General features: G+C 38.5%; 7 protein-coding genes across 7 annotated transcripts; 3 read left to right on the top strand and 4 right to left on the bottom strand.

Moving 5' to 3' along the window:
- Positions 1 to 69,556: 69,556 nt before the first annotated feature.
- On the top strand, positions 69,557 to 104,043 carry LOC139735372 (integrin beta-1-B-like). Its single transcript, XM_071646124.1, has 21 exons — positions 69,557 to 69,707; positions 74,458 to 74,537; positions 79,382 to 79,495; positions 80,822 to 80,906; positions 81,332 to 81,463; positions 82,499 to 82,595; positions 83,672 to 83,762; positions 84,572 to 84,658; positions 85,613 to 85,696; positions 86,408 to 86,482; positions 87,910 to 88,023; positions 90,260 to 90,349; positions 91,270 to 91,466; positions 92,365 to 92,449; positions 93,331 to 93,464; positions 93,993 to 94,150; positions 94,878 to 95,005; positions 97,483 to 97,572; positions 98,600 to 98,735; positions 99,771 to 99,875; positions 100,920 to 104,043. Exons 1-21 carry the CDS (start codon positions 69,611 to 69,613, stop codon positions 101,150 to 101,152), a joined length of 2,412 nt encoding a protein of 803 aa, XP_071502225.1. The 5' UTR covers positions 69,557 to 69,610; the 3' UTR covers positions 101,153 to 104,043.
- Positions 104,044 to 109,675: 5,632 nt separating this feature from the next.
- LOC139735378 (PMS1 protein homolog 1-like) lies at positions 109,676 to 128,638 on the bottom strand. The gene is made up of 14 exons (XM_071646128.1): positions 128,503 to 128,638; positions 127,379 to 127,531; positions 126,033 to 126,318; positions 125,341 to 125,621; positions 124,129 to 124,251; positions 122,337 to 122,480; positions 120,740 to 121,772; positions 118,667 to 118,790; positions 117,658 to 117,745; positions 115,348 to 115,517; positions 114,298 to 114,486; positions 113,580 to 113,707; positions 112,515 to 112,675; positions 109,676 to 110,033 (listed from the first exon to the last, which is right to left on the bottom strand). Exons 2-14 carry the CDS (start codon positions 127,508 to 127,510, stop codon positions 109,860 to 109,862), a joined length of 3,033 nt encoding a protein of 1,010 aa, XP_071502229.1. The 5' UTR covers positions 127,511 to 127,531; positions 128,503 to 128,638; the 3' UTR covers positions 109,676 to 109,859.
- A 6,966-nt stretch (positions 128,639 to 135,604) lies between these two features.
- LOC139735368 (cytochrome c-like) lies at positions 135,605 to 143,901 on the bottom strand. The gene is made up of 3 exons (XM_071646120.1): positions 143,798 to 143,901; positions 137,059 to 137,278; positions 135,605 to 136,517 (listed from the first exon to the last, which is right to left on the bottom strand). Exons 2-3 carry the CDS (start codon positions 137,249 to 137,251, stop codon positions 136,351 to 136,353), a joined length of 360 nt encoding a protein of 119 aa, XP_071502221.1. The 5' UTR covers positions 137,252 to 137,278; positions 143,798 to 143,901; the 3' UTR covers positions 135,605 to 136,350.
- A 16,481-nt stretch (positions 143,902 to 160,382) lies between these two features.
- On the bottom strand, positions 160,383 to 233,605 carry LOC139735377 (uncharacterized). Its single transcript, XM_071646126.1, has 12 exons — positions 233,507 to 233,605; positions 231,237 to 231,415; positions 230,387 to 230,417; positions 229,494 to 229,622; positions 208,852 to 208,992; positions 206,803 to 206,898; positions 169,472 to 169,584; positions 168,677 to 168,806; positions 164,337 to 164,577; positions 163,422 to 163,505; positions 161,274 to 161,477; positions 160,383 to 161,242 (listed from the first exon to the last, which is right to left on the bottom strand). Exons 1-12 carry the CDS (start codon positions 233,603 to 233,605, stop codon positions 160,383 to 160,385), a joined length of 2,307 nt encoding a protein of 768 aa, XP_071502227.1.
- LOC139735367 (uncharacterized) lies at positions 182,238 to 200,641 on the top strand. Its single transcript, XM_071646119.1, has 3 exons — positions 182,238 to 182,419; positions 191,219 to 191,467; positions 199,741 to 200,641. The coding sequence occupies exons 2-3, from the start codon at positions 191,236 to 191,238 to the stop codon at positions 200,433 to 200,435; spliced, it is 927 nt and encodes a 308-aa protein (XP_071502220.1). The 5' UTR covers positions 182,238 to 182,419; positions 191,219 to 191,235; the 3' UTR covers positions 200,436 to 200,641.
- A 465-nt stretch (positions 233,606 to 234,070) lies between the features above and the next one.
- Positions 234,071 to 259,674, top strand: LOC139735376 (calpain-7-like). Its single transcript, XM_071646125.1, has 21 exons — positions 234,071 to 234,377; positions 236,934 to 237,039; positions 237,682 to 237,866; positions 239,152 to 239,216; positions 239,757 to 240,031; positions 240,417 to 240,420; positions 240,836 to 240,925; positions 241,799 to 241,925; positions 242,492 to 242,577; positions 243,174 to 243,267; positions 243,658 to 243,804; positions 245,725 to 245,952; positions 247,254 to 247,398; positions 248,319 to 248,418; positions 249,543 to 249,666; positions 251,060 to 251,132; positions 252,252 to 252,397; positions 254,297 to 254,359; positions 254,918 to 255,057; positions 257,987 to 258,076; positions 259,285 to 259,674. The coding sequence occupies exons 1-21, from the start codon at positions 234,132 to 234,134 to the stop codon at positions 259,427 to 259,429; spliced, it is 2,679 nt and encodes an 892-aa protein (XP_071502226.1). The 5' UTR covers positions 234,071 to 234,131; the 3' UTR covers positions 259,430 to 259,674.
- Positions 259,675 to 268,455: 8,781 nt separating this feature from the next.
- Positions 268,456 to 273,409, bottom strand: LOC139735371 (ly6/PLAUR domain-containing protein 6B-like). The gene is made up of 4 exons (XM_071646123.1): positions 273,316 to 273,409; positions 272,106 to 272,204; positions 269,529 to 269,683; positions 268,456 to 268,635 (listed from the first exon to the last, which is right to left on the bottom strand). Exons 1-4 carry the CDS (start codon positions 273,407 to 273,409, stop codon positions 268,456 to 268,458), a joined length of 528 nt encoding a protein of 175 aa, XP_071502224.1.
- Between the last annotated feature and the right edge of the window lie 5,126 nt (positions 273,410 to 278,535).

Here is a 278,535-nt window from a genome sequence, read left to right as displayed (position 1 = left end):
ACATTCATTACTGCATGCAGTACCAATGCATAAATTCCTCTTTGTATATGAGGAAAGTGTTATTTTGTTTTCATTTACCAAGGAATATAAGATGCATTTTACTTTAAATCAAAATACCGCTAAATTTTAGGGTGCTGTATACGCCTACTTGGTACAATAGGGAGCTTTAGATTTTCGGCGCGGACGTTTGAGACGACGCTTGCGCTAGACATTCTCCTCTGTGTTGAAAAGTAGCTTTAGATTACGTTGAGATGCAATCGGTGGACGCAACCTATAAAAAACTAGAAATGTCGCTAAGGCGACTGGTATGCCTCCGCCATAATGCTTGATTCTCCTAATAGTTCTATAGTACATATTGTGGACAATGTGTGATTATATACATTTTTACAAAATTGGCAAAATATTAAAATGACAAGTTTGTCACAAATGTGTTGAATGTTCACCTTCCTTGACCTAGGTTTAATTGGATGAATAGGAGAGCATGTATATTTGGGGATTTAAGGACTTTAACTTGACTTTGACCCATTCATAAGTTTATGCATTTAGTAATTTTCAAGGTGTGGAGAAAAAGTGCAATTTCTGTATTGAAAAGTACATTGCTACCATTTTCATCTGGCCTTTGACCCTAACATTCATAGGATAATCACTGTTAGGCAGAACATGCATAAATATGTAGTAAGTTTCAAGATAACTTGAGCCACTTTCGAGATATGGAGGAAAAAGTTAGTTCAGCACTTTTCCTTGATCTTTGACCTTTTGACCTTGGAGGCAAACAAAAGAAAAGGAAAAAAAGAAGAAAGTTTCCAGAGAATCTCTATTAGGTTACACATGCACACACCAAGTGTAAACAAAAAATAATCCTGCTGGCCTTGCATAAATATGAGGGAAATAGTAAATAGTAAAATTTGAAGTGTTGCCCTTGACCTTTGACCCCTGACCTTTGACCCCATGAACCCTAAATTCTCTAGATAATCACTGCCAGTCAGTATATGTATATGTTCCATGAAGATACCTTGAACAATAATAATTTATAAATTATTTCCAAGTTACGGAGAAAAAAGTGAAGTTTTAATATTTTTACTTGACCTTTTGACCTTTGACCTTTGACCTCATGACCCCAAACTTTCACCAGAGAATCTTAATTGGGTAATGCATGTATACACTAAGTTTCAAGAAAAGATCTTCAGGCATTGCGTAGATATGGTGGAAATAGTGAAATTTTACGTATTTGACCTTGACCTTTTGACATTTGACCTTCAACGTGTGCACCCAAAAGTTGATAGGCACAACTTCACCCCCTAATACACATACATGCCAAGTTTCTTAAGGATACCTCAAAAGGTTTTTTAGTTACGCTGCCCACAAAATTCATTACGGACGGACGGACGGACAGAAGGACGGACGGAAGGACGGACGGACGGACGGAAGGACGGACGGACAACCCGAAAAACATAATGCCTCCGGCACCACTTTTCAACTTTCAACTTTATTTTCACCTCCATCAAAATGAACAAAGAACTTTATGTACATTGCGTATACACGGGATATTTGTGATACAGAACAAAACTTGAAAAGGTACATAAGAAAATTATGAAAGTGAAAAGTAGATGTGATTACATCTTTGTTAAATACATAAAGCGTATAATACAAGTCAACTAAGGATGAGGATGGAAGTGGAGGGTCCCACTAAGAAGCAAAGCTTGTACGATATGGGACCCTCAGAAAAGTACACAAAACATCAATATAAAACACAATAAACGAACCGATGTCAACTGACATCAAAATGATTGGGAAGAGGAAAAAGAGAGAAAAGGAAAGGAAAAAGAAGAGGAAAAAAAGAGAGGAAAAAAAAGGGAGAAAAAAGAGGGAACTACAGCATGTGCCATCGTGGACGCAAGCAATCTGGATTTCATAATGTAAAATAAGTGATAAAATACAAGCTGGATTGAATGTAATGCAAAACATTTTTTATACGTAGTTATGTTGGTAAGAATGCAGGAGAAAAAAAAAAACCACATCGTTATATTTAGAACACAGAGAGGGACATAGTTTAATAGGAGGACTTATGTAAAAAAAAAAAAAAATGATGACTTGACTGAGATGATAAAGGGAAACTAACTCTGTTGGATCATGCCTCCGCCACTTCGTGGCGGAGGCATGATAAAATGGCGCCACCATAATAAGATCGGTGCATGAAGTAGCTCTCTACGTCGTAAATTGAGCGGACGTAAAAATAGCCCAGAACGCGTACTGAAAAACTCAGACGACGCAAGCTATAAATTGATCGACTTGACACGCGTTTTGCGCATGCTCAGAGCATGTTTTCCCCTCCCAACGTCCCCGTCGCGAAAGCTCCCTAATAACGAAATTGCCCATTTAGGGCATGTAGGAGTATGAATGTGCCGAAACACGCCATTTAGGGTCCATTTCATCTGTGTGGATGCAGGTGCATGGATAGCACACTCTTATTTTTTTCTTAGAGCCCCCACCCCCGTGATCGAAAAGAGGAAAGGATTTCATAAAAAGTGTTTCATTAATCACTGAAAACGCGCAAATAATGGAAGAATGATATTCTGGTAACGAAAAAGCGCTCTGGAAATTTTGCTAACAACTTACGGATTACACTTTTGAAGATACTGATCAGAGTTAAATGGGGGGGGGGGGGGGGGGGGCTTCCCACGAGACCGACACCCACGAGTCATACGGTCCACGAGACCGACATCAATAATAGGTCCATGAGTCATACAGCCCACGAGTTATAAGGCTCAGGAGTCATACAGCCCATGAGTTCGACACTACGCACAAAAGGCTCATGAGACCGACACTATAATAAAAGCAAACGTAGCCCACGAGACCGCCACACTAAGCAATAAAGGCTCATGAGACCAACACTAAGCAAAGAAAGCCCACGAGACCGACAGTAGGCAAAAAAGGCCCACGAGACCGACAATAAGCTAAAAAGGCTCACGAGACCGACACTAAGCAAAGAAAGCCCTCGAGACCGACAGTAGGCAAAGAAAGCCCACGAGACCGACAGAATAAACAGCGCCATCTACATGTCAATCATCTGTACAGGGTGTTCCATGAGCGGAAAAATAACATACTGGCGGGTGTAATTTCGTCACGCTATCAATTGAAAGATGGTCACCATCTACATAATTATGAACGACATCAAATATGTATTTCTACATACTTCGGGGGGGGGGGGGGCAAGTGTGTCAGGGAGCGACATTATTATCAATTAGAAAAATTGAATTGTATTCTTCATGCCCTCGCTCCCCCCCCCCAAAAAAAATAGAAGAATTAGTATTCTTCATCCCCCCCCAAAAAAAGAGACAAAAACACAAATGAATTTAACAGAGGACAATAACGATGTATGAATTAATTTTAGAGCATTGATAATGCCATCGTGCTATTTTTAATAGGCTTTCCCCAGTTTTTAGCTAGAAAATGGACAAGATATAAATTTTACCTCTTCTCTTTCCCGATTCACTAGTTACTTATTCTATTTTAGATATTCTACCCTCCTGCTTTGACGTTTTGCAGTAAGATCTATTTGTAATTTTCTCTGTAACTATGATGTAATTCTACTGATTAAAACGTTTTATGTCGCAGGGATTCACCTCAATTTGTGGCTTGTGTTATTCTCCTCCGAACAGCAGATTTTATCGTGAAATACAATAGCTGTTTTCATGGATGCACCTGGTTTTTTCCGAATCCCTAACGCTACCTTAATAGACGATTACGATTATTTTTATTGATACTAAATCAACACCCTCGCAGGTTTATTGTAGAAAGATCTGTTACACACTTTTACTGTACACTCTTAGAAAAAAAGGTTCTTTTGAGCACCATTAAATGGTTCTCAGCACTGTCACAATAGCGACACCCTTTTAGGTGCTCGTGAGAACCTTTTTGAAATGGTGCTTGTCGGCACCTTTTGCAAAAGGTGCCCATTAGAACCTTTTTCCCGATGAAATGGTGCTCATGAGTACCATTTAAAAGGTGCCCATGGGCACCTTTTTGACTAAAGATGGGCACCTTTTTGACTCTTTTCAAAAGGTGCTCATGGGAACCATTTCATTGGAAAAGGTTCTAATGGGCACCAATGTTAAAAGGTGCTGACAGGCACCATTTAAAAAAGGTTCTCACAGGCTCCAAAAAAGGTGTCGCTATTGTGACAGTGCTGAGAACCATTTAATGGTGCTCAAAAGAACCTTTTTCTTTTTTCTTAGAATGTAGTATGTGAATTGATGTCTGTGTATTTTTGGTGTGTTTCACATGCAGTGCTGGTAAGGTGCTTCACTGGCACCATTATTAAAGGTACATTACCTATCTGCATTGAAAATGTGCATCACAAACTCATTTGAAATGAAATGAATTCATCTGAATTTCATCTAATCAGTCAAACATACGTTCAAAACATGTATATTAGCAATACATAGCATGTCATACATTATCATTGACACTGGAAAAAAAAAAGAAGAGCAAGGATAACACACCCATGCACACACAGTTTCACAAGCATGAATACATGTACATGACATTCACCAATATTTTTTCATGAAACATTACTCAATAATTGAAAACCATAGAAATTTGCTCTTTCACAAATTCGCAGAAATGTATTTATTCACCTTCACTTTTACAATTTAAAGGTGAGGTTTGTATTTGTCATGTTATAATCTGTCAAATATTCTTAACACAATATTTTCATTTGTTCACTAATTCTTTTTCCACAATATTTGTCATGTGTACCGAGCAGTTCTTGAAACACCATCACACACCTCTGTACAGATGATATGAAATAGCAAGAGGTGCATCAGGCTTTTGAAATACATAACAAAATTTCTAATTCTCTGTGAAATAATTCCTGCATGGATGAGATACAGTAATTGTGTCAGTCTTAAGATAGGCAGAAGTCAAGTACATTACTTAAAGCAGTATGAGGAACTTTTTCCACATGTTTGCTAGTTTTCTTTTAAAGCATACTTGTCCTAAAAGCAACTACAAAGGGCAGGAAAACAATTCCATTAAACAGGACCTTTGGTATTGTCACAGAAAACATACATTATATTGCTGGTATGATACTTGGGATAGGATAAGCTTTACACTTCTTCACTTCACATTCATACCGTCGAGTACTTGAATTGACTTATCTTTGTTTGTATACGAGTGACCTTTTTTTGTTGTTGTTCTGCAATTTGAAAGCACATAGACACATCTATACAACTGCAAATACAAGAAGAGTATCAATTCAGGTTAATCATGACTTCTGACAATTTACAGCATGTCCTACGAAAACACACACACACACACACACCCAATAAGAAGAAAAGAACACATTGTTTATAATGTGAAGGATAGTAAGAATCCCAAGGGGAAAAGAGCTAGGATACCACACCCACACAGTTTCACAAGCATGAATGAACAAAATTCCTCAACCATGATCTAAAATATGTAGCATTTGGAATCAATAAAAATTTACACTTTTTTTTAAAGCAGAGCAACAAATTCATTAGAGTAAACTATGATGCAGGCCTAAAGCTGAGGTTTGAATTTGCTGTCCTATAACCTGCCTATGACAATAATATGTTATTAGCATTTGTCATTTTGTTCACCAAATTTGCCAACAGTCTTTTAAACACCACCACCACGTACATGTACATTTTGTATGTCTGCAAAAGCAATATAAACTGGTGACAAAAGGTGCATCAGTGCTTTGAAATGAATAACATAATCTTCAATTCTCTACACAATACGTAATTCCTGCGTGGGTATAAATGCAATAAGTTTTACCACTCTAGGTGCAAACTTTAAAAGTGTGCAGAAATCGACCACACAATGACTGGAGAAGTATAAAGAGCATTTTCCGTTTGTGCTTTTAAAGTTTAGAACTACAGCTGTATGAATGACTCCACTTCTCAGATTGGCATCTGGTCTGATCTCATTATGTCTACCCCCCCCCCCCCTCCCCCCAATACAGTTGATTCAAAGAGCTCTGTTAAATGCAAATTATAGTGAAACATTATCACTGGTACATTGTAAGTTGCAAATGAAGAGTTTGTTTGCAAAAACCGATAAGTCCATAGTTGCCAAATGGAGATATTTGCGATTAAAGGTCAAGAAAAATAAAGAGAATAATAAAAAAAAATCTTTGCTTCTTTTGACCATAACTTTAAAAATGTACCTTTATATGTAGTGACCAATATATCATTTAAAAGGTATTATTTTGTACTTTATGACAGAGACCATACAGTACTTCAAGATCTTCAAAAATGGACTTATCGGTTTTTGCGAACAAACTCTTCAAATACTGTATTGGGATCATAACAAAACATATGTGACCCTCCATCACACAAACCAACAAAAAGTCGCCTGACATGAATATTTGGTTGATGGCAGATTCTGAAAAGAGCAGCTATAAAATACACTATAAGTCAATGCAAACGGACTTACCTACCCTATCTACATATTTCTCAAAGGTTTTCTCTGGCAGCATATCCGTGTTTTTTCTTTGACTCAGCTCATTCTTGGCTAGCGTAGGTTTCTGGTCGATGCTGTCAACAGGCTATCGGGCTAAAATTGTCAATCTGATCGATGTATTCTTTTGGTCAACCAGATCATTCTTGACTATAGCCCACGGTTCTGTTTGATGCTGTCAACGGGCTATCACGGGCTGTCATTCTGATCGATGTATCGTCTTAGCCACACAGCTCATTCTCGACTAGCCCAGGCCCGGGTTCTGGCTGATGCTGTAAATGGGCTATCCCGGGCTCTTATTCTGATCGATGAATTCTTGTGGCCGCCCAGCTCATTCTTGGCTAGTGTTAAGCCTACGGTTCTGGCCGATGTTGTCAACGGTCTGTCACAGGCTGTCTCCCTGATCAATGTAGAGTCTACCTTTTTCCCTAACCGCACCAGCGACCCAAACACGTACGTTCTGCTTCATCGTCCCGGCCGGAGTTTCTTGTTCCCTGGTTTCTGTGCATGTTGGTGTGTCCACTTCCCTGACATATGAATTGAAAGAAACAATAGACCTACACCGCGTTAATAAAACAAAGTCATGCTATGATTCGATAAACAGAACACGGCATTACATGACGTGACTCCTTACTTAGAACAAGCCTGAAAACATACTGAAGAGATTTCGACCTAACACTACAGTTTAGGCCTACTGATAGTACTGGGCTGTAGACAGACCTCTATTAATTGGCTCTTTAACGTTAACAATGACAGTTATAACTTATAGAACAAAAGTTATTGCATGTAGAACGGTTACCGGTATTAGATCTTACCCCGGGGCGCTCCTTGTACACAGTTGAGTTATCTTTGCGTTCGGCGTTCGGCCTGTGTTTCGGAGTTAACAGACTCTATTTTCAATAGGCATAAATGTTACATGCAGGCCTATAGCTAAGTAACTTAGCCCGGCCCAGTCGCTGTAAAAACGTGACAGCCATGCTCCGGCCCCGCACGGCGTCTGTTCGGGCTAGCCCATGGGCCATTGCTATGCCAAATTTCTAATTGTAAAGTGTTAGGCCTAACATGTTATTGTTAGATCTGGATCTACTGTACCTGGTAAACATTACACAAGATAGCAGCTTCGATCAAATTAGATCTAACATTAACGTTAGGATCTAGCTAACCGTTAAAGCCTATAACCACTAACAGTTAATGGTTAATCGATCACTGACTGAAAATGAAAACTGAGTGATGAATCTAACTTGATTTTGTACCAACGACTGTCATCTAAAAAAGAGATAAAACCACATTAAAACTAAAAATCTTACCTATTCTCCTAAATTGTGATGACTGCCGTGGCGAAAATGGAATTGACAGTGACACGTTTCCAGTCCACTTCAGACAAAATTAATGTCTAACGTTACCGGGTGCCGTTCGTTATGGGTGTGATACTGGTGATGCATAGACCTAGTAAGTATCTATAGCACTAGCCGTCTGCTGCTGCATGCATGGTCCGGTATTGCATTGGCACTCTCCTGCCGTTAGCTGTGGTGGTAGGTTTGCATAGGCTAGGCGCAGGCAGGCAGCACAGGGCTAAATATAGCCGCGGCACGCGCCGCGGCGGTTACATAGTCCTACAGTGCAGTACTAGTATGTGTACGTTTACGCGTACGCATATCTGATCGAGCGCTAAAATTGGATCGTAGCAGCTGTCTGTCAGTTGGCACGCAGCCAAGAGAAGTCATTAGTCTACGATAAAAAAACAATATGTACTTTTTATTATCACAGCAGTAGAAACACATACAATATTTTTGTACCAACACCACAGTTTTGGTGATTCTTACATCTGGCATTCGAATATACAGCAAGGGGAAAAATGAAAGTGGACCTAAAGATATTGTTTGACCTGCAAGAGTACCACAAATAACACTCGGGGACTGGGTCGCATACTAGCAAATGGTGACGAACGGAACCATTTCGATTGGGAACCATTTATAGGTGCTCATCGGAACCATTTTGCGAGAACCATCTGATGAGAACCATTTTGGAGCCGACGAGAACCATTTGAGAACCTTTTTTTCTTAGAGTGTACTTTGTTCATTTTGTTTCACAAACACACACCCATGCAAACAATTAAAGATCCTGATCATTTCGGAGGGGGGGGGGGGGGCAACTGATGGGCTAACACCCTGCCGGAGATGGCAACTCTTCTTTTCCATCTCTCATATCTTCCTATGCTATTATCAGGACACCCTATACAATTTATTGGTCTATAGGTGGCGCTGTTCATCCTGTCGGTCCAGTGCCGTATATTAAGAGAGTCTGGCCAACTCGGTTTTCGGCTTATGTGTTTTGAAGCCTGTGATTGGTCAAAAGCTGGTCCCGTGATCTACAGGCGCCATGTCGTTACCAAAGTCAATCACGCGGGCGTGAGCAGAGTTCATACGCAGTGCCTATTGTTGAACATGCGCAGCTACGCGTTAATATTGCTTGCCTTTGGGACATCCCCCAGTCACGGTGCAGTGTCCTTGCCGTTGTCTATTTTAGTGAAGTATACGAAATATATTTTGATATCTTACTGCGATAAACTGAAAATTCGTCATGCCTTTCCTGCGCAGCATGGCGTTGCGCTAACCGACCTGGCTCAAGTGTAATGATGCACCGCTTCCCGACAGATCCAAAACGAAGGAAAGAAGTGGGAAATTAGAGTGTGACGGGAAAACTATATGATTTTTTTTTTCATTGGATTCCTCGCGGTGTCTCTCAGACTATCCAAGTTTTGATTCACATTAAGATTGTATGTCACCGCTATAACGTACGAAGTGTCGCCTGAGGCATTTGTCCTTCATTCGTAATCAATTTTGTTGAAACCGTTGGCCATGAAACTTGACATGATTGTGTGCATGTGGGAGTGGACGAAGTGTTTTTAGCATATAACATTTGTGTAAACATGCTCAAAGTGAACCGTCAAAATCATAATGGTTAAAATCTTAAAATTCTGCCATTTCCCCCATATCTGTATACAATTTCTGAAGGTGAGCATGATTTCCAGACGAAACTTACTGCCCGACCGTGATTCTCTTGTGATTTTTTTTTTTTTTTTTTTTTGGGGGGGGGGGGGGTTGGGGGTCATGGGAGGTGGCAAAGGTCAAGGATCGATGTCGGGTAAAATGTTCAAATTCTGCTATCTATTGTTGAAATATCATTACCCAGTTCATCCATACCTTGGAGATTATACCCAATGCACAAGCTTAAAACCAAACGCGGTATCTGCATGCCACCATTCGTACACAATGACGCATAGGGAAAGATTTTGGCCATGATGGTCAAAGGTCAAGTGAAAATACTAAAATGACAGTAATTTCCGCAGATTTGTAAAATAACCACTTAAAGTATTGCCATGAAAATAGATTGGTCAACCTACGAGTAAAAAATGCTCAAATTCCTTAATACTTCTCTTTTAAATAAAACTCATCCATTCACACCTAGTTAAAGGAAAGTAAACACTCGACGCATTAAATTTTGTAACAAATTTTTCTGCCAATAATATGTGAAACTGTCGTGTAACATTGTCAAGGCGTAGGCTCCCTACTCTTCATCTGCTAAGAACAATGTAATATGGCGGAGGTATACCGGTCGCCATTTGGACATTTTCATTTTTTAAAACTCTCTTCATATCCATTCAATGGTCCTGATCATAGTTTATATTTGGCACGGATGTCACTGAGGATATCCCTCATGATTATCATGTTATCCAGGTATTTGTGCTTGTTCAATTGTTCAATTACAGGTCTTTTTTTTTAAATTATTTTTAAACAATTTGAGATCATTTTACATACCATTATAATTATGCACTTGCCGATGACTTTTCATGTTGTATATACATTGTACATAGGTGTATTCCTCTTGAATTAGGGCCTACTTATACTAGTAGGCCTTCATGTCAGTTTATGGTACTAAATAGGATGGTAATTGATGGTTATTTATGTGCGAAACAGTAAAACTGTGAAATTCGTCTATCGTCTGTGCACAGTACAGCTAGAATTGTAAATATACATTGTATCATTTTGTTGTACAATATTCTTGTTCCCTGGACAACTTGCTAAATAAACAATATAACATATAGGGGGCCTACAGTCTAGTGAAAGTTTACGACACGACATGTTGATACTGTGAATTCTTCTTTTATTTATACAGCAATAATTTATCATATTTATATTCAGGAATTATGTCTTTTAAACAGCTTCCCTATTAAGTTTATATACCTGTGTGCTTGTGTCTATTTGAATGTGTAAAAATGATTGATTGTTGGCTTTGTTCAACATGGATGGAATGAATGAATGTCCCTCCCCCAACCTACACCCTTTCTCTCTCCCTCCCTCTCTCTCTCTAAAAAAAAAAAAAGTCAAGCAACACAGTGCCTTGCGCCTTTGGGACGCCTGCGCGCGCTAACCCCAAAGCGCACACGCTAAAACCATAAGCGCACTGTACGCTGGGTAACGACATGGCGTTCAATTTATGAGTTGGCCAGACTCTCTTAATATACGGCACTGTGTCGGTCCAGTCGGTCTCGTGGGCCTTCTTTGCTTAGTGTCGGTCTCGTGAACCTCTTCTGCGTAATGTCGGTCTCGTGAGCCTTGTATGCGTATAATAGCGTCGGTCTCGTGGACCTTTTAAGTGTAGTGTCGGTCTCGTGGGATTTGTTTGCTTACTGTCGGTCTCATGAGCCTTTTGTGCGTAGTGTCGGTCTCGTGAGCCGTATAACTCCTGGGCTTATTTTACTTGATGTCGAACTCGTGGGCTTTATTCACTCAGTGTCGAACTCGTGGGCTGTATAACTGGTGGGCTGTATGACTTGTGAGCTGTATGACTCGTGGGCTGTATGACTTGTGAGCTGTATAACTTGTGGGCTGTATGACTTGTGGGTGTCGGTCTCGTGACGTGCACCCGTTAAATGTATGTATTCGATCATTTTTATTTTTTTATTCATTCATTTATTTTACTCATTTGTTTGTTTATATGTTTATTTATTTATTTGTTTATCTGTTTATCTATTTATTTACTTACTTATTTACTAGCTGGTGCCGTGATGGTGTGTCCATTAATGCCGGTCTTCTCTCTTCGCCCATTTTGTCTCCTCATTATACTTGTGCTAGTTTATGTACTTTTGACCTGATTTTGCATTTATCCAAACAGTAACATTATTGTTAGCATGAGTAGATAAACTTGTTCCTGAATGCTGCCGTTAATTTTCTTGTTCCACTCTGTTTGATAATCATTGTATCAGTTTTGTAAATTCTGTAAGTTAAACGTAGAGTGCGTATGTATATAGTAAATATTACACCGTAGCATGACTTTATTTTTCATATCTATATGCGATGTCCCAGATGAGTGTGTTTATGTGTGTATGTCTATGCATTAGGACCTACCTAAATGAGGTGTATAGTCGAGAAGCATTGTTTGTCGGTTTCACAAGTTCACACTTGAAATCACACGGGAAGATAAATGAAAACAGCGGAGAAAACATCTTTCTTTGATTTTTGGCCATGAAACGGTACATAAATAACATTTTTCATGTAATACTAATGTGTGTATACGAAAATAGCAGACCAACCTGAAGAGAAGTTGATATTTTGAGTTGAGAAGAAGAGACGAAACTATTTGTATATCTATTCCTTCTCGTATATCGTCGGCGTTTTCACGAACCGACGCTATTTCGTTTTTGAGCGAAAATGCAGTTCTGAGAAAATCGCGTTTAAAGATCTCACAAGTTTTAGACAACGTTTTCAATGACTTTTCCTGTCTTGTGTGTGAAAATTTTGACAGGGTGATGAGAGTGGAAGTTGTTCTTCCTATCCATAGTGTAATTTTAGTGTGAATTCAAAAAATTTACGATATTTCTGTCTTCAAACTCACTGCGTCGGTTCGTAAATCCATCGTTTCTTGCGCGCACCATAGGTTATGTACTTAAGCGCGGGTCTCACGAACCGACGTAAGTTGTATTACGCCGGTTCGTGAGACCCGCGCTGTAGGGCCTGTACAATAGGTAACGTGCAATACGCGTGTATTTACGAACCGTCGCTATTTCATTTTCGTATGTGTTTACATACAAATACTATTAGGGCTATACCTGCTTATCAACAATAACCTTATTAATTGAAATTAATTGTCATGTAATGATTGTTGTGATGATTACAATACATTTAGTGATAATTAAGATGATAATACAAGCCAGTTTCTCTTAATTGTTCTAAAAAGAGCCTGTTGTCATTGTTTTCATCTTCATTTAGTACACGCATGTATTGTTATTATATAGCTGTGGTTGATCGTTCCAAAGATTTCTTTGCCCCCCCCTTTTTTTGTTGATATATTATTATTTAACACTTTTGCATTTGGACATCTATCATTTGGAAATACATGTATTCGGTATACTGTGTTTCATATTTTTTTACTTTTTACTGTTTTTTTTTTTACTTAATTAACTTACTTTTTCATTTTTTCACATTATTTTTAATTCAAATTCAGTTCACTTCTTTCATAATAATTATGAATGTTTGTTCTAAGATGAAGGATACCGCTAAATCTTGGGAAAAAGACGTGCCAGTCAGTAATAATTACTTGTATTTACTCATCTTTCATACTCATGCATGCACTCTGTTATTTCTTTCTCTGAAATAATATATTAATTTCTTTATTTCTTATTATTCCACATATTTGTGACATTTACTTTGTCACAATTTTTATCAGTGTCATTATTGTCATTTAGCTCGCATGCGAATTCACTCATAATTCCTCATTTTCCATCTTTCTCTTTCCTGCTCAACAGATTCTATGATAGCTGCACCTGATCATATAAAAACATAAACTCATCCTGCATGCACTCTTCGAAACTGATAAACTCCTAAAAATACATGAATATCAACACTATCAGAATTTCAAGCTTCATTTTAAATATATAATAATGGTCATGTTTTATTATGCCTTTTGCAGCAATATATTGAAGAGGTACATTATGTAATCGAAAAAACATAGGTCCTCAATAAAATATCAAATTTGAATTATTCAGAGATGAGTAATGACAATGGGAAGGATAACAATTGTGGAAGAGCTCCATAAATCAATACATATCTAATGGCAAATGGAGATGGAATCAAGATTCAAGAATATGTGTAATTCAAGTTCATTATTATATCAGTTCTTGTGTGTTCACAAAAAGAGGAACAGAGTTCGAACATGCACACCAAATCTTACATCGTACATTTACATCTATAGAGTGCGGACGGAACATATACAAGAGAAAGAATAACATTCTCAAATTAATATATCAAGCATAACTACATGTATGTATATGACCACACAAAGATGTTGCTGCATATGCATGAAGCTTGAGAGTGCTGCAACACCCATATGCTCAGATAAAAACTTGATGTGTATCATACAAAAGAGAAGAGGTACTGCATGTACATGTAGTTACACTATTCACAGGACAGTAGAGAAAAAGCACGAGAGAAGGAAATGTGTGTCTAAAATAGGTCGATGTAAGGAGTGCCAAGCCAATTAAGTCTCTAATAGAAGTCATACATATATAAGGAAATAAATTAATCACAACATAAATGATCATGCTCATGTTAACCTTAATTAGCATCTAAAAATGTGTGTAGAAAGCCCATAATATCAGCCTTTCGCCCCGAAGGCTTGTTACATATGAGAAAAGAAATTTTGGCCGACCCCCCCCCCCCCCCTCCCTGTGAATCCTTAATCCACCAGTACTATAAACACATTCTGAGAATGTGTTTTAGTACATGTACTAGCAAATTCACAAGAGGGGTGGGAAAATTCAGCCAAAATTGTGTGTGGCTAAAATAATTAAAAAGAAAGGTCATCAGCAAAACTACGGGGTGGATGCAGACGAATTTTCATGTGATGACTAAAAAAAATGCAGCTAAAGGAAAAAAAAAAAGACGGCGGAGAGGGGCCAAGGCTAATTTGACTCCCCTCCCCCCCCCCCCACCAAAAAACAAACAAACACCACTGTTTTACAGTACCTTTAAAGGACTCTTAATTTTTTGTTTGTTAAAAACAAACGTCTCGAAGTAAAGAATTCCATATTGTAGGCGAAATGTAGACCGATACAGTGTATAAAGTGTACATCCCAAGCTATTAAAGAAAAAAAAACAGATTATGAATATCATTTAAAGTAAGAATTTCAGTGTGTTTAATCATCTTTAGTTGAGTTGCAAATGACATGTACATATTTAATAAGAGCAGTAAACTTCGAAGCGCCCCCAAGCCCTTCTATACTTAATTATTCATGTGTAAAGGTAGCGCCAGGGCACTCCGGTGGTCTAGTGGTTATGACGCTGGTCTAGTAATCCAGAGGTCGTGGGTTCGAATCCTGCTTGGGCTGCCTGTGATTTTTTTTTTTTTTCACAGCAGCCTACAAACTGCACACTGCAGTTGCGTGCGTTACTACGGATGGAGACAAATGAATAATCTATTATTTTAATATACGATGTTTGACATCCTTATTGCAATCACTTTCTTTAATTGTAAATTTAGAGACATAATGAATTATTATTAAAAGAAATCAAATTTCTGTATTTTGTTGTGAGTTTGCATGGGAACATACACGTATCATAATTTACAATTTTAGTTAGATAAAGAACATCTTATAACAGAACTGTCTAGTGATGGTTGAATAATTATGTCAATTTGTTATAAGTCCTATCATTTACATGGAGTGCATGTTCCCATGTTTATAAGAATCATACGTGACACATTCAAAGTGGGTTGAAGACAACAAAATAATAAATAAAAGAATAAAGGAGAATAAAACTTAATCTGATTACAGCATCATCTAAATATTGCCAATGTGCACTTAGAAATCTATCAAGATTTATCACAAGGTTATGATTACCACACAAAACCTTCAAGATTTATTATCATGAAATACATACCAATGAACACTTAAAAAAATCTAACATTCCATATCCACATGAAGCTTTCCTTGATATAAATGTCTCTCTGTAGTGTTATTAAAGTGTAGCAAAATTGTAATTACGACATCACAGAATGGAATGCATTGTTTTCACCTTCAATCTTAGGATCTCCTTTCATGTTTCCACTTTACAATCACATTTCACTGTAGATATACCGTCCTTATGTTGTCGCCCTTCATCCCAATTTCTCCCTTCTATCCTATCTGTAGATTGTCTTCTTTCCTAAGCCATTGTATTCACATTCCTTGATGATCAGCACGATGCTGTACTTTTTTCTTCTTCTCTGAAACAGTCCAGCTCTTCGCTACTGCATGGCATCAGTCATCTGAAAGAAAAGACAGAAATTAAGAACTTTCGATTAAAATCAAACATCATGATACAAGATACAACTTTCATTTTGAGAAAAAGAAATCAGCCAACTAAACTGTAGTTGAAATTATTTTGCTCTATTTATATTAAACATAAAACAAAACGGTATACAGGATCAAAGAATGTCAAAAAAATACTGCTGTTTTTGATGCATATTCAAATTGTCTCGCCTTTTACATATTTTAATGATGCAAGATCTTATGTCTAGCACTTAGTAAGTCTCATGTAGAATTTAAATTATTATTCACATGAATAAATCTGCATGTCCTTGTAAACAAGGCATTGCTTTGAAAAAGCTGAATATTACTAATTGCATTTGGGAAAGAGTCTACGACAATCAAACTTGTTTATTATCAGTGACTTTAACATCTTAATTGGACCTAGACTCTACATTACCATTGTATTCACATCCGTTGGTGATGTACACGACCCTGTACTTTTCCTTTTCTTTTCTGAGACAGTCCAGTTCTTCGCTACTACATGGCACCAGTCATCTGAAAGAAAAGAAAGAAATTAAGAACTTTTGATTGAAATCAAACATCATGGCACAAGATACAACTTTAATTTTGAGAAGAAAAAAAAATCAGCCAACAAAACTGAAGTTGAAATTATTTTGCTCTATTTATATTAAACATAAAACAAAATGGTAGGCCTATGCAGGATCAAAGAATGTCAAAAAATGCTGCTGTTCGTATTTGATGCATATTCAAATTGTCTCTTCATTTACACATTTTACTGATGCAAGATATTATGTTTAGCACTTGGTATGTCTCATGTAGAAATTGAATTATCATTCACATGAATATAAATCTACATGTATTTGTAAACAAGGCATTGCATTGAAATAGCTGAATATTACTACATGTACCTGCATTTGGGAAACAGTCTATGACAATCAAACCTGTTTCTTATCAGAGACTGTAACATCTTAATTAGACCTAGACTCTACATTATCATTCAGCTTTTAAAGGTATTAACCATTCACCTATAAAACACTGGCATTGTCATGTGCATCATATTTCTTTGATACTGCACATATTTTCATGAAGTCTGCACAAGAATGCAAATGAAACACGTCTGCTGTTTGGTATTTATGAAAAAAAAAATCACTAACCCGGAAGTCCTTGGCCTTAGGAATAACACGTGGCGAGTTAGTAGGAATTGACGTTAAAATAGAATAATAATAGATCTACTAAATAGGCCTTTGCCTCATGAATGTCTGGTCTAATTATAGACTAAGTGAAGTCTAGACCTTTCACTTTTAAGTTACCAGTGGTTCACAAAACTTATATTATAGATCTAGACTACATCTAGATCTAGACATCTAACAGGAACGGCGCAGTGTTTTCAAAAGTGTGGGGGCGCACTTCCGGGTTTCATGAGCTAACAAAGTGATGACACCTTATGTATTCCTTTGTATGGTGCACAAAAAGTGTGGGGGCCCGAGCCCCCACGGCCCCCACGGCTGCGCCGGCCCTGTCTAATACTATTAGATCTTGGCAACTTTTGTCTTTGTGACACGAAATTAACACGTCACGGATGATATTGCGGCGATATCCAACAGGATGACAGTACCACTATTACTGACTCAGTAAGTTGACATAGATAACTAACATCAACTTGTTAACGTACGTTAGAGATGGCACCATATACAATAACCGGTGACACTGACACTGACAGATCTAACGACTACGTTTAGACTAACGTTAAAGAGTTAGACTCGCCATCTCAGTAAGTCGGCCAAAGACAAAGTCAATACAGGGCTAAGTCAGTGTTACTGTTATGTTAGGCCTAACAAATGTTAACGGTTTAAATACTCGGTTAGGTTAGGTTTACCAGGACTCAAGAGCCCTGGTTAAATCAGTCGAGGGACATTTCTTAGAAGTCCTTCGATTCCAAGAATAAAAAGGGTGAAAGAACAAAGGGAAAAAAGGAAAGAAGAAAGGACAAAAGATTATGTATGGATGCTGTGGAAATCGACAGCGCTACTGTATCACTATCAATCACGCGTGAATATGTAAACGCCATTTGGTTGGGCCGCATTCACAAGTTTTAGGGAAAAAAAGCCCCACCGCTGTGCTTCAAAGGTACTCCACTCGAACTAACGTTAAGACATAACGTCACAAATCTACACACAGTACGGTACTAGGGCTGAATTCACAAGTATACTATAACACTGCACTGTACAGGAAAGCCACCTACCCTGTAGAGTACTACTCGTAGTGTTTATGTAGTATCACTAGACCACATACTGTCATAGATGACATCTACACCAACGCTGCACACTGGCACTGGTCCGACGGTCCCTGACCAGGAAAAATTACTGTTGGACACTGACCAGTAACTTTTTCAGGAATGGACCAGTAAAAATTGGGGGAAAAATGGGTGGACTCTACCTACTATTACCACTAGTCTAGATGTAGATCTAGAGCTAGACTATAGACTCTGTGTTAATTTGACTTGGTCTTAGACTTCAGCTGATCTTAGTTTTAGTAACTGGCATTACAAGTAAAGTCTTAACTTAGACTTAATAGTTAAACTTGAAAGTTAAAGTCTAACATGTCTAACTTTATTCTTTACTCTTCCTTTGAGTTTTACTTTTAGACTTTTTACTTGTTTTTTTAGTTTAGTAGGCCTACTTTGTCAATCTCATGATTTCATTTTCAACTCAAGTCAAGGCATAGCCATGAGTGTCTTCGAGACTTTGACATCTTGCATGTCTTGCACACAGACGTTACGACTACGTCTACAGTACTCAGTAGTCTCAGAAGTAACGACATAAGTTGAAAAGAAACTATAAATAATATGATTTGGGATCTAATTTGAAATTGGATGGCGTTTACAGACTAGGCTTCATAAGCATCACGCGATTGAATACATGGGACTACACTCTACCGCAATTAATGGTTATGGTAGTCCAACTGAAACTGTTATTTTGAGCATGATTTTAATAGGATTATAGCTTACCATTCACTTCACTCGTGGACAGTGGGCTGGCTTAGGTCGTCATTCATCTTTCAGATGGTTTGGTTCTCACTCTGAGATCTGGATTAGGGCCAAAACCTAATTCTAGGCCAGTAAGTTGAACAAAGCTCAAAATAATGCAACTGCGACGGTTCGTAAAACCCGCATTGCTCTTCACCCTAGCAATTCGGGTTTCACGAACCGGCGTATCTTTACTGCGTCGGTTCGTGAAACCCCTTTTTCTCAATTTCTCGATATTTCGAGTACCGTCGTTTTTTTCTTTCTTTGATAAAATTAAGAATAATTAATTTTGTGATCTAAAATTTTGGGATTTGGTAGAGTTTTGAAAGCACTTTCATTTGGTACCAATATCTCGATTTTGAAAATTTTGACCAAAATCGAAATAGCGTCGGTTCGTGAAAACGCCGACGATATGATTGCCCAACACAGGGCTGTCAAACCAATCTTTGATTAACCTCTCCTTGCTCCTATCGGCTGCAATGACGCACACGTCCCGCTTTCTGACGGATTTCAAATTGAAGAGCGCGTTATTCTAACGAGCGACGGATGGATTTGACATTACGGATGCCCGTTTAAAGGACGCTGCGTTTTTTATCGTCCCTGCATGCGTGCGTTATATTCTGTTGTGTTTTCCATAATCGAGCAGTCTAAAACTCTAGACATTTCCTGTAAAGATCATTACTTCAGAAGTCATTCTGTTTTCTTCTCTGTGTGCTCTGAAAGAACAAGCTATTATTGCTTCTTAACACCCCTCCCTCCTTTTCCATGGTCATTTCTCTTCATACCGACGCCATGTTTGTCGGCACATAATGAGTGTATTACGTGTCTATTTTTTGTGTCAGTCTCCGTGTTTCTGTAGCTCCTGCCAGACCTCTGTCAAAAGATTCAGAAAGATTCAGCGAACGCCACAATCTATACCACCTATGGGCACGGATTGAAGGTTTGAGGAAAGACAGTCCTATCAATACTACTGATAGCATAAATAATTTCAATCTTTGTGTTAATTTCATGTGCTGCCCTCTCTTGATGAAACTCCACAATAGAACTCCACATAGAACTCGTCTTCAAGTTCTGTGATAACAACGATAGATGATAAAGATATAGAGCGACAAAAAAAGAAAAAGAACAAATAGTTGCTTTTTTTCGCACAAACAAAAATATTTTTTGTTTTATCATCATGACATCGAAGAAAAAATTTACCCAGCTCCTCTAAGAAGCATTTAGAACTCATATATATACATGTGTGTTTTTTTCATTATATATATATATATATATATATATGTGTGTGTGTGTGTGTGTGTGTGTGTGTGTGTGTGTGTGTGTGTGTGTGTGTGTATGTCATTGCCTTTTATCTCATCCAGGAAACGGGTCAAAGTGTAATGTTATGTACATCTATACATTAACATTTTTTGTCACAAAATGAAGATGAATATGTATGTTAAAAATATGTTAAAGTTTTACGACATAGAGTATGTTAGCTGTCACATTATTACGAAAAGTTGATTAGACAATGATATCGTTGTCACTAGTCTTATGTTCGGTAAAAAGTTTCAAACCTTAGAATGCCATTTAACATTCTCTTTTCGTCAGATCCAATGAAACTGGCGTTTTCTTTCTTTTTTTTTAATCTGGCCCTATCTAATTTCCCCGTGCGACATTCCACATAATTATGGTTGCAATGTAACATTAATATCAGACATGCTGGAGTATTTGTTTCTTTTTCACACCATAAGACATTTTAATAATGGTTATGTAATGCAATATAATGTTCGCTTCCTCGTCGTAACCGTGTATGGTCCCCAGCCTTTTAAACTATGTTCCATATCTTAACAACCTGTAGACAATGATCTAAACTGGTAGAGATTCGAATGTGCATGAAGGTGGGAGGGGCTTGCAGAGGATTGTTTTCTGAAATAGACTTGGAGCTTGAACGGATACCATCTGTACTTAATGTCCGTCACCAGAAACTGACAAATAGTATACGTGAGAAGATGACAACTATACTTGGACATCCTGTTTGCGTATATTATGTGCCCATTATTGTCCAGATGATGCAATTCGGTATGTCGGAGGTTCACAAACAAAGATAATCACAAATATTGTCTTGTGGAGTATATATTGGCAATCAATCCAGCGCCTATAGTTCTCTGGGGTAAGGTTTTTTTTTTAATGTTTTTTGTTTGTTTCTTTGTTTGTTTGTTTTGAAAGGTGTGAAATAGACCGTATGTGAATATCTTATCAAAGTGCAAACAAACCGCTCTTTTGACTTTGTATTATCGTATGGGCATGGTGAGGTCGCAGTGTGAAAGGTGAAAGCCGTTAGAATGAGATGTAATGTAAGAATAAAGAGAATATGCAAAATAACTTATGTTTCAGGTGATATGGGGACACAAGACAGTAATGAGTTCGAACTGCAGCGAGTCTAAAATCGTCCAGTTTAAACAGATGTCAGCAGACGCCAGTCATAACTATAGTCTATATACGAGTCAATATTATGTCTGATTTGCATGATCCAGAAACGTATGTGACAACTAATACTGACCACAGGGATAAGAGGGACTTGTTTGCCCTAATATCCCAACTAAAAGTGGTTATCGCTGAGGTGCATCCGCTATCAGTGACATCTGATGCAATCAGGAAGAAGGGCAAAGTCAAGCATAATGCAGCATGACATGTGTGTTTCCGACGAAAGAAAAAGACACACAGAAACACGCGCTCATTATTATTCACACACACATATACACAAATACCATTAACAAACACACAAAACAAAGCCAACATGCAATCAAACAATTAACAGACCAATATCAATCATTATAGTACATGTAAATACAAACAAAAACAGGTTGATCCAAAATATATCATGAGTATAATTATGTTCATAATAATACTGTATACTTCAAAACAGACTCGCAACTATGAGGAAGTGATTTGAAAAACAGATTGCGAATACCGGGTAATAATAAGGGTAAAGCCCAGAAACATTTATCAAGGGAACCACACTTCTGTTAATGGATTTCTTTTTTAATTTCTGTGAAGAAAAAAAAATGTATCAACAGGTCAGAAGGAGCAACCTGTCGGCCAAGTGCTGAAAAGAACAACAGGTCTGTACGATGTGCAAGAGACGTGACGAGCACACAACCGTGTCAGTCAAATCCACGGTCGCTCGGTCTTGAAGATGACAGTTCAGTGGTTTTGGGGATGTGGAGGCGTGTTATTTGGAGATTTGGGATCGTTTACAAACCAGTCAAGTGCGGCACCAGTGTGGTGGATAATGACTGTACCATATGTCTCCGTGTCTTGGTCGGGAGGAAAGTACACTGACAGCGATACAAAATAGTATACAAGTTACAGTTTTCGCTCCACGATGCCCAACATTAATTCCAATAAACCTCTCATGTCAGAACTTCTACATTTTCAATTCATGACAAAATTCAGAAACATTATCATTATGAATTACCACCGAGAGCAGATGGGCAAATTATGGTTTCGGTGGTTATGGCGGGTTGAGGCACATCTCAACAGGAAGGTGATGCGCGCCCTCTTACGGCGACTTTGTTTTGGCGTCTTTGGTGTCGTTCGGGATGCAGCTGCTAAAAAAAAAAAAATGATGAACGAGGATTCGTTTGGCCCGTCAAGCAGAAAATGATAATGTTCGAACCGTTTTTACTGACTGCTGCTTGTGATTTTCACATTTGTCATTACTGAGATATTGAAGCATATTACATAATGTATTATACACAGGCAGACGCGCATGCTTAAAAGTAGCCTCTTTCTATCTATCATCAGTAAAGATCGACACTCATTGGGCCTTTAAAACTAATCAATGTCGTCCATAATTTTGGGGGATTCGAAAATAAAAGGAAAGATAATCCAACGATTCAGGTGCATTTCTTTTTTTAGGTATGCTTAAACCCTTCAGTTGTGTTTGAAAATAAAAAAGCAGTTCCCAAACCGAATAGGTCTACATCCATTATTCTATGTTCCCATTTCCTTTCATATACATCTTTATGTCGTAATAATACGTACCTGCAAAACAAAAATAATATATATATATATATATATATATATATATATATATACATATGATATTAAACATGATTGTATGTCTCTAGATTGTAATTTTATATTATATATATATATTATATATATATTATGATGGGAGACACACACACACACACACACACACACACACACACAGAGGGAGAGTATACCACATTTATTTCGAAAGAGGTTTGTTTCGAAGGGTTGTGATGTAAACATAATTACTGAAAGACATCAAAGCTCTCTTCATTTCCACTTTCTGAACCGAAATAGAAGACGCAAAGATTCAATATTAGAATGGAAACTCAATCAGATTTTTTTTTTTTTAATTTCTCAACTTATAATCATTATTGCGAAACTGGAAGTCTCACAACAGCCCTTGTACCGAAGAGTAAACATCTATGCTATGGATTTTGATGGTTGGAAATGATTACAAGTAGGCCTAAGTCGTTACACTTTCATTATACAAAATCAGGTCGTTTCTGTATGGCTTTGAAAATGCCAAGCAAGTTCACGTAATAAGAATTTTGCGATAGCCAAAATTTTACCGAATTATATCTCGATAAGTACAAATTTTGCTCTCCAGGCCTAGCTCTAGAGGTTATAGCTGAAACATCAAACGAGATAGTTTTCCCTGGACAAAATGCTCTAATCTGTTTATTCATTTGCCAGCACAAAAGCTTTGGCAACCCATGACTCAACGGGAAGCCTTCTACGACGCTTGCGTTGGAGCTGAGATCTCCCGTCGAAATAGGTCATTCTAACCTTATCATACAATGGGCAAGCCCGTTAAATATCGCGATCAACTCGTTCCAGATGAGCAGTCAAGCGGAACCCCATAGGTGCTTCACGCAGAGACCGTAATGAAATTCAGTTACCGAGAATTGATACTGGAATGTTCCATTCGCGTAGAAGGGGTGCTACTGCGTTTGTCTCGCAGACAGCCAAAGACACAGAGCAAACGGGGGAAGCCCTCGCCAAAGGAATTTGGCGTATGTGGGTTCGGTCGCTGGACCCAGTCGGGGGATGATTCTATCCGATAACGTCGTGCGGTAATATACGTATGCTCCACAGCAATTCATTGATAGCTAATGGGACGACCATTCGTTCACGATTCCAATCTGAAACGCGTACCGCATCTGATAAACTCTCCACCGGCAAAGTGTCCCGCAGATATTCTCCTAAAGAGGATTTGGAGCTGTGACTATACACATAAACTGGAGAAATCACTTACGAGGTAAGAGACAGCGAAACTTTTATATCCTGGTTCTATTATTCACGACATATATGCCAAACTGGTGTTGGCATGGCAAGCGGGAGAAAGAAAAAAAAAATACCCCTAATGTGTTCATACACCAGTGGTTCATGCCGTGTGGGTCGTCGGGGTACAATGCTGCCCTTTGCTTGTCCCCGAATGCTGCGGGATATTTTCGGTCGGGCGTCTGGCTGCACTGTGTCGGGTGTTCTGCTTGGTAAACACACGACTGCACAAGCATTACGATTAAACAATCGCTAGAAAATGTCTGCCTCACGAAGGTTGAATGATGAATGAATGTATAAGCATACTAGTATAAATACTGTGTTTAGCTTTCAGGTTTTGTCTATAGGCTGGTTTGTCTTCAATGGAAGAGGAACTACTCGTATATACGCATGGGATTGAGCACCGCATCATCTGAACTTTTACATGCAGATACGGGCCGTTTAAACCATTCAAATGGACATAATCTTCTGTTTTTTGTAATGTGTGTATGATAGTCATGTAATAGGATGAGGTGAGCAGATCAAAATTGTCGATTGCTCAGTGTTTATATTCCATCTTTTTCAATATATCTCGCGTAACTACGAGTATGTTGCCGAAATGCTAGGTAGCAATGCCGACGTCCATGTCCTACTCAAATTGGACACTATACAACTCGACTCAGATGATCCTGTAGTCAAACATTGAAACATTCCTTATCAGCCTCACCACGTTAATATTCTATCGTCTTGTGCATAATTTTGTGCTTTCTGCAGTAGTATCTGAATTATATATACAGTGTATAGGCCTCAGTAGTGCATAGTGTTCATCAAAGACCAATCAACCGATATTCTCACATGGACGTGAGATTAAGATTTTGATCGAAGAACTAAAATACTGCGAATTACCAATGTCAAATAGCTGAAGCGCTAATTATTGTTTGTGAAACAAAGTAAGGAACGATCCCTTTGATGTCATCAACTTACACCAAGATGTCAAGCAGTACTATACCAACTTGAACCTTGAAGATATTCAACTTGAACTTTGAAGATATACGGATGTATATCCCGATAGCAGCTTGTCCATAAAACTAAACTGGTATGGGTGTGTGATAGTACATGTAGGTGACAAGGTTAGAAGTAAGAGGTGACAGTGAAAAAGTATGTACAATAAAAAAGGTGACTGTGCTGGTAAATCCAGGGCTGGGTTTAAAGTAGCCCGTCTAACTTTGACTTTTTATCGACGTCGTACCACGATTGAATAGTTTAAGAGAAATTGCCATCCATCATAGAAATTGTATTAATCTATATTCAGGCTCGACAGCATCACAGCACTGGCCCCGAGCCAAAAGAAATCTAGATGTCGCGAACATCACTTGTTGAGAATATAAAAGTACATTTTGGTGTCCCGCTGTCCACAAAATTACAGTATGTCATGTTTTAATAGTTTACCTTCTCCATTTGGAATCACAGTATAGAACACTTTATCACACCTGCCAATTTTTACATTATCATATTTTATTGTATGATTTTAAAGGTTTATTAATTATTGCTTCATTATTTGATGTTTTTCCTCATTATGTGCCCACCAAAATAGAAAATATTAGTATCGAGCTTTGTATGAAATATGATTTATCATTATAATCATTATATCGGAATTAAATTATATTCGTACATGTAGCACATGCATAAAGCACATGCCATGCAGTTGTGTCTTAGTTTTGACTATCATTTACTTAAAGGGTGTGTACAGTAAAGTTCTGGTTGAGGCGAGGATTTAGCAGTTAACGTTTTGCGAGATATTCAGAAACCACTCTATGAGATGTCAAAGAGCATGTAATTCTAAGGGGTATCAAAAGTTTATTTGATGAAAATCAGTTTTGAAATGGCTGAGATATCCAAAAAACAAGGTGAAACAAAGAGAGCATGATAAAAGGCGTGGCCTGTCGCCTTTTATTATTATCACTCTTGTGGATATCTCGGCCATTTGAAAACCAAATTCCATCAAATAGACGTTGAATCCTTCTTAAAATTACATGCTCTTTCATACTTCATAAGAGGTTTCTCATTATCTCACTTAGGAATGTTCAAAACATGAATCCCCACCTCAACCAGTACTGCCCCTTTAACTATATAGTCAACAGACTGCGGTGTCGCAGAATGGAAGCGATCAATAACAGCTTTACAAAGAAAAAAGTAAAGATCTCTCCCCAATCTTTCTCTCTCCCTCATAAATTCGTGTATAGAAATGCTATGCGGCGTTTTGTCCACATGACACAGGATGAAAATATTTTAGCACTATCAATGAAACAGCCAGGCATCTAATGTCATCTACTCGATCGTATTTCATAGCAGTGATACTTAAAAGTACGCTTACCTTTTCGCCTCTGGCACCTTGTCAAGCACTCATTAATACTTAAGTGGAAAGTACATCCTGTAATGTTGTTTTGCGTGAAAACATCACGAAAAATCAAAGAAGTAGATTTTTTGTTTAAGTTTGTTTTAGGAAAACAACCGGATATAAATATAATTTAAAACATTTTTTAATTGAAAGAACAAATTGTAATTGAACAGAATGGAAGACAAACTGCCAACTCTGTGTGATCTTGGTGTTGAGCAGTTCTTGGTTTGTGCACCAAAATTCACCGAAAGAAGTTTAATTTTTCTCCGTAGACAAGAACGTTCTTCACAATGTCATGCCTGCTCTTGGATGGAGAATAACAAATGGAGAACTACTCACCAAGTTACATACACAGTTGCCAATTTTCTTTATTCTCTAAAAATGTAGTTTTCTCAAGCATTCACTGATCTGCTTCGCTGATTTTGTATTACTTTACCAAGCAACATACTACTAGGTCGGACTTGCTGTCCTTTTGATACCGTTTCACCCAAGTTTCACGCAAAGTTACGTTATCCTATTACAGAACCAACTATGATAATATGATTTCCAGTGGCGCCATGTTAGCTGTAGAAAGCTACAACCGCTTGAGAAAATGACCATTCTTACTGTCCAGCTATTACAACGAATGGTGTAAAGAAATGACATGATGTGTTAATAATTGTGTGTCTGTCTGTGTGTGTGTGTCTGTGTGTGTGTATGTTTAATGCTTGTTACTGTGTAAGTTGTTTTGTGCGTGATGTGGGTGAGCGTGTGTATCCGTATCTATCGTGATGTGGGTGAGCGTGTGTATCCGTATCTATAAATGTCGGACCAACAAGTGATTATTCATTCTTTTAGAAACATTTAATAGTCACATGAGCAATAGGACATTGACATGCAAGCATAGGACAATGACATTGATGTATTTATTAAGCATGTTGCTTTGACATTGGTCTACAAAAATTACTGACACACAATTTAATTTTACGTCGCAATATTTTACGAGGACGTTTACGTTTTCGTTGGTTTTTGGGGTCAGGCAGTGTACAAAAGTTGCTGGTATAGGATGTGATGGGACAAACAATTCAACAAAATATAATCTATAGGACTAATAGGATGATGCCCGAGACCTCCAACCGTCAATTATCATGTCCGTTTGACCTACAGTGATATACCACTCGCTATATACACCACATAAGATAGGAGGCTGCAATAGCAGTTCCGATTGTGAACGTAAATTGAGTATAATAATAAAGTGAAGTATATAGTATCCTTTTGTATGCCACCTATTGCTAGAGACAATTTCATTTGACGACACTGCATGGTGAGTAGCAGCAATTTGTGCCAACTGCTCATTGGTTCTGTCTCCACGTGGAGTGAAAATGGATGATTAATTTCGTCAATTTCCGAGATCGATCCGTGTTGGCTCGGGGGAGACAGCACTCCTCATTCAGACACCTACCGCCATATTAACCTACATATCGATCGCATGTTCGTTGGCGCTATTGTTATGCAACTATGCGGGAGTAACCTGTAATTAGGGAGTTTTGTTTCTTGATGGGGTCACATGAAATGAGGTTGTATAGGATTGTCAGATTAATATATTTGAGTTCCCAGACATTCTTATTGCATTTTGTAATTTTGTATTTTTATTTTTTTTACCCTTTGCTTTCAGGCGAAGTGATATACAAGTAGTTCATGCGACCAGTGTGGTTTGTATACATGTTATATAATCACATAATTGCACAGAGCGACATGGGCCATGAGTCGCCAATACAGGTTCGAATTCTGCCCGATTGGTTTATCCTAAGACGTCTTTTCGATGGAGAATGTACATCTTGGAGTCCTGCCCAAGGTATCAGGTAGTCTTGTGGCAAGGATAATGACAGGAATATCCATGAAATCAGTGAGTAAGTCTCGCCAACTCTGACCGTGTACGCAGATAGAGCTTCACTACAATTATGTTGTCAAAATGCCGTGTTTTTATACGGAGGAGAGTAGCCGATCTTTGAAGTGTTGTTCTGTGTCATTTTCAGCAGAATGATGGAGGTTTATGGTGAAAATCGGACATTAAAGAACAGAAGTCATAGTGACTTGAAAATTTCACATGTTTTCACCAAATGCATGCGTGAATTGGAATGGTGACGAAACTCCAGCCTATTATATCCATTGGTATTATGGACAAAGAAGGTGCAGATTTTTTTTTTCCGGTAATCAAGCAGCTGCAACTTTTCTCCCTAAAGATGATCTTTTTCCTGTCTATTTAACAAGACTACAATAAATATTGATTAAAATATTAAGTATAGCATTTGAATGATTTCACACATGTTTACATGAAGTTTAATGGAAGTAAATTTGTCTATTTAACCCATGCATAGTTCAATGGGAGACCTTTGAAGGGATGACAATGCATCATAACCTGTACCAATTTGAATAAAAATGTGACTGCGACAGTTATGACTGATTCGTGAAACATGGGCAACGTTGAAATGTCACTAAAAATGTCTAACTTAGTTCCTCTTTTTGTTAGCCTGATTTGTACTCTGGTTCAAGCCAACTTGAACGTGATCTGGAAGTGCCCGTAAATGTCGTGAAAACGAAAACCGCTATCCTATAAACGGCAATCGTGGTCCTCTACGTGCTATATGTACTAGTAGTTTCGATCAAGTATTTATCAAAGACTATATGCCACTTATTATCAGTTTATGATTTATAGGTACCAGTGAAATGCATCTCACCTGTAGCAACGAATAACTGTGTGATTGAAAAGGACACACAGCTGATGATATACCTACCCGCCGCGCCAGTTCTTCGACAACACACTTTTATATTTTTTTTTTCCTTTCAGGGGGAAGCTGGAGAGACTGTGCAGAGCATGGTGTTAGTATCATGTACTTTGCATAAGAAAGTCATCGTCACTGAACAAGAACAAAAGTTTCTCCGGGGCGGACGATAGAGACAAAGGCAATCGTTACGGCACCGTGACTTCGTAAGCCACCAGTAATATCGACATTTCGAGCACGAGATGTCTCTGCGATTAGTCACGCACAGTTTAGTCTCATAACAGAGCGCTGAATATCATATTATAGCTTCCAAGACATGCTCGATGACAAAACATTATACGGCCGTCCATTACCCAGATTTGTGTACAGGTCCTTTGCCTTGACCGTGGATTGACCCACTGTCATTTCCGTCTTGACGGTAGACCACGTCTTGAGGCTGCTACATTTACAGGCACGAACTATTCCTTTTGACATTTCAATAAACTGAAGGTCTTGGATGACTGTGATAAATCCGGCTGTGATGTAGCGGCGGTATTCTGAATAGAGTCGTTGTATGCTCTTCTCCCACTAGGTCTATGTAATCATGAAACCAATGGAGGCATAAGTTGCTCGAAGGGACCAATAGTCTTGTAATGAAATATAAAGGTGAACTATTTTATGACTTCAAAAAGTTGATTAAAGTTTGACTCACTTTAATTCATGTCCGCAACTTCGAAGTTTACTTTCCACTATTTCCAATACCTCTATTCCTGGTATACTTCATGTATTCTGATTAGAAAGAAAATGTCATCAAAAGAGATAATACTCATCTGTATAAATTACACGCAATTCACCGTGCTATATATAATCACCACACAAATAGTAACTGTGCTATAAAACTCAAGAGAAACCGCCCTCTGTGTATGACGCACTGTGAACATAATGTTCTTAAATGTAGGCCTACATGATCGAGAAACTAATTTTTATCATAATCAAGACAATATAAATAGTGGGATCATTTTCTTTTTGATGTACAGTATATCTTTGCCGTCAAGTTTTCGAGGGTTCTTGTGTCTTATAATGTGCTCATTGGTCAGTGATCTCAAAAACTGATTAAAAATCATTAAATTTCTCTGGGATGCATTTAAATGGGAGGTATAAGGGGAGAGCAGAAAGGTCTCTTTCCCACGTAACTGGTACATAGGAGAAGTACTTCGATCGAGTTCTATTGTGAAAAGGAAACCATCCGAATGGCAAGGCCTAACCTGTTCAATAGCCTTTGACAATGACATTGATTTCTAGCCCCGCGGCGTAGGAGGCGTTGTATTGTGAGAACCGAACAACGGTGACACGCGTCAAGTTCACGCTTTCCATGCACCGAAAGAGAAAGTTTCAAACGGAGATATGCGACATAGTTATTACTTATAGCCATATATAGAAAAACTCGACTTATTGAGGCATGCTAAACATGTCGCATATAGTATTTCATTCTTGCTTCTCATTTTACTCTAAAGACGCTGATTTACCGTTGTGTATGTGGCTCACTTTCACAACGTTCGAACTTGGCTGACTGATGTATGACGTTGTCTAAATCAATGTACGACATGACCCCTCTTCTGCTGTATGCTGTTTTCATCAAGAGATCGATGGAAAAAAATCAACATGTTAAAAACCTTATCTGGAATCGTAAAATTACGCTTTCATAAGGCAATATATACAATAATTACTAGTATGATATAATAAACACGTAGTTTAAATTAATGTGCGTGTGATCCTATCACTCACAAATTTTGGTGGTTCTGAAGCACTTTACAGCGTTTATTTTCCGCCTTCATAGGTTTTTCATGGATTCATTATTATGTAGACAAGATGGTAGCACGTATACGATGCTCAATGATTTAAACTGAAGACATTCTCGATTAAAAGTGCCTTCACAGTTCAATGCGATTTTTATCGGGGACGATTGCTCCATAATGGTTCACTTATTGGTCTAAGAATTGATATATTGGTAACAGATAATGTGCAGAATTACAATATATGTGTCAAAATGTCACTGAAGAATAACTGGTACTTGGTAAATCAGAAATATCCGATGTATGAAAACTTTTGTTAGTTTTTCTTTTTTATGATAACGCTTCTTGTTCTGGAAAAAAACATTCCCAGAAAATTATAAACTTTCTCTTTAACTGGTGTCGAACAGGTGTTAAACTGGGGGTGTTTCATCAAGTTAGTCAGCGCTGACAAGTTGTCCGTCTCTGACAATAACCATAGTAACAGTCAGTGACCAGAGCATCTCAACCAATCAAAACCAAGGATTTTGCTGAAATTGTCAGAGGCTGACAACTTGTCAGCGCTGACTAAATTGATGAAACACCCCCTGCTCATGAAGACGACTTCAAATTGCTGGTATTTCGATAAGGATCGCCTATAAGTATAAGGTCCGCCCCCCCCCCCCCCAAAAAAAAAAATAAATAAATAAATAAATAAGAAATAAATAAATAAATAGATAAACAGAATGCTGTAATCTGAAGAGATACCCTGGTATAGTAGAGACATTTCCATGAAAAAAAAAAAAAAAACACGGAAATTATACTTTCCGCTCAAAGCTGTGTCTGTCAGGGCAGAAAAATACACACACGGAAATTATACTTTCCGCTCAAAGCTGTGTCTGTCAGGGCAGATTATGGAGAAAAAAAAGTGAAGGTCTAAATCCAAGGAACTGCCATGCTGCCACATCATTATTATTTTTCAGAACAAACTTCGTACAGCCTGTAAAGTAATATTTTTTTTTCCTATAAACGAGCGGGGGTGCAGTATTATGTCGTCTACATACACCGCAAAAAAAAAAAAAAAAGAAGAAGAAGAAAAAATAAAAAAAAGAAGCTTTCGCCGTTCTGTATACGAGGCGGAACTGTAGAGCTGAAAGATGGTATTATCAAGGAGCTTCGTATAGGCTGTATACCGTATGGTATGTATCCTGGTCCTGTTTGTCTGTCGCTTTACATTGATCGTGGGAAAGTTGTATCCTAAGGGGTATATCGATACAGAGGAAGAGCCATAGTACAGGGCCCCCATGCATAATGTCACGGACAACTACCGGTAATCTGAGCTCGTTTTTAGTATCTTACGCGCTTCATAACGCCATCTGTGTAAACCAATGTCATGTTGTCTCGCCTTATGCGACGCTGTAAACCTGGCAAAAAGCGCGAGGAACCCGCGCCACATGGCAGGGAGAACATGTCGAAAGTACTTTTTTTTTCCTCCAGCAAGATAATGAAAAAAAAAAAAAACCCAGAAAGAAACAAGAGACAAAATAAATACTGATAAAACTCAAATAGAGAACAAAGTCATTCTTAAAGGCGTGTGCCATTTTTTTTTAAACCTATACAGCTCCCTGGGCCCCTGTTATGACTTGATTTCATATTATCGTCATCAAAGCAGTGATAACCCGCTTACGAAGGGATTAGTTACATTACTGGTTTAGACTATCTAGCAAAATCTTTTCACGTATATACCTGTGGAAAACCCCACATTTCAATTGCCAATTATTTTTTTTTTAGTGTTGAATTGATTTTTTTTTTTTTTTTTTTGGGGGGGGGGATGCGCCTCAATTATAAGAGAGAGAGAGAGAGAGAGAGAGAGGAAGAGACTGCGTATGAAAGTCAGCTATCCAGTATCTTACAGGTCAGATGGCTTTTAGAAGCGATAGGTTTGCACCTATTACCCCCCCCCCATTTTATGCTCCTATTGTGCTCAAAACGACAAAAAAAAAAGGTGCATATAGTCACTATAAAACTTATGGATGCTACACTGTAAAAACATCGGTGTTAGATTTAACACCCGTGTTAAATCTAACACCGATCAAACTTCAATAAAGGACCACACCCACAGGTGTTAAAAATGCACTGTGATGGTGTTGAAAAGTGTTCACCTGACACTTCGTGGTGTTAATTTAACACTGTACCTGGTGTTATTTTGACACTGTACTGGTGTTAATTCAAAAATGACACCATATGGTGTTGATTTAATATTTGTTGGTGTTGATATCAATGGTTTAACACCCGTCCAGCTTCAATAAGAGACCACACCAGCTGGTGTTACTTTGGTGTAAATTTATTTTCACATTTTTTCAATAATCTAGTATTTTAATGTAAAATTCTTGATCGTCTTGTCTAAATTAAAAATCAACAAGAAGTGCAGTTACTAAGAAACTCTTCAAAAAACAGTTTAAAATTTGGAAATGACACCCGGAGGTGTTAATTTAACACCATAAATGAGCACCGAAAATTTAACACCAGCTCGGTGTTCACTATTTAACACCGGACTTTTTGCAGTGTACATTGTTCGGCATAATATTATGTGAAAACGCTTTTCAACCAGTGAAATGACACGGTGACTGTAACCCTTTACGAAGTTTGGTGTATCCCCCCCCCCCCCCCTCCCTCGTATCAACTTGAATGGACTCTGGAAAATAGCTTACTACTTGTGATTGTATTTCCAGCATGAACACATGTAATTACATTTGTTTTTTCATAATGCAACAACCATGATTCTTGTTATTCATGCCCCTGTATAGTTGAAACAGGGGTCACACTTCAAGTTTTGTTTTGTTTTGTTGTGTTTCGTGGAACAATGTTGTGTTTTCTCACCTATTTCATTTTCTTTTTAAAAGGGTGAAACGGGGCGGGGTGCATATTACTCATATAACTGGAGGTATTATGGGGTCATAAATCCAACTCTGTAGGGCCTATTGTGAGCTGTGAAGTGATTTGAAAACATAAACTGTCCGTGTACTTGCAAAAAAAAACCCAAAACAAACAAAAAACACCCCAAAACAAAATGTTGCATTCTTCAAGATTTGTCGGTGTGTGCGAAATACGGTAGGAAAAAAATGTCCAACTTCAACCACATCCGGTGAAACTCCGTCCAAGCAAGTGCACGTGATACCTCTGTCTCAAGTATAATGGTTATACTTATGGAGTTATGTATGTGATTCTGCTGTATAGAGCCCTCGTTATACCAGTGGCTGTGCATGTTCCTTCGGTCAATACAACAACGACGGAAATCCGAATGGCCTATCATTATGTGGAAAATGATGAAGACGAATAAATCTCTCTCTCTCTGTTGTCATGTTTTGTTTCGCTCTAATGTGTATCTCACTGTTATCTCTTGAACCATTCGGCATAATTGCATCGCACAAAAGTATTAAAGGTCCTTGCGTGTGCCCGGGATATTGTCTCATGGAATAGTAAACATAACATTATAGCGCACGGAACATTAAAATCCTCTCTCCCCTTTGAATAATAATGGTTACTGCTAAGACCTATTAATGTATACTACTTAAACGCAAATTACTTCCCATACTTGCTTGTTTAGCATAGATGAACAGACTGATGTAGAACCTATAAGTTCAGTTCCATAAAGGATCATCATAAATATAGCAATGAATTAAAGCAGTACAATGAATGCATTAATGAACTTCGTGTAAATGGCAAGGAGTACAGTGTATTTTGAATAATTTTGGTCGTCTTACAGACACCTAAGTCCCATTGCCTCTACACAAATGATGATCTTTATATATTTGGGTACTATGTTCAGGCAATGGACCCCCGACCCTCCCCCATCCCCTCCCTCGCTCCTTATGGTCACGTTATGACTGTGTGAAATTGAATAAGTACTGTTACAATAGATGTGTAGTTGATACGTGAGTTGTTTACGTCATGATGCAGCGACCTCATTTCCACAGGAGACCTCCCCGATGTTTTGACAAACAAAAGCTCACTTGTACCACTTTTTGTAGAATTTTTGTCGCGACGAGAATAATGATTTTTATACCGACATGTGTGTTGCAATCCCCAGTGTATAGTCTTGTGCGTGAGTGAATGTGTTCATTCAGTATCATGTGGCCGCCAAGTGCTTTAGTACGTGTTTACAAACGAGCAGCCAAAATGTATTGTCGACTACGACTGACTGTCCGTAAATGGTCACTGTGTCTATTGTTATGTGCAATGAACAAGAAATACCGGCTAGTTATTTATTTCGAGAGTACTTGGGTGTGTTATAGCCTCCAGTGGTATACTCGAGTGCATGGTTTCGTCTATCATGTTGACTCGATTGCTGATGTGCGAGAGATTGAAAATCATGCACCGGGATAATCATTTTTGAAGCAGCGAATGGAAGAAATCATATCGGCCAGAGAGCAGTATCAAAATCTCATAATGATTTGTCTGAAACTCTGATAAGATTTTGAGCCAATCTTCATCCAAGAGCTATTGTGGCCCAGTGGATAAGGCCATCGCGGATTGAGGTTCTTGGTTCGATTCCAGGAGCAGCAACCTCCTTTTGCGTCTGCGACGCGAATCCTGGGACGACGCAGCCTCCCTCGTTGGACCAAGGAGGTATGAGAGAAGGGTTCTCTACCTCCTTGGTTGGACATTCGAAGCAGCTGTCTCGCACATGACTGTGCAGAACACAGTTTTTAGCGTCATCAATTCAGATGTCTAATTTGTAGCGTTCGCGTCGCAGATCAAAAGGTCGGTTATTACTAGTATTCTATAGGCAAGGCACCTCATCCTCATTGCCTATTATTAGGGAGGTGGGAATCTCTTCCCACCTCCCCTGCTATTATAAGGTTCTTTGGAAGGAACTTAGTCCCATTGTTGCTTGCTTTAATACCAGCATTCATTTCTTCGTTAGTGACCACGTCATAAAACATAAGTTCAAATTCATGTTATGTATAACATTCAGTAATACAGCGCATATTCTGAGGCTACTTAAGGCTTAGGCTATACATAAGCTTCTTACTCCTATTATGTGACATAGACATGCAAAAAATGATAAAGGCTACTGTATCTGAAACGCTGTCTTGTTGAAAGTGCAAGTGGGTTTACCCTAGAATAAATACCCGGATGTTTTGACGATGACTGCCCCTGTTGGCAGAAAAGAAAGAAGAAAAAAAAAATCACGATGGCAACCACTGGGTGCGTGTGATTTTGATGGCACGTCAATGAATATCCAGATAAATGACGTTTATCTCATCACCACAATCAGAAGTTTTAAAATGCACTATAAAAACAAGAATCCAAGGAAATGTAATGAATACGTCAAATTTTTCAAATTCATGAATTTTTTCCGTCGAGATGTTTTCATTGCAACTGATTGACAAATTGCCCTACATCGACGTAAATAAGCATTGATGGCTACTGCTAAAACACTGATCAATAATTCAGAGCTTATTTACGTCAATGTAGGGCAATTTGTCATTCAGTTGCTACGTCAAATTTGTTTTGCAAGGCTTAACATTTTGAAAGCTAGAATTCGACATAATGTTTACATCATTAATCTCGTTTTTCCTCATAATAATGTCCTTGAAACTTTTATTGAGATCGTCAGACAACTTTACGAACTTGCTCACTGTCACTTGTTTTTCACCAGCGTCTTTCATACACAAAACAGTCATACCATTATTTTGTAAACGTTATGTTCGGCAAATATAAACTAAGCGGTGTTTGGTAATCAAAATGCTACGTGAAAGCTGTATTTATCATGTCGTCAACGGATGGATCACAGTGCATTGCCCCACGTTCCGTGCTCGTATAACATTTTAATGGTCTCGTTTTTGTAATTTCGATTCAAAGAGATTCTATACCTGTATTTGTTTCGATAACTTTCGACCGTACCTCATGGATATTATGAACTCATTTCATGCTTCATATTTTAGCGTTCAGAGTTGATAGGTATTCCTTCTCCCAATGCATTTCTTGTGTGTTTGGTTACCAAAAGAGACCAAAGCTATTCATGGCCATCGACTGATGAATCCTTGTTTTTGTCTGTTTGTTTGTTTCTATGTTTTTGTGAGATGGGGAAGGGGCGATACTCTCGAGCCCTTCTTGTGAACAGTTTGACACCCGTGCGTCCTAATTATCGTCGTTAGCAGCTAACTTGAATGACGTATATAGAGCAATGTTTTGTCTGATGCGATAACAAGCGAAAGTTTGTTGCCAGCTTCCTTCGAGCGTGTTGGTTTGAATTACATGATGGGTTTACATTCTTAAGTATGGAAGACTTTTTTTGTAAAGTTTTTCACTTTCACTTTTAGTATTAGAACATCAGCAAAGTAGTTAATGTATACACAGTGATGCAGCATAGTTATCTTTGATATTGTCGGTCTGTGTCCAGAATGCTTCATTGCGCAGTAATTCCCTTAGTGCTACTCTCAGTACATAATGACTTGATTTAACCAGTGGAACAACTATTATGAGTATAAAATGCCAAAGAAGAATCCTTAATCTGAGCGTTAATAGCATACACGAACCTTTTTATGTTCGTTTCCTTTTTCATAAACACATCAACATAAGCGTTTTATGAAGCCGGATTGAATAACATAAATTATTTATGATTCTAATCTGTGCATAACTGTACTTATCTTGTACTGTATGTTGATATCATCTGTATCCGGGTTTGTACGCTTTTCGAGAATACTGAGAGCAGTCTTGTACTATTTTTAGATGGTTGTATAAAAACAGTAATATACGAGAGCTTACGCGAAATAGACGGCATGTTGGTGTTGAGTGTACCTTTACTTTGCTACCGTTTTGGTATAGTATATTACGTTGTGCATGATGCCTACTAGGTTGGTACGTTAGGAATGTGCACACTCTTACACACGTCCCATGAGTTGCGGTACGGTAGACTTTTCCACCATCGCGACGTAGCCATCGCGACGGGACTCCGGTCAAATTTGGCTTGGTGGCCATCAGAGAGCATCAAGGAAGAAGTGATGCGGGGAGGAGAAGTGATGTGGACAGAGAGGAGGGGTCGGTGTCGTTAGTTTGTTCTCCAGACCCGCTTGAACACAATTTGATCTCAACAATAAGGGGACGGGAAAGAGGTGCTCTGCAAACCACGATACCTCTGTTGCAGTTAGGGATGTTGTCTCTCCACCACCTCCCATGCAGGGATGCAGTCATGCACACCAGGATGTGCTCTTCTAGGCATTTGTCTTGTGGTTCTGATTGATTCATGGCTGTTATCTGGGAGATGTGTTTGCGGTAATGAGCAATTAGAGCTAAAAGAGCGTCGTTATTCAGACACGTGTTGGGAAGCCAGACCAGTAGTGCTAGTTTGCAGGCACAAACCCTTGTCGATCATAATAAAGGAGTCTGCGCCAAGACTATAGATATTATACACATGTACCACTGGCACTGTCCCATAGGCCCTGTACTGTAGCTTCTCCCAACATTTTGGGAGCAGCAGCAACAGTGGAGGGAATACTTAGTATAGGAGATGCTTTGGCACAGACTACTTTACGACCGACAATGATTTGTGCCTGCAAACTAGACTAGTGCAATGATAACGCAGGCTTATTTTCACTGCATTTTGTCAGATAAGTGAAGATTATATTTCATGGGTATGAATACGAAGGTCCATGGTTCTATACACGTATAATATGCCGGCATGACATGATTCGGTGTACTATTAGGGTGAAACGCTTCATCCACGGAGGTAGGCATCTTATGGTTCTGTTAAGGGTTAAACCTTATACTGGGCATGTTCTATCACTTTTAAATTTTATAATCCATCAAGTTCTGCGGAGTTTTGTTGCGGAAATTATCATTCTGTCATTAATTAATCGACACCTATCGATTTCATGGCATATTTTACACTAAAGAAAGTTAATTAGATCGATATCCATTCATTTATTCATTTATTTATCTATTTGAAGAGTTTGTTCGCAAAAACCGATAAGTCCATATTTGCCAAATGGAGATATTTGCGATTAAAGGTCAAGAAAAATAAAGAGAATAATAAGAAAATTTTTGCTTCTTTTGACCATAACTTCAAAAATGTACCTTTATGTAGTGACCAATTAAATATATCATTTAAAAGGTATTATTTTGTACTTTATGACGGAGATTGTACTTCAAAATCTTCAAAAATTGACTTATCGGTTTTTGCAAACAAACTCTTCATCTATTTATTTATTTATTTATTTATTTATTCATTCATTCATTCATTCATTCATTCATCCATCCATTCATTCATTTAATCATTCATCTTATTTCCACATCTATTTATTTATTTATTTATTCATTCATTCATTCATTCATTCATTCATTCATTCATTCATTCATTCATCCATCTATTCATTCATTTTATCATTCATCTTATTTCCACACGGTTTGCATGTCGTGATACATGAAAATCGTATAAACTAGTTAAAGTTCGATACCTTACACAGTGTATCGAGAAACGTAAGCTATCAGAAAGAGCGACATATACGTACACTTCAAAAGTTTTTTTAAAAAAGGACAAAGAAAAAGGCCACACGTAATAAATCACAACACATCCGGCCTAGGTTCAATAAAGAGCCGGCGTTTCAGCCTGTACATACTTCCTTACGAACAAGCAAACAACTCCCGTATAGAAAATGATATCGCGTATAAAGTGTCTGACCCGATATGATTGACGACTGAGTTAACTTAAAGGGAAACGCAACGTCGTGTTCAGGTTGACTTAAACAGAGCAAAACCAAACCGACAAGGGTAGAAACTTCGTTAGAAAATTATCAGAAAGTAATTTCACCACGTGCTATACGAATCAGAGATAATAATGTCGCAATCATACAATATGCTAATTAGAACATTTATGGTGATGATGGCATTACGTCACACGTCTCCCATTGGCTTGCACACACACACACACACACACACACATGTTCACTACATCCCTCTTTAATGTGAACTCAAGATACAATGTGTTCTGGACATCATATCATTAATAATATCAATGAAATATTTTTAATGACAAAGCAGTATTGATTTTTAAGGGAAAGTGTGTTGTTGCTGAATTATTGACCAAAACTCGACTTTTGATACATTTCCCCCCTAGGTTCTAAGCGGACATTCCTTGGAGAGTGTATATAGCTCATATCTAGGCCTATGTGGTATGATGATTTTTTTAATTGATATTACTGATTCGTGACAGCTTGACTACTTGCTTTTTATGCCAATGTTGAACACACTAACTTTCTGCCTCTCAGATTATCTTTTTAATAAATAGACATGAAATGAAATTAAAGTTATGGAATATTACTTCCCTTTAATGATAGGGAACCTTTATGCGCTGCTTTCCGTAACCTCCGTGTCGGTGTTGTGTAATGATATCTTATGACGGTACCTGTTTTTCGGCCTGCCCATCGAAGATCAAGTGTCAGTGGAAATGATAAACACTCTCTATATAGAGCTGTTTTTCTCGTATATAGTTTTACCTTGGTTTTACACGCTGAGGAGATCTGCAGGGGGCATGTGGCGACACCATGCATGGGGCTGGCGTTGTCACCTATCTTTGATACCGAGATGCCGATGGGATATTTTTTGTACACCGGATCTTGTGGAATCACACCGGTGCAAAGTGCACAGTTCATCGCCCGTATGTCTGGTGAAGCAGTGTATATAGCAGTAGCGCGAAAACAATACTTCGCTGGTTCCCTCTTCCTGTTCTTGGTTGTGCTAATGTTTTTGTTTGTTTGTTTTGGTTTAATTTTGTGCTTTATTTATTTTCCTTTCCGTCCAGTGGTGTTAGGAATCCTAACTAGTACTGTATTCATTGTGTGCTTTGTACATGCATGTTTGTTCATTTGTTCGGATGAATGTGTTATTCTGCTTTGTGTGGTTTTGTGGGGGTGTGCTATCTTTTCTTTTCCGAGCATTTATAGGGTGTGCGGATCACAATGTTCTAGCCGCATCCAAGTAAAATATTTCGACCGATTCCACGCTTGCAAAGAGTAATGCAGAGTGTGATTTTTTTTTTCAAAGTTACTACAGTGATAATACAATCTTCTTCACCATACGAGCGTGGAGTGAAAGTACGCTGAAAGTAGTCAAAGACGCTCTTTGTATTCAACATAGTATATCCACAGTCAAGAAAATCCACCAATAGTGTTTTCGCGCGAAGTGGGTACATTGTCCTTTTTGTGAGTTTAAATGTCAAATTCTTCCTCGGTTTATTGTATACTATGTATACTGGTGTCAATACATTATAAATTAAATTTATTACAATATAAAGTATGTAATGTACATCAATACGCATGACAAGTACGCACATGATAACCCAATGGACCGAACTCCTGATTTATCTTTTTTATCTTCTTTTTTTTTCCCCTTAAGTGCCTAGTTCTGTGTAGTCCTCATGCGTCCACTGCAGGGGGCAATGCGTTCCTTGAAGCCCCAATAATGTTTGAGTTGTGAATCATACCATTAACGTGGAGCAGAGATCAGACCATGACATTGTATGCGATGATGAAGATGCATGGAGCGCGCGCTTTCATTTTCGCCACTCGGTAGATCCACCCCGTGGCGCCATTTATTAACCCCCGCACCTCGGCTCACCTGCTCAGGAGGGGTATAGCGCCGAGGGGGTATCATCAATCATCTTTTCCGTCCCCTTGCCTCGGCAGAAAATTGATAATGGAGTAAACTTGCAGTAGCATGGAAACGCTGAAGACGCCGTGGTATGATGTCGGTATATTAACATCCAGGAAAGGAATTGCAATGATGTTAATCAGTGATGTATTAATCAGCAAAAGGCAGCAGTAGTCTCATGTTCTCTGAAATCATGAACAAAATGTGCGTATGAATCACAGGTGCGCACACACGATGAACACAAGCATAGATACATCATAGTATTCAATATGAAAGGAAGGGGTGACGGTGTGTCTGTGTTGTTTTAGAACGCTGGTAAAATCACGTACACAAAAACTTGCCCAATCATCTTTGCAATAAATAAGAGGAAAAGTACAGGTCGGAGTATCACTCTTTCGAGTTGTCGCAGGTCGTCCAATATTCCCACCATTTTAATTGTCCCCGGCGGGCTGAATCTCCCCGTCTGTAATTCTGACCTATTCGGAATGCGACTTTCTGTAATGGAATTATGGCGAGATCCCGCCAAAACGCCAACACGTTGTACTCACCTGACCTTTTGTTTCCGTCCATCGTGTCTGTAAAAATCAACACGAGCTGCACAGGACAATGCTATGTTATAGGTGATGAGAAGAGTTTTTTTATTTTTTTTTTTAGATAAATATGTTATGGGTAGTTATCTATTTATTTATATCTAATGGGTGGTGAAATCAGAAAACTATTTTTCTGTTCATTGTGCTCTGCTCATACAAGGAATTTAACTCATTTTGAAACAAGATATAACCGTATAGTTATTCAAGGAATGTGTTTGCAAAATGCAGTTGGCCTATTTTCCAGAGAACCTTGTCACGACCGTCTGCCGGAAATAGAGCAACTCTTTCTGTAAACGGCGCGCTTTTCCTCTTTTAGACTGTATACTGTCGCTGGGGAAATGTTCAGTAGTAAGTTGTAAATTCAGAGCACTATACGTTCGTGACATTCTGTTAATATCTATAGCGCACTGCGACAACCTTGAAGCCAAAATAGAAGATATTCATCAAGATAAGACGGATATGCAGATGTATACCTCTTGCGATCATAATACCGCTATGTGGTATTAGAAAATTATTTCAATAGCAGTCCCGAGTTCGAATATACTGCCCAAGCCGGATACGTCAGTGGACAATATCTTTTATACCCAAAGTCCCTCGTGGTTATACGACTGAAAATGTGTGCCTGTTATACCTAGAAAATGCTGGGATAATAGAAATGAACTGTATTAAAAATCAGTGCTTACTGTAGAGAGGCTATCCTTGTCAAAAAGATCATAATTGTCATTAAATTTCATCGATTGATTTCAACTTGACACGATTAATATACCCGACGGATGGAGTCAGTGACGGAGGAGAGGCGTGCCATAATAAAATAGTATTAAACGCTTTCGGTGTTGTTTCATAGCTGCTGCTCAAACAGCGGTGCGATTCCGTTTTTGTTATAGTTTGTATTTTCCATTTTTTTCTTTTTTTTTCTTTATTCGAGGAGAAGGTGAGAGGTTTAATATCCGCAGCTGAGGACAGATTTCCCCGGGGCAGGTGGATTAGTCCCCCCACAAAATATTTTACCGAGTTCCTGGCTCGGTCTTTCAAACTGTACAGCTTATTAAAATTTATATCGCCACTGCTGCATTGTTAGACACCGAGAACCTGGCTGTTATAGCTCGTGGGTATATTGGGGGGGGGGGGGGGGGGGGGAGATTTTATGTTCGTATGAAGCCTTTGTCTGTTGGATGAAGTGCATTCAAATCATGCTGCGCCAGAACATATTAATGAATTTGGCGTAAGTAAAAATACGGTATTTTCACATGCTTTCCTTATGAAAATATGAATCAGTGCAAATATCATTATCTTGGTATTAATGGTATAACTGATGCTTTGAAATTACTGACGTCATACATAAATGCCGTCGCGAGGCGATATAGGATGTTATATTAATCTTAACCAACCACTGGGTAGAATACTGATTAACATACTTTACATTTTGATGTTTTTACCATAATCTCTGTATACCAAAATCTAAGCAATGCTGCAGTTGATTATTGTGATACGTCGCTCTAATATCAAAGCAAAATTAGTCCTTCAACAGTGGGTAATGTACAACGCAGTTTGCTGAGATATCGCTGTGCCTGTTTCCCCCGCTAATCCAATATTCTGTGAGCAGGGCTGGTCTTGGATGATGGCGTCGACATAATCGCATACATACAACACAGTGTAGTGAACATTAACTCGCCCATAGGGCTTACAGGAAAACACCAGAGTGGATGACAAACGTATTCTGACATTAGTTGCATTAATCTACTTAGGGGAATCATCGCGAACAGCGCTGTTGAGTAATACCCCCTGTGACTCAGGCATTAGCGAAAAATCACTTTTAGTATTTTTCCCCCTCTCTCTTGTTGTTGGGTTTTCTGTTTGGGTTCATCCCAGCTCAACCCTTGGTAATGTGAATCTCGAAAGGTAAATACGACATTGACACGGGATATGGGTTTGGCACATGTCGGAGTGTTTTTACGGAAGTCTGAGGAAATTGTTTTAGGGAAGGGTATATTTCTTGTGAAATGTCATTTTCTTTCTCCTTTCTCTGTGGGCTTTTTTTTTTTGCTTGTTGTTGTTGTTTGATTGAGTTCATCTCAACTCAGTCCTTGACGGTGTATAAGTCTTGAAAAAAAAAGACATTGATACGGGATACGAGATTGACGTTTGTCACAGTGTTATTGCAAAGTCTATGAGGAAGTGGTTTTAGGAGAGGGTATTTCTTGTGATTCCCCCCCCCCCCCCTGATTTCTGACTGTTTTGGTATAAAAGTAACACCGTTTAATTTTGGTTTGTCTATGTGTGAACTACATAAAATTTACTTTCAAAAGGAGAGAGGAGAGAGAAAAAACAAACAAACAAAACCAGTGGATCCGTCTTTTAATTTCTTACGGTATAGTAGATGTGCCCACGGACAAAATGGTCTTGTGTTAAAAAGCTGTCATAAAGGCAGCGTTTCAAGCACTTATTACAGAATACTGTGCAATAACTTTGAAACCATGTGGGTAAGTATACACGTTGTAAACGTGCTACTTTGTCCAGGTGCTACATTCATGGGGGACAGAGTATAGACACTTTCACAGGCAATGTCTTCGAGAAAATGGAGCACGGCAAACACTGTCTGCAACCGAAATTTCACGTTCAGTCAACAACTGCTCGAACCAAAACTTGTCTCGCCCGCCCGCACATCAAACAAGCAAAGTGATGCCTATTTATTCATTGACCGGTCGGCAAGATAACGAAATCCCGTTTCATAATCAAGTTCCCCTATGAGTAGTTCTAAGAAAATTCACGAATAGCAAACAGATAAATCGATGGGATTATTTCATGGTAATTTCGATGTAAAATACGCAAAGTTTCAAAATGCGTATTCTATATTTCCTGTGATTATATCCAGTGCATGTTTGTAAAATGAAAACAATATAGGCCTACCTGTTGTACGTTTGCCGAAAGTCTTTTTGTCGACTAAATATGGAATATTGACGGCTACTTTAACGAAGTGACGACGATCGAAATAACTTAGGACAGAACAGGACTGTAAGTTGCAGGAAGATTCAACGCCATATTCGTCGTTTGTAAAAGATGAGGAGACGCAAATGGAGCCCAATTAAGGACCAATAACGGCATTTAATCTTGTCTCCCAATATAGGTGGCGCTCGTAATAATACAATGTGGATGCATCCTTGCTTGCGAAGGAGCATTTTGTCCGAATTACCACTTTGGTGTCATACACCATTCCAAGCAAGGAAACCCTGATTCCATTATAGATTTTCATTTAGAAGGCGCCTATCGCACTCACAGGTCGTATATAGATTGTGATATTGGACATGGAAGACTTTTGTACTCCTGGTTTGCTGTTGTATATATAAAAGCTGAACGCCATGTCAGTTGAGATCGTTATTGAAGTAAAATGTCAATCTGATCCTCATTCAGCCTCACATTCCTCTACAAACCAAAAGGAAGTGTCGAAATTGTTCGACCCATCCATCAGCCTAAAATCAGCAGACTGGTAATAAATGTGCTGTTTCATCAAGCAGCGAATTTCCCACGCTACATTCCATGCCCTCATTGATTATGACTCGGGCTTCCATGTTCATGCCCCAGTTAGGATGTTTTTGTTTTTCTTTCTGATGCCACGCGAAACGATAATGCAACACCTTTTCTCTCTCTCTCTCTCTCGAACGCTTATGTGAAAATAGAGGCGTACTAGTATATTACTGCAAGTGATTTTAGGAAGGAGAAAAGAAAGTCGAAAATATTCGCAGTCAAAATCCGAATATCAATGTGATCATTAGTTTTTCATGTATGACGCGCCTCTTCCACACGAATACAAATTGTGTTATCCATATTCATGCCAGTAGGCCTACGTCGCAATAGAAGTTGTCTTCACAGAGCGATCAGCATACATCATTAACGCGATAATACACACAATGCAAAAACATTTTGGAAAGACAGCCTGTCTGGCGCGTGATACGTGTTGGCCGTTAATCCCACCAGTGCAGTAAATTTGCCAGTGAATGAATTACAATATCATCATGATTATTCCACGCATCAATTTCAATCGAATGAAATCTTGATTGTTGCTCTATGAGACCACTGCTACTTTGTGTCAGTAACACATAACTTTATTGATGTAATGCCAAAATACTTTGATGTTGATGCATGATTGTGCGTACCCTCACTAGATAACTCAGGAACCATCTTAACGTTATGAGCGAGTGGTATATTAAACACACATCGTATACGCACATACAGAAGTACTCATTAAATTTTATAGGCTCTGACAAGTATGTATAACACACTGGAAGGTGATTATCAAGAAGGATGAATGTCTTAAAAATGTTTTGTTAATTTTCAATTTCAGGTTACAGAGAGACAAGGAAAGAGAGATACAAGGCATATCTTGTATACAGCGACGATAAAGAGGGTAAGTTAATGGTTGACCTGTTCATCTGCTTTTTCGTAAAACTAAGGGACTCCGCTGCTTTTTTGCGTGTTTTGTGGAAGCGGATTTGTGATCGCCATTTCGTATAACTGCCTTAGTTTGTATTTTGTTTTCTTAAAGAATATATAGGCGGCAAACCTTGGATTTTTTTTGGTCTAATCTCGTATTAGAATGTATCATTGTCGATGCCAACTTGCGTTCTACATTGAGAGAGACAATTATGCTAACTTGACTTCGGACTTTGGACAATTTTTTTTTCTCCCCATCCCTCTCTGCCCCTCCCCCCCCCCCCCCCCCCACGTCGAATCCTTCTTTTTGACGTGTTGGCTTATCATTGTATATATAGTCACAGACTTTATTAACAAGAATGATCATTTTACGGACGGCACAGTCATGGTAGACTTCACAAAACATGAGATGGAGCTATAGTGCTTCCATGATAAGACCATTAATGTACGTTTTGTATTAATGTGTGTATCCATTATTGTCACTCGGCGTGTTATTTTTTTTTCCACCATGGGCTGGTTATTGATTTTTATTCGAATGATCTTCTCCCCAGACTCGGAAAAATGCACTATAATGGCACTGCAGGAGAGTGAACGCCCTGGAGGATGAGGGAGAGGGGCCGGGGGGGGGGGGGGGGTACTTGAAGTCCAATTAATGGAACTAAAACAACCGATCGATGAAAATTTGAGTGCAATCGAATGAACATTAAAAAAGTCATTGCAATGTGCACATTATTTTGTGAGCCATCGAGGTAGCAAGCTATCTAGACATTAAAACGTCTTGCCTCTGTCACGTGGTGGTCATTAGATCGCTTCTGTAAGTAAAGTGCTCGTCATTGTGGCACATAATATACCACTAATTTTTCCGTTTTGGGGAGTTGATCGGTAGACTGCACTAGACGCTTGCATATTCTTATCATTATGTTGTATGTCTGTCAAATAGATAAGGAATATATTGTTTGTTTGTCACTAATATAGTGTCCAACTTATACTCTTTCTTTTCTGCGCAAAAACGTAAAAATCCCTTTCATAATAATGTGGATGGACACAGCTGTGATAGACGCTATAAATTGGCTGAAGGCTTCAGCTTCCTTTCTTTTCAAAGAAGCTGGATTTGAATAACGAAAAGAAAATAGTTGGACCAACTATAGTATTATGTTGAACCAACTATAATGTGTAAATAGATTGTTTGTTTCACACTGCACCCATGCACATTAAGTGTGTGTAGGTCCCTATATATATTTATGATATAAGTGCATAATGAAATGTATGTATGTATGTATGTATTTGTGTGTGTGTGTGTGTGTGTGTGTGTGTGTGTGTGTGTGTGTGTGTGTGTGTGTGTGTGTGTGTGTGTGTATTGTAGTGCGTATATAATAATATGACAAGTACCCGCATGCATGTGCATTCAATATGAATGATTCACATCGTGAAGTGGACATCTCGCTCCAAATGCAGGTGATTTTGTTTTCCATATTGTAACAAGGACGAGAAAGCTTTTCTTTTTCTTTCTTTCTTTTTTTTTTACGTGCAATCGTGGCTGGTCATTTATTCTTCGTGTAAGAGGCGGATAGTGGTAAACCATCGCCGGTGCGACAGGGCTTTCAAATTACTCCTGACGCGAGTGCCAATTTATCTTGCTTGCATGAGGATGCTCAATTCGTCTGCCGGAAAAGGACCCTCCTTGAAATAAAAAAAGCACCCAACAACAACAAAACAAAACCATAGCAACACATAAACGGGTAAGGGAAAGCTTTCTCAAAATTTGAGCGCCATCCCGATGGTTCTCCGGAGTAGATGTGAATAATGTAGAGCAGAAAGACAATTGATAAGATAAGAATATATAGGGAGAGAAAAAGTGGAAGAGTGAAAGCTACTCAAGTTGATGGGGAGCCGGGTGAGAGATGAAGAGGGAAAGAGAGAGAGATGGTAGTGGTGGGAGGGGGATAGACATACATACATACAGACAGACAGACAGACGGAGAGTGGGAAACTGTTAGAGAGACAGAGAGATAGATAAAAAAAGATGGGTTGGTATACAGACAAACATTGATGTATAGATTTTGGAATATATAGAGATTGATGCGTAGATTGCAGACGCACAGATAAGGATGATGAATGTCATACACAAATATAGATGCGTAGATATTGGTAAATGTGCAGATAAACAGACATAATCGGGTGCAGTTAGATGCCGGTAGATTTGAAGATGAACAGAAACAGACAAAGGAAAATGGATTTTGAGAGAAGAGAATTACACTTTATATGGCTTGTTCCTTTATTTACTTCGAGCTATAATGTCGGCGTCTGCTTTTAGGAATCCAAATGTCACGGACGAAATTGACAGTGATTCCTGAGGAGGTTTATCACTTTCTGTGCTTTGCGGATATTGTTTTTCTACAAAAGCGCAAAACGGAGCAAATTGTAAGAAAACGAAGACCAAGCAAACCAAACACAGATGCACAAAAGAAGAAATGGAAAACTTTTCAGCATGATATATAGTGCACATGATTAAAGCAGTCACTTGGATGATGATGGAACCTGCGCACATCTGAAAATGAGTAGAGCAAGAATGGAGGTATAATAATCTATTAATATAACTACCTTTATAGTACGTGACATTATTTTGAAGGCACTGAATGGTTGTTCACTGGTTAGAGGTGTGCATATCCCGGGTGTGAACGCTCGTGATCAAAGCCTTGTAGTCGTGTGCACCTGAGGTCGCGCCATCACACGTCCTCGTCACGTTATGACGCCAGATTGGGGTAAATGGAGCATTCAGCAGTTCTCGCCCTTGCCGAGTTGATATTTGAAACATATAGCTTCAGCGCTCTCGTGAAAATTTTATTAGTTTTCCACCAAATGACGCCATTTTTTTTTCATAGGAAAAATGATAGGACCCTGGATAAAGCCTTGAAATTTTATTTCCTCGTGTGATTTGAATAGCTATAACGTGTGGTAATATTTGTGTTTGATGTCCAGTTTACCTTTTATACGAGCGGAAACTTCCGTGACATCGTATCTTTTAATACAAAAGATTGCAGAGGCGTTTTTTCTTTCTGCGCATGATATATTTACCGCGTGATTTATTATCATCGCATCTGCTCGATATGATAAGATGTGATATGATTATGTGCTGTAGACGACCACAAAATTGTTTAGTGATTAGTCTGGCCTGAATCAGCATTGAGTTAGGGTTGGATCTCGCTCTAATCAATTCTAGCTCTTTCTTAATACGGGCACAGATGGCATGTGGCCTTGCGCAAGCATTATCGAATGCCGGAGAACTTGGTCGCCCATTCCTTCGCTATGAATCTGTCATGACTACTCCCGTGGAGATGCCAAGGTGCTGATGCGTATGACAGTGTTAACAGGAGCCTAGTAATGGACGCGGAGACGTGTTCATATCGACAACGACTCCACTTCCATCAATTTGATTTAAACTCAAATACCCGGAAGGCATAAGCTGATTTTAATCAATAGTCATCTTCATAAAACACTCCGGTTTTTTGGCATTTCTCAGGAAGAACACATATCGGGCCACGAACTGACCACGCTCCACTGCCGCAGCGGTGAGTCAGGAACGTCGTGCGCCAGACGATATCGCTTCCAAGAATGTCCCGCGCTTTTTACCCGCCAGCTGATAAATCGTCGAGGAAATCGATTTAGTCGAGAGTTCGCACCTGAATCTCGAATGTCTGTGTATGTGCAAGGGTGTGTGTGTGTATGTGTGTGTGTGTGTGTGTCTGTCTGTGTGTGTGTGTGTGTGGTGCGTTGTAAATGTGTATGTGACTCTTTTTATTCATGAGATCCCTGCTTGCAGTTGGGCGTATGGCCCTCCATGTTAAATCGAACATCACCATGTCTTTTAGTATTCCATGCCGTAATATGACGAATTGGGTTAAACTTTCAGGACTTCATCAATCTTATACTTCCGGATGCCTGTACACCTTCGCCCGATATGAATTTTTATCATCATGCTCAAGCATTCTACATTATGGCTTGTCTGTAGTTTGTTCACCCTTTTGGTGGCTATTATGCTCTATTAAGTCACATGATATAACATTTTATTTTTCGTCTGTATTCAAATTAAGAAAAGTAACGTCAAAATAATGAAGTGCCATGCAGTTTCAATTCCTGTGTCGCATTTTATAATCATTATGACTGTATTAGAGGGTTTGCTGCAGGCAAAATGAATGGAAAAGGAAATTATACATTGAAAATAAAAAAAGGAAAGAAAGAGTCATTCTTAAATCATACAAAGAAAAACAACAAGGTGCCGTAAATGAACATTTGTGATAACATTCCAACCACAGGTTACTTACAAAGGATGAATTTTAGTGTATAGAAAGACCGAGGAGATAGTCTCTAGTACTATAATCTCTGTGATATAGACCTATCAGAAAAACAAAAATGACTGTGAGTTTAGTGTTGCATGGGTATTTACATGTACCTTATATTATAATATACATGTATCAAAGTCATTTTCAAATATTTTATCTCATGCAGTGTGAGATTCCGACATTTTATTTTTCTAACAATAAGAGGACCTCTCCTTTAAGATGTCATGCTTGATGATGGTGACGATGATGATGATGATGATGATGATGGCAACCTCTGTCTGATGTAAATCCTTACTGATGTGGTGTTCTCATGCGAGATGCTTTCCCCCTTGTCTTCCCCGATTACTCGGGGCGTGACTGTAGCGAGTAATGACCTCATCACATACTTGCCCGACCGTTCTCCTAACCCATTAAAACTTGAAGACGGACTCGACGCATCACTGATGATAGGTGAGATTTTTTTTTCCTACTCTCCGCCATCGCATTCTGTCTGTCGATTGAACGCCCAGCTTAGCTGGCGTTTCTAATCCAGCATATTCATCATTACACCCGATTCTTCTTTTAACTGCTATATAGGTCTGTCCCAGTTTTTTTGTTGTTGTTGATTCAGATACAACACACATGATCGACGCGGGCGATATGGGGCCTCCGCTTTTAGATTGATTATCATGATTTTAAATTATCCGCGTGTTATAAACGATGAGGACACGCTGTGCATTGAAGGGACACACAAAATATAATGCATCAACGACAATCTATGTCTTTGTTGAACGCAACTGAAATCGATAGTGATGATGGGAAGGTGGATAGACAAGTTACAACCGTCAATCGTGCATTGAGTCGTCAGAGAAAATGGGTGACGAAATGAAAAATGGAATAAGGATATGCAGACTGATATTAGAAGAAGAAACGCATACCGTCTAAACGTTGTGATAAAGGGCGTCATTCCAAACGGATTGAACAACGCGTGATCATGCCCCGCTCTCAAAGGAGAATTGGTGAAATCCCTGCAAACATTACATGGAAAGCGATAATGCCACAGAAATAACATTTTCTTTCCTGCTCCAAGTAGGCGATTGAGTAGCAATGTTTGCGGTAAATTTGAAATACTATTTTTTTCTTTTTATTTGACTGATGTAGCGTCTGAATTGTGGGATTGGAATTCGCATTTCTATTGCGCATTAATGAATAAGGAACATAAGGAATGGTTCACGTAAAGGTACAGAGATAGAAGTATAGATTACAATAGATAGATAGATAGATAGATAGATAGATAGATAGATAGATAGATTACAATAGATAGATAGATGGATAGATAGATAGATAAAGATAGATAGATAGAAAGATAGATAGATAGATAGATAGTTAAAGATAGATAGATAGGTAGACAGATAGACAGATACGATACTAATATAAGGATAGATAGATAGATAAATAGATAAATAGATAGATAGATAGATAGATAAATAGATAGACAGATAGATAGATACTAAATAGATAGATAGATAGATAGATAGATAGATAGATAGATAGATAGATGGATAGATAGAGATGGAGAGGGGGTGGGGTGAGGAAGATGAGAGAGAAAAAGATGGTGAGTCAGAATCCATGGCATCGCGTTAAACTGGCGAGTGAATAATTGACAGAAGACGGCTCGGGTTACGCTCCGGAATGCCCTCTCCTCCCAGCAACCCTCGACCGATAGTAATGATCGCATCATCACCAGCGGGAACTACGTCTGTAATTGTGTCCTTCACTATCCAAAGATCATTATGTTGAGGCCCTATATAATGTTTTCTGCGAGAGAGATATGGTGATGATCTTTGGTACATTCATCGTTGAAACAGTCCGAATATTCATCTTGAGTTTTGCACGATAGCGAATAGCGAAAGCGTAATTCTTTTAATGTCTTGTACGGTAATGTAAATCCTCTCGCCATATCGTGTCACATCGCTCGACATAGAAGTAGCATAATGGTGTTTGTAATGGGACAGACAGTGATGAAATATAGATGACGTAATGAATTTACTTCACGATAATACACGCCTTGTCGCCATGTGAAAATGTTCTATGCTTTGGTCCAAGTTTTATCACCTTTTATACTCTCTTCAGATGCATGACTAGCATAAATATGATTTATTAAGTCGCCATCGTAGAAGACAAGAGATTTGAACGTGATCACCATACATCGTTCTTGTTTGATGACACAGTGTCGCCAGTATGTGTTTAAACCTCCTCGCGACTTTACCATCTACTCCTGATTTAAGGCTGTCCCTCCCGCCTGTGGCGCCATAACCATAATGATCAATGTCTGTGCAAGCACGCGCGCCGAAGGCTATCTATTTTTTTCCCCCGGTAATCTGTTGTGTATGCATCATTTCCCTGTGATATTTGTATATGCTAATATGCAAAAGAGTGTCGCTTTGAGCTGGTCTACATTACGTCTACGGAATATTACTTAGTACAATTTTCATGGATTATGTGCCTTAATACCGCACGAAGCTGATTCTTGGTATACATGACCAGTATTACGTTCGCCTCTGTTAATGTCCGGCATTGTGGAGTGTGTATTATATGGGATTTGTGCGTTTTGGTGTGTGTGTGTGTGCGTTTGTGTATGTGTTTTGTGTGTGTGTGTGTGTGTGTGTGTGTGTGTGTGTGTGTATGTGTGTATGCAGATGGCGACCACTGTCTAGGAGGTGGTGAGGGATATCTGAAATTAATTTAGCAAGCCTGCTCTCGTCCTTCGCGACCTTCGCAGCTTTCAAGGAAATAAGGAGAGGTTTATTAACAGTGATGTGACGATAGCCCAAGGGTGATATCCTCTTTCTCACTCCTATTTCTCTCTGTGTGTGTGTGTGTGTGTGTGTGTGCGCGCGTATGTGTATTTGTGAGTGAGCGTATTTGTATATGCGTGTGTGAGTATTATGTTTATAATGTGTGTGTGTGTGTGTGTGTGTGTGTGTGTGTGTGTGTGTGTGTGTGATGGGCACCGTTCGATGAAGACTTGCCCTCTATACAATGCGGGTTTGATTTATTGAACTTTTGGTATAGGCCTAGATTGGTTGGTTTTTGTATTTAAGTTTCTGGATATTTTGCCTCGGAAGACCTCCGCGAGGAGCTATTATAAGTCTCCTGTCCTTATACTTCATAATGTAAGTGCTTACAATCCAGTTTGCATGTTTAATTGTTGTAATAATAGCTTTCTGATTGTTTGACGCAGCTTTTGTTTTGTAGGTATAAAAAAAATGAATATGGTGATAGGTAACTGGTTGAATAATGTCTTCTTGAAATACTGTTGTTCCTATTACTGTTTGACCATATTCTGTAATCGACGTCATAATCAATCAGTCTTTATAAGCGTTTTTCGTTGTTGTAGGAAAAAAGTTGTAGAAAATAGGGTCTAAGGTAGAGAAATAAGACCATCGTGAGAAAATGAATCCTGACTAGCATTATCTCAACAAATTCGCAGTTTCCTTAAACCTAGATGTTAAGAAATTGATATGAAGTTAGTTTTTTTCACTACCGAGAGCTATATCATCTTATACATTTAAAGTTCTTCTTATGTGGACGAAAAGATGAACGAATAACAAGCCTGACAGCATATTATTGTAAGCTACTATATAAGCGTTGCGATAGAGCGCGAAGAAGGAAATACTTGGTACACTGAATAATAAAAGCTTTCATTATAACGTTACCACTTATATTTCATACGAGTCATCGTTGAAACACTCGGGTGTAATTTGTAAACTTATTTTTCATAAATGTCAATTTCATACCAATTTGCATGTAATAGCTCGATTCTTCTGTCGTTGTTGACATTGAGAGTTCGTATACAAGTTAAAGGAGGGGTTGGGACTAAGTATATAAAGATATCGGAATCCTGTGAATGGCATGCAGTACATTGATATTAGACCATCCTGTGCATGTTTCAGCAACGGAATAATCCCTACTCCCAAATCACTTGAGTCTTACAAGATGTCATCTTCCGTTTGACTGACGGCTCTTAAATGAATGTGGGCTTTTAGCAAGATGTGTCTTCGCTACATTCGCACCAATATTCCGTCGCATCGGATGGGGGAATGAATGGTGGTGTTCCCCTGGACAGAGAGAACCCTCTAGTATAGCTATGACTCATGGGCGTCCGTAGTCTCCTTAATGTCGCTAGCCCTTCAACATAAATCAACATTAACAACAACAACAAACAAATCCTGTATGAAAATTTATGTCCAAAAGATGCAGCACAAAATAACCCATCTATTCATTAAGTATCAGCATTTCATGTTTTATTCTTAAGTATGAGCACATCTAAAGTGACACATCTGACAAGGGCTGAGAGATTTCTTTGTTTCATTTAGAGCTGCGGCTGGGGATTCGTCTAGTCCCTGAACGCCGACGTAATTCAGTCACTTAGGGTTGTCGCCAGTCTTTACGCTGGGAGTGATCCCATGAATAACAGAATTTTTAAAGAATCAGTTGGTGGCTGCATCTACGGAATGTCATCTTCGTGCCCATAGGATTTTGTAAGGTGAGTTTGGGTTTAGTGCATTGGTCATAATTATGATTTTCTTTCCTTCTCTAGAACGCTTTAACGAAATAAAGGTAAACCCCCAAAATATTACTTTTCAGAAAAAAAAAACGTGTTATTATATTGTCATTATAATGCACGAGAATATAATTTCTTCTCCTATTCGGAACGAAACGACTTTGCCCGCTATTCATTCCAAGCGAACGTGATGACGAGTGAGTCTACACTGATATTTTATCGTGATTAATGTCTTGAGGGTATCTTGTAGCGGCGTGGATTATTCAGATGAAGCTGCGGCAAGAGGAAAAAAAAAAATCGGTGTAAAGCCGTCTTAGCAGTTCTTTGTGACACCTGTCATTTTGTACGACAAATCTACAAAGACACATCTGATAGTGGTTTATAGGACTGGTTGACTCTTTTTGTTGATGGCCGTCAGCGACGGAATAGGAGAAGAAATATATATATTATATATATATAGCGCAGCTGCCATCGTTTTTTTTTTTTTGGTTTAAATCTAGAAATATATGACATTATGTAACATCTCGGTGTAGATGGATGGTGCAAAACAGTAGTGTAAAACTGTATGTGTACACTTGCTCATTGAGGATACGCCACGCGATATTGCAAACCGTGATGTGACTTGAGCTTTGGCACATTATTATGAACTTTTAGAGTTGTATTAAACTGATGCGGAGCTCTTTGGACAAGTCTTGAAACATAGGATAAAAGTTAGATCTATCATGACGCTGATGGCAGGCCTTCTTGGTGACGAAACTAAATGTCTTCTACAATATATGCTCTCTTGTTCGATATTTCACAGCCAATGCAGCAAATAAACGCCAATTGAGCACTGCAGCGCGTATATTCCGCTATCCGATTCAGGTCTTGCCATACCATTCCGTTGCCTTTACAGCACTCATGCATTTCCAAATGTTGATTTGCGATGAAGTTGACTTTGTCAGTGTGATGAATGAAGTCTTTGTGGCAGGATGGTGACTGTCAGCGTCTCTTGATTGCCTCATTCACCGGAGGAGGGAGGGAAGGGGGGGGGGGGGTGGGGGTGGGGGGGGGGGTAACTCGTATATTCTTACTCGTATAGTTTGCATCTGTACGAACGCAGGTCGAGAAACTGACATTCACGCGACTACAATGTATATGCAACACTGAAAAGTGGAGTCTGCCTTTTCTATAAACAGGCGAGGCTGAGGAAAGTGAATTTGAATATGGCCATGGAACACTGATCACCCTTTTACAGTCTTTACGAGTACTATCAGAACGAGGTGATTCTGATTAAAGCGTTTTTCACGTGTAGCCTATAGAATATTTTTGAAGCTGAATTATTTCTATAACTTCTACCTTTACGTTTGTATTATTTTCACAATATATTTGCCATATCAGTGAGCTGTTGTTTTTGTGCCACAGTCTTTATTCATCTATTTATTTATATTTTTTGGTAAATACAATTTTCTCTTCCTACAGTGTTTAGAGTTGATCCACTTTCATATAAGATTTTGACTTGGATAAAGAGATAAAACGTTTGGCGGCTCACTTCTTTGTTGCGGCAGAGAGAAGGCGGGGTTCAGCCAGTCAGGCAATTGAAACGAAGCTTAGCGTATAGTATAGCTGGAGCACGTAGGTCCTCACACCTTCAGAATGGAATACTCAGTATACGGAAGGAACATTATTACGGGTGTGTCTACCAGTCTGCGCCAGTGTCATTACCGGAAGTGGCAGTCCAGGTGCCCTGGCCTATAGACATGCTGGAAGCGCGATGGTTTCACATGATGACAAAGCCTCAGGATAACACAATTATTATCTGGGTAATAGTAGACGAGATTCGCGAGTAGAGTTTCCCTACAAATGCTCTACATAACCCTTCAAGGGAATGTGCAACTCCGTCATGAATTCAAGTTGACTTGAATGAGTTGAACTACACTCAAACAGACAGAACATATAACTAATGTTAGAAATAAAACTGATCGGATGTGATTGATGATGGTGAATTCCTCTTCAAAAAATATATATATACCTCTTTGGTTCGAGATCGAAGTATAAGTTGTCCATAAAATTCAGTTACTGTCGTTTCGATGAGGATTCAAGTTTGGGATCTGTTTTCAGTGGTGATAGTACATTTATGTGGAATCACTTCCGTGGTATCGTGGATATATTAAAAGGGTCTGGGTTTGCAAAAAAAAAAAAAAAAAGGTTTTATAAAGGGTCCAATCCTGTTCGATTCGATACTTTCTTCCGTAGACAAGACGTTTAGTCACAGCGTCCTCCGTGAACCAGGTGTGTAAATGAGGGACATTAATGCTGGGGTAAAACAATAATAGCAGGCCCTCTGGAAGATCAGTGTTACTGAAGAGGCTGCTCTACAAGACCATGTATTCTTAATTGTGTTTTAATTTAAGGACTTCATATAATGATTATGGCAGAATTTGAGCAGAGCATCACCCCTTGTAAATTTCAAGATGGAAGGTAATTAAAAAGAGGTTAAAGTGACTTTAGTCCCCTTAGTCTTATGGATTTTGTTAACCTTTTATTTCTATCACGTGTCTCTATAAGACATTATTACATTTTACAGGCGCGAGGCCTGAATATGAGGAAGGTATTCTGACACGTATTTCTTGTAGTTTGACGAAAGGAAGCGAGAAGCCATGTGTCATTTTTTTTTTCATAATAATGAGCATGCAAGAGTTTGTCATATGTATCAACGAAACATGACGAGTTTATTGAGTTGATTATTGAGTGTCTCATAGAATAAAAGTGTGTCTCATCATGCAGACTCTATCATAACCCCAATATGATAAAGATGATATGAAGTCACAAATTCTTTATAAAATTGTTGTCATAATTTTTCATACAGTTCGCTTGGATGTCGAGCAGTATATTTCCCGTTCTCTATCGCTGTCCCTATCGTCGTGGTCGATCCAGTCCCGCGTACCTTACACCACTTCAGACTTCTTTCCCTCGTCATTACGCCTATTTCGCCCCCTGCTACAGACATTATGGGCCTCTCCTGTATATAGTTGCGATGTCTTGCGTGCCAGCCCTGTGAATTTATATCAATTCGAAACAGGTTCATTGCAGCTTCGGTTTGGGAAACTAGAATACCGACATCTTAATGCGTCATAATGTCGGCAATCAAAGAGGATAAGTGTTATGTTTTAAACGGGGGGGGGGGGGGGGGTTCTCTCGCTTCCTTTTCCCATAATCAACTTGAGCCCTACACTGTATAACACTTGCTACTTTGTAAGAAACGTTTACTGATGAAATTTGATAAAACACTGAACATGTATTGACGAAGTCTTTGACTGGAGTGGAAGAGCGAGGTACGAAAAAAAAAATGTATTACAGAGTGGTGACACCGTGATATTTTCCAGACCGGTAGTATACGCAGTATCCTGTTATGCTGGTCTCTGAAATTGACACTCAGACCGTTCACTTATCGTCCAATCCTTAGCCCCTTCAAGGACTATTGAACAAGGTCTTGTTGATAGCATGCAGTAGTCATGGACTTAGTTTTTGCTGAAACGAACTCGGCATTTATCTCTCAGATGGTGATGCCCGTACTTGAAGACTCATCCACTTGATATGAACAAAGTCCGTCTGAATATGAGCTTTGGTTTCACCAAGGATTGAGAGACAAGGCGAGCTCGCCTAGTCCCCTCCTTTGTTTCACCATAATTATATTATAGCATTAATCACATTTCAGCTCGAACTCTGAACACTTGTTATCTGCCATTGAGTAACGAGAAATCTATGTCGAAGCATGTCGCGTGTCGTGTAATTATTCTAGTACATGTATTTCTTTCGTTCGTGAATAATTCATATGACACGAAGGGCTCGCGTAGATTTTTAGAGGACATTATGTCACCATTTCCGAGCAACAATGAATAAATGTATATGTGCTTGCTTGAACTCTTATTTTCAGGCTACATTAGGCGGGCAACCCTTGCAACTTAATTGTCATAATCGAGGGCTTGCAACTGAAATTAAAGGCAGTATTTACCATTTGCAGATGAAACAAAAACGCAGCTTTAGTGCTTCAAAATATAGTTCTTAAATGTGAGCTATAAAGATTGACACAACCAATGTAAAAATGTTAATCAATAATGAAGTATTGTTAAATATACAACATATGAACTATAGTTATAATAAAAGTGCTTCTAGACTAAATCGTCTGCAGTTAATATGGTTTATTGAGAAAAATAGCGACATCTCCTTATATTTTATAGGCTTTATTGCGATTTTTTTTTGATATACGGTAGGATGTTTTGTGATACAATGTACAACAGACCTACACATATGCATCAATAATGTGATAACGCAAACATTTTTATATCACTGCTTCCAATGGTAAACAATACCTTTAAAACTCTCGATCAACAAGCACGAGCGATTTTCCCATGACTATTTTCTCGGCAACCGTGTGCACATCAAAATGTATAACTTCCGACCTCTGCGGCACTGTTTGCCGGATGACGTCTCCCCAGAGTGGCATCAAGGCAAATGGACATTAGTTTAATTGGATGTCTAAGATTTCCCACCCTGAGAGCCGCGGTCAACAAATCAATTCACGTCTTTCCAACATTGAAAAGTTTCATGTTACTTCTCATCGAATGTTGGGCATTTATTTGTTCATCCTTTGTGTTTTTGGAGTAAAACCCTTCGTAAAAAACCGGTGCGTTTTATTGTCATCGTATACAGCGTATTGAAGATACGCTCTTGATTTCTTTACAATTATTTTAGTATGCAATTTAATCTGAGAATTGATCAGTTGAAGAAAGAAAAAACCGACAATGCTGTGCATTATTAAAAAATTATATTTTCCATTAACGGAAAGTAATCTTTCAGCGGTAATTCGATAGTCTACATTCATCTTTTTTTTAAACATCCGTTTCTGACCTATCAAAATTCATACTACCGGGAGGATTGTATTTCAATCAATCATTCAGTGCACATCATTATGGACACTTTAATTCTCCCAAAAGTCAGTTTTACTGTACCGTAGGTTATTGACATCTTTTTGAGCTACGTGGAGAAACTCCACTCGCAGTATTTACACCGATGTTTTGCATTCAACACATTTTTGTCGGAGTTCAAATAAATCAAAATTCATCGTGTGTCGTGTCGATATATAGGTCTCCAGACAAAACTGTACAGTGCAATTCAGGAATGAAGAATTTGTAGTCTGTCGAATTCAGCACTGTACTTCGACTGCACGGGACTATTTTTTTTATTTATGGGTTGTCATAATTAGTTCTTCTTCAGGGGCGGATCTAGCTTTTTTCCAAGGTGGGGGTTTAAGGGTTGAGCTGGGTATTGCAAAGTGAGTGAGAGCAAAGCGAGTGGGGGGGGGGGGGGGAGGGTGTGGGAGGGGGGTATCCCCCCTCCCACAGTAGGGAGATTTTCAATTTTTAGGATTGCCAGCTTGCAATTTTAAGCATATTAATTACTTTGCATGCTCTATTTTTTTTCTCTCTCTTTTTTTGCCAAACATATATACAATGTATATATATATTTTTTTTTTTTGGGGGGGGGGGGGTGGTGCAGCCCCACCCGCGCCCCAAGCGCGGTGGAACATGTCTGGTTTGGGGGGGGGGGGGGCAAAATTTCGACGGGGATGGGCACATTGACGTGATGGTTTGAGATCCTCGGCGAGGGAGCGAAGCGACCGAGCGGGGGGAGGGGGAGTACAAAAGTCGCGTTTATAGAGCATTTAAAAGCAAATTTCTAGGAAATTAAAAAGTGGATAGAATCATTTGCAAATGACTATGATTATACGGGGGTATAACATTATTTCATGAGACGGTGTGAGATCCGCGGCGAGAGCGAAGCGACAGAGCGGGGGAGGGTGTGGGAGGGGGATATACCTCTTCCCATGTCCCACGCATAGGGACTTTTTGTAAAAACAGAGTATAAAAGTCGCGTTTCTAGAGCATTTAAATCAAATTCCTAGGGAACTAAACACAGTAAAAAAAATCCCCGCGAAGGACTATGATCATAAATTATGCAAACTATTCATTCTATTATAAGTATGGACAGAGCGAGCGAGCCACTCTCACTTTGCCCTTCGTCTGAAATGTATTCATTAAAAGCTAAAACGTAATCGCATTGTTTGAGCAATACAAATTATTCTTGTATTACAAGAAAGCATAGAAGAAAAGAAAAAAAAGTAGGCTTTACTAAAGGTATGTTCCACGGGGCACACTCGAGGACGCGAGGCTACCATCTATACACTAAATTTACTCATAAAGTAAATATTAGTATATAAAGATATGATAATGTATATTGATAGTGTATTATAATTTTCGCCCCGTTAGGGGCGACAATTTTGCATATTCAGTTTTAAAATTGACAGCTTTTACGCAAGAAAAGTGCCTTTATTGTTGATTTTGGTCTTCAAATAATTGACTAATTAGTTGTTGTTTGTTTGTATGTTCTTATTTTTTTTTTTACTTGGCAGCCCAAGAGGGGGGTTTAAACCCCCTAAACCCCCCCCCTGTAGATCCGCCACTGTTCTTCTTCTTCTTCTGCTGCTTCTTCTTTTCTCTCTCTGTCACACACACACACACATATTTTTTCAATGGTATAGTTATTTATTTCCATTCAGATGATACAAGGAGAGCAATCTAAATTTGTGTCGCTGTACAAAGGATAACAGACTATATTCGCATAATTTATGCACATGTAACCGTAATATAGGCCTATATATCCTTCCTGTGTTGATACTACTTCATTTTTTTACGGAAGTTTGAATTAAGATTTGATTATAAAAAACACCTAGCATCTCATTTTTCAAATTTATACCCATTCAAATAAAATACAATTCAGTGAAACACTAACACGCACGCATACAATGTGGTCCGCGTTTTAGATTTTGACCCGTGATCAGCTGCGGGTGCGTAGTCAATAACAATCACAGTATGAACAGGTCTTGATATGAAATGTTATGAAATCTTTTGAAAATAGTGTTTTATAACATACATGAGAGCTGCTTCTCAAGCCTGAAATTCTAAAGAGACTCTTATAAAGGTCACTCGTTTAGAATTTTAGCGTAGGCGTCTTGGTCATTTTTCTCAATCTTATTCCGAATTGGCCGTCGAACAAACAGCAATAAGGTCGCTTCATTTAAAGGGAAAAAGTTCACAATCTGGAAACTTCGGCACATGCACGGAAGGAAAGCTGCTTAGAGAGGTATAGACAACATTCTCCAGTAGACAGCTCACGTCAGCTCTCGCAAGGGAGCGTCTGCGTTTATGGCACGGATGTAATTTTGCGGTAGTGAAGAAACTGCTCTGCTGCAGCGTAATTTCTTCGAGGCACGAAAATAGATCACCAGTTTATAGAGAGAGCAGACAAATCGAGTTCCGACTTCGTCCACAGTAATAACACATCTCCCAGATTTCTCACGTTTGACATTTACTTTCAATTTCGTAAGTCCGATGAACTCGGAAGGTAATGTCTTTTTCCCTCCTCCCCCCCCCCCCTCAGCTTAGACGATGGTCTACCACTCTGAAGGACGCACCAACAATTATCACAAGGCACATCTATATAAGACACCATCATTTTATATAACACTCACAGGACTTTTAGGATGTGCATTGTACACAAGCACAATATTCGCATATGTACTTCCCTTTTATTGTACCCATCTGTTTATCATAATCATACATTAATTACAAGCCCTGATATGTAATTCATCATTATAAATACAGGTACTATAGTATGCAACACACACACACACATACTATACATATATATATATATATATATATATATATATATATATATATATATATGATATGTATATATATATACATATATGTATGTATATATATATATATCTATATTCACATGTGTGTGTGTTTCTGTGCGTGTGCGTGTGTCCGTCAACTCAGTGGTATATCTGAGAAGTATAATTCAATACGCCTATTTTCTTTGTGATGATGTCGTTATAGCGCAATACACGTCCTTTCCTGAAAGCGACACCAAACCAGCTTTCTATACCATTGTCTCTTTCTTGTAGGGATAGACTTATAACTCTTCCTGAATAAGTTATGATAGAGTGTCAATTGACCTGACAGTAACAGCAGCGCATGACTTCCTATAGACAATTCAAAACATTAGGAATTGTAGTCTAATAAAAGCGATAAAGTGAGTCAGTATAGGCATATCTGCCTTGCAATCAAATTAAAGGGGAAATCCAGTCCAAAAATAAATTAGTCTAATAAAGAGTAAAATCTTTTATTTATTTATTTATTTATTTATTTATTTATTTAGTCATATTTATACAGGGTGGCCCTATCAGTAGTCAATGCACTGTTCTCCCTAGAGGCCCTGTGTCACAAACTCATTCATAAAAGTCAAACTTAACAGACAAATAACACTACAGAAATATACAACAGAGATTACAGAAAATGGATCTAACAAGATCTACATATATCAGATAACAAATAACCCAGGTTATGAGGCGAAATGTTTCAAATAATTACAGCAAAAGGTAGCTTTTGAAGGAGAACTGCGTATAATTGCAGGAAGTGCATTCCAAAGCATAGCTCCAGAGAAAGAAAAAGCCCTTTTCCCACTCTCAGAGGTGACTCTGGGCAAAACAAGACCATGGGTGCCCGCCCTTCTTGTCCTGTACCGATGTGTTCAACGGTTAAAAATTTAACTGAAATCGGATGAAAAATAAGGAAGTTATGCAAGTTTGAAGTTTTGCTAATTTCTGCAAGACAGTGCTTGTACAGTGGATATGAATATGCAAATGAGTGAGCTGACCATGAATTGTCATACCCTATACAATTTTCCATTGATCGTGTACAAAAAAATGACTAAAATTCAATGTTTCTGTCATTGAAGTGTGAAACATGATGTTATTCCTTGTTGAATAATGAGAATAGTGATCAGTTTATTATATCAGGATTTGAGCCTCGGACATAATTGCGTTTCAATGAAAAACTGGAAATTTCAAAATTTTATGTACAAACTGTATGGCAAGTTGTGAGGGGATGCCATGCTCACTTTGCCATTTGCATATTCATATTGCCGTTCAAAAACTGTTTTCTCAAAAATTAGCGAAAATTCCTTATTTTTCATCCGATTTCGATCAAAATTTTACCGTTGAACTTGTAATATTTTACTCTTTCTTATCAGACTAACTTATATTTAGACTGGATTTTCCCTTTAATGGCTCGTGCTCGGGGTTCGGGTTCGAATCCCAGTGACACTTGCTGAGCAATGTTCAGTTTTATCTTGCCGTCCCCCCTATAGAGACAAAACTCGGGGACAAAACACTCTCTCCCTCTGATAGGAAAGGTTTTGTATTTGGCTCCGTGTGTGAAAAGGTCACAATCCACCCACGTGATCCCGCTTCCATGCATTGAAAGAGCAGGGTCCAGGTGAAGTGGTCCGACTGTCTCAAAGCAGGGAGGTGGAAGAAACCACCTCCCTGCTCAAAGTATCCCTATCAAAGTAGCAAAGGACCCCATGGAAAACCAGCTATACAAGTAGGTATTCCTATATATAGCGTAGCTGAATATGGATATGCAGCCATCTTCAAGCAAGCAAGCAAACAAACAATTGACAGTTCTACACTAAGAATCTTCATTTCACAACAGGTGTATAGAGTATTTTTGGAAAATATCTACAAGTGATGTCATTTTCTATGTAGTATCATGAAGTTTCAAGCATGCCATAAATAAGATAGTTTTGCATGATATTTAATGTAACTTACACGAGACTCTGTCAACCAATCATTAGATGATAAATTTTGGTTCAAAATAAATATACAAATTATTATAGTATATAGTCTGTGGTGTGTATATATAATTATACTCGCGCACTTCATCGGATTGTGTGTCGAAGGTAAGCACGAACTGCAGACACTGATATGCAGTATTATTACAATGTCATGTACAGCCAAAATTTTCCGTCGTGATCGGAGGAGGGAGGGACTACCTCATGAACTTGGTGTGTGCGGAACTACGCGAATATGAGCGAGGGATGGAGGTGAGGGAGAGCCGTGTTCCACCATTTTGTGTTTGATCCATCAAATTGTCACATGGTCATATCGTTGAAAAGACAGTTGAACGAACTACCACGTGGGCCCACTCCTGTATTACGCGATGAAAAATTAGCCTCGTTGTGGTTGTGGGTTGTCGATTGATATTCCATATACAGGTTTGTGATCACCAACACGGCCTTGTCACATCACAAGAATGCCGGGTTGCTATATAAGAAAGAAAATACTAGACATTGCGATACATCTTTCTCGCGAGTCCCCGTCCCTCTGTCTTGTAAGTGAGCAATGCAGTCAAAACATCAGCATAGCATGACAAGCATACACAAGAGAGAACGCAAGAAAATAAACACAGCAAAAAGTAAATGGATGTATTTAATAAGCTTGCGATGTTATAGAATGACGGGGCGAGATAGATTAGATAGATAGACTTTTATAGATATATAGATATAGATAGAGAGATACTAGTAGATAGATAGATAGATGGATGGATGGATGGATAGATAGATAGATAGATAGATGGATAGATAGATAGGATAACTTATACGAAACTGAACCCGTGTGAAAGAAAATCTGCCTTAAAAGGCCCGCCGCGTTATCAATGTCAATATTACCCCATAATAAAAGTATGGGTCAAATTTCGGACATGCTGTCAAACTTCGTTCTGGCTAGGGAAACAAAAATGAAATTGATATTGTTCATTATATCACCGAGTATAATATGATCGTAAATATACCCCTCTCTTTGTTGAGCAAGTCAAGGCGTTTAATGGTACACTGGTTCATTTTTCTCTCAAGTCCTATATCCGGCCCTTCTCATTGTTCCTCCTCCTCCTCCCCCCACCCCGCAATTGTTTCCATCTTCTGGCCTGCTTTCTCAAGTTTTTATTATACGTTAGCTTATAACCCCCTTCTATAATCTTGATCTGCATAACTTAATCTCTTCTTCTTTCTTCTCTTCTTTCACTTTCTTTGTCTTGTGTTTCCGCCATCATCATTACATTTCTCGCTCTTCTCTTTTCACTTCATTGTGTCTTTTCATGCCTCCGCCACGAAGTGGTGCCGGAGGCATTATGTTTTCGGGTTGTCCGTCCGTCCGTCCGTCCGTCCGTCCGTCCGTCCGTCCTTCCGTCCGTCCGTAATGAATTTTGTGGACAGGGTAACTACCAAAACCTTTTGAGGTATCGTAATGAAACTTGGCATGTATGTGTATTAGGGGGTGAAATTGTGCCTATCAACTTTTGGGTGCTCATGCTCAAGGTCAAAGGTCAAAAGGTCAAGGTCAAATGCTTAAAATTTTACTATTTCCCCCATATCTATGCAATGCCTGAAGATATTTTCTTGAAACTTAGTGTATACATGTACTACCCAATTAAGATTCTCTGGTGAAAGTTTGGGGTCATGGGGTCAAAAGGTCAAAGGTCAAAAGGTCAAGTAAATTGTTAAAATTTCACTTTTTTCTCTGTATCTTGGAAATTGTTCAAGGTATCTTCATGGAACATAGTATATATGCATCTACTGACTGGCAGTGGTTATCTAGGGAATTTAGGGTTCATGGGGTCAAAGGTCAGGGGTCAAAGGTCAAGGGCAATACTTCAAAATGTTAGTACTTTCCTTATATTTATGCAATGCCAGCAGGATTATTTTTTTTAAAACTTGATGTATGCATGTATAATCCAATAGAGATTCTCTGGGATGTTTTTGTTTTTGTTTTTTTTTGCCAAGAAGGTCAAAGGTCAAAGATCAAGTGAAAGTGCTGAACTTACTTCTTTATCCATATCTCGGAAGTGGCTCAAGTTATCTTGAAACTTTGTACATGTTGAATTTATGTATGTTCTGCCTGACAGTGATTCTCTTATAAATCAAAGGCCAGATGAAAATTATAACAATTTACTGTTCAATACAGAAATTGCGCTTTTTCTCCATACCTTGAAAATTACTCAGTGCATAAACTTATGAAATGGTCAAAGTCAAGTTAAAGTTCGTAAATCCCCAAATACATGCTCTCCTATTCATCCAATTAAACATAGGTCAAGGAAGGTAAACATTCAATACATTTGTGACAAACATGTCATTTTAATATTTTGCCAATTTTATGAAAATGTAATCACACATTGTCCACATGTACTATAGACCTATTAGGAGAATCATGCATTATGGCGGAGGCATACCAGTCACCATAGCGACATTTCTAGTTTGATTTTGGGTCTTCTTTTTCTCCTCGGATCATAGCCTTCCTCTTTCTCCCGCCATCTTTTAGCGGAGCTATATTCTTGAATCATTTTTAAACTAAATCATCCCCATTTGAACCCAAACCTGTGATAAATAGCTGTACCATGTACTTCACCGAAATCAAATTGAGTGAGACAATAATAGTGATACATTTTGTCTTGAATATCGCGGAATCGGGCATTGAACACAAAAATAATGTCACACTATATGTTTATCGTCAGTGGGGGAAGTACCTTTGGTGGTGATCGAACAAGGATCGATAGAACGTGGTTGCCCTGCTTTTTGTGTTAGCTAGCTTGCGCTCGGTACGCTATATACGGTGCATGCATGGTGTAGCTCGTATGGCCGGTAGTACTCGTATATCGCACGTGCCGTATTGATACGGGGCTCATGAAAGTTTAACGGCATATGAGTATGACACCTCATCGGCATGAGTTAAGGCAAAGACAACAACTGGGAGCTTCTATTTATTTGAGAGACCACGTGGGTGAGAGAAGGAAAAATGCCAGCAAGAGGCCAGCTGTGAAGAGAGGTGTGGAGAGATCGAAGTGAATGAGTGAGTCATGCTATGTGTGGCTTTGAACGGATTGGATTCCCTGGTTCGGCGCCTCTTTGTGTAGAGTGGGGATATGGATGGCGTGTACATGACATTTGACTTCGCGATAGTTTCGCTCGGGGCAGACGACAATTGAACATCGTCAACTACTTGAGCAGCTTAAGATGCAGCATTTCCTGGCGGTGGAGCTTTCAGGCAAAAACTGTTTATTCATGAATATGGTCATTATCTTGAAGTATAGAGGTCTACCTCTTGCCATTTTGTGTTTCCAATGCAATTCCAAACTGTCAGAAATGTGTGGGATGACGCGTTCAGATCACAATATATAAGTCTCTTGTCTAACGTAGATCTAACGTTAAATCTAACATTAACAATGTAACAAGAGGGTTCTACTGATGATAGCTAGATTATAATCTAGAGTAGAAAGAACTCTACGTTTACATGAATGAAAACTCTACTTGGACATTGTTGCTTAGGTTTACAGCAGAGCTGAATAAAGCTACTCATTTGACCCTTGTTAAACAGATGACCAAGTTTCCTACTGGACAATAGGGTCTAACTTTGATATGCACTGGAATTCAGCCAGCTAATCGTTTAGGTGTGAGAAGAAAACATCACATGTCAGGCTCAGAGTCAGATGTATACTGATGCACCCATGTAGAAAATGTGAGAAAGTATTATTGTTTTTGTTGTTGTTGGGTTTTTTGTGGTCTTTTTCTTTGCATGTTACTTGTAAATGATTCCTGCATGGTGTTGTGGAGGAGAGGAGTAAAAAGAAAAAATCTTCATAGTTCATTAGTTGTGCTATGCCTCATAGTGTATTGCACTGCATTTAACTTCATTCAGAATTGAGACACTGTATACCTGGGTTTGTCACATTCATTTCTATACAGTCTGTACAAGTGTGTGTGTGTGTGTGTGTGTGTGTGTGCGTGCGTGTGTGGGATTTGAAATACAATGCTCCCCCCTTCGAGACTGGAAAAGGAAAAAAAAAATGGTGAACAGTTTAGGAACATCTGGTTCATAAGTAGCATGCAACCATTGGTGGTTCTACAAGCAGTTCTGTTTTCGAGGGATGTTTCATTACTGTGTACCACAGTGACTTTTAGTCACTGTTGAAATCTCACACCAATAAAAACCTGTGTGCAAGACCCTGATAGACATGATATAATTTTGTTTGTGTCTTCCCTTACAGGTTTTTAGGACTGGCCACGCATTCTTGTCGTTCGCTCCCGTTCTTATAGGCCTAGGGCCATGGCGATCCACGTCACATCTCAACTGAGCAGATTACGATGGCTTCTTCTGGTTGAACTGTTCTTCCTCTCACTATGTACAGATGCACAAACCACGGGTAAGGAGCGGTGTGAACACACCCTTAAAGCTTTTCATAGCATACTGTAGATATGTGTTTTGTTGCTTGTTTGTTTGTTAGAAAAGAAGCTGTGAAGTACATTGTACATTGCATTAAATGTTTGTGTCAGTGACAAAGAAAGAACACACTGTGCTGTATGAAGTTGCAAGCAATTTGTGGTTTCTGAAAACCCGGCCAAAGATCTCCACATATGTGCCTTTACTGTACATGAAATTGGAGAGCTAAATGGAACTTACATAAATATTGCAAGATACTAAATTATTCTATTGTGCTTGTCGGCATCACTTTTCGTACATGTATTGAATGTTCTGTTCAACTGTTTTTAATGCTGTGATATTGAATGTAATGTGCATTTAGCTGCATGATATATCTATTGTACCTAACATGAGCTCAGACGATATTGATTTCCAATGACAGCCAATGTATAGCTGCGGTAATAGTTTATATCATATTAAAACAGACAAATAAAAGCATGGTGTACCTACAAATGTACTGGGGGTACGGACTACCTGAAATATTGATATGCTGAATTTTAAGGAGATTTCCAGGACAATAGATCTGTTGAACTCAAAATGTACTTCTTGACTGAATTCTTGATAGGCTGTTTGCAAAATCAAATGGGTTGGGTACAGGAATGTTGTAGTACATGAGCTACGTACCTCTTGTCATATGGTGACTGTTGCTCTCTCTTTTTCTCTCTCTTTTCAAGTACCAGACAGTAACAATATAAATTCAGGTGAAGAAAAGCCACTCACATTTCAGGTCTCATTTAGCTACTGTCATGATTTGCAAAATCCATTTTCATATTCTTTTTTCTTGAATTTTGTTAATATCATTGGTAACATCACAAGCAAGACCAATGACTGTATAATGCTCTTCACTCATTAAGTAAGGAAGATGCACCTCTGCAAACATGTAGTTTGTTTTAAAGGGATGGTATAGTTTTGGTTGAGATGGAGATTCAGGTTTTAAACATCAGAACCACTTATATGAATGTAAGAGGAATGAAAAATCTATTTGATGGAAATTGGTTTTGAAAGGGCCAAGATATCCAAAAACAATGTGGTCCTGATAAAAGGTGAGTCCCACCTTTTATTAGGACCACTTTGTTTTACTTTGTTTTTTGAAATCTCAGATATTTCAAAACCAATTTTCATCAAATAAACTTTTTATTCCTCTTAGAATTGTATGCTCTTTAACACTAAAGTGTTTCTTTTTATCTCACAAAAAATTAATATCGGAATCCCAATTTCAACCAAAGCCATACCATCCCTTTAGGCAAGGGTTGAGAGTAGTTTACTCAGTCCACCATGTATCCATTGTTGAGGCAACATGGAATGACATAATAATGTTCTATTGCTCTTTAATAGCGATTTTGAGCGTGACATTCTTTGGTTTGTCTGATTGCCATTGTTGAATTATATGGCACGTGTATTTGACATTGTGTAGTAGAAAGAGCTCATTGTACATTGTATTATTCATTAGTTTTTGGTTTTATTTTAAATGTCATTAGGCACAACCCAAAGCACAAACCATTCATGCAGATTCTTTCGACCATGGCATGAAGTTATAATGTATGTCATGCCTTTTTTCAAAGTTGATTATAACGTTGTCATGCATGTTGCATAACGGTACATTAGTTTTGCTCGGTCTTTTGCAACCTTTTTTCAGGCAGTCATGACTCATGAGTATGCTCTGCTAAAAGGTAGTAACGCAACTAAAAAATCATCCTGATGTACTTACCAAGCTCAACCAGGTCCATGCTATGAGTTTAACAAGAATGACTGCAAATAGCAATGCATTGGATTTATGCCAGGGAAGAGCATATTAGCCATCAATACAACGTACATTGAATTCAGTACAAGTACATTGTAGGTCCTGCTGATATGACATTTTTTCCAAAAAGAAAAAAAAAAGTAATATATTGTATGTTTATGTACAAAGTAAAAGCAATAGAGAAGAGTGTCATAGTCTTCTTTTGAACTTATTATTAATTTTTATTATTATTATCATTTTTTGTGCCTCCGCCACGAAGTGGTGTCGGAGGCATTATGTTTTCGGGTTGTCCGTCCGTCCGTCCGTCCGTCCGTAATGACTTTTGTGGACAGCGTAACTAAAAAACCTTTTGAGGTATCCTAATGAAACTTGGCATGTATGTGTATTAGGGGGTGAAGTTGTGTCTATCAGCTTTTGGGTGCACATGCTCAAGGTCAAAGGTCAAAAATCAAGGTCAAATACGTAAGATTTCACTATTTCCACCATATCTATGCAATGCCTGAAGATATTTTCTTGAAACTTAGTGTATACATATATTACCCAATTAAGATTCTTTGGTGAAAGTTTGGGGTCATGAGGTCTAAGGTCAAGGGTCAAAAGGTCAAGTAAAAATATTAAAACTTAACTTTTTTCTCCGTATCTTGGAAATTGTTCAAGGTATCTTCATGGAACATAGTATTATACATGTACTGACTAGCAGTAATATCTAGAGAATTTAGGGTTCATGGGTCAAAGGTCAGGGGTCAAAGGTCAAGGGCAACACTTCAAAGTTTTACTATTTCCCTCATATTTATGCAATGCCAGCAGGATTATCTTCTTTTTTTTTTACACTTGGTGTATGCATGTATAACCTAATAGAGATTCTCTGGAAGCTTTCTTTTTTCTTTTTTTTTTTTGTTTGCCTCAAAGGTCAAAAGGTCAAAGATCAAGGGAAAGTGCTGAACTAACTTTTTCCTCCATATCTCAGAAATGGCTCAAGTTATCTTGAAACTTACTACATATTTATGCATGTTGTGCCTGACAGTGATTATCCTATGAATTTTAGGGTCAAAGGCCAGATGAAAATGGTAACAATGAACTTTTCATTATAGAAATTGCACTTTTTCTCCATACCTTGAAAATTACTCAATGCATAAACTTATGAATGGGTCAAAGTCAAGTTAAAGTCCTTAAATCCCCAAGTACATGCTCTTCTATTCATCCAATTAAACCTAGGTCAAGGAAGGTGAACATTCAACACATTTGTGACAAGCTTGTCATTTTGATATTTTGCCAATTGTGTGAAACTGTCATCACACATTGTCAAGACATTGTACTATAGACCTATTAGGAGAATCGTGCATTATGGCGGAGGCATACCAGTCGCTTTAGCGACATTTATAGTTTTTTTATACTTTTGTTTGCTCATTTCTCTAATGCCTGGAGAGGTTGCATGTCAACTAACCTGTTCTAGTGTAATGCATCAAAATACAACCGTATCTTTGACCTCAGCTTGCTATCATTAAGTTAAATGGTTGTTTTAAGACAATACATGATGCAATTAATTTTGTGAAAGCACAATCAGCTGAGAAGTGACCTGTGTGACCATCACACAGTTTGATTGCTGCTACTGGCAACCCATTTCTTCGAATATACACCTTTTGTGGAAGTTAAACTCTCACAATAAATGTCTCCAAAACTCAAACTCAGCAGGAATCAGTGCATCTAGACTAACTGAATTCAACCAATGTAGACGTGGACATACCACCAACACAGCCAATGTCTATATATGTACCAGGTACTCGTACCATGGAGCTGTTGTAGCTCCTTGATCTGATATCACAGTGTTACAGGGTCCTGTACGATGTAGAGAGAGAGGCAAGCCCTGCGAAATTTGACCCACTACTAGGGTAATTGAGGGTTAGGCAAAAGAGTCAACTTTGGCCTGCACTTCATCTTTCATTAGCAAGTACCTGTCATATGCACCAGTCATCAACTTGTCAAGTTTTTCGTAACTCAGTATCAAACACAGCTACAAGCCTTACGATTTTTTTTTTGTTGTTGTTGATGAATTTTTTTTAATATAAAATGTCTATTTGTAAGGCTGTCAGAGTTTACGCACTGTAATCTGGGATGAGGATCTGTACATTCTGCTTCCTGTAGATTATTACCCTCACAAGTTTTTTTTTTCCCCAAGTCCATCAGTAGGGAATATTCTCACTCTTTCTCACACTCAACTAAAATCTAAAATCTTTGAAATTATGATTATACTATCATAGATTATATTCCAGTATTGAAACACAAATACCCATGCCCATCTAGTGCATTGGTTGCCATGCACACCAAGGATTGTCTGTTAGGGAAATAACCACATATAATTCCCTACTTCACACAGATGAGTTCAGCAAACCAAAACCATATGAAGGTTCCCCCCCCCCCCACTATTTAGTATGTTTGAAGTGTTAATATTTACTATTTTAAACTATTGAAATACATTTGTAGCCCCATTGTCATATTTCTGCACGGAAAACCCTGTGTTAGTCATAATGTGTAAAACGGTATCGTTCATGCACCTTTGTAAGGCAGCTCAAAGTAAAAAACACACCTTCAGTATGTTTTTGTGTTGAGTGTATGTCAAATATATAGTGAAATCCTGTACTTGAGTTTGACTAATATGCGATTCATTAATGTAGGATATATAATTGTTTATTCAGTTTTTTAAAGAAAAAAACTTCCAAGTAGAGAAGAATCAGGCATTCTGGGATGAAACAAATGCCTGCTATGAAATAACATTGAAAGACCCTTACCAAAGCCATTTTTAGGCTCACACGAAGTTATAGATATTAAGCTGGTGTATATTTGTTTTTCATTATTTTGTTGTTATCTCTATGCATGTAATGGTTTATGTTGATTAAACTGTCAAACTCTGATGATATTGAATATTGCTATATTACTTGTAATTTTCTTTCAACAGGCTCAGCATTGTGCACCAAAGCCAAGACATGTGGTGATTGTATAACTCAAAACCCATCATGCGCATGGTGTGGCCAACCTGTGAGTATATAAAGCCAAATGTCAGAAGGGGTATGGGAAAAAATACTGTTACATGTAGAGAGAGACTTATGGAACACACATAACCCTCACACTTCCATGGCAGGTGATGCATCGTATATATGAAACTTTTTGTAATAGATACATTCCCGAAATACCTCAAGACAGTGAAAAAACAACAACAACCCAAACCCTGCTTTATTTCAATCACTTGTCACATTTCCATCAGAGATGCAGATGTGCCCATGGGAGGTGAATGATTTTTCAGGACCACTTACACATGTGGGAGAGTGTTTTTGAAGTTGGTAGCTAGACGTTCCATCAGACTCCAACAACCTTACCACGCATCCATCCTTACTCTGCAAAACTTCTGCTGTGGGTGATATAGCTAAGATGTATCATTATTTATCTTGAGAAAAAAATGGGCATGTACTCAGACACTTAAAATGATAAACAGACTAAACATAATACACCTCTGATTTCTCAAATTTCTATTGAAGCATTTTTATTTTATATATATGTAAGTAAATATGCTGACATACAATGTACATGCACTCCCTACAAGTATGCATTTCCTATCATTGAAATGATTTCTGCTCAAAGCAAACCATATTTCTCTTTTTATTGTGCATGGTCTCAAATTTGAATATGAAATTCAGAGGAGAGTTATGAATAGGATGAAAAAGAGTGTTGTGTATGTTGAACTGCATAATAAAAATCCTTTTGTCAAAGCTGATTAAAATCAATTAATGTGCAACATTTTTTATGATTGAGCCATGAACGACCAGAATGATAACATGGTTTAGGTGATACTTTTCAAAAGAATAGATATGAAATATTTTTGGAAATCATCAAGTTACGTCATGTTGTTACACCAAGGATCTTTTCAAATTGATGCATTTAGAATTATATGCTCATTCATTATTATTCATAATTATTCCACATCGCTTTGCAAAAGAATCATTGAATTCAAGAAGCGGCTTTTGCACAGAATTGATCAAAGGAAACTTCGTCAAAGAAGCAACTTGAATATAAATTAGGCATTTTTTATGGAGGAGTTATGGGAATGTGACATGATGATTATGCCCCAAGTTACATGAATGTTAAATGATGGTTTTATCAAATCATGATTGATTCATCAACCTCTACAGATTTGATACAGATGTCCAGGAAATTGCAGGAAACACAATGAGGCTAATGAAATGCGGCTGTGTTGCGTGTGTGTCCAGTTTGCCCGTACCCGTGGCTTGATGATGAGATAATTGTGCTGTGCTCTTATGATAATGCAAATATGTAGAGCAGTAAGACACTGCCAACACACGGGCCATGATGAAGCCCTGTTCAAACACAAGCCCAATTTAGATGTCATGATTGCTTCTCGCTGATGGATGCCGGTCATTAGGAAGACGGCACGCAGAGAAAGCAGTGAGACTCATTCTCTCGGCCAGTGATCAGTGCGCCATTTACTTGAAATAGCCGTATTTCCGCAATTTGAAGCACAAGTACTTTGGGTTTGTGTGTGTGTTTAAACACCTGAATATGGGCAACATTGAATATTCTTTCAGTATCATAAGAAGAAAAATGTTATGCATAAACTTTTTGAAATTTAGACAAGACCAGCATGCTGAAAAATGAATTGTAGACCTTTTGTCAAATTTTTACATTTGCTTTTCATGAGACATTTATAAGCTTTATGGGAATTTTCATGTTTACAATTTGATCCATGATTATGCCTTGTCAAATTGATGCATGGCCAAGCTGGTTCCTGTGAATACAAGAAGAAGTCATGAATACAAAAAAAAGAGAGTAATTTTGGGTTGTTATTGAAGGGAATAATTTTCAAATTCAAATTTGATTAGCAATTTCAGCTGGTGAAAAATATCTTCAATGATATCGTGTACACTTCTATGTAAAGAAAACTGCTACACAAAAGTTAGTTTGTGTAGCAGTGGTGTAAAAATGCGTAGCAAATTGTGATGCGATACCTGGAAAATTATTCCCTGTATTGCTGTAATTTCCTGCACATAAACTTCCAAGAATTCATCACATTATTGTGTGAACTAGTGCACTGGTTTATTGAAATGGTTGCAGAAGTCACTGAAATACTGATGCAGGGGAAAAAGAAAAAAACAGATATCACATCTCTTGATTCTGATGCATTCTGAAGGACTTCCAATTCCACATAAATGGCAAAAATAAGTACTTGAGTAAAACCGAGCAGAATTGTAAGATTGTAAGGTTGTGGCAATTCAAAGTTTTCTGATTTCATAAAACAGTGATATTTTAGTCGCTGCAATCATCATTATCAGCTGAGAGCCAGAAGGGCACTAAATTACATGCTAACATTTGAGCACAAATGAGAATGAAACAATCAAATTTCATGAAGTGAAAAGTCTACTTGATCAGAAGTGGGTAGCTCTATAAGTATCATTCCAAATATCAGGTAAAAATGTGCCCTTGTGATTTTGGCTTTTAATATTTTCCTGAAAATGAAAGTGATTTAAGATCGACACCATGATGTCGATGAGATCAAGCTCAACAATGTGATACCAATAACTCAATTACCCCAAAATTGCAATAATGCCCTTCTTGTTCTCAGCAGATGATATGCAAATGAGCTGTATTGATGATGTCATGGCCTCACAAGTCTTCAATTAACCTCAACACAAATATTCACAGAATGTCCATTCTTGACATGAATTGAGAAAGGGAGCATGATTGGTTTTTTTTTCATTAAACATTTCCTCTTTATTTTTGCAACGTAAACCTATAGTGTAGTAATGCTGATCATAGAAGGCGAAAGGATGACAGATGTTGCTATCAACTGCAGTGTAAAACTCAACCAGAAAAATTAGTAATTTTCTGCACATACCAGTGAGAGGATTGAGTTGATCACACTAGCCAAATAGTGTGTGCATGGTTGCAACAGTATTATGTTATAAAAACATGTAGAACTCTAAGGTTCTACACTCTTTTCTCATTATGAGTCAAATTGTGATAAAAAATCCACCCCTTTTATTTGCCTCAATTTCATACTGTATTTATCAAATTCAACATGAGTGCAATGTAAAATTGCACTGTGATGAGTGAAAGAAAAATTAAATTTAAATGTTGAGTAATTAGAAACCAGCAGAAACTTACATACTTGAACATGGAAATCAGAAACTGAAACAGCTCACCCCAAGTAATAATTTCCTAAGTAATCCTGTAATGTGGCATGTTTGAATTGCAAGCCTTTTCCCTGTAACAAATAGTATATTCATTTTGTGTATGATTGACATTAGTGCAATTTGAATTGTCTGTCTCAAGGCAAATAGCTGTCTCATTTGAAAACATTGGTGAGACAAAACCCTTACGTAGAAATAAATAACAGCCATCATAGTTTTCATTTCTTATGATCCACTCAGTTGAACAATAAGACCAATTCAGAATTAATGTGCTCATACAGAAGAGAAAGTACTTGATTGTGTCAGTGGAGTCTCACAGGGGTTACAGTTGAGTCTGGTTGTACAGGATGACTAGGAAGTAAGACATCTGTCCTAGTTAACTATCCCAATTAAACCATCAAGCCTTTTGAGAATAGATTTGCCTATAAGATCACCATCTTTCCTCATCAAATTGGCAATACTTAGTTTTTCCTACAAATCCTATTTTGGGAGAAGATTAAATAGAACAGGGTACATTTATCAAATGTCCACAAAATCACTTCAAAGCAACTTAAAAGAAATTTGCTAAATTGAGACAGGATGATGAACTTTATTTTGTTGATATGATGCCAATTTGAAAATTTAGTGATTTACAGACTTCTGATAATTGTGCAGCCATTGAAAAATGAACGAACAAACAAACCCAAAACAAAACTATTTGCACTGTTGTATGAATGAAAACAGGTATAAAACTAAAGAGAAGTTGGACTCTACCTTATGAACAGATTTTCTGAGCACCAAACCACATAAGAGTAGTTACTGCACTTATGGGATCAAATGCAGTTAAAAGATTTAGTCATTCATATGATATAGACGAGTTCCAAGTAACCTAACTTACACACCCTTAAATAATGCATTGTGAAACAATTTATAATAATAATAATAATAATAATTGCATTTATATGGCGCTTCATACTGACGTTTCTAAGCGCACTTTGCTACTCATACAAATAGATTAGAAAACACAATAACATTAACAAAATCAGCGTTAACAGTAACAAAAGAAGAAGAAAGAAAAGAAAAGAAAAGAAAAATACATGTGATACAATGGTACAATAATTGATAACTGTGTGCGCCTCCAGGAAAAAAAAAAAATTACAACTGATTAAACAGGTGAGTTTTAAGAAGAATTTTAAATGATTCGACAGATGAGGCATTCTGAATATACAGAGGGAGTTTATTCCAAAGAGTGGGAGCAATGGAAGAGAAGGCTCGGTCACCATAACGGGTTTTTGTACGTGGGCCATGAAGTAATTTATCATACATTTCTCCTGTTGGATATTCCTCTATCCATCCACTCTTACGGCTGGTAAATGTAAAAAATGCCCATGACTACACTTTAAAAATGCATGTATGACATTTTCTCTATCTCCGCTTCTGTACGTCTTGATTGTTTTGAAGAAAAAAAATGAGATTTGTTCATGCTTTTATGGTGAAAATACCTCTTTTTACTGATATTTTGTCATATTTATGAAGTAGAAACGATGTGCCTTGACATTATTGCTGCAATGTTTTCTCATGAATGTGCTAATCCATTTTCTAGAAGTCCTTAGTAAATGGTGGTGACTGTACAGCAGTTTATCTTTGTTCTGTAATTCATCATGCACTTATAATACGTGTCCTTCGTGTTTCAATGGTCAGGATTTTCAAGACAATGAGAACGTCGCACGCTGTGATAATCCTCAAGTGCTTCGAGAGAGAGGCTGCCAGGAAAACTACATTGAAAACCCACTCAGTTCAGTGGATATCATAGACGTAAGTTGTCTTTTAGTACTTGATGCATTTGCCAACACTGCCACAATACAGAATTTTAATGTATCATATGCTATATTTTGCTAATTTGGACTTGAGAGGCAATTTTGGCGAGTTCTCAATTTGCCATCGAGAACCACTCGGTGGATGGAACAAGGAAAAAAGTATCATCTCTTTCCAAGAGAAAAATTAATGAATTCCCACCTTGGACATAATCAGCATTGCATCTTTATTACAGAGAAGAATATTTTCACAAGTTTGTAAATTCTTCAGTAGACTTACAAAATATGTAAGAATGAAAAGACCATGAAATGTTTGTACTTTATATTTTGAAAAAAAAGTACACTTTTTGTGTGACAACTTAAGCCCTTACAATCCCTATAAATTTAATCTTGTTTTATACATTTGTTGGATGGAAATGAGGTTTAAAGTTAGGAGCTTCATATTCAAATGATGCACAACTTTAAGCATTTAAAGACATATGGAAACAGTTTTTTCATCTTATTTGTTGAAGTAAAAAGTGACACGGACAATTATAGGAAAATTAAGTTTGTAGTTTTGATTATAAAAGATATTTTGCAAAAATGTGACGATATGGATGGTGTTTTCAGAAGAAAGAAATCCTGCATAAGTCAACTGCTGTTATGGATTAAGCAAGGACTAAGGAGCAAGGCTCGTGATGCTGCTGAAAACACTCCTTGTGTACAATATCCATACAGGCAGTGTGTTGTATTTTTTGACATCAAACAGAGGCCAGTACATACAGATGTCCACATTGTATTCATTATAGTCTCGTCCCAGACATTCTGGCCCTTATTCTGAGGTCTGGTTTTGTTACATGCTGTGTCCAACTTAGAAACAGTGTTTTAAGTAGGCCTGCCTGAATTTGATACATTGTAGACCACTCCTCCATTCCATGTTCAGTCATAATTTATTTTAGTTTCTGACAGGCAGGATCAGTTAGATTCCATGTCTAAATTTTTAGTTGCAATTTTTAGACAATGAGACTTGATTTCATAGTCTGGTATGGCATGTCATTTGTTGATGTGAATTAGTACACACTTTTAACCATGAACATTGGTTTTTGTTTTCCTGTCATTTCTTTCTCATTGTAAGAAGCTTTGTTTTCATTCTAGTTGACAATTTGGTTCTTCTAATAAAGCAACAGTTGTAATTCTTCATGAAATATAGACTTGTTGAATGAAGAATAAATGCCACACTTGATATAAAGTGCAAAACAGGTATTGGTATATAACAAACATGAAAAAATAGAACAAAACCGTATGGGCAGATATGATAACTCATTGAGGGATTTTTGTTTCTTTACAGGATAAACCTTTGAGTAAGGCTGGAGATCCCCTAGAAGATTTGGTCCAAGTCTATCCTCAGTCAATCAACGTTGCCATGAGGCCAGGTGAGCAAATACTGCTGATTTGTTCTTGTCGGCCTGAATTCACAAAGTTAGTTTGTAAATGAAGGGTCATGTTCTTGATTGTGATGACATGTGAAAGGAAGACATCCAAGGCAATTTGCTGATAATTTATTTTGGTATTTTTTCCCATCTGAAATTCAAGTATACGACTTCTTTTTTTTTTCTGTGCCTGACAGCATGTCCTATGTTTATTTATTACAGTGCCAAACTAACTTGTATCATACAAGAGTGGCTGAAGTACCTCAATCAGTGTGTAGCTTTTAAAATGAAGGATTAAAAGTTATCTTTTTAAATGATACCAGTCATGGGTCTTTAAACCCACTCTTACATAAAAGTCATTTTTTCTATGGGGTTGATGACATGAACTTTAAAAGATAATTTTTGAATAATTTTTGTCCCTGATTCAGGGGAGACCATTCCCATCAACCTCCAGATCCGGCAAGCAGAGGACTTCCCTGTAGATCTCTACTATCTTATGGACCTGTCTGATTCCATGAATGATGATTTGGTGGAGCTGAGGAGACTGGGACCAGTTCTAGGTAACCACTCTCTGGCGTATCTTCATCTCCTTCCTTGTGCCTCTGCCTCATCATCCACAGTGTCTCTGTGCATATTAAGAAGCAACTTAGGGAGTTTCAATTCAGTTCAATTCGATTCAGTTCAGTTCAGTTCAATTCAGTTCAATTCAATTCAATTCAATTCAATTCCATTCCATTCAGTTCCATTCCATTCCATTTCATTCCATTCCATTCCATTCCATTCCATTCCATTCCATTCCTTTCCATTCCATTCCATTCCATTCCATTCCATTCCATTCCATTCCATTCCATTCCGTTTCATTCCGTTCCGTTCCGTTCCGTTCCGTTCCGTTTCATTCCGTTCCATTCCATTCAGTGATTTCATAAAAGCAACGCATCCAATATTTCATGAACAATAATCAATTGTCAAGGAAACCACTAAAAGGCAGTGGCTTGAAGATCATGATCACCTTTACAGAGATACATAAAAGACAAATTGGCATGTAATTAAAGTAGAGAAAATGATTACATAAAAGATCATGATCACCTTTACAGAGATACATAAAAGACAAATTGACATGTAATTAAAGTAGAGAAAATGATTACATAAAAGCTCTGGATACTTAAAGATAAAAGATACACATGAAATAAACTTGGAGTCTACTCTCACATTTTTATATATTCCTTGAAAGTGCATTGGCAAATTGTCACCAAACTTGGAAGTTATCATGAGGGTGATAGAATACATACTTACTCCATGGACACCCAAGTGAAAAAACTAGAAAATTATTCTATGGTTTATTGATCCGTATATGTATGCCTTGTCAAGGGGACACATGTGAACAAGGACAGGTAGCAGAAAATGTAAAGTTGCATACAAGATAAGTTGTTGAAATTTTGCACGATTTTCATGTTCATAGCAACCCTATGATGCTTTGAAGATGACATCATTTTTCACCTGACTACACTTTGATTTTTTTCTTTCTCTGTCTGTGTGTCTCCCAACTGTATGTCTGTTTGTCTGTCTCTGTCACTTGTCTGTGGTGCCTCCTCTAGTTGCTGAGATGAGTAACATCACTAGGGACTTTAGGCTTGGCTTTGGTGCCTTTATTGACAAGACTGTCATGCCATACATTGACATCCACCCCAAGAAGTAAGTTGATTCTTCAGCACTTGATTGCAATATGGGCATTGCAATTTAATTGCATTGAAATATTTCCACTCTAGTATTTCATTCACTAGCTATCTGAAAAGTATAATGACTTCGTCATTACTGCAGTACAAATGTAGTAGAAATGTTGATCGTTATTAGATTCATGTATTTAAAATGATGTTCTCCTTTTCATTATGTAACTCTGTCTTGTCCCCATTGGCCATCTTTTGCTCTTTATCACAGACAAAGTAATAAGTGTTTCTGAGAAATGTACTAATAGAAATATCCATGCAATGCTCTTTTCAGGAACTTTTGTACATTGCAATCACTTTTTTTTTTTTGCATCAATTTATTCATTATGACAGCACTCACCAATTTCTTTTATTCTTGTACATTTTTTTTAGTAAGTGAATATCTGAAAGTCTTGTTTAAGTCAAAGTTCTCTTTAAAAAGAAACAATCAATGGTACAAAGAGAGATCTGATACTTCCCTTAATTGGTTGGCATTGAGGAGAGGCAACTATAAGAAAGCAAAATGATCCTATCCCATACTATTTTGCACCTACCCAACTGCATTTTCAGCAGGAAGAAACTACAAAAATGGCAGTGCCAATGGCAGTAATCACAGTTTTGGCTTGCCAATCCACTTTAGCCGCACATTTGGCCCAGCACCCACTAGATAAAACATCCAGGGCTCTGATTCCGAGTCCTTCAGATCTATTGGTGCTGCTTTGATGTCACGGCATTGAGGCTCATCAGCTCATTAGCATAAATTGCACCTAAAAAGGCTCATTTTGAAGGTGAAATTATTGACTATATTGGTATGAAGTTCTGTTCTTATTTGTGCAGCTTGGTCTATGAGACTTGGAAGAATAACATATTTGAAAAGAAAATATCAGTACAGATTCCTTTTAAAGGTGTGAGTGTATGTGTGTGTGTGTTGGGGGGGGGGGGAGAGGTGGGGAGATATATGAAAGAATATGAGGTTTTTGTGGAAATGGGTCCACTTTTTTTCATGCTGACGCCATTTAATGGTTTTTTGTGACATAATCTGCAACATTTTGTGGTCGATTTCAGGGTGAAGAACCCTTGTCTCAACAAGGAGTGTGGACCCGCCTTCTCCTTCCACAACTTTCTTCCTCTCACTCTGGAAACAAGGGAATTCTCAGTAAGTCATCCCAAAATACTGGGACAAAAGCAAAGTATGCTAGTCCAGTTATGGGATATCACCCAAGTATACAGAACATCACTTAATTTTGATAGCAATTTCTCCAAAAAACAAAAACAAACAACAACAACCATAATAATTCTTGATAACTAAGTTCAAAATAGTTTTGGCAGCAGATATCTCCTTGGTTGAATCAGCATTCAATTTAGACAAATTAGATTTTGGAAAATCATCATGGAAATAGAAAAAACTGAAGAAGTAACAGCACAATGCTGCTACTGAGTGAATGGTTGTAAATCACATGATGTAGGAATTGCATTAACCCACATATTGTGCATAGTTCAGCACAGTTTATTGTATGAAAATTAGAAATATACCAAATGAACTGATCAAAGGCCCAGTAGGCCCTACAAGATTAGACAAACTGCAGTTTTGTTAGATTGAAGCATACTGCTGATTTTTACCAAAACCAGTGGTGAAAGCAAGGCAGGACATTCAGTTGGACAAAATGCTTGTAAAATGATGCTTGAGATGACATACTAGAGATCATGGTGATCTATTTTTGTACAGTTGTAAGTAGACTTTCAATGCCTTGATAAATCATTCCTGTTTTAATGACCCACAATAAAAGAAAAATGAAAGTGAGAGATGATTTCCATTTCTGTACAAAGCCTGGTAGACTGACACGAAAGAGTCGTTTGTATGAGATCAAGTTAAAATGAGCAAAGTATAATTAGAGAGGAGCATGTTAGATGTTAAACTTGTGATGCATTCTTCTGAAATGTTTGATCATCTTCTAACCCTGACAGGAGGAAGTGTCCAAAGTGAACAGCTCAGGAAATCTAGACAGCCCAGAGGGTGGTATGGATGCAATGATGCAGGCAACAGTATGCACAGTAAGTCTGATTCCAAGATATCAAGTCCTGGAAATTGTGCTTCTAAAATTATCACCATTTGATCATTAAATTGGCACCTCTTGCTTATTTTATATTGGAGAAAGACTAGATAGAAGAGAGTAAATTTATTAGATCTTTACAAATTGAAAAGAAAAATGTTCCAATGTTAGAGAGAAGCTGGAACTTATAATATCTTCTAAAATTCATTTGCAGTCTAAGAATCGGTCTTGAAGTTTGCTGTTGAAAGAAACAATGTTCGACAAAGGCCTCAAATTATACACATTTTCCCCCTCAATTCTTAGAAATTGGCAATAAACAGGAAAAGTTCTGATAAAACTGAATGCGCACCAATAACACACAAAAAAAGGTTTCTGTGACTTCAAATTATGATAACGATTATGTGAGTTGTTTTGAACTTTAGATGGCAAAAGTTATTGATGGTGTATTTTCTTTTTATGATACACTAGGAGCAGGATTTAAGGAAAGAATGTGAAAATAAGTATGTGTATTAAGTGACATGTGACTATGCATTGTGTGTCATGTAGAAAATTCCCCTCTTTCTCTTTACAATAAAACACAAACAGAGACATGTATTTGTGAGAAATATACCAATGACTTTCCCAGTCCATATTGTATTTCTTTTGACCATTGAAAGTCATACCCTTTTCTCTGAAGTGCCTTCAAATACCTTTTCCACTCTATACTCACTTTCGTCCTATCTGCATCTGGACCTCTCACCATTGTGTGTCATGTAGAAAATTCCCCTCTTTCTCTTTACAATAAAACACAAACAGAGACATGTATTTGTGAGAAATATACCAATGACTTTCCCAGTCCATATTGTATTTCTTTTGACCATTGAAAGTCATACCCTTTTCTCTGAAGTGCCTTCAAATACCTTTTCCACTCTATACTCACTTTCGTCCTATCTGCATCTGGACCTCTCACCAACAGCAAGAAATCGGCTGGCGGGATCGAGCCAGGCATTTACTGCTCTACACCACAGATGCCAGTTTCCACATAGCTGGAGATGGAAAGGTGAGTTGCCTGTTACAAACTGTTTGTCTTCTTCAGGTGTGAGTTTCTTCACTTTGTCTCCCTCAAAAAATTAGATTTGTTAAGATCGCAACTGCTGATCTGTAAATTAACAAATGTGTCAGAAAAAAGGAACCAGTGGGACTTGAACCTGTCATCTACTGCTACTGAGATCTTAACAAATTTAATTTGTAGAGAGAGACAAATTGGAGAAACACGCGCCTGAACCTTCACCCCTCTGAATTATTTCTTTCATGTTTGTCTTCTTTTTACATTTTATCTATACTTTGGCATATCCCAGTCTTGTTAATCTGAGATTCATATTTGTAAGAATATTGCAAGTGGAAATCATTCATTGACATGAGTTGAAAGAAGTTTCTAATGATTTTTTCCTAGTTGCTGTATTTAACACCTGTAGAAATAGGGCTGCCAGGTGAGTTAAAAATTCAGTGTGTTTTCTTCTGCTTTGCAGTTGTGCCAGTCATGCAGTTACAGTGATAGCTGCTGCCATTCCTGCATATTAATGCGCTTGTTTATTAAAGTGATACATGCAAAATGTTGGAGAACCTGCCTACAGTGGCCACCTGTCTACAATGGCCACTCTTTTTGTTTCCCTTGGGTGGCAACTTTTGACATTTTTTACTGTTTTAATTCCAAGAATGTGTCCTCCCTATTCATGCTTTCTTTTATTATATCATGTTTCTATCCCCTCAGCTCGGTGGTATTGTCACACCCAATGATGGAAAGTGTCACATGCGTGACGGTATGTACACCATGGCTGACGAACAGGTGAGGGGAAAAGAGAATGACTTGGATAGACAAATTTCTCTTGCTGTGTAGAATATCAAGTTTTCGTTAAACAGAAGCAGCACTGTGCTGAATTCAGAGCTCCTGTGTGTGTGGGGTGTGATAGAGAGAAAGAAAAAGTGATGAGCTGTGAGGAGCCAGTTTTGCTGTCAGTAGTTGCTGCACATATGGAGGTGTATCCTATTACCGAACGATTTTTATTTAATTTCTCCAGACGCGCAACATTATGCTTCAATTTAGCTAAAGATCTCCTAGAAGATAGTTAAAATTCTGATAAATTTGGCTGTAACAGTATTATTTGAAAACTAAGCCACGCACTTAACAAAATCAGTATTTCAAATAACCATTCCACAAAAACCGTGTCTTTTTACCGACGCAAATCGTATTGTTTTTACCGAACATGCCCCCTCAGTATGGGGAAATTTAGGCATTGCATTTTCGGTCAATGTTATTAACACAGAATAACAAACATCAACATTTCAGCGATTATTACTAAAATTTGCACTGTATACTTCACGTTTTTTGCTGCAGTTTAGCAATTTTCTGCACCGGCCTCCCTTGTGAGCAACAGCGTGTGCGTTGTGCAATGGATGCGCGCGTATACGAGTTGTTTAACGGGCTTCCATTGAAAATGTACTAGGTAATAGGATACTGTTCGGTAATAGGATACCTGCCTATACAATAGTGTGACATTAGCCCCAACAAATGTGTGGTGTGCTCATCACAGAGCTTGTATTCCTCAACTGTTAGGATGAGCTAAAGTACAACAGAGTGTGATTTTTGGACATCATGGTGGATGCAGTATGCAGAAGGAGATATGAGATATTTTTTTCGCTCTTGGATGAGCTGTAAGAGATGTTCAACAGAAAAAAAAAAATGTATACTAGCATAGCCAATCAATTTTTGTGTAGTCCCACTTGTGTACATTTTTGTAATTTTTCTGCCTGTGAGGTCAGGCGATGTTTCACTCAAATAAGCCTTCTCAGTCCATTAGACAAGATGGATTAGCAGAAATGCCAACTGTTACTTTGACAAAATGCTGGAGGTTTCATTCAAGATATTCTTTTCTCAAATTGTATGACTACACTTCTGTTGCAGGAAAGGTAAAAATGCTGTTTTTCCAACAAAAATTACATGCCTCTTCAGCCCTCAGAAAACTACAATGCTATATACAAGGTTGGCATCTCTGAATTAGGGAAAGGCAAAGAAGATTTCCTATCCTTGAGGCAAGCCATAATTTCACGGCATTAAGGCTGTTTAAATTCACAACTGAAAGATCTGGCATTCTTGCATATCAGTATATAAAGGGCAGTGCAAACACATCTACCAGTTATGCTTTGGTATCCCATAGTAGTGACCTGTAAAACTGTTCTTTCTCTTCCCCCCCCCCCCCCCATTTCCTCCCCCAGGATTATCCATCCATCAGTCGACTCAGCGCTGCGATGCAGGAAAGGAGCATCTTACCCATCTTTGCCATTGGAAAGGCTGGTCCTACCAAGCAAGATCCATACGTATTTTATGAGGTAAGATTTCCCCCTAGCTGCCACTTTGCGAATGTTTCGCCGATTGTTGCTGCTATCCTTTTTGCATGGTTGCTTTTGTTTTTATTCTTTAATTGTCATCATCATCATGACTGGAGAATATAAAAAACCTGCGTGATTTAGGAATCATATTAGTCCGTTGAGATGCATAATTATGACATATTAGTATCTTCCTGATTACTACTCTCTAAATCTCTCTTGATTTTTGATTAACCCATTGAGAACGGTTTCATTTTTCTGCAACACACATTTCCCATAGACACTTACCTGAGTATACTCGGGACCTGTCCTCATCGGGTTAAGGGAATGTTGGCAGTCATGTTTTTCCACCACTTCATGTCAGAGGTATTTTTTGGTTGATCAATAAAGATGACATTCAAACAGCCAAACTCTGATATCTACCTCGTGTTGTAGTTTTGTTCAGCATCTAGGGGACATTGATATTTGCACAGAGTTGCCAACTGTTTCTTTCTTTTTTGTGGTACACTGTATGTTGTACAGAGAGTTTTTCTTCTTTTTTTTTCAAAAATACTGCAGGTTTCATGGAAAATACATTTTCCCCAAAAAAATTGTGTTGCTATGCATGTCTATTGTTGGAAAGGTGTGAAAAATATTGTTTGTCTACCAAAACTGTACCTCTCCAGCCCTCAGAATACTGCAATGATGTTTCACACTCCCTTTTTGTATGAACAACATTTGGAGCAAAAATAATCGTCTACATGGGACTCGGCTTCACCGTAACGTTGAGGACGAGTCCCGAGTATACTCGGACAAGTGTCTAAGGGAAATGTGTGTTGTAACAAAATCAGTCCGTCCTCAATGGGGTAATTTGTATTCAAGATATCTCCTTAGAACACGCTGTGATATTTATAAAAATTTTTATGCCACCACGAAGTGGTGCCGGAGGCATTATGTTTTCGGGTTGTCCGTCCGTTCGTACGTCCGTACGTCTGTATGTCCGTCCGCATTCGTTTACGCGATAACTTGAGTAATATTGACTGGAATTTTACCAAACTTTGTCCATGTATAAAGTATGATAGGGCGATTACTTGGTTAGATTTTGGGTGAAATCGGCCTAAGGCCAAAGGTCAAAGGTCAAGGTCAAATCATGAAATTGTATCCGTTTACGCGATAACTCAAGACTGGATCGAGCAAATTTCACCAAACTTTGTCTGAGGATGATGTATGATGGGACAATTACTTGATTAGTTTTTTAGTGAAATTAGACAGAGGTCAAAGGTCAAAGATCAAGGTCAAATCCTAAAATTTATCTGTTTACGTGATAACTCAAAACTGGACGAAGCAGCTTTCACCAAACTTGGTCCAAGGATGATGTATGATGGGGCAATTAGTTGAGTAGATTTTTGTGACATTGGTATGAGGTCAAAGGTCAAAAGGTCAAGGTCAAATGCTAAAAATGTTATTTCCCCTATATCTATGCAATGCCCAAATTTATTTTCTTGGAACTTAGAGTAAACATGTACTCCTGCGTGAAGATTCTCCAGAGAGAGTCTCATGTCATAAGGTCAAAGGTCAAAAGGTCAAAGGTTAGATGAAAATGTTATCACTTTTCTCGCTAATGGTTCAATGTATCTTCATGGAACTTGGTATACACATGTACTGACTGGCAGGGATTATCTAGGGAATTAAGGGGTCATGGGTCAATAGTCAGGGGTCAAAGGTCAAGGTCAACTCCTCAAAATTTTACTATTTCCCTCATATACTAATGTATGCAATGCTTGCATTATTAGTTTTAAAACTTAATATATACATGTATTACCTAACAGAGATTCTCTGGGAAATTTCCAGCCGGAAGGTCAAAGGTTAAGGGTCAAAGGCCAGGTTTAAATGCAAAAAAAAAAATCTATTTTGTACTGTAATTACACTCTTTCTTCATACCTTGAAAATTACTCAATGCATAAACTTATAAAAGGGTTGGTCAGAAGTCAAGTAAAAATCCTCAATTCCCCAATATATGTGTACCTGCACTCTTAGACAATTATAACAAACCCAGTTCAAGGAAAGTGAAAATTCAAGATATTTCTGACAAACCTGTCATTTCAGTATTTTGCCAGTTATGTGAAACTGTCATCACACATTGTGAAGACATTGTATTATACACCTATTGGGAGAATCATGCATTATGGCGGAGGCATCAGTCGCCATAGCGACATTTCTAATTATTTTCTATTTTTGGTATGTCTTTGTTTTTGTACAGGATCTTCCTCAGTATTTCAGTGAGGCTGTTACAGCGAGACTGTCAGCAGATTCATCAAACATTGTTAAGCTGGTTAAAGACATTTACCGGGTAAGTTGTAGTATTGCGAGAGGAAGCACAGGTTTTTTTTCCTTTATCATGAATTGTACATGATAAACTACATAAATATGAGAAAATATTCTGCATGCATTGATGCCAGTTTCAAAAGTATAAAATGTAGGTGTTTAAATTTTGGTCTATTATGCAGTTTGTAGGATGCTTTCACATTCAATTCAAGAAATAAAATTAACATCTTTTGTATAAAAGTGTTACTGTTTTGTAGTTCAATGTACAGTGCCTAAGTTTATGAAAAATAAAAGATGAAGGGTCATTTTTGTTCCTATAGAATTCTTAATTTTTTATATATTTATTGTTATTTCAGTTCCCTATAGGAAAATTTCCTTTCATTTGATGTACATGCGAATTGAGACAGTACAGTATCATGTTGCTGTGAATGCATGACATGAGGCTGTCTTCAAATTACTCAGTTATACTATGGGGGAAAAGTTGTGACTTGGCATTACAAATATGTGGCGCTGTCTTGCATTTGCAATACCAAACCATATTTAGTGTAACACCAAATTCTCCATAGGCTAGTGCAGTAAAGTGGCTGTGCAATAATACACGGAATCTTGTCTCATCTGTTGTGGAAATGCTTGCTAAGTGTACAAACTCTTGCAGCAAATGCATGTCCAACTTAGTGCATGTCCAACTTAGTGCAGATTCTGCTTCAAATTCCCACAACTGATTTTTGCAGCTTATGCTTTCTTCAGATAATAATTACGCATATCAGATAATAATTATTTTTGATTTCCTTTATTTCATGGAATATCAGGAAAAATTGCGCTCATTTTCGCTTTGTGCAACATTATATAACTGGTGCAACATTCCATGGTAACCCATTCATTGCCATCGAATATGATACGAAAGATTTCTGAAACAAATTGGCAACCATACTTTTTTACATTCAGAATATCACTTCAGCAGTAAAGGTGGAGGACAATTCGACGTCGGTTTTCGACCTGGAGTACACAGCGATGTGTGTGGATGGGGGTGTCTACAAGGGGGTCAGCGAGTGCTCTGGCCTCAAGCTGGGGGACAACGTCACCTTCATGGTGGACGTCACAATGAACGAAGAGGCCTGTTCCTCTGGCAAAGATGAGTTTATGTAAGTTGGGTTTTTTATGTTGACTTAATATTTTACATTGTGATAGAAAATTCTGTTGTACTATGTTGTCTTAATTGTGATGTGGCTGTGGGGGTTAGGGATTGACATTAGCTCGTGTGTTCCTTGCGATGCTAGCAAACTTTGAGACTGTGCAGCCTGACATTATTTTAGATTTTATGGGGCATAGGGCTAGGCATAGGGCTAGCATAAGGTTGTTCTCCAGTTAGTTCATGCACTTTAAACCAGTTTGATGCAATAACTTTGGGAATAAACACATGCATGAACGAACTATATCTCAATGCTGCATTTATTTGTATATATGTTTTTGATTATGGATGTTAAGTGATCATTATGATCACTCAGGTAAGTTTGGATATAGGTTAGAATCTAATGCCTGTATTTGACCCTAAATGTGCATTGTTGTATTTGACTTCATATGTCTGCAATATGCTGTTTCTTTCTTTCATTTGCAGTTATATTGTATTTGATCCTTACTATATTATCAACTTGACTATGTAGTATAGCTTAATATATAGGTTAGTTTGGTTATTCTCTATCCTATAGATCGATTTTGTGGAGCAGTTTTGTCTATTACGCCTGTAGTGTGTCATATTGATATTGAATGCTGTCATGTTCATCAGCTTCATTATTATTATTATTATCATTATTTATTTGGCCATGCAATTGCGATAACAATGTCATGTAACATACAAACAGGGGTATACATTATAAATATGTAACGGAGTGACCATGGGCCAGGGCTCACTAAAGTAAAACTCTTTACTATTACACAGGGGCATGTGAGCCCTCATGTGTCACTCCATATCAATAAAACAAAAAATAAAAGATAAGAAATTGTGTATTTACCATGGCTATCATAATTGACTTTTGTCTGTAGCTTCAAAATTGAACCACCGTCACTTGGAGAACAGCTCACTGTGAGGGTGAAACCCATCTGCTCTTGTGACTGTGCCAATGAAACGGTAAGACATCTTGACTTTTAAAATCAAGTCCATTTGTGTAGTTAAGACGGTTCCATGACATTTGCTCCTGCAACAATTGCTCCCATGAAATATCTGCCTGCTATTAAAGCCAAACATAAAAATTCTACCCACAAACATAACCCTAACCCTAATAAATCCTAAGCCTCACATCAAACTAAACCTAAAACCCTATCACAACCACAACCCTATGTACATAGAGAAGATGAGACCGGAGCAATTGTCGCAGGTGCAAATGTCGTGCTGCCACCTAGGACACCTTAATAGTCCACAGCAAACCCCTGATCAGAAGATAATACCGGGCATATTTAATTCATCAATGCTTTTCTAGACTCCAGAAGATTTTCTCATGTCATAATTTATACAGGTATTATATTTTGTTTCCCCGTGAGAAGTTATAGAATTAAGAAGAGGGATATTATGAATTAAATTGAATTTTGTTTGGCAAGGGACTCTTTAAGTTCTGTCTGCATTTCATCTTTGATTTTGTATGTGTGTGTATATGATTTGATAATCCTTTACATAATAAAGTGGAAAAGACAAGGTGTATTAGATTATGTGTACATGAAACTGAATTCATGAAATAAAATTAAGACAACCAATATTTAGTTCAGCAGCAAGTCAATTGCTTGACACTTGGTTGAATGATAAGTGCCTATAAATATAATAACATGATACAAGTGTAGATAATTATGGATTGATGCAAAATAATATGAACACATATTCCTGGAGAGAGAGCCCTTGAAACGGAAGAACACATTCAGTGTTCATTTTTTTCCTTCATGTTGACAAAGCTTGTATCTGTCTTGGTGTATCCATCAGTGGCTCAGAAACGAGCGTGTGTGTATTTCCTCATATCCTAGGCGCGGGGCCCTGAGTACTGCAGTAACTTTGGGACATACGTCTGTGGAGCGTGTGTCTGTGACCAGGGCCGGTCCGGGAGGAACTGTGAATGTGATAGGGCCGAGGCGGAGGGCCTGGATCCCAGCTGTGTCTTGTGAGTACACCTAAAAGGAATGCATAGTTATGTTGAAAAATTGCCGTTTTCAATTTTCTTGTTCTCTAGAAAATGGCAAGAACATGCTTTAACACCGAAATGTGGAGAGTTTGTAGGCCCTTTTCAGGGCTACATATGTACCCAAGAAAGCATACTGTATACGCTGTTATTATTGCGTACAGATATTTTCGCGAATGAGGAGGTCACAGACATTTTCGTGAGATGTTGTTTTTGCGAATTGACATGGAGGCCTTCATAAGCGCACTATAGCACATGGTGATATTTTCGTGTGCTGTTAAATTCACGGTCCAGCTGTGATTCGCGAAATTCGCGAAAATGAAATTCTCACGAAAATAACAGCTTATACAGTACGTGGTGCACTATTAAGCCTTCTACCACCCAATGTATCTTTTTGGTTTTGTGCTGTCATAGTTTACTGTTCATTGTTAGCTCAAAAAATCTCCTGCTGCTTTAGTGATTTGAAGGTGACAAATGAAATGATTGCTTTCCCCCATCGTCTGTTTACAGTACCAATTCCTCGTCCGAGGAGTGCTCCGGCCGCGGGACGTGTGTGTGCGGCCAGTGCGAATGTGATAGCAGGGACAATCCCACGGAATCGATATTCGGGGCATACTGTCACTGCGACAACTATCGATGCCGGAGTTATAATGGAAAAATATGTGGGGGTAAGTTTATTAGTCACCATGATGGTAAGAGTTATGGTCCTCGTTTTTATATGTGACCCATTATCACATCACCCTTATAAAAGATGTAGACATCAAGGCAGAGGAAACTACAATTTATAATGATATTTTAATTTTTCCTGAAAAAACACACCAAAAAAAGAGAAGGCATTAGTTCAGGTAGGGCCTACTGAAACTTTAGTAACTACCCCCTGTCAGCCCTTTTAAGTATTCAGTACTTCAAAGAACAAAGAAAAACCAAACATGTTACCATAATTTTTGCATGTCATATATCCTTTACACTTGACTGCTTTTCTAGCTGTAACTGGAAAAATGTTAGTTTTCCTCGTGACCATCTTTATTTGTTTATTTACTGTGATTCATTCTGAGTAGAGTTTACATAATCAAAAAGCTTAATACAATTGTAGCCTCTGGAGAATTTAAAATGTGAGTGTGTAGGAATTTTTTGTTGGGTATTGTCTTTATGCTTTTGATCATGTTTTTAATCATGCTTTCATTTGTATCCCTGGTACATTTAGGCATTTTCTGTTATTAAGTTTTAGTGAAGTATGCTTTTTAGCCCTTTTGAGACCAAGAACATTAAGTTCAGTTGTACATGCTGTATTTGAGGAACAGCCTTTTTCAAGAAGTGGGTTTGATGTTCTGTGCTGATCTTTTTGTTGTTGTTTTTTTAATGCAGTTGTTGTGTATTTATTGATTTATTCTAAAGGACCAGACAGGGGAGTGTGCAAGTGTGATCTTGATACAGGCAAGAACTACTGTGATTGTTTAGAGGGTTATGAAGGCCTGGCCTGTGAGTGCCCTATATCCAATGACACCTGCAGAGCTCCCAATGGGGTAAGCTAACAGCGTCCTTCTTTAATTGAATAATTAAATAATTAACCCAGGAATTCCCACAAACCACATATTTCATATTCTTTTAGCCCACTTTGTTGTCAAACTCGACTAGATTTAAAAGACATATTCGTCATGTATAGGCCTACTGGCAACAAACCATCAGAAATCTCTTAGGGGTAACCCTTGACTCCAATTTAAATTGGAATAACCACATTGATAATATAACCACATTAATATCTAAAGTTATTGGAATATTTCGGAGATTAAAATATTTTGTAACGGAAAAAGTACTCACTATGTTATACAATGCATTAATCTTACCGTATATTAATTATTGTAATGTTGTCTGGGGAAACTGTAATAAAACCAAAGTAAATGTTATTTTTCTTTTACAGAAAAAGGCAATAAGAATATGTACTAACTCACATTATTTAGAACATACTGATCCATTATTCCTTAGACTAAAAGTTCTTAAAGTTGACGATATACACAAATTTCAAACAGCAATATTTATGTTCAAATACACGCAAAATCTACTCCCACTCTTCCACAACGCATTTTCCCTTAACAGGGATGTCCATGCTTACCCCACGCGCCATCGTAATGATTTCCATTTGAATAACCCTAAACTCCTATTAGCTCAAAAATCAATTCGGCATAACGGGCCTGATATTTGGAATTCACTCCCTCTCCACATAAAACAGTGCACATCTCTCTATTCCTTTAAGGCAAATACAAAGAAATATTTCTTGGCACAATATCATACGGTACAGTAATCATTAAACATGTACCTCTTATACTCAACAACAAGGCAATATTTTGGTCCACCCCCTTTTCCCTTTCTTTTACTTTGCTGCTTGACCCTTCGCCCATATTATAACATATTCAATCATTTTCTTAGAAGTGCTGACCATCAACACTTTCGCGCTTCATCACCTGCACACGCACTCACAGGCACCACTCCTGTTTACCAAGTAATTGTATAAAACTGGATTTACACGCATTTTAACATGGCCCATCCGTATTAGTGTTCAAGTACTACAATAAAAAATGGTAATTTAACTCTGGCTGTCCGTCTGTTCAAGCACGGCTTATAACGGCGGCCCTCTGCATTATATGTATATATTATATATTGTACTGTGAATCAAGTCATTATTGGCCATATAAACATTTTGTATGTTATTTAACGTTTCATTTGTCTTTATATACAAAATATGACTTACTATGTAATATGTCAATAATTTTCAGAATTGTATTTGTGTAATTGAACCTGCCTTTGTTATTTTTGTATTCTGAAAGAAAATATGAAATGCAGAAAATAAAATCTTTTCAAACAAAAAAAAAAAAAACAAAAAAAAAAAAATCTCGAAGCAGGCATATCTATTCTGCATTTCAGTTTGGCACCAATGTCACTTTTAGTTCTTGTGCTCTGGTGTCTCTGTTGAGAGAAATCAAGTCTACTGTAAAACCAAACATTTTTAAGTGCATGAAACTATTGCAAATTTTGCAAGGAGCCAAGATTCACAAAAAAATAATAAAAAAATAAATAGATTAAAAAAAATGCAGAAGTTTCTGTTTATACTATGCATTGAATGTCACTGCAATACTGTGGATGTACTTCATTGCCTGCAACAATGTACAAAAGTTTCATATTGCATGAATGTTTCTGGTGCTACAGTAATTCCACACAATGTTCAGATTTACTTCGATAAACAGATAAATCACATGAACAAAATGGGAGAAGTTTCATCAGAATCAGACATGAATAGTTAAAAGTTCCACACATTTCAGTGAAGAATGATATTTTTTGCAATCACAAATGTATATCAGCTGACGAGCTGATCCCATTTGTGACTATACCGTTGGTTGTAGGCAAACATACATGTATGACTATCAAGTTTCTTGGGGATACTGTAGCCACTCCTACAGTGGAGTCAGTTAGGGGATCTGGTGAAGGAAATATGCTTATCAGATGTCCTGATGTATTTTTGTCTCTGCTTTCCTTGAACTAAGCAGTAAACCTCCTGGTTCTATTAAACTGATTCAGGAAATTAGATAGGTAATATCCAGGAAGTAAGCAGAACTGGCCAATATTCCTTGATGTACTACTTATCATGGTCGCATGTTGCTTTTGCCCAGAGCAAAGGAAATTGTTGGAAGAAGGCGTACAATCCATTTATTCTATGACACATTTGGTCTATAATCTTTCTCTTACAAAAGAGGTATTATGATTAATAGTTTTAAAGTAAAACAAGAAAATACTACTGAGAAGTGGGTGAGTGTTAGATACAATAAATGAAAAGTGAGGGAATACCATGGTACATTATTTCAGCTCTATATTGTCAAGAGTACTGATTTGTAGGTGATTTGCAAATGAATTTACACCCAAGATCTGCTGTGCTAGATACATAAAAGCAGATACACAGAAGAAATGTTCACCTTTGCATCACTGATTTGATTTCATCACGACTTCACAGGAGATTTGCAACGGAGTCGGGGAATGTGTCTGTGGAGAATGTCAGTGTTCGGACGATAAGTACTCAGGGGCAACCTGCCAGATCTGTCCAGTAAGTGAATTAAGTGACCCATTCGAGAAATGCGACCTAAAGGTACCACTGATCATGACCTCTCATGCAGTGTCCTTGCCAGTAATGATTACAGGAGTTGATGGCGCATTCGTCTCGCTCAGTGGAAAAAAAAGTTGTCTTTCAAATCTCACGTCATGGTGCATTCCTCTTACACACGAGATTTTTCTGATTTCTCATGGTGAGGTTACAAGCTTCTTTGAGAGTCAATTTTGTGTTATGTTTGTGAAGATGTTCCCCAAATGGATTAGGAAAACCTTTCATTCTTGTTTTTTTTAACCATTAGTGTTTGCATTGCAAGGATTGAACTCAATCTTTTGATTAGCAATATGGTAAACTAATTACCTCCGCCAAGGGAGGAGGTTATGTTTTCGTAACCATTGGTTTTTTTTTAGTTAGTTAGCTTGTTTGTTTGTTTGTCCGTGTGCAAAATAACTCAAAAAGTTGTGCACGGATTTGGATGAAACTTGCAGGAAAGGTTGAGAATGACACAAGGAACAGATAATTAAATTTTTGTAATGATCCGGGAATTTTTATGGATTTTATGAGGGATTTTCGATATTTTGGCAGGAAGGGTCAATGAACTTGGGAGTTCAAGCTGCGCACTTTGAGGTTTGCATGCGTGCACTAGTTTCTGATAGGGCAAGGCGCGCTGCGCAGCTGAGGGTTTATGACGTAACAAAGGCTTCTATATTGGGAAATGAGACACTTTTTCAGCACGCATGCATATGGGTGGAATCTCTGTGGAAGAGCAAGATCATCAATGGAAAGTAGCTGCTTGGCGGAGGTCTGTGCTTTCAGAGTGCTTTTCTAGTTTAATCTGTGTCTCTGTAAATTCCCAACTGTCATGTTTTTAATATCTTGGAGTTGATTTTGATGAGTTGGACTAATGATGGTATTGATGACAATCAAAATTATATCATCATCATAATTATAGTATTTCATGCCACTGTTGTCATTAGCAAATATCATGTCATGCTGTCAAGCATTGTTTGTGGTGCATTCGCAGGATTGTCCTGGAGAGTGTGAGATCAACCAGCCATGCGTCCAGTGCAGGGCCTTCCACAATGGAGCCTACAACAAGTCTCAGTGCAAGAAATGCCCCCATCCTATTTATATTGTGAAGGAGCTCAGGAGATCGGATGGTAAGCGTATCTTTCTGCTCATTCATTCATTCATTCATTCATTCATTCATTCATTCATTCATTCATTCATTCATTCATTCATTCATTCATTCATTCATTCATTCATTCATTCATTCATTCATTCATTCATTCATTCATTCATTCATTCATTCATTCATTCATTCATTCATTCATTCATTCATTCATTCATTCATTCATTCATTCATTCATCATTCACTCATTCATTCTCATTGTTTGTTCTTCCCTCTCTTCTTTCCTCCCTTCCTTTTATCTTTCTTCTATTCTTCTGGCACAACATGCTTGAATCAGTGTTTGCTAACTACTGCTAGTCGCATGTTGCAAACTACAGCTACAAACGGGATCGGCATTGTTCACTCATTTTATGGGGTGTGTGAGGGATTGGCCGCTTTACTGGGTTTGTATCCCACTCCTTGCAAGAAGTGACTTGAGCTTTGTTAAGAACATGAATTTTGTTTCTGTCAAGCATGGGACCTCCACACCAGGTCCTATCCAGGGGATGTACACTATTGCTCAGCTGGGCTGAGACTGCATGGCAAGACTGGCCACCCCTATAACTATCTGATACTTTGCTCTCGGATGGAATAACATAAAATGTCATTTCTATGCGCTGGTAGACAATGAAACATTACTGGACAGAGGGAACAGCAAAAAGCAAGGGGATATGATTTTACTTGCACCATATTGGATAATGATGTGACCTTGTATGTGGTTCACCAAATTCTCTAGAAATGGTCAATTTTCTTGAAAACATCTCATTTTATTTCTGTTGGCCAGTTCTTATTGCCAGATGATGTTGAATTGTCTTGGGAGAGGTGTTCTAAGCAGTGACTTGCTCTATTTAGTGTTTCACAGATACAGATAAATATGGAATGCATCATGAGAATGATGAGACCCAGTGAAGCTCATTCCTAACTTGAGTTGTGAAGACATAGTTCATTATTATTTAAAAGTAGACATTCCAGAGTTAGGTGCATTTTATTCTCATTCTCTCTTCCCCCCATCTGCAAATTACAGGTCATACAGAATGCAGGTATACAGATGACAATGGATGTACAGTCATATTCACCTATGAAATTCTTCCTAATGGCACATACTACCTTGAAGTGCAAGAGTACCCCAGTAAGTATGACTGTTTTAGATTTACTGGCAATGCTTGTTTTATCTTTGTAACTTTCCTCATTATGGGCAATTAACTTTGTCAAGATCTTCTGTCTCTTTTTTATATCAACACCATTTAAACTTAGGAAAGGATTGTCTTTAACAGAAGCTTCAATTATTTAATGTTGAGCTGAAGTGCTGTTGCACAGTAGTTGCATGGCAATATTTGTAGTTGTAAATATTTGATTAAAAGACACACAAAACCTTTTGATTAAATAGTGTCTCTGACCTGAAAAGTTCATAAAGAAAGAAAAACATACATAACGAGAAGCCGAAAACTCACAGAATCATCATAATAGCATAGTTATTTCTGAGTCCAGAGTCATATTTCAAAATAAAAAGTACATTGGAACATTCCATACTGCTTGCTCAAGCTTCCTTTTGTTGCTTTTCCAGAATGAATTCATAATCTTGAGTATTGAATCATAGCAAGTATAGTATCCAGAATTGTCTGTGATATACTGTATACGCCGAATATTTTGCAAGGTTTTTATTTTCATGAATTTCGCGAGTCAGGTGCTGTTTTAATTTCAAAAAATTAAAGACACACAAAATATTGACTCTGATCCCGATGTGAATGTGACGTACGCGTGTACACTTGTCCGTTCAGTACGGGACTCCATGATCGCGAATTTATCCACTTGCAAACTTGTCAGGAATTCCTAATTCGCAAAAATTTAGACTCACTAAATATATGGCGTATACAGTATATACTGTTTTTCTTATCATGCTCATACCTGGTAGGATAATTATATCTCAGGCATTAGCTTCTGTATTTGAGTCATTTCCAACCTAACCTGTTGAAATCAGTGAAATATGTTTTCTGTTGAAACTTCTCAAGCATTACTTGAATTGTCTCTTTTTTTCCTTCTCTCTCTGTTTCTGTCCATCTTGTCTGTCTGTCTCTCTGTCCTTCTGTCTGTCTGTCTGCCTCTACTGCACACCTATTCTGCCCACTTGCCACACCTTCCACCATTGCCTTCCACCTGTCGCTACTCATCGCAGTCTGCCCCAGCGCCGCCGGGATGCTCTGGGTGATCCTGGGCATCATCATCGGCATCATCCTGGTGGGTCTAGCCCTGCTCCTCATATGGCGACTCCTCACGTACATCCACGACCGGCGGGAGTTCCAGCAGTTCGAGAAGGAGCGGGCCAACCCGACTTGGGAGGCAGGAGAGAATCCAATTTACAAATCATCAACCTCACGCTTCCAGAACCCCACGTACAAGATGAACTGAGTTTGGCACGAGACTTCGTGGGTCTTCCAAGCTCACCTTTAATACTTGCTTCTGGGATATCAATACTCGTCTCTTTCTCTCTCTTGTCTGTATATGCAGAACTTTTGTAACATCTCCCTTTTTTCAGTGAGCCATCATTACTGGAACATTTTTCAGATTTTTTAGGTAATGTACAGAAGGAAACATAATCGGCCGCAAATTGATTTGATTTTGGCTTCATTGTGCTCGTAGTCTAAAACTCTTCTCACTACAGAGCTGATAGGTCTCATGTTTGTATATGCTGAGCTTCTTTTTAAAATGTTAACTGTCGTAAGTATTATGTTGGGAATAATTTATATTTTGGTTTCTCGAAGAAGCCGAATAGAGTGATAGATGAAAGATGGTATTTTCATAGGTTACATAGCCAAAGAAACGTTATGATCATAATCAGTACTTTTGGTTTCCATTATCAGTACCCTCTCAGCTAGAGGGGAGCGGTCAGCCAAATTTTACCTTGTAAGCTACAGCTGTGTGCACGTGATTACGCTAAATTGACTGAAATCTCCTTTTTGTAGACAGCGGGTGCCAAAAGTGATAGCTGAAGTGAATTTGAAGTATCCTTGTGAACCAAATCATGGCAATAATGTTCAGCTTTAGTTTTCACAAAATGGAAAGAATACAAGGAATCTGGCACCATATCAGTACTGATAAAAAGTGATTTTAGGATAAGTCTCTGTACTGAAAAAGACTCTCAAAGTATTTTGGTATTTTGCAGTCCATCCATAGGAATGACAGTGATATGTGATAACATCTCTTTAAAACTGTCAGTACCATAGGATTGTTCTACGGTTTATGAGTTGAAGGAGCTTGTGATTAATTTGCCCTTTAAGGTGGTGGTATTCATTTGAAAATCCTCATGTTGATGATGCAGGAATATGGTGAACAAAGCAGAAGGTGAACTTTGAGCCTTTCTGAGAACTATATTTTAGCTTTAACCCACCACAGAACGGATGTCAAACCCTGAGATTACTGGTAGAACATTTAGTGTAATCCAGAAAACAGAAGTTAGCTGAGATAGGGTTTAGTACTTGAGGATTGGTGTACATGTGTATCTTCAACTGCAATTTCCATGGTAGCCATTTCTGCAGCTATCAATATTAATCATATATAGATAATGATTCACTGTCACATGATCATATTTATCCAATCATTTTCTTGTACTTGACCAACCTATATGATATTGACTGACGAATAATAATCTCGTACGTACATTCACAAGGTAGCTTTAATAGCAGTATGTGGGTGTACTAATTCATCATGACTGGAACAAGTTAAAGGAGATCCTTTTGGCTGGTAATACATCTGGCAATAATTTGCCATGTTTGCCGTCGTATTACCACTTCTTTAAAACAAAAACTAAAAGAGATAACTTTGTGCAGACAAGTAAAATCTAAATCTGGTTGGAAGTCGTGAAATCGGCTCCAACTATGTACCTTCAAATATGGTGCTGTTACATTATATGTATGTATATTTTTATTTTTGTTTTTTGTCTATGTAATAAATTTTTAATCAAGGTAATGTCAAAAAAAATATCACAAGTATTGCTGAATGAATGTAAATATGTGAACTTGAGTCTTTTGTGTTAAATTGCACAGATTTTTTCTTTTTTTGCTCATTCTTTTGCATCGATCACCACTTAGAAACAACTCCTTTTTCCTCATCTTTTTAAAGAAAGACATATTATTCACCTAATTTCTATTAAGTAAAAGTAAATGTTTACATGATGTTTGTCTTATAAAGTCAATTGTATCAAATATGTATATATGTGTACAATTTTGATAAATGAATGAAATGCTGTGTTTTCTAAGCAAAAAAAAAAATGCTGAATTTGTAGTACTGTGAAAAATAAGAGGAGAAACATAACTGTACATGTGTTACGGGGTTACTGGATATGCTATGCTAGCGAATAACTTTTTAATATGGCTGTAACACATAATTTTGACTTTGATAGTGAACTCTGTGTCCATGTGTGTGTGTGTGTGTGAAGTGTGTTTGTACACTCATGTCTTTACTGTCAGCATAGCTGTCAGAATTACATTGTTTCAGAACTTCTACTATTGTCATTCATCCTCTCAATGGGTTTATATTTTAAAAAAGAAGGTAAAGAAATTGTGACTTTCAGTTTTCATAATCGGGGCTCAACCATGTTTATTTGCAAGTGTTTTTATTTTGAGACTTCCCAGCATTTATTGTGAGTTATATGGCTAGGAATGAAAGACACTAAGAATGTGCAGTGTTGTCGCAATTTAGAGTCTTGTATCTTTTAATTTAGAGGTGATGTTCTCAATATGTATATATTTTGTGAGGTATACTTCTTGTATTCAATTCAATACAACTGTATTGACATCGTAGACCCTAAATACGCCTGAGCTTGCAATACCGCGGGTCTATTGTGATCTCGTATCTCGTAACGAGTATGGAAAATCACACTCTGAATGGTTCCAGTCTGACAAACCCACTTTTTGCGCCTGAAATATGATACAAACATTAGAAAAGTGTGCTTGGTTTGGTTGCCATGGCAGTGGGCGTAAGTTGGTACAACTGTAGTCACCTAGTCGATGCCTTTAGGTAACACTCATTTTGTGTGTTGGAAACCTATTCCATCTTTTTGCCATCCAAGTGCTTTGTTCTTCACCTCGCTCATTAAGCTCTCTCTCTCTTTCTCCAGTGATGTCTGCAAAGACTCTACATGTCAATGTGTGTGTGAATTTGAGATGATTTCGACCCCACTCAGGTGATGGGAAAATGGCACAAGTTTCTTTAGAAATGCTCCTAGTTTCAAAGCATTGTCCAGTTTCCAGGGAAAATCATTCAAATAGTGCAAAGATCACAGATATTAGATGCCACATACCTCTTCATGATCTGAAAATGACATTAGGTTTTTATGTGTTAGAACACTGCGTAATGTTGTACAAACGATTAGTACATCTATTCTCTGCCCAGAATAATTTTCAGTGTGGTTTGTGGTTGACAGAGTTTGATGATGAGAATGTAAGAAAAAGTTACATGTTATGCAACAACATGTGTTTGTTTGTTTTTGTTTTTAATTCATTGATAAATTCAGATGCCCCAAATGACTTCCTTTTCAAATGTATCTACACACAACATGGTGAAATTCCAGTGTGTTCCTTAGCATTGGATAGGAAACTCTCTTTGCATGTGTGAAGAAGTCAAGCATGTTAATTTTTTTTTCCCCTGATGAGTTCCCCCAATGAGAATAATGAAAAGACGAGGTCGATTAGGGAGAATGGTCAGTGTATGAAAAGATGTCTACTTGTATGCGTGAGGAGGTGTTTCTACAGGCTCTATGGAGTCGTGTTTTGAGAATGCTAGATTGCCAGGAATCTGAACCAGAGAATCATCGAAATTACACTTTTCAAACCAAAGGGTAATAGTATGTAGTACAGCTGATGTAGGCTGTATACCGTTTTTTGCTGCCAGCTACATGTATTTATGGTGTGTGCGTGATATTTAGTCGGTTTTGTGGGAGACAGGTTGTGTATATATTGAGCATTGTACTGATGAAAAGTATATTAGATTTTTAAAAAAAAGGCTGCTGAAAACTGCTTATCCAATAGTGGCGAGCCAATGGAGTCAAAAGGGCCTGACCTTTTGATCCTAGCAGAATCTATGTCACAATTTACATCTCTGATGTAGATTCTTTTAGGATTGAAAGCTCAGGCCCCTTTTGACTCAATGAAAAGTATTTTAACTCTTTATTTTGCGATTGGGTTGCACAGAAAGGAATGTGAAGATTTTCTGTTTTCACTCCATAAAAACAAACTGAGAACTCCTCTTATCCATTTGTGATAACCTCTTTAAATTACCCTATGAAAAGTCAGTTTTAGCCTTTAACCCTTTCTGTACCAGGGACTTCAGACAGTGTGTACAATGCTATGGAGGTTCCTGTGTCAATTGCACCCAGAGCACACCAAGGGTTTTTAAAAAATAAGACTGTCAGAGGAAGTTTTGAAGGAGATGGGGTTAGGTAACCCCGGCAAGGTTTGGAAAGAGAGCAGCAAAATTGGGTGAAATGTGTATAACCCCAACTTGAAAAGCAGATATTTTTCAGCATCTGATTAATTTTTCTTTTGATATTGGCGATGAATCAATGAACAAGGTGCACAAGATAATGATACCAGCTTATTCTGACATATGCGTAGTCATTTGTAAATGAAAATGAAGAGTTATGCATTTTAATAATTTTAATGTTGTGCAAAGTATGCAAAGCAGTACATACATGCAGTAGTCTACTCCAAGGTAGTTGGTTTGAACATTTTTGTTTTGGATTATTGGGTGATGCAATGAATGATGTCATGGTATTAACTACGACTTTCACATCATTTGTGGGTTTTTTGTTTTTTTCTTCAAAAGTCCTACTACATGTAGTTTGTTGTTTTTGATATATCCCTATGTTAGATAAAGAAGTCATGCAATTTGGGCATTGTCTCATTGCATTTCGACTGAGCAAGTGCTTGCATTATTCGAAGAGATTGAATTATATTCACTTTTATATATTCTGTGAGCTGTTAAGTGTAGATTTGACACAAACTGTCCATTCTTCCACACGTTGTGTTTCAGGGAGTTGAATGTCATTGAACTACACCTTGGCATGTACACGCTAATGGTTCAGGTTGTAGCAGGTTCAACGGTTGCACAAAATTACAGCAATATACAAAGAGGGATAAGAAGTGAAGTATAAGTGCATAAAAGGTGTCGTTTCATATCTACCACACAAGTAATCGGTATTTCCTTTCCATAAACTTTTATGTATTTTTTTTTTAAAGTGTAAAATGTATCCAATGTTTCAGTGGCCAAACAAGCCAGTAACTTAATTGAGTTTATCATTAAAGGTAAGGCAATGCATGCGATGTTAGGGTCAGCACAGAATTTCAGTCCTTATCGTAGACAAACACACTCAGTACAGCTTTCGTGGTCTGCATTTGAAGGAAAATAGTGTTATGTGGAAGTACTGGTGGAAAATAGCATACTGTGGAAGTTTCATCAAATGAGTATATTCTATGATTTCATGGCATTTCTAAGATATGAAAGCATTTTATATTAGAGTGTAATATTTGTGACATTGTACTTGTGTTTATTTTTAATCATGCCGACGATGGGTTTAAGCAATCAAGTGCCTTCCTTGTTTGGTGACGACAGTAACAATTGTTCTCTTAGAGTTCTGTGTCTGTGGCTGTGTGTGTTGTTAATTATTCATTATGTAAAGGCCATGTATGCGCAACACTAGTGATATTAAGGGAAGTAAGTATTGTACTGTTTTAAATGCAAGGTTGCATGTTGTAATTTCTTTATTAGTGTTTGAAGTGTGACATCACAGTCACATTTCCTGTAGATTACATACCAATGGAACTTCACCTGAAATGTGTAGATATTTATGGGACTATACAGTGTTGAACTATTTGGAGTTTTAAGAATGCTGCCATGCAAAGTATCTCTGCATCATTACATTTTTCTCGTTTTAAGTGGTTACCATAAAGGTTTGAGTTAGCATCATTCAACTAGCTTTTGTTGTTATTTTTTTCTTCATGGCTTTGCTTCAAATCACTGCATCATTACATTTTTCTCGTTTTAAGTGGTTACCATAAAGGTTTGAGTTAGCATCATTCAACTAGCTTTTGATGTTATTTTTTTCTTCATGGCTTTGCTTCAAATCACTAATTTGATTTTTTGATTATTTGACCACCACTAGAGACTATGGCACTTTAATCAGAAAGAGTGTGCTATGGCTGTTCTGTCCAGAAGTCATTTAATAGTCTTTTTCTTCTTCCTGTTGCAAAATAGATTTTCAGGTGTTCGTCTTCTTCATCATGTTTCTTTCATATTACATTTCTTCCATGGTAATTCATGTTTATAAGAAGGCAAATATTTTAATGTTTCATGATGTGAGCATCTGTATCAGTTATTTAAGTAGAAGTTATTGTTTAACAAAGAAAAAGAAAGAAAGACTGTCTTGGAGATTATGGGTTTATGAATGCAAATATGTAAGGCAACAATTTAGGTATTGCTTTACACTTGGGTGTGGTGATACTGCTGTAGGGTAGAAATACATAGCTTTAATTAATAAATACTGTTATTAAAAAACTGAACAAACGTCAGTCATGCCTGAATATTCCAGTTGTGATTGTAGAGAAAGTGTACGCGTGAGTATGTCTGCAATGGAATGCTGTTGAGGTGAAGTTTTGCTACCAATGCACACCACACTTTTCAAGTGGGCTGGGAAAGTGGATGGCAGAGGTATTGACATCTATCCTGAAGTTCTGTTCTTCCATTTTATCATAGATCTCTTTGCATTATCAGTTGAAGTGGGGCAGTGGACTCTTGCGCCTATTAGTATTCATAGTGGAACCCTGTTACAGTGAGGTCGGATATAGCGAGATACCAGATGTAATGAGGTATATTAGCATGTCCCATTCCTGTCATATTCTTCTGTTTTTATCCCTGATGTAAAAAGATACAGGGAAACGCCATTACGAAGTTGCTGCGACAACCAATTTTACCTCCTTATAACTGGTACCTTGTTGTAAAACAGTAACAAAAAATCTGATCCGTCGAATTCACCTCAATAAAAGTGGTACCTTGTAAGAAAGCTCATTATAATTGGGTTACCCTGTACCTGATATGACCAAATTTCAGTGGTCTTGAGCAACTCCTTATAATGAGTTTCTTCTGTACTACAATATTAGGGAGCTTTAGATTTTGACGCGCGGACGTTTGAGCAGACGCTTGCGCTGGACGTTCTCCTCTCCCTGCGTCGTGTGGAAAAGTAGCTTTAGATTACGCTGGGACGCAACGTATAAAAAATAAAATCGCGCCCCCATATGATCAGTGCATGAAGAAGCTCTCTGCGTCGCAAACTGTGCGGACGTGAAAATAGCCCAGTACGCGTAGTAAACAACTCAGGCAACGCAAGCTAAAAATAGATTGACTTTACGCGCGCTACTGCGCAAGCTCAGATCATGTTTTTTTCCTTTGAACGTCCGCGCGTCTAAAATCTAAAGCTCCCTATTGACTGCTGTGAGGGTGATCACTGAAAATTTTGACACAAGTTGATTCTAACAAACAGACTGCAGCCCGAGGCAGAGCTGAGTCTGGTTAAGCATGTCGCTTAGAATCATGTGTGTTGAAGATTTGCACTGTGACCCCAATGATAAATTGGTCAACATTTGTTTTATATATGGAATGTCGTGTCACCAGTGGGGTGTAGGGTAACCCCATTACATAATTAGCTCGCTTACAAGGTAAGAATTTTTATCTTGCATATTCTACTTATAATGAAAGCACTACTGTACTGTGGAAAAGATAGTGATCACTGGCATCGTATCACAGCTATAAGAGTGGCTGTTTGTACGAGGAAAGGATAAAATTAACATCCTTTTCTTATGACCTCACTCAGCAGTCAACAAATCAGAGACCTTCATTCTGAAAGTGAGATATAGAGCAAGGCATGTCTCATTTACAGAAGTAATAGGCTTGAGAAAAATCTAACACACATACATGCACATACGAACATATTCACAAAAACAGACACACGCATACGTACCTAGCATGCACTCTGCACTGGTGACATGACATTTGCTCCTGTGACAATTGCTCCTGGTTTTTTTTTCTCCAAGGAGTTTGGGTTTGGGTTGTGAAGGGTTTTATGTTTAATTTGATGCGAGGATTAGGATTAGGGTTAGGGTTATGTTTGTGGCTAGAATTTATGTTCGACTTTGTGAGCAGATATTTATGGGAGCAACTGTCGCAGGAGAAAAGGTCAAGGAACCCTCAGCACTTGTATCTAACACTTACAAAGTCACATCAATGCCCTTGCATGGGTATTTCTGTTTAACATGAATTATCGATGAGAAAAATGACATTCACCTTTTAATAGCAGAAATAACAGAAAACTCCACTGATAGAGTAAAATAGTTTTATTTTCAGATGTATGTACAGTAGCTATCAAAGAAGGTACAGAGGAATCTTTGGAATGCTCTAATTACCCATGATGCTAATAATTTGAGCTGAAATTTGACAACTGATCACAGTATGCTCAATGCCATTTCAAATGACACTCAGTGGAAATTTGGAAGTTCTTTCTTTTTACAGATTATGCTTGGATTGTCTGGCCACACACAAAGGATCTTATACAATGTACTACCAGTGACCACTCGCATGAAATTCTGCATTATTTACATAATGAAAGAAGTAGTACTGTATGAATATTCTACAGGTATTAAAAATGTCCTGAAATGACAACATAGCCTTTGCATTATACATCAAACCCATTTCCCAGAATATGGCAGTAAAGACAACATAAAATTTGCTTTCAGTCTTCATACGCTCTGACACGCATATGTGACTCCTGTTACAACAAAGTCCTCGGGAGCATCATTTTCTGTCTTTTTTTTTCTTTCTTTTTTTGGTAATAGCCAAACAAATAGTCATACAGTAAAGATAAATAGATAATCTGGGGACCTGAATTCTTACTTTGTTGAAACAAAATTTCAATGTAACCGTGTTCGTTATAACGGCAGCGCACTGTAAAATGGACACACAGTGCTAGTCCTGAAGGTTTGATTGATGGAATGAATGTCCACAGAAGAGACGAAAAGCTGTTAAAAGTTATGCATCCATTCTGGAAGAGGTCGACAACCTCAGCTCCATTCTACTCAGAGGCAATGATATCTGGGATGGTGTAGAGATCCTTCTCAAATGACTTGCCATGCAGACACAGCTTGCTCTTCCAGGAGGCGAGGTTGTCGACGGCGTTCATGATGTCAACGACCTCCTCCCAGGTCATGACCTCTGGTAAACACCGCGCCATTCGCACAGCTTCTCCCTGTAAAGGGGGGGGGGGGGAGAGATTGGTCAACATGTCATGTCTTGTCAAGCTCTTCTTTCCAAAAATTAACTTTGCATCACAAAACCAATAAATTTTCGCAACACAATTTATTATTCTTTTAAAGCCTATGCATCAGGATAATATAAGAGATTCTCAGATGTGAAATGGTATGCCCCATTCACACCTCAATCAAAGTCAATACTCCCAGCACACTGAAAGTAGAGAAAGAAAAATCAACCTCAAGGAAAAGAATGATTGACTCTTTATTATGCATGACAAAAAATAGAATGTTCAGGACTAAAGAAGGTATTGATGCTGCTGAATACTCTGCTTTTGTTGTTGTTGGTCTTTTTTTAGGGTTTTCACAAGCACTTTGCTTCACAACATACATAGAAAATACAGAAAAAAAATCAAACCAAAAACATGAATGTACTTGCCTGTAAAATTAAACAACAACAACTTCTGTTCACTCAATAATTACAGTGTATGAGACTGCAGATATAGATAGGAGAATACTGAACTCTTTTAGAAACCAGCTTAAACTGACGGTGGGTCAGTCGATGATGTAACACACATATTTTTTTCAGGCCTACTGGAAATTGGGCATTCAGTACACATTACAACCTGTCTGGTGAGAGGTTGGCATGCTTACAGACATCTGAACATTTAGCAATGGGTGCACCGTGCGAAAAATACATTAGTATCCAAAGTGTCAGGGACCAGGAGAGATTTGTACTTGATTTTATTTCATGAGCACCATCAGTAATGTTTTAGTGGCAAGCTGACAAGCACGGACAGCGTTGGAAAAGGTCACTGTCTATTGGATTGGATTGCATTGAATTGAGATGAAATGAATTGAATTGAATTGAATTGAATTGAATTGAACTGAATTGAATAAAGCTAATACAGACAGAAATTGCTGAAAATAAAGTGAGTATATATATTCTATAATTGTATTTTCTCTTTAATATTTCCCTCAGCCAAGCAAACAAAACTGAGGTGAATAACAGTAAAAATAGTATTTTGTGGAAAGGCAGCCTGCAGTCAGTGAGAACTGATAAAATGACTTATGCACTGTAACAAAAATGAATATAGGTTAATAATTCACAGAGCTTGAAAAACTGTCCATTAACAGGTTGTAACATTGGCAACTGCCACATGCCTGCCTTAGGTGAGGGCAGTCACAGATAACTGTGCACATCTAACCACGCCATTATGCCTGTGTGTCTCTGACCCCTTTCTTGCAATTTATCGTCACACTCAGATCCAAAGTTCAAGTGTGCAATTTTACAATAGTTTGTATACAACCAAACATTTTATTACCTCAAAGAGTTGTAAAATGTCACTGACAGTCAGTCCAAAGATCTAAGCTCACTAATTGAGGAGCCCACCATCCTCAATGTTTCATGTAAACTTCAGACTACATGGCGCTGGAGGTATTATAGCCATATAATTTGTGAAACTTGTTTCAGGTTCGACATTGTTTGAATAGAACCTCTCCTTTTCGAGGTCAATAAATTATTGTTACTTGTACATGTGGACAAGAGATTAAAGTTTAGTCAATGAGATTTGCACAGACTTATTGATAACAATAAATGATGTACAATTTATGAGGAGCCTACAACTTTGAAAGAGGCTGATCTGTAATTCTGATTAGGACAGTACATAGTGGTATAATGTGCTTCCCAACTGAGCCAGATATTAACATTTAATTAAAAAAGAAAAAGATGAAAAAAAAAGGGTAGACACAAAGAATGAGGAAAAATAGTTTTCACGAAACATTAAGGATGATGGACTCCTGAACAAGTGAGCACAGATCACTTTTTTTCTATTTTTTTTTTTCAATACTGCATTGTATCTTGTGTGCATTTTTAATGTATTCATGGTCCATTGTTAACAATGTCTGTAATTCAGCCTGTGGGCTGCAATGGATATTAATCAATAAAACACCTTTTTAATTCAATTCAATTATTACTGTATTAGCTGTTATTTTCTATTTTCGCGAGGGTTTAATTTTCACGAATTTGGCGAATCACAGTTGGATCACGACTTTAACAACACGCAAAAATGTCTCCGTGTGCCCTGTTATTAGTGCATTAACGTAAGCGTTGGCCTCGATTCACGAAAAACGACATCTCTAAAAAATGTCTATGACCTCATCATTCGTGAAAATATCTGTAGCGAAAATAACAGCGTATACATTATCATTGAATACTGAGTGTCAGACACACCATACAGATATAGCAATCTGGCAATGTGTCTAAGTACAACAGGCAATCCATGGTGACATAATCAATAGAGATTAAGGGGATTAGGTAATCTCTATTCATTGCCAATTAATTTCAAGATATCTATCTGTGAAAATCAGCAAAGAAAGCAGTCCGGAACATGTGAACCAATCGATGAACTAAGTACAGGAAAGATCAAATTCTGATTTGGTGTGGTATTGTATCTATGCAGTAACTTGTTTTTGCTTACCATGAGGTAATTGGACACCTTGAGTGGCCTGCATTCTGCCAAAGTCGCAGTTGACTTTGTTGCCACGGCTTCCACGACCTCCTTCAGGTCGTCCAAGCCGTAACATGGGATGTTTGATGCCATGTCAACAATCTCCAACCTGGCATCTTTGGCATCGGGATCTGCAGAGTTGGGAATGTGAGGATAAATTGGTATTGGGGGGGGGGGGTGTGGGAGGGGATGACAGGGAAGGCATTAAAGTGACTTTCTCAATCTGTGCCTATTGGATACAACATCAGGTTACTCAATTGGTTGCACGCACCATTCAGTGCGACAATACAAAGACAAGAATCTTCACGCTGGTCTGAATTATACCGTAACATGAAACAACAGGTGTGAAATATGAGGTATGAGTTTTCTTCAATTTGTCCGCCCTCTGTACGAATGATATCTGTAAGATTGCAACTGCTGATCTACAATTTACATTGTAGATCAGTAGTTGCGATTTTACAAATTTCATTTGAACAGAGGGCAGACAAATTGAAGAAAGCCCATACCTCATATCTTCACCCTTCTGCTTAATAATCTCTTGCTTTCATTTAAGGTGTGAAACACTCTCCAATTTTGGCACTTTCTTTGAAGCACAATGTGCATATTGCACTGATTCATTCAGAAGCCTATAATGTGCAAATTATTGATTTATTGATCAGTTCAGATATTAATGTCACACTCTTTGGAACCCCAGATTCATTATGTGATAACGCAGCAGATTTCAGACGGTTGGTACACACGTTTCTTTCTTGTCACATTCAAACATCATAACTGAGCACATAATATCTCACATCTAGAAATGTATCGCTGTCTTTTTTTTTTCCTTGCTCCCAACCTTAACCTCTTTGCTTTCCAGTACATTTTATGCCAACAAGTAATGTATGATTATTCCTGCATCCAACAGCATCATGAACATAACTGTATGGAATATTATGTCAAAGCCGTAACCAGAACAATTCTTCCTTCGATGTGTTTGAAAACCTCACTATGTTATAGCCATTATAGACTGCATCAGCATTATAAAGTGTTCCTCACCGATCAACTCTCTGATTCCGAATCCATTGCGAAGCAGCCTGCTATCGATGAATGGATGTGATTGGTTAGCCAGGGTCACTAGACTGCGCATTCCGAGGAGCGCACTCCAGTTTCGATCTCCAAACATGCTGGCAGACAGACACGGAAAAGACACGTGATGTACATGAAGTTCTTTCATCAGACAAATGGACTCATTATATGACAGAGGTCATTAATAATGTAAGGTGATGTTGGTGTTCACACAAAGTAGTCGTATTACAAGCAGTTGCAGCAACATAATCCGCATTATTGTAAACATGACATTTGCTACTAGATTTGCTTTTGTCTTAATTTGAGTGAGATGAATTTTATGCTCTTATACTGTTTATGCCATATATTTTGTGAGGATAATATTTCACAAATGTTAGGATGTTAGAATAATTTTGTGAGTGGTTGGATGAGTATCAAATTGAAGGTAATTTGCTGTGGAGCAAAACTTGGTGAAAATATGTGCTAATTAAGTAAACAAAGTGAAAGCTAAACAAATGTATAATCATAAATTTTAATCTTAAACAGTTCCTTTATATAGGAAGCACTGAAGTGTTCTGTTGTCATCATTTTCCCCCCTTTTTAAGAGAAACCCTGAGGTTTCTTGTGCGATCATCACAAGAGCACATCCTTGAAGTGCCAGTAGTAGTAGATAATAATGGCTAATGACAGTAAGACAGCAATGGGCTACCTGGGGGACAAGGTGATGGGAACCGGCAGTCTCTCTCGCGGCAGCTTGTGGCTGGCTAGCAGGTGGTGGTACAACACCACCTCCTGGGCCCGATATTGGTTGAAAACGGTCAGGTGGTTGGCTCGGATGGCCAGCCAGATCCCGTAGCCGGGCAACCGTCCAATCAGACGCCTTTCGTCATCACGAAAGCTGGTAAGTATACAATAGGAACATGTATATGTCAGAGGGAATTTGCTGTATCATAATATTGTGACACTTGTTACAAGAAGTGCTGATCAAGCGAGGTAACAAAGTTTTCCTTTTATGTCCTGCATACATGCAAATCATGTATTTGCATATATGGTCAGCAATGTGTAAAATGTGTATGTAGCTGATGAGATAAATATGCAACAATGTACTGTAAAAGTGGAAATTTTCGCGGTGTTAAAATTTTCGTGCATTTCGCGCAACCAGAAACTAGCACGAAAATAAAAGCACGCGAATATTCTTTCATGCCATATGTTCCAGTACTTACTCCCTTGACTCCGCGGAATTAAAAACATGCGAAACTCTTCTTACCGGGCCGAGTGCGAAAAATTAGTCGCGTGAAAATAACCACTTTTACAGTACTAGGAAGATCTAGCTAATAAATGCACATGTGATTAATATAAACCAAAAGCAAACTTCACATTGATTCTTGGACTTGGAGAACAAGCCAACCGTGCACAATGAAGAATTGAAGGTAACTTTAGTGTGTCATAAAATACAACAAATTTTGAGAAGCTGTAAAATAAATTCATTTCCTGACTGACAACAATGCAGGGAAGAAAAACATCATATGAAATAATAATGGTGCTGGTTTTAATACTGTGCTTTGATTGTTGTTGTTGTTGTTGTTTTTTTAATCATGTCTCATCCTTTCTGTCACTGATGATCACCAAGCACCAGATGACTATGACTTAGCACAGCAAATGAATATGCAATCTTATGCAATTACACAAGTTTAACTACCAGTATACAGAAAAGGGTTAGGAGTCCTCCCAAGAGAGTTTGATTTTTGAAATGCTTTACCTCTTTCTGGTGTGAGAGGGAGCTCTTTGGAGAGCATTAATGGAGAAAGCTACTGTCAGCTCCGGTCTTTGAGAAGCCGCATCTTCTGTCTTGCGACTGGCTTCAATCTCCTGTCTCTTGCGTTCTCTCTGAGAGGCAAGCATCTCATCAATTAGGCTCTGATTGCTCAGCTGCAGGACGGAAAAACACCACGAACATGTCAGATTTTATACTTCCAAATAGAACGACGCATTCCAGTTTTGTAAACCTGTATCTGAGCAAAGTTTTGAGGCTTCTGCTTTTTTGTAATGGCTTTTAATGGGATCTGAGCCCCATTTCACACACAAAAAAATGTTTATAGCAAAGCAACTCTTGCTGGAATGGCAACTTCCCATAGCAACAGCCAATCAGGAAGCCGGATTCTTGTCATCACCATGACAATTGCCATTCCAGCAAGAGTTGCTATCATATCTTTTTTTTTAATGAAATGGGTCCTTTGATGCTCTGCTATTATGTCTACAGTATCGGGGCTATCAACTTCTGCCGTGCTAAATACATATTGGTGCATAGGGAAAACACACATACAAAAACACACACACACACACACAAAAGCATAATTGGAAGGCAAAGATTGCATTTTGGTTCAACCCTAAAAGGGCTGCGGGGGGTTGAATCAACCCCCCCCCCTCGACATATTTCGAGACTATTCCGCTGTGCGAAATTTTTTGACCACGCCATTCGCTGACTTTTTATTTTCAAGTCTCGTGCAACTTTTGACACCATTTTCGGGAAAATCGCGCATACCGCTACGACGCTGCACGTCCTGTCAGACCAAAAATGGCTCAAAAACGTGATTTTGTGTATAAAGTCTATGCAAACGGAGTTTTCTCACCTTAATTCATAAAGATATGATTATTTTCACTGTCAAAGGCTGAAATCAATTAATTTCAGCATGATTATGCTTGAAGTAAGTTCTGTCATAAATTTTGTGGAAAAAAAAGATAAAACAAAGGTCAAAAATCAAAGAAATACATAAGAAATTCATAAAACAATAAAATACATAAGAAATTAATTTTGATACCAGATTTTTTTTTTCAAGTACATTGTTAGGAATGCTACAAAGAATGTTATCACCAAAAATTAGGATTCCAGGAGCTTTACCTTCTGAATTAGAGCAAAATTTATGATTTCACGCATATAAATGGGGTCTAGGGCAATTACCCCCTGGGCAATTACCCCGCACCCTTTCCATGGCCCTAATCCTAATCCTAATCCTGAACCTAACCCTAACCCTATTCCAAGCTCCTAACCCTAAACCTAACCCTAACCCTAATCTTTACTCTAACCTTACCACTAACCAGTATTTGGCCGGGGGGTAATTGCCCTCTGGGGGTAATTGCCCGGATACGATATAAATGTAATGTAAAATACAGTCACACCTGTCTATAGCGGCCACCCAAGGGATACGGAAAAAGTGGCCGTTATAGACAGGTGGCCGCTATAGACAGGTAATCCAACTTTGTGTGCATTGCCTACATGTACATGTATCGTCGTTGTATATACATGTACATTAAATGTGTGTACGTATGCACACGTGTGTATCATGCATAGAACAATGCCGGTGTTTATGAAATTGTTGCACAGTACACTAGATGTAGCATGTGCACAGTCATGAATTAGTGCATTATTGTGACTGAATAAGTGATAAATGCAACGGTGGCGATCACTGAATGTTGCCCAGAAATGACTAGCACGGCTAAAAAGCAGAAAAACACCCTGAATTATCAGCTCGGCTACGGCTCCATAGGGTTTTTGGCCGCTATAGACAGGTTAAAATCTACCGCGGGAAACAAAATTTGTGACCGCTGGCCGCGTTAGACAGGTGGCCGCTATACACAGGGTCTTTAACATGGCTTTTCTCTCGGGGGGATTTTTCAGTGGCCGCTATAGACAGGTGGCCGCTATAGAGAGGTGGCCGCTAAGGCAGGTTTGACTGTATAAAAAATGAAAAATTCATTTTTTTCTTTTACAGTTTGGAAGATTACGCCACAGGTAATGCATGTGCCAACTTTCATGGTGATTGCACGATCGAAGGCCAAGACCTCGAGGGGGGGTAATCAAACTTCCCCCGGCCACAGAACACCCAAAAAAGCCTGGCCTAGTTAAGGTTAAGGATAAAGACATTGCACATATTCTGCATGCTCCATCAAATTTCAGAAAAAAAAAATGTCTACACAAACCTATCCCACATATTTTCTGTAGGATACTAGACAGCTTTCGAGGTGACTACAAATCACATTAAGCCAATCAACAAGTCCTACACTGATTTACCTTCTCCGTTCTTTTCTTCTTCTTGGCTGGCAGACCTGAGTTGATGGATGTTGAGAAAAGCTTTGCAGACTTCATTTGATCTTTGTGCCTGAAATAAGGGAATGTTTATTAAACTTTCAAAACATTCATAAGTACTGGAATATACACAGAGTTTTTAATCTTTGATGTAATGAGCTTGATACTCTCTGGAGATTTAAAGTGATGTAGCCTGTGTACATGTACAGGGTTACCTAAGAAGGGACCATCAACAGGCTAAAATGTGTCACTATGCAATCTTCACTACATTTCATATGGTTGGCTGAGAACCTTAAGGAGCTATCAGTTTCTAAAATTTGAGCATAAATTAAAATGAAACAATCAATTTTCATTAAACAAAATTTTCACTCAATCAAAAGTGAATAGATTTATCAGCATTGTGTTACATATTAGGTAAAAATAGCATTCTTGTGGTCTTGACTTTTAAATTTTTGTGAAAATGACAACATAATGTAAAGGAGATCAAGCTCTACAATGTAATACCAATAATTCAATACCCCCTAAAACTGCGATACTGGCCTTCTGATGGCAGGAGGTGGGTTGGCTAGGCTGCAAGAATATAATACCTGCTTCAGGTTTGGTGTTGTGGTTCAGAAACAAAATAGATCGAGTATCACAAATAATTTCATTGACCTACTGAACCACATTTGCACACAATAAAATCAGAATTCATGCATGCAGATTTGACTGAGCAATGAATCAACAATACTGTAAAACCAGAAAAATTAGTGGCATGAAACTGTCAGGAATTGGAGCTGATGGCTTTTCTTGTGGCATGAAACTCTTGCGAGTTGGAGCTGATGGCCCTTTTTTTTTTTTTGTGCATGAAACTTTTGCAAATTGCCCCTGCCATTTAATGCATTTTCTGGAGACAGACACTTTCACATGCATTTTGCTTTTGTACATCTTGTCTTCTCACAAAATTAATGAAAGTTTCATACACACAAAAATGTCTGGTTTTACAATACTTCACCTTTGCTTTTCCTTGAGCTGTAATTCCCTGTAATTCTCCCTCTCTTCCTCATTCAGCTGGTCCCAACAAGTCTTCAATATTTTGTTGATGGCCACAAAGTCCAAGTTTGGATGCTTCTTTTTCACTGCATAACAAATGGATTGGCATCAACGACAAATGATCACTTGAAAACATAAACCTTGTCTTCTTGAGCTCAGTGAACATGACTGATTGGTCTAACCAAAATCTTGTAACGGAACAGAGAGCGTATTATGCACTGTGGACATGAAATAAATAATTGGCAGATAAAACCCCCCAGGCAGTTTACTCCAGATATACATGTGAATTCTGTGAAGGCAAAAATATTATTCGAGCACACCAGTTAAGATTGGGGACATCTGGACAAGCCGTTCAAAGGTTATGTTTATTCAACACTTTGGTGAAATCCATGTGCTGTTATTGCAAGATATCAAGGCTACAATTCAAACAAGAAACCCAAGGGTCTCTAGCGCTCACCCCGAGTATCTCAAGGTCACCTTCCACACATTCTTGCAGACTACTACCTGAAAACATTGAAACCTTTATTTATTATTATTATTATTATTATTTTTTTTTTTTTTTTTTTTTGGGGGGGGGGGGGGGGGGGGAAGAGGTGAGGGTGGGGGCAGCATTACACATTTCAATCACACTGGTAAAGAATACCTGCCAAGTACACTGTATAAACAGACAATTTGACTATGCAGTTTTAAAAAAAAAAAGACTAAAAAGTTACAAGGCAAGTGCCAAAATGTGTCTCGCCCACTCATGTAGAAGAAATCAATGTTTTTCTAACTCCCAGAAGTTCATTGACCCCGCCTATGACCTTAGACCTTGGGTGACCTTCAACTCCCCAAGGGACATTTACCAGCCAAGTCTGGTTACAAACGGACATACGGATCAAAAGTAATGAGCCATAATCGAAATGCGCCGTACAAACTTAACATTGGGCCCTGAAAGTTTGTTTACCCCTGTCTGTGACCTTTGACCTTGTGATGACTTCAACTCCTCAAGGGACATCTACCATCCATGTTTGGTCACAAACAGACATAGGGATCAAAAGTTATGAGCCATAATCAAAACGTGCCGTAAAAACTTAACATTGGGTCCTACAGTTCATTGACCCCTGCCTGTGACCTGTGACCTTGAGGTGACCTTCATGTTTGGTAAACTGTGTAACTCTGTATAACCACTCTTCCCTCCAAGTTTGATTAAAATTGAAGTCCTCAGTAGAGAGTTATTCAAGTTTTTGTAGCGTTACGGACAGACGACGGACGGACAGACGCCGCAGGCGATCCCTTGGTCTCCCCTCACCTCCTGTGGGCTGGACACAAACTGCCTCCCCCCCAACATTCAATCCCCATCCGACCCCTGGATCACCCATAAATAACTTTGGAAGTACATTCACTAAATGAATATATATCTACTCAGAGTATTTCTGGTTTGACTTTTTTTTTTTCTCCCTCTCAATTTATAAGTAGGGTGTTCTGGGGTCCTTGTATTAAGCAAGCACATAAATTGTCACCCTAGTATCAATGCACCTGGTTAGGTGACAAATTAGACCATGTGTTTTCAAGGAGAAGACGCATATTCCCCTGACTTGTTACTGATAAACTGCTGAGAAGTAGTATCATTCCCCCTGCCTTCTGTAGGAGGGAAGACAAGAACTCTTACAATATCTTAAACAAATAAATATATGTTGAGCTGTCTTCGTATCTTTTTTAGAATTGTTCCACTACTGTGACACGAAAAATTGCAACCCTGAACAAGACAACTCTCGTTACAAGCACTAAATTGAATTTGAGTAACAAACGAACAAACAAACATACAACATATGGTTGCGTTTATTTAGGCATATGCAGAGAAGTAAAAAATGTGTCCAAAATCTACTAACACATCAAAATCAATAAATTCTGTGTTCAACTAATCATCACAGAAAATGTATAGCTTGTGATATCTTTGCAGGAAAGCAGAATTTGCTTTCCAGTGTTTTCTGGTTTTGTTTTTCTGATATATTTGTTTTTGTGATCTGTAGTTTTTGTTGTTTCTATGCCTTACCATCAGACTTGTGTTCCTTTGCAAAGAATGCAAACGCCTCCTGTGAGTGTCTGGTAGGAGAAGGACCAATGCATTCATCATTCGTTCCAGACGTCTTCTCCTCCACACTTGCTGAATTTTGTCTTCCTGGACTCTGGTTACTCTGGACCAGGCCTGCTGACTCCTCACTGGGTCCAACATCATTCCCACTGGAATCCCCTCTGGGCCTGTGTGCCATTTCCTGATTGGCCGATGATTGGCCGACGGATGCAGACACCATGTCTCCTCTGGTAGTCTGTGGTAACTTTGGGCCTGTGTTATTGCTCTCCAAGCGCTTGTCGTTTTCCCCTTGCAACGACAGGTTCTTGCCGGGGACCAAGAGCACAGACGGCTGCACGCTGCGTCCACTCTGGTCACTCAGGGCGAGACCTTTACTCCAACCAACAGCATCACCATCATCGTGTCTACTGTCGTTTCTCATCATGTGTCCTGTTTCGTCACTACACGGTTTGACGCCATCAATATCTGCACTGTCACAGGTCTCGGTAATGTTGCTTTCAACACCATCGAGAGCTGCCATCTCCCGGCCAACAGAATCTGGAGAATCAAAGGCTGCGAAATCGTCCAGGCACATGGCTAGCAAATCATCATCTTCTCCATCAGATAGGGAAAAGGTGGGCTGTGTATCTCCAGCACACGTTGTTGCGTTCTTAACCTCAATTCCATTGACAGTGACACCGGTTCCACCATTTATTGACGCCTCTGAGTTTCCAGTCCTATCAGTTTCCATCTTTTCCTCTCCACTACTCAAACACTCCTTCTGATGGCCGCTTTGATCACTTCGCATCTCACTCTCAACCGTGGAGACCGTAATTTTGCTGTTGTCTGACATCAGCTGATGCTCTACTTGGGTGGTGAGTTGCACGTTTTCAGACTCTCCATTTTCCATTTGCTTGCATGCCAAAACTTGACCAGAGCAGTCACCTTTGGTAGGCGAGGGTGGCTGATTGTAAAGTTCTTCGAGAATCTCAGTGACCAAAGATAACACTGCTTCCTAAATGAAAACAAAAAATGTAAAGAAATAGACTGAAAAAAAAAACTCAAAAAGGGCAAATATGAATTGCTTTCACAAGGATACATAAAAACTTTCAGAACATCTAAGGGGTTTATCGGTTAAGGGAGGTCCATAATATACAAAATGCTTTTTGCAGTATCATTTTGAATAGTTGAGCACAATGCAAGTATGACTCTACCTCATTAAATACCTTTGAAATCAATGCCATGATTTCAACATCTCTTTAAGGCAAGAGATGAAGGGGGCAATTTCATTTGTACAATAACTCTTTGAGCATTACCACTTTGACAGGATGTTTTGCAGTCAATCCACAAGATCTCTACGTCTTCACTAATCTTTCTAGATCAGCCTATGATTTACTGTCGTCTTTAACAGAAATGCCATTCAGTTTGAAGTTTCTCTTTGATTCTTTCATTTATCCTCATTGACAAATGGGGGGGGGGGGGGGGGGGGGGGATTTTAATGCACTGCGACTTGGTACCGTAATTTGAATGCCCCAACCACAATGAGAATACAAGAAGCCACCCGAGAATGATACCATACCTTATTTTGCAGCAGAACTTTGGTTTTGTTTGGCTCCAGATTGATGTCCACAAGGTGTGGTGGCGTTTTGATTGACAGGCACATGACCAGGTGGCGAACAGTGATCGCATTTGGATGAGCCTGGCTGTAATACTGCTTTACAACCTGTTCCAAATAATGAAATACAATTAACAGAAAAAAATTATCTCTTCCCTTAAACCCCCCCCAAAAAAAACAACAAAAAAAAACAAACAACAACAAACAATCTATCAATTACTCGTTCACATACAAAAATATTCTGCTTGAACCCGTCTAGAACAAGCCTGTTCCACTAAGAATATGACAAGCCATACTAGTACTCTCAGAGCTGTGTAAAACTGCTATAATGCAGACAATTTTGTCTCATGCATGAACAAACACAGCATGGTCTTAACCCTAACTAGGCCCCCCCCCTCGACGTTCCGCGCGATGTATCGCAATCGCAAAAAGCTATCGCCGCGACGTTTCATGACTTTTTTCTTTCGAGTCTCCCGCATCTTTTGACACCAAATTTGCGACGCCCGGGCGCGTGGTTCCGAAGTTATGCATAAATATGTACATGCATGTCAGACCAAAAATTGCTCAAAAACGTGAATTCGTGTACAATTGCAATGCAAACTGTGCTTACAGGCAAATTTCATAAAAGCATGATTATTTTGGTGTTTTATCGATTAAAATCAATGAATAACATATTTCCTTGTTCAGAGCGATGTCACGGACAAATTTCATCAAAAAAACAATGAAAAACATAAAGTCCAAAAAACAAAGAAATAAATAAGAAATTCAAAAAAACAATAAAATACTTAAGAATTTTTTCTGATGTCACAATTTTTTTTCATTACATTTGCTAAGGACACTAAAAAGAATATTTACACAAAAAATGTGCCTGTTTTGAGCTTTATTTTGTGATTTATACCAAATAGTCTGATTTCATGCATTGTTATGCATAAATTAGCATAATTTAGCAAAAATGATAATTTTGTGAAAAATTAACTTCAAGTTATTTTAGATTACATCATAGGCAATGTGTGTGCCAATTTTCGTCGCGATCGCGCGGTCGACGGCCGAGATCTGGAGGGGGGGCCTGGGAGGCCCCCCCCGGCTCTATCAACTACCTAAATAGCCCGGCCTAGTTAGGGTTAAATCAAAATTGCATATTGTAAATCGTCGGGTGCCTGTTCATTGGCCGTTAATGCAATACAATTTGTATTGCGTTAACGGCCAATGCACGGTCACCCGACGAAATGAAGGTGCAACCTCATTGAATGCTAAATCTTACCCCTGCATTTCATTATTGAAAACACTTCTGTTACAATCACATAAAAAGTTTGTTTTCTTTTATTTTTTCATTAAAGAGTGTTGCCTGACATAGAAGACACTACTGATTTCTTACAACATATGAAACAAATCACAACATACAACATGTATACGTCATAGAATAATTCTTCTAACATGTCACATTAACGGATTTCCATGGAAAAGTGATCTCTGCAAAAACAAGGTGAAACTTGGATGGGCTTTCCACTTTGTTGACAGATAGGCTGCAGAAAGGGTGTCAATGATCACTACTTTATCTGATAATCACATAGTCCCTTCAAGTGAAACCTTTATCTATACAAATTTTTACATTGGCTGTTTCTATCCCTACCTCACATTTTAGAACTATTTTGAAGCACTGATGCTAGGTTTGTTTCATCTGCAAATGGTAAATTATGCCTTTAACGGCAGAGTTACCATAGTTTCATGCAATGGGGCATGGGTCCCATCCTGTTACCTTGGTGATATCTTTGAGGAGAACTGGCCGGCCATTCACGGAGGTCCACACTCGGTCATCAGTGCTTCTTGTGACGAGGTGTGGATCTGAATGCAGTTTTGGCAGATAGCCCTGGATCTCAACCTGTCTTGACCAACAAATCAATGAGTGTCCATAGAATGACAGATATAGAGTAACTACTAAACTGAAGAACAATAATGAAGGAGCAGGAGGTATCATTCTGTTTGGATCTGACACAAGTATTAAGTATAAAGAGTTACATGTGGTATGAGTCAATGAATAAGCGATTACAATATATTTTCACCTAAACGTACAGTAGATGCCAGGTTATTGCTACCAACAAGAATTTGTGTTTAGAAGAATGCTATTTCTCTTTTCAAAAGGGATATTTAGATAGATTTATGTCTAGGTCAATGGGAGACTAGTGAAGTTGACATCATATCCACAATAAGCTGCATATTTGATTGCTCCTAATATCACTTCCTTGAAATGCAGAATTCTCTAACTTTCTTATTCAAGTTTTGATTTTCAATGTAGCACATATTATCAATGACATTTACATGGTACTTGAATGGATTCACATCTATATGTACTTGTACTTGAATTTGGCAACACTTCATCTTTTGCTCAATTTTGGTGTGATTCACAATATACTACATGGTAGTACAAAATGTAAATGCCATATAGGCATGTGTATTCTACAAAGATCATACAATTTTATTTTCAAATCTTCTGTTATCTGTTTTTTTCTGCTGGTTTGATGTTGTACACTCATCAAAAGCAGAAATATTCAAACCAATAATTGAGATTATTCTGTGTATAAGCACTGTCAACTGAACATTGTATTGATTTAGGATGTCACTTAATGTATGACGTTTTTCATTTTGTTTTGTAAATTGGACTCAAATAAAAGAAAGCAGCAAATAGTGTAAATTCAAAGTTCTGATGTTCTTTAATCACGCATCACCATATTTCCGCTATTTTAAATGTTTCCACTTTTTCTTTTCTCCAGCAATATTTAGTACTGTATTTATGTCAGTAAGACATGTCATTGATGATGATGCATTAATGTTTCATGCAATCTTTTCTTTAATATGAGTCAAACTGTCAAGAAAAAAAAAAATCCTCTCATTAAAAAAAGTCTTTGCATCAATCATACATTTATAAACTATTTCAAAGTACAGATCTGTCTTTCGCATCCTCACAACTCACTTGGCTTTCTGCATGACTCTTCTCGACATATTGCAGTTGACCCATGACATTTGACCCCACTGTGTTCAGCAGGGCAGTTCTGAGGTCAGGTGCCTTGTTCTTCTGCCAGATGACACACTTGTTGTGACTGAGGGAGAATCGGACCGAGGGACGCACAACCCCAAAGGTCAGCAGAAGGTCCTCAACTCGCCTAAGCTCTTCTTGACGCCGTTTGGCGCTGCCGTAGTACTGCTTGCGGACGGGTATGTTGTGGAACAGCCTCGTGGCAGTAACAGTTGTACCTGTGTGTTCAAGAAGTGGTCAACAGTCTCATGACATTTCATTTTAAGCTGACAAGTTAATGACACTGACCAGTGATATTGTTGTGTCACTTTAAAAAATCTACTTACGTAAGTTATTGTTTGAGAAATTTCCAATCAATGAAAGACAGGATGAGATAATTGGCTATACTAATCTGAAATAATGAACTCTATTTATGTGGCTGATGATAACAGATGAATTAAACTCTACAATAAATCAAAAATATCTTTATACCACTTTATGTTCTTTCCTGACCAATGTTAACACGAACAGTAACAAGAGTCCATTCTGTGACACTTGCTAAATGAATTTTCCAGTGGCAAAAATGAATCTTCAAATGAATTGTTTCCTGCTCGGTATTATGACCTTTGGAATGCTGAATATCATTTCACCTGTTCCATACTGGGCTGGCTTGGAAGATGCTATCATTCCATGTTGGTTCAACACATAGGATCGCCCAAAGTCCTCCAGCTTTGTCTTGGTTGCTATGGTAACATTGGAGATGGCACATAGGGAGCCCAGAGCCTCGCCCCTGAATCCATAAGTTGTGAGAGACTCCAGATCACTGTGGCTAGTTATCTTGGACGTGAAGTGCTTCTGAGCCATGAAGTCTCTGTCACAGGGCCTAATACCATCTCCATTATCCCGCACCTCTACTTTGTCAACACCAAAATTCTCCTATACAAACAAAATGTAAATCAATACTGACTGTTAGATCATGGACCTACCAAAGGTCCATGGTTAGATATAGACAGTCTACATTTAATCAATTAAGTCAAATTAAATTTCATTTCATTTCATTTAATCAATTATTTTCAGTCAGATTGTTAAGCCTGCACTAAATCAAACAGACACCCAAACATATATATTTCTTGAATAAGAACAAGCACTCATTTGAAAACCTTGAAAATGGGTTCTGCATCTGTGTCTGTCACACAGTATGACTATGATTTCTAGTAAAAGCACAGGTATTTTCTCAGACTCTATACTTATTTCACTTGTAACTATGGTGAGCATCTTCATAGTTTTGCTAAAAACTCCAGCAGATTAAAGAATTGTTTCAGGATTCATGCCAGATGCAGTGATAACGCAACTCATTATTCAAAATCCCTTCCTTTGAGCATTGGGATGGGCTGCAAAAGACAGTTGTAACATTCAATCTTAAAGGACAAGTCCACCTTCATAAGGATTGAGAGAATGCAGCAATATTAGTAGAACACATCAGAGAAAGTTTGAGGAAAATTGGACAATCCATTCAAAAGTTACGAATATTTTAAGTATCTGCGCAGTCACTGCTGGAAGAGAAGACTACTACAGTGTATGATGTCACATGCGTACAACTATATGAGGAAAATAAAAAGAGAATTTAACAAAACTTTACTTTTTTAATAAAGTGCACATTTCTTCGACTTGCTACTGACATATGTTAAGGGTAATATTATTCCCCCTGCCTTCTGAAAGAGAGAAGTCGCCTGTTCTTTTGTTATGCGAGAAAAATGGAAATGTGTTGAATTTTCTTTCTTTCTTTATATCGTTGTACTCATGTGACATCACAAGCTATAGTAGTCTTTTCATCCAGCCGTGACTGAGCAGAAACTCCAAAAATTCATAACTTTTTAACGGATTGTCCAATTTTGCTCAAACTCTCACTGATGTGTTCTACTAATATTGCTGCATTCACTCAACCCACATGTCTATGAAGGTGAACTTGTCCTTTAATAACAATAACTTTTCTCACCAATTTGACTTCTATGTTGTCCGCATTTGCATCCAGAGAATTCTCCACAAGTTCTTTGACGACACTGGAAACTGATGTAATGACCTGGCCACTAGAAATGAGCCGGACTGTCTCTCCTGATAGCTTCTTCATGCTCGCTTACTTTAATACCGGCTGGGTTGTAGAAAAGAGATGGCTGACTTTGTATAATTACATCATCTTATTTTGGGGGACACAGGCGGGTGTGTATGTTCAATCAGTTGATTTGATCTTGCAGGAAGGATCACGATGTTAAGATATTAATGAAATATAGCATTTACAAGTATTCACTCACTTTCTCATTTCCTTCCATTCACATCACTCTTTTTTTGTGTAAGCAATGCAATATGTTGGGAGGAACAAATGTGACCACAACTCCTCCTCATCATGAGTCATGATTGGTTTCCTGCATACTTGAATCCTTAATAAAAAACAAACAAAAAAGTCAGTGAACCTTTAAAGACTGGTAACTAGAACTAGTGGTGCCTGGGATGGTTTGCCGGCTGATGGTAGGCCTAGCAGTATTTTAAAAGGCAACGCTTTGGCCTCCAGTCATATCGTTACAAATCTCTATTACAAGTCATGACAGTTTACAACTAAAAAATTGAAGTATGGATCTTATTTATATCTAGATACACTTCAACTGTATAATTCCTAAAAAACATAGTTATTAATATTATACATTGTATCATGACATTGATTGTAAATACAAGTTTGTACCGTACTACGTCTGTAGGTTTAGTGGTAAGCTGCTACGTAGCCCCGGAGACCGCGCTGCTATGCGGCCCAACGCTGCGCATTGCCATTGGGGCTGGTCGCAGTTAACTGCTAGGCAATTTTGATCGTATAAAATACAGTAAAATTTTTAATTCAAAGATTGCTTTCAGTGATCAGTAATATAGTCGTGATACAGTGATACTAATCATTAAGTGTTTGTTAGACTGTGAACAGTGTTATTAGATAGCTTGAAAGTTTGATGTGTCACTGTCATTGCTTGTGCTCTCTGAAATGGAAAGCACGAGACCTAACGGTTAGGGTTTATACAGTGGTATTCGATATCAAATTTTACGTAACGAAACAGAAGTTGTCGAAGATTCGCGACTTACGACTAGGATCATAAAATCTGTAGATGATCATCTGGATGTTGGTCCGCTTTACCAAACTTTACACCATTTAGCACATGTGGGACTTGAGTCTTTGAGAGAGAACGTTCTCGTCCAGGAAGCGGGTGTGCATTCCATCATCATTACAGCAAGAATGATAATGAAGTAGAATTTCTGTCAAACTCGTTGAAACTCAGCTTGTCGAGCGGCGAGTCCCTGACGGTAGGATATTCTACTGAGTTTCAGAAAAATGTCACTGAAATTACTTAAAATTTTACGCACTGACCTTTCGACCACCCATAGATCCTGTTCCCCGTGAAAGACATACAAATGGACTTTGTATTTACCGCGCCGCGCGCTTTTACTTCCAATTCAAGGGATAGGGAGCAAAGCGCGCCATAGTAATTTATTGTTGAACGTGCTGGACGAAATTAATTATTGATTATCTGCATACATTCTATAATATGGATAAAACCACACCACCGGCGGAACGTTTTGAAAAAGTAGGAATTTTAAATCGGTTGAAGTATGAATTGCCAAAGCCTATTTATACTATTATTTATTTCATATTATAATTCTTATGCTTTATCACATTTGACATTTAATTGTAACTCTATCTGGGGGAACACATACTCTTCCCATTTGCAAAAGTGGCTAGTATATCTTTTATAGGCCTATTACAAAAGAAAGCTATACGTATCTGCACTGGCTCTGCATATCATACACCCACATCTGAATCATTCAAATCATTAAAAACTTGAAGTTAATAGATATAAATAAGATGCAAATTGCTTCGTTGGCAACGTTATCATTCAAAAACTCTTCCTCCGTTTTTTATGAAAATGTTTGTAATCAATACTGATGTTCACAATCATTACTAGATCATGTCACCAGTTTCACAGATGGTCTTTTTCAAATGATAAGTCTAAATATTCATTACGGTATACTGGACCTGTATCGTGGAATTATTTGAACGTGAACCATGTTTTTAATCTACAATTTAATAATATATAAAAAAAACAGTATAAAAAGATTCTTCTGAGTTCATATTGAAGTTCCGTGTGAAAGTATCGGTCTTAGATTTTGGGTGATATCCCTATGTATTTTGATCGTGCCAATTCGTTTGTTTGCTTCTGTTTTGTTTGTTTGTTTGTCTTTTCAGTTCAAATGTGTTTCTTTACACTATTAGGTATGTACATTCAATTTTTTCATCATTACATAATCAGTTATGAACAAATGTATATCTTTGTGCTGATTTGTGTTAGGTATCAATACCTTGTGTTAATGTTGTTTTGATTTGTATGTTATGTGTTTTTTATCCTTGTGGAATAATGGAAATAAATGAAATTAAATGAAATGAAAAAAAAATGGGGGTGGGGGCACTTCCGGGTTTCGTAAGCTAACAAACAAACAAACAAACAAACAAACAAAAGCCTTCAGCGCATCAACTTCTGGTGCCATGCACTTCCGGGTTTCTCCAGCTGACAAGCGCCCCCCCCCCCAAAAAGTCTTTATTTCTTCAAGGTCTTTCTAGTGCCACTTAATGGGGGGGGGGGGGGGGGGGGGCGAGCCCAACTCCCCCCCCCCCCTCCCCCCCCCCCGGTTCTGCCGGCCCTGAGCCATAAAACCCCGATAAAACCATAGATGAGTTTCTCTTTAGTTTCGGATATTCATAACAACATGCAATTCGAACAAAATCCCCTAAATTCCAGAACTTGCCCTACATGCATGCCATGAATAGTAAATTCTCTAATAGACAGTTTTAGGGCCTGCTTCTACTTACTCCAATGTTTTAATACACTGTATTATGTAAACGCATGATGCATTACGAACCGATTAATTAACTACTGGTAACAACTTTTATGTCGGTGCATTACAAATTACTATTATTCATGTGGTATTAATCAAATATTTAACCTTGGCCTCTCCATAACATATTCATACGTTCATTTATTCATATATTCATATATTCATATATTCATATATTCCTAAATTCATATATTCATATATTCCTAAATTCATATATTCATACATACTGTATACTGTTCCCAGCTTCATCGAAGGAAAGGGAGGTCACCATGCATACAATTAATCACGCAACATCATTGCAGATAGCATACCAGTATAGCTTCTTCCCCAGTTTGCTCTGGAATGTTCTCTCAGCCGAAGCAGTGTCAGCCCCATCCATTGAGGTCTTTAAGCACCGCCTCTCATCATGATCACCCTCCGAAGAAGAAGAAAAAAATATAAGGATATTTAATTTCCACTTGCAGCATCATTTTTGTTCTCCTTTTATTTGTGTGTGCTAGGCCTAGTTTTTACTAATCGTAGAAGGAGATACCGAGGCGTGAATGAAAACTTGGAAATGAATTAAGACAATTCCCTGTCATTCATGAAATTCGATCGACAGTCCATCCACATGAAACTTCGCAAAACCCTCATTTATGTTTGCATGCAAGTATGCCTATATATACTTTCAGTTTTGCAATGAAGATCTTTCGCAGGTCATTAATCAATTCATAAGTCATTCCATAAATTGCATCCATCCCGGCAGAAATTAAATATTGTAGGCCTACATTTCTCAGCAAATCATTTATTTTGGAGTTAATTAGTCGTCTCATTCCCCTGATTTAAAATGACTATCCATATATTTTTCTTTATCTTCTCAGAGAGGTTCATTCCCACCTCCCTGATCTTTTTGACCTTTAAACATTTTCCACAAAAAGACAAATGAAGGATAAAGACTACAAACACCTTATACTTGATATTGAAATCGTCAGTTTATATTTCATGCTTGCACGACTGTGTATAGGCTTTTTAAATGGCAATATGAGAGCCTGCAGTCGCTATAATGTGTGTCGTTTGTGATATAACAAGCACTGGCTAAACTGTCATCGTGCTGTCACTGAGAGCAAGAAACTTTTCTTTCTTTCTTTTTTTTGGCAACCAAATCATCGTTCATTAAAAAAAAAGTTAACATTTCGTGGAGAAAAGTCCTTTCTGTTGTATTTTAACATTATCCAACTGCGAGCGCGAAAAGTGTTCTCTCTTTCCAGTCGCTCTTATCATCCTTATAAGTTAAGGCGTTAAAACTTCTTGTATAATCTGAGCACTACTTTTTTTATAGTTCGCATAGGACTTGTGAGCCTAAAGTTTATCGCATCCATTGACCGAAATCGGGACTGAATTAAAGGACGTGAAGTCATAGGTCTATTTCCGAAAGCCTTGAAGATTGTATTTACCAAGGATACCTCCTTGTGTTTACGGATCACAATCAGTATATAGGCAGACATAATCGTGATGTCGTCACAAGAATGAAAGAAGGCTTCAAGGTATATAAAGGTCCTTACATCTACAGCTTACTCGCATTAGGCCTATACATGTAATACGCAATGCTGGGATAAGACAACCTTGAATGTATTATATAGGACCCTATTAAACAACCTAGATACCAATGGGATAGGCCTATAGCCAAGATTTAGGCGCCCTTACAAGTCATTCTACAAAAGAGGCAGCCTTCAAACAAAAGGACTGGATAATGTGGCAGAATTGGCTTCACGTCACCTCTTCAGCTTTGAAAAACACTGAATGTAAATCAATCCTATTATTCCCCATAAGCAGCATGGCGCTCGAGTCCCCGACCTCTTTGGTGCTCATGAGAAACTGCAACAAGTAGGCCTATATAGCTTTTAACTCTCATTGTTTATTAAACGATTCGCTGTGGTACAGGTACCAGGCCACGCCCAAACCGTTGTTTTTCAGACATGAGTTGAAAAGGCTTTGTCAAATCACGCCTCGAGAGTGAGACGCGCTCTACTAGTATATCCTGATCGCATAAAATCTGATGAAACACATTTACAACAGTTAAACCAGTTAACCACACAGTCTTTAGAAAAGCAAGTGTTACCAAAGCGGGAAAGGTAAAAATACAGGCCTACACATTTTATTACAATGAAGAAAAATGTGAAATATATATGTAATAATGAAATTTCTAATCCGATGTGCAGCGTTGAACAAGAGAACGAAACCAAGAGGAGCTAGGAGCACCCCTTGCCGACCAGAATGGAATCTCCGCCTGCTTTTCAAGGGGTAACCCACGTATCAAGTTCGATGTAACAGTGACGCAAAATACTTTTAGGTTGTAGTGCAATAATTTATGACGTTAATATGTGGGCATTATGGCCTATACTCTACTCCTTGAGTATATAGGTGTGTATCCCTGAAACATCAAACGATAAATACATAATAGGCAACTGATCTAAAAGTGTCATTTGTTATGTTGACAGATGTTAAGAACTTTAAGCAGTGTCTTACCCAATCTGTGATACCGTTCATGAATGTGTAAACCTCTGGCCATTCTCGTTTGTCCAACACGCTTTCATTGAATTGTTACACATTCTGTATAATCTGTACAGAATTCGAGGAAAATTCGTGAAGTATCTTTTACGAAATGTCATTGAAATTTATCTCTCTACAACAAACAACTTCCGACGTTGCACTGGCCGGCGCCTCAAATAAAATATCCAATGCTTCATGCGTGAACAGAACTTCTCTTACCAAATATATTCAGAGAAATAAAGTTTAATGGTTTATTGAGCTCTTGTTTGAAGTTATCATTGATAAAATTTTAATACCGAAAGTATTTCTAAACTACAAACTTTGAGAGACCAAATTGATGATATTATAAAGTAAGCCATTATACTCAGAAAAAAAAAGAGTTTTGAATAAAAATCCTGACAGTATGTGAATCATACTGTTATACATGTACTGTACAATCAAACCTATACCCACAGCGGCTATCCAAAGATGACGAGACAATGCCCGTTATAGACAGGTGGCCGCTATAAGGCAGGTTTTTACTTTCTACATGCTGTACGAAAATATCAAGATACATGTATCTCACTTTGAAATAAATTATCAAATATCATGGCACAACAACGTACAATATTATGTTATCCCCTGCAGTGTTAGTTCTTTTGTTTCCAGACAACAGTCTTCCGTAAAAGCGCAATTAACGCCATAACCCTAGAACATTGAATAATCTGAAATTTCCGTCTGACTTGTTAACCCTTCAGTGTCAATAAAACGCATCGCCTAACTATTATTGGCGTTTCCCGGTTAATTATCACGCAAATTTTGCAATTATTGCTCACAGCCTGTCGATAACGAGAAACAAAACTAATCTCCATAATCTGGAATGGATGACTCTCAGCAACGGTGCTTTGTAATATCAAAAGCAGTTATGACGCAAATGTTTACTCATCAAACAGGGACGGAAATTACACGACGTATTGTACATTTTGCCCAATGTTATACATGTACAGTAGATAGATAGACTGATGGAAAATAGATACAGAATAAGAGAGTTATGGAGGAGATAAGACCTGAGCACACACACAGTTTCAATAAAGCTATCCGCCTTAGAATCGTATCCTTGGATTCATCATAATGGAGGTTGTGTTGACTTAGCGACGATAAGCGGTTACATTTGCAAAATGAACGTTTATTCTTCTTGCTTTCATGATTGTGTCAATATAAAACCATATAGGAAGACACGTGAATCAGTCATATAATTTGCTTGAAACTTGAATGATAGAGGTGGCGACTTGAACAATGTACTCAGGTTGAACAAAAACATTTCAGGAAAGCCTTTGACCTTCGACCACTTCGTCCCTAGCCTTCTGCCCAACCCCCAAATAAATGTATGAAAGTGTTGTAACTCCGCAAACAAATTTAATGAAATCCTGTATGTACTGTGTATGTACTAACCTTGTAAAAATTGAATACTTAGCAAATGCTGATATATTAGGATTTGACCTTCACACATACACACACACACACACACACACACACACACACACACACACACACACACACACAAACACATAAACACACCACTCATACACATCTACACATGCAATATTGCTGTAGTAGCTACATGTATACTCCGCACAGAATCACAGAACATACAGTATCCTCAGAAAATTAATTTCCATGTGTCATGATGCAATTATTGTTGTATATGCAGTGTTTGTCTAAGTGTTCACACATCTTGTGACCGTTTCTGTTTCATGGCTTACACAATATGCAACATTTGCATTGAAGTTAGTTCATGTGTGTACATGTACAAAAGTTGTTTACTTGTTTGGTACACATATCACATACAGTAGTACATGTACTTGTACATGCTGTTCAAAACAGCTCTGAAGCAGAGCGCATTTTGCCAAGAGGGTTGCCCTTATTGGGAAGGTAAAATCAATAGACAGTCACCCAGCCGTGAATGACAAGTCCTTGAAAGATTCCAAAGACTCCACAGGGCTCACCTTCACAAAATGCTCCACAGTACAAAGCAAAACCAGTCTGTCGGAATCAAGGATCTATCTTAAAAGGCTGCTGCCTTCAGATGAAGGTTCTTAGTAAAAGCTTTACTCTAATCCATTGTCCTCTCACACTGAGTGAAGCCAATCTGACATTAGCACACGGCTTTGGGTGAATTAGTATATTACAAATGTTTAACATTGCTAGGTCGTTGAAAGACGAGAAAAAAGGGGGACAACCTGAATAAATTGTACAACATCACAGGCTTTTAATCCTCGTTCATGATGGTATTGAAGAACATGATTCAGTTTCGACCCAAGGTATCGACACACTTCCATAGGTGAACATTTGTGATGTTTCTTTGAAGTACAGTAATGCTCAATGGGACAATGACTTATATACTGGAAGGGCTTGATAAAAACCTCAAAATAGGTCATATTCAGTTTGTCTGCAAGTATGTACGGCACACGGACTATGGCATACCGAATGATCATCAGGGGTGTGAGAGTTCTTGTACAAAAAAAAAGTCTAAAAACAAAAACAAAAACTTATGACAAAGGTTTGACTGAATATTAAACTGAACATTTCAATGCATTTGAACTGCAAAAAAAAAAAAAGAAAAAAAGTCTGAAGTCAGATTAAACTGGACTCTCACACCCCTGAATCACACAGTTTACACAAAGTTACACATTTTCACTTTCAATATCTTTGTCTCTGCTCCATTTCTTTCTGTAATTTGACTAACTCTCCAAACATAATTGAAGCACAATAACAAAAATGTGCATTCCTACCTGAGCTCCTGAAAATTATGCAGCTACATGCACCGCTATTGCAATTATGTAAAACACAATGACATGAACATGAATAAACTATCATTCTTCATGCCTTCTTGTTCCTGAACACTGAGCAGAAATGAAGCCAATGCAGATATCAATTTTTATCCACCAAGATATACTTTAAAAACTGGCCTAGACATGGCTTCTAAGACATCACACGCATAAATCACATCAAACATGTAACTTGCTATACAGAACAAGTATGTGTTCTTCAATTCTGAAGTTTTTAAATTTTGAATAAGACAATTCCTACTTAGCCCCAGCAGTATACAACTCTGGAAGAAAAACATATAGGAAAATGTCAAAAACATACACAATAAATGAATAAATGAATAAATGAATAAATAAAAAATAAATACATGAATAAAGAAAACAATCTCGCGCCCTAAGTATTAGTAAAATGATCGCATATTAGGGGCCAGCATGATTCAATTCAATACCAAACCAACAACTTGGCCTGTCTCAATGCACTGCAAATGGCATACAATTTTTGAATCGTAACTGTATAATATACTCTAATTGGACACAAGTACTGTGCATACAATGAAATAGACTTGCCAGCAGTCATGGCAAGTCTTAATAACATGGTCACATGTACACACATTTAGGTATCCAATAAAAACTTTGTATAAATATATTAATACAGTTATTCCATGAAATGCTTGAGGTCTTTCCAAACCAACTAAGTAGCGTGTCATTAATTGTCCTTGGTATAATTCCCCGTCGTCTTCTCCTTTAAATATGCGATGAGGTCTGCACGCTCTTTGGGCTTCTTCAGGCCAGCGAACACCATCTTCGTTCCAGGGATGTATGCCTTGGGATTTTCCAGATAGATCCATAACGTGTCCAAGCCCCATGTGATACCTGTAGGGGAAAACAGAGAGATAGAGAAAAAAAAAATACAAAAACAATAATGGTCAAGATATATTCATCTTCCAGATCACTTCACAGGACACATCCTACATGTTTTATCAACTGCACAGAAAAATCAGTACACAATTACAGTGTGCTCTCATTGAAACAAACACGCATATAATAACATTTTGTCCAAACAAAATATTAATTCAGATCCCTATAATTTGTTTGGCTATGGCACAATTTCCAATGTAAGACAAAGAAAATTGCCGTTCCTGGTCGCATGTATAATGCACTTATCCATCCGTTGGACAGGTAACGTCACTTTCTCTTCATGTTAATCCTGCCCATAAGGTGAATACACATGCTGTACTTCCAGAATATTTTCCCATTTAATGTTACTGTAGGAGTCAACAGGGTTTCCATGCACTGAGACTTCTCTGTGTCCATCCCTCCCCACCCCCAAAAAGAAAAAATATGACAACACACTACACGCTCATGATACAATGCTCTCTGAAAAAGAGAGAGAAAAAATTTCAGCTGGCCTCACCTTTGTTCTTGTTGGCATCCGTGTACTTGAACCCCTCAGCCTGGCCCGTTTTCCTGCCCCAAAGCCCCATGAGGTTTGGGCCCTGCTTATGCTTCCCGCTGTTGTCAATCTGATGACACTGTGTGCACTTCACTTTGAAGATCTTTGCACCCTTGTCTGGGTCTCCGAAGTTTGGCTCTACTGTTTTGCCCATTGTGACAGGATGAGGTATCTAGTATCACTGGAGAAGCACATGTTGGCAAGAACCAGAGTACAGGGGGAAACAAAGGAGATCAGAAAATTAGAAGTGGTGTTAACTTACCACCAAAATATTCTTATCAGTTAGAGGACTGAGGGAACACATTCTGAAAGGTATTGTTAACCATTGGGAGCAGTGATTAAAAATTTTTTAAAGCTATCACTTTTGATGTGCAATGTGTAGGTCAGTTGTATCACAAAATATCCTACCACATAAAGCATTATGCAATAAATTAACAGCCTAAAATATTAAGATATCAAGCATTTTCCCAACAAAAAAAAAGTCACAACTGTGGACCGCTTATTCTACAAAGAATTTTATAACAACGACATGACCATGATGACAACAGAAACACTAATAAAAACAGGTTGCTTGCAAAGTACTACAGAAGGATTTTACACACATGTGTACAATGTAGACCACATCTGGTTACACATAGTGTACATAGACTCGAAGTGTTTGAAGTCCAAACAGGGACGTGTTAGAGGAGTGGAATCTAATTGTACTCTGTGCAAATTTGTGAGTAGGTTCTATAGTACAAATGTACTATATAATATTATGACAATTGAAAGCTCAGCATCTCACTGGCTTTGATGTTCAATGCTCCAAGCCGCTCTTCCACAGAGTTTAGAAATAGAGACCAAAGAAGAGGTTTGTGATTTGAACAATTCTATGGTGTATTCCACAGGAAATGTTGAAATCTTGTATGGGTCAATCCATGTCAAATCATCCAGTGCTTGTCACCCGGCCCCCTCCGATTTTCTTTAAAATCGCACCAAATGTTCCCCAAAGTGTCTGACGGAAAATCCCAAAATATTTTGCCCCAAGGTCAATTGGTTGCTAAGATACAGCCTCACATAGCAACCGGTGCGCATTCAGAAAAATTAGTTAAAAGAAAATTAGGCATTTTTGATTGATTGTGGTGGCATGGATATTTATGCAAAAGCATTCATTTTCTGGAAATTGAGAGAACTTTATAGTCTTTGCAAGAAAAACTGACTGTGATGCGAAATTGACTTTTCGTTAACGTGTACGAGGTCACCAAAAATGGTGTTAAATGTTAATTTCCAAAATTTTGATGCCAATTCAGAGGCTAATATCTTCCACATTATCATCACCTTAGGTTCTAAAATATTATGCTGTTGAAGGCTTTGACTTGCTCAGTAATTTTGAAAAAAATCGGCGCATTCATGTCCACCGTTTTTACGGAGAGCGCCCTCAAAGTTGACAAAAATGAAAAATGTGCCAAATTCAAGGTCATGGATCACCCTTCGTCCCACCTAGGAATGGCACCAATTTTTGTGTATTGATAGACATTTACCTATATTATCTTGGGTTACCAAAGAAATTTTGCTCCCGAAATGTTCAATGGCAAATTTACCCTACCGAAAATGGTCGTAAACGGCCAAATTCCCATGTAATATCACATATTGGGTTTAGAGGACATTTCAAATGTCTACACTTTCAAGATGAAAAGGCCTAGCCCTGTGATATTTGCAGTAGGGATAGTCTGTTATACATATTTTAGTAATATATACCACAAAACACTTTCATTACATAATAATGACCTTGAAATTTAATCCAAATTTTGATAAAAACAATAAATTGCTCCATTTTCCTCATTGCACTGCATACAATATTATGTAATATGTGTTTTGTAACATTTTTCACAGAGCAATATTTCAAGAATTATGAAAGCTGACAGCCTACCACATTAAGGTTCTAAAGTATTTGTGCTCTTCCTTCAGATTTTGTGTCAATTTGATTATGAATGTTATACCCTTGACCTTGAAGTGCTTCTAAAAATAGCTGTAAATTTGTTAACTACAAACCTACACACATGACAGGTGTATTATGGCATGCTATACTTGTGATTCTTTCACAAACACAAAAGCTTTTTATGGTGTAAATGTATATACTGGAATTAATTTATACATGCTTGCAAGATATGTTACAATTAATTACTTTGTTCTGACAATGACCCTCAATTTCAATCAAAAAAGGGGACAGTAATATTTTGTGATTTTGTGTGCATTTCCAATGGAAAACAGTGCTTTGTGGTGAAACTCATAAAAACTTGACCATTTTTACTATCTATCACTTTGATTGATTAATTCTATTGTAGTTATGTTAGAAAAGTGGGCTGTGACAATTTCCAATAAAAAAAAAACATGGTTATGATGTAGAAAAAAGAAAAACAAAGAAATACATAAGAAATTCCCAAAACAAGAAAATACATAAGAATTGAAATGATTTTGGAAGTTTTCATAAGGTACAGAACAAATCCCCCGAAAAAGAAGACTCTCAGTCCTTTTAATGTGCGTTTCACAGGCTAGAATAAGAGTCTTATTATGTTGGGCGCAATGTCCATAATTATCAACTATTATTACGTACTTAACTACAGGTCTTTGTGGAGAGGAATAGGCATTTCTCATGATTTTGAAGGTCACATATCGAGGGTCATTATCAGAACAAAGTGATTGATTGTAACATATCTTGCAAGCATGTATAGATTAATTCCAGTATATACATTTACACCATAAAAAGCTTTCGTGTTTGTGAAAGAATCACAAGTATAGCATGCCATAATACACCTGTCACGTGTGTAGGTTTGTAGTTAACAAATTTACAGCTATTTTTAGGAGCACTTCAAGGTCAAGGGTATAACATTCATGATCAAATTGACACAAAATCTGAAAGAAGAGCACAAATACTTTAGAACCTTAATGTGGTAGGCTGTCAACTTTCATAATTCTTGAAATATTGCTCTGTGAAAAGTGTTACAAAACATGTATTACATAATATTGCATGCAGTGCAATGAGGAAAATGGAGCAATTAATTGTTTTTATCAAAATTTGGATTAAATTTCAAGGTCATTATTATGTAATGAAAGTGTTTTGTGGTATATATTACTAAAACATGTATAACAGACTATCCCTACTGCAAATATCACAGGGCTAGGCCTTTTTATCTTGAAAGCCTGGACATTTGAAATGTCCTCTAAACCCAATATGTGATATTACATGGGAATTTGGCCATTTACGACCATTTTCGGTAGAGTAAATTTGCCATTGAACATTTCGGGAGCAAAATTTCTTTGGTAACCCAAGATAATATAGGTAAATGTCTATCAATACACAAAAATTGGTGCCATTCCTAGGTGGGACGAAGGGTGATCCATGACCTTGAATTTGGCACATTTTTCATTTTTGTCAACTTTGAGGGCGCTCTCCGTAAAAACGGTGGACATAAATGCGCCGATTTTTTTCAAAATTACTGAGCAAGTCAAAGCCTTCAACAGCATAATATTTTAGAACCTAAGGTGATGAAATGTGGAAGATATTAGCCTCTAAATATGCATCAAAATTTTGGAAATTAACATTTAACACCATTTTCGGTGACCTCATGCACGTTAACGAAAAGTCAATTTCGTGTCACAGTCAGTTTTTCTTGCAAAGACTATAAAGTTCTCTCAATTTCCTGAAAATGAACACTTTTGCATAAATATCCATGCCACCACAATCAATCAAAAATGCCTAATTTTCTTTTAACTAATTTTTCTGAATGCGCACCGGTTGCTATGTGAGGCTGTATCTTAGCAACCAATTGACCTTGGGGCAAAATATTTTGGGATTTTCCGTCAGACACTTTGGGGAACATTTGGTGCGATTTTAAAGAAAATCGGAGGGGGTCGGGTGACAACTTTCCTGAAAATTGGATGATTTGACGTGGATTGACCCGTATGTAACTTTGTGGTAGAGCTTGTTTAAAAGAATTTTGTAAATACCCCTGGGCTGAAAAAGGAGTACATCATACAGGTACTACTACTAGTACATCGTATCTCATAAAAAGGTTAACATTATTCTAATCTTCTATCTACTATAGACCAGATCTATATACTGTACGAGCTGAAATTTTCGCGTACGGATATTTTCGCGAATTGCTACTTGGAGGACATTTGCGCGTGTTGTTAATTTCGCGGTTGCGACGGTCTAACTGAACGTAACTATTTACGTGTTGTTATTTTCGCGTGTTATTTTCGCGGTTCAAAGGCGATTCGCGAAATTCGCGAAAATTTCAGCTCGTACAGTAGTATTACTACAAGTTCAGTACAACACTTTCATTGTGCATAGATCTTAAAGATAATATTGTTTGGCAGGTTTAGCACTTGAATGTTAAGCTTTTGAATTTAATAGTAATTGGTGAAATTGGTGAATCAATGTAGAAGATTTTGATTCCACATATTGAGAGTTAACTTAAAGAAGTGCAACTTTTACAAATTTTCTGTAAGTGTCCTGCATTCTTTACACACTGTTATTACAAAATTCATGTTTCCAAAAATGTTGAAGGGGCAGCAAATTGAAGCTGCATTGCTGGTTTGGTAAGTTGCATTTTAGGAATGATGCATTTAAAAAAACAGAACTTGATCCATAGGCTGCTACATGTAGCTGCTTTTGAGCTAGGAGGGTCTAAAAACATTTGAAGTGTTGTATTTTGTCAACTCAAAGTCAAAGCAAAGGAAAGCAACACCAGTGATGGATCTAACTGTAGAACACATAGCTTCTCGGCAGCACAGAGCTCAGCACCGCAACGTTTGGCGTTACAAAGGAGAGATTTTTGTTTCTTGTCCTCAAACAGTAGCCTGCACCTCCCTGTCTGGTCCAAATACAGTTGAACCTCTCTTATCCGGCCTCCCTTTATCCGGATCTCTCTATTAATACGGACGCAATCTCGCAGTGATTTTTTTAATAAAATAATTACGGGAGGAAAGGGGGATTCCCAACTCCTTGAGAACTCCTACACAAACACACATGGATTACATACTTGATACATTTCTTAATAATTATTTAGGTAAATCATCCCAAGAATCTATAAAAGAAAATGATTTCATTCTTGCAAACACAATCCTCTATTTTGGGGTCTGTTACTGAGTGTAACAATGAAAAGGTGGCAGTATACACATTACTACATGTGGTACTACAATGGGCTACATCAGTACATGTGTATGTATATGTACATGTATAAAGCATTGAGTCTCCCGTATCCGGCCAAATCCCTTATCCGGATGAGCCTCGGTCCCGACTTGTCCGGATACGAGAGGTTCAACTGTACCGTAAAACTAAGTGGAAATTTTTGCGGTGTTGAAATTTTCATGTATTTCGCGCAGCCAGAAATCAACGCGAAAATAAAAGCACGCAAATATTTTTCCTTGCCATATATGTATTGAAAAAACACACGAAACTCTTCAGTCTTCTCGCCTGGCCAAGCGCAAAAAAAAAATTAGTTGTGCGAAAATATCCACTTTTACAGTACCCAAACTGGTGGTACATAATGTAGGCCATAGTTGCGGCACACTTGACCTTGACCCACACATATTGCACATCACCTATCATACAGACAATGACACATTTAGTGCCTTTATCGTAGTGGCGACAATCAAAAGGCGATGTCCGACTCTTGACACGTATGATCAGGTCAGCTCAGGCCACTTCTACTCACTGACTGTGAATCTATCTCTCTGACTCTACCTCTCTAACAATTACACTCACTGTCCGTCTACACTCTGTTAAGCTAGTGTTACTGTTTATGCCTTTTTAAAGGCATAAACAGGTAAGTATAGGTGTACAGGCCGGGAATTGTATGATTAAATTACAATATGATTTGCACCGCAAGCTGAGACATTTTGTGTGATCGTGAAATCAATGAAGGCATAAATGCGTCAGTCAGTGTCGACTGTCAGGTCGCCCTGCGGACGTAGCCGGCTACCGACCAAAGAGATTATACCACAAGAGGGCGTAGTCCAGTGGGGAGGCAGCCGCGCGAGGAAGCTGCCATTTCGCGTTGTGGGAGCCGCCATTGCACGGATCCTGTACAGTTATTAATCAGTAGATGGCAGCGCACTGTTTAATGCGCTCGACTTGAATATTCGGCGCAGTGACCTTGCGTTGTTTTATTGTGACGTCACAATGGTCATGTTTAAGCGTCATAATGGTGCTGATGTTGTTTGATTTTATGATGTGAGTGGGAATGTACGCGAAACAAACGTCATAATGCTCAAGTACCGTCTAGTCTACACCCAAGTTCCCACTGTTTATTTTGCGAACAACAAAAAGGTCTGGACTCTACCAAATGGTTCAAATGATATGATATCATCGTAAAAACTAATATTTAAACAATTAACCACATTGTGATTCTGAAAATGAAAATGTGTAATGAAGAATAACATATCATTCCATATATGATATGAGAAGATATGACTTGAACGTAGACTTAGATCCAGTGCCAGGAGCTGAGTGTGCGCTCCCTCTTCAATTTTGGACGCACTATTTGTACGCACGCGTATGGCGACTACTTACTCTATAGGTATAATCTCTTTGCTACCGACAGAAAGCACGCTGATGTAACTAAAATTCGATGGAAAATTTTCCCAATTTCTGTGATCTAAATGACAATCGCAGTACTTTCAATAATACTGTCAAACACAAGACATAAAATCTTACCTTTAGAATCTAAAACTAAAAAGTTTCAACCGCACTGTTCAACTCAGGAGTTTCGACTTCTGATCAAATGGTAGTGATGGACGTTACAGAATTCGGTGTATGAGTAATAATGGCGGCGTACGCACAAGACGAAACTGATCGCACACACACGTAAGTTTCCTATTCTGTAATCTAGCTGATGTAATGTAAGTCTATGCATAGTGTGCTTCATAACCTTTCCTTTGCGTGCGCGCAGTACTACGTGCTCTCCATGTGGTGTTACTGTATGTGTGTCATTTTGATGGTGGGCGTACGCGTCCTGCTACGAAATGTGTGACGTTTGGGGTCATGACGCGGCCATACCCACGAAGGAAGCGGCGAGTTATATTTTCCGTACCGTAAACGAGTACACCATGACTCCGGACTACTGTTCTACCGGTAAGGTGAGCTCACCTTCCGGGTTTGACTTTCACTCGCCATGTCCATGATTTATATATGTACAAGAAAGCAAGGTCATTAGCAATACCGTCATGGTATTATCATTAGGCTCAATTTTTATAGCAAGGACGGACAAACAGTGTTCAAAACTTCAATTATACAGGTACCACACACAAATGTCAGAAAACCACTCAAATATCACTCAAATATCACTTGAAGTATCAGAAAACCACTCAAAAAAAGTTTTCAATTTGTTAGTAATGTGACTATGCTTTCATCAAATTTCAGGGGCGGATCCAGGAATTTTGTAAAGGGGGGGGGGGGCGTGACTAATATTTCTGGTGCCACTTCCGGGTTTCATTTCATTTTTTTCTTTTTATTTCTTTTGTTTTAACGGAAAATAAGGGGGGCGTGCGCCGGTTGCGCCCCCCTCTGGATCCGCCACTGAATTTGTGTATTATTTCAGCTGTCAAATTTCTGTAATTGGACTGTTGATATTTGCTATCCAAGAGACAGAGTGAAACCCAATTTTACTCACTCCCGGTGGCGGTCCCCCCCTCCCCCCGCCCCCCTCCCCTCAAAAAAAAAAGAGAAAAAGAAGAAGTTCATATTGATGTACATGTGGTACGAAATTCATGTTGTCCGTTTGAAGCACTGTGCAGTCGGTATTCGCGCGATAGCTGTACGTTAAAATGCAAGATGCCCGGATGTTAAATAAACTATGAATAAATCGTATGCGTCACCTTTCCTACCTACGCACGTACGGACGCACGCTGTTCAATCTTGTCCTACATGTGGACCGCGACCCTGACCGAAGGTCACCTTCCTTATTTGGAAAATGCCGGTAATACGGCTATTTGATTGGCTTGTCCATGGATTTTGTCAGCACGTGCACGTCCGAACCAAAGAAGTCAGTGATACATGCTAAGTTTACCAACCGCTGAACAAGTGTCAACTGACTTCTGCGAGTTATTGAACTCTTTTCGGAAATTACCGACAACTGTCCAATTACTAGTAATAGGGGAAAAGAAGGTGCTTCACATACACTTGTTTTACCCTATAAGGTTATCTTATATCAATTTTTACATGGTATATTATTCATGTGGAATTCCTATTCATTTTAATTCTGTTTATTTTGTCTCTTTCTTTCTTTCTTTCTTTTTCTTCCCCCTCTCTCCCCCCTTCGATTCTCACTTTATTTCCTCTATTTCTCTCCTTCTCTTTCTCATTCATGTTTACTACCTCTAATATGTGAATATGTACAAGTTATGTAAATATGTTTCAGGAGTCTGTATATATGTTATATTCTCAATTAATTACTCTGTACATAATTATGATTATTACTCGTCATGCTGACCTACAAATTTGACAAGCTATATGCTTTCAGTTGGGTCACCCCATTTCCGTTTGTATAAGTACCCTATATTATGTCAATTCATGCTGATATATTACTGTAATATTGTGTCAATATGTAAACAACAATGCAATGTAAATGTAAAATTGGAAATTAAATGAATAAATTCAAATTCAATTCAAATTCACCTGCAAACATACCAAGGCTACTGAGCACACAATAACATAGAGATATGATAAACTCTTAGAAAAAAAAAAAGATCTTCGATTTCTTTAACTGGTTTCTTTCAATCTCAGAATCACTCAGCATTTCAACTTGCTGTTTTCCCCATGCATTTTCATCCTGCAACATAAAAGTAAAAATAATTTCTGTGTTTTCCGAATGTTCCAACAATTTTATTGTTTTTACAATGTAGTTTTATTCCTGTGTATTTTGATCAATTATGTCTGTGAAATTGTTCACATTCTTTGCAGTTTTGATGTGTATTCTAAACTCATTGTTTATTTCTTCTCATTAAAAACAAAAAACAAAAAAATCTGCTGCAGGCCTACATGTGACTTTCAAAGAAGATCTTTAGCCCCTTGAGGAGAAACTGAACATGCAACAGAGAACAGGAGGGCCTACTAACACATTTGAAATTGCACACACTTTTATTTTGGTTTTTGTCAATCTTTTTTTTTTCTTTCTTTCTTTTTCATATGAACAATAATATACAAATTACATGTAGTTAACTGCAAGTTAATACAAACTTCATTAGTGACAACATAAATTCCACATTGTCAATATTACAAATGAAAAAGACACACACACACACACGCACACACACACACACACACACACACATTTCTTCATCATCCCATACCTTCTTTTCTCTCTGACTGATAGGGATTATTTGGCTCAACAAAAGAAAGAAAGATCAGTTCCCATGGGAGTTGAATGTGTAGTAAAACTAGTGAGAAAAATACAACACTCCTGTCAAAACAAGAGCTAGGAGTGGTCATAATTTATTTTCTTTCCTCTAAATTCAGAATGATTGGAAGGATTGTCATCCAGTATCACAGAGACTCCAACTCTCCCGTTTTCGACGGGAGATTTCCCGCCGAAAACCCATATTTGCAAGATCTCCCGTTCTCCCGTTTGAGATTTAATTTCTCCCGCCCTGGCTCTTTGTCTCCCGTTGGAAAGGATTTCTTACCTATTTCTATCATATGTTAAAAAAATAAGCCTTAGATAGCACCAGAGAGCATCTAGAACCGTGGGAATTTCGCGCTTCGCACACATCAAGTTGGAGTCTCCCGTTTGCTAAGGGTTTCAGGCGGGAGAATCTCCAGATCAGAAGGTGCTTGGGGTTGGAGTCTCTGGTATCAGATATCAAAATTCTAGGACTGAAGGTGTGAGGCCTTGAGTCTCTGGCAAGACTTAGGCCCTACACAGATATATGCTGATTACAATGAAAGAAAGACATAGAATGCTACATTTTTTTTCTCCATTTTATTTTCATTGTTTTTACATTTTCAACAAATCAGTGTTTGCATGCTTTATTTCAACAACAAGACTCATAAGTTGTATGTGCCACTTGCAATTCAACAACTATTTCTTTTTTCAAAGGAAAGCACATCCAATCAAGGTTTGCAATAATTCTGATATGGTTTGATCTTTGGCTTATGATTCACAGAAGGCAAAGAATTTAGTTTTTAGAAGGGAAAACAACAAAAACAAAATCTTGAATGCTATATAGTTATTCACTTGCTCCTCTGGTGGACATGGGTTTAGACGTATGTTTATAGTTTAATCCTCTGTTTACAGATATTGGATGCTACAGGTATCAAATCTACGGGCAGTTCTCATATCCGAGAAGCAACATCTTAAACATATAATATCCACATTCATGAGGCCTTAGGCTTGCACCCGTCAGTCCCAATATCAATATCATTTCAATTTGTCAGCCCTTCGTCTTTCAGGTCCACAGTGATGATGCATAATGTCACTTTGGTGTTGTAAGTGATAAGTAAGAAAACAACGTTTTGCACTCAAGCTTAGGCAGGTCAAATAATCAAAAGTCAAAATAAGCAATATCTAAGATAAGGGTTATTAAAGCGTTAAAAGATCAGTAAGTAATGTTATTCAGTTCACTTCAGTTCAGTTCAATGACATTTATTTCAGGCACATGTAAATATATTGTATAATATATAAGTGCAGGGGAGATAACAATGTGATCAATTCGAAACTGCTGGGGGCACATCTCTAGAAATAAAAAACTTGTGACCAGTATGCCTTTAACATATATGATTATGATATGCGGTAATATGCAGCATAATTTTCCATGAAGATACAAACCCAAGGGACAAAGCAGGGCCAGCAGAGCATTTTCAAAAGTGGGGGGGGGGGGGGGGGGGGGGGGGGGGGGCACTTCCAGGTTTCATGAGCTTACAAGCAAAAAAAAAAAAAAAAGCCTTCAGCGCAACTTTTGGTCTCCTTGCACTTCCGGGTTTCTTCAGCCGAGTGGATGGAAAGTAGTTTAATCAATATGGCGATTTTATGTCATGTGTTCATGGTTGGTAATAAATCTTAATGATTGTGGTAAGGTTTTTTCAAAATTACTGAATTTCCAAATGTAATCTAGCACATCTTACATCCATATCGAAGGAAAAGCATCAAGACAATGAGAAGGCTGAAGTGAATGCGTTTACAATATCACAGAAAATGACATCGTTCTTCGGTGAAGAGGAAGACACTTCCATTATTAGTGCAGAGGTACTCTCTAAAAAAAAGCGAGTGAAAATATTCACTCTGAAAAGAGTGAATACAAAAAAGAGTGAATTTAGAGTGAAATTGGAGTGAATTTTGAGTGAAAATGTTCATTTTCACTCATTTTGGAGTGACCTCAGGGATCACTCGAAGATTTTGGAGTGATCCCTGAGGTCACTCTAAAACGAGTGAAAATGAACATTTTCACTCAAAATTAACTCCAATTTCACTCTAAATTCACTCTTTTTTGTATTCACTCCTTTAAGAGTGAATATTTTCACTCGATATTTTTTAGAGAGTATGTTTTGCCAATTTTTTTTTTTTTTTTTTTTTTTTTTTTTTAAGTAGAGCACAACATGGCTCTAAATTAAATTCATCTGATCATGTTGGACAACTGTTTTGCAATATGTTCCCAGACTAAAAAATTGCAAAGAAATATGTTGCTGCCCGTACAAAGACATGTTCTACATTGTTCAGCGACAATGATGATAAAAGTCTGACAAGAAATGTGAAAAATCACCCTTACAGCATCGCTACCAAAGGTAGCACAGACCAAGATGCAGTCAAACTCTTTCCTGTTCTACCAAGATCATTTGATGAGAATGTTGGCAGCAGGTAGTGTGTGAACTTCTGTCACTCAGGGAATGTTCTGAAAGTTCTACGGGCGAGAATATTTTCAGAGTAATCAACAGTGAACTGAAAAACTGGGGCATATCTTGGAAAGATTGTGTAAGTTTTGGAACCGACAATACAGCAGTGATGTTGGGCAAGCTTAAGGAAGTGGAAGCATATTGTCCACAAGGAAAATCCCAATGTATATATTTCTAGTCGTTCTTGCCACCTCAAGCATTTGTCTGCAGAGAAAGGTGCAAAGAGTCTTCAGTTCATGATTCACAACTATCCTTTCAATGAGGAGCTCCTTTCGAATGCAGGTGCTTGACATTTCTCAGAGATGCACAGCAAAGTTCACTGTAGTGGAATATGTCACCTCTAGATTCAGCTTAATACCAGCTGACAAGATGGATTAACTCCAGGAAGAGTTCAATCTGTATCAAATAGATGGAACAATAGATGACTGCATCAAAGATGTGACAAGAATTGACCAGAAGTGGCATATAATTGGGCAGATGATGGAACTGTCAAGAAAACAGAAAAAAGTATTCCCTGCTCCCCCAAGTGATGAAGTGTGTTTGGGTGATATTTCACAGCAATAGCAATGCAGAGAGGGTCTTCTTGATGGTAGATAAGATCAGGACGAAACATCGTGGCAAAATGAGCATGAGGACTATGAGTCCTCTTCTCACACACAAACTAAGTAGGCCTATGCAGAACAGAAGCCTGAAATGCTATAGCACAACATACAATGATGATGTCTTGCTGACTGCAAAGAAGTCAACATACTTGGCCCTTCACGCTGGAGCTTCTACCTCTAAATAATCAGAATGCCTTACTGTCACAAGGTACCTTAGAACTAACACCAGACTGTGTTAATTTGTAAATTATGTGCTTTGTCGAGACTCTTTATTGCCTGCATGTTGTTAGATGATTGGATCATGGTGGAACTGTGTAAAACACTAAATACACTAATATGTTTGTGTCTGTGTGTGTTGGGGTGCATTATTTATTTTCTGTGAACAAAAATTTGAAGACTTTGCAGCCAGAAGTCGCCCACGAAGTCCGCAATTTGCTCCTTAATTAACCCCCCCCGGTGGATAAACTGTATAATGATTTAAAGGAGCAACTCCTCCGCAGGGATGTCGGAATCAGAGCAGCGGCGCTTCCAGCTCCTCCCTACCAAAAAGGAGCTAGGGGATCGCAAACCCTCGCAGTTACTGCACAAAATGCAACAGCTGCTTGGTGAGCGCAAATTGGAAACCGGCATTTTAAAGCAGCTTTTCATCCAGCATTTGCCTTCCAATAGGCAACTCATTCTGTGGACTGCTAGCACTACTCTAAAAAATGAGCAGCTAGCTGAATCTGCAGACCACATCTTGGACGTGCCCGCCCATTCCTGCGGTGCAAAGTGTGCATGCCCCACCACCTACCCCTACTGACACTAGTATTTTTTCCATGTTTGAATCGGCCATCGCCAATTTGATTTGGTGCGCTCCCTGCAAGGACAACTCCGTGAGCACAGTCGCCATTGTGCTCGTTGTCATAGTCCCAGGTTTCGTCGGCTGTCTGGGGACTGCAACAAAGGGACAAATCAACTCAGCAATGACAGTTCCCCCACTGCAGAGCCTTCTCCCAGACCTATGCTGGTACCACTTCACATTAGGAAACAAAGCCAACAAGTGCAAACCACTCTGCTCACTTGAGACTTGAGCAGATTGCAGGCTCAGAAAATGAGTACATCTACTGATTTTGCAACTCTCTCTCTTTTTTTTCCTCGTGTTCATAGATGTGAATAAGCATACAAGTGTTTACATCTTAAGTGCTTTTTTTGTTGTTATTAGTGCGGCAAAGCAGACAGTGGTGACATCTTCGCTCTGTGCGTGATACAATTGAAAGAGAACGACCCCCCCCCCCCACACGCACACACACACAACAAAGAAAAAATGGCGAGAAAAGAAATGAGCAAAGGAATGCAAAGAGTTTGTCAGAGATTAAGGCATCAGCCAATGAGAATTAACAACTGTTCCTGTTGCGACTTGTTCGTAAATTACCAATAGCATCACAGAGCAACAGAAACGCAGAGATTAGCAGTAATTACAGCGTCAGCCAATGATAATCATACGGCTGGTTCCCAGTGTTCGTCGTCGAAATGTTTCGGGAACGTGTTCTTTAAGAGCTGGTGAATCCACCATAATCATCATTTTCTGCATTCCTGCTTAATCATCGCTCTTATCAACCCTCGTCAACGTTTACTCTCACTGTACGATGGCGTTGTATTACGGATTTGTGGAGGCGGTGGAGACCCTGATCCATGAATGGTATATCCACCCCGCACCAGCCAGCCACTAGAGATGGAGGGAGGGGTGTACTGACACCCCATCAACATCACTGCAAGATGTCTGTGGAGAGAAAGGCGTACAAGGTATGAAGCATTTACGTACCACTTCATAATCAAATTGTTTGGCTACTCGTTGTCGACATTGTGTGATGTTAAGTTGTTGCTGAATTGCAAGCCATACTTTTCTTCTTCACATTCATTAATGATCAGAGTATTTCTTCCCCCTCTTTCCACATGTGATTGGCCTCAATCATTGCGTCTTTAACATGTCTCTTTTGGTACTGTAAATGAATTCCATTTCTATGCTCTTTTCATACTCCTTGTTCTTTCAGAGGCTGATACACGACGTCCTCGGGAGTTCAAATCTCACCAGCCTTAGAGACCAATGCCTTCATGGGATGATCACAAGTCTTATGGAGTGGAACGGCCTAGAGAAGAGTCACGAGGTCTACGACCAGGTACGCAGAGATATCAGAAACGCCATCTACAACACCAAGCAGCATAGGAAACCAAGGTGAGAACTACACGCAAAGTACTTTCGGGAGAATTTTGATGGGAGATTTCTTCAGTGTATGGCAATACTGTAAATATGTGCACTTGATTCCGTTTTCGAGAGTAGGGCCTATGCATGAAATCCGTTCAAACATCTTTAACCAGATAGTAATGTATGTTTCCTGTGTTGCCATTTCTTTCCATCTCGCTCATATGCTAACATATACTGTGCTAAATCTTTTGTCTTGTGTAGACTATAATAATAATGAAATCTTTATAGTGCATATAATATAACAAATGAATGTTCCCTACGTGCTTTACAATCTCATCACAAAACATAATGTCATCAACAATTTATTTTCAATACACACACACACACACACATACAAAGAAAAAAAAAATCAATTCACAAATAAATAAGTCTTCTAAAGAAGATTTGATTATAGGCGCAGTATACTATTTTTGCATTACACAAACTACGTGCAGTTACGTTGATGATCACACCATGGTGACTGATTTCTCTCCTTTCATAATATGGATCTAACAGGAACCCTGTGCTGCACTGGATGAACTCCAGCCCGTCCGGCGAGAAGCTAGTGCAACAACGCTGCCAATGCCAGGTCCAACTGCGGCAACACCAGAGCCGATACAAGCACCAGTGTCAGCGCCGACGCCAGCCCGGCCTGCGTCGCTTAAGGAGAGGACGCTCAGCTTGGGAAGCACCTAGAAGCCCTTGACCATCCGAGTCGATCATCGATCACAAGGCAGGCATGAAGTGAGACTTCCAGCAAGGTTTCGCTGAAATGTCATCGTATGCTAGTGCACTTAATATAAGTAAATGGAAATAAAGTGTAAACTGTAAATTTGCTCTTGAAAACGGTCTTACAGTGTTTCATTCATTTCAGTTACTGAGGTACTTGTGTTACTTGTTGTGACTTGCTATCTAGACCAGTGGGTCTCAGTGACCCACCTGACTGGTCAAGTCAGATTGACAGAGCTTGTTCTCTCCCTTCAGCGGTAACTCAACAGCAGCAGTCCCAGTCATAGCCACGAGTGACCTTCCAATAAGCCTCAATTTCAGACAGTGGCACCCGTCAGCCCCAGTGGGACCTACATGTACTTGTCTAGCCCCCCAGCTTATGGGGCAGTGGACAGCGAGCTGTGTTGGTACATGGGGATAGAGAGAATGAGAAGGCTGGCAAGAGAGACAGTATACTGGCCTGGAATAGACAGTGACATTGAGAAACTCGTGAAAGCATGTGAGGCATGCCAAGCCCACCAAGCTAGGAACAAGAAGGAACCACTTCAACCACACGAGATCCCACCTTCCCCGTGGACCAAATTAGCCACTGATCTGTTCACCCTGGAAGGAGAAGACAATCTGCTGATAACAGACTACTATTCAAAGTATCCCCTTGTCCACAAACTCCCAAACACGAGTAGTAGGACAGTTGCAAATATAGTCAGCGCAACATTCAGCCTCTTTGGAGTACCAGCACAGATTGTTTCAGACAATGGACCCCAATATGCTGGTCAACCGTTCAAACCATGTGCGAGAAGTGAAGAATCAAGAACACAACCTCATCGCCGAGATACCCCCGGTCGAACGGGATGGCTGAAAGGAATGTGAGGACCATCAAATCCCTCATGAAGAAATGCAAGGAAACTGGTCAAGATATCCAGATTGCACTTCTTCACTACCGTGCAACCCCACTGGGATCCAATCTTCCCTCCCCAGCAGAACTCCTGCTCGGAAGACAGATACGCACTACCCTTCCCAGTCACCACGTCTCCAGTCATCGTAACTCAGATGAGATCTATGACAATCTGGTGAAACGACAGCAGCGAATGAAGGATGACCATGACAAGATGGCGGGACCCAGTCTTCCGGCACTACACATGGGACAGAGAGTTAGACTCCAAGATGCCCAGGACCAAACATGGATCCCTGCCCGGGTGACAAAAGTCTGCAAGAAACCACACTCCTATGAGGTGGAGACACCCAATGGAACACGGCTCAGGAGGAACCGTTCCCACCTTCGCGAAGTTCCTTCCGTCAAAACCCCTCCACAAAGCACAGAAGCAATGCTTCCAGTACGTAGACGTGTGAGCTTCGCTGATGGAGATGTAACAGAACCACAGAACACTCCAACACAACTCCCTCCCAAACCAATCCTAAAAACTGGAAGGACTGGTTACCAGCAGTTGGAGCCAGGTACCCACAGTTACTAGGTCCAGTAGAGTGGTCAGAAAGCCACTGCGTTATCGAGACACATAGTGTACATACACGCATAGATGAGATATCTTCAAATGCGTAATGTGGGAGGAGATGATATGTATATAAGTTCTAAATTTTGATAATGAGTCATGCAACATAATTGCATAGCCCCAAAGACTGGGTAGACTCCTGAACATTGTTGTTACATTATGATATACCAGGTTGTACTGTTATAAACAACACTGATGGATTATTATAATGTCCTACTCTTTTACGTGAGAAGTGATTAATGTGGACACTTACAATTGTATATACATAAGAATACAAGAGTTGAAATTGTGATAACACAATGTGTTAAACAGTATCCATTTCAGTCTTCAGACACCCAACTTATCAAATTTTGTTGATCTTTGTTAACTGCAGAACAGCTCTATCAGAGAGCCTTTGTTAACTATACGACAAATTCTGGTCAATAGAGTCTTGTAATTCATTATTAACTCTGAATTGTTTAACGTTGAAGGTTTCTGTGTTAACTAGCAAGCAAAAGAGGTACCTTTGCATCATTCGGTTGCATACACACCGACGCATACAACTAGCAATCACTAGATGAATGAAGTTAGCTGAAATGTGTATTATGTAACTGTCATAAGTGTGCAACCTAAATGGAATGTTTTGAGAAGTTTGAGAAGCATGCATACACTATACTGTTTCAGCTGTTATATGAAAACGACAAAAGCGTTGCAGTTTGTTAGTTAGTTTGAAAGCGAATTTCAAAAGTATTGGTACTGGCATAGAAAACAAACTTGGTGTGATAAAAGGTACACTCTGTAACTTTCTTTAAGGAGAGGGGGATGTTGTATAATGTAACCAGTTATAGTATGCCCTTGGCAACGGCACTATATTGTACGCGCATGTACACCACCGTAACCAGGGCCGGGAGGTCCGTACCAATAAAGCCTCAAGCCAGCAAGATGTACCTCTAGTACCGTCTCCGAATCAAACCTTATTTCTGCGTCTCTCTTTACTTTTGTGTTATGAAACTGCCACATAGTCCTACCCCATAACACAACACCATGAACGTTGGGGCACGAAGGCGCACAAAAGCCAACCACTATGTACCTTTGAGCAAGCTGCAAGAAACGCCTAGACTAGTGTTCATACGCCGTGACTGTTCCTATGATTACTGCAGGTTGCTTATTTCACGCTACAGAATCAATGTTTTCACTGGGATTTAATATCTAATTGACATTTGTACTGCAATTAGTGTTATTCCCTCTTCATGTTAAGAGCGCAAAATGTATCGTCATTAATGTTACATGCTGCTGATGATGGAACACCAATCACGACATACGATTAGCGTTCATTGACTGTCAGGCTTTGTGTTCCATCAGTTCCTTCAGGATCCAGTTCAGGCGTTTCCATGGAAGATATCTTTCTAACTCCTTGAGTTGAATGATGCAATAACACACGCAAACGTGTCGCAGGAAAGGGAGAGGAACTGACAAGCAGTCCATACAAAGCCAAGCTCTTGGAAAAGTTGGAAAACAAAAGGTTACAAATCTGTCAACAAAATCAAAAGACAACTAACCAAGGACCAAGGTGGAAGAAAGACAACGAGAGGTTGGAAGGGCCAGTCAAAAGGTGCTATTAACAAGGGGAAAGATGCCGCAGAGACTACTACTACCCCAGAATATCGGTGCATTTTCTGCTCTGAGTGTTGCACGGCTAGAATCTATCACTGATGGCTGGATTCAGTGTGTTTCTTATAAGGAATGGTTCCACCAGCATTCTGCTGACGGAGGCAGTGAGAGTGATATACTTGTGATTTGTGTCGTAGTCGGGATCGAGATTGATTTCTGGCTGAAAATCAATGGTATATTATGGGGCTGGCCAACAATGCATGTTTTCCTTTCTCCTTTCCTTTTGTCTTATGGAAGTAGTATTTCCATGATGGCATATTCGGCTTTATAGGATAATTCAATGTGAAGCCACTTGTGCATTATTCATGAAATGTGTTGGTAAAAAGTCTGCACACAATCTTTAACTCTTTGTGAATTGGGGAAATCAGCCAAATATTAACCCACTGACGATGAGTCCCGAGTGTACTCGGGCAGGTGTCTATGGGAAATGCGTGTTGTGGCAAAGTCAGTCTGTCCTTAACGGATTAAAGAAGTCTAAGACTTCTAAAGAAATTGGCTGTGACTGCAGAAAGAAAAGCGACGGTTGTAACAGCAGAAACCAGAATATAGCCCATGCTGCACTGAACCGTATTTTGGCCTGATGTTTCCACGCCAGCCTCCTTCTTGCAACTGCTAGTCTTTCGTACTAGACCCCGCTGAATGGGTTGATGTACGGTTGAATGGTAGAGTGATATGCCTGTTTTTTAATGCACCTTGTGACTCCTAATGGATGTATATAGACGTGGAGAGTGAGCTCTTAGACCGCTCCCAGCTTTGCTACAAAAATTTGTGGCAGCGGTGGGATTTTGGGAAGATTTTGAGACAGGCAATTGTAGTATACAGGGAAATACGTTGAGAAAAGCATTTTGAAATCCCAAGATCCAGTGATACGAGCCCATACTACCACAATGGAGAATGTAGTTGGCAGCCCAGGCATGGAAAGTGATGAAATTATTTTTCAACCACAAGGCAGGCAAGGTGAGGGTAATGAAGCCAGAGATTCATCGGAAACAGATGTATCTGACAGGGAGGAAAATGAGGATTTGGCAACAATGCTTGGCAGGCTCTTAAAATAGAACAAAGCTCCCAAAACCAAACGCAGTAACACAGCTAAGGCTCCCACTTATGACGGATCGTCAGCTTGGGATGATTTTGCAGTCCAGTTTGATGTTATTGCAGAACTGAATGGATGGGGTTCCTAGACAAAATCAATGCAGCTAGCAGCCAGTTTGAGGGGAGATGCTCAAGCCGTCTTGAGCGATCTTGATTCAGAGAAAAGGCACGATTTCAAGTCATTGGAGGCAGCACTAAAGGCTAGGTTTCAACCCGAAAACCAAACCGAGATGCATCACGAAGAATTAAGAAACAGGAGGAGGAGGAAAGATGAATCGTTGCAAGAGCTAGGGCAAGCGGTGCGGCGCCTTACTAGGAGGACGTATCCTACAGCAAAGGTGGAGCTGCAAGATGTTCTGACTAGAGACCATTTCATAGATGTGAATCAGGACTGTGATATCCGATTTGGAGTGTATGACGCTCATCCTACTTCACTTACGGAGGCTATTGGGGCAGCTGTAGAAGTTTTCCAAATAGCAGAGCGTAGGCGAAATTTCCCGCAAAGGAAACTGGTCCGTAACGTTAACATTGGGAATAAGATGAGCAATGAAAAGGATGATGGGGCAGTCATTTCTTCAGATGCAGTGGAGAAAATTGTAGCTGCAGTTATGGCAGAGCTGTCAAAGGCAGGGGTGACAAAAAAGACTGGCTTCCACAGAGATTCTGAGCCCACACAATTGGGCGGGCATTCATCTGGTTCGCCGAGATGCTGGAAATGTGGAAGACTTGGGCATTTGCAGAAAGACTGTAAGAGTCAGAGCCCCGGAGGTAGAATGCATGCACAACACGGTGGAACTGCAGAAAGTAGGCAGGGAAACTCAGCCCAGCCGAGTCCAGGGGTCGGGGACCGGCAGTAGATAGCTCACGGCCCCATACAGTGTTTACGCGCTTTTGCAGTGGAGAAACAGACGGCATCATTATACCTGGACAATTCAATGGACAAGAAATTCACTCTTTAGTAGATACGGGAGCAAATGCAACAATACTTAGTGTGAAGATGTTTGAGAGGTTCGAGCCTGACCCTAACACTAATCCTAAACCTGATTCTAACCCAAATTCTAACCCTATTACTAATCGGTATTTAGCCCGGGGATGGGGGGGGGGGGGGGGGGGGGGGGGAGGAGGAGGGGGGAGGGGTTAATTGTCCTGATAAGAGCAAAAGGATACTTGCTGATATTAAAAAAAAAAAAAAATAGGAGGAAACAAAGCAAACTTTACGCAGAAAGAGGGCCTTGTCCATATATGCACATGGGTGGAAGAGCATCGGATGAATGTCAGCGTCAATGTTACAGACAGAAAAGCAAGTACATCCAAGAGAACATAGCCCCAAAAGGTGACCATGTGACATAATCAGGTGAAACAAATTTCAACAAACAGAGTTTACCTAACAGTGGAATCAGGTGATGGAATCAACTTCCTGTGAATTTGAAAATAAGAAATTCCTGGATTTAAGATGTGCATCAAGGTGTTAGACTCAGGCCTGTTATACTGGAATGGCATGGATATATATGAAATAAAACTTTGATGAATAAAAACACTATAGATGTGAATATTCAGGTTTTTTTTGTTATGAATGAACAGGGGATGGGGGAGGGTAAATATTTTGAGTTTCTTTGTATTTTTATCAATGCATTGTATTTTTGGTTTCGTTTGTATTGTTATTTCTGTTATTGTATAATGTATAATGATGTATGCATCTTTATCAGGCACTGACCACCTGAAGAACAGCCCATGGCTGAAGCACGTTCTGTGCTAAAATGAAAAAAAAAAAAATGAACTGAACTGAACTGAACTGAACTGAACTGAACTGAACTGAATCTGAAGCACAAGTGAACCTACTTGGAAAATGCAAATGTAAATCCAGCACAATGCCATTGGAAGAGTGCAATTGATACCAAATGTGCATGCCTCACTCTTATCACGAGCAAAAATGTGGACCCAACATCAATGCTCACCTATACACCAATACTGCCAATAAGGACTTTGTAAACCCATCACAAGTCAAAATATGCCACTGACCAGCAGATATTTTTTAATATTGAGTGATGGGGCCACCTGAGGGCAACATTGTTTGAAATGACATTGCCCTTGAAGAAATGTTACACACAACTCCTTTTTATTTCAACAAATGATTTTTTTTTTTTTTGTCAAGCAACTTTATTCTCGAGGCATCAAGAAAGAAAAAATGGACAAAATTTGTATAGATTATAGCAAAAACTAGTAGGTGAGGACTATTCAATCAATTATTGTCAATAGTTTGGACTACTTGGGAAACAACTAAATGTTTCACATGTAAAACGACACTTCAAACAGAGACCCGCGGGTCTAGCGCTCACCTGAGTATCGCAAGTTCACCTTTCACGCAGTCACTAATCTAAATTATTCACAGCTCTACCAAAATTTGACCAGGCATTCTCAAGTAGAAGATGAAAATGTACAATAAGGGCCCAAATTTTTTAAGATTCCTTAATTTGGGGGGATTGGGGCCCCCTGGGGCCCTCTGGGTGGGGCATGGTGCCCATTTTGATAAATTGAGACCCTGACCCCCTAGGGATGCTACCTGCCAAGTTTGACGAAAATCCATCATGAGGTTTTCAGGAAGAAGATGAAAATGTACAATTCAGGCCCCTATTTGGAACCTTCTCAACCACCCCCCACCCCTGCCCCCAAGAGGGGCACCCCTGGATCTCCTATGAACAAACTCGAAACTACAGTCATTAATGTACTCACTCATAGTATTATCTTAGCTCTATAACTTCTGATTCTAGAGAAGATTTTTGGGGCAATAGCTCACTTGAGCCTTTGGCTCAGGTGAGCTAAAAATGATTATTCAGGTTTTTTTTTTTTTCAGTAGTAGCCATGATAAAATCATGGGCCATACATACTCCGATGGGATTTGAACCAACAACCTCCCGATTGCTATTGATCAGGCGTCATATCCACTCATCCATTAATTTGAGTGCACTTTCCCTACTACAATTCTTCTGGAGAGAAAGGGTGTTTCTGGCTGTGTATACTCATTAGTTTTTTTTTCCCACCTACAGCTTATGGTTTCTCTCAATGACAAAAACATACAAACAAAACTCATATCAGCATACATCCAGCCTGGATGACTTGCATGACTTTCTCCTGCTAATAAGCAGGGGGTGTTTCATAAAATTGTTCTTAAAGTTACAAACAACTTAAAAATGACTGGTGATCAGTTCTTATGTACTATACTTATCAGATTTTCAATAATTCAGCACAAAAACTGATCACCAGTCGTTTAAAAGTCATTCATAACGTTAAGAACGGCTTTATGAAACACCCCAAGGTATCATACTCTTATAGGACATTTAGCACAATTAAGGCAGAGCAGCAGGTATTCTTTATCTGGGTGGGTTAGTTTGTGAACATTTCACACTTTGGGCTCTTTAAAAGAATATCACAACACAGTTGTAAACCTGTGCTCCAGGCAGTTCATTACCCTCGAAGTGATAGTGCCCTCTGCTTCAAATGTTTATCTAAAATCAATTCACTTTTACAGCCCACACAGAAACTTCACCTGTCCTCTGATCACTTTCCCTTTGTGTTTCCAATTCTTATTCCGGAAGAAAAATTTTCTCTGTGAGTTAAGTCAGATATGAGCAACCAGGATGATTTCCTGGGCCTCCCTCGCCTTCTCTTCTCAGACATGATTTCCCAAGCATCACTAGGAATTCTCCCTTGGACCTCAGAACCAGAGGGTCAAGGTCAATCACTAGCATCACTGATGAAACAACCCACTTCACTTTCTGAGGACTGAACTTTCCTGGGTCTCCCTTGCTTTCTCTTCCGAGACACCACTTCCTCAGCATCACTAGGTGTTTTCCTTTGGACCTCAGAACCTGCAGCATCACTGGTGGTACAACCCACTTCACTTTCCGAGGACTGAACTTTCCTGGGTCTCCCTCGTTTTCTCTTCTGAAACACCATTTCCACAGCATCACTAGGTATTTTCCTTTGGACCTCAGAACCTGCGGGCACAGACTGATCACTAGCATCACTGATGATACGACCCACTTCACTTTCCGAGGACTGAACTTTCCTGGGTCTCCTCGCTTTCTCTTCAGAGACACCACTTCCTCAGCATCAGTAGGTGTTTTCCTTTGGACCTCAGAACCTGCGGGTACAGGCTGATCACTAGCATCACTGATGATACGACCCACTTCACTTTCCGAGGACTGAACTTTCCTGGGTCTCCCTCGCCCTCTCTTCTGAGACACGATTTCCTCAGCATCACCGATGATACGACCCACTTCACTTTCCGAGGACTGAACCTTCCTGGGTCTACCGCGTCCCCGTTTCTGTGGTGAAGGGCCCGTCCCGTCACTACCACTTTGGATCCAGGATGGTGACGATGCCAGAGTGTCATCTCCATCGGTCTCAGTCTCACTGAATCTCACCCGCGACTGCTGCCGCCCTCTTCCAGATGTTTGTTTTCGCTTGCTGGTCTCTGCCTCACCATTCCCGGTCTCCATCACCTCTGGTCTGGGCTTCAGTAACGTTTGAACTGTCTTCTTTCTCATCTGATGCTCTTCTACGCCTGCTGCTTAATCTGCGTAGTCCCTCCGGTGTTACGCTGTCACTTTGTTCTGAGTCTTTCCTCTCGTCAACTGATTCTGTTTCATTTGTTGAGTCTTGAGTCTTCCCCTTCATGGAGTTCTTTTTCTTAGATTTCTGTTTACCTGGGAATGACAAGAGAAAAGACCATGCACAAACAGTCAAACCTGCTGTAGTGACCACCTGTCCATAGCAACTACCTGTCTATTAACACCACTGAATCTATTTCCTGTCAGACATATTTTACTGGACATATTTTACAGGTGAACGAACCTGTTTTTGAGGACCCCCTGCCCACAACGATCATACATGCAGTTTTTGTCTTTCCTTTGGTGTTCTTTAATATGAACAGTTAGCACTGTATACATGAGGCATATGACTGCACAAAGGGTGGTATCCATTCATTACAGGTATGCCAAGGAACATTTCTGCAGCCCAATCTCTTATGGGGATCTCTCTGCTATTGCAGATACACATGTGTCCAAGCAATGAAAATGGCATGCAACATCCACATTTATGATGTTTGCATTTACTGAAAAACCCTTATGGGCTCCTTCCACTGGCCTTCGCATTAGAGTCATCACAGACAAGACCACATCAGTGTAAGTACAGGTATTCTAGACATACACTGTTTTTGTCTGCGTGGTGTGCTAAGTGATGTTTTGCTAGGTGCAGTAAATTCACAAGTAATGTAAACACTCATATACTCAGGCGAACACTCAGGTGCACCGTTTTTCTTTTCTTTTTTTGGTCTAGAAAAATATTGAAAGTTGGGGGTGCACCTTATATACATATGAAAAGTACCTGTGTCCGTGTTCTTTTTTTTTTCCATGCGATATTGAAAGTCGGGGTGTGCCTTATACATGAAAGCGCCTTATGTATACACGAGTGTTTATGGTATTCATATATCAACTACCATGCCCTGTAGTTGAGAGTAAAGGTGGTTCAAGTCGCTCTGTGTTTACACCTTAACCATAATAATAATAATAAGAAGAAGAATAATCGTTTTGGATATAAACTCCAAATTTTATTGTCCAAGAATGGAAATTCTTTTTGCCCAATTGATCGTGGGCCCGGCAGCCACTGAGCAGCGCCAGATCGATGTTGCTCTAACCTTTTCAACTGTTGAACAGCAAACAAGGTAGCAGCAACTCCCATCTTTTAATGTCTTTTGGTATGACGCGGCCGGGGTTTGAACCCACGACCTCCCGATTGTGAGGGCAGCCGCTCTACTCACTGAGCCAACACATCGGTAACCATACCATCATCTTTTCTGCAGTATTATCACTCTTTACGAACATCAGTAGAAGAAAGCATTTTCCACTGGAGCTACAAATATGATACCCTAATCCTTTTCCTCAAAAGCTGAAGTGCTATTAGATGATGCCTTACCAGCGTTTTCAACTGTTTGACAAAATGCTTCCTCTCGAACAACACCTAAAAAGAATGTAGCTGTCCAACTGGTTGACTGCCCATCACGTGACATGCAGTTAAAAACACCATTGCATGCTGTCACTGTCAGCCATGCAATTTTGTTTGAGCAGAAATGGATATCACACAGCTGACATCACCAATTTCCATTGACTCTGGTGCTGAACTCATGATCGACTCATTTATTCTATTTGCACGGCTCTGATGTCACAATAAAGAAACCTTTGCCATGTGCACTCAACAGTTTTAAGTGTGCATTCTGTCAGTCATTTTACTGTGAACAACTTCAACTGATAAGTTTCGCGTATGATTGACTGTGCTGTGCTACTTATTCACCTCTCACGCAAAAATTGTTGCTACTTCTATACTAAATTCAAGAATCTGTGTGGACCAAATCTGTTGAAGTCTGAGGTGTTGTATAAAACAAAATGTGTATTGATCTTTTCTTGTTCAAGGGAACACCTCACACACGAAATCTTGCACAATCACACTTGTGACCATTTCACTATTTGTATACTGTTGCATACCAAGCATTCTGTTTCAAGGAAAGGATTTGCAAGTTTTTTAGTCTAGTGATTAGACACAAATCTAGAGAAGAAAACCAATACTGAAAGCCAAGCCATGTGAAGTTGTCTCACCTTTTTTATTCTTACTCTGCTTTGTAGAAGTTTTGGCTGCTGCTTTCCTTGGCCTCTTCTTCCTTCTTCTTTCCTCATCAGAAGCTGAGTCAAAGAGGGAGACAGAGGAGAGTAACAATGGTTATCACAAAATGTTCGGCACGAGCAGAATCCCATTAAGTTATACTTGCTATGTCTTTCCAACCCTCAGTGCCCCCAATAATTATTTGTGCAAACTCTGTGTGGTCAGAATTAAATGAATCAAATTCTTCATGAACTCCTCGAAATGACAAATCAGCTGAAAATGAAACTACAACATGATTTTTATTAAAGTATAACATTTTCTCTTATGCTCTCAAGAACTGATCACATGGTGGCTCCCTGTTACACTTCATGGAGAACGGTTGACATCAAATAATTTGATTAAAAAAAAACAACTTGCAAATTACTCATGCAAAAGTAGTGCACAGACTATTGGTAATGGTTGTATGCTACAAGCTTCAATAATTAGAGGTGGTGTTTTGGTGTTTTTTTTTTCTTCAAAAACCATCAGCACCTTGCTGGGGTCAGTCTTTTTTCTTCATCTTTTTTTGTAAACAAATTTATAAAATTCATGCAATCACTAAGAATACAGGCCCAAATATGCAGTCCCAAATCTGAGGTACTCTATTTTGACCCCACTAAATAATGCAACTTCACAAATGGTTATATTCATATGATTTGCAACAACATATAATATTTGCTTCAGTGGAAATTTAAAAAACAGTGAAATTCATCTGACCCAGCTTAGTCTAAAAACACACACAAACAAAAAACAACAACAATAATTCATGCAAAAATTTTTGCTTCTACAGTAGGCAAGACCTTGCAGATACACATCTACCACACAATCCACCTGAATGATAGTTTTGGTTATTTTGAAAATTTATGTCTGACCCTCATCATCAGCCTCTTTCTCCGTCTCCTCCTTTTCCTCCTCGACGTCTTGCAGCCGCTTCCTTGGCAGAATGGACCACGCCTTCTTCTTATCAAGCTCAGAAGGTGGCAGTTCCTTCACTCCTGGCTTTCGGCCACGCCCCTTCTTCTTCTTCCTCTTACGTCCTTGTTCTGCTTGAGTTGGCTCCTCCGTCTCCGAAGAGGCTGACGCTTGGCCCAGGTGGCGCTGTGATCGGGAAGCCTGACAAGGAAAGTGGAAACGCCAGATGATATCATCACTTGATCAAATCCATTCTTGAATCGAACTGCCATCATTCTTACAGCCTGAATAGTTAAAGGTCCTGTTTACCATAGGGAACAGTGATTGAATTCTTTTTAAAGATATAACATTTGATACATATCGGTAGGTCTGTTGTACCACGATACTGTTGTACTCACGATAAAGCATAGAATATAATGAGATAACTGTATTTTTCTCAATAAACCGTAACTGTACATGGTTTAGTCTGGACACATTGTTAATATAACTTACTGTTGTTCACATTTTGTATAATTTAAAACAATACTTAACATCTATTTTACCGATACTAATTTTTACAGTGGTTGTATCTATCCCTAACTCACATTTTATAATTATCTTAAAGCACTAATGTTGTGTTTTTGTTTCATCTGCAAATGGTAAATTACGCCTTTAAAGAAACTCCAGATACTCAGAGGCTTCCCAGTAGGCACAATCATATCAGATTACTGCTCTTACATGGATTCTAATGAATATCGCATGGAAGACAGATGATGTTGTCATGGCAACATTACCATTTCTTTTTTCCCATATCAGTGAGAAGTGAAGAAAGACAATGACTTTGGCAACAAATGAAATATATAGTGATCTCTTCTCCATCTTTTCTCTGTGAAATTGACAAAGTGGATCACTTCAAAGCCTCACTCAAAACTCACATTTTTCACCGGGCATTCAATTGCTAACTGTCTTGGAGGAGTCTGCACCTTTGAATGTTTCTATAACAGATATATGGTGCCATATAAATGCTGTGGATCATCATCATCATCATCTTCTCCAAGAAGTAATCATCTCACATCGCATGTATACAGTACATGGGTCACTTTGAGGAAAACTGGTGAGAAAAGAACTAGATAACTTGACAGCGACTAGAAACAAAAGGTTGAAAAGGAGTAGCACAGTTGATGACAACATGGAATTGCGGCAGAAAAAAAATAGTTTCACAGCATGGTTGCCAAGCCAAAAGTGCAGTAAGGCTATGGCCACAACCTGTTAGCGTGTTTATAGCAAATTTTGGTTGGACACCGACCGTTGACTGACTGGATACTGCTCATTTCTAGGGCATGTGTCGGACAGCGCTGAACTTTTGCAGAATTTTCACTATCTGCTCAAAATACGTTCGGTGCCTGGGCAGCCACCACCTGGGCACCGGTCTAAATGGGTAGTTGCCATTGAGCAGTTTTGGTAAACAAGACTGAGGCCGTGACAAAATCAGTTGCCGAGCAGTGGCTGCTTGGTTACCAATGGGAGATCGGTCGGTCACCAGTCAGTCACCAGTCAGCGAGTTTAAAATGGATCAGCGTCTGGATGGCGACTGCTTGATTTCAAGCAGCATCTCAAAGGGCATATATGAAGCACTGCTCAGCAACCGCCAAGAGAAAACAATAAGATTTCTGAACGAAGTCATTAACTCCATCTGTTTTTCCAAACAGTTTCCATTACTTAAAGAAAATGCTGAAAGTGCAAAGGAAAATCAATTCAAAGTGACAAGAAGAGGAGGAGGAGCCAGGGCTGTCACGACCAGGTATGAAGAGAGAAAAAGATAAGACAACCATCACCAGGGTCTACCACTGGAGGAAGAAACAGGGAACTGAAGCCCTGGTAGTCCACTCATCAGAAGAGGACTCTGCTGGAGACATGGAGGAACAAGGGTCTACCCCAGGAAAGAAGCAGGGAACGGTAGCCCTGGTATTCTACTTGTCAGAAGAGGACTCTGCTGGAGACATGGAGGAACCATGGTCTACCCCAGGAAAGAAGAAACAGGGAATTGTAGCCCTGGTAGTCCACTCGTCAGTAGAGGACTCGACTGGAGACATGGAGGAACTAGGGTCTACCCCAGGAAAGAAGAAACAGGGAACTGCAGCCCTTGTAGTCCACTTGTCAAGAGGACTCGGCTGGAGACATGGAGGGCCAGGAAGGCAGGGACAACCACTGTGGGGTGGATGAGGACCTACTGTATCTTGCAACTAACAGTCACTCAACTCCAGCAAATGCTTCAGAGATGACCAGAAGAACAAATAGCCCAATTTTTCGAGGACAACACACTGTTTTATGTCATGGGGAACAACGACTACGAAAATAAGAGGAAGAGAGGCATCTGTTGGGGAAGCTGGCTATCAAAGTCTCATGGGTTTGAAGTTGAGATTAAAGCACCTTTTCAACTTTTCTTTGCTTTTTTCTTTTCATTGAAGGGTATTGCACCTTTTGTTATGCCCATTTTTATGTACTTTGAAGTAAATTACAAATATCTTTTAAGGTTATCTTTCATTCTCTATACAGCCGAGATTACCAACAAGATATACAAACACTTCAGAAACATCCTGACAGACTACCAGAGCTGAGAGAGAGAGGGAGGCCAAGGGCATGTCTGGATCTGGTGCCTCCAAATTTTTCACCCCTCTCCAACTGTGGAAGATTCAGAGATAGCTTTCCTCTAGCCGTTTTACCATTTCAACAAGAAGCTGGCTTCTTCAAAGTTCTTGGGTTCGGTACGCATTTTCAAAGATTGGTCTGTTACCATTTATACCTTATCTTCTTGCTTTTTCCCATCTTGCCATGCACTCTTGCCTCTTGGTTATGTATATTTTGCTGTATTTCAATTGTACATTTACATTTGTACTCATTATTGCGTGAATATGCTTCAGATCCAGCAGCCAGAAACTTCAGATGATCAGCCTCAGAAGTAGAGAACTTGACCAGACATCAAAGCACCGACTCCGTGCCCCCTCCCGAGATGAAGCCATCCAAGAAGGCCAAGGAGGAGAAGACAGGAACTTGACAGAAGTTCTTGTCAACCTCTGACGGAAAGTAAGCAGGAACTAAAGGAGTCTCAAGCTGCTCTAGCTTAGGTATGCACTTTACAGAATATTTATTGTTCTCCATATCAGCTTTACAATATACTATTGGAGCTATTCTTACTAGTTTTCCATCAAATCTCATTAAGGGTATGTTGTATGTTTTGTTTTGTGTGTGATTTAGGCAAGCTGTGCATCCTGACCAGCAATTCCCGCCATAAGCGAAAGAGACGCAAGGACGCAGTGAATGACTAGTATCCACCAAAACATCCCTAAACAAGTGTGGCAGCAGTACCAGGCTAAAGCTTTTGTGCTAGTCATGAAAAATAAGGCACCTGCTCAGCAACAACAGCCTCAGCAGGTCTGCGTTCAACAGTCAAAACCCAAAACTCCACGCCTTGCCAGTCTGCCCAGCGGCAGTTCTACCCTCTGCAACAGCCACATCAACGACAGCCCTATCCCCAAGCACAGAAGACCGTCCTGCAGTAGCATGGCCAGCAGCAGTGACCTGCAAGTAAACTCTTCTTGATTCATGGACCAACTCGCCGTACCAGCTTGAAGAAAAGATCTGGCTCTACCAGGGGGAAGACTTGAAATCTGCAGCTCTCCACTCACACACATCCCGAAGCAATGATTCTTGAACTGATAAGCCTATCAGATGTCACTGGGGGTGTAGAAATTCCAGACTTAATGTAATATCTTTCACCATGCTTGCACTGCTGGGCCACGGTTTGAAATTAAAGCAAATACATAGTACTCGGCAGGACCTTAACCCGTTGAGGACGAGTCCCAAGTATTCTTGGGCAAGTGTCTGTGGGAAATGCGTGTTGTAGTCAAATCAGCCCGTCCTCAACGGGTTAACATTCACCTTCCACTAATTTGTATTGCATCGAACGCAGAATAAAGTAAACATTATTCACTCTTGCGAGCGATGGATACCTCTTTGGCCTGATATTTTGTAATCGATGTTATCGAATGTAAAAAAATTCCATAGCAACCATGATCGGGGAAGCTCCAAAACTGCAGTACTTTCGGTGAACCTCTTTGGTTAATATTTCACATCTTTGTCATTACCCAATGGGATCGTGTTATCATGGCATTCTTTCACACATTTCTTATATATGAATGTATAAATTAGAGCAAAAAACTGACAGTTTTGCAAGCACATGAGAGCTATATTTTGGCTCTAAGTTGGAGCATAATTGAGGTTGGTTGTTTCGACCCTCTTGAATTCTCTCTTGATTTCTCACCTGTCCGGGGGTGGAAAAGGATTTACTCTTGAGCGTGGCGATCCTGGCCGCTCGCTCCTGGACAGGGTTGGCCTCTGGCTCCACCTCACTCTCCTCCTCCTCCTCATCCGACAGCAGGTGGGAATGCACTCTGCACACAGATGGATGGATAGAAGGAAAAATTATTATGACACCACCTGTTACACCCGACACCTGTTTGTGATCCTCGCCCCAGGCTCTTTGCTGCAGCAGCATGATAACATTTATGCCAGGGACAACACATGTACCTGGGACAACATAATAATGCAGCATTATCTGTCACATGCTTATAAAATTACTGATCTAATGCATGCACAGGAAGGTGGTTCTACTTGCATCCTGTACATAAGCACCCTTCATCATGGCATGTGCACATATGTCTATAGTCTTCTTTAAACACACACCTATATTCTGCAAGATCTTCAGGATTGAAGGAGGCAGAAGCAAAGAAGAAGAAGATCTACATGACTCACTTACTGGTATAGTATTTTTTACATTGGAAACAGGCCAACTGTGCTATTGTCATGCACGATACATACATTGTATAGCAGACCCTTGTTATAGAGAGCTTCGATCCATCAAGCTCTTGCTACACGACATGATTTTCAATGAACAAGACTAATGCTTCCTCAGTAAATTTCAGTCATTGCCAATATCAAAGTTTTAATATCTCAACAGAAGCTCATTATACAAGATGAACACATTGACAAGAGGGATGGAGGTTCTATCACACAACAATTGTCATAATTTCTCATCAGAGGAAGAAGAAGTACAGACCTCTTGACGATGTAGTCCGCCATGGAGTCTCGGACCAGCTTCATGGAAAGGTTGTTGTTGAGGCCCAGGTTCTGCTTCATCTCCTGGTATTGGCTGTGGATAGTGTGAAGTTGCTGTTATGCCAACCAAAGAATGCAAAAATGGAAACACCAAGTTAATCCTTCCATTATAAGTTTCAAAGGCACAACATATAAATGATTGAACTTTGCATATTTGCATGACTCAAACAAAATCTTGACGATCACAAACTGAAGCACTTGACAAGAATCTTTCAGTGATTTAGAGCCTTTCAAAAATGTGTGTTATATAATTATGTGCAAAACAGACACTTTTCTTCTGGACCAATAGAAAACTTCTCTAAAACTTGGTTTAACACTAAGTTTTGTTTTTATCCCCCTGGTGGTCCATTCAGGATGACAAAATATTAAAGGCATAATTTACCATTTGCAGATGAAACAAAAAAAAAAACAGCATTAGTGCTTCAAAATAGTTCTAAAATGTGAGTTAGGGATAGAATCAACCAATGCAAAAATTTGAACCAGTATAATTAATACTAAGTATTGATAAGTACAAAAAAAAAAATGTGAATAATAGTTATAATAAAAAGTATAATGTTTCCAGACTAAACTGTCCACAGTTATGGTTTAATGAAAAAAAAATAGTGATATCTCCTTATATTTTAGGCTTTATTGAAAAAATTGTACATGTTAGGATGTTTTGTGATACAACTGATCTACACATATGCATCAAAAGTGATATCTTGAACATTTTTAAAATCACTGCTCCCAAAGGTAAACAGGACCTTTAAAACCTGTAATTTTCGTAGTCCAAAAGAAAAAGAAACATAACAATCCATTTAGAATCTTAGTTACCCAATTGGGCCACCAAATGCTAAATCTTTTTCAAAGTTTAGTGGCCCGACATATATTTGAAGTGGTCTTGGGTCACCAGGCCACTGCTAATGTCCAGCCATGTCTAAAACACCACTAGCAAAACATGATTTAGAAACTTATTTGGGAGAAATGTGATCAAGTCTGTTTTTACACTCACAGTTAAAAGGATAATTTGATTAGAATGAGTTGCATTTCACACAATATTGAACAACCACTTCTTTTGCAAAATTGCTGGGGCACTGCGATATTGTAACAAAACTTACACTGAACATCTTGAATCAATACATTGCCACAAGATTCTAGTTTAGAGAAGTGTTCCATGACTCATTGGTGTCTCAAAGACTGATTTGCTTATTAGAATTTGTGCTGTAGCTCCCTCTAATGTTCCTTTAGGGTGTAGTTTCACCAACTGATGGGTTAATCACAATGAATCTCAGTGGACAAAAGCTCATCAACAAAATTACTATTAACAGATTGATGGAAGTCTTAACCTCAAGTCATATGAATCTATATAGTTTGTATTTCCACTTCAACCCCATTATCATATGAAACTTCTAAATGACAAAGAATGAACTATATAAAAATATCAGGCCTAGAATTGTAGCTGACCCAAAATCATGTGGTTGTGGGGTTCAAACCCATGTTGACAGCAGCAGGGAGTTCCTCTGCAATGGAAGACTAGTCCCATGTATACTGGTTACAGCTTGTTATTCCGAAGGTTCGTTATTCCGAACGCTCTTTAGTCCGAAGATTCGTCATTCCGAAGGTCCGTTATTCCAAATTTCATTTTCGGATAACGAATCTCTGGAATAACGAACCTTCGGAATAACGCCACAAATGTTTGGATTAACGAACCTCTAGGTATAGGGGATTTGTGTGTTTCGGATTGACTAACCTTCGGAATAACGAACCTTTGGAATAGCGAACCTTCTGAATAACGAACAGCACCCAGTATACTTTGGCAGGTGCCACCAGAAAATGTGTGTTGATAGCAAAATCAGCTCATCTTCAATGGGTTAAAGTGTCAGTTATCACTTTCCCCAATATTTTAGGGCAAGATGGAGACAAAACTAAGGACTGGTAAAGGCAGTGTTACTAGTTTGCCATTTGCTTGTCTACAGCATAGCTGGTAAACAATAGTACAATGTCACAATGTGTACTAGATCACTGGATAGCATTGCAATTGATGAAATCTCCTTGCTTCCATCACGCCTTTCATCTTCAAAAATACGTTGCATCCATGGGAAGAACCACTTTCTACAAATTGCAGATGAGCCTGAAGAGCATGAACACCGGAGAAAATGTATACATTTCAGTCATTTTAATCATTAATATCCTAAATTATAATATTTATAAAATAAAGAGAATACACATGTATATGTGTGTGTGTGTGTGTGTGTCTGTGTGTCTGTGTGACATTTTGTGTATCCATGCATGTGTATTCAATCTTTATTTCTAATTCAGTATAAGTTTGGATGAGTCACTGATCCAAACATGGTTTCGATTACAGACCACAGCTATATCTGGATTTCTTTCCAACTATTAAATTGGGTAATGACTTTTTTTTTTTAAATACTCCAGCCACTGGCCACCCACTGAAACTGTGGTGAGGTACGGAATTTCTGCAATTTGATGTCTTAGCTCTTCGTTGCTGCAACTGGAAATCTACATGTATATCTTGCTTCTTTGTCTGGTATACTAGATGAATCATGATACCTGTTTGTTAAAGGCCATAGATATTTTGATGGATTATGAAGTTAATTAGTTTTTGGCAACCACACTGCTCATATGAATAAAACATTGCACAAATATGCATCAGTTATGACATATATTTCACCTTCATTCAGGATTTGTAAAAGAAAACTGTAAATTTTCTATTCAAATCAACGAACAGAATCTTGTTTTAAGATCATGGTAGATGTATTTGGATAACCATAGGCTTGTGAGAGCAATATTCCATTCCACAACACAAAAGGACTTCTGTCTAATATCCTTATTGATACCTGTCAACTTGTTCTCTATATAATCCACTTTATCATTTTTACAAATTCTATAAATTCTCCTTTTCATTTCAATGATTGTCTGTCAAAATGACCCCATGGTATCTTTTTTATCTATACACAATGAAGCATTCAGAGAAGGTTTCTCTCCAAATGTGACATCATCTAGGAACAGCCTTTAACACTGGAACATCCAGGAGATACCTAACCAGCTTCTGATAGAATTCACCTGACTGTTCATACAGTCACAGCAGGTGGCAAACCTTATAAGAATTTGGTGGTGCAAAGTCCAGGTTGAAGAATGTGCTTAGAAGTAAGAGACAAAGAGAGAGCAAAAACTTAAAAAAAGATAATAAGAGTAGGTGCTATATTTTGGGCTGAAGAGGGACAAATGGATTGCTTATAGTAATGACATTGTCAGAGAAAATAATTCACTCTACGAGTATGCTCATGCAGAAAACCTAATGATTTCATGACTTTTTTCAGTACAACTAATACAATTGTAAAGATAACTTTTGGTTGAACTGTATATTGTTAAAATTCAAATAAACAAAATGACAAGAAGTTTGAATGGATAATGGCAAACATACCTCCTCAATTAGTTGCATTCTGCAACTTACTGCTTTAAATTAAACAAAAACAGATCAAAGACTTTTATATTAGTCTCAACACAATATATCGGGATAAACCTTGACACAGGGGCACCACCTACAGAAAATTAGGAATACTGTAAAACGAAGAATGTTCGCATGCATTTTAATTTCGCAAATTTCGCGAGAGCCAAGATTCGTGATATTAAAATGTACATGAAAGTTCTTGTTTACACTATATTATATGCATTGAATGTTAGAGGCAACTCGCGAAAATTTTATGCTGTGAAAATATCATGTTATCCAGTAATCATTTTCAGATGACTACAAACAAGGGTAGGCCAGTGGAAATTTCCATGCCTACTACCAAAAATGTAAAAGAACAAATAAAAAAAGGAAAAAAGTGCTTTACATACTTATGGTAGTAGAGAAGAAGTAGCAGGTGGATTTGAATGAAATGGTCAAGGGATGACTCAAAACAATACGTTAAGGTAAAAAATATTGCCATCTACTCTGTGCACTATTTCTCATAATTTGTTTTGCAGTTGGAATTGGTAACAGCAAATTGGATTGAAAAAATTCAAATCTAGATCAGAAAAATTTACTGGTTTCATGGCAATGGAATTGAGTGTAATTACAACTGTAGGATGTTTTCTTTTTTTTTTTTAAACCTAACATACATTTATTTTGCAACATGGAAACATGGATTGTCAGTAGTTTACAACCTTCCCAAACACAACACCTGTACAGAAAGCTTGGCAAATCAAATGTAGTCTGAGTGAATTCACTTTAAACTTCTTGGTACTGCTTCATGCATTTACCTCCAAAGTGAATAACTCATTGCATAGTAACCAGAACTTTTTTATGTCCTTCATTTGAATGCTTCAATTAGGATGTGTCAATTAGCAATAATGAGAGAGAAAAAAAAAATAACCATGAAATCATTGAGGTAAGCAGTGGCTACAAAACCAGACTGACCAGTGGAAACAATGCTTAAAACTGTGGCCAAATATACCGCAACCCTGGCAACCTCGCCAGATCAGCTCCAGACATTATGTGGCGAGAGAATAGGACACAGAACAGTCAAATGATGTCATCCTTCTAATTGAGCAAAACTGTATCACAAAAATTAAAACACTTCCCCCTGCACAATTTATGTCAGAGATTCACAAACAGAATTGCCTATCAAAAGCACCACCACAGTGGAGTCTTGAATGGGTTACCATGACAATGACTATCTAGTACTTCTAATCTTTTTTCCCCAATGATGAAATGCCAAGAATAGAAACCTTCCACTACTAAACCATGTTAGCTCATCATTGTAAGTAAGTTTTTGCGGTTGTGATGTTTACAAATGTACCTTGGACAGATTGACACACACAACCCACACACATCACACCCCTGGCTTTGATACACAAAGAAGAGAGATTTAAAATGTCGTCTTTAACTTTTTAATTCTCACTCCCACCTTCTTCCATGAACTTGGAACTTCTGTGGCGGCCTGCTATCACCAAATTTTGGGGTCACCTTCATGATCTCTGTACGAGGCACACCATCATATCACAATTTGTTGACCTGATCAACTGCTTTTGCAATTAGTACCCTAGATGTAAGTGAAGGCAGCACTAGCATTATGGAGACATGTCACTGCTAGACTTTTTAAATTGGCTTGAAGGCTAGATAAAGTTGATAGCTGCCACGAGGGTGAAATCACAAGATATGGTGTGACGCATTGGACGCTAACCAGCTTGCCGCCCATGAAAGTTAGAATACTGACTGAAAAGTTGAGGCACAGTGTTTTAAATCTCAGTGACGAACAGAATTTGATTAACAGCTGTATATATATAATTCATACAACCTTGATAAGGGTTAGTGCCAAACACTCTGAAAATATGCACTGACACACTATATATCAACAGGTAATATTGCCTTGATCAATGCCACAAGCTTAGCAAAATGTTGCATGATGATAAGACACATTTGCGTACAGTAAATATTTTTGTGGTTCTCATGGAATATTTTAGAACATTTTCACTGCAAGACTTTGAAAGGCCACTGTTGGGAAGATACTAATTCCCTCAATGGCGTTAGAGAACCTGTGGTTGGTGACATCTATGTATCAGTAGGACTACTGGCTAGCTTTACATTTAGAAGCAAGCTTTACAAAACAGGGCAAAGTTGGAAGTAAAATGTGATAATATCATTCCAAGGAAGTCAATACTTTCTGATGTTTTCCAAGCAAGGTCAAACAGTATTACAGGGCTGCTAATCTTGGCAGATAACAAAGACAAAAGTATACTGATGTACAGTTTTGAAAAAAGACAACAACACACATTTTGAAGGCAAAAACTGAATTGAAGATTAACAAAAATGGCGAAATTAGCTCACACTTAACATGATACCAAATAGAAAATAAGAAAAGCATTTCTCTATTTTCCAAAAAAAAAGATGGGGGGGGGGGGAGGAATTAATTCTGAATTTAAATGTAAAACATATTCACTGGCATCTCTGGTATAATGGTACTCATATTATCATATCATTATCTCTTAGAAAGAAGGAACAAGCAACAGAGAGTGTCATGAATGATTTCTACACTATAGAAGAATCTATTCAATGATACTGTGATATCATCTTAAAGGAACCAAAACCCAAAGAGAAATGTGGATTGAATGAAAGCAACAACATTAGTAGAACACATCAGTGAAAGTTTGAGGAAAATCGGACGATCGATGAAAAAGTTATGAATTTTTAAAGTTTTGGTGTTGGAATCGCTGGATGAGAAGACTACTAGAGATTATGATGTATGTGTGGACAACAATATAAAGAAAATATAAAGGGAATTCCTCAAAAAGTCATTTTTCATGAAAATTACACATTCCATCAACTTGATACTATTAAACATATGTTAAGGGTAGCAATTATTCCCCCTGCTTTCTGAAATCGGTTTGTCAAGTGCTCTTTCATTATGCTAGATAAGTAAATTTTTGTGGAATTTTCTTTATATTTTCTATTTTTGAGAAATAGTCATGATAACAATCATGGGCACACAATTTTTATCAGGGCATTATTCATATTGCTTAAGCTAATTTGCATATATGTGACTGCAGTCAGTATTCCTATTTCCTGGAAATATGAGAAAAGGCAAGATACATTTTCTTTTCTATTTTCTTTCTTCTTCTTTTTTTCTTTTTTTTTACTCAGTGTGCTGTATTTTTATCTGTTTGCCTGACTTTTTTTATTTTCTCTGGTTGAACATGGAGGATAGTTTCCTTTTAAAGGGCTGGTATAGTTTTGGGTGAGATAGGAATTCAAGTTTCAAACGTTTTTCTATGATAATTTTTTGAGACAATGAGAAAGCTCATATGAAATATGACAGAGCATATAATTCTGAGAGGAATTCAAAGTTTATTTGATGAAAATTGGTTTTAAAACGGCTGATATATCCAAACAAAGCAAACCTAATAAAAGGGTGTTGGTCCCACCTGTTATTAGGATCTCCTTGTCTTACTTTGTTTTTGGATATCTCTGCCACCTCAAAACCAATTTTCATCAAATAAACTTTTAATCCCTCTTAGAAATGTATGCTTTTTAACATTTCACAGAGTGCTTTCTAAATATCTCGCACAAAATTAGAAGCTGAATCCTTACCTCAACCAATACTATACCATCCCTTTAATGCTGGTTATCTAGAAAACAATCACTTTTCGTTTGCCTAAAAATAAAATTGGAATCAGTGGGTAGCATCACAACACAAGCTTGAAACTCTCTGCCAAATAAAGGATTAAATGATCACATGACATATACATCAACATCAGATGTTAAAACATGAGACTAATTTCATCTTTGATGTTCCCAACACATGGGCAGTAGATGTCAATTGATTGTCTGTTTGAGTGTATGCTTGTGTGTGCGTCTGTGTGTGGGGTATGTTTGTGTGTGTGTGTGTGTGGGGGGGGGGGGGGGTGTACAGAAACTCCCATTGTGGCTAACTTCCATTTCCCCTCACTCAGCTGTACTGAGAACCACAAAAACCAAGAGATTGGAAACAGCCCTGCCGGTACCTATAGCTGTGAGTCACATCATCATGAGCTGCTGGGAGGGATGCACTAAACTCACCATATTACACCTTTAATTGTACCATTAACCCTTTAGCAACTGAAGATTCTGTACGTACATGACCTACACATGATTCCCTAGAAGGTACAGCAATTGCTCTCATTTTGACAACTTTCATATGATGTAAAATAGCTCGAAGCATGTTTATTTTTGTCTATTATAAGTTATGTTTATTTGAAAGCCTATTAAGACTACCATGAGAAGGGTGCGTCACAGTTCTGACATGCTTTTGTTGACCTTTGACCTTTTTCAAATTGCATAATTATATATTCTACATGAAAACACAGATGGTAAAGCATAAACTAATTTTGAGTGTTTTAGGGAGTAATAAGATGAGCAGTTCTGGGTGTTTCACTTACTAATGGGTTAAAGGGGCTGTACAGTACTGGTTGAGGTGGGGATTCATGCTTTTTACATTCCTATGTGAGATAATGAGAAACCTCTTATGAAATATGAAAGAGCATGTAATTTTAAGAAGGATTCAACATTTATTTCATGAAAATTGGTTTTCAAATGGCTGAGATATCCAAAAAAAGTGATAATAATAAAAGACTACAGGCCACAACTTTATTAGGAGCCCTTTGTTTCACCTTGTTTTTGGATATCTTGGCCACTTCAAAACCGATTTTCATCAAATAAACTTTTGATACACCTTAGAATTGCCTGCTCTTTGACATCTCATAGAGTGGTTTCTGAATATCTCGCAAAAAGTTAAAAGCTAAATCCTCACCTCAACCAAAACTGTACACACCCTTTAACAGCATCGCCGTGCGAAAAATGGTACTGTGGGGGAGAACACAAAGTACCTTAAAATGCAGATGATGAAGGAATTAGGCAAATACTAGCAAGAAGAGATGCATCCTTCTGTTAGTGTTGACAATGGAACAAGACTTGGAGGCTGCTAAGCTGAGGATGAATACAAATTTGACAGAAAGATCTGAAACTGAAATAGAATATACAGCGCCATTCTCATTGTGATCGAAAAAACATACACAATACACTTTGTACCAGAATTATCACAAAGTTTACAGGGAAGGTTGCATAGCTAATGCACCAATTCCACCAGAAACTCTGTCATAAAAATTACTAGTCAGAGTCCAATTTTTCTATTAAACTTTCCACAAAACTTTGGAAGGTGTTTTGTATGATAATGTGTACAGCAGAAAAATTGTGACATTACTCATGTGATTTTGCGTTACCTCCAGCATACAAAAAATAAACATGGGTGACTGTATCGTACAGCTGTACGAGTGCGTGTGTAGCACTAAACTGAATCTGTACCAGTGCTACCATAGTGAATGTGAACCAAGAGTGATCAAATGAGTAAAACAGGGTGTGTGCAGTACTTCCAGAAACTTTGCAATCTCTTCATCCAAGATATTAACATCACAATTTTTCCAAGTAGTATTTTTAACCCATTGAAGACGAGTCCCGAGTCCCGAGTATACTCGGGCAGGTGCCTATGGTAAATGCGTGTTGTAGCAAAATCAAACTGTCCTCAATGGGTTAAAGAACATGCAGTGTAAAGCGCAGCAGAAGTTTCATGCCATCTGATTTAACTCCATTTATTTAACACTCTGTGTGCCACATTTATTTTAAGTCCACTAGTATGTCCTTGAAATTTGTACATATTTGACTCATTAGGCCCATTTACACTTGCTTGGAAAAATCGCAATTTTTCTAAAATCGCGACATTTGGGTGTAAGTTGCTAAGCAACTACACCCAAACGCCCTCGAAACATCGCCAGAAAAATCGCCAGCCGGAGTGCGATTTTTTGAAACATCGCGAAGTTTGAGGCGAAGTTAGCGAGTGTAAACCCAAGCTGCAGAAATGTCGCGATTTTTCATCACGTGACTCTCGGTATCGGATTGCACCGGGAGTTTACGCGCGCTCCCAATCCCTCTTTGGAACGTGTAAAGAGCACGTCGGTCACTGGCCAGAGTACTGTACTAGTACACGGTATAGACAGCTGTGTACAGCCACAGGTCTAAACGGCCGATCCTCGGTCGGCTCGTGGTCTCTCACCTCCCCCTCCCTGATGAAACTAGTACACTGTACGTGAAAACTACTACTGGTAGCAAACCTGAAGTTCTCCAACCACGTATCATCACCCCATGACAACTTAACAAAATAATGTTCTCCCAGAAATGCGTTGATTCAGATTGTGGGAGTGCCCGTACTGCTCTCGATATATAGGTACCTATACGTTGATTGTGGAACTCAGGAGTACATAACAGGTGTAAGTTCTTGCTGTCACCTGATAAAATACCAGTCCTAACTTCCAAGTCTTACTTCCCACTTTCGTCATATCGGTGAAATTTCATGATCCTCCTGAATGCTGCTGTAGATGAAGTTTTACACACCTACTACGTATGTGATCTAATATAGCAAGCTATATAGTTTTACCGTATGTAAACAGTCTCGAGAAGCACAAATTTATGTGTGCATTGTACTGATAAAAAGCCGTGGCGCAACGTTCCAACCAGCCAGCTGTGATCAAAACTCCACTGCAGTGAAAACGAACAGAATAGCGCGCGCTTCCACTCAGCTACCGTGTTGAAAACAGGTAAATTACGCATGCGCACTACCGACCAAAAAATCGCGATGTTTCGTGAAGCTCAAACTTCGCGTGCTTATGCGCAAGTGTAAACGGTGGAACCAAAATATCGCGATTTTAAAAATTGCGATGTTAGTAAGTGTAAATGCGGCTAATGGCAAAGAAAGGGTTAAGTCAATTTGGACATGTAAATTGCACTCTAAACCTCTCCTACAAGAATCCTTATCTCTCCCTTTAAACCAGATATCCCAAGAGAAATTCCCATTTCCTTCACTTACTCCAAATCAATTCAACAAATATGTTTTCTTACAATCTGAACAGGACCACTATTTCTTTTAAAATAAATGCAGCACAACACAAATCTCTTGTATCCTCTTTTCCAATATAAGCAAAAGATAAGAAAACACCAAAAAATGTCATTAAACCAGCCTTCCTCAAGACAAAGCCTCCTTTCCTTGAACCTTTCCCACAAACTTCTTTCCCAGAACACACCCTCCTCTAGTTCCACTAAGTCTCTTACTACCACTCATGATCTGTTTGTATATGACAATGTCACAGTGGCCTTAGAGGGGTTAAATCCAACCTTCTTATCCTTCTTTCCCCAAAGTCTTTTATTCCAAAGCTCTTCTCACTCATCTCCCTCACCACATAACACTTTAAACCCCTCCATCTTTCCACAAAAACAAGCATTCGCCAGTATCTTTAACCCAAGCCTCTTCACAACTACTCCCAGATACTAATCCCTTCCTGAATGGCCAGATTAAAGGAAACAAAAACCCTAAGAGAAATGTGGATTGAGCGAAAGCAGCAACATAACTAGAACACATCAGTGAAAGTTTGAGGAAAATCAGACAATCGCTGCAAAAGTTATGATGAATTTTTACAGTTTTGGTGTTGGAATCACTGGATCAGGAGACTACTAGAGTTTGTGATGCCATGTGTGGACTGCCATGTGTGGACAACAATATAAAGAAAATGTAAAGAAAAATTACACATTCCATCAACTTGACACTGACTAAAGGGTAGTAATGATTCCCCCTGCTTTCTGAAAGTGGTCAGTCAAGTGCTCTTTCATTACGCTAGAAAAGTGAAAGCATGTTGAATTTTCTTTACATTTTCTTTATACTGTTGACCACATACGCCAAGAACTCTAGTAGTCTCCTGATCCAGTGGTTCCGATACAAAACTTTAAAAATTCATAACTTTTGCATCAATTGACCGATTTTCCTCAAACTTTGAACTGATGTGTTCTACTAATGCTTTCACTCAATCCACATTGCTCTTTGGGTTTTGGTTTCCTTTAATCTATCGTCCTTCCCACAACCACTCATTTAAAGGGATGGTACAGCTTCAGTTGAGATTGGACTTCAGGTTTCCAATGTTTTTAATGATGATTTTTTTTTCTAAGATAATGAGAAACCTGTTATGAAATATGAAAGAGCATATCATTCTAAAAGGAATTCAAAGTTTATTTGATAAAAATTGGTCTTAAAATGGTTGAGCTTTCCAGGTAACAAAGTGATCCTAACAAAATGCGACAGGCCACAACTTTTCAAAGGATCACTATGTTATACCTTGTTTTTGCATAATCTCAGTCATTTCAAAACCGATTTTCAACAAATGAACTTTCAGTTCCCCTCGTATGCTCTTTAACATTTCATAGCAGAGGTTTCTAAACATCTCACAAAATTAAAAGATGAATCCTCACCTCAAGCAAAACTATACCATCCTTTTAATAACTGCTGCTAAAACTTAGCACCCCACATACCTCTTTCCTTCTACCAATCCTCCTCATCATACATAAGCTCCTCTTTGCTGTCATCAACCCTCATATCCTAAAACCCTGTTTTCCTTTTACCCATCCTCTTCATCACAACATCCTCTTTCCTTGACCCCAACCCCTCCCAGTGAACTCTCTTTCCCCTGACAGACAATCCTCCCCCTAGTCCCACCCCCACACCCCATGCTTACTACCAAAGAACCAGCCTTTCTCCCGTGGGCATGCTGACAAAGTCAACCACAATCTAAAAGGGGAACTTTGACAGTGACAACTGATTTGGAAAACTTCACACTGCATGGCTAAAAAAAAAAAAAAAAAATCACTTCCATGTTTAAGCCTAGAACATACAGACATTCGCTCAATGGACACCCAAACAGACAGACAGACAGACACACAGACACACACACGCACACACACACACGTACACATAAACGTTCACGTACACGTACACACACATACTCTCTCGCTCTCTGTTTTCCTCATCCCTTTTCAGGACAATTTTCACTTTTCTGTCAATGACATCAAGTACAGGCCCCTAAACACATCAGACATTAATGAGAGGATGAAAACATTACTCTTGTGCATACATCTATCTTTACCATCCCACTCCCAGTCTTTCCCTCCCCCTCTATCTTTTTCCCTCTCTGCCCACCCCCCCCCCCTAACAATTTGACAATCTCTCTCTTCCCCTCTTTCTCCGTCTGTCTGTCCGTCTGTCTCTCCCGCTCTCTCTCTCTTTCTGGTTTTCTGCCTTTCTTTCAAGGATTATGCCGCCGCTGCGTGTTTGGAGTTGGTCATTCCACCCCGTGGACTAATGCTACCAAGTCACAAACTTCCTGCAATGCCAGCCAACGCGCCAGGGCTCATACGCTGGATGTCTGTCTGGGTTTACAGATCTCTGCTTCGAATCTGGCTCGCTCCTAGCGAGGAACGGAATTAGGACATTTAAGCATCCCTTGGCGACAACTGCCTAGCAATACTGATTGACTGACTGCTTTCCACATTTTGAAGGTGAGTCGTGCTCAAGATTTACGCCATTCTCATTTGACGGAAGGAGTAAATCTTGTTTGCCCATTGACTTTAAATCATAATAAGTCAGATATTTTCCTAGATGTTTAGAGTGAACGTGATGAAACTATGGTGTTGTCATCGCCCATTGTCATGAAGCGGAATGGGGAAATGTTACAAAACAACTCTTAAAGACATTATCTACTTTGCAGATGAAACCAAAACCCAGCTTTAGTGCTTCAAAATAGTTCTAACATCTGATTTAGGGATAAAAACAACCAATTTAAAAAAGTCAATCAGTATAATCAATGTTATGTATTGTTGAATATAATACAAAATATGAATAGTAATAACAATATTGTTTCTAGATTAAACTGCCTAGTAATGGTTTAGTGAAAAAATAGTGATATTTCCTAATATTTTAGGCTTAATTGAAAAACTTTTATATGGTAGAATGTTTTGTGATACCACTGACTTACACATATGCATCAAATTCGATAACTCAAACATTTTTAAAACCACTGCTCCCAATGGTAAACAGTACTTTTAACATCTCAGAGAGCTGCTCCATGGCTCTTAAAAGTTCCTCTATTGCTCTTTAAAGTTCCTCTATTGCTCTTTAAAGTTCCACCATTGCTATTTAATTGCTTGCCAACACTCCTTAATGATTCTTGCGTGCATAAGTTAGCCACATCCTAAGAGCGTCTATTCCGCTTTACATAAACAAAAATATGCAAAACCATAAACCATGGCTCAGTTTACGGGGTCCTTAGAGTCCGCTTTAAAGTGTGCTTGCTATCATGCTTCACCAGTGCTGAGATTTTGTGAATGATCATTGAGCATTCATAAGGAAAGAGGGGGAAGTAACACATTTACGTTAAATTTCTTTCCATATTAACTATTTGTTGCTGACTCTCTTGTGAATAAGGGCACTTGAATAATGAAATACCTGTGATTATTAGCTGTCATTGTAACAATTTGGATGTGAAAAAAAAATGCTTTCACAGTTCATGCTTGTACAATATTTTTATCAGCATGCAATCTAAATACATGGTATATTCTTTCTGCTAGTCGAAGGTGACTTTAAGTACTTTATCAGACAATAAAGAACCTTGAATTTGGAATCCAGTCAGATTGGAGATGAATCCCATTACTAATTATGGTATAATCTTTAAGGAACTTTTACTACTAAGTAATATGCATTATTTACAGAAATACTCAAATGCTTTCAAAATTGATCCACTCTTTCATGGCTCTGCTACAGGGACTTTATTGAAGGTGGCAATTTTGTTTTTTTATTAGGAAATTTAACTTAGTCCGATAAATACTACTGATTTAATCACTATGAATACAGCCAAAACTTGTATTTTCCCTTTGCGTACCTTTGCAAATATCTTACTACGAATGTAGACTAGCCCTAACATTAATGTAACAAAAAGTATACAAATGCCATGCAGCACAGTTCGCTTGTGCACATTTGCATTTGGTCTCATTTTCGTGTTGGCACTTTACCTACAAGTTATACCTCTTTTGATAAAATACTCCCAGTAACTTTAACTTCAATAATTTTGGGACATGAAATAATATGTGTAGGTAAAAGGAAAGACTACAAAATTCACAACAGAGGAAAATATTCCATAACTCACAGCAACTTGAAGGGTGTTTCATAAAGCTGTTCTTAACCCGTTGAGGACGAGTCCCGAGTATACTCGGGCAGGTGTCTATGGGAAATGCGTGTTGTAGCAAAATCAGTCCGTCCTCAACGGGTTAAAGTTATGCATGACTTACGAACAACTGGTGATCAGTTCTTGTGCTGAATTATGGAAATTCTGATAGGTATAGCACATCAGAACTGATCACCAGTCGTTCTTTAAGTCATTCGTAACTTTACTAACAGCTTTATGACTCCCCCCCCCCCCCCATGATGACAATAATGCCCCCTTAAAAGATGAAATATTGCATATTGTGGAAAGGCTGCTTATTTTCTTCACATAGAAATGGCACAGGTTCAAAATACCTGGTGATGAATGCATACGTACACCCATTTATAAATTCTAAGAATCACCTGATAAAAATATCCCAGACTAGGGCACAAGAGACATGACAGTATGCAATAATGCATGTCAGCATGATTGTTACCATGGAAACCTTGTGCAATGATGATGCAATTTGGGTAGAAAATACAACATTCACAGGCTGAACAGCCTCTCCACCTTCTTAAAGGACAAGTTCACCTTCATAGACATGTGGGTTGAGTGAATGCAGCAATATTAGTAGAACACAACAGTGAGAGTTTGAGCAAAATTTGACAATCCGTTAAAAAGTTATTAATTTTTGAAGTTTCTGCTCAGTCACGCCTGGATGAAAAGACTACTATAACTTGTGATGTCACATGAGTACAACGATATAAAGAAAGAATAAAGAAAATTCAACATATTTCCATTTTTCTCGCATAACAAAAGAACACTTGACTTCTCTCTTTCAGAAGGCTGGGGGAATAATATTACCCTTAACATACGTCAGTAGTAAGTCGAAGAAATGTGCACTTTATTCAAAAAGTAAAGTTTTGTGAAATTCTCCTGTTATTTTCTTTATATAGTTGTACACATGTGACATCATACACTGAAGTCGTCTTCTCTTCCAGCAGTGACTGCACAGATACTTAAAATATTCGTAACTTTTGAACGGATTGTCCAATTTTCCTCAAACTTTCACTGATGTGTTCTACTAATATTGCTGCATTCTCTCAATCCGTATATGAAGGTGGACTTGTCCTTTAAGTCACTGGTGGGGGAGACAGAGGTATGAGGTCAAACTAGGTCGTGGAGGAATGCGGTCTGGGTCAGTGTAACTGGCCATAGCAGGCGGACGAGTACGTGACACAAGAGTTTTCATTTTCTACCATAACTGCTGGCAAGCCTCAAGAGCAATTATTCATCCCTGCTGTTGTGAACAACATTGCCATAATTGACATCCGGGCGATTTGTCATTGTCTTTTCCTTGTCTCTTGCAGGGCCAAGATAATTTGTAGCATCTGCAAAGTCAAAAATATACATCCCTTCTGTTTCGAATGCAGTAACAAGCCCCTAGTGAACTTTACACTTTAACAGCTGTAATACATTTTTGCTTAAAACTAGTAGTTAGATACTGCTTACAAAACAACAAGAATAGGGAAATGCTTTTGTCAAAACGTAACACTGGACTTGAGAAGAAAAAAAAAAAACAGCCAAATACAATAAATGTTATGGCCATTTGAAATCTTAAGTTCCACCAATGTTACGTCCTTTTAGCATTTATAACTGCAATTCAAGTCACATGGATGCAAAGCTACTTGTGAAGTTCTTCTCATCTGCTCTATAAAATCACTTTTCTTTTCTTGTGAGATCGTTTATCAATGGCTCTACTTATTTTGTTGCAAGACACAGTGTTATAAGATATCCTCAGGTACAGGGAAGTCACTAATACCATCATAACATGACAAGAAACATTAGTGGACATACAAATGTTCCAACACAATTCACACATGAAAACTGAAATAGTGATTTAACTGGCATTAACACAATATACTGATCTCATTTTTTTATACAAATCTTCCAAGTCTTCCTGCCAGTACCAATCACCTCATGCTTAGCTTAAACTTGAGGAAATCATCATTAGAAAAGGCAAAGCTGAGGTTTACATTGAACATTTTCAGCTAGTGAAAATTTTATATACACCGTATATTGGGTAGCTGCTGTAAAGATCATATTCAGTGGCGGATCAAGGGGGGGGGAGGGTGCATTGGGCTTACAATCCCTCTTTATTTGTTGTTAAAACAAAAGAAATAAAAGAAAAAAATGAGATGAAACCTGAAAGTAGCACCAGAAATATTGTTTGCCCCCCCCCCCCCCCCCACCTTTACAGAATTCCTGGATTCGCCCAATATTGGAATAGACCTAGGAAATTTGTAATGACACTGAAATTTCTGAGTGAAGAAAAGACACAGGAACAGGCAGGACAATTTGCAGTGATCTAAGAAAAGAGTGTGAGTGGGAAAAGTAGGCCATCAGGTCACTGCACTTTCTGGCAGGAAAAAGGAACAATCGAACCTGGGCTTCGTGGCAGGGTGACTGAGACACTTACCCCCTGTTCAGACGCAAGCCAGTTTATACCAAAACTTGATAAAGAAACGACGTATAAAGAATCATCGTCTAGCCCGTTCAGACGCTAGTTTTGACCATTCCAGAAAAATGTCGCATAGATGTGCTGTTTCTCACTGCGCATGTTGTTATGGCCATGAGCAAAGAGTATAGAAGCTACTCTTTGGTCATGAGTGACAGGTACAAGGTCACCTTTCGTGCTCGCTCCCATTAAGCCCCACCCAGTTATACCGTTCTATGATCGCCATACGTTCAGACACACAATGGACACGATGGAATGCAGATTTGTATCAAGTTCTAGTTCGAAACGATGCTCTGACTGTCGTTTCGCTATACGTCGTTTCATTATATGTTGTTTCATTAGTCAGCGTTCAGACGTATAAATTCATCGTATAGCTGTACCGTTTTGGTATAGCTTTACCGTTCTAGTGTAAATTTTTTGCGTCTGAACGCCCTGTAAATGGATGAGACTTTTGTCATAAATTCCTCACAGCCAAAGTTTTCATCAAGCTGTCCCACCTGTACATGAAATACAATTACAGTACACTCCCATTATAACGAACATGGTTAAAACAAAATTCTGGTTACAATGAAGTAAAAATTCAGGCTGTAACATTATCCGTTTTATGTATTTTATTGTTTATTTGTTTGGTTATAACGAAATTTCGATACAACGAAACAAAACTGCTGGTCCCGAGGACTTCATTATAATGGGAGTCCACTGTACTTGAGGATCATATCACACACACTGCAGAACTTGTTCTCTAATGCTTTCTCCTTGCCTTGTATGATCGACCAGGGTGCTGAAATACAGCAAATATCTCTCCTAAATCTCAATCTTTTCTGACGTCATCAGAGTCTTCCTGGTCCAGATAAAGTCATGTTTCTCTCATCGCAGTTTAATAACTGCATCCAAAAATTGGACACTATCTTTTCATTTTTGATCTATTGTGTAACATAAGTAGCATTCTAGGTATGTTTGGGATTCAAAAGAAAAACAAGAGACCCGCGGGTCTAGCGCTCACCTGAGTATCGCAAGTTCACCTTTCACGCAGTCACTAATCTAAATTATTCACAGCTCTACCAAAATTTGACGAGGCATTCTCAAGTGGAAGATGAAAATGTACAATAAGGGCCCAATTTTTTCAAGATTCCTTAATTTGGGGGAATTGGGGCCCCCTGGGGCCCTCTGGGTGGGGCATGGTGCCCAGTTTGATAAATTGAGATCCTGACCACCTAGGGATGCTACCTGCCAAGTTTGACAAAAATCCATCATGAGGTTTTCAGGAAGAAGATGAAAATGTACAATTCAGGCCTCCACTTGGACCCTTCCAACCACCCCCCCCCCCCACCCCCAAGAGGGGCACCCCTGGATCTCCTATGAACAAACTTGAAACTACAGTCATTACTGTACTCACTCATAGTATTATCTCAGCTCTATAACTTCTGATTCTAGAGAAGATTTTTAAAGATTCCTTCATTTGGGGGGTTTGGGCCCCCTGGGGGCCCCCTGGGCGGGGCATGGTGCCCATTTTAACAAATTGAGATCCTAACCCCCTAGGGATGCTACCTGCCAAGTTTGGTGAAAATGGGTCATGGGGTTCTCAAGAAGAAGATAAAAATGTACAATTTAGGCCCCATTAGGACCCCTCCTCACCCCCACCCCCCCCCCCCCCCCCTGGGTCCAAAGGGGGGCACCCCTGATTCTGCCATGAACAAACTTGAAACTACAGTCATCAATGTGCTAACTCATAGTATTAACCTAGCTCTATCACTTCTGGTTCTAGAGAAGAAGATTTTTGCGGATTCCTTAATTTTGGGGGGTTTGGGCCCCCTGGGGGCCCCCTGGGTGGGTCATGGTGCCCATTTTAACAAATGGAGTTCCTAACCCCCTAGGGATGCTACCTGCCAAGTTTGGTGAAAATGGGTCATGGAGTTCTCAAGAAGAAGATGAAAATGTACAATTTAGGCCCCATTAGAACCCTTCCCCACCCCCCTCCCCTGGGTCCCAAGGGGGGCACCCCTGATTCTGCCATGAACAAACTTGAAACTACAGTCATCAATGTACTAACTCATATTATTAACTTAGCTCTATCACTTCTGGTTCTAGAGAAGAAGATTTTTACAGATTCCTTAATTTTGGGGGGTTTGGGCCCCCCTGGGGGCCCCCTGGGTGGGGCATGGTGCCCATTTTAACAAATTGAGTTCCTAACCCCCTAGGGATGCTACCTGCCAAGTTTGATGAAAATCGGTCTTGGGGTTTTCAAGAAGAAGATGAAAATGTAAAAAGTTTACGCACGACGCACGACGGACGACGGACGACGCACGACGCACGACGCACGACGCACGACGCACGACGCACGACGGACGCCGGACGAAGGGCGATCGCAATAGCTCACTTGAGCCTTTGGCTCAGGTGAGCTAAAAATCCTAAAATTTCTAGATGAGAGTCACTGCTCACTCAAGTAGGCCTTACAAGTAGTCATGGAGATCATTTTAAAAAGGGTGTGTATAGTTCTGGTCGAGGTGAGGATTTAGCTTTTAATGTTTTTTAAGATATTCAGAAACCACTTGATGAGATGTCAAAGGGCATGCAATTCTAAGGGGTATCAAAAGTTTATTTGATGAAAATCAGTTTTGAAATGGCTGAGAAATCCAAAAACAAGGTGAAACAAAGACATCCTAATAAAGTTGTGGCATGTCGCCTCTCATTATTATCACTTTTTTTTTAATATCTCAGCCATTTGAAAACCAATTTTCATCAAATAAACGTTGAATCCTTCTTAAAATTACATGCTCTTTCATATTTCATACGAGGTGTCTCATCATCTCACTGAAGAATGTTCAAAACATGAGTCCCCACCTCAACCAGTACTGTACAGTCCCTTTAAGAGATCAGAACAGATACAAATGAAGACACTCATGCTTCTACATCGCATCCTTTAAATGATTTCCCATTGAAAAAGGTTATCACTCCCCTGCTCCACAGTTGCTACACACACTAAACAACAACAGTGCTGTCACCAAAAATTCTGTCTTTTACCTTAAAAAAGAGAGAAAAACACTGGAAAAGAAAAAAATGGCCAGAAATTGATAGAGGAAAATAACAGTGTTCTTAATTCCCAGTGCCAAACCACAAGGATATTGAAATGTCAAAAGCATGAAACACTGATCTCTCCTGCCATATCCACTGATAGGGGTCATGACACGGGGAAAACCTCCCCCACCCACTGGGGAGGAAATTCTGTGGCAACATGAGACTTCATCTGCTGGTACCCAATGCGGGATGACAATCAATTCCTTGTCATTAGACATCATTTAAATCTGCCTTGACAGCATTATCATTTCAGGGATACCTCACTAAAGTTTCTGAATGACTTTTTGCAAGATTTAATCGAAGGGGTAAACTGAACCACTAGCTGTGAAATGATATCAGAGTCCTGTTACCCTATCTGATAACAGTCTCAGGAAAAAAAAGTAATATAAAATACAAAATTAATCACCAATAAACATCATTACATCCGCCAAGGGAGGAGGTTATGTTTTCATCACCGTTGGTTTGTTTGTCCGTGTGCAAAATAACTCAAAAAGTCGTGAACGGATTTAGATGAAACTTGCAGGAAAGTTTGGAAATGACGCAAGGAACAGATAATTAAATTTTGGTAGTGATCTGGGAATTTTTATGCATTTTATGACGGATTTTGATATTTTGGCAGGAAGGGCCAACAAATTTCATTAACTTCGGAGTTCAAGCTGCGCATTTTTTAGGTTTTCATATGCCCACTATTTAGGTGCGTGCTCTAGTTTCTGCTAGGGCGAGGCGAGCGCGCCACATGGCTGGAAGCTGATGACGTAACAAAGGGCTTCTTTATTGGGAAATCTGGTGATTTCCAGCATGCATAATCTGGGTGGAAATCACTGATCTCTATGCAAGAACAGGATCATTAGTGGAAATTAGCTGCTTGGCGGAGGTCTGCACTCTCAGAGTGCTTTTCTAGTTTTCCATGTGGTCATATGCTGTGCTTGTATCATTTAAGAACAATCAAATTAGAGTGCTTGCTTCTTATTAGTGTGAAGCAAAGAGCAAAGAAATCTATTCCATGCTCAAATGACTTAATAAAAGGAGCATTGTTAAACAAAAAAAAATAAACATATTTCAATGAAACTGAATCAAGCAATAAATTTACTGATTTGATGTTTGATTCCTCCAAGGTAAGGTACACGTAAAGGTGCCATGTTTAGAGGACTGCATGATATCCAAATTGAGGATATTTCCTCACCCAAAACTTGTTTGAATATCATATGCATGAGACTGTGTTGACGTTGTCACTTCAATATCCTCTGATTTTATTCGGGCAGTTTCCTCTCCAAGAGAAGAAACAGCCAACCCTTCTAAAAGAATCATGAAATCCAGAAATGCTTGCATGCATTAAACTTTTGTGAATTTTGTAAGGGGCCAAGATTCTCAAAAGTAAAATGCACACAAAATGGACTTGTCTATACCATGCACTAAATGCCGGTGGCAATTCTTGAAAGTTCCATGCTGCGAAAAAGCTGTCAGCTCCAATGCACAAAAGTTTCACACCACAAATATTCCACAAATATTACTCTGCAAGTACAAATGTAGCACTAAGTTTTCTCATGTTCTACTCTACTCCTGCAGTTTAACTTGTGGTCACCATGACAACGTGGTTTGTACCAGTGGGGCACCTCCTCCTGGGCCTTTCCCTGGCCCTTATCCTCATGAGGGCCCCTGCTGGTGCTGGTGGGCAGGACGTGATCAAGCCCACCAAGCCCCAGCCTCCAAGACAGGAAGAGCCAGAGGTCTGTCGGCCCTGCTGTGAGAGGGGACTGCCTGGGCCCCCAGGGAACCCGGGGTATCCCGGGGTGCAAGGACCAGCTGGAATACCAGGTAAGCCTCATTCGGTCTGCTTTTGGAATCACATCCCCAAACTCACATACACCTTATGTAATTCAAATATAGTCCCTAGACCCCGTTTACAGTGCGGGGCTGGGACGCGGCTCGGTCGTGGCCGAGCCCGCCTTCATTTCAGTGTAAACGCACAAAAGGCCAAATGCGGGGCCAAAATTGGCTGCACATTTGGCCACGCTCTGGAGGTGGTCTCGGCCGTGGTGGAGACCGCGGCCGAGCCCAGCCTTTTCTCAGTGTAAACGCAAACTGGGCCAAATGCGCGGCAAATTTTAGTCTGGCTTCCAGACCCTCTGCCCGTACTATTTAGCTATTCAGGATATTAACCCCCTCAACGTCAAAACTAGTATAGTTTAAGGTGGTTTCGCCCTGCAAAGGAATTTTCCTTCGGTAAAGGCCTTTGCCCAAACGGCGACTTCGTTGCCACGGAATCCAGTTGGCAAAGGGTCTGAAAACCAGACTATACCAAATTGCGTTTGATTACAAGCAGAGCGCCACTATGACAAAATATTGAAAGGTTTGAATTAAAAGCGCGGCCGAACCCGGCAGTGTAAACGGACAAAATTGTGGGGCTCAGCCCCCCAATTGAGGCTGGTCTTGTTTTGCTGTAAAACTCGTATGAAGATGTACATAGCAATCAAGGCTGAGCTCAGTAGATATTCGCTTTCGCTGACCCCATTCAGGTGCCTACTTTGTGTAAAACAAAAGAGCTTGTGAGCACATCAGCGCACGTTCAATTCATGCCTCGTGCCTGATCAATATTTTACATTGTTCGATGGCACATGTACACGTAGTTGACCATGGAAAGGGGATACATGTACCGCTTGACTGCTTTCGCACAGGTGGATACCAACCTGTCCATTTTTTGTCGACGGGCAAAAAGAATCTCATTCGGGAGAATTGAAGGCTCCTGGAGAATTGCAGGAGGAATGGGTTATACCCCCATCTCACTAGACGGCGATTTTGCTACGATCATCAAAAATCAACAAAGTGCGGCAGATCATGGCTTGATCGCTTTAAATCTTCTCCATCGTATCTTGAGTGGTTCAGAAGCACGGAGGGTCGCCACCATCGCCATGGTCGGCGACCTCGCTACGGAAGTTTTGAACATGTCCAAAACTTCCGTAGCGAGGTCACCGTGGTTTTAAAGCGTATCACAATCGCCTCACGAGCGCATTAAAAGCGCCACATTCGTAACTCTGGCGGGGTGGCAACGTGTTAGGCGTAACTCAAGCGCATCGAAAGTGGCTCCCATCGCCCATGAAAATTACCACTTGTACAGTATTACGTAACACGAACCAACCATGAACGACAGAAAATGATGCACAGACCAGGATGGAGGACATGGAGAAAAACGTATAAAATTCATTTTCCACATACACTCAGTACGAATCTACTCTGTTTATTAAATTGTTTGTTTGTCATATACCATTGCAAGTCAATGAAAGTAAATTAAGTTGTAATCTTTTCAAATATATATTCATAAAATTGTTTCATTGTAGGATGCAATTTGTAGTTTGCTCATAAGCCTGTACTTTAATATTATATACACATCTCACCCTTTTAATTGAATGGATGACTAACTAATAGTGCAATTTCACATCAGGTTCTAACTAGTGTGTTCTAGAGTGTTAAGATGTGAGGGCAAAACCATATTCTGCATATCCATGTTGGTTTGACACTGACATCTGCCTGGAGAAATTCAATCATGAAACCCATTTTATACCCCGATTGCTTGAGATCGTAGCATGAGCCCGGCATAAACGTACCACTGTCGCTCCAATCGTATCACTGTTGTAGCGAGGTCTTGATAAGCATACGAATATCGTAACACAGTCCGTTCAATCGCAGAAGCAGCGCATCTTGTCAGCCTGGAAATGCAGCAACAATGTGGCAGAGTCGTATTATCATCGTGGCGCTATCACCTACAGCGCAGGTTGAGCGTGGAGAAATCGTAAGTGTAATCGCCTCGGAGGGCAAAAATGGAGACAGACGGCGATCGCGCCACAAATTGTTAAATCGTCACAGATCGCCATGGTCATGATGGTCGCCTTCCTAGTGAGATGGGGGCCTTAACAGACAAAATTTGCATATCCATGGGCAACTTCTTCTGTGACTTCAGGCCATAGAGTATTCATATAATCATGTGACATGGAGTTATAATTGTAAACTGTTTGCACAGTGATGTATCTGCTGGCTTATTTTGTCTTGGTGTGAAAAACTAGCAGTCAATTGAAAAGGGATTTGGTTAAATCTCTTTTTGTATAACAGATGGCTTTGAGTGACGGACTGTGTCATCATCACACTAGACTAGGCTGCCAAACTCGTGTTGAGATAAAGTTTGTTTGTTTGCTTGTTTGTTTGCCTGTTTGTTTGGTTTGTGGGGTTTTTTTTGGGGGGGGGGTTATGGGAGGGATTAACTAAATGCTGAAAAATATGTTTTGGGAAATCATGTTTAAGTGCGCTGTCACATGGAAACTCAGTACATATTGAGCGTGTTGACTTCATTCATATCAGATGATCTGATAACAGTTTGTTGCCTGGTTTCAGAAGAAAACAAACAAACAATCACAAAAATCATGTGGTGAAGCCTAATAATAAATTTGAACTTCAGGAAGTGTAAATTTGTGATCATCAAGTGCCCCATTAAAATTCATCAAATCTTAATGAAAAGTGACATTTGGCACCTGTTCCTATTAAGCACATTACTGTTAAAAAGTGACATAAAAGCAAGGTGGTTTTAACACTTCTTCAATTTCCGTGAAAAAAAAAAACCCTGCTGAAATTCAAAGGTAATGTTTATGGTATAGCAACAACAAACATGGCAAATACATAATCATTTTTCAGCTTGCCCCAATGTGCATTTAGGCAAGCGGGAAAAAAAATCAGATACCCATTCATTTTACTTGCCTACTGAACATAATGCACATTGCTCAAGGTAAAGCCCCGGTCACACAGCACTAGACGTCTAAATCACGTCTAAAAAGTTATGAAAATCTGGTGGACGTGGTTGTAAGTGATAATTTTTGGGTCAATTTTGGTTTGGCCGTGCTTTGTAAGGGGTATGGCCGTTGGCAGCTGTTCCACTGCTGAAGCACTGCCTAAGCACGGCTATAACCACGTCCAGCCATGTGTATGTAAAAATCCATTTGTCAGTGATAAGTCGCTAAACACACGCTATTTCCCGTGATACCAACGCGTAACACGCGTCAGATGACCGTGCTCTGCCCGTGACAGACCGCTAAACTTACGCATCTTACCGCGTCTCCCCAAGTTTTAATCACTGCCGGAACACGGATTATCACATGTGTTTCATGTGTGTTGCACGTCTTTAACACGTGTGCCACCCGTGGTTGTCCGCGGAATAAAATTTTGAGCAGTTCAAAACTTTTTACCGCATTCGACGCCGTTCCGATTTTCCCCCTAATCCTGCCACGTCTATAAATCGACCGTAGCTCATCTTTAACTCGACATCAACGCGAACAACATCATCTGCTTCACGGGAGACCACTTTTTGACATGTTTTGGCCATGATTAAGCCGTAAAGCGCTGTGTGACTGGGCTTTAAGAGCACAAGTATGTTTCTAGCAACCTCAATTAAAGTCACCAATACTAACTAAGTCACCGCAAATGATAGAAATTTCGACAATACTTGGGCAATCAATTCTAAAACGTATGACCTTTCGAATCTTGCATTTTGCTTCAAGCCCATATGGCAGCCAACACAAAATGATCACCAGGGTCACGTGTGTGATAATTTTAAAAGCAGGATATTTATTCTCAATCTAATTTGTGAGTGGAAAACCACTAATATCATCAAGATTCTACAGAGGACACATGAAGGTTACCGTGCTATCTTGCATCCTCGAAGACATTATGTCTTGATGTCACCTAATAGGTGATTCCAATACATAAAAATGAAAGAAAAATATATTTGGTATTTCTATATCTCATAGGCAAATGTAAACAAGGAAATGTACTCCAGCAACAGCACAGTCAAAAGATGAAGACTGTAATTTCTGAGGATCCCGTCAGACACTGCAATTGAAGACTCACAGATGTTCAAGATGTTCAAACTTCATCCACTCCGAGATTTAACTTGAACCATCCCTGCTCTATGAATTTGCTCTAATTAATTCAGTTTAACTTTATCTTTGTGGAGAATCGTATATGTGTATTTTTTGAAGAGATGAGAGGAAAATCCGAGAAAGTATCTGTGCCATTCACCGCCAAATCGGAGGGCACGTTGGATCAGAATTGACACATGGTGCCACGACGACAACTTGCTCGCAGAGATAAAAGTATGTGTAAATTGAAGGGGCTGGAGTTATGCGTTCAAGAAAAATGACTCACTTCGAAGCATCTGTGAGATATGATCATTGCAGTCTCACCTTCAATGAGCTTTCAACGACAGAAAAGGTGCATTAAAATTGAAGCGGGTACTTAAAGGGAAGCAGTCCTGAGATTTTCACTGTTCTGATAATTAAGAACAGTAAAAAATATAACCTTTCACCAATTTATACGTGTGGACATCAAAAAATTGTCTCCGTACGCGATTTTTAAAAAATATTTCCTGCAAGCGATCGTGTAAGAGCCTGCCAAAAGGTGCAACGTCATTGATGCCCTACTCTCAAGTTGACAGCCGTGCCTCAGAAAACCAATTTAAGAGTTCAAAATGATCATATCTGATTTTTTCATAAAATGTGACAATATGTGGTTTTATTATTTTAAACAAAATATTTCAAGCTTATTTACATATACAATTAATATAACAATAAATAACAAACATGTATTTATAAATAACTAGAGATGACGAGCAGAACACAGCTAGAAAGAGTTGTGCATCGATAACGTATGACTCTCCGCCAAGACTTGCTCATTTGCAGAGTCACACTTTTTTAACCGAAATGTACGAGCTTATTTGGTGATTTGAAAGTTTGTTTTTGATGAAAGTAGTTCATTGGAGGTACCAACAACAACATATTTTTTTACATTTCGTGAGGACTGCGTCCCTTTAAAGGAGAGATCACCCCACTGAGGGAGTTATCTTGGAAGAAACTGGGCAAATGCATGCAGCAGATGAGCAAATATTTGAGTGAATTCTAGCAAGCATTTAGAAAATTACCACAGTTTGAATGTCAGGCTATTGGTGACATGGCACCCAGTGGGGCTTTGAATTACCCTTTATGGTCATGTGATGAATTATTCATAGAATAAACATAAACCATAAAGTTTTACTGAATATGACTAAAATGATTATGAGTCCTGGAGGATGTAAAAACTTGACAATCATGAAACTTTGTGAAAGGTTATTTCCACTGCCATATACATTTTGATAACACTAACAAAATTAAACAAAATTAAGAAAAAAAGTGGTTAATTAGTGCATCGTCATACAGGAAATTTTGTGTTTTTATAGAGCAAAATCAGAGAGCAACTGATTGACTAATTGCCATTCATCGATGCAAATAAGCACTGAATTGATCAGTGTTATAGTAGCCATGATAAAAAAAATCATGGGCGTACGTACTCGAGCAGGATTCAAACCTACGACATCCTGATCTCCGGACAGACGTCATCTCCACTATACCACCGAGCTTCCGCCCAACATTAAGTGTTGGTTCTAATCCTTATAGCATGCAGCGGGTACTGCGTAATTATTCAAATTCCTGAAATTCTTCGGTAGAGAGGTGTTTTTAAGCAAATGATTGACAAATTGCCCTACATTTATGTAAATAAGCACTGAATTTCATGAATTTGAAAAATTCATGTGTGCAACCTGTTTCATCATAGCATCCAATATGAGAATGTGTCAGTGTAAAGAAATAAGATCTCAATGAATGCTGACGACATAATCTCTACACTTGCTTTCAAAAAACATCATCTGTATAACAAGGAAAAGTAGAAATTACGCGGTGCGTAAAATATGTCCCAGCCGGAAGTAGCATTTAGTATCAAAATGTACTATATAGGTCAAAAGATCAAGGTCAAAGGTCAAAGAAGTGAAAGGTCAACATTCTGTGTAGAAGTTTTGAAGCCCTCACCTAGTGCCATCACATAAAGCAAACGGAATCGAAATCCGGTTAGAAATGGCGAAGGAGTAGCATTTTGTAGCCAATGTACAATATAGGTAAAAAATCAAGGTCAAAGGTCAAAGAAGTCAAAGGTCAAAATTCTGTGTAGAAGTTTTGAAGCCCTCACCTGGTGCCATCACATAAAGCAAACGGAATCGAAATCGGGTTAGAAATGGCGAAGGAGTAGCATTTTGTAGCAAAATGTACAATACAGGTCAAAAAATCAAGGCCAAAGGTCAAAGAAGTCAAAGGTCAAAATTCTGTGTAAAAGTGTTGAAGCCCTCACCTAGTGCCATCACATAAAGCAAACGGAATCGAAATCGGGTTAGGAAGGAGTAGCATTTTGTAGCAAAATGTATAATATAGGTAAAAAAATCAAGGTCAAAGGTCAAAGAAGTCAAAGGTCAAAATTCTGTGTAGAAGTTTTGAAGCCCTCACCTAGTGCCATCACATAAAGCAAACGGAATCGAAATCGGGTTAGAAATGGCGAAGGAGTAGCATTTTGTAGCAAAATGTACAATACAGGTCAAAAATCAAGGTCAAAGGTCAAAGAAGTCAAAGGTCAAAATTCTGTGTAGAAGTTTTGAAGCCCTCACCTAGTGCCATCACATAAAGCAAACGGAATCGAAATCGGGTTAGAAATGGCGAAGGAGTAGCATTTTGTAGCAAAATGTACAATGTAGGTCAAAGGTCAAGGTCAAAGGTCACGACTGAAATTCTGTGTAGAAGTTTCAAAGCTCCCATGTAGTGCTATCATATAAAGCAAACAGAATAAAAATTGGCTCATAAATGACAGAGAAGTAGCAAATTGAAGATTTTGATCACACACGGACGCACACACGGACGCACACACGGACGGACGGACGGACACACGGACGGACACACGGACACACACACGTACGGAGCCCGTTTCATAGTCCCCTGCTCGAACTCGTTCGGCGGGGACAAAAATATCTAAAGGTAGCCAATTTGAAAGACCACTGCAAGGGATTTAAATATTGCTTCAAAGTTTTGAATAACTTGCCACAAACATTTGGGGAGAGGAACATGCTGTATCAGTGTGTGTGGCAGTCAAAATACTGTGACGACATTGTGTATAAACTTAATTCATTTGTAGAAAGTGTGCATCATGTCAAGAGAAAGAGAGTCAGATTGGCAAAAGAGCCAATACTGATTGTTTTGTTTTTTAAAACCTGTTGAGGACAGACTGATTTTGCTATAATATGCACTTCCCATATATATCTGCCTGAGTATTCTCAGGACTTGTTTTCAATGTGTTAATACATTTCAGCTGATGGTTCAATTCATGTTAAAAAAAAAATGCAGGTGAGGCATGTAATACAGGTATCATGTAGATACTTTGATGATCCAAGACATAACATGAAAACTTTCATCAAAGTGGTAATCATTTCCCCATGCATTTAATGTAACTTAAACGAATGTGTATATGGCACAAGTTCATTTGGACAGAAGTGTAACATCTAAAACTGAATTAATAAAATCAAAATGCTTTTATCATATCAAATATTTCATATCCTAACTATAAAAAAAAAAAAAAACTCTCTGGGCAAAACAAATGAGGCCAGACCATCACCACGCCCTTGTTATGACAGGTTTCATATTCAAATCAATTCCTGTCTGGTACCCCGTTGTCTATCCGCACTCTTAAAAGAACTCCCAGCGCTGCGTTTTACTTCTTACGAAAAGTCAGGACACCCTCAATTGGGGAAAAGGGGGGAGTGTAGAGGAAAGCCCAAATTTTTTCCAAGGCTTGCGGGGTTATCAGACCTGCTAAGGCATCACAAAGGAGTGGATTCTCCTGGGGCGCAGATGGCTGTCAACACCGTCGGCTGCTGAATGTAGCGCGTAAGGGCACGGCGGAAAGACAGCAATTACATGGCTTTTAACTCTGGCAAGTTCAAGACCCAGCGATCTACTGCTGACATTTTCAACTTTGAAGTCTCAAAGTGTATTGGACCCAAGATCTATCATCATTATCATACATTCAATGAAAAAAAGTCAAACCTGTCTTAGTGGCCACCTGCTTTCAACAGACATGTCTAATGCAATTGTCTATGTGCACATACTACAGGCTAACAGAGCAAACTAAATAAAGGTGTTTCAGACCTTAATAGTAGAAAAGATATTGAATTGTTTTCTGGTTTTCCTTTGTATCACCAGGCAACCATGGCAACAATGGCAACAATGGTCCCCCTGGGGTCCAAGGGCCGAAAGGAGATCATGGGCCAATGGGCCCTCCTGGACCTATTGGGATCAAAGGTGAGCCAGGATTGATTGGACTACCTGGTAAAGTGGGTACAGTGGGTCCAGCTGGTCCAAATGGAATACCAGGGACTCCCGGCAAGCCAGGTACTGGAATCCAGGGACTACGCGGGCCGAGGGGGCACCGGGGTCCAAAGGGCGAGCCGGGCGATGGTGGCCGTCGCTCCCACAACCTGAGGTCCAGCGGTCGCTGGTCAGCATTCTCATTCGGTAACACCAACATCATCACAGCGTCAAGCCATGACGACATGATACTCCATTTTGACCACCAGTTCGTGAACATCGGCGACGACTTCGACCAGGAGCGCAGCGTCTTTACCTGCAGCATCAATGGGACGTACTACTTCGTCATGCACGCCAACAAGTGGTCGAATTCGCGCAACCTCTACATCAAACTGATGCTGAATGGTGAGATGGTGAGTGCAATCTATGAGGACGCCGGCTATGACTACTATGACGGTATCAGTAACAGCTTGCTCTTACACCTGCAACGTGGTGATCGCGTGTGGCTACAACTTCACAGCAATAATGAAGTGTACGGAGGATTGGCACGAATGACGACTTTCAGTGGTTGGTTAGTAATGGAGGACTGAACGCACATTTGACGTACTGCAACAATCTTCTAAAAATGTGTGCCTGACAACAGACAGACTGTCTGTACATATACTAGCTGCCATGCAGTTTCCAGTGACTAGAAAATCAGGAACAGAAACTACATCAAAGACCTAGATTTGGGACGAATCAAAGTCTTTAATACCATCTTATGTCTTTTCTACTAGGTCCTTGAGATGAAAACATACAAAGACATATTGGGACTTATCAGGTTATTGTTGTTACGTTGTTCATGTCTTTGCATGGAGTGCCCTGGAATGACAAAAGTGTAAAAGCTGTGTTTCTTTTTACCTCCACCAAGGGAGAAGATTATGTTTTCATTACCGTTTGTTTGTCCATGTACAAAATAACTCAAAAAGTTGAGAATGGATTTGAATGAAACTTGCAGGAAAAGTTGTGAATGACACAGGGGAACAGATGATTAAATTTTGGTAGTGATCCGGAAATTTATATGGATTTTATGAAGGATTTTCGATATTTTGGCAGGTAGGGTCAATAAACTTGGGAGGTCAAGCTGCATATTTTTGAGGTTTTCATACGTGCACTGAAGTGCCTGCTCTAGTTTCTGCTAGGGCGAGGTGCGCCGCACATCTGAGGGTTGATGACATAACAAACGGCTTCTATATTGGGAATCGGGCGATTTTCAGCATGCATACGTATGGGTGGAAATCACTGATCTCCATGGAAAAACAAGATCATTGGTGGAAATTAGCTGCTTGGCGGAGGTCTGTGCTCTCTGAGTGCTTCTCTAGTTTAAACATGTACAATTTTCAATGATGGGACAAATGTTGCATTGTTGGGCTGTTTACAGTATGGGAATCCACTCAGCCACTGAACTACGCAACAATCTGTCACTGGCACTAAATCCAAAGTGACTGTACATGCAGAAGGGCAGAAGTATCATAGCAACTGTGCACGTCTTTTCTCCTGGGAGTAATGTCCATACAGTCTCACCTCACCTACGCTGACCTCACGTAAGGTGAAAAACTAGCTCATCTTGAAGAAAACGTCTACCCCAGATGGATATCAACATGTGTTCATTCTATTGTGTAAGTCAACATACAGTTGTATAACATTAAAATGTCACAGGATTTTCTCTAGTCTCTTTGGATTTGACTTAAGCCCGCCGCACAATATATGACTCACGACTATTAAGACTGAGAGACTATAGATCTGATATAAACAAGAGTGTTTATTCTAAGCCTATTGTGATTTATTTCAGATCCAAAGTCTGTCAGTTATATAGTCGTGAGTCATAGTGTGGGGAGGGCTTAAAGGGTGTGTACAGTTCTGGTTGAGGTGAGGATTCAGCTTTTAACGTTTTGCGAGATATTCACAAACCATTCTATGAGATGTCAAAGAGCATGCAATTCTATGGGGTATCAAAAGTTTATTCGATGAAAATCGGTTTTTAAATGGCCGAGATATCCAAAAACAATGTGAAACAAAGAGATCCTAATAAAGTTGTGGCATGTCGCTGTTTATTATTATCATCACTTTTTTGGATATCTCAGCCATTTGAAAACCAATTTTCATCAAATAAATGTTGAATCCTTGCTAAAATTACATGCTCTTTCATATTTCCTAAGAGGTTTCTCATTATCTCACTTAAAAATGTTTAAAAAATAAATCCCCACCTCAACCAGTACTGTACAGTCCCTTTAAGGCAAGGTTTACTGTATTGTAGAGTCATGAGTTTTAAATGACTCCACGTTATCCATACCTCCCAACCATTTTGAATTTGGAAGAAAGAATCTGAATTTTGGCCATTCCCAGCTCTTGTTTCAATATGAGTTTCTTATTTTTCTCGATAATTTCACTACACACATCTACAGGAACTGCTTTTTCTTTCCAACTTTTGAGACAAGTCATCCCCAACCCTAATTTACAGTATTAGACAGGAAGGGAGGTCTGCATATTAAATACATTATATAGTAATTTACCATGTGAATATTTACAACTTTCTGTCACACTCTACAAGAATGCAATGTAAGAACCCTGAACTTAAAACAAAGAAATCCAGTAAAAACTTATTTGCTAAAGAATTGTGTCCTCACTGGGACTACAGTCAGCAAAACAGTAGAGGCTATGTTTTACACTCTGCCAATGAAATGAGTCAATTGAACTTGTCACTCAGTCCCAAGCATTCACAATGATGCTGCTCTTGGACATCATGTAAAAAGAAAAAATGGAATCTCATTTTCTTTGCTCATTTTTTCACTAATAAAAAGGAAAAATGACAGGAAGAAGACAACTATTGATTGCAATGTTTTCATTAATCTTACTTCAACGGGCTGATTAACATCATGTTTTAGACATATGCTGCCACTTCAATGATGAGAAAGTGTTATTTTCTTCTTTTTCTTTAATAATGTTCTTTGCTGGAAACTTGTAGCCAGGAATTTTCAAACGAGGGATAATAAGGGCAATGATTTCATGATGAGTGCACTGATATCACACTGCTGCTCTTAATGCAAACCAAATGTACTGATGTAAATATGCAATCTATTTTGTACAGTTTGGATGCAATTTCGACAAATCAGGTGGACTATGTACATACTATCAAAGACAACATATCTGCTTGAAAATCAGCAGTAACCTTCAGGAAACTGTATTTTTGTCTGTTTAAATAATTTTGGCTAAAATTCATGAATTGTTCTTCTTGAATTTGCAAAAAAGAAAAAAAAATCAGAAATTCATATTTACACCTGGACAACTGACTTTTAGGTGATAAATGAATATTTTGTACTAATTTGATTTCATATTTTATCAAATCATGTTTCATCATGATGGCTTGATGTATTAAAGATTAAAAACAAAAACACAGTCCTGTCATGACAAAATTGCTCTATTAGGTGTCTTTTTTTCCCTAGGTCCCAATATTGGTGAAACTTCATGTGTTGCATACAGTGGACTCCCATTATAATGAAGCCCTCAGGACCGGTAGTTTTTTTTTTTGTTATATCGGAATTTCCGAAATAACCGAACAAATAAACGAAGAACAAAGAGCAGATAATTTTGCGGCTTGAATTTTTACTTCGTTATAACCGTGTTCGTGATAACGGGAGTGCACTGTATTTGTTACAGTGTGAATTGTCTAATTTCCCACGATGCCCTGTCCTTCATTCTTTGACTGAAGCCAGATCAGTCATGAGGTTAGACCAGGGAATTGTTCTTGATATTGTAATAAATCCTCTTTAATACAAGCTGTTACATCTCATTACATGTTCTTTGAGTCCTTGTGAGTACAAGTAATTGCAAAATTTCACACCTAGACCTTGATCTCTGACCTCAAGAAAGGGTCAAAACCTCACAATACTCTTTTCGTGTGATCACACATGTTTTCAGTGGACAACTTCATGCTATCATCAAGCTAATAAAAGTCGTTTTGATGATTTGTTTTAAATAAACATTGTTAATATGATGGCTGATATGAATTAAAATAAAGACAACTTTAAAATGGAAAGAAAAACTACAGATCAGGTATCCTTACCGGTATTTATATTTGTGGCTGGGACATAAAATAGGATATTAAAGTATCTCTTACCCTTATTGAGCAAAGCTGTCCCTATTGTAAAGTTTTCCATATGGAAATTTAAGAGAGAGAGAGAAAAAAAAAAAAACTAACGAAGTTACATTTTGTATGTAATTACCTATGTCACATTTTAAGATTAGTGGTGATGTGAGTCAACTGAAGAATCATATGAAATCTGCTCAGATGATCTCCGCGTGGTATGCAGCCCATTCTCAAACAGAGAGAAACTGCACTGATATCGCTTCTTCAATGTGAACTTTTCACATTGAAAACCCATGTGGCATCTAAGTGTTGCTGTGATGCTTGGTTTCCACGGAAACATCCCAGCGGAAGAGTCATGATGTGCACATAACATATATTGAGAGCATCTGTAAATGTTTCAGTTCTGGCAGACAGCAAGACGAGATGAGTAAAATGTCAGATGTGGGCGAACTCCTCTTTAAGGCGTCACATTCTTGATCATCTTGGCCAATCTTGATAAAATGACGAGGGCATTTGGCGCTGATTAGCTCCCAACTATTTGCATTTCGAGAAATGAATTTTACTGGGGCCTTAAACCAAGCTTTATGAGGGGAAGTGTTTTTAATGCCAGTGGGAGCTGTCACCAGAAACAGCCACACGAGACTTTAAAGAGATGTAAAACATATTTATAAGAGCTAGTGTGCTGTTTAGCTGTAAATGTGCCTTCTAATTCCAAGTTATCGAATTGAGTAAACTAGCAGGATGATTCAAAATTTGCCGTTTAGCTGTGAACATGCCTTCCCATTCCAGGCCATCACACTGAGTTAAGCAATCAAGACTTTAATTATGCGGGGAGCATGCAGGATTTCTTGTGCTTAGATGGTTTCATGATTTCAAACATTTCCAGGAACACTGTTTGCACAAGAGCACTTGTACTCTTTTGGAGTGAGAGATTTTTAACATGTTCGCACCACAACCTGCTAATAATCAATCACAATCAAACAGACCGAATAGTTCTAAAATTTACAGCTGCATTAGGATAGAATTCATGACATTTCAACCATTTGGTGGATGCATTGCATTCAATTTTCCAAAACCACAAATTACAACAGTAGAATTCTTAAATATTACAATAAAATCAATCTTGTGATAGCTGATGTATGATGACATACAGAATGAACAAAATTTGATGGTATTCAGGAATTCCCTAAAAATGATAACCTTCCCCCTGATGTTAATTCAACCTGGTGCTGAGAAGTTTCTGTGATGAACTTTTAACCCATCGAAGACGAGTTCCGAGAATACTCGGGCAGGTGTCTATGGGAAATGTGTGTTACAGAAAAATCATTCCATCCTCAACGGGTTAATCAATGCTTCTTCATGTCATTGTATTTATATGCCTTTCATTAAATCATGGCAACTAGTGTAGCATATAAAGTTATTTACTGCAATGTATGTCAAAGATCTTATGTGCACTAGGGCCAATGGGACACTGTTCATACATTAGCCGCATTGTGTCCCATAAACATTTTAAAAGCATACATATGTGTATAACAATTGTACAAAGTGAGGGTGTATTCGACATCATTTTGATGTCAAACTAGAGCTCAAGGTATGACCCGATTAAATCTGGCTCACTACATTGAAACAAAGTATCTGTACTTTTGATGTGCAATCTTACATTTCCCAACTTTGAAGAGTCAGCATCAAATATTTTCAAAGATTTTTCTTTTCTTTTTCAGGTGTCCATATAATCCACAAAAACACAATTTTTGAAAGAAAGAAAAAGTTTACAGTTAAACTAGATATCTTTTGGTCATGAACACTTTGATATTCAAACTCACTTGTAATGTGAAAAGAGAACTACATTTGTTTCCACAAGTATTCCTGGAATAGATATATATATTTTACATTGCACATAAATAACAGAAAGAATGTCTACCCAAAGAATGAGCACTGAAAGAATGAGTGTTGCTAGCATAATGGCTTGATCCATGATTTATTATCAACTGAATGAACCTGCAGTTTTTCAACGGGCACAGATTTGTGTTTTTACTGAAAGAACAGGATATGTCTGTGTTTTTATAACATGCTTTTTTTCCCTCTATTCTACACCAGACGGAAGTCCGGAAATTGTAAACATATTCTTAGGAGTGTCACGTGGCCATAAATGTAATCCTTCAAAACAACAGTGCAGCAAATACGGCAAGCTCCCGTGTTCAACAGACCACAATACGTTATCTTCTGACCATTTATCTGTGGTGAATTATGAAATGGAATGCTTAAAGCCCTTTTTACACTTGTGTTTCTTAACCCCGGACTTTCTCTGACCCAGGACTATCGTTAGTCCCATACTAATTTTTTCAGCTTTTTACACTGGCCAATTAGTCCCATACTATCTCTTGTACGGGGCTAAGGAGAAAACTGACCTTTTTACACTCGTATTTCTTAGCCCCGGACTTTCCAAACCACATGAATATTCATGATTACGCTGTGTACTGTACACATACACGCACGCACCGGCAGCACTTGATTACCTCGTTTCTGATTGGTCAGTGAGGGTCGCACTTCGTCTCCGTCGCTTAGCCCAGGATTATTTTTTCGTTCTGTTTACACTCACTTGCTTGGCACCGCAATTGCGGTGCTAACCCTGCTATTTTGCAGGGCCAGATAGTACCGGACTATCGGTGGGGCTAGCCCACTTTGGCAAAAACGAGTGTAAACAGAAAGTGGGCTAAGGATAGTCCCGTACCAACGGTGGGGCTAAGGCCCCCCCCCCCCCTTAGCCCCACCGTTGGTACATGACTAAGCAAAAATTTACAAGTGTAAAAAGCCCTTTAGAATGCACTTACCTCAAGAAGGTCATCGTGAAAAGTTGCAGTCAGAATTTCCTTTCCAGATTTCCACTTGTCATATGCATCGTCTCTATAGGTGCGAGTGTACAACATCTTTCAGAGAGAGAAAGAAGATAGATAAATAGATGGAAAGAGAGAAATGAGAGTTTATAATCATATAATCAACAATCAAAGACCAAAGACACTAAAAATATGCAGTCATTCACAGGCAAAATCTAGATACATAGGAAATAAATCTACTGGCAATATATGGCTTTTTATCTAAGCCTCTTGAAAGGACAAAAAAAAAATATGAGCAAATTGAGGGAATTTCAAATGCTATTTCAAAACTTGTGTTGGATGAGATGCAATATGTGGATACCAATAACGGTTTCTATTTTTCTTTGCTTGTTTGGTTATTCACTACATCATGTTTATTACACTTAACTCTGCTTTTAGAAATCAGTAGGTGGACATATAAAAGTATTCAAATGCTTCTGAATACTCAGCCCTTCACAATCATTTGATATTAGTGAGTTGTTATATTACATGTCTTAACTTGCCTTTTCAGGGGTCTTATTATACAAGCTTGCTTTTCTAAGAGCCCTCCACTTTACATCTATAATGCATCTAAATGCATTGTCAATTTATATTCAAATATTCTGCAAATTGTTTTAATCCCATATATTCAACAATATATTCCTTGTTACATATTATTGTTCTTATGTAATTTTTGTATTGTGGAAACTTTGAATAAACTTGAAACTTGATTTCCATCATCACCGCCAGCACCACCAATATCATATCATATCATATCATATCATATCATATCATATCATATCATATCATATCATATCATATCATATCATATCATATCATATCATATCATATCATATCATATCATATCATATCATATCATATCATATCATATCATATCATATCATATCATAATCATAATCATAATCATATCATATCATATCATATCATATCATATCATCATCATCATCATCATCATCATCATCATCATCATCGCCATGCCACTGCAGCAAGAGTTGACTGCGGCCATCCTGACCATATCCTGCATCACATCGCAGAGGACTGCCACCTTTGGAAGTTTCCATGAGAGCTTTAATACAGAACTTGCTAAACCAAGTGATGCTGCCCTGGACTGGATCAGCAGCTTGGATATAATCCTATGATCTCCCCTTTGTATAGCCTCATATGACAGAAGAAAAAGACATCTTTTCATGTGATGGGGCCTGGATCAGTGGTGGATCCAGGGGCCCCCCTTTAATCTTTGTTAAAATAAAGGGGGGAAAAAGAAAATGGGCATGCGTGCCCCCCTTAGATTTTGTTCACCAGAAAATTGCATTGAGCCTTTATTTATTTATTTAATTTTTGTGCTTGTCAGCCACAGAAACCAGGAAGTGGGTTTTTTTTTTTGGTTTTTGTTTTTTTGCTTGTCAGCTGATTAAACCTCTTTTTTGTCTTTTTCCTGTGTTGGAGGAAGGTCCTACACATCCCTCTCTTAACTCTTTAAATGTGCCATGGTGAAACCCTCCGTGTGCCACATTATTCTGAGATGGTAAGAGAGATATGCTTTGAGAAAACATTTCATTTTTCAAATCCATGTAACTTTATAGATTTTGATACACTGGATATGTAATGAGCAAAGTTGTAGAGCAAATGACAAGCTTTTTCTACAATGTAAATTTTCATGACAAATCTGTTGTTTTTCTTTCAAATGACCAGTAGATGCATTATTGTCAAGGCATGATTTTTACATGTACACACAAAACAGAGACAGAAACTTAGAATTTATTTGCACATCCAATAGGGAACATAAATTGATATTCATCCCTCAATATAAGCTACATGTGAGAGGAATGGAATCATGAATGAAGCTTAAGTTGTACTATGGCATTTGGCGATTTATTTGCGTGTTTGAGCAAAATATGCAAACTTGGCACACCGTCAACTGAATCAGGCATCCAAACGTGGCACACAAAGGTTTAAACCAACCATCCTCACTCCTCAATGGCTCGCACAAATGAGAGACCAACGTACTGGCTTTGTGTGAACCACGAAGTGGAAGATCTGGTTCCGACGCATCTTGAGGAAGATGTAGGCCGCATCCAGATGCTCTGCCTTCTGCAGCTCCCGGTATAGCTCCAGCAGCGCATCCCAGTGCTCCTTTGTGACACGGATCTGAGGGGGGTGGGGTGGGGTGGGGTGGGGTGAGATGGAGGAGAACATGAGAGGGAGATGTTGTGAAGAAGTTGTAGCACTGTCTCTAAGCAGCTAATAGGGAGCTTTAGATTTTAGAAACGCGGACGTTCAAAGGAAAAAAAAAATGTTCTGAGCGTGCGCAGAGTGCGCGTCAAGTTGATCTATTTCTAGCTTGCGTCGCCTGAGTTTTTCACTACGCGTACTGGGCTATTTTTACGTCTGCACAGTTTGCAACATAAAGAGCTACTTCATGCACCGATCATATGGGGGCGCGATTATATTTTTGATACGTTGCGTCCAAGCGTAATCTAAAGCTACTTTTCAGCACGACGCAAGGAAGAGGAGAACGTCCAGCGCACTCGTCGTCTCAAACGTCCGCGCGTTAAAATCCAAAGCTCCCTATTCTTGCTGCAGAAATGAAATCTTTTAAAAGCATTCCACTCTGTGTTGAAGCTTTATGGTACTTGGAGAATAAATTATCCAAGTAGAATGACAGAAGTGTCAATACAACCTGATATCAAACAAGAAAGTTGTACAGCATTTCAAAGTTTCACAAGTTTCTTAAAACTCTGATATTTGGTTACAATTACATTACATTTAAAGACAATGATGAAACTAGCTTACAACTTTCCCATTGGTTAAATTCACAAAAACTTTCATTATGGCTATTCTATTTTTTTTTAAAGGAAATCTAGTCGAGAATTATGAGCGAGTATGAGATTTGAAGGTAAAAATATCATCCTCTATATCTTGTATGAATACAAGTGTGTGGTTGATAACAAACATCAATATTTGTAAAATGTGGAACTTTGTAATCACAACATTGTCTTATTTCATGTTCAGTTTCCATAAAACTAGTACTTCCAATTTACTCACATGATTTCATGTTTTATACATTCAGGACAACATTAGAATCGAGTGGAATTCACACTGTCACTGCCATTTGCCTTTTACTTTCTTTTGGCTTTTGTGCAAGAAATTGCACAGACTTGGGGACATACATAGCAATCATGCATGCATTCCTAGATGTCTGATGAAAAAAAAAATCTTAGACAGTATAAGAAATATAAATGAGCATGTGGGTTCCTTTAATTCTGTGGTATACAATGGAAAAATGCTGCAAGATTCATTATCACAGCACACATACATTGTAATAATATGGAGCTTTCACTGATTCTCACAGGGACTATCCAAGAACCATTGTTACAGAACCATTGTTACAGAACATCACCATTACTCATATGAGAGAATGCCTTTTAAATGAGACACACAAATCTAATACACCAGAGTTAGAGTGCCCACCTCCCCCCCCCCAAAAAAAAAAAAAAACAACACAACAACAACAAAAACAAAGCTCAATGTGAGCTATTTCGACATCTCGTCAGATGGAAAAATGAAACAAAGGTTGACATATGAAAATACTTGATTCCGTAGAAGAGCATTCCAAGAGATTTTTACAATTCTGCATCCTTCTGAATGGGATGGATTATCAATGCCGGATGCTGCAACCCCATGGCTGCCATTGGCAACCAAAACTCCCTGTCAAACCATCTGAAAGTATTGCTGTTTGTCTGCAACAAAATACAGTGGACATCTGACTCACAACTCACTTGGGGAAAATGGTGGGGGAAGAAAATGGTGGGGGACAAATGTGGGGGGGGGGGGGGAGGGTGGCAATGTCCTACACAGGTTTATTTTCAAAACACATGCAAAATTTGAGATACAAATACTTCACCATCTGGCAAAAATATGGCATTGAAGTGGCCTTACTTAAATCAATTGGTTCAGATTTATTCAGGAAATAATTACCCAGTCTTGAGCAAAATCATCCTTGAACAAATAATCACTCATCATACAACATTTGAGTCAGATCCAAAGAGCATTTAACAATCCCCTTCCACGAAAAAAAAAGGGGGGGGGGAAGAGCTTGACCTAAATTTTTTGAGAACATGAATACAATTTCCGTATTACGCAGGCCTTGAGTCACATCTGAATCTTGACAAACTTTTCACTGGTTACTATTATACACAGCTAATGGTACATTATTTGAAGAAAAAGAAGTTGAATAAAAACACCCTTTACAGCTTTTTGTCTGTCAGAATGAGATATATTTCAATATATGAATATATGTCTCAAATGCATCTAATTACAAATTAAAATCACAAGTATCTCTCCTATAAGATAGCCCATTTAGGCACGCATACAGTAGGCCTAGATGCATGACAATTTAGGTTACAAAATACATACTGATATAATTCTGGGAGCAATTTGAAACAAGACTCTGTCAAAACTTTGAAAACTGGGGAAAGGAAGGAATTTGCAGAAAAAGCTCATCACGCAAAAATGCAGTGAAAACATCTTCAAATAAAAGCACACGCACCATTCAGAGTTTTAGGTTGCATTCATACACAGCGACTTTTCATGCTTGTCATATGAATGCATACATTGTGCATACAATTCAGACAAAATATCCCCAAATACATAAGGTGTATTGCAGCATCAGACCTCGCACAATATCATGTTTCATGGGAAGCTCATGAATATGTAAAATTCTCTACTTTGCACAATATGAACTTTGCACAGGCTTTGCGCAATGTGTTTATAAATATTTTACCATGCATGTATTTGGTAGTTCATGCTAACCCTAGCAAACGTTGTGAATAAGCCCAGCCTTCTCATATGATGTTTAGATATAAGAGCATTCAGACACTAATGAACATTGTATAGATAAATCAGACCGATGCTTAAAGGGATTGTATAGTTTTGGTTGAGACCTAATTTCAGTATTCTAACATTTTTTGGTGAGAAAATGAGAAACCTCTTATGAAATATGAAAGAGCATGTAATTCTTTGAGGAATTTAACATTTATTTGATGAAAATTGGTTTTGAAATGGCTGAGATATCCAAGAAAGAGCAATTCTAATAAAGTGTGGGACCCGCACTTTATTACGATCACTTTGTTTTACTTTGTTTTTGGATGTTTCAGTCATTCCAAACCCGATTTTCATCAAATAAACTTCGAATTCCTCTTAAAATGGTATGTTCTGTACTATATCATGAGTGTTTTCTTGGTATCTCGCAAAAAGTTGAAAGCCCAATTCTCATCTCCACCAATACTGTACCATCCCTTTAAACCATTGTGTCGATATACGACATACCATATTCGTATGATGTATGAACATACTAGAGCATTCAAACACCTACAAATGTCCTATATCCGAGCATTGTACATACAATATTTTTATACGAGATAACTCCAGTCTGAAAGGGGATAAGATACTAGTTCTTCAACTCAGTTCCATTTTTTTTTTCAGTTTCATTGTAACACTTGCCACAGCTAAAAAGTGTGAGCTGAGTGGCCTTCAGGGCTTATTACTGTCAAGCAGTAGCCTAATGCAATACATCCTCCCTCAACACAATTACTTCTCCTTTGTCCCTGGCACTGCTGGCTTAAAGGCGATGCAAGAGTCAGAGATTTTAAGTGAAAAATCACTCCAATCTTACGTTCTATTTCGTTAAAATAACTAGAACAAAGCCAGCAGCATTGACTTAAAACTGTCTGTTTTGTTCTAGATATTGTAATGAAAATAAAAAAGATAATTGAGATGATTTTACATGTAAAATCTCAAACTTTTGCATTGCATTAAGCCAGAAGAGTGCAAGCGACAAAGGAACAATTATATAAATCTATAATTCTGATTTGTTTGAATTTTATTTCCCGATTTTTAAGAATAAGATTCAAACAAAAACTAGCTGTATTGATTACCATACTATATATTATTAACTCTTTATGTGCCATGGTGGAAAGCCCCTGTGTGCCACGTTATTCTGAGACACGGAGGTAGTCATGCTTTGAGAAAGAATTCTGTTTTTCCAATCTGTATAATTTCTACAAATTTCTGTTAAGCTGGACATAATAGTGAGCAAAGTTAAAGAGGAATGCCAAACTTTGCTTCCATATACAATGCATAACAATTCTATTTTCAATTTTTCTTTTGAATTATCAATTGCTACATTACTGTAAAGGCATGACTTTTGCACATAAAATAGTGACAGAAAACTTAGAATGAACTCGCGAATCTAGTTGGGAACACCGCTTGATAGTCAATCACCACATAGAATGCAAGCCGTACGTGAGAGGAACAAAAGAGCGAGAAACGCTTTGATTGTACCGCGGGATTAGCGATTTATCGATAGGTTTTGGCGGCTTTGTTTGTTGAGCAGAATATGCGAAGTTGGCACGCTGTCGACTGAGTCGGACGTGCAAACGTGGCAAATAAAGAGTTAACTGATCCCAAGGCCATATTCCTCATGCAATGTCCCTAAATCTGTGCTACAATATGTATGAGGGTAGTTTTAGGAGACTGGAAACTCCGTAAACCAGCATGTTATTGATTGAATTCGGACAGATTTCCTTGATAGTCATTCTTGGCAAGACGTATTGCCCAAACATGTATCCATCACTTGAACATCAAGTATTAATGTTTCCAACCAAATTATGGTTGTCATTCTCTCCGACGTGTAACATTGAAGTGTAACGACGTCATGCAGTCTCATATTAGCGGCCAAGTAAAACAAATCATAATCAAAATTGAAATTCAGTTTCAAATTCCAATTGCTCATGCGCATGCTCATTAAAAGTACAAACACAAACTGACAATCATGAGCAGAAATTATCATCTACGCGGACAGAGAACAAGCCATCCCCTAAAAGTCAAATCCGCAGAGACCACAAATCAGTTTGAAGGAGAATTAAAGGAAGTTAGCGAAAGCAGCAAGAGGCGCAAGGCCAATGTATAATATGCAATCTTCAACACTTATTTTTATAATTATGATCACTTCTTGCAACAACTTTTAGAGTATCTAGCACAGATTCTTGTCACTTAATCAAGATTGATCACAAATAGCTCATATGTCAGAAGATTATTCTTTTGTGAACCAACTATTTGTTGAATGCATACAAATATAACAACTCCCCCAATACCTCCATAGAATCTGACTGGTACTGAAAAAGCTGATGATTTGAACATAAGCAACTTCATTATTGAAAAGATAAATGACATCCTATGGAAGCACTGATATATCATGGTACAAAGTACAAATGATGTCACTTGTAAGTGCATTCAATTTCAGGAAAGATTAAAAGACAATTTTTACATATTAATGAGAAAGTATTAACTTTCTTTGTCTTTGGGAGACTTTAAAAAATCTTATAGATATGAATACTTGTCTGGTTTACTGAAAATGTTTGTTTTGCTGTGTCCGTGCTACATGGAAACCTTCCTGGAATACAACGACCTTCACCTCATTCATTTGGCACTGTGTCCAGAAAGATACCAGAAAATGTCCTCTATGAATTCATTAAATGACAAACATAACTCACTGTCACACATGCCCAAAACACAAAAACAAACAAACAAAAAAGTCAATACCAATATCGATTTCATCATTCTGCCATTCTTAGTTCTATCATCCACTAACTTAATTCATTAATGTTAAAGCGACAGGGGGTACGTTTAATGATAAAAGTTTTGAGAGGGGCTATAAAGCTTGCACGCAAAACCACTAGGTACCACAGATTAAATTATTGTGAACTTCCTGAGAACATGAACTATTTTTTTTCTCATAGTTAATTTGTTCATTTTAGCACATAACACAATATTTTCCATCAGAAGGGAAGATAATTGAAGAAACTTGACATGTCCAACAGACAAAATGTCAAGAAATTGGTGATAAAAAATGAACACAGCATGTCATCAAATGACATATTCCAAAGTCCACATGATTTTCACATGCTAAAAAAACCCCACTTAAGTACAATGTAATCTTTAAAAAAAAATCACACAAAACAATCAAATGCAACAAACAAGGCACACTGCAGCTGTACATACATAACATGGATTTAAAGGGCGTGTACAGTTCTGGTTGAGGTGAGGATTTAGCTTTTAATGTTTTACGAGATATTCAGAAACCACTCTATGAGATGTCAAAGAGCATGCAATTCTAAGGGGTATCAAAAGTTTATTTGATGAAAATCTGTTTTGAAATGGCTGAGATATCCAAAAACAAGGTGAAACAAAGAGATCCTAATAAAAGGCGTGGCCTGTCGCCTTTTATTATTATCACTTTTTTTGATATCTCAGCCATTTGAAAACCGATTTTCATCAAATAAACGTTGAATCCTTCTTAAAATTACATGCTCTTTCATATTTCAGTAGAGGTTTCTCATTATCTCACTTAGGAATGTTCAAAACATGAATCCCCACCTCAACCAGTACTGCACAGTCCCTGTAGATTAAAAAAGAAAGAAACTTGAAGCTGTTTTTGAAATTTAAAGGTATAATTGGATTTGGTCCATCAATACAGTTACTAAGTTTAAAATTGCTTTACATTTCCAGGGTTGCCAACCTTATAAAACAGCCTTGCAGTAGGGTTGGAAAAACATATTTTGGTGGAAAAACAGTTACTTACTAAATACTGCACAAAAGAAACAGTTGTCATCTCCGAGATTCAAGTTCTCTCTCCCTCTCTCTCTCTCTCTCTCTCCATCTATTTCTCTCTTTCTCTGACAGGTTTGTCTGACTGTCTATACACCTTTTTTTTTTCTAGAGCTATTTGAACTCATGCTTCCTAACCACACATTGAACATCTTCCTTGTTACAAATGGTGCTTCATATTTGAAAGTCAATGTAATCATTGATCAATCTATCATGCAGTAGTCCCCTAGTATACAATTCTCATCTCTGATGCAAGCAAGGAGGTACTAGCAAGACTGCTCAGCTAGCTACAGGGAGGGGGGGGGGTAAATTTTCTCCTCTTGGATGACACAATAGCACAGTCTTCCTGTTGATCACGGTACAAAAATCGGCTACCCGACGTATTTGTCTCATTTGAAATGTCATAGGGTGAAGGGAAGTCATTTCTACTGGACAGCATTAGAATGGAAAAGATGCGATATACAATAGTATAGGCCTATATGCTCTTGTCTCTTTCACTACATGATTGTTTTTTTTTTTTTTTTGCCATATTAATGGTACGTCCATAAATTACACTTATCATATTTTGTAATACCGATTTATATATATCTAGGGTTTTATATCTTGTACAAAGAAAAAAAAATGCATTTTACACGTTTTGTTGGAGATGGAAAAAATGAATGAATAACTGAATGAATGGATGAATGCATGAATGAATGAATGAAGATATCTTCTGTAAAAAAAAAAAAATGCATTCTACACGTTTGGTTGGAGATGGAAAAAAAACGAATGAATAAATGAATGAATGGATGGATGAATGAATGAATGAATGAATGAATGAATGCATAAATAAATTAATGGATGAAAGAATGAATGAATGAATGAGGGCAAGTCCAAGATAATGTCCCCTCAGATGCTCAAAATTCATCTTGATTTAATCAAAAAGTTATTGATATCATGTTGTAGCCAAAGAGTTAAATTATATATTTCCAGCGAAGAAAATATTTAATTATGCAAATTTATGCAAGAAATATGGCCTTAATTTGCATAAATCAAAAACAAACCTTACGTATGGGACAAATTAAAAATATTCATCTAAAATCAGTTGAATTTGTCCTTGACCTAGTTCCCTTATGGACATGACCCCTGTATGAGCTAGTATAATTGCCAATAGGTAAGACAAGGTCAGCACATTGATTATGCAAATTATGCTCTTTCCCAGAACGAAGTGTCCCATACGTAAGGATTTGAGTATGTTTTTTTAAGTTTTTTCTGAAGATTTGTAACATTGACCAATCATACTTTAGGAAGTTCTAATTTATTCATTTTAACTCCAGATTAGCAAAACTAAATGTGGAAATCTAATTAGTCCTTCATCTTATAACTAATTAAAGTTTGCTTACGTATGGGACAAATGCCTTACGTATGGGACATTACATGCAAAGTGAATGGGAAAACCGCCTTTTGACATGGGTGCTATATGTCCTTACATTTGTTTAAATTAATGGTTATCTTTGCACCTACTCTGAAGGATATGTCTACATATCTACCTCCTCTATTTTGTTGACCTCAGGGAGAGTGTAAGAACAGCATTATTGAGTCATTCTATGATTAAGAAAGGAAAATAAAGAATACTCATATTGTATTTTCTTATTTTCATTACAGGCTGTGCAGCTGGTCTTCAATTAATATTCCTCCTTTTAACATTTTGATATTGGACATTTTCTTAATTCAGTTATCATTTTCAACTTTATTTTTTTTTAGCTCTCTACAAAATGACTTTGTCCTGGAGAATGGGATTCTCTGAGTGTCATTTTAGGTGCAGTACACTGTTCAGCATGTACTATAGGCTGTACAGTCTAAAAAGGGAAATCAAAACAATTGTGCTTGTGACGCTCATCAATGACAACATTACAGGTCTTACTGAAAAGAAAAATCACTTGAGGGGTGACAGCAGGTAACTTTGTCATTACCTGAGTTGATAGCAAAGGAAAAACCCTACAAGAATACTTTTTATTTTGATATGATGTTCAGTAATATTTCAACTGCACACCCTCAGAATATGTCATGACTTATCAAGGTCATGAACATGATTTCTGAAAATCCTGTAAAATGAAGACTATAGTTTACATTTGCCATGAACCACAATATCAATACCGGTTCTGTGGTTGGAGTGCTAATAACACAAATTACACCAGCAAATAGGGAATTCAATTTTCTTTTCTATATTGTGTTTGAAGAGACAGATGTGCTTTGAGACACCTTCATCAACTCATACTTACTTTGTACCCCACATCTACACAATTATCGACAAGCGTTGCAATCTCGTAGTGTATTATCAAATTAGGCTATTAGAATTTATCAAAATTGTAAGTTTCAGATCAGTGACTTACTTAGTGTTTCAAATCTAGAATTACATTTTCTCGTAAGATTTAAATGTACAAATGATAATCTTTCTTGTATCACTACACAAGCATGTATGTATGTACAAAGTATAGACACAAATTTTGTCGTCTTTGGTTTCATAGAACTGAAGCCAAGCAATTTGAAAAAAAAAAAAAAAGCCAGCATTGGCATATACAGTCTTCTATCTCTTTGTTCTACCACGGCTTTTAAAATCTAAAAGTTTCATTAAAATTTGATTGATTTTGCACAAGCTAAAATTCACATGGCAAAACATGATGATTACAGAGCAAAATTAATCACTCTTCTTGTTGTTGTTTTGTTTTGTGCTGCATCTCAAACAATTACAAAGCTCTATAAAAACTTAGACAACTTGCAAGGTAAGCCTAGAACTACTGAAAGTACCCACTTCAAACTGTATTTGCAAATTACACTGTACATGACATTTGATTTTACAGTTGAAATTATCAAGACTACAAATTAGTCATGGTACATGTACATGTATGCTACATCAAGGTCGCAAGCTAGAATTCGCACATTTTTTTTTTCATATGATAAAAAATATTGACCAGAGTATTACAAATGGGCTAGAAATAGAGTGTCAGTATACTGTATCTGTATGTGTACAATGTAGACATCATGAGGACAGTGTTAATGCATGACGGAATCCAAACTAAGACATTTAATTGTAAATTGGTAATTACTTTTATTTGTCTTATTTTAGCTTTTGTTAGGTATCTGAACCGGGAAAGTACCCACTTAGAAGTCTATTTCATTTGTTACATGTTGTAGTATGATTTGTGGAACTGAATATGACACTATGGGAAAATTTAAAGTCATTCCCATGAATACACTTGTGCACTGAAGACAAATGTCCCATACGTAAGTTGAGCCATGTCCCATACGTAAGGTGTACTTTCGTTAATTAAACGAACTTCACGAAAATATGCGCCATTCTTTTGCAGTGAAACTTTGCTGAAAGATACTTCAGTATTGTACCTTTCTTCACTTCTAAACAGAACTTGATCAGTAAGGTACTTTCAGAAAATTTTCAATTCAAACTTTATTTTGAAAACTCCAGTTTTTCTCTGGTCCCATACATAAGTTGCCATATTTTTCTTAATAAAATGATTAACCCAAGGTCAAATGACATCAGACTTAAACACAATATTCTTCTCAGGGCTACCAGTCCTCCTGATGATAAACAGTAAAATCCAAGTGCTCCTTAATTACTTTTCAGAGGTTTGAAATCTCTGAATGTCCCATACGTAAGGTGCGCGATATCTTGGACTTGCCCATGAATGAAGACAGGATGCTCAAACCAATGTTTAACTGCATCATTCCACACAATAACAAAGCCTACTCTGTATAAGATTATATCATGAACATAATCCCCAATACAAGTGTACAGGTGTGTCTGTGTGTGCATGAGTGTGTGTGCACATATGCTTTGAGTAGAAGCTAGGGGCACTGTAGAAAATCTTGAGGTGTCACAACACTGATGTTGAATTTACTAAACTGAAAAATGCTTGATAATGGACTTCATCCCCCCTTTCACAAAGTTTAATGGTGATAATTCTTAGTTCAAAAACTGTGAAAGATTTTCAACTAAATGATGTGCCAGTAATAGAAATTAGAAGCTGGTTTATGTACGATGAATTTTATCCCATTATGTACATTGTTTGGACTGACTCCTCACTTTGACTGGGTCCAAAGCTGAGTTGCAACTCCGCCACATGGGTAATTTTACACCACTTGATGTGCTACACAAGGAGATAGACTTTGCAACTACTGTATCCAGGAAATGTGGTTAAATTCATATAATGGAGCTACTGTATATTTAGATGCAGACAGACAATAATAGTACCAAGACATAAATTGCACAAAATTTACCACAAGGTGCAGACATCAGAATATTCCATTAAAAAAAAAAAAAAAAAAAAAAAATCAGCTGAAAGCTTTCCATTGCACAGTATGGACAGGTTGCTATCATTTCGTAGCATGCTTAGGCCCTTGTACTGACACCTGAAATTAGAATTTTAATAGCTTGATTTGGCATGATGCAAATCATATAAATGATGCTTTTGTGCGGACCCAGGCACAAAAGAATCACTCTTGTGATCCACATCATGATGCAAGTATCAGTCCACTTGATTTTTTTAATGCTCACTATAATTTGCCATGCACAGTCGTGTGTGTGAACAGCCTGCAAAACAAGAACAACAACAACACTACAGTTATTAATCCCAGATGATATAACTCAGCACCCTTGGTCTTAGTTGAAGGTGCCTGGGGTCATGTTCTGGGCTTTGTTTTAGGCATATAATATGCGCAGTTTGCTTGAAGCCAAATGACCTTTTGCATCACAAACTGTTGTAGAGTTTCCACTTTGAAGGGACAGCACATGGGATTAAAACTTTAAAAATAAATAAACTTTGAATGGACTGCCCAATTCTCATCAAACTTTCACTCAGGGTCCACTATTAAGTCTGCATTTTGCTGAATCTATGTTAAGGGGTACACCTACAATATTCTCATTGCCAAATACTGCAACATTAGAAATTTATGACGTTTGCTTAAACTCCTTTCACAACGCACCATTACAATTCACAGTTGGAAATATCACAGGTTTTTAAAACTTACATTGTCTGTGATTGACTTGCCAGTCTGCTGTATGAAACTATGATTATGATGTATAAAACAATAGCCTGGTTGGCTAGCTACACATTTTCTGTGTGCCCATGCATGTAGACCAAAAAGTCATACGGGTGACAAATCCATAATCTTTCTGTGGTGAGCATTCTTATTGTAACATTTCACATAAAACATCATGAAAAGTTAGAAAAATCACATTCTGGTCCATGATATCTCTGGAGATGTTTTTGAGCCACATGAGGTACCGTACAGTTGCCAACCGATGTTTACCAGAATGTGATTTTAATAACTGACTGCAGTGTCAATGGCTCCCTTTGAGTGGGGATGATTGCCCTTTAACTGTGGGTGCCCCATCCAAGTAAGTTGATTGTTGTCTATTCTGAATAAGAAAATAGGGTGCGATGCTAGGTAATTTCCCTTTCTCTTTCCAAAAAAGAGGGGAGAGTGCAGGCTGTGATGAGACCACTTGCAAACATGTGACAATGGCAAAAATATCTTATGAATATAATATTGGAAAGAAAGATTAAAATGCATCAAGAGCAGGTGTAAGGGAAAGGGTTTGCCTAACACAGACACAAGGATGCAACCTCACTGAGGCCAAGTTTTCAGTGATTCACTGCCAGAGGATTAGGACACAAAGTCTGCAAGGTGTGCCATTCCCGGCAACAAAAACAGGTGCATCTCCACTGTCCAAAAACTCTGATGATCAATCCTTCGACATTTAACCAATCATGTCCCCAGAAACCGCATATTTAGTGACTTTATGCAGCATCTTTTTATCACAATCATCATTCATTCCTAGTTCTAGTATTTCATAGGGTAAAATTACATGTCTCTTATTATTTGAGACCTATTTCAGTGGCATACCGTTGTTAATTTGGTCGCTGAATCACAGCCTATAAATCATTTAAAAAATCTATATGTGATCCTTAATTTGGCAACACAATTCAGAAGATTAAGTGTTTCTGTCTGAAATTGGCAAATGTTTTTACTTGTTTCCGGTATGTGTGCAGATTTAATTAATTTAACCAGTTTCATCAAATCTTTCTCTAATTATCTAAGATATGTAGTAAAATTCTCATCAAAGTTGCCAGTTTTATGAGGACGGATGACAGCAAGATTTCCCCTAAAACTTGATGCATTAAAGGGATGGTACAGTATTGGTTGAGGTAAGGATTCAGCTTTTAAATTTTTGCAAGATACTTAAAAACCATTTCATGAAATATTAACCCGTTGAGGACGAGTCCCGAGTATACTCGGGCAGGTGTCTATGGGAAATGCGTGTTGTAGCAAAATCAAACCGTCCTCAACGGGTTAAGGAACATACAATTCTAAGAGGAATTCAAAGTTTATTTGACGAAAATTGGTTTTGAAATGGCTGAGATATTCAAAAACATATTTCGGCCATCACATCTCAGCCATATCTCAGCCATTTTAAAACTGATTATCATCAAATACACATTGAATTCCTCTACATACTCTTTCATATTTTATTTTAATAAGATGTTTATCATTACCTCAAAAAAAAAAATCAATGAGCTTTTGTGCTATTTCTGAAGAAAACAGTTTGAATCCTTGACATATACATATTTAAGACTTTGGTGCAGAAATAGGTCAATGATACAATGAGCAACAGAACAGAGATTCTCGTTATATTCTAAAGCTAGGTTAATTTATGTCTCACATTGTAACACTGTTATGAATGACAATCCCATCATGCATTGCTTGTTTCCCTTAGGGCATGCACCTCTGCCGAGATTAAGTAAAAAAACTAACCCCCCCCCAAAAAAAAAAAGACTGCAGATGAAAAACAAATGAGTTACTCATCACTTCCATCCAAAATGTCTTAATCCATTCAAAAGGATAGGTGACAATCTGAGGCATGTTAAATTGCCGTGCTTTCAACATGAAAACAAAGAAGGGCCCATCAAAACAAGGGTGCGGTTGGCGAAGAGGGTGATGAAAAGTGCTGTTGTTTTCTTCCTTTTCTTATCTCACTTTGTCAAGTTTACTCGGTCCCGACCCTGAGTGGTGCTCGTGGAAGACAGGTTTGGCCGGGCTCCAGGCTAATTTGTGAAGCCGCCAGGGGGAGGGATAGGTTGGGCATTCATCAAAACGATTTCTGACAGACTGCATCCTCCTCGACTCTCCTTCTGAAGACATCTAAATATACAGGACTGTACATCATCTTTTATTACACTCCCAAAAGACTTTCTGGACAGGGACTGCTGTTTACCCTCCTTCAGCAAACATCACCCATTATCCTAGTTTGCCAATATGCTCGAAGAACTTTTGTTAAACTTTGGCATATGTGTAAATCACGATTCATTGTTAACCTAAGCAGCCTCATAGTATAGCTATAAGAAACATTCAATTTCCTCTACAGTTTTTCCAGATGAACATGTATTAAAGCAAAGTCTGGAAATTCAATATTCTCTGAATGAGAAGTTTGTGAACTTTAACATCGTCTGCTATGCAGTCTTTGTACTTGTATGAAATTATTCTTGTAATGTTAAATCTACAAATGGCCTTTGTTGATGTCTGCAAAACTATCGGGGGGAAAAAGGCTCTGCACTGATACTAATGAATACATCTTGGATTTAGACTCCTTTTATATCTTTTCACAAATAAAGACTAATATTGAAAAAAACAAAAAAACAAATGTATTTACATGTTGTAAGATAGAAGGTGCAAATGTTAGAACACTGTGGTTTAGTGGACAATTCTCTGGACTTTTCGATGAGGTATCCTCAGGTCAAATCCAAGCACAAACATCATCGTCGGACAAGATGTCTCACTCAAAAGGTCCCTCTTGCCCTAGGATGATTATTAAGTGGTTAAATCTGTCAATGCTAAAGTGATAGTAATAATATCGGGGGTCCTCTGGGATAGCCATGCCAGGTACTGAAAAGGTTTCCCGGGATAAATAAGATCATATCATTGTTATTCTCTCTTATTAAGTGTTTCCTGTCAGTAAATCAGAACTGAACCTTTTGCCCCTATAAACCTCTGAATCGAAAACCAACCGAGTAAGGAGAAAATGGCGAGTTTTGTCAACCAAAAGTACTAGTATATGAACGTACATCACAATAAATTCTTTTGACATCCTATACTATGGATTTTAAGACATCTAATACTCTTGATTGATAAAGTTTTTCATCTAAATTGTTTCTTCATGAAAAAAAAAAAATATTTAAAGTGTGATTTCCCTTGCTTTCCACAAAGTTAATGGAAACCGCCCAGGAACAGCTAAAGTTACCACAGCAGCATACCAACACATCCCAAACATCATAAAGTATGAAGATGGATAATGACATCCTTCCAGGAAAAGTATTTAAAGGACCCCTGGGTCTGTTCAATTTTATGAAGTTCACATTCAGGATATAAACAGCTGCTGTTATCACTTGAACATGAGGAAAGCGGTATCATAGTGACAGAGAAAGAGAGACAGTTTACGGAGAGGGAGAGATGGGACAGAGGGAGAAAAACCAGATACTCGTTACTGGTAGCTTTACATTTATATAGGAGAGAGAAAGAAGAGGTTGTTATGGTTGAGCAACAAACAATGCACTGGCTGACAAGTGATTTTGATATTATTTGACACTCTTATTTGGCCAGGCCTTAAAAATGCTGGATGAAGAAAAGCTTTATCACGTGTGAAGAACGGCGAGCCAACTGGACAGAAGAAAAAGCATTTACGAAGAGTCATCTAGATTGATTCCAGAAGATTGATAAATAACAAGAAAGAGAGAGGGGGAGGAACCTATGGGGGTGGGGGGGGGACAGAGATTGATAAATGACATCAAGTAGGAGGTAGCGATGGCCAAAGCTTATGACTCATCCCTCTGGAAGGATTCCAAACGTCTGGATGCAGACTTGTTTTGGTCCGACGTCCTGTAAACACAGGAAGATACCACAAACCTTTAAGGGGAAGGGCAGAGAGAGACCATCCTCGCTGAAAGCCGACCCCCTTCTCCATATCCTATGAAGACTGACAGCTTCTTCACCTTAACCCATCAAGGACCAGGGGGGAATTTGCTGCAGATATGATCCTCTTGACATTACCAAATTGGTAACTTTGAATGTCAATGAATATCTTACAGCGTGTATATTGGAGAAACATTCTGAATGTGACTGGTTCAAGTGACTTAACCCAATGAGGACAAGTCCCAAGTATACTCAGGCAAATGTCTATGGGAAATGGGTGTTGTAGCAAAATCAGCCAATCCTCAATGGGTTAATCTGCACACAGACAGAAAAAGAATGCAATAATTTGCCAATTTGAGATGGGAACATTTATGGATTCAGTCTGCTTTGGTAGTTGCCAATTTAAGAATACACAATAAATAGATAGCATTTCATGATTCGGCAACAGAAATGAACAATGTTGCATTTATAACAAAGTTAGAGCTGAAATGAAAAAGAAACTTTTATTCTACCTTACAGAATATGAATAACAAATTCAATAAAAATTAATAAAAAGATACTGCATCAAACTAAAGAAAGTGTATGTTTTTGTGAGATACTTAGACTCACTTTACAAAATGTCACTCAGCATACAATTCTAAGAGGAATTCAAAGTTGTTTTTTTTTCCAAAACAAAGAGTTCTTAAGAAAAGGTGGGACTCACCTTTAATTAGGATCGCATTGTTTTGAATACTTTGTTTTTGAATATCTCAGCCATTTCAAACCAATTTTCATCAAATAAACTTTGAATTCCGCTTAGAAATATACGCTCTTCCATATTTCATAAGAAGTTTCTCATTATCTCAGCAAACATCATCAAAAAATGTTGGAAACCTGAAGCCCCATCTCAACCGAAACTATACTTTCCCATTAAAGTATGTTTTTGTGTATGCAAAATATCCTTGAAGCTTGTACAAATTGTATGGTACTTCACATTTCATAAGGGAAGGCTAAAAAAAGTTTGAGTGAAAGCTCTGACATGAACTGATTAATCAAAATATAATCTAGACCAAATGATGGATGTACTATAGAATTTACTCAAGACTACACATAATTATTCCATGGAATGAAACTGTGGTGTAACATTGCTTCCCTGTCGACGTATACAGAGATCATGGTGCTATACGATGGACTTGTCTTTTATTCAACCTTTCCCATGCACGACAACAAAGTATAAATAATGTGCAACGTGAGTGCCCAGGTATGGTACAGCCATAAGACATGCTGTCCAGATGTTGACCTCAACTTTCACCCACTCTTCACACCCCCTTACCCCGACTCACTCTCTTTCAGACATTGGCTGGAAGCAATCCGGCTGATATTTCCAACAGCTGCACGCTATATTTAAATGGACATCAAAATTACCCACACAAGGTAACAGGGGCAAGCAGTTAATCCACACCTCAGTATTTATTTCATGCTATTCTTATCTGCATGAAAAAAATAATAACAACAACACCAAATTAGAAATTATGAAAAAAATTATATGCTAGATGAGATGGCTCTTTTGTTATGCCCCTTTTCAGCTCTACTTTAAAATGGATTTCTCCTCCCCCCCCCCCCCCTTGGATTCCTTCTCTTTTTTTCAATGGGCTTCCTTTTTTTTAGAATGGATATTATCTATTTTTAATCTTGAAAGGAGCAATGACATTATCTAATAACTAGAAAGGCACTCTGAGAGTGCAGACCTCCACCAAGAAGCTACTTTCCACCGATGATCTCGTTCTTCCATAGAAATCAGTGATTTCCACCTATACATATACATGCTGAAAAATTGCCTGATTTCCCAATATAGAAGCCTTTGTTATGTCACAAACCCTCAGCTGCGCGGCGCTCCTCGCCCTAGCAGAAACTAGAGTACACACTTTAGTGCGCGTATGAAAACCTCAAAAAATGCGCAGCTTGAACTCCAAAGTTCATTGACCCTACCTGCCAAAATATCGAAAATCCTTCATAAAATCCATAGAAATTTCTGGATCACTACCAAAATTTAATGATCTGTTCCATGTGTAATTCTCAACCTTCCCTACAAGTTTCATCCAAATCCGTGCAGAACTTTTAAAGTTATTTTGCACATGGACAAATAAACAAGCAAACAAACAAACAAACAAACCAACGGTAATGAAAACATGACCTCCTCCTTTATAGTGTCACACTGTATATCATGAAACTGTAAGAGAGTTTTCGACTGCAGTGTGTTCTGGCATTAGAGAGATCTATATGTGACATTGTTATCTTCTGTCTCACATAGTTAGCTCTCAAAATATGAATACAATGGTTACCCTCTTACTTTTGAAATAGATTTTCCAAAATGGAAAGAAAAAATGGTTGATGTCATAAACGGTGAAAACATACAATGGACAGGACAAATTCATGCATTTGTATATTTGCCTTACACTTTAATATCACTGGACCTTTCTAGAATCTATCAAAATTTGTCTCCAAGACAACAAGTACACTCCAACTATTTCAACGTTTTACAATTAGCCATGGTCGATGAAGCAGAGTTCATCTGTACAAAAAAGCCAGAAATCTTTTATAAACTAACAAAAGCTAGACACAAACAACCCCTAAATCTTTTGTGCATCTTAAAGACTTTTTTATCATTTGCTTCTTCAGTAACAATTGTCATTATAGAATGGGTAGCGAGAATCCTGCGATCTCATTGGTCAAGAGCTATGTGTTGATTTTGTACTGGCCGCACGCTGAGTCATAGTGGTAAACATGTTATCGCGCACTTGTAGTAAGCGTACGCGCACTTGTAACAAAGGTTCGCGCACCAAGCAAGCGTTCGCGCACTCGGTACGAGATGCCTATTGGCTATAAAAATCATGCCTCCAGTAATTCCTGGATGCATGGTTTTGAAAAAAAATCATGCATCCAGTAAATACTGGACGCATAATTTTCGGGCTCTCGTCTATTGCAAGCTAAAAGGAAATGCATCCAGTAAATTCGTCATTGGGTATTTATGATAGAAAAATGGATTTTTGGCAAGAAAATTACCCATTCTATAACATAGATGACGCACACGTCTTTTCAAGTGTCATTTGGAATATAGTGTGCATGCGGTAACTATGGAATTTAGCCTAAACCCACTCGACTTCGCCTTGTGGGTTAAGCATTCCATAGTTACCTTATGCACACAATTCTGACTGACGCACTCAGACCTGTGCGTCATTTCTATGCTGGGAAATTTTTACAGGTGCCATCATAAGGTCTAAAAGCTGTAAGTTATTTGCCGTAGGGACATAGGATCAAAATAGAATATAAAACACAACACATACTATAAGATACATGTACAGCAAGATCCAATGTGTTTTGTGTTGCCAATAACAGCCATGTATCAAAGTAAGAAACAGGAAAACTAACTTGCTTTACTTTTTTTTTCAGAAAAGTCATGCCTGTGTTCATTTGCATTTTTTCTAAAACCCTGTGCAGAGGTCTCTTCAGGTGGACTACAGATTTCACCACTGGATATAATCTAAGAGACAAACAATATTGTAGTTTCTCTAGGCTTGAAGGATAGTATGCCCAGTCTCCTAATGGGATAGATTCTGTAGAGAAATTCACCTTCACTGACCATAGCTAATTATTATCAAGCTGGTATTCAATAACTTTATGAAGTCTGCTCTCCCTCCATACCCCTTCATTTATTTTAGAGTCTTTTGTATTTCTAAACAATTAACAAAAACAGTGTTCAGTGCGTGGAAGAGACTACTCATATTTAGTCTGAAAGTGAAAGTCCGTCTGTATGATGTATAAAGCACCACAAGAGGGCAGCAAACTAATATGCATTAGGCACACACATAAAACTTCATCTTTCACATCAATACAGTTGAGAATAATGTACTGTGTACATTGCTAATTTCACTATCTGATGAGTTTACACTACCACTCCTGTAACAATGGCTGATATTTGGCATAATATTAGTATGCAAAGGATCTGGGGGAGAGAGAGACACTTCCACACAGCCAAATTACTAAACTAGTTACAGAGCATGTGAATGGAACTCATATTCAGCATACTTATAGTTAGGGCTACCACAAGAAATCTTGTGGTTAGCTTGATCACAAATTGGTGATTAGGGCACCCCTGTGAGGCATTGTATAAAGTGGGTCCATGTGATCACAATCAACAATGACCTCATAGTTTGGCTTGACCACTGAAGTGCTGAATAATATCCTGTAAATGAGCACTGCCCCTTACAGCATGCACAAAACAAGAGTCACTGCATATAGGGCACTTCACTTTGGAATCATAAATCATGCGGAACTTGTCATTAGCTATTAAACTGCTGATCGATGCTAGGCACCATGTGAACTTAGCTCACAGGTAGGATCTACTCTAATTTGCCTACAAAATCATTTATGATAGAGTGACCACGTGAACATGACCACTGCAAAAATAGAACATTCTACAATCACACTTATGACACCATGTGAAAAAATTTCTCCTGAAATAGCTCAGTTTGCAAATTAGGCTGCGTTCCAGCAGTCAATAGCAAACTGAACCAAACCAAACGATATACCATATCACACCAAATTTTGAGCATTACAGCACCCATTGACCCATTTTAACCCATTGACGACAAGTCCTGAGTATACTTGGGCTGGGGTCTATGGGAAAAGCGTGCTGTCACAAAATCAGTCCGTCCTCAACGGGTTAGACAAAGGAGGTGGATTTGTGCATGATATACCGTGGTACACTGATGTAATACAAAGTACCCGGCAGTTGCATTGCCTGTTTAGAAAATAATACATCCTGTAAGCATAATATCTAATTGCTTTACCATATGCCTACAAAATACTTGGCTTTCTGCTATGACTATAGGCATTGAGTGACTTCTTAATCCAACTCTAAGATCAAAATTGCCTCCAAGGACAGATAGAGACACCTTAAAAAAAAAAAAAAAATCTTCATACGATATAACTGCAAAAAGCATTGAGCATGCAGCGTAAAATTACAGAACCTATTTTACCTTCATTGGTGGCTTGCATGGCTGTGTGTAGTAAATACCATACAGCAGATACATTCCAAATATTTTCCTCTGGAGGTCAGTAGGGGGCAGCAGATACTTCAAAGCAATGAAAAACACTTCCCCTGCAAACTGTAGAGTAACACAAAAACAACAGATAAAGTTAAGGTCAAGATAAACACAAAGATTTTTCAATGTCAAACATGATACGTTAATGTGTGGTTACGTTTGCCTATCTTGATTATACATTTGTACAGTCATTTACATAACTGCAAATACAGTAACGCTAATATCACAGCGGACTAAAATTCTTGTTAGTTTCCAACCATCATATTCCTCGACGAAAAAAAAAACAATAATGGAGGTACAAATGGACAGAACCACTAATGCACATTTTAAGCACATGTTTGACCTACAGTCTCTGATGTAATAATCCTGCATTGGGTTATATGTACACATCATAACAATTCACCGGGATGTCTACTGCATAGAATTCTAACATTTTTTTTCAATTATAAGAAGACTAGTGAAAAAATATTTTAGAAACTTTTAAAAAAAGACAAACTTTTTGTGTATTGACAAAAATAACAAAAAATGTATCAACATCCTCACAGCGAAATGAAAACATGTGAATGAGGAATCAATGTACTGCACACACATATATTTCGAGAGTATGGCGGTATTTGCAAGGTTAACAACATATGAAATTATCAACTCTGACCCCGACATGAATGTGATGTGCAAGTGTACATTATTTCTCTGTTTATTACTGGCACTACATGACCACAGAACTGTCGGGAAATCCCACTTTGAAAAAAAAAAATAGGCTCGCTGAATAATGCACATACAGTTTGCTAGTTAAAGAGATTTCCTTTTAAATCACCAAACCTGCTTACCGTTCTTTCAGTCGTAGAGTTCTTCAGACCACTGTGAAAAAACAGAGAAAGAAAATCTTTGAGAATAGCATCAACAAGTAAGATAATCTCAAATTCACCCAGCAAAACCTCGTAAGTCCTGCTCTGTGATTGCAACAGAATCATTGGTTGGTCTTTCCTGAGTTTCAGAACCTTTTCACTGCTTGTTTCTGTGTTTCAAATCCCATTAACACTTCAGAAATTCCCAATCAAATCAGGTTTGATAGACATTCATTTCAATGTGAGGGTAAAATTATGACCGGTACCACACAAATAAATGCTCTTCCACAATTTCCCTGATTCTTTCTCTTAATGGAGTCTGGTATCATTCCACTTTCAACAACTACACATGCTTTATATATTTGTATGTCATGACATTATATGTGAACAAAATCGTTTGTTGCACATACATTGTATGCAAATTAATGCTACAAAGCTAAATAGATATCACCATGTACACGAAATTAAATGAAAATGATGAAAGCACACTTCTAAGATTGTCTTGTGATAATTTATCATTCTTTGACAAGTTTGAGTTTAATTTACATTTCCTTGCAAATAACTGCAGAGATCTATTTAATAATACTTAAACGAATTAAGATGTGATGAAATGCAATGTTTGGTTTAATAAAAGAAAAGCAAAATGTCTGTTTATATCTACAAAATGTTGAGCCACAAACAATTTAACATTGATATTTTTCAGCTTTTTGTCTACCCATTATTACAAATGTCTGCATGCTGAATTGATATTGACCATGTGACTAGAAAAAGAGAGAAAGAAGAAAAAAAAAGGGGAAAGAGCTTCTTAAAGCCTGCATCCAGTGTGACTCACCAGAAGATGAGAGGAAAATTTAGCTCACGCCAAATTCTGGAGAATTCTTCATAGCGGACACTCTGTGAGTTGATGAATCTGGCGAGAAGGCCGTCAACATCCCTCTGCAACCCCTGAGTTAATCCTAGACTTGTCGGTTTCTTGTGACGACCCATTATTTTGTGCACCTTGGAAGGGTCCTACATTATGAAAAAGTGAAGAGATATCAAACAAAATACATCATTGTTTATCATCAATTTATTTATAATATTGCCCAAAATGTGTTAGTTCTCACAATACATATCCATCAAAATTCCCAAATATAAATAACAAAGCAAAACAAAAGCAGTCACACACAAATTACAATGAAGGAATCTTGTGGCTGATGCTCATCGGAGTGACATCGGAGTGACGAGCAAAGTTAAACTTGATGGTACTTCCAAAGATTACCTGACAAGGGTATGGCATAATTTACTAATCCATTTTCTCCATCTTCATGTACCCTAGGATAACAATTCTAACATTGTATGTACCTCTGACAGCACAAATTTAATTTATTTCGCGAGTCTAAATTTTCGCGAATCGAGACTTCACAACAATTTCGCGAGAGGTTAAATTCGCCATCGTGGAGTCCTGTACTGAATGGAGAAATGTATGCGTACGTCACATTCATATTGGCATTAGAGTCAATATTTTCATGTGTTTTTAATTTCGCGAATAGCGGCTGACTCGCAAAATTCGTGAAAATAAAAACCTTGCGAAATAATCCGCATACAGTAATGCATATCGGAGATGTCTGTACAGTTTCAGCTCTCAGAGGCCCATCCCGAAAGCCCAATGTACACATCAGGGGTGCTGTGGCGTAGTGGATAAGATCGGAGACTCCCAACTCCAAATGAGAGAACCAGAATTTCATTCCTGCCTTGTTTACGACCTTGCATAGTTGCCAACCATGGCAGTTACTGCCCAAACAGTCGCTGCCTTTTAAACCCCGTTTACAGTGCGAGGCCGAGCCGCGGCCGAGCCCACCTTCATTTCAGTGTAAATGCGCAAAAGGCCAAATGTGAGGCCAAAATTGGCCTCGCATTTGGCTACGCTCTGGAGGTGGTCTCATTCAGATCAGCCGCGGCCGAGCCGTGGCTGAGCCCGGCCTTTTCGCAGTGTAAACGTAAACTGGGCCAAATGCGTGGCCAATTTTAGTCTGGCTTCCAAACCCTCTGCCTGTACTATTTCGCTGTTCAGGATATTAACCCCCTCAACGTCGAAAACTAGTATAGATTAAGTTGGTTTTGTCCTGCAAAGGATTTTTTTCCTTCGGCAAAGGCCTTTGCCCGAACGGCGACTTCGTCGCCACGGAATTCATTTGGCAAAGGGTCTGAAAACCAGACAATACCAAATTGCATTTTGTGTAAATGGACAAATTGCAGGGCCCGGCCTCGCAATTGAGGCTGGGCTCGGCAGCGGCTCGGCCCAGCCCCGCACTGTAAACAGGGTCCGAGGAGGCTGTCCTTCCTGTCATTAGAGAGCTGAAACCTCCTTAACCGCACCATGCCAGTGACCCCAACACATACTAGTTTACATCGCCTCGCGCCAGGGTTAAATTTAAAACCTCCTGTGACCGGCATGGTCGATGGAACCCACACCACACACAGCCGCACTGTGGCCAGTGTGGGTTCCATGTAGTTCTATACAGAAAGATCTGTCTGTCCGGAGGGGTCTTTTATTTATTTTTTTTTTTAAGTTATCGCTCTCCTCCGAAGGGGATCCGCGAAGCCAGACGTCAGACACAGTCTCCGCAGAACATATCCCTGACGACCATATATAGACTGATCTTTCGGTCAAGGTTCCATGTTGCTGCAAAACTAAAAGTTACATAATTTTAGTGCGCACATCACTATTTTTATTGTAAATTACCTGGTAACTGCAAGATGCGACCAGCCCCAACGCTTCGCGTTGGGTGGGGCTGCTCCCACACTCACAGTATAACTTAGCTACACGCAGCCGCTGTAGAGACAGCGGCTGCACCTCTATTCCCTCGCAGACGTTGTCATTTTTCAGTGTGGTTGTGCGACTCCTTCATGAATATCTTTATTAATCGTGGTAAACTAAAATACAAGGAATTATCGTAATCTATGATGATCATTCAATAATCGGTATGCAATTTTTTGTTTAATTACGTCAAAAACTCACCGAAATCTGTGGCTGAAATCAGGTCTGTAAACGTCCTTATTGCTTCACTCCTCATCTGCGTGTTATTTGAATGGCATTCACTCTCGTATACTACAACGTACAACGTAGGTAGTCGGAGAGGCGCCCTCTAGCTCTCCGACTACCTTCAGGGATTTAATCTCATCAAGTTTCAATTCATGGTAGGCTGAGCTGCCCGCCATCATAAAAATCAGACCAGCCATATAAGCTAAGCGCGCCTGCGCTGCGCCCGGGCCGGGCTGGGGGACTGCGGCCGGCCTGCGCCCCCATCGCCTCAGTCCTCGCGCTCTCACGTGTATGCATATGATGCAGTCAAGTTTTGCTGACAACTTGTGTTGATGTCGTCCATGTCTTCCTTACTAGTGAATAAAGAAAAGTCAAAAGTCTTACCTTCCTAGCCACCTAGGTCTACCATAAAGTCGAGTCCTGTCAGTCAGCGAGCTCAAGTATACAAGACAGTTGAATCAAACCTTGAAGCTGAAAACTCTGGCTGTAGTCTAGCAGACATGCATGTGTTTTGGAGATCCGCCGAAGAATAGAATTGGCGCCCTCTCTTGTTCAAAACTGACACAAAATGAAAACGGGGACTTCCGTGGTGATGATGGAGGACTTTAATGGAGAACTACATTCGAATATTACATATTAATCGGTGACAAGATTTTGTTTGTAACTTCGTCTCTTGGAGAACCTTGATAAGAAGACCCTCCGATGTTCTGGTCCGAATTCAATCGTTATCACGGTAACGATTCCTCACCAAATGCAAGTTGGTCAAGCAGCAGCCAGATGATAGAGGATTACGACGGTGCTCCACCGCCGGGCTCCGGGAGCTTCGGCGGGGGTAATGGTGGACGGGGACATTATGACGCGCTGCTACGTGACGCATATGATTTCGCAATGAAGGCAACGGAATGCGATCGTAATGGCCAATTTCGGACGGCAATTTTTTACTATGTCGTAAGTTGGTTTTTATATAGATACCACGAACGAATTCACTACTGTAGGAAATTCACGTGTAGACAGATGGTTATGCATGTGCTAGACAGAAAGATCCGTCTGTCCGGAGGACTCTTTTTATATTTTGCCATTAACGCTGTCCTCCGTAGACAGACGGAAGGTTGCAGTACCCATTGCTGTGTGGATGTTCTTAACCACTGTCTCTATGGAAAATTGGGTGAGGTACCTCACCCTTCTCGATTGCGTCTAATTCACGGCCCTAGGTCGGCAAATTTAAGCTTGTATAGTGAAATTAGCTCTTTAAGAATACATTAAACTCACCAGATTAATGAATAATCCAAAATTTTAGTAGAATTTTCAACGTAAAACACAGCCTGTCGGGTCGTCACGTTCAAACTGCAGAAACATACACTATGAATCTATTAGCCAATCACATGCGAGGTACTTTCTACGTGTTTGTTTTACTAAAACACGTACCTCGCATGTGATTGGCTTACAGATTCAAAATGGCGACTTACTGCTTGCGAACGGCGATGTTGCGATATCGATAAAATTTCTGCGTTATAACCGAGTTTAAGCGAGTATTTCGATTGCACAATTGAGAAATTTATCCCAAATATTGCTGCATAATGTGTCATGTCATGTCAAACTTGTTTGAATGTAAAAAAGCTGTCTGAAATTTGGTTTATCGTAACGTTTGATCTGTGCGCGACTGCTCCACACAGGAGCCGCAATCATTGACTTCGGTCTGTATACGGAGGGGATCCGTGAAGCCAGACGCAGTCTCCGCGGAACATTCCCCGACGGACAGATACAGACCGATCTTTCGGTCAATGCATGTGCATGTGACTTAAGTTTTAGCAGAGCCACTACCATCAATATAAGGATTCTACCATTAATTTTGTGTTTAACTTTAACGTCTGTAGGTAAAGTTTACATATACATTTTTAGTCCATGTTATTCGTTGTATTAAGATCTAAATGTGAAATACTGTATATGCCATATATTTAGCAAGTCTAAATTCTTGCTAATCGGGACTTCCCAACGATTTTGCAAGTGAAGTGGTTAAATCCGCGTTTCGCGGAGTAGATCTACAGTAATATTGAAATTTGTGTACATGCACGTACGTAACATTCAATCATTCATATCAGGATCAGAGTCAATATTTTCGCGTGTCTTTAATTCGCAAATAGCATCTGACTCGCAAAATTTAAAGAAATAGAAACCTCGCGAAATATTTGGCATAAACAGTAGTGGATGGATCTTTATGGTCTTAATTCAGATAATCATCTGATCATGTCATGTTTGTGTTTTTGTCAATGATGTAGCAAATAACTTGATTTCCTCTTTACCATAGAATGTTATTTGCTTGTATGCCTTCTTGAAAAACATGCAAAACTATAGAATCCCATGATTTTTCTGTTGAATAAAGGTATCAGTATTGCCTACTGGATGTTGAGATATTAGTGAAACTTACTCAATGTTCTGTACACGACTAGATTCTACTGGTCCTGATTTGTGAAAGTTAAATGAAACATGGACTGATGGGTGGATGGAGCATCTTTTGCACAACCATTATAATGTAACTGTAGGGCTCGGGTTCGCTTAGCTCTCTAGCACTCATCACACACACCAAGAGCAGACTAGGGCAGCACACATGTGTATACTTGGAAGGAGATCCCTGGCTAACTGCCTTGTAGCCAGTTTATTCTTCACATAATTCGGCATGGGTTTGCATGTAAATCTGGGTTGTAACATAAATATTCATATAGAAAATCAACATTTAACAAAACATGCAAATAAGGAAACAAAGGTTAAAACTAAATACTCATAATGGTGTGTAGGCTTGGGACTGGGTGATTTGGGCATGTTTTCAATATAACAGGGACCAATGGGTGAGAAGTGAAAGCTGGAAAATGTCATGTGATGTGTGGAGTGTCTGTGATAGGTAGGGTGTATGGGTGCATGTGGATGTGAATATGTATGTGATGTGGGTTGGTGTATTGGTGTGTAAAGGGGTGGTACATGTAATAACAGAAGGGGGAATACAGTGCTAATGAATTGTTCAAAATAAATCCCTACATAACTAAAAGCAAATGATGAAAGGTTTATTAACTTTTATGTCATCAGGTTTATTCGGAGTCAGTAAGTGTAGTTCCTAGAGGACCATTCAGAAGTGATGAACACAAGGTGCAAGGTACAAGGAAGGGGTACAAAAATAGAACAGACAAACAGTATAGCAGTCACACTGCACTGTAAAACCGCAAATGACCCAACCACAACGAGCTAGGATTAGTAGGGATGAAAGACTCGGTTACTAGATGTTGATGTTATAAACAAAGCATGTTTGTGATACCTATATGTAAAAAAAACAAAACAAAAACAAAACAAAACAAAAACAAACAAACAAACCCTGAGAAGACTGTTCAAACAAAGCAATGGCAGCATAGTTGAAGAGAATATCAAATAAGGAAATTAAACTCTGGTAGTGCAATTAATGTATATTGCATGTCATGTTCATGGTTTGGTTATTATAAATGATGTGTCTCTTTGTAGGAAGCCATTCAAGCAATGTACAATGCAGCCTTAGCCACACCAAACAGCAGCATCACAGAGAAGTACTCACAGTATGTTACTCGAGTCAAAGAACTCAAGGAGCTTGGTGAGTGAAACTAAAATAATATTTTCAACATTCAAAATTATTTTTACCAAATCATTTACGTTTAAGTGACACTTAATATAAAAGAAGCAAGTGGGAGCTACAGTGGACTCCCATTATAACAAAGTCCTCAGGACTGGCATTTTTCTTTTGTTATATTGAAATTTCGTTATAACCGAACAAATAATAAAAAAACACAGGATAATGCTGTGGCCTGAATTTTTCATTTGTTGTAACCAGAATTTCGTTAATAACCATGTTTGTTATAACGGGAGTGCACTTTATGTCAATGATTGTGTCAAACTCATAATAATTATCAACCATATTTTGATTGCCCATGAAACTTGACACTAAATATCATGACCTAAAATTCAAATAATCAAGCATGTCTTGATAATGACTCTGTTTGCTTCATTTCATTATATTATTTTCTTCTAGTGAGAGCTTATAGGATGTAGAAGAACATTATACTTTATTATACTTTCAACACACACACACACACACACAAAAGAAGCTCTACTGCCCTTTGATGAGATGAATACTCGGGTAGTGCCCTCTTTAGCTGAACTTCCATAGTTTTTAACACTGTCTGCCAAAAACTGCTGCGACGTATAACAATCAGTTTGAACTTTGATCTCCATCTAGTCAATCAGACAGGGGGGAGTGTTCTGACCGGTTCCAGCAGCGTGGCACCAAAGACCAGCGCAGAGGCAGAGCGGGCAAACTTCCTGGTGAGGCAGGCGTTCGAACTCGAGGACTCTGGGGACGATGGGAGTCTGGAAGAAGCTGCGGAGCTGTACATGAATGCTGCAGAACTTTGCATCAAGGCTGTAAGAAGCTACACCTTCATACCCTTGCCATTGATAGACATTGATTGATCATTGATTGATTGATTGATTGATTGATTGATTGATTGATTGATTGATTGATTGATTGATTGATTGATTGATTGATTGATTGATTGATTGATTGATTGAAAGGTCTTCATTAAAAATCTGATATGGATTGATTGGTACACAAACAGTTGATAGGTATATTGATGGGCAGCTAAAAATAAATAAATAAATTCATACAGTGGAAACTCGATATAACGAGATGGTCGGGACCGAGTCATTTTCCTCGTTATAGCCGATATCTCGTTATATCAGTAGGCATAAAAGAAGGCATAACATAAAGACATTAATTTGCACATGTGGGACTACCCATCATATTTCAATAACTACTGATAACTTGATATTGTGTGTGAGGGAATTACTCACCTTTATGGGTAAGAAGATGTTTTTCGCCAAGGAAATCCAATATCAAGAATGTGTTTCTTATTAATTGTAGATGTTTGAATTTATAAATTTATATAGCTTGCGATTGTATCAAGATCGTCTGTGGACACCAGTATGTGGTTATCTTATGGGTGTGTGTTGTGTGGAAAGCTTGAATATGGTCTGTACAATGCTGTGTGTGTATGTGACACATTCTGTATGTACATTATGACTGCGTGTGTGTGAAGATGGGGAATTCCCTACGTAGAAGGCCAATCACAGCATCAGATTGCCTCACACCTGCTAACGTCATGATGATGTCATGTATACATAGGGCCGTCCCACCACATTTTCTGCATGTATCAGTGTGCGCACACACACACTTACACGTAAAACGCAGTGCTAGCTGGAGTGCACTGAAGAAAATGATTATGTGTGTACAAGACAGTTTTTGGCGCATCAAGCTTTACAATATCGGAAGATGATAGCACAGGCGAAATAAAGCTTTACCGAAGGCATTTTGCTTTACCTCGCTATAGCAGGTTTTGTTTGATTGACTATGTTTTTCTTTGTTTGGAAGTCACAAAATTTATCTCGTTATAGCAGTTATTTCGTTATAGCCGATCTCGCTATAAGAGTAGCATTTTACATAGACTTGTGTGGAAGGAAATTTGGGACCGGGAAAATTTCCTCGTTATAACCGATATCTCGTTATAGCAGTGTTCGTTATACCGAGTTTCCCCTGTAGTATGTTTCTATTTGTGTGTGATATTGAGAGAATGTAATAGAAGTACTCTTCACAAACACTGAAGCATATTAACTATTGTAGTTATTTCCAATTTTTATTCATATCCTCTAGAGTAAAACAAATACCCCAGAGCAGAAGGTGAAACTCAACAAGTTAGCAAAGCAGGCCTTGGACAGGTAAGTGTGTTGTGATCTCATTATTTACTGGTAAAATGTGCATTTCCATATCTTTCTTACGTCAATGATTGAGATGGTGTCATCTTACTTTGAAAATATTTAACATCCCTACTGGACATGAAAAACCACTCAACTGTAATAGATGCCACTTAGTGGTGTGTTTCCCAAATGCTAAAAATAAAGATGTTGAGACAATGTGGCAAGGTTTTACAAGCTAGGATTACTCCCGAGAAAGCACTCCCAAGAAGGCAATAACATCTAGTCTTTCCAATATGCATGCATATCACATTTGCAGTTAGGTTATGATTGTTTCCACATGACATGGCATTTGAGACTTCAATTTTTCTGTGGACATAACTTTAGTTCTCCCATGTACATCATTGAAGTCTTTATGAATTCTTCTCAAAGCCCTTGTGATTACAAAGTTGAAGGTGATGCTAACCACTTCATAGACAAGCAAGCACTGGATGATGTAAAAGTTTATGAAAGCTCTCGTATTTAAACTTTCATGTAAAACTCCCATTGATTACTTGACTCCAGGGCAGAAGCAATCAAGAAGAAATCCTCACCAACTCACAGTCTTCCAGCCCCTCCCCAAGAAAAGCCATCCACGGGTCAGACCAGTGCCGGGGTGGACAATGTACTGTCCAGTCTACCGGCCATTCCCAGAGACCTCCCCGAGGTGGATGACCGGTCGGGGGTGCCTTCTGCGACCCCGGGAAGGTCAAACACACCCAGGGAAGATGGGAGAGGTCGCAGTGGCACAGGAGGATCTGCGGGAGGTCATGGCGGGGCTGGGGGCTTTAATGGTGGAGGTGGAGGAGGAGCAGGAGGAGGAGGTGGTGGTGGTGGTAAATACACCGCTGAGGAAATTGCGGTCCTGAGGTGGGTAAACTTACCTTTTTTTTCCATTTGTATGTGTTGGAGCCCAACAGAACTATGGTGAAAATGTCCGCAAAAACAAAAAGAGATTGCCAAATCAAAGCATGGTCATATGTGTTGTATCGTGGGTTACAAGAACATAACTATGGTGACTCCAAAATAAGGGGGGAACAGAAAGAGGTGTGGTTGTCTCCTGTTGTTATTGCAGACTCTCTGTCTCCACTTTATGTGCCAGGACTTTTGAGCAAGATTGTCAATAGTTTGGAATGTATACTGAGACACATGCTGAAGCTATTTGCAAAATGACATATGGAACAGGCCAGTAGCATTTGACTGTATGAGGTCACATAATATGACTTGCCTGGGTGTCTAGACACCTTATGAATTACTAGACACAACAATGTGATGATACAAAAGATGGTTCTATGAACATTGCTTGTTTGTTTTATCTATTTGAACACGGATAAAAAACTCGCATTCCGCAGTTGAGGCTGTTTATGAATATGTATACAATAATGAACAAAGATATAGCAGTCATGAAATTCAACTATGGAGATGAATCTTAACCAAAATTGATGTATGCAAATAATTAGATATTGAATATAAATGATAAAGAATTTTTAATATTTTAATGTTTTTGGCTATGGTTTGAGGAAAGAAATATCAGTGTGTTGGTAAAAATATACTGAGTGGTTCTAACATATTTACTTGACCCCCACCCCCCATTTGTTTTACAGGAAAACATCAGAAATCAATGGCCGCTCATACCTTCCATTCATCTCACAGGCTGACCTCAAAGAGAAGTTCGCCTATCCAGTGCCTTTCACGTGAGTGTTTTTACCCCAGAAGATTTGTCAAGATCACCCCAAATCCATATGACAGTCAAAGTGCAGCACTTGACAAATTAACTAAATTATAAGCATTCTTTGAGAAGTAATACAGTTGTAGGTACTTCAGATGAAGTGGTTGTGAAATGCAGTGATTGTAATTAATGTTTTTACAGAGTAATTAAATACTCACTGAAACAGTTTCCTTGAAGGTGATTCTTGATGAGCAATTGAGCTTCATGAATATTGCCCTGAGTTTCCCTTTGGAGCATGTGGGTTTAGCACTGTTAGCCTGTAAATGATGACAAACAATCTAGATGGTGTTTGGTTCATTTGGTGTACACTTTTCATGTTGCTTTGTAGAAGTTAAGTGATGTATGGGTACTGTGTTCGTAACACAATAACTTTAAAGTCATTATTATGTTAGTCATAGTATGAAAGTCTTACAAATTCAATGATGGATTTTAAATGGTGCATAGATTCCAAAGCAAAGTGTTGATTTCGGAACTTGACCAGTCTTGTTCGTCAGTCACATCATCAAAGTTTCTCAAAACATAGTTGCTGTGAACTGGTTTCTGTTTGTGTTGAAATTTGGTAAGCGCTCAGCCTGAACTGCAGTTTTGTTCCAACAATAAGAATGACCTTTTCACAAAGAAGTTAAAGCTGAAATTATAGTATGTTACCATAAGAAAAACATGATGATATAAAGTGTACCTGTAGATGAGTTTTGTCAGTTTAGCAAGTAAAAGGAATAGAAGAGTGGAATAAAGATACAACTCAATAATTGCTTGATACAGGAGATTGATTTCCAGTTGTGCCTTTCTAGAACATTTTTGTTTTTGATATGTTTTTTTTATGTGCTATTCCTTGCAGAGATAAAGATGGTAAACTTGTGTTGTGTGCCAAGCAACAAGAGAGACTGGGGAAGTGGGTGCGACCATCAGACATTTGCAGCGACCCCAAGCTGATCTATGCTGTGTCCAGCTTCAGTGTGAGACAGGTTAGTATGATGCACACCCTGTATGTAGATATCTGCCATTAGGTGATCCCAAAGGTTGTTCCCAACATGAAATGCAACAGGGTGGGACTATTGAAGAGTTGCTGAAGTCTCTTGAGTAATGCATACACATCACTGACTGTATGTAAGTCATTTATTCTGAGCTTTAAAAAGTACTGAGTTATTGATGTGTGAGCTTGATATTTAGGATGAGCTTCTCAAATTTGAAAAAAAAAGAAAGAAATGTACTTACGATTCCTTAATGTAGAAATCTTTGTTGCCATTCCATTAAACCTTCAACTTTTAATCTAAAAAGATAAGCACTAGCCACATTAGTGCATCATCACATTTGACTTTACAGTGGGATTTTCTCTATATTATTATTTTTTTCATATCTTTGCTGTTAATTGAATCTAATTCCCTTCTTTTTCCTGAAGAGGATTAATGTTAAAACTGGTAAGTCAGAGTACTAGTAGCTCCTATTTTGGTATGCATGTCTGTCTTGAGTTATTGTTCTTCCCCTGTTGTCTGATGCTCACTTTGTTTTCTCTGTTCATGTTTCTCTTCAGACGATAGTGCAGGACTGCTCATTCCTGGCCTCCCTAGCAATATCGGCCAACTACGAGAGGCGGTTCAAGAAGCATCTCCTTACAAAGTGAGTCTAGACATGGCTAGCCCCACATTTAAGTCAAACACCTGCTTCTATTAGTGTGCAACAGAAGTCCAAAGTTAACCTTTATAAGACCAAGAAGATAAGAAGAAAATTATGAAGAAGGCATCTTTAAGATTGATGAATTTAATGTAAGTTTGTGTGCTTTTTCCTGCCGTGGTGAATATACAGGATTCAAAATTGAATGAACATTGATTATTGTTCCGCCACATATTAAAGACACTTGACATCTCAGAGTATTAAATATGCTGTTAACCTATTGAGGACGAGTCCCAAGTATACTCAGGCAGGGGTCTACGGGAAATGCGTGTTGTAGCAAAATTAGTCCGTCCTCAACGGGTTAATTTTTTTTTTTAATGAACTCTTATACTCAGTGAAGTGTGTTTGAAGAGCTACAATGTGTAGTAACTGAAATATGTGTAGACATATTCAGTTTTGTTTTATCATTCTGTTGTTAGAAGTATTTCATACCATAATGTATTCATACCATAATGTATTCAATTTCAGCAGAATTCTTGGGCAGCGTGAAATATAATGTTTTCTCTGTGTAAATGGTCATTTTTTTGTTCTTTTTTTTTCAGCATCATCTACCCCCAGGACCGGAGTCACAAGCCAATTTACAACCCCTGTGGCAAATACATGGTCATACTCTGGATAAATGGGGTCAAGAGAAAGGTAAGGTGATCGCTCAAATGGTTTTGCAATGATTTCCTTATGTACCACCAGACTTACTTTCTCTGTCCTTTGTATTGTCGTAGCTTAGTCGTCTGTGTAAAAAAAAAAAAAAAAAAATGATTTGTATGGTTGAGTGCTGAGTTTGCTCTTGTAAAGGTTTAGGATAGACTGGAAAATTTCTTGCAGTAATGAAATCAAAGTGATTTATGCAAGGATTTCAAGCACATTTCCATAATTGGGTGTTATTTCTGGTAATGCTCAGTTTTAAGAGCTATAGTTACAGTTTGTAATTGAGATTTGATATTGAATTACCAACCATTCACTATTTTTATCTCATTTTTTTTGAAAGACATTTTATTACTTCAAGTCTCCATTTCTCTGTTTCTACAGGTCATCATAGATGATTATCTCCCTGTGGACAAGCGTGGTGACCTCCTGTGTTCATTCTCTTCCAATCGCAATGAATTCTGGGTGTCGCTGCTGGAGAAGGCCTACATGAAAGTCATGGGTGGATACGACTTCCCTGGATCAAATTCAGTAAGCAACAACCATGATTAGCTATAGTAGAATGTATATATGTGTTATTATGCTTGTGGTATTTTTTTACTTTTAAGATTTTTTTCTCTCAGTATCTATAATTACCTCCGCCAAGGAAGGAGGTTAACTGATCGTCAGTGTTGGTATGTCTGTTTGCAAAATAACTCAAAAAGTTGTGTACGGATTAAAATGAAACTTGCATAAAAAGTCGATATTGACACAAGGAACACCTCATTCAATTTTGGTAGTGATCTGGGTATTTTTATGGAGTTTTTATGGATTTTTCATATTTTGGCATGTAAGGTCAACGAACTTGGGGTTCAGGCTTTGCGTACTGGAGGTTTACATACACGCACTAAAGCGTGTGCTCTGCTCGGGCAAGGCGCCGCGCAATGACGTAACAAAAGGCTTCTATTTTGGGAAATTGTATGCGTGTAAGGGTGGAAACAAGTTGCTGGCTCGGCGGAGGTCTGTGCTCTCCGAGTACTTTTCTAGTTTGAGATGCAGCAAAAACATTTTTTTGCATAATTTCAAGAACTAAATAATTTAGTATGTTGTATTAGTGAAACCATGGTTGAAAGAGTGATTAGAAGATGTTTGTGTCATGTATCCATTTCCAGAAGAAGACTTCCCAAAAGTTTGATGAACTCTAATAAAAGTTGTTTATAGTTTGTTCGACAGCATGTAACAAACTTCAGTCAATTAATGCACCTGTCTTCATTCAAGTTCATGACTTTCACAGGTGTTAACCTCTGTACAGAAATATGTGCAAAAACATTGTTGATTTCTGGGCGGAGTCCTTCATTGAACTGCAAAAATCAATACCTCATTCATTGATTTCTTTTGTTTTATGATTTGATTGACAGGTGAAGTGTAAATACCATATTGATCTTATTGTTTGTCTAACCTATTGTGCTATTAAATGAAATCTACCATTCTACATGTTTGTTTGGAATTTGAGAGCATGGGGAGGGGGAGGGTGAGGGAACTTTACTCTCAGGATGTTGTTTGAATCATGACAGTGGCATGGAAGCAACATCTAATGGCACGGTCAGACTGGCAAAAGATCAAGAAGTTTGGTGGGGGCGAGGGAACTATCCCTAGTTAGAGTGGGAATTTTCGTGAGAAGTTTCACAGGAAGTTTTGCGGGAAGTTTGCGGTCACACTGGCAAAATTTCAAGATTTGAAACTTCTTATTTTCTCTTGCCAGTCTGACTGTGCCTTCTGTGAAAAGTTTAGTAATATTGGATAACTGATACAAATGTTATTTGTATTTTTTTTTGTCCTGTGGGCACATCAAAAATAATCATAATTATATGGTTAAAGAAGTACAACATTAACATACTAACTAATTAGCTTCATACTCATAGGAGCAATGAATATGTTCTGTAATCATGATGAAAGATTTACAAATTGTAACTTCCTTGGTCAGAGATAATGTGCAAGAACACTGAGTGCTGATTTATCTCGAACAGATCAGTAGCGAGCTTTAGATCTGGGGCACACATGCTATAAGATGACGCAGCCTCCCAGGTTGGACAATGGAAACAGATGTCTCTCGCATGTGCAGAACACCATTTTTTGCCTAATTAATGTCGTCTTACCGTTCCCATCGCAGGTCTAAAGCTTGCCATTGGTTGATTTTGAGGATATGTGGAATAAGAGAAACCCTATCATGAGAAAAAAGAGACCAAAACAGCTAATTGATAGTCAATGTCTGATGACAATGTTTTTAACTTGTCTGAAGATTGTTGCTTAATGCAAAATGTTGCCAATAAAGCTAATTACATATTTTCAAACAGTTGTTTCTTCATCAAATACGATATTATGCACTGATAGGCCAATTAGAGTTGGTTCTAGGTTACATACTTTATAACATAGACTTCATGTTTCAAATTTTGTTGTTTTTTTTCTTCTTAGAACATTGACCTCCATGCACTGACTGGCTGGATTCCAGAGAGAGTGGCTATCAGGCCGGACTCAAAAGACTTTGACGCCGACAAAATCTTCACCAAGCTGAAGGATCGCTTCCATCGGGGGGACGTCCTTGCGACCGTGGCAACAGGCGTGATGCCCGAATCGGAGGCTGACCGGGCGGGACTCGTGCCAACGCATGCCTACGCCATGCTGGACATCCGGGAGATAAAGGTAGGTGGGCGTTTGGCCAACAAGAAATTCGTCAAGGGTTTAGGTAAACATGCAAGCTTTGAGTTCATAAACAAGTTTAGAGGATGATTATGAAACAGGGAATATGATATCATACTGATAAAGTAAGATCAATGTAACATACTTTTAGATGCCATAATTGCAGTCCTCTTTTAAAAATCCTCTCAATACCAATTTATTTTCATGTGAAGATTGAATTTACTCTCAGATTTGGGTGTTGCTATTATCTTAGCTCAATATGCCAGTGAGTCTTGTAAAGGAGAAATATAACTTCTTTGAATTTCCTTCAAGTTTCTGTGAATACATAAAAAAAAAATCCAGTTGTAAAGGGACAAGTCCCTGCCCCAGATTTTTAAGCCTTTTGTTGCATTATGATGATGAATAAAAAAAGCATAGTTTTAATGACATTCCTAGCCACCTTTTTCCTCTGTACCATTTGCATATTTCAAATCAAGGCCTCCCTCTGTTTTGATTTCTCGCATAATCCTACAGCACATTTCCGCAAGTTGATAAAGTTTCAGATGATTTTTCTACTTTTTCATTCTTCTGATTTTACACTACTGTTAAACAAGGAATGTTCGCATGCATTTTAATTTTGCGAATTTCGCGGGAGCCAAGCTTCGCAAAATTAAAATGCACGTGAAAGTTCTTGTCTACACTATAGTTATACGCATTGAATGTTAGAGGCAACTCGCAAAAATTTCATGCCACGAAAAAGGCCGTCGGCTCCAATTCGCAAAAATTTCATGCCGCGATAAATATTGTGTTTTACAGTATTTATAAGATCTAACTTGAGCATGGAGTGGCATTACATTTCATGCATGTGAAAGAATAGTAATGGTTCAGATTTGTTTGTCAGTCAGAATTTTCTTGTAACAGGAAGACTCAACTTTTGGTACCACTCATTCCCAACCAATGACAAACTTGCATGTTTGAAATCCAAAGTTATTATACGCTGTACAGATTTCTGGTCTATGAATTAAAGGAAGAGTTCATGTGTGTTACGATATCCCCCGTAATTATGAATTAAAGGAAACGTACATGTATGTTATGATATGCTGCACCAGAAATTATCAAGTATTCAGCAGAACTTTCTTGTATCAAATCACAAGGTAACTACAAAATTACTTTGATGTAGAGAGATATTGTGGAGTAGCAGAGGGAAATTTAAGCTGGTGGCATGTCGTAAGAATGACAAAATATTGTAGCAAAATTGTTATGATCTGTCTGCATTGCACTTCAACTGAGTCAGAAATGTTTGTTTTGTTCTCCTGATGGAACAGGGAAAGAAACTTTTCCAACTGAAGAACCCATGGAGTCATCTCAGGTGGAAGGGACGATTCTCAGAGGCGGACACCAAGAACTGGACGCCGGAACTCCAGAAGGCCCTCAACTTTGACCCAAAGAATGCCCAAGAATTTGACAATGGTATGACTGCCCTGAACTCACAAGTATTATCTTTCTGACATATACCAGCATGACTTTATTATATGTTGTATGTCTCAATATACAACACCAGGGACTAATGTGAACATTAGTTATTGTTGTTGCTGTGTGTTTCTTTCTTTGTCCCTAAAAGATAAATCATAGAATACTTTGATAAGACTGTGCAAAATCAGCGAAGTCTACAAGACCACAGTGTTAAGGAATAATACTGTATACGCTATATATTTCGCGTGGGTTTTATTTTCGCGAATTTCGCGAGTCGGGAGCTATTCGCGAAATTAACAACACATGAAAATATTACCTTCCAAAATGAATCCCTTGCCTTGATGATACGAACATTTCAGTACTAGTATACCATGTCACGGCTTACCGAACAGACCATACTGGCTATTAAGCTTGTTTACGCACGTCCACGTCTACTTACGAATACTGTAGAGAGCCAATCCATTATCGCAAGGGGACCACTCGTCAGAAATCTAGCGCGATGGACTTAACCACTTCAAAAATGTTGAATTCTAACTTACTAGTTCGCAGAGTTTGGTAAGTTTTTTTCATGCAGTGTATAACTAGTATCATTCTTATTTGCTAGTAAGTTGAAAATTCACACTTTCTTTGCCACTTCATATTTTCTCTGGTCCCCCAATCGCAAATTTAACCACTCGCGAAAATGTGTGACAGCGGCAATTCACGAAAATTTATGTACGCGAAAATTATAGCGTATACAGTATAGAATTTCGTCAGTCTTGTTGTTTCTTTGATCCACATCCTTATATTTAGATAGTATGCTAAAAGTCTATGGCCTTTTTGTTTTCATTTGCTTCTGTGGCAAGATTTGAATCCCATGTGTCATACTTTGGTAGAAATATGTTTCAATTCCAACGTCTGTTTGCCTCATGCTCTAGGTGTGTTCTGGATTGACCTAGAGTCTATGTGTCACTTTTTTGATGTCATCTACATGAATTGGAATCCAAGCCTCTTCCCACACACATATGTCATGCATGGGTGAGTCAAGTTTTTATTGAACATTAAGACATAAAATACATAAATATACCGTATATCTGTGACCCGCCAAAAAGGGATCCGAAAGTCGCTGATGGCTGAGCCGAAAATCAAGTTTAAAGTAAGATCATCAAAATCAGTAAAAATGATTGAATGTCTTTTTTTGGCATGATGTTGTAGTCTAATGTTTTGTCTATGATTTGCCAAAATTTCGAAGCTAAATGATCAAGGGAAAGGCAAGAAATTAACATTTTTCTGGGCCATGATTTTCCGGCTTGGAATGGAACAACGTGTTAGAAAATTTAGATTTAGCGCCGCAGATAGACTCTGCCCCAAGCAACAAGGGAGTGATCTTATTGGTCGGTGCATGGCACCATGGTTACTGATTGATTGTGCGTAGACTGCTTGGCGCTAAGCTTGAGTGAACATCGCAGATGTTGCTATGAGCAGACCTTCTATTGTCAAGAGGTGTAAACTGTTTTACCTCCCCTTATCACGATTGCGTCAGAAAGAAAACTTTGAAGGTGGTTTTCTCAAAATTCTGATTTCCTAGACCATTCAACATGTTCTCATACAATCATCAATATCTCCGCAACAGATGAATTTTATGAGTCGCAGTATATATTAAATTAAAGCAGGAGAGTAAGGGAATAATGTTATGTGATTTTCAGAAAATCGACCTCCCTCGACTTTCAGATCCTTTTGTTGTAGTGGGTCACATATTGTATTATAAATAAAATATTAGTTGATTATAGTGATAGTATATTCATGTTACCATTTTTATCAGTTGGACAACATTAAGACCAGGAAATGTTTTTAAATGTTGTATTATGGGTTTAGTGCAGTCCTGTAGTGAGATATGAATACATGCTGTCTTTTACTTGTATGTGGCTGATGGAAATGATGTTATTATCAAAAAGTGAGCTCAAGAACAAAAGATTAAGGAATATCAATATCTGCAACAGTGGCAGAACATTGCCAATGTTTTCCAAGAGCTGCTAACCAATATGGCAGAATTGCTTGAATAAGTACTGCACATAGTAGCAATTTATCAGAGTGTGCTGAGTGGTATTACTAAAATTTGGTCCCATGGGTCCGTCGCTGAAAATTGGCTTTCTTCTCCGTAGAATGTGGTCTGCTGCAGAGGGTCCAAAGAAGGACAACATCAACATCGGCAACAACCCTCAGTACCGGCTGGAGGTGAAGGGTACGGGGGCGGTCTGGGTCCTCACAAATACGCTAAAAATAAATGTTAGGACTCAGGAACTGGTTACAGGTTTGGTGGCAATGTTTATTGAGTGTCACATTGTATCATGTCCTTCAATCACACAGTATTGACCGATTCGGGTTCGTTGAGGGCAGCAGACATTTTACGGCACAGGGCGCAGCCATAGTGGGTGTATCAGCGACCCCCCCGGCTCTCCCCCACCCCGGGGCAACATGTTTATCACGCACTTGTAACAAAGGTTCGCGCACTAAGCAAGCATACGCGCACTCAGTACGAGACGCCCATTGGCTAAAGCAGTTTTTCATTCTGCGCGCGTGCTAATGTAGGGAGAGGGGTGGGGGAGTGCGGAGGGGGGGGTCTGCTGATACACCCACTATGGCTGCGCCTATGCTAAAAATACACATAGCGCGTCACAGAATCGGTCAATACAATCAAGCGTAGTACGTAAGGTAGCTTTGAATACACAATCAGTGAATGTCCAGCGACATTACAAAGCCATGTTGGTGACTCGCCTTGTTCATTTCACTTTTGTCTAACTTTTCATCTCCCCCTTCCCAAGAAAAAAAGGTCTTGTAGGGTTGTCTGTTGGCCATTTCACTTTAACCCATTGAGAACGAGTCCTGAGTATGCTGGGGCAGGTGTCTATTGGAAATGCATGTTGTAGCAAAATCAGCCCAGTCTCAGTGGGTTAATATCCAACAAAGTGATGTGATTCTTTCTCCCAAATGACTGCAAGCAGTGCATTATTATGTTGTGCCTTGTAGGCTTCTCTGATTCACCAGGGGCCCGTTGCATAAAAGTTACTATTATGGTAACTTTGCCATCCAATGGTAACTACCATGGCAACAATACTCAACAGCCAATCAAAATCAAGAATTCCATGGAAGTTACCATTGGATGGCAAAGTTACCATAATAGTAACTTTTATGCAACGTGCCACAGGTGTGTCTGCTTTGGTACAAATAACATGTTCTCTACTATGCTGTACACTGTGATCTTTAACCCGTTGAGGACGAGTCCCGAGTATACTCGGGCAAGGGTCTGTAGGAAATGCATGTTGTAGCAAAATCAGCCTGTCCTCAACAGGTTAACCATCGTAATGAGAATGGATATAATATATGTATTTCTTGAAAACTTTGATGTGTTGGGATGGTTTTCATGGTTTGTCATATTTCTTCAGATCAAATCCTAGACCTAGCTGGTATGTTTTAGATACCAGTGTAATGTACCGAGGGGGAAAAAGGGAAAAATGCTGATTCTTGAACTGTTGTAAACTTCCTTGTGTCAGTGAGATTGGCTGTATATATCACACTTTCATATAAGTTTTTGGCTTTCAGAATAGCAGCATTGAATTGTGTAGTTATTTCTGCATAATTTTTCCAAGTCAAATGATGTTTTGGTTTTTATATTCTTTAGGATGACTTTGCAGACAACAAGGAGTTCATTACATTGCTGGTGTACAAAGGAGGGAAGAAGGTCTACTATCCAAGTAAGCAAGCGTCATAGACAGAATTAGCCTCTCAGAGCTTGTTTTTGATAGCCATCTTCACCAAATTTCACATCTTTCCTTCACATAATCACAATGTAAAGCAAAACTTGTGTTACTCCTTATAGTCATATCACCAAACCTTCTGTGAATTTTAGATAATTTTGCATGAAAATGAAATCATTAATATGGAACAGTCAAATGTTGTATGTGCCACAGCATATAGGTAGATGAGGTGTGATCATATATCCTTCATTATGCAATTAAATCTTGAGGGCCCTGTTTCACAAAGATAATTGCAATTATTCTCAGTGAGTACAGCAGTAGGTACTATATCAGTGAATTAAAATGCGTTTGAGTTTGAGTTTATTTTATTTCACTACGGGTCACTCACTTCAGCCATTGGCTGTTCCTCTGTGAGTCCGTGTAGTTTAAAGACCATACAATTACAAAATACAAAATTTGATACCTGGTATACTGTAAGAACGAAAAAATAAACAAACATACAAATGATTGTGCATTATTCAATGTGTGTTGCCCAGCCAGTGCAATGTAAGCTGCTACTATGTAAAATCAGAAGACTGGTGTGGAAGGGACCACGCAGTGTGATCTATCTAGAGGGTTTGAAATGTCCTACTGTAAGACAAGTAAAACCTCTCAGAAATGAAATGTCAAACCCTAAGGGTTAGAACATTTTTTTAATGTTTCCAACAACAGAAGTCATCATCTAGTGAAAGTAGTTTGAGAGTCTCATAACATTTACCTTCAGCTTAAATTTTCTGTAGTAGCCATTTTTCCATTATCATTCACAAACCCATAGCTAGCTAACCATGCATCTATAGCTGTAACCAGTTGTGGCTATGCATGCATGGCATATCCAAACTGAGTGCCTCAATTTTATTTTATGCTACTTCCCTCATTTGGTATTTGTTTCCATGAACTCTTGGGGTGAACATTACCACAAATGTTCTGCCTGTGTGGAAACATTACAAATAAACTGATATTATGTTCATCCAATCTCTCACCGGTATTTTACTAAAAACTCATGTGATGCACAAAGCAAAAGCTGTTGTGAAGCACTGTTTTTTTTTTTTTTGTTGCTTTGTTTTACGTGGAACCCAGACGATCCAGGGCCTTATTTGGATGGGACTCGCATCAACAGCCCACATTACTTGTGCAAGATGATCGTCAACGACAAGAGTTCGTCCGTCTTCACAATCATTGTCTCCCAGTTTGAAAAGAACAACACCATACACTACACCCTCAGGGTAATGACAGGATGATTATGACATTATTTCTATCATAATGTCATATAATATATGTTCTTTCATTTTTCCCTCTCTTTATGAATTTAAGATTGTGTCCTCTTCTTGTAACGCTAAAAAAGTGTAGCATTCATCCTCAAATCGCCACAATTTTCACTAAAATCCACTCAGAAAATAAGTTTTCGTCAGAGCAAAGTGTGCAAACTTGTAAGGCAAACTGTGGGTTTTTGTCCCCGCCGAACGAGTTCGAGCAGGGGACTATGAAACGGGCTCCGTACGTGTGTGTGTCTGTGTGTCCGTCCGTCCGTCTGTCTGTCCGTCTGTCCGTCTGTCCGTCTGTCTGTCTGTCCGTCTGTGCGTCCGTGTGTGATCAAAATGTTCAATTTGCTACTTCTCTGTCATTTATGAGCCAATTTTGATTCTGTTTGCTTTATATGATAGCATTACATGGGAGCTTTGAAACTTCTACACAGAATTTCAGTTGTGACCTTTGACCTTGACCTTTGACCTATATTGTACATTGGCTACAAAATGCTACTCCTTCGCCATTTCTAACCCGATTTCGATTCCGTTTGCTTTATGTGATGGTAGTAGGTGAGGGCTTCAAAACTTCTACACAGAATTTTGACCTTTGACTTCTTTGACCTTTGACCTTGATTTTTTGACCTGTATTGTACATTTTGCTACCAAATGCTACTCTTTCGCCATTTCTAACCCGATTTCGATTCCGTTTGCTTTATGTGATGGCACTAGGTGAGGGCTTCAAAACTTCTACACAGAATTTTGACCTTTGACTTCTTTGACCTTTGACCTTGATTTTTTACCTATATTGTACATTGGCTACAAAATGCTACTCCTTCGCCATTTCTAACCCGATTTCGATTCCGTTTGCTTTATGTGATGGCACTAGGTGAGGGCTTCAAAACTTCTACACAGAATTTTGACCTTTGACTTCTTTGACCTTTGACCTTGATCTTTTTACCTATATTGTACATTTTGCTACTAAATGCTACTTTCGGCGGGGACATATATTACGCACCGCGTAATTTCTACTTTTCCTTGTTATTCCAAAATTTGCGTGTCTGGTATACTATTATTCATTGTGTATTGAATACAAACTGGGGTCTTACACCGTGGATGAGAGTAACAATTTTCTTGTAATTGTACTGTTCTACATGCAATACAGTTGTCATCATTTGGAAATGTATATTTGATAGCACTTTTTTATACCTAATCATTGCGGGTGCCAAAGATTCATTTACATTTTACAGTGGATTTATTTAACATACAGTGCTTGTAATCTTGAGACTAATTACCTCCGCCAAGGGAGGAGGTTATGTTTTCGTTACCGTTGGTTTGTTCGTTAGTTAGTTCGTAAGTTCGTTTGTCTGTGTGCAAAATAGCTCAAAAAGTAGTGAACGGATTGGGATGAAACTTGCAGGAAAGGTTTAGAATGACACAAGTAACAAACAATTAACTTTTGGTAGTGATCTGAGAATTTTGGGGGAATTTATGAAGGATTTTTGATGTTTTGGCAAGTAGGGTCAATGAACTTGGGAGTTCAGGCTGCACGTATTTGAGGTTTGCATGCGCGCACTAAAGTGCGTGCTCTAGTTTCTACTAGGGCGAGGCGCGCCGTGCAGCTGAGGGTTTGTGAGGTAACAAAGGCTTCAGTTAGGAAATCGGGCAACTTTCAGCACACAATGCTACATATGTACGTATCTATATGGGTGGAAATCACTGATATCTCTATGGAAGAACAAGATCAGTGGTGGAAATGAGCTGCATGCTTGGCGGAGGTCTGCGCTCTCAGAGTGCTTTTCTAGTTATCATTGTAATAATTCAATTTTGAGAGACTAGTTTTTGTATTTATGTGTGTGTGTGCATGAAAATCTCTTTTAGGCCTATGGAACGTGTGACTTCTGCCTGTCAAAAATAGCCGATCCATACAAGCACACAAAGTCGGTAAGTAGAAATAGAATTATAGTAGTTTTTTTTCTTGAGTTATTAGTACGCAAGCCCCAAACATCATACAAAGCTCCAATTGTGGATAAAATTATATGATATTTATGGCAAATCACAACACTTGTGTTGACTGAAATACCGGTACAACATTTTCAAGTGGCAATGTCCCATATTAGCATTGCAGCAATGTTTCAAGATACATTTGGAAAAAACACACATTGTAATTCACTGTATCTGTTTTTCCTTTAATGATGAACACTAGTTGACTCTTGTATGTGATTCTACATCTCAGTAGACAAAAGTTGAATGTTTGATTATAATCAAGGTAAATCAGCCACATCCATGTTTTAATACAATGTTAATCAATTCCATATGAATTGGTTTAAATTTGATATGCTTAGAACAATTCATGTACAGATCTAAATATGTTAAATATTTTGCATTCAGATATTAAATCATGTTGGGTCTATGATTGTACTTAATTTATTCATTGGAAATTGAAAAGTGAATGAAAATGAAATGCAAAATGAAATATTGACGTCTGCGCCTGCATTGCAGATGACTGGTGAGTGGAAGGGTAGGACAGCAGGTGGGTGTGCGAACAACAGGGAAACCTTCAGCAACAACCCAATCTACCAGGTCACCCTTCAGGATACTAGTAGGGGCAACTGTCTCCTCGTGGACCTTAAAGGACCCAAGTAAGTCTTGACCAGCTCTCCTCCAACCCCTCTATCTGCCCCATTTTCTGACAAAAGGACGTACAGTCACCCTCTGCACCCAAGTCAAATCCAAGGGGAATGGAGAAAAATTCTTTGAGTCATACAAATTTTGACTCACAGTTGTTACATCTATAGAAGTTTTTGTTGTCTTAGCCAATTTTTCGACTTATGCGAGGTTGACTTAGGTGAGGTTGACTGTATATAATCTTCTGAAGACATGCTGGCTCTATGGATCCCCCCCCCCCCCACCATTATTTATGAATGCCTCGGTGTTCCTCTGGAAAACTCCCCCATGTGTAGCCTTTTTATACCAACATCATATCTTCAGTTCCAGTCTTACTGAATGATCTTACCTTTGTGCACATTCATAAAAATGTTTGATCAACTCTCACTTGATACATTTGATTTTTTTTTCCAGCTTATCTCATATAATCATATCATGCTTATCTCATATATCATGCTTACATGTATCTCATAATATCATGCTTATCTCATTACATGTATATCATGCTTATCTCATTACATGTATATCATGCTTATCTCATACTGTAGTATATCATGCTAGACATGACATGTATCAATGCATGTTGCTATAATTATTACTCAAGCACATACTTTTGCTGTTGTTTCATAGAATTAGAGACATACTTTCTCTTATCCTTCAGTAACAAAAGGATTCGATGTACGCTACATTATTTTCTCACGTCAGGGATGGGGGAGGGGGGAGCAGAGAAAGAGAATGTTCTTGAGTGGTGTCTCTATTTCAATAATGTAGCACAGCAGAGTGTAGAAAGTATGCAAGATGGCTTGTATTACCTATCACATTGATTTGATACTTTGATATCGTGGTTTCTTAGTCTCTTGCTTCAGATCATGGATATGTTAATATCAAACAGACGAAAACCAAACATGTCAGCATTTATTCCAATATGAGATATACTGTGATTGCTGGGAATTTGCTATTCCAAGAATGATATGCTCCACAATTATCATTGGGCATGTTTCTAGCCGGAGATAAGTCATAATACAAACTGATCTGTTTGTTGTATTAGCTTATACGGTATGATGGTGTGCTTGCTGTTATTAAAGTGCTCACGTCATGGGTTAGATGATCAAAGGTTAATTGTTGAGGTGGCAGCAAAGGTGTCTGTGTTCTCACCTGATAAAATTGTGTAATTATCCCATTATCAAAGTATAAGAGATAAAAGAATGATGTGGGCTGTTGACACAAGGCCCATTGTATGTGCCTGGTGTAAGGGCTTTTTCACAGAGTAGACCGGGCTTTTTCACAGAGTAGACCTGACTTTAAGGTTAAACTGTACTTTCCAAGATACTGTACATGTATAATATTTCATGAACTTGCAAAAAGAGTTTAAGCCACCCCCAGTTATTATGATTCCCAGCCTCTCAGAAAAGATTTGTGCAACATAAAGCTAGAAGAATACAATTTCCTTTATTTTGAAAACATAACGAAACCTGCCAAACATGCCTGATATTTGTGACGTCACTGAATGGACTCGGCAAGCAAAAGCAGACTATGTCCTATAAATAATGCCTAGGTTCAAAGGTGCAACTGTTTTCCTAGCTGAGTGTTGTATTCATATCAAGCCATGATAAATGCCATACCAATGCAAAGTGAATCTATTGCTTTTCCATGTCATTTGAATAATCTGCTTTTGCATCAACAGTAACACCATCTATCAAATAAAAGGTAAAATTCCATGTCTCTCATGCACTGCTGTTAAATTGGTCTATTTTATTGCATTGTACATCAGGTAAACTTCACTGAATTTTCTCTAATTCATCAGAAGTGCTTTCATTACCACCAGACATTGTATGCATTTTCTTTTTGCTCTTGTTGTATTCCCCATTATGGAATGAGCAAAAGTCTTATATTTTGTCATTTCAAGATTCTAGCATGGACACAGCATATGATTTGTGCCAAGTTGTAATTTTCATTGAATTTCCACTTAAAATGCATGAGGTTGCATCACTTTGAAGCTCTCAACTTTTTGTTTGTCAGCTGATGAAACCCGGAAGTGGCAGAAGTTGTGACAAAAGCTTTTTTTTTTAATTGTTAGCTGATGAAACCCCGAATATAAACTGCCCTCCCCCACCATACTTTTAAAAATGTGGCACCGGCTGTGAAGTGTATAAGGCAATAAGCCATTTTGTCACTGTTCTTCTCTATCTGTTTCCAGTAGTTCTTGTGTTCAAGCAAGAATCAAAAGTCATCGAACAATTAGTATCATTTGATGTACAAGTGTAAGATGAACTGAGCTGTAACGAAACTGAATTTCTTTCCCATTCAGCTCTCCTTGTGGGTCACATAACCTTAGATTTCTTGGTAGAGATTTGAATGTGAAACTTGAGTAATCTGTTTCTCATGCCTTGAGCTTCAGAATGAAAAAAAAAATGATTAGAAGGAGAAAATAAAGCCAAATTCTTAATCAAAATGTAATTGCCCATTCATTGTAGGGTCCAGTACAACTGACATCTGCTGCTTTATATAGTGTACTGTCTAAGCTGTTATTTTTGTGGGGTTTAATTTTTGCAAATTTCATAAATTACTGTCGGATCGCAAATTTAACAACATGCAAAAATGTTGCCATGTGCAGGGTAATAGTGCACTTACTGATAGCCTCAGTGTCAATTTGCGGAAACAACATCTCACGAAAATGCCTGTGACCTCATTCATGAAAATATCTGTTCGCAAAAATAACAGCTTATGCAGTAGTATATATAATAGTATTCAGGGTGGAGGAGGTAAATTTCTAAATAAAGTAGCATGTTTGAAATTTTAACATTTGACATTCATAGAAGTCTGTAAAGGAGGGATTTACTATATACCTTTACCTTTGCTTTGTTTGGTGGCATTAGTGTGTCTTTCCATTTTTGCTTTTGATAGAAACTACCACGTTGGGTTTGAGATCATCTGCATAGCAGCAGATGGAAAAGGCAACGGACGCTTCCAGAAAAAGACGAGTGGAGACTATCGGTGAGTTCATGTAGATCTCAGCAGATCTGGATGCATTCATCAAATTGGCAATGTGATAAGATTTGAAAGAAATGATACCCTGACCCCTGGCAATGGGAAATCTGTTCAAGGAGTAGGGAACAGGGCTGTAGATAGCAATGAAAAGTATTGCTGAGTAGCATATTTTTACCACCTTCTTGGATTTTTTCTTTTTTCATTTAACCCGTTGAGGACGAGTCCCGAGTATACTCGGGCAGCTGTCTATGGGAAATGCGTGTTGTAGCAAAACTCAGTCCATCGTCAATGGGTTAAAAGTAAGGAAGTATGCTTTACTGAATGAAATATATCCTTGCTATCATATTTGATTAGCATGCTTTCAATAGTTGGTGCTGTTTTCAAATGTTTGAACCAAAATGGGATCGTCATCTTCAAATTTTATTCTCCACTGTGCACAAGTATATTTTTTAATCGGCAGAGTCTGGTCGCCCTGCATTAAATTCAGGAAATTCATCACTGTGAATTGATAGTTCTAGTGTTGTGTTGCAATGGGGAGAATTCAATTGGTTCTTTGTAGGGTTGTGAAATATGAAAGTTGCTGCAGGGACTGTTTCTGTCTGTGTTTCCTGCTAGCATGTGGGTCAGAACTCTCGAACTCTCCCAGATTTACCAAAAGACTCATTCAAAATGCATTCATCCAACTCATTCAAAGTCTTAATCTGTTGGAGAATGTTTATACAGGTCCTATATTAAAGTTGGGAATGAAAAAAAAAAAGTTAAGCTTTAGTTTTGTTCTGTGTTGATTTGTTTTAGTTTTTAGGGGTTATTTTTATTTCTTCTTCTTTCTTTCTTTTTTTTAATGACAGCTGTATTGATTTCAAGTTACGTGACTGACATCAATGAACACTTGGGCTGTGGAGTCTCCCTCATTGCAACTCCCTAATAAATTAAAAGCTTCTTCATGTCCTGACATAAAATATAAAAGCCTCCCTTATTTTGGCATTATTGTTGCTTGTTGGGTTTCAATTATAACATGTAACTAATTCCCTGACAGCTTTTTGGAACCTTCCTAATTTTGTTGTTTGAATGTTGGCAGCCCTGGATCATAGACCAAATTGACTGTATTGTTGTATGTGGTTGTATAGTAGTCTGTACAAATATGACACTCAAAGACAGATTTGTTATAACTTAGCCAGACTCTGTAATAGAATATTTGTGTCTTCTTACAACAGAAATGGTTTTACAATTATGGAGCTCGAAGACATTCCGGGTGGAACTTACAACATACGACCTACGACCTTTAGCCCCGGTCAGGAGTCACCTTTCTTCCTCACCATCTCCGCCTCCTGTGCCATGAAGGTCGTTCACCTCCAGTGAGCTGCAACTGACCAGTCGTGCTGCAGTCTCAACCTTCCCACGATGCCTTGCCCGAGTACTGCATAGTCATTCGCTGTTTAGATACAGAGAGAGAATTCTACAAGGGTTCCACGGAAGCGTAGCCACAGCTCTTTGAGGGTATGGAAGGGGTACGCATGACAAGAATGTGGTTTAACGTGCAATCCATTGGACAAAATTAAGTCTCCCTTATAAGAAACCTTGTTGTAAATAGTGACATAGGTGTATGATGCTAGCTAACACTGTTGGAAGCTCACTGCACAGTCTCACATGGTAGTGAGAAGATATTCGTAGTGCTGGAATGCTGCTCTTTTGTTGTGATTATAACAATTCTTGAGAAGCCACTGGAGTTTACTCATAAACCTCAATTCAAACAAAGTATTCAGATTGACCATTTAAATGTTACATGGCATGACCATAAGATTACTGTACAAGCTGAAATTTTCGCGTACAGATATTTTCGCGAATTGCTACTTGGAGGACATTTGCGCGTGTTGTTAATTTCGCGGTTGCGAAGGTCTAACTGAACGTAACTATTTGCGCATTGTTATTTTCGCGTGTTGTTATTTTCACGGTTCAAAGGCGATTCGCGAAATTCGCGAAAATAAAACCACCGCGAAAATTTCAGCTCGTACAGTAGATTTCTGTTTTGATCGCATAGAATTAGAAAAATGTACAGAGCATCTCTGCTTGGAAGTGCAAAAAGGACATATGTGCTGCTCCAGTCCCATTCTCATAGTTTGATCTCTTGGTGCATCACCAAAAGATGCTGGCAGTTGTTACGAGTTGCAATAGTTGAAGTTGCCGTGGTAACAAGTGAAATGCATGCAGCTGATCAGTTGTTGTCCAGTTGTTTCTTGAAAGAATGATGTCATTGTGATATTCAATTTGCTGCTTGGTGGTATATGACTCTTGCCGTCTGAGAATAGAATACATGATATCCCGTCAATCCAGACAGATGTACCCATGGGTGAAGACAAGCAGCTACTGGGTTCCATTCCTAATCTTCAATATCATATGATGATGAAGCAGACCCTAATGAAGTGATTGGTTCAGAGTGTTCACATGACCAGGCAATTATATTGCCTAACACAGAAATTTGCTTATGACTGGTAATTAGCACTTTCACATTGCAATGGTGACTGGGCGACTTTTTATGGTTGTATTTACTTTAACAACGTATGGACTTTGTGACGAGGTGATTTATCAAATGACAAGGATCTGCTTCATAATTTTATGAAACAAATAATACACATCATTTTGTGTGGACATTAGGTTAATTACCTACACACAGTACCTTCGAAGCAGTCCATATACCTTCGGTTATGGCATTGGGCGTGTGAGACTGTTCCAAAGGTACCTTGTGTGGGTCATTCTTACTAATGCCCTCAGTAATGTGCATTATTTATAAACTGTTGTCAGTTTCAATAATGAGCACATGAAAATTATTTTAATGAAGATAAAAGGACAAATGATTAGTCTTTAGCTGATTTGGGCCCTGTTTTATGAAGAGTTACAATTGATTATATACAATGTAGTTGATTTCTATCATAAGTCTATGGCAGTCTGTGTGTAAAGGAAATGTATAATCAATTATATCTTTTGATAAAACAGGCCCTGGCTATAGATATCTTCAGGGGCACTAGTGCCAAGGGGTTCACACCTGGGATATTCAAATGATATACATGTACTCTGCCTCATCTTTTTTTTCTTTTTTTTTTGGGGGGGGGGTGGGGGAAAGTTGATTGTTTGATACTTATCCCATGTCTACTATGTTAATGAATTTGGATGTCTGCGTAGCCTAGAATCATACCTGAAATGAGCTGGAAGGCCAACAAGGCTGCTTACAGCTAGGACTGCTCTGCATAATATTGGTCTTTAAATGTTTCAGGGATTAGGATATAGGCTTATTGTGACCTGGTGGTTAACTTTTCTTTATGATGCCCTGCAGAAGCCATATATGCATAGGGTGTATGGAGGAGAGATAATATATAGATTTATAATGGACACAGCACAAATTGAAAATGCTCAAAGCCACTTCACCACCAGAGTTGCCCCACCTCCACGCAAACAGCATCCACTGAGCCTGCAAGAATGGGCAGTTTGCTCAGTCTCACTTTCTTAGAAAGTACCATCATGTGCGGAAGTACTGTACCACAGTCACTGTCTCATGGCCGGCTCCAAAACTTCCAAAAGAAAGTCATCTGATCTGACTTGGGGGGGGGGGGGGGGGGGGGGGGGGGGATTACCCAAAGTCATGTGACTGCCTTTTGTGATGTCACTGCAGTTATCACAGCAGCTTGTATGTTCAATGTTGATTGATTATGGCCATAGTGCTAACTACTATCCCTGCAGCTTGAAATAATTGCAAATCTAGTTGATAAAATGGACTTGTGATGTAGAAGTGGTATGAGAGGCACCTGCTTTGCCTGCATCCTGTCATTTGAAGCTGCCAAGAATATGTTCAAGCCCATTAAGTCCTCTAGAGATCCTAATGGGCCTGTCTGCACTATCATGAGATACAAGCGTATTTCCTTACACATATGAGAGGTAAAGCTCATATTGAATGATATATAGCACCATCATTGGTCTAACATTGTGGATGGCCCTAACTGGGTCAGTTTTGATATGTTGCTTACATGTCTAATAACTCAATATTTTTTTCAGTATTACATTGTAAAATTCAGCACATGGATATCTTATCTGGGGTGATTCACCGATTAGAATCTGTGCAAACTTTGGGAAGGTTAGTGGTCAATTGTGTCTTCTAATGCAATAATGTACATGTAAGTGATGGAGACGTGGTCCACAACTGACATTTGACTGGACATTCAACCGTAAGATGGAACTAAGTATGAAAGAATGGTTAGCTTGAGTTTTGAAGTCTCACTGTGTAGACATAGGGGTACATGCAAGTGATGAAAGTTATTTCATTTAAGTTGGTATCGCAATGTTTGTTCTTGTCATTGGAAAGTTGACCAATCGCCATCGAGTAAATCATGGTGATGTTGAATACCTGGGTCAAATGAAGCATAGTGTTTGGTAGCATTTCAGTTGATGTCACTTTTGCAGATGGTAAGACTCTTTTAAATAGCTTTACATTGTATCATTTTACTGTCTGTGGTCTATGTAGATAATGTAGTCCATGCCTTCAATTTTTGAATTCTCGCTATTTGGTCTATTTTGAATTTTTATTGCTTTGTGCTCTAAATCTCTAATTTCTTCCCTTCATTCATGAAGAAGACAATATGCAGATCTGTCTTCACTCCACCCTCATCCATTTCTCTCTCTCTTATTTGAACTCTCTTTACCAAAAAGATACAAAGAATGAAGAAAGTGTAGCAAACATATGGAATGGAATTTGTGATTTTCTCTTTGACACATAGGGATGTCACGCAGATCTATGTACAAAGATGCAGTAAGTTATTATAAAGATTGTATACATGTTTATATACAGATTGTCCTGTATCATCGATTAATAATACAGTAAGTTAACTTGGACAGTCTGCTTGTTATATGATGACAATTTGACATGAATTATGATCAGTACTATCATTTTAATAAAGAAATAAAGTGAGGAAAGCCTGCTTTAGATATGTTGAACCCATCTGGAGATTTTGGGGATGTTAGAATATCATCTGCAGAATTTTGTTTTAATCAGAATGGAAGTAATTTTACTTTATTTGTGTAATGACAATGTTAAGGATAGACAATTTGCATTAATAATAGGCAAAAGATCTTTGTAATACCAGGAAACTGCAATATCATAAAGAGGATCTAAAAACCATATCATGTTTCTCATTATGCAAAGGGGTAAAAAAAATGAAGTAATATAAAGAGTTGGGAACTGCCTTATAGGTATATCAATGCCTTTTGGTTAAAATCATTTTGAAAGCTATGCTTTAGCAACACCGAACACTTTGAAGATATTTGGAAGGCTATGAGATTGTGATCAGCATGTCTAGTTACACCGAAATATGCTTGAAATTCCATTACAATGCATTGTGCGTACTTTTGCATACTGTAAAAGTGATTATTTTCCCGCAAGTAATTTTTCGCACTCGACTGGGTGAGATGAATTTCACTTGTTTTTAATTCCGCAGAGTCAAGACATTAATTAGTGGAACATAATATACGTCGTACAAAAATTTTTGCATATTTTAATTTTCTCGCTGGATTCTTCTTGCGCGAAATTTGCAAAAATTTCCACTTTTATAGTATTGACTCTCACTCTTGTTATCAACATACAATTGGCAATGGAGAACTTTCTGCAACAGCAATGTGAAAATGTGACATTTATAATGTGATACCAGCAGTTTTCATGAATTTCTAGAAATTTCCAGAATATGAATAATAAACGATGCTAATACAAGGTGCAATTGAGTGTGACAATCTTCTAATATGCTTATTACAGTGTTCAATATACAGTTATTCATGAAAAAAAAAAGAGAGACTTGTAAAAAATTACTAAAGAAGGAATATACATGTCTAGAATGTGAGATTTGATTTGATAAATTGGTTATGAATTTATTTGTTTTATGTGACTGCTAAGGAAGCATTGAATGCTTACAAGCAAGTAACCATGGGACTGGCAGCAGTACCCTACAAAGGACTAGGCAGTCTAGAGTTTAGGGGAGATCAAAGAAAGGGTTACTTGGATTGGGCCTTTCCCTAGCAAAAAAAAAAAAATGTGCATATTTGAAGGATTTGTACACAGCATTGATACATTTAAAGGGCAAGAGAAGAGTTTTGAAAAACAGAACCTTAAAATCTATCATCCTCATAGATTCATTCAGTTATCTATTTGGGCTGTAAATGAACACATTAGATGATTTCACATTGTACAGTACATTTTGGAATGCACAGTCACAGCATATCAAACGGCATTGATCGCTGGTCCAGTCATGCAGTGATTTTATAAAGGAGGAAGTAAGGTAAAACAAGCCTCACTGAGTAGGAAAAGGGGACCCATAGCTAGACACGTGATGTTGCAGGATATTCTTGTTACCATGACTACTGCTTCCAGACAAAAGAAATTTGCATTTCAGTCATTAGAGTAACCGAGAACAAGAAACTACTTTCAACTTTCATCTATCTTGAAAGTTGATGATGATAATGACGGGTGGCTATAAAGGTGATGGTGATGGTGGTGATGGTGATGATGATGGTGATGACAACGATGATGATAATGGGGATAAAAGTGGTGTTGGTGATGATTATGGTGGTAATAATAATGAAGATTTATGATGATTATAGTGATAGTGACAAGGGCAATGATGATTACTGAGATAGCAGAATATGGCTCTCCACTACAATCACAACAAACCAAATGACACGTACGACAATCATCTCTTGTACGGACTAGTTTGTGTATTCAAACAGGCTCATGGCTTTGTATTAAAACTTATATTCTTTGTCCACAACACAAGTAGAACAAAACAACATACATTGTACACTGGAGGGGATGAGACCGGAACTGCAACAGCTCTGAAAACATTGGTCTTTTTATTATCACGACTCGCGCTACACAGAGACTATTGTGCTTTTATAAAGTGTACAGAGATGAGTGGCAAGACAGTCTATCATACCTGGTACTTTAATAAAAATCATACCTTTTTTTTTTGCAATATTACAATACCCTGTTTAATAATTCTATCCACCAAAACCCAATAAAGTTTAACTATAGAACCCTAGTGCAGTGTTGAAAGAGAGAATTCTACCAGAGAGAGGATGCAGGGATTTGCAGAGACTCCAACTCTCCCACTTTCGATGGGAGATCTCCCGCCGAAAGCCCATTTTTGCAGAATCTCCCGTTCTCCCGCTTGAGATTTAATTTCTCCCGCTTGAAATGATTTATTACTTAATTTCATTGTATGTCGAAAAATAAGCCTTACATAGCGCGAGAGAGCATCTAGAACCCTAGACCGCAAGGGACTTTGCGCTCGTGATGTGCACTTGGCGCACATCAAGTTGGAGTCTCCCGTTTGCTAGGGGTTTCAGGCGGGAGAATCTCCAGACCAGAAGGTGCTTGGGGTTGGAGTCTCTAGATTTGGTTCTTAGTTATCTAGAATATACTGATGCCAAACATTCTTCTTTCAAACGTTCTTCATCTTATAGACTAGCACAGCTGACACAAAGTGATACCATCTTGCTAAATAACCATTGCAGTACAAACAAAGATACAGGTATGTGGGACTGCACATGCAAAAATGATTAGTCATTTGATTGTCATGATTTGGACTTTACACAAATTCAATGATTATCAGCTTGTACTTGTGTCTTTAATAGTTTGCTGCGTTTTGCCAAAACCCTTTAATGCATATGTCCTTAAACTACAGTATTCTGGACTTATCTCTTTGTGTGACACGTTCATACACCAGACTCATTCTACAGCTTACCCTCATTACATATTTTGCTCAAAGGAGTAACCATGCACAAACTGATAGATAAATTGCAATATGCCACAGTACATTGATAGTGTCAAGGCCATTGCTTCATCATGAAATTTACATCACAACAAAGCCTGCGTATTTTCTCTTACAACTGTGCTGTCCTGTTTTTTGAGCATTTACTCTTCCATAAAAAGTCGCATGGCTTTGAAACACATGCCGTTTTCCTAAATTGCTTGTGCATTGTGGTCTCTGAATAATGTGGCACACAGGGAGTTTAAATCGTGGCACATAAAAAGCTAAACAAATTTATACTTTGGGGCAATACCCCTTCCGAGGAAGCCATAAAACTGATAACCGTTGACCAAAAAAAGAAAAAGTTTTGTTTTTATAGACCACAACTGAATAGCATGGTACAGTGTCATTTGGCAAGTATAAAATGGACCTATCTTTATGCAGTTGTATTACAATTTAGGAAGCAATCCACAAAAACCTCATATAAATATTATAAAGTCAACATCACATGGTTTCTTTGAAAGCAATACACTTTAATACTCAAATCAAAGGTCATAATGAACCCAGAGTGGAGTGTCCTCCGGAGTGTTCTATTCAGCATATACAAAAGGTATAAACCTGGGCAAATATATGGATACTCTGGGGTTGCCAAGGTCGCAAGCATACATCTAAATAACATAAAGTAAGAATACTTCTCTCATATTAAAAAGGGGAGGAAAAAACTTCTTTGCCTTCATTTGTGTCCATTCTTTGGTCTAAAAGCAATGCAACAAAAATATTGTTTCCATATCCCCTCGTCGAGTCTCATATACCACATATTTGTTGTTTGACGCTGTATCTCTTTTTCATAATTCCTATGGTACTATTCATTATTATACAGATGACTCCATTATAAAGAAATCCTTGGGACCACAGTTTTCTTTTGTTATATTGAAATTTGTTGTAGCCAAACAGTTAAGTACATAAACATATAGATTATAACTTGGGGACATGCATTTTTACTTCATTGTTACAAGAATTTCCTTATAACTGTATTCGTTACAGGAGCGCACTGTACATGCAGTACTTCATGCAGTAAAATAAAAGTTACCCTCCCCCTTTGAGTTTGCATACAAAATGGCTGAATCTCAAAGTTGCAAAGCACCCTGGGAATGTCTGAAAGAAAGAATTACATAGTGCATAAACACTGGCACTCAACAGCAGTTTATCATGTCACTGTAGCGTCACATCCCACTCATGGTCATGATAATACAATGTATGGTGTTACAAAGAGGTTTTCCTCTGAAGGAAATCAAAAAATTTATGAATTAGGGATATAAATTAGTATATTTTCTGATTTAAATTCATATATTTTCTGATTTCCCATAGAGGAAATTTAGAAAATATACAAATTAAAAAAAACTTTCACTATTAAAGTTTGGAGTATATCCCTTACCATTTTTGGCATGGAATTATTGAGACATACCGTCTTAACAAATACCACTACAACTAGAGAAATTTCCATAGAATAAGAATGATTTGCAAGACTGGGCTTCTGCTTTGAAAAAGAGGAAAATAAAGAAACATTCTGCCCTAGCTAACTACATCAACACTAGTGACACTTATTTAAACAATCACATATCATCTTTCTCATATCCATTTACAAGACAATAAATTTGTCCATATAAGTTATGAAATATGGTACATATGTACAGATACACGTAATTTGCACTTTGCATGGAACAAATATCTTACTATCAGAGTTTAAACATAGTCACTCACTACCCACACCTTCATTGGTCGAGACAAGCAAACAAAAGTGGCATAGGTAACAGCTCGATTCAATCCATAAACTCCACAAAGTTATCTTGTATGGAACATTTATTTGCCTTTGCCCTCTTTTTGTCACTCTTTCTTGTTTTGAGGGAGCAATTTCAGACATATGCCTCTCAATGTGAAGTGTAAACTCTTATGGTTATTGTGCGTGAACTTTTTATTCCAGAGGGGTAACAGTTGATGGGAATTCAGCACGCCCTTTTTTGATTGTCCACCTACAGGGAATGCATTTGTGATCATATCAGTTACAGTGCCTTCCTTGCCCAATTAGTTGGTAAATTTCTCACACCAGCATGGTACGAGCAACTCTGCAGCATTCTACTTTTAGTGGAAACATCCACAACCAGTGATGCACCAGTTCTCCACTGTGATGAAGCATGATTCCAGCTCTCTTGTGATGCACGTGAGCACAGAATATAAAACAATCTTCAGACTACAGCGTGATATATTTAGCTACTTATCACAGAAGACGAAAAGAAGCAAAAACACTCGTAGCCAGGCATGAAGAAAGCCAAACTGCTGAGTTTTAAAAAAAAAGGGTCCTTAATGTCGAGCGAAATCTAAACACGATGAGAGCAGGTGAGTGGCAGTCGTAACATGCCACTTTGCGCCAAGGTAGAAAACATTCGGTGGTGCGTGATGAATGACGTCGGCGTATTAATGTTTAACTCTCCTTCCGATCTCTGACAAGAGAACGAGTAATGTCTCACATACTAAAAGAAAAGTTATATCCTCAGCACTCATCGGAGCTGGGGCATAAAACACAGTCAAGTATCTCTGCTGAGAGTATTACCATAACCATCCGCGTACACGGACTATCGAGAGGAGTAAGCACAGAGCTGTGCACAGTCGTGAAGACCGTAATAGTGTCCCGCCGCTGTAAGGCGTTATTGTCGTAAAGACCGCTGTGCTTGAGTTTGTTGGGACCTCGACGTTGCACCGTGAGCCCTCACAGCATGAAACACAGCGCTGATGAGAGAGAAGAAAAGATAAGTGTAAATATACGCACAGTTCTATGCATTCACAATGAATCTGCCCTTTTCACCAGAAGGTAATTAGGTCTATCTAATACATTTCATACAATTTCCAATCTAAAAAAAATGTAGAGATTAAATCTTTAAAATGTCCATATCATATATCAAAACAGCATAAGCTAAACACAGAGACTTCAACTCTCCCGTTTTCGACGGGAGATCTCCCGCCGAAAGCCCATTTTTGTAGAATCTCCCGTTCTCCCGCTGAAGATTTGATTTCTCCCGCCCTGGCTCTGTGTCTCCCGGTGGAAAGCATTTCTTACTTATTGCTATCGTATGTTGAAAAAATTAGCCTTAGATAGCACCATGAACCCTAAGAACTTCGCGCTTTGCACACATCAACTTGGAGTCTCCCGTTTGCTAGGGGTTTCGGGCGGGAGAATCTCCAGATCAGAAGGTGCTTGGAGTTGGAGTCTCTGTAAACAGCAACTTTCCAAACAAAAGTTCAAGTAACGGTAAAAGCTGAGAAAAACACTCCAAAAAATTTTCTTTTGTTTTGTATGTGAAAAGTTGAATTTGTTTTCTTACTCTCTGAGTAGAATTGATTTTTTTTTCCTTTAACATGAATGATCAAAGAGTTAAATTCTAAAGTGGTTTAGGTTGCCTCTGTTACTATTGTGTGAATGAAAACTCTTACCTTGCTTGGAGAAAAATAAAAAGTGCTCTTGAAGTTATTATTCATCCTCATAAGAGCATCCCTGATTTACTCAGACCCGAGTATTGCATTTCTGCATATTGGAATGCTCTACATGAAACATCTTACTTCTGAAATCTTTGTGATATTTGAGTCATTTTTTTGTTCTTGTCATATCTAAAGATTTGTCTTACCTTTACTTCTGATTGGTAGGTGTCAAAACAGCCAACAGCATCTGGCGTACATTCCCCATTGGTAGCACACAATTTTTGGACTAAAACACTCTCCCCGGAAACATGGTTTAAGTGGTGGGCTGTAAAACAGTATTTTGTACCTGAAAAACACATAAAGATACGGAATTAGATTTTAGTCTACACTTTATGTCTGCACAAGACTAAAAGTGAACACAAGCTTTTACTTTATTGAACATGACAATAACATTGCACTGTTGTATATGGATATATCCATAACTTGATGGTGTACTGTAAAAGTGGTTTCTTTCATGTACAGAAACTTTCGTGGTTTCCATCGGTGCCGACTTTTTCACGTGTGTTTAAATTCGCGGTCTGTAATGATAGCATTGTAACAAGCGACGAGTTCAAAACATTTTCGCGTGATATTAAATTCGCGGTTCAACCTCAAAGCGCGAAAATAAAACCACCGCGAAAGAAACCACTTTTACAGTAATTCATGCTCGTTTCACAAAATTTTCATTTGATTGTTGCAGAGGCCTGAGGCCAATACTATATATTATGTGTATATGAATATAATATGTTAGCAATTGTCTTCCACAGGCAAAATCACAATAATGGCAGGATACAAGTTTCAATGGCAATAACTCAAATGCTAACAGATGATTGGTTCCTCGCTACTGCCATAGCAACCAGGATCACTTCAACTTCGGATAACTAACATATCAAACTGTAACCAGGGCCCCTGGTCGAGAATTATGATCCGAGATATGCTTCCATCTGATGTTGCAGTTTTCAGAGCATGACATGAAATATGACCAGTTGGGTGTGCACAGTACATGGAAATGTGCATCCAAGATTTACGATGGCAGTCTAAAAAAAGAATAGGGTCATAAAAGGTCACTTGCTTGACTGACACAGTCGTAATTTGTAAAGGTCAAAGCACTGTAATATAATCTATCGGATACATACCAGCACCACAATTCATTCATCCACATAATCCATAGCAATCAATTACAGCATACTCAGGGGATTAAAATCAATTGATTGCATGCTTCTCCTTTTGTGAGATGGGAAAGTTTGTTACCCTGGTATACTTTGCATGTGTAGCAGTCCTCTAAAAATGATTAACACAAATTATAATTTTGCCCTCGCTATTTATTTACAAAACAACAAGAGCTAAAATGTAACTTCTGAATGACTGATTTCTGCAAAATGTTATCTTCATTTCTTCGGCGCTGAATCATTGAAAACTCAAACAAATCCGGCATCCGGATAGAGTATATTGAAACCAATAACAATAATTGTCATAGGGTGACTGTTAAAGAAGGAAGAATATGTCTACAGAAAAAGTATGTTATATGTTTTGATGATTTCAAGCAAGCATAACAACAAAATCAATGCTTTTCTTTGGTGAATGAGACTGTTTATTAAAACATGCTCACAGACAGATGCCCCTGGCAAGCAAACAAGAATAATACTTTCTACCTTGGGCAGATGGAAAACATGCCTGAACACCTGATATTCTACCATCCAGGTTTATCTAAGTATTAAAGCTGCTACATTGTTATCTGAGCCAGGCATCCCATAGTGTGACTGTGAACACGTCTACGTCCAATCAAAACTGTTATGCTGCCCTCATCTGTTTATCAGAGAAAAACTCCTCCCGGGAGTTCGCACGTCCTATGACCTTTATCAACCAGCAGGCAACCATTCCTTCTTGGGACAATCCTATCTCTGTTAGGCAGTTTTTTCTCTTCCTGACATTCTACAACAAATAAGCATATGAATACACTGTCACAAACTAGCAAATGCACTTTGCATACAGAGCTGCATTTTTTTTTTTCCCTTTGGGGGGGGGGGGGGGATACAATCCAAAACATACTCTAGTAGTAAAAATCATATTGTTATTAGCCCAAATTTCAGGAGGGGGGGGGGGGGGTTAAGTTCAAATATAACTTCAAACTATTGCCATGGCATGTATTTGTAACTTGATGCTATCCATAATACCAAACAAACTACATCTACTCACAAAGACTTCAGGTAGCCAAGAATTTTGGTGAGTATTCCACAGAATGAAAACCTTTACAGGAGAATGCCCCTTGGAGGTCCCCTCCCCAAGTAAAGGAAGCGATAACTGTTTTGATGTCAGCAGAACATCTCAAACACGTCAGCCATTGGATAGCATATCAGTGTTGTGTTTGCCATAAGAATATCACACAACATCTCCATCACTTGATAGTTGCTAAAAAAAACCACTCAATCTGAATGTTCTTGCATTCCTATGCAGAATAGACTTAGTGCTGCATTGATGAAGTATAAGGGTAAAATGTTTTTGATATTACTTGATAAGAAGTATAATGGGGGATAGTTTTCATGAAATTTCAATTTAGTGATATTGTTCCAAAAATGATTGATAAACAATATACACAAATAGTGATGAAAGACATCCACAATAAATCTACTACAAAAACATAAGAAACAAGCAATGTCTTTACACTGCAGTGGAATGTTGAGTAAAAGCTGGGTCTCCATACAGATATCTTTATGCCTTGAACAAAGGCTAACTCCATCAATTACCTTGCGGGCAAAAAGCATCATATGCTCTCCTGTTACACTCCTGGTTGTTCTTCTTGTTACTGCAGGTGAAACACTTGATTGCATCAGGAAATGGGGTTGCTATAGAAGAAAAGAAAAAAGAGAGAAAGAAAAAAATATAACAACAACAGAGGAAATGAAACTTGAACCAACTAATCAAGGGACCTAGACCAATCTAATCTAATTTAATCTTATCATTCGAGCCAACATATGACTTTCCTGCACAAGGGAGTGAAGTAGCGGTAAAGATAGGCACAATTACAAGGAATGTCAAAGTGTGTGTTTGTGTATGTATGTATGTATGTATGTATGTATGTATGTATGTATGTACATGTAACCTGTATGTATGTACGTATGTGTGTTCTTGTGAAAAAAAAAAGGATAAAAACAGGACAGATAGCCATAATGATTATACATGCAATATATCTAGCAAGTCTAATTTTACGTGCATAGGGCCTTCCTGACAATTTCATGAGTGGTTAAATTCGTAATTTTGGGGTACAGTAATGAGCAGATATGTGAGTGCACTCACATTCATGTCAGCATCAGAGTTAATATTTTTGCGTGTTTTAATAATGGCTCTCGAAATTCATGAAAATAAAAACTTAGTGAAATATTCGGTATAAACAGTACCATATAGAGGGAAAGAGAGAGCAAAAGAGAAAGCAAGAGACAACAGGGAGAAAGAGAACAAACAATAAGAGAAATGAAACAAATTACCATTTATGACAGCTGAGTACTGTAAAACACGATATTTTCATGGCATGAAATTTTCGCGAATTGGAACCGACGACCTTTTTCGCGGCATGAAATTTTCGCGACTAGCCTCTAACATTCTTTGCGTATAGTGTAGACAAGATCTTTAGCGTGCATGTTAATTTCGCGAAACTCGTCTTTCGCGAAATTAGAATGTACGCGAACACTCCTAGTTTTACAGTATGATACAATGTAAATTGAAAAAAAAAAATGACTGATGCCCACTGAGAAACAACAACAACAACAAAAAGAACAATTCATTCAAGACTCAATGTTGAGATAAATTCAAGGCACTGCTCTCCACTGAAGAAAAATACAATTTCAAAATGGATCGGCAATTCTTCAAGTCAAAGTGACGTTGGCTAGAGTGGGCAGAAAGAGAGCTTGTTCCTGCTGACTCTCTTCATCATGGTGCAGAAATGATTGATCCAAGTACCTGGAGGGTCATGGGTCAGCGACTGACCCTTGAACTTGTTACAATTCAACTCTGACAAATGCCTCCACTCATGCAAAATGGCCACTGTTAACATTGCACTGACTCAAAAAAAGAATTCCCACATTATGCGACTGTGAACGAGCTGAGGGACATAGCTGAAGAGGATAACTTGAAATAAATGAGCCATAGAATGGCCAGTTAAAGGGATGGTTTAGTTTTGGTTGAGATGGGGATTTAGGTCTAAACTTGTTGCAAAATAATTAGATATCATTTATATGAAATATCTTCATAGCATACAATTCTATGTGGAATTCCAGAGTTTATATGATGAAAATAGGTTTTGAAATGGCTGAGATATCCCAAAACAAAGAGGTCCTAATGAAACATTTTATTATTATCATTTTTGTTTTGCTTTGTTTTTGGATATCTCAGCCATTTCAAAACTGATTTTGATCATGTAAACTTTTAATTCCTCTTAGAATTGTATGCTCTTTGGTATTTCAAGTAAGTGATTCATAATGATTTTGCATAAAGTTAAAACCTGAATCCTCATCTCAACCAAACCTATACCATCCCTTTAAGATTGATGGATGTCTGGGTGTGGAGGAGGACCCCGGTATATGATTGCATCTTACAGGAGATGGAGTCAGAGAGAGAGGTGAGGGGATTGAATAAGAGGAGAGAAAGAGAGAGGAGAGAGGTTGAGGAACTGCAAAAACTTTTCATTCAGTGGGGAAAATCATGACCATATTTCACTATCATATTCCTATACAATGTATGTCATCAGTAAAACATTAATCAATACATACACTGGCCTACAATATAAAAATCTCTATTAATCTTATAACTTTCAAATGGTATGATTAGTTGTGGAAGCAACAGACAAGCAGCATTTCACTGTTGACTAACACACCTAAAGTCTTCTTTTATAACTCACTATCAATGATATTGGAACCACATTATATCAAAATATTAGACCTATAACAGATAATTAGCTACTAAACATTGTTTTGTGTGTTTACCCCTTTGGGCAATTGGTCATCCTAACAACACTAAAATCTGTAGGTACAGTCTGTATAAAATGTTATGCAGTTTGATGTATTCCAAAACAAAGAAAAGGAAATATTGAGCAGTAATGTTGTTTTTATCTACTTCTGCCTGCTTGTATATCCAAATCCCTTTATCTCTGTCATATTTGATCCATCCATTAAAATTCAATTACAAATACAAAGGAATTTTAAACGTCTCAATCATGTATGACAATGCCAATAGACATGGATATATTCATACAGTATCTGACATCTGATGCAAGCACACAATCTTTAGGGGAAAAAAATGAATTGAAAACAACAACAACAAGACTTTGATAGACTTGAGGGCTGCTCTGTCAAGCCATAAATCACATCAGACATTTCTAGAGCCCATCACAGATATTTCATGCACCATTTGCCTCACTTTTCTCTACAAGGGCCAAGTCTATGACATTCCTCAAGAGAAGAAAAAGTGAAAGAAAGAGGGGGGAGGGGGGGAAGAGAGGGTCCCAACCAGGATCCAAGAGGTGGACTGATGGGGTCGGGAAGGATTTAATCAGGAGATGAGAGATGGTCTTGCATCACAGCGGCCACACCATCTGGTACAACCCTTCCAGGGATTGGGGTGAAAATACATCCAAAGTTGACATGTACTCCCCAAGTTCAAGACCATGGGCAAACCCGCCCCGAAACAGGTACACTGCTAGTCTTCTCAAATCCAGACCCATTTCAGCAATAGCTTCAATTTTTCTCCCATGGCTTATCTCTACAGCCATTCAACTACTGTTTTGACTGTGGACACATCAAAAGATGGCTGGTTAGTGCACAGAGTGTTGGCATCTTCACTGGCAGGACCTCTGTTCAAATCTCTTATGGGGGAATTGCTGATGCTCAAGCAAAACTCCCAGATGTTATGGCACAAGACTTCATTTACGATATTCTCTCTTAACAGCAGTAGATTGTGTGGGTAGTGTTGCTTCCCTTGAAAGGACATCCAAAATATCCTTGCCTCTCCTACATCATTTGCCTCTGAATCCTACAAGTAACAATTCTGTGATAAGCTTGATATTTAGTCTATAAATATTGATGAATTTGGAAGGGTCTGTGCACTGATATGGTTAATTGCTGGAAGACACCAAGGGTAATGCTGAGTGTGACAAATACTGTTACAATCTCATTTACATAGTACAAGTACGCTGTAAATTGCTGACGTAAGATTTCCACTTTTGGAATATCAGCTTTGAAGGTAGACTAGCTACCCTTGTAGCGGAGCAACGCTGCCCACACAACGAGCGTCGGCTGGAACGAGAACGAAACGGGGACCCATATCAGGTGGGATTCGGTGGATTAGCGGCTCAGTGCAGAAGCGGCCGGCCGGGGCAACAAGCTGGAAATGCCGACGCTTGATGGAGATGTGGAATCTTCCATATCACCTGAGTGGTAATCTCGCGCGGACTGTGCGAAATGTTTTCCTGGCTTCCATCAATACTGAGCCACATCAGCTGAGTATATATGTATTACCATGCAGCGTGTAAGATAGTACTCTTTCACCACTAAACTGTTTTTGATGTCATTACTTTTTTTTTCTACATGAGGTGTGGGTGTGTTTGCAAGGAAACTTCCATCCTTATGGATTTAAATGCTCTTTTTACATTACACATATTTTCTGTAATCCACACTTCATATCAGTCTTCATCCCCAAAAATATCCTACTATTCTTTCCAAGTGGATTTGTTGAATTCCACAATGAACAGAAGGGAATTTTTAAAAAATGATATTAATGCTGTCAACACCTGTAACTATATATATTTCCTTGTAAATACCAGTACACGAATAGGGCTGTTTATGACTCTACCGGTATCAAGCAAATTTTGTTATAACTTCCACAAATGTGCTGCTTTCAGTTAAATGTATCAACACTTCATATTTTAGTCTACTTTCATGTAGTATATTTTCCTTTGGAAATAGGTATAATGAACAGTCTAATCAATTATCTTTCTAATCAAAATACATGACACAATAACATGAATGATTGTATGACATCGCACAGCACTTCTTTACAAAAGATAACAAAAATTATTGAAATTACTGTCTGGTCTTTTCACTTGATGTTGGAGTTTTTCTGGGAAGACTTACGGAAAAAATGTCATATGTGTAATAATATCATATCCAACAAAGCTAGTAAACCATGCAAATTCATATAGTTTATCGAACTGTACCATTACAATTAAATATCAAAAAGAGCATTAATTTTACACTTTCAGGTGACAGTCTTCCTATCATATATGTAGGTGAAAGCTGAGGTAATGCACCAAAGATGGAGACCAAAAGCAAAAACAGAAAGGCAGAGAACCTGCAAAACCATATGTAAAGCATAATACCGCATATGAAGTGTACATATTCCATATAGTGCATTGACATCCCAAACTGTGAAAATCTGAAAGATGGATCCAAGCACTCTCCGTAAGACGAGTGGTGAGCAAAAAATTGCTTCATCGAAGCATGAAACATATGCTGTCCTCTCTCCCTCCTTCCCTCTCTCTCCCTCCATCTCCCTCGCCTGGAGAAATCCCACCTAAAATGGATAACATATGGCAGCGAACCTAAGAAGCTACCTGTGTTGAGAGCAGATACATTTTTTCACAAGCTCCACACATGGTTGGAATGCTAACTACACACATGCACACACATAAGCTGCACGTCTGAGGACCTCATTCCCCACTTTCAAATTCATTATTCTCCTCAAACAGACACTGGCTATCATTCTATTTTCATACATTTTGATTTCCCTGATGCTTTTATAGAAAGTAATGAAAATGTGGGTGAAATCTATGTCTTTGTTCTGAAATAGGTCTCCTTCTGGCTATTGCTTTCTATGGTAACTGTGACACTCTTTTGACTGGTAATGACAGGGTCCTATCAGAACTCCCTTTACATCAAAGATTTGCATACAGCTCTATAGTGTTTAGGGGTTTCTAGGTTTCTGAGATTTGAAAGTATTTTGAGAATAAAAAGACGTACTAAAATAACAAATTTTAATGACTGAAGAACCAATGCTAAGAGTGCTATGGCCAAGCAGCAAATCAATACAGTACTAGATTTATGTATCAATGTATAAATGTATGAATCCTTAAAGTGCTACCTGCATTCCCTTTTGCACCTGTAATAATGATTTAAAATAAGTGAAAATATATCAAAGGGTCTTGAAATCATCTCAGAAATCTGCTTAAATACTAGGTAAGACAAACTAAATATTTTTTTTCTAAAAAAATGATAACTGCCTCCTGATTTGTATGAAACTTTGCTGCATCACATGGAAGACTGATTCTGTGCATCCATGGAGGTATGGAATCTTTTATGCATCCTCCTAAATCATTCATACATGGATTTTATATTTCTTTTTTTTTTTAAATTCTCCTGGAAGGAGGAGCAAATGTCTTTGCGTCTCCTGTCTCTGAACCTGTTCAAGCGTGTCAAGATGGATGATCGACGCGGGAGTGATCGGAGGCCCGTATCCGATGTCACAAATTTATGACTGGTGAGGCAGATTTGTCTCCGGTTTCCCCAAACCCCTGCAAACCTCTTGGCTGCTAAAGCAGATCAAATTGAACTTGGAATGAGGTGGGGTGGATGGGGTGGGGGGGGGGGGGGGGGGGGTAGAGAAAGGGTACGGCTTATAGAGATCCTGGGGCCCAAGGGGATTGGAAGAAACCAAAGAAAGAAATGAAAAATCTCTCCAGGGGTGCCAGAGTCACACTGTGTGAGGGCAAATTTGCTACTTGTAATTTTTTTTTTTCACACTTACAAAAAAAATGTATTTTTCTTTTTGACTCGTAGTCTCAGGCCACAAATGTGCCATGGCATCTGACACTGAAGAGCAGAGTGCATTATTTTTGGCATTAACTTGGAAATTGCGTTTATGTTGATGTGTACAGTTAAGTCGCAATTCAGTTGGCATATGCTCTGCAAAGTCCTCCACTACTGTCACACATTTGTTTCTTTTAACACTATTTTTCCCCAAAAATGTATGATCATACATATCTAAAAAGTATGAGAGCCTCACTATCACCAAGGAAGTACTAGACAAGCTCACCTAGTATCTCTTTGGTACCACCTACCAGGGAGGTGTCTTTCTTCCACCTCCGTGCACCTACCACCTACATGGAGCAGAAAGGGAGAATTCATGACC

The sequence above is a fragment of the Diadema antillarum genome, unplaced genomic scaffold (assembly GCF_040938485.1).
Source record: "Diadema antillarum isolate AM-2024a unplaced genomic scaffold, OU_Dant_1.0 seq00000573_RagTag, whole genome shotgun sequence".
Classification (NCBI taxonomy): domain Eukaryota; kingdom Metazoa; phylum Echinodermata; class Echinoidea; order Diadematoida; family Diadematidae; genus Diadema; species Diadema antillarum.
The sequence above is the reverse complement of the archived record's forward strand: the minus strand, read 5'-3'. Positions and strand labels throughout refer to the sequence as shown.

What these genes read in the sequence shown, in the direction of transcription:
- LOC139735372 (XM_071646124.1), top strand. Translation starts at nt 69,611, where the DNA reads ATGGCGATCCACGTCACATCTCAACTGAGCAGATTACGATGGCTTCTT. An exon ending in TGGTTAAAGACATTTACCGG is followed by an intron (nt 90,350 to 91,269) that starts GTAAGTTGTAGT and finishes TTTTACATTCAG; the next exon opens with AATATCACTTCAGCAGTAAA. An exon ending in CAACCTGCCAGATCTGTCCA is followed by an intron (nt 97,573 to 98,599) that starts GTAAGTGAATTA and finishes GTGCATTCGCAG; the next exon opens with GATTGTCCTGGAGAGTGTGA.
- LOC139735378 (XM_071646128.1), bottom strand. Translation starts at nt 127,510, where the DNA reads ATGAAGAAGCTATCAGGAGAGACAGTCCGGCTCATTTCTAGTGGCCAG. An exon ending in AAAGGAACACAAGTCTGATG is followed by an intron (nt 118,791 to 120,739) that starts GTAAGGCATAGA and finishes TTTGTTATGCAG; the next exon opens with TGAAAAAGAAGCATCCAAAC. An exon ending in AGGTGTCCAATTACCTCATG is followed by an intron (nt 110,034 to 112,514) that starts GTAAGCAAAAAC and finishes CCCCCTTTACAG; the next exon opens with GGAGAAGCTGTGCGAATGGC.
- LOC139735368 (XM_071646120.1), bottom strand. Translation starts at nt 137,251, where the DNA reads ATGGGCAAAACAGTAGAGCCAAACTTCGGAGACCCAGACAAGGGTGCA. An exon ending in GGATGCCAACAAGAACAAAG is followed by an intron (nt 136,518 to 137,058) that starts GTGAGGCCAGCT and finishes TTTCCCCTACAG; the next exon opens with GTATCACATGGGGCTTGGAC.
- LOC139735367 (XM_071646119.1), top strand. Translation starts at nt 191,236, where the DNA reads ATGACAACGTGGTTTGTACCAGTGGGGCACCTCCTCCTGGGCCTTTCC. An exon ending in AGGACCAGCTGGAATACCAG is followed by an intron (nt 191,468 to 199,740) that starts GTAAGCCTCATT and finishes TTGTATCACCAG; the next exon opens with GCAACCATGGCAACAATGGC.
- LOC139735377 (XM_071646126.1), bottom strand. Translation starts at nt 233,605, where the DNA reads ATGGCGGGCAGCTCAGCCTACCATGAATTGAAACTTGATGAGATTAAA. An exon ending in AATTTTCCTCTCATCTTCTG is followed by an intron (nt 230,418 to 231,236) that starts GTGAGTCACACT and finishes GTTTTTTCACAG; the next exon opens with TGGTCTGAAGAACTCTACGA. An exon ending in CATGCAAGCCACCAATGAAG is followed by an intron (nt 208,993 to 229,493) that starts GTAAAATAGGTT and finishes CACCCCCCTCAG; the next exon opens with ATCCGTGTCACAAAGGAGCA.
- LOC139735376 (XM_071646125.1), top strand. Translation starts at nt 234,132, where the DNA reads ATGTTCTGGTCCGAATTCAATCGTTATCACGGTAACGATTCCTCACCA. An exon ending in CGGCAATTTTTTACTATGTC is followed by an intron (nt 234,378 to 236,933) that starts GTAAGTTGGTTT and finishes GTCTCTTTGTAG; the next exon opens with GAAGCCATTCAAGCAATGTA. An exon ending in CAGAACTTTGCATCAAGGCT is followed by an intron (nt 237,867 to 239,151) that starts GTAAGAAGCTAC and finishes CATATCCTCTAG; the next exon opens with AGTAAAACAAATACCCCAGA.
- LOC139735371 (XM_071646123.1), bottom strand. Translation starts at nt 273,409, where the DNA reads ATGTTAACAGTGGCCATTTTGCATGAGTGGAGGCATTTGTCAGAGTTG. An exon ending in GCTGACCCATGACCCTCCAG is followed by an intron (nt 272,205 to 273,315) that starts GTACTTGGATCA and finishes TTTCTTCTATAG; the next exon opens with CAACCCCATTTCCTGATGCA. An exon ending in TGATGCTTTTTGCCCGCAAG is followed by an intron (nt 269,684 to 272,105) that starts GTAATTGATGGA and finishes AATTCCGTATCT; the next exon opens with TTATGTGTTTTTCAGGTACA.